Source organism: Cupressus sempervirens, chromosome 10, assembly GCF_028749045.1.
Source record: "Cupressus sempervirens isolate cs-2001-9-10 chromosome 10, ASM2874904v1, whole genome shotgun sequence".
Classification (NCBI taxonomy): domain Eukaryota; kingdom Viridiplantae; phylum Streptophyta; class Pinopsida; order Cupressales; family Cupressaceae; genus Cupressus; species Cupressus sempervirens.
In genome coordinates, this window is record NC_143127.1 from 129,784,230 (window position 1) to 130,072,587 (window position 288,358).

Here is a 288,358-nt window from a genome sequence, read left to right on the forward strand (position 1 = left end):
TTGAGGATTTTGAGACCACCCAATTTCAAAGAGATTTTTCCATGGAAATAATTGTTGGAAAGATAACAACTCCGTATTCATGAAATTTCCAAGCTCTATAGGTTTTTTTCCATCCAAATAAAGTTGTTTCAAATTGTGTGGTCCATAGATTGTAGGTAACAAAGTTTTTAAAATTTGGTGGTCTATGAGATTGAGCACACACATAGTATGATATGCATGAATGAGAACTCCTTCCCAATTGTGAAATTGTCACACCTGCATTCCTTATATTAGGTAATACCGATACATTCAAATAAATTCCATTCATATTGCATGTAACATATCAACTTGATGTATTTCATATTAAAATGTATGTTAGTATTATTGTACTTGATCATGAAGGAAACAAGTTATGTGACTCAAATGTAGAATAGGGAGACAATGGAGCATTTGAGGATGGAGAAAATGTTTCAATTTGTTAGTGATCACTACCACTGCATAAAAAGTATTGCTGGGATGGGATTCAACTAAAAAAGGATGTAAAGTAAGGAACTGAAATATTAAGATTTCAAGATATCTAAATATAACCTACGCAATTGTTATTGCTTTCCATTTCCTAAATGTAACTCTATAAGAAACATCTCCTAATTAACTTTGCTACATCATCAAATACAAAAATTGTCGAAGAGAACTAATCAAAACATAGCGGAATAGTCAAACTAATTAACTATTAACAATTAGTTTACTCACATAGCAAAAATAAAAAGATGTTGATTAGCAATTCCACTTTTATGCATGTTCAAAAATTTCTAATGTTACATCAATAATGGTGATGACTACTCACTCATCAAATCTCATTATTTATCAATTACCATTAAATAGATTGTTGATCCAACATACAACAATTATAGTGATTGAACATAATTTACATTTCTTTACATCTATATCCAAGTTTACATAACTCTCAAGTTAAAATACATATATCAGTACATCTCAATGATGATCAATACAAATAATATTGAGATAACCTTCTTGTTGTGTTCTTCAGCATATCCTATCTCCAATCCATAAGACGTTGTCCACCTGTTATCTGAGATGGGAGTGTGGCCCAGGTGCTTTAACCTCACCAACCACAGAGTGAAATACTCCCCTAGGATTCTTCCTAACATGAAGAATTCCTTGACCATAGCACGAGAATCCTAGCTTCTCAAAAATAGATGGATTGAATGGATCCAGTGTGTCTGTGAAACATACTACATTGCAACCATGTGCCTAGTAGCCTAATCATGAAATGTAGCAAGGAATAAAAATAAACTACACATCTACGCATATGTAGTGAAACCAAATAAGTATAACCATCATTATCAGTTTAGCACATGGTTTATGAATATCAGATCTTGATGATTGGAGTTAAAGGTAAATACTAATAATGTAATTGTTTAATACATGTATTTTAAGAAAATTTAAGTGATTCAACCATCTGTATCTCAAAAAAAATTAAAATTAATTCAATCCATAGATGATGCATTGGATTCTACACTTTCTTACACTAATGAACTACCAATCTAATTATAATAGTAAAAGGACACATTAGTGAAATAATAGTCTTATTCTAATAGAGATTACAATCTCATCATAATGGATTTAGAGACATTAGTGAATTAATAGTTTGAAAAACAATATGGGAAGCACTGGTGAAGTGATAGAAAGCGACATCATCACTGGATAAGAAGAAAGGTCTTCATTTTAAAAATATTTACTCATTGTGTCTTCGTAGTGAATGGTTATATTTCCACTACTTGTTTGATCTTTATCAACAATGTGGCAAGTTTCTACTAGATGATCAACACATCGCCAAGGAAAGAGGGGAGAAATACCCTATAAAGGGTTACATTAACAAGCCAAAGATGAGACACTACATTCACTATTATGCCTTGCATTGCCTGGATGTTGAGCAATCAAATCACTCTGAGAAGAAGAACTACAAAGAACAAGAGAAGAATATAGAATCATGGAGGAAACCATGCTATTATCCCCTTGTGGACATGGCCAAAGAAAATTGGTGTGACATTGAAGAGGGTCTTAACAAGCATAAAAAAAAACTCAGAATTTGGTATGTTCCCATCAAGTTAAGACAACTATACCACTTGGAGAAAAGCCAACAACAACAATCAGGCACCCAATCCCTCCAAGGTCATGAAACCATCTTACCATCTTTAATGTTAATTTAATCTATGACCTAAGTGTACGAAGGTTTATGAAAATTATAAGTTTAAATACTACAACTTCCTATAGAGCTTTAGTGTTCTTATTTCTTATAAATTCAGGAAGCTATATTTTAATAGAAAAACACTTTCCAAACAAAAAAAACTCATATAAGGAGGTTTTATACAACACGATTACCTTGCTATTGATTTTTCCCTTCCTATTCTCCTGTCCACTGTTGTTGCCCTTTACTCTCAAGTTTGCCACCACTATTCTCATCCAAAAACCTTAGCCCCCTTTTAAAAACAATAATCTCCCCATCAATACAATAACTAACCTAAAATGCTCTTTACTTTTCCTTCTGCCTAATGAACTTCACTATTGATTTATTAACAAAAAAATTTTTTGTTTTGTTGTGGAAGTTTGAAAAGCCATCATGTTTAGTAAATACACATGTCTATAAATAGGTAAATGAAAATTCTATTTCTAAATTCCCTTTAATCAATGTAGAACTATTTTTAAATGTTAAAAACAAACATTAAACTTTTCCATTAGCATATTAAAATACATATACATTCTATCTAGCACCTTTTTAAATATATCTTTTATAAATTAAATGAAACATTTAATTCATTTTGATCTTTCAAGGTTATTTCTAAAAAATTAACAAATAATAACATCAAACTTTATGTGATGTGTGTGTGGCAGCACGATCATCCAACACATCCCCTTCTGAGAAGCTAGCCTTCTCTACCTCAGCCACACTCTCATCATGTCGATCCTACATCCACTCAGATAGTCACAACCACAAATGAGTCAATATCAATCATAATCAATGTATCACAACTTAATTACATCATCATTAAGAAGTAAAACATTAACTGAATCAAGAATACATCAGATGACATCATCATCATAACGTAATATCTCATGTATTTCCATAAAATAACTCATTCATTCATCTTAAATTAAGATTAATCTATTTTGACCAAGTCAACATTTTTCACATAATCAAGAAAAGAAAAATATCATAGGGCAAGATATGACATCCTTCCCCACTAGGAAAAGGCATCGTCTTGATGTCATGCACAAAAAAAATTTGTATACACATATCAAAACTATTATCCAATCTTAAATAAAAAAAGATATACAAACAGATGGGAAAAATATTTCTATAAATCCTCCACATCTTCCCAAGTGGCACTATCAACACCAAATTGGTCCCATTGGACCATATCCTAGAGAACATCACTATCTCATACCCTAAGGGTACATTGCTCAATGATTCGGGTGGGTTGAACTACCATCACCCCTAAATCTTGTACCTACAATGTACACCAATCAAGACCATGAGATATCTTAGGATGATAGGGTTAAAGAAAAGACACATGGAAAATGTTATGAATTTGGGTTAAAGTAGGCAGTAGAGCAAGGCGATAAGCAACTAGGTTGATAACTTCTAAGACCTCAAATGGGCTAACAAATCTTAAAGCATCCTTTGAACTCTTTCCAAATGAGATTGAACTCTTCTGTGGCTTAATCATTTGAAATACTTTATCCCTAATTTAGAATTGGTAGAAGGTGTGTTTCTTATCTGCATAACTCTTCTATCGATATGTTGCCTCCTTCAGCTATCTACATATTAAGATCACCTAGTCTTCCATCTCTCTTAGCATTTGAAGACCCACAATAACTCTATCCCAAACCCTATCCCAACTGATAGGAGTCTAACATTTCCATCTATAGAGAGCCTCAAATGGAGCCATACCCAAGGAAGAATGATAGGAATTATTATAGGAAAACTCCACCAATGGAAGATACTCCTCCCATTTGTACTGTTGATCCATGCAACACATGCGTAACAAATCTTCCAACACTTGATTCACCTACTCTATCGATCCATCATTCTCAAGGTGGTATGATATACTAAAATTTAGATGTGTACCTAAAAGGTTGTTCAATTTTGTCCAAAACCTTGAAGTCATTCAGGTGTCCCTATTAGAGATAATAGTCTCTAGAATACCATGTAGTCAGAGAATTTTTTCGACAAACTTTCTTGCTAACACTGCAGATCCATCCTTCAGACTATGAGGAATGAAATGGGAAAATTTGGTTAACTTTTCGACTATGACATCATTCTTATTTCAAGTCATTGGTAAACCTTGTACAAAATCCATGTTGATAACCTACCATTTATACTATAGATTCTCATGGGTTATAGAAGACCTGCCAGATGGGCATGCTTAGCCTTGACACACTAGGCATGTTCAACCTTGACACACTAGGCTACATATTCTATCATGTCTTGCTTCAGTCAACAATCATTTTGTTTGCCCCTAGATGCCCTAAAAATGGAGTGCGATACATCTCCTCAAGTATAACTTTCTACAACCCTTCATGGTTGGGAACATAAATCTTGTTCTAGTATTTAAGTATACCATCCTCATCAAAATAATAATCATAAAATAGTGATTCAAAAGAATTAGTATCTAATGCTAAATTCACCCATTCATAATGGGTATCTCCAGGAAGGTACTAAAGGATATACTCTCTCTTATGAGTTCAAGATGTAGAGATAGCAACAATGTGTCTCCTATAGCTAAGTGCATCTACTACTCTATTCTCTTTTTCTTTAATATACTTGATCTTGAAATCATATTCACTAATGAACTCGAGCCACTATCTCTGTCAAGCATTCAAATTAGGTTGAGTGAAAATGTACCTCAACCCCATATCATCAGTCTTGAGCTCAAATGGCTTCCCCAATAAGTAATGCCACCACATCTACCAGACATGTACTATCATATGTTAGGAATAAACCACTAATAGAAATAATAATTACATGCAAATATAACCAATATTAGAAAATAATAGATCACACAAAAAAGAACACAAGACACCAAGATTTAACACGGATCACCCAATCCTTGGGCTATGTTCACTAAACAACAATTCCAATATTATTACAATCCAGTAATTACTACTTGATTACAATCTGTAATCCCTTACAGCTCAATACAGTCGCAAGAACCAATTTTTGCATCACAACTATGAAACAATCCCTAACCCTAAGCCCTTTTATACAAGTATTTTTACCACTTTAGGGTTACAATTAATAATTACATGTTGGCACAAAATCTCGATAAAATAGGGCCCAAATTTTTTTTGGGGCAATGCCTCAAGCCCCAAAGAATTTATGAAGTATGTACGGAACTTTTCTAATTAGTTGCCACAATCTAACATTGTAGCCAACTCTAACTCATGAGGAGCATAATTTACTTCATGTGATTTGAGTTTCCTAGACTCGTAGGCAACAACCTTACCATCTTGCATCAAAACACCCCCAAGCCCATCTCCAAAAGCATCTATGGTGACAAAATAATGTCCATTAGGGTCTAGTATAATCAATATAGGAGTTGAGAGCTTTTCCTTAAGTAACTAGAAGGCTTTCTCACATGTTTCCATTCACACAAACTATTTACCCTTATGTTGAAGGGATGCAATTAGAGCTACTATATGGGAAAATCCCTCAACAAATTTTCAGTAATACCCAACAAGACCCATGAAGCTCCTAACTTCACTTACATTCTGTGGAGTTGGCCATTCAAGGATAGCTTTAATCTTTGATGGGTCCACTGCTATACCTTTTACTGACAAAATGTGTCCCAAGTAGTGGATCTCTATCTGATAAAAGGAGCATTTAGACAATTTTCCATATAGTTTTCTATCTCTCAAATGCTACAACACTATGTGCAAATGTTCTTCATGCTCTTCCAAATTCTTAGAGTATATTAGTATATCATCTATGAATATCTCCACAAATTTATCAAGACAATCTCTAGAAACATTGTTCATTAGGTTCATGAAAGCGTTAGGTGCATTTATTAGTCCAAAAGATAAGACTACAAACTCATAATGGCCATATCTTGTTCTGAATGTTGTTTTAAATATGTCTTCTTCCCAAATTTGAAGTTGGTAGTATTTGGATTGCAAATCAATCCTAGAAAATATGGTTGCTCCCTTCATTTGATCAAAAAGTTCATCAATCCTTGGGTGAGGGTATTGATTCTTTATGGTCACCTTACTCAACATGTGGTAATTAATGTACAATCTTAAGGTACCATCCTTCTTTTTGAAAAAGATTATAGGAGCTCCCCACAGTGACATGATAGGCCAAATGAAACCTTTATCTAAGAGTTCTTGTAGCTAAGTATTCAACTCATACATTTATGTAGAAGTTATATGGTAGGGAATCTTTGATTGAGGTTCTGCTCATGGCACATGATCTATGGAGAAATCAAACTCCCTCTTAAGGTGTAGTTTAGGAAAATCATCTAGAAACACATCTTTGAACTCCTACATAATAGAGTGATCCTCTAATCAAGGTGGAGTCTCTTCTAGATTCTTAACATGGCCAACATATAACTAACATAGTTTCTTCTTGGCTTTCTTCAACTACATTTTTGAAATTTGCCTCAACTCCAAAGGTTGTTTGACACCATTTAGTGTCACTAAATACCTTGTGCCATTAAGAAATTTGATCACCTTATCTTGATAGTCTACCAAAGCCTTATTCTCACTTAACCAATTAATGCCTAGGATGACATCATATGAGTCCAAACATACAAGTTGACCTCTATTCAGAAGCTATGAAGTTCCAACTCACTACAAAACAAGAATTTATCTACCCTGTTACCATAATCTACAGTCCATGATTCACCATAAAACAAGCCCTAATAGGTATCTTAGCTACTATCTTAGGATCTACAAAACATTCAGAAGCACTAGTATCTATAAGGATAGAAATAAAGTGACCAAAAAGTGTACCAGTCATCTATATAGGAGTGGTCTGATAATGTGCATATCAATGATTGATTGTAGCATGAATGTGGTGTTGTAGAGGAAAGTCCCTCTTATCGGTTCATTATGGGCATTTAGCATCAAAATGGTTACCACAACATACAAAATAGCCTATCCTAGGTGTTTTTCTATCCTCATTTCTATTCTAATCCCTTCGATTGTTTCCTTTCCTTCCACCTCCATTTCTAGGATTTTGGGTGTTGTTCTAGTTTTCCTTGTTCCTGTAAAAATTCTCTTGTTATTTATCTTTCACGTTTCTAATTTGTTGCTTATTTCTATTCCCCTTTTGCCTACCATCTTGATAACCCTTGTTATCCTAATATGACCAGCTATCCTAAAACTTCCTTTTATAGTTTTGGTTGGAGGATTTATATGATGAAGCATCCTTCAACCTCTATTCCTACTTAAGGACCTTATGTAGTGCAAAGTCCATGGTCTTAGGCTCCTACATCTCGACCTCACTATAGATCTTTGGTTGCAAGCCCATTACAAACTTTTGAGTTCTAAATAGCTCATCATGTTGATACTGAGGAACATACTTTACCAAATGACAAATCATTCATGATATTGTGTAACATTCATGTTCTCTTGCACTTGTTTGTAGAAATTTTTTATTTTCTTGTCATAGTATAGCTGAGGTAACCATTGTGTGTAGACAAGTTGCTGCTTCACCCATTAGCTAATAGGTGGCCCTAACTTCCCTAGATATCCCCATATAGTTTCTACCTAGAAAACACTTCTCCATGTTGGTAATCCATGCCTTTGCATCCTCCATAGAAGATCTACCATGAAATGTGGGTGGAGTCACCTTCTCGTGATCTTTTCTCAAGTTAGTAGCTATCTAAATCCTATCAGAATTAAGGAGAGCACTTCAATTGTTAGCTTCCACCTTCTACTCCATCTCACACCTCCTAAGAGCCTCAATTAACTATTCATCCTCATGTTTCTTCCTCAATTCTTCTTCCTACTTACATAGATCCTCAGAGCACTAATCTTCATCATGCTTCCTTTCCTCTTCTTTAGCATGTCTACCTCAAGCCCCTTACTCTAGGTTATCAATCCTCTGACCTTGTTGCTATAAAAAGCCTCCTATTGGGTCAAAATTTCCATTATCTGATGTAACCTTTAATTAGGTTCCTTAGCCCGTGCACTACTATTGGACCCACTCTTCCATTTAGATCTTGTGGCCATGATGATAACGCAAACACTTGTCAAACATAGTTGCAATTACATAGTAGCCCAAGGGCCTAGGTTTAAACCATACTCTGATACCATATGTAAGAACCATGTCCTAATTAAATTTTCCACATCATCAAATACAAAAAATGCGAAAGATAACCAATTTAAACATAGCAAAATAGTCAAATTGATTAACTATTAACAATTAGTTTACTTGCATAACAAAAACAAAAAGATGTTGATTAGCAATTCCAATTATATGCATGTTCATAAATTTCCAATGTTGCATCAATAATGGTGATGACTAATCACTTGTCAAATCTCATTATTTATCAAGTACCATTAAACAGATTGCTGATCCAAGATACTACAATTACAGTTATTACACATAATTTACATTTCTTTACATTAGTTTCTAGGTTTACATAACTCTCAAGTTCAAATACATATATTAGTACATCTCAATGATGAGCAATACAAATCATATTGAGATAACCTTCCTATTGTGTTCTTTAGCATATCTTGTCTCCAAGTCGTAGGACATCATCCACCTACTATCTAAGATGGGAGTGTGGACCAGGTGCTTTAACCTCACCAACCATGGAGTGAAATACTCCCTCGAGATTATTCTTGACATGAAGAATTCCTTGACCCTGGCACAAGAAGTCTAGCTTCTCAGAACAAGATGAATTGGATGGATCTAATGCGGCCATGAAACACACTACATTGCAACCATGTGCCTAGTAGCCTAATTGAGGAATGTAGTAGGGAATAAAAATAAACTACACATCTTAACATATGTAGTAAAGCAAAATAAGCATAAAAAAATACATATATGCAATATTTAGAAAAAAAATGGCTTGGCCAAGCACTTTAAAAACTAGATTTACCTGTAAAAGAAACAAGAACAACATGTATCCATTCTACAAAACTAGCAGATAGAGAAACTAAATGTGAAGTATCCATCTATCTATCCCATAATTGCTACATTACACTCATCCATGAATGAAAATGCACCTTATATGCTAACAAAAACAAGATGTTCAACTAATTTGATTTACATCTGAATAATGCATATGGTCATTCTCTAGGTGTAAAAACCAATCACAGAACTATTGGAATGAAAACTATTGAAAAACACATAAGATTTCTATACATGTATGGTTCAATGAAACTTATCAATACTGAATTGTAATAGGAGGTTTGAAATAAATTTGTTTCATGTTATGGTATAATCATTTAGAGTGACACTAAAAGAATATTGTTTAATCTCATTCACACACAATGTTTTTCATTCATTTCCTATGTTTCAGTCAACCACAATATAGCTAAAATGCCTACTCTTGCAACTATAACACTTAAAATGTTCTCCATTCTACTATTATGGTTCATCCAATATTTAAATATGATAAAATTTAAACTAAAACAAAACATATGAATTTATCCATCTATTTTTAAGATTTAGCCAATGATTAAATGCTAAATATATACTCTTAATCCTAAACATACATATTTTATCCATCCTACTATTCAGTTCAACCAATGCTTAAATATTGAACATATACTCTTACATCCTAAACATACATATTTTATCCATCCTACTATTAGGTTCAACCAATGCTTAAATGCTGAAAGCATGCTCATATAAGCACTCAAAAAAGTATTTATCTTGAGCATTCATGTTATGGTTGTTATTGGCTATATATTTGACTATTTTATCATTTTGTGAAGAACTTTATCTTTAAATGGCTAGACATGTTTGTAATAGAAAAGAGGACAACCAGGATCCTAGTTTCACAGATTTTTTCTATTTTCAAGTTAAAACCATCATTATTAGTTTAACACTTATTTTCTAAAACTCCATGGTTTAGGAACTTCATATCTTGATGATTGGAGTTGTTGGTGTTTTTAAAACATTACAAGTTTCAAATTACCTTAATGAGAACAAGACACATCTAGGGGTAGCTAACTCCTATCCTTAACATAGCCTTTCAGACACTAGGCCAACTATAAAGCTAGACCCTTCTTCTACTTCAAGCTCTGCAAAACCTTAGCAGGTGGACCTTAGATTCAATTATATGGTACCAGTGCAAAACATATTCCTGAATCTATTAAGTAGATTTAACCCTTATTTCTCCTAATGACTTATGCAATAACAAAGAAGTACAATAGCAAATTGCAACTCTATGAAATGCACAAGTTAAGAGAGGGCATCCTTTTTAGCTCTTCAACATGAAAGGGAAATACAATTGACTAATAATGTTGATTTCAGAAAAACCTCAAATATGAAATAGTATGAACAAATGATCCCATAATTGATTAGTGCGTAATTCATCAAGAAATTCTTTGAACCAAATACATACATATGGATAACTGAGACATATTCATATATTTAGATATCTGATCTATCCATTCACCTTGTAAATAGACATCTATTTTCATAAAGATCTCACTACTTACTGAATATCCTCCTGATGAAACCTACAACTCTGTTAAGGTAAATAAGCAATTACTTAGTTCTTTGTTCCAATAGAAAACTTATAAAGACATACAACCTTTAGAGATTGCAAATGAGTTTAAGCTCTTTGTTCTTAAACAAAAAACATTGTAGATAACAGAGGAAGGAGATGAGAATCAAAATGAAACTAAAGAGATTTTTGCTCAACTGCATTCATTTCATTGAAATTAAACATTCATATGCATGAAATCAAAACATAGAAAAACCTAATAGATCTGAACTTTATGTATTTATCTTCACTACTGGTGTTCATACAAGAGAAGTTGCTGATGAAAATGTGGAGTCACAAAAATGGGAACACATCAAAATTCGAACCATTGGTCTCACAGATCTAAGAAAACTCCAGATTGGAACCCCTATGCTATTACAACAGTGAGTCTTTTTCTCTCCAAAAACTGGAACAATTACAATGAGAAAGAAAGAGAATGTTATAGAGGAAAGAATTCCCAGATTTGTTCTACATCTAACATGTGTCCACTTGAAAAACCTCCTCAAGAAGTGAAAATTTTGTCTCTAATCTCTCTCTATAACTGGATATCAAATCCTTGATGATTTTTCCTCCCAAAAGCATAAAATGATTCAAAAACTTGATGGAAAAATAAACACTTTTGATGCTAGATCTCAAATCAAGGCAAAGGCAAAAATCAATTAAATGGCCTCTAGAATGCAATATAATCTTTTCAAAATTATTTTTTCCCACATTCGGGCTTCAACAAGCTTTTATATCTACCTCCTAGCCAATTTTGATGCTCCATGATGAAATTTTCCCATTCTGCTAAGAATGCCTTAAAAAATACAAATTCACTTATAGATTGAACTGGTGAATACTTGTGGGAAAGATGATTTCATATTCGAAAAGTTCATTTCCTCTTGGTTCCAATGATATATTGGAGAGCCTCTTTTGGTGAAAAACTTCCCCAGTTATAGCCATTTGAAGTTCAAGCTCCCAACCATGGTTAAAGCAATTAAAAAGAATAAAATTGGAAAATTTAAAAAGTTCTATAGTCAGAACTATAGAAGATTATAATTTTAAATCAAATTTTCAAAATTTTTGAGGTCTGCACGTATTTTTCTAGAAAAAATAAATAAAAAATTAGTTTTATAACTTTTGATTTTTCCTCTACTTTTTCATCCAAGTCAAACTTGGTTTGACCATGTTGACATGTGCCAGACCCTAATTAGTTTGTTTCTTGCATAGTCATCTGACCCCTCCAATTGGGTGCCACATGTCAACATCTCATTAGTAATCTACTTCACCATGTCATTGTGTCATGCCAACGTGCCATGTCATCAAATGTTATGTTGATATCCCAATCAACATTCCATCATGTCATTAGTGACATAGTGACCTTGCAACATGTGTTGTCCTCTACCATGTCAGCATCTGGTCATTGGTCCACCTCATCATGCCACATCAATGTAACCTCACAACCAGCTCACTATCACATGTTAGCCTTTTGTTGGGTCACCATGTCGCCATGTTATTCATCATGCATCTTTATCTTGGCAACATAATGACAACTGTTAGATGCACCACGTGTCATAATTTGATGCATCATTGTAATCTAGACCACCATGTCACTGCCTGGTTCATTAATTTATCATCACATGATGCCACTTGTTAGTTTTCAATTTGCCAACTATATTTCATAGCCCCCACAACTCCTCCCATTGTATTTTACATTTTTTTGGTAGGTTTCCATGTTGCTACTGAAAAACCTCACCATTTTCTGGTAGCGACATGACACCTTCCCAAATTGTCAACTTTTCTAGCAAGTTTCAACTTTCATGGAAACTTAGTCAAAATTTATCACCTCTTTCCTCTGGCTGACTGGGACCCACACACATGAGCCTTTCCTTTTAAAAGGTGTTGTCTTTTAAAATAGGTTAATGTGTGAGTGAGTACATATTTAAAAATAACTAAATCCCATGATGGCACGAGTGTGGGATTAAATGACTTGATTCAATCTCCTATGTTGTGCTTCTCCTCTAGAGATTTATTTTTGATTTCATTGAACCCAGAGCGCATGCCACCCTCATCTTCTAGATGCATTTATCTCACTTTAATCTGGGGCTCACAAATCATTGTTCCCTTTACACGCAAAACTAAAGAATCAATTTTAGTTTGGTTGTAGCATTCCGCTACTGATATACAGTCAACAACACCAAGCCGCATGCATACAATCTGAGACTAGAATGGTGAGTTTTTATTGGATAGAATTTTTATTTTTTTTTAAAAGGTCATTGGTTGTAAAATTTCCCTGACAAAGCTATGTATTTTGGCAATTCTTCCTCAACGTGGAGGAATCCTCTTGATTGATGTGACTTCTAGTCTTTGGCACCTAATTATATGCAACCATAGTCAAATTGGATTCATAATCATCAAATTTAATACAACACAAGAAACAATAAAGTTCCTCAAGCCAATTGACCCTAGAATTATCTCCATACATCTATAAATTACCAGATTCTATATTATTAGAACTGGTCATCATCACTGCCAATTCATTTGCCATTGAATAAGTTGTCTTGTTGATATCCATGATAAGATTTCTCTGTTAGACTAGTTTTCATGGTAAGTTGTTATATTTCCCTTCAATCAAAAATTTCCTCTTTCAATTGTGTGGGTGATCTTCCATGCCATGCATGGGTCTGTTCTTGATGTTTTAACATTAACTACCTTCTTGTACATGTTATTGTTCCATAGCCTCTCTCTACACTTTCCTATTATTCTTCTTTAAAATTCTCAAGGTCCCCTACTCTAAACTATGCACTTTGACATGGAGTACTCACTTTGTTGCCCACGTGGTCTCTACTCTTTTCATTCAACAACTTCCTCCCTATTGTTTGGCTTCTCTTGCCTTTGCTATGATGTGCTTGGCAAGTGGATTTTCTATTTCCTTGGACTACATATGAGATCCCTATCTTCATGGGCTTCCTTGCCCCTTCCATAGCATGGTTTTCATGTTAGTGTGGGGCTTTTCTTGGCAGTGGTATTGCCCTGTGGCTTCAAAACTTGTTGTCGCCTTCCTCTTTCACTGGTGGTTCCTATTCCCTTATTGGTGTGAACATTTCCCTAGGATAATTTTCTCAATATCATGCAACATAATAAATATTCATGCTGCAACCAATCTTCCAAGCTCCAAGTTTCAATGGACTCTATAGGTGGCAATGAATACTCCCTATGCACTTGCATCAAGTTCTATTGGTTTCTCCTTCATCAAATCATTCCCCTCATTGAAGTGACCTACATGACTAAGCAGGTTAGCTATGCTTGCATAATGATCAGCATTAGGCTTAATTTCATATTTTTGATCCATGGAGTTGAACAAATATTAGGCCTCATCGACCATGTTTGTGTGATTGCTAGCAAAGAGAATATAAAAATTCATGCCAATTAGCCTTTTCTTGGCTGAAATGTGTTTTTTCTAGTAATTCTCACCTAAAAAAGAAATTTGAAAACAAATCTCAACACCCTGATATGCCTTAGAAAATATATTTAATTGCTAAATTGATGGGAAAAAATAGCTGCTTCTAATTGGCATTATAGATGGAGACATTATGATCCACTAAAAATTTTGATTATAGAATCAAATACAAAGTCCTCATTTAATTAAGGCTGCCAATGAATCAAAAATGATAGAAGCGATGCCTCAATTCCCAAACCTAAAGCTCTTAGATGATTTAGAAACATTGTAATGTCACTTGGATAATCTCAATCCATAACCTCTTAGTAATTTGATGCAGATTAGTCGGACCCCCCGAAGTGGGTTTGACTAAAAAAAAAATCATTTTTGAACAAATAAACCTTCAAATTAGCCCATTGATTATCTATCATTGATTTGAATTAAAATCCATCACTGAAACATCATTAAAACTCATTTTATCACTTATCTGCAAACTATGACTTTCTGCTAATAGGGCATGTCGGCTAGATTTAGAAATTGACCCAAACATTTGACCAAGCTCTAAAATTAGACACACTAACTCTTTGTTCCACATACTCCTACCTTGTCTAATCTTGTCTCACAATGAATTCTCAGTCAAAAGATATTGACTGTCAATTTTACCCTTTAAGAATTGCTTGGAAGAAAACATGTCATAAAACAATAAATTATGCTTGGAATTGGCTTTGAAAACTGGGGCGTTGGTTCACTATCATGAGGAGAATATAAATCTAGGATTTGGGCTCATGATGAATAACAAGATGCATTTGGCGAGTGGTCAAAGTGGGCTACTCAAATTTGTAGACTGAAAAAATTGATAGGAAAGCATTTTTTTGCAATGGAATTGACCTGGGAAAGTGTGCAAACAGATTCATCAAAGCTTGAAAATTGACATAATTAAAGTGTTTTCAGAGTACAACACAATGATATAATCCATTTATATCATATATAATTAATTTTGATATATGACATCCCAAATAGGGGTATTGACAAATCTGCACTTCTTGACACCAGTAAAACTTTATAAATTGCATTTGGAATTGCATTTGAAAAATGATCAAATAGATTCGTCATAAGCTCAAACTTGAAACATAGCAAGTATTTGACCACTAAAATCTAATGAAAAAGGAATTTTCTCATTTTTATCAACTAGATCAAAGTTATAGCAAGTCAAACAACGCCTTCTAGAATTCTGAACAATTTGCATCATCATGACATCAATTAATGACCAACTTTGAGAGATTCAAAACCTAGTCAAATGTATTCAAAATGACTCAAAATATGAAACATAGGTTCTTTAGTATGGACACTAAATAATCCAAAAGTGTAAATTCATGAAACTTTACTGTGTATGAGATATTCAATTGCAAACAAGGCCTCCTATAGCTGTTTGACACTTGAGCAAAAATCCAAAATTGACAATTGCTCAAAATGGGACTTCACAAAATTGTTGAGAATGACAATTTAACTTCATGGGATGATTGGACACACTGAATGGAAGGTGTTAGAAATATTAAACACCTCTTATGCCTCTAATTAATAGTCGTGTACATGTGCATCAAAAAGCGTTTAAGGGCTTGATTTTTTCAATGGTACTCAAAATCAGGCCTTTGATTTTGAGTCCCAATAGGAGTTAAAGGTAAATACTGATAATGCAATTTTTTAATACATTTATTTAAATAAAATTTGAAATTTCTTTGGAACAAGTGTTTCAAGCATCTATCTCTCAAAAAAATAGTAATTAATTCAATCCATAGATGATGCATTGGATTCTACACTTTCTTACACTAATGAACTACCAATGTAATTATAATAGTAAAAGGACACATTGGTCAAATAATAGTCTTATTCTAATGGAGATTAAAATCCCATCATGATGGATTTGAGACATTGGTGAATTAATAGTTTGAAACACAATATGGGAAGCACTGGTTAAGTGACAAAAAGTGACATCATCACACGGATAAGAAGAAAGGTCTTCATTTTACAAATATTTACACATTGTGTCTTCTTAATGAATGGCTATATTTATACTACTTGTTTGATCTCTATGAATAGTGTGGAAAGTTTATACTATATGATCAAAAAATTGCCAAGGAAAGAGGGGAGAAATGCCCTACAAAGGGTTACATTAACAAGAAAAAGATGAGACACTACATTCACTGTTATGCCCTGCATTGCCTGGATGTTTAGAAGTCAAATCACTTGAGAGGAAGAACTTCAAATAACAAGAGAATAATGTAGAAGCATGGAGGAAAGCATGATATTATCCCCTTGTGGACATGGCCAAAGAAATTGGGTGTGACATTGAAGAGGTTTTTAACAAGCATAAAAAAAAAACTTAGAATCTAGTATGTTCCCATCAAGTTAAGACTACTTTGTCACTTGGAGAAAAGCTAGCAACAACAATCAATCTCCTAATCCCTCCAAGGTCATGAAACCATCTTACCATCTTTAATAGTCATTTCATCTATGACCTAGGTTTACAATGGTTTATGAAAATTATAAGTTTAAATACTACAACTTCCTACAAAGCTTCAGTGTTCTTATTTCTTATAAATTTTGGAAGCTATATTTCAACAACAAAACACTTTCCAAATAGCAAAAGCATGTAAAAGGAGGCTTTATACAACATTAGTACCTTGCTATTGATTCTACCCTTCCTGTTCTCCTATTTATAGTTGTTTCCCTTTGCTCTCTAGTCCTTCTCTTCCAAAACCCTCAGCCCCCTTTTAAAAACAATAATCTCCCCAACAAAACAATAACTTACCTAAAATTCTCTTTGCTTCCCCCCTACCCAATGACCTTCACTATTGATTTATTAACAAAAAATATATATTTTTTGTTGTGGAAATTTGAAAAGCCATCACGTTTAGTAAACACACATGTCTATATATAGGTAAAAGAAAATTGTATTTCTAAATTCCATTTAATTAATCTAGAACTATTTCTAAATGTTAAAAACAAACATTAAACTCTTCTGTTAGCATATTAAAATATATACACATTCTATCTAACATATTTTTATATATATCTTTATAAATCAAATGAAATGGTTAATTCATTTTGATCTTTCAAGGTTAGTTCTAGAAAAGTAACAAACAATAATATCAAATTCTACATGATGTGTGTGTGTGGCAGCACAGTCATTTGACACATCCCCTTTTGAGAGGCTAGCCTTCTCTACCTCAAGCATCCTCCTATCATGTCAATCCTACATCCACTCAAACACTTTCAACCAAAAATGAGTTAGTATCAATCATAATCAATGTATCACAACTTAAATACATCATCATTAAGAAGTAAAACATTAACTAAATCACATATTTAAGCATGACATTTAAGAATACATCACATGATATCTTCATCATAACATAATATCTCATGTATTTTCATAAAATAACTTGTTCATTTATGTTAAATTAAGATTAATCCATTTTGACCAAGTCAACATTTGTCACATAAGCAAGAGAAGAAAAAGATCCTAGGGCAAGACGTGACAAACTCTTATGATGTCACTGCAACACGGGTATTTATTATGTTTTCTTTCATTCCTTATGTACATGGTGCAATAATGACCCAAAGGATTATTCCATAGTGTAGGGGCAAATGATTATTGAAAAGGGGTTGTAATATAATGCCATACATTACCAAAGACTTAGTAGCATATGTTGTACAGGATAGAAGATCAAAACTCTTGTGATGTGAAGCATCTCTCCCAAAAAAAATGATCAGTTGAAATGCTATATCTCTTTCTACATAATTATGCCTCAAAAACATCTAAAAAAATCCCCTTCCTTAGGTGAAAAAAATTCTAGTATCGATCAGACTTCATTCTTGAAAAATTTAAACATTGTTTTTACCTTCTAACCACCAATATATTAATCAATATGAGACACAATATAAGAGTCATTATCACTATGAGTATTGCAAGTAGTTTGAATAATCTATTATGTATTAATCCAAGAATAGGGTTCTTAAGTAGAATTCGACATGGCCACAGTTAGTGAATTGTTAAAATAAATACTTTGTTACATTGCACAATTTTTCATTTAGATATTAGTTTATCACTTAAATAGGTTTTAAAAATGGGTGAAACATGTACCTCACATCTCCATTCCTTGTTGCAAAGCATCCATTTTGGTGCACAATGGGAGGATGATGGGAAAGGTTGCATCTTCTAATTGACTTTTCTTAAAGCATCCAAAGCCTTGTCAATAGACATGTGCATATCATGTGATCATGACATTTATTTAAGCCATTTTGTGAAATAGTTCATGCACCTTGTCCATGCTTCCACATTTTTAATAAATTTCTACACGAGTAGTAGCAAATAAAACATCTAATAAATTTTCTATATTCCTCATGTTGTAATGATGGATTTTCCAAAGATCTCATTTGGTTTGGGCTAGGAGGTTTCTTGCCTATAGGATTTCATGAAATCAAACTCCATAGCTCACCAAGATCACCTGCATGAAAATAACCTATCAAAAGGAAACCAAGAAGGAAGAGGTGGAGCTTGGAAAAACCCTAAATAAACATGAGAGACAACATATTTCAAAACAATGAAAATCTATTTACAATGAAAATGAGATGTGAGTTGAGAAAATACAATGAGAGAGCCAAAATATAAAGGCCTCATGGAAGCTTGTAGAACAAGTTGGAAAGAGGTAGAAGATGAGGTTGACAACCAAGCATCCACAAAAAGGTGGAACATGCTAGAAGGGAACAAACTCTCATGTTGTCAACAACTCATCATACATGCATTAAATACTAAATGTTGAATAAATGCATTAACCTAAGTAAGATTATGTAAATAGAATAAATAATAAATAAATAATTATTATTTACTCTAACACCCCCCTTAAGTGCAACTTAGGGGAATGACTTAAACTCATAAAACTAAGATGAAAATGTGGGATGGGTCTTGACAAAAAGGCCATGTTAGGTACCCATGTACAATGCAAAGAGATGCAACCTCTAGAAATGGGGAAAGAGATAAAACCACATGGGAAAAACCCTCTCCCAAAAAGAGGTAAGAACCTAGTGAAGAACTAAAGAAGCCTCCAACTAGGGGAAATGTCTCCTAAAACAAGAACAAAGAGTGATCATGAAGAGCATCACTGAAGCATGACGAAGTTGCAAAATCTACCATAAAAAAGAAACTGCTGATCTAAAGAACCTCCATGGAAGAACAAGGCATGAGCTGAGCATGTCTATATGGTAGATGATCCATCTCACTGAAATGCATAGGTAGCCAACCATTGCAATTGCCTTGTCTATAGGATCGACCACTAAATACATAGTTCACACTATCAAACCATTGAACCAAGGATGCATTAGAACAAAAACATAACCCCCCCTTAGTGTAGATAGGGTGAGATGACAGGCAACTGAGAAGGTGGGCCAAAATCCCTTGTAGACAGAACCAAGAATGATGAGAGAGGAAGAGGTACAAATACCTATAAAGACACGGTCACAATGATGCTGCATGGGGCTAATGTTATGGAAGGGACAATCACTTAACAAAGGAAGAAGGCCTAAAATAGAAAACAACTATCCCCCCATGGTGCTTTATAAAAATAGTGCATGTACATCTATCTCAAAAAATAATATTCATGAACCCTGAATGTAAAAGTTGCACTTTATCTCAGTGCATATACAAAAGAGCTTATAAATGACGTCTACAATGATCAAAATAGGAAAAAAAGTTGACACAAAAGATAGGACAGCCCAAAACAAAAGAAACCATGCTAGCAAAATGATCCTCAAACTTGAAACACCCAAGATATCAACCATAGAGAAAAAATGCCAAAAACATGATAGAAAGAGTATGGGCTAGAATTTAAGGAAAAAGAACACATTTCTGAAAAGGTGACAAAACCAGCTTTCCAAAAAAAAAAAACCTTTTCAAAAAATTGACATGGGACACAAAAGATATGCATGCTAGAGTAAAAAATAGAACTTTGGACTTCAAATAAAAAAATGGGCAACAAAAATGAATCAAAATCTAAAAATACCTACACCAATCTCTCTATTTCAAACCCAGTTTTTTGATGCTTCTTTTGGGTTGGAAAAATACCTCTGTATGCTCAAGTTATAGCCAAAATACTGCAAGTAGGTCCAAAAAAGACCCTGGAGAGGTGCAAGAGACCTGTTGATGTAGTGCTGACATCATGCTGATGTCAAAATTTTACAAGCTTAAAATTGACATCTTGAATGCCATCACTGCAAAAAAGAAAGCCACATGGCAATTCTACCATGTGTCACATGCTGGAATTGTTGAGTGGCCAAAAGTTGCCACATGGGCAGTGACTATGCTAGAGCTAAGCTATAGATGAACCACCACGTGTCAACATACGAGCGGTTGCTATGCTACTAACTATTCAAAAACACCACAAATCACTACTGACTATGCAGACAACTGTACACATGTGCAGGAGGTGGCACTGTCTGGTGGAGGCTATACTAGATGACAGAGGGAGCTGGTGGAGGCTACATCCTAGTGGAGAGTGAGTGATAGTCAAGCTATGGTAGACTAGAGGTAGGGCTACTAGCTACAGTCACTGTAGGCTATGTGCAGGTGGCACAGTAGTGGCCCTGTGATGGCATGGTGGTGGCCGATCAGCAGCATGTACAATTTTTTTAAAAATAAAATTTTTGTTGTGCGTCCATACGATTAGTACGAAAAAGCCCTTCAACTAAAAAAAAATTGCCTCCCATAGCCCTACCTCCAAAATTAACAAATTTTGTATGGATCTTGATTGAAAAGCACCTTTAAATCTAATGGCAGCGTCCGTTTGGGCCCAAAGTGCTCTGAAAAAATGCTCTCCCCCCAATTTGAAGAAAAAAACATAAACAAACTAGGGTTTGTGACTTCAAATTGTGGCTTAAAAAATCCTTCAATGAAGTAGCAACAAGGAGGCTCTAATACCATGTAGGAGTTGATGAAATCCAACTCCACAGCTCACCAAGATCACCTACATGCAAATAACTTGTCGAAGGGAAACCAAGAAGGAAGAGGTGGAGCTTGGAAAAACCCTAAACAGACATGAGAGAGAATGCATTGCAAAACAATGAAAATGTATTTACAATAAAAATGTAATGTGAGTTGAGAAAATAAAATGATAGAGCCTGAATATAAAGGCCTCATGGAAGCTTGTAGAACAAGTTAGAAAGAGGTAGAAGATAAGGTTGACAACCAAGCATTCACAAAAGGAGGAACATGCTAGAAGGGAACAAAATCCCGTGTTGTCAACAACTCATCACTACACACATTAAATACTAAATATTAAATAAATGCATTAACCTAAGTAAGCTTAAGTAAATAGAATAAATAATTAATAATTAATTAATTATTTACTCTAACATCGCTGAAGTATGTAGAGTTTTTCTTCACACCAGCCAATACATTAGCTTGAATGTTTCAAAAACCTTTTTCAACAAGTGTGTATTGTGTGTATATCCCATAATCATGGAATTTAGTCAAAGAACTCATCAGTGTTGTCTATACTGACACATTTTTGAAGATTTGTGAGAAAACCCCCTATATTTTTTTTCAAAGCTCCCATGGTGGAATATACTAGCAAATATAAACTCTGTGGCTATGTCGTTTCATCTAACATCTACCATACTTTTGCTACAATGCATTGTGGTATTTTGTCAAACAATTCAAGTGTCTTATCTATGCTTACACATTTCAAATACATGTTTACCAAGGAACTTGCAACAATAACATCTGCAAATAATTCTTTATGTAAATATCTTGTTGGAGATCTCCCATTTTGGCATAGGTTAAGATAATGCTTGCAAGGGTTGTGAAGTTTGGCTCTATGCCTACCAATTGCATTTTCTTTAAAGTTCTTAGGCTTTTTCAAAAACTATCATGGAGTTTACCTTCAAAAGATCGTATAATTTATTTAATTATGTAGTCTCTCATATGGAATTTCTATTATTTTTTGAGGCATTACTCTTTTAATAATCTTTGCACCCTATAATTTCTTTAGTCAAATTTTCTAGTTTTATTCCACAAACCAAAAGGAGGAAATAATTTTTTATTTTTTATTTTGAAGAAACAAACAAAGAATATGTAAAATTCTAGTGTATAATATCAATAGATACATTAAGAAACTAACACTTACACTTATAAGAGGTTCAAGCGATATGTTAATATGATATTAAAAGTAAAATTCAAATATATTAGTCTTTTTTATTATCAGTTATATAAATATAGTTATTAAAGTTATTATATTCATATTTTATACTAAATACAACAAAATTATGTTAATGTTATATAACTTTGGAGTATAAAAAATATTCTAATTGTTTTAGTACAAAAGCCTATATATTTTGTTTAATTTTTTGTAGTCATATTATTGTTATAGTTCTACATATCAATTAAAGAAATCGTAAAACAAAAATTATAATAAAATAATCAAAAGAAGTCACTTGATCACACTATACCTATTAGAATATTTTAGAATTATTTTTATATTTTGTAGAGTGAGATTAGAAGTAAAGATCACAAGAAGATATATGCTACCAATACAAACAAATATTTTATTTTTTAATATTCCTTTCAATTTCTTTCTAACAATCATTTGCAAGTATACATCAATTGAAAATCATATACCATTATATTTCATAGAAGTTATACAAATTCTATTGGCTTTCAAAAGAATTGTAAGCAATTTAATGCTTTATGACCTATGCTGTAGATGGTATGGAAATTCTTGTAGATTTTATATCCATACATTTTATCCTCTTTTAGTTTACTAGATAACACAACCACAGGAAAAAAATCATAGTTCAAAGTAGATAACATATGGTGCCTTAAAGAGATTAAATTAAAATATATTGATCCAAATCAATCTCCTTTCACATGGCATTTTTTTAATAGTTGTTGGGACCTTTTGTGCACCTTTATGGGAGTAAATTGTTGGCTTAGAAATGATATGGGACTACCATAACACTTCTTGTAAGAGACACCTAAATACACTTGAAACAAGCTATACAAAACTTACACCCCTTGGGATTTGAGATTGTTACCTTTCTTTCTAACACAAAATTTTTCCACTATAAATTATAAGATATATAGAATGCTTAGTTTTAATAATAATTTATTTTAAATTTGAAGGCTATAGAATTGATAAGTAGGAGAATTTCCACATCAAGTCAAATTGTGATATTGCTATCATGATTTTACTATGTAATTTTTGAGTCAAACTCATTGACCCATATTTCATGAGTAATGATTCAACATGAATACATCTCTCATGTTGAATCACTACTTATGAAATATGGGTCAATGAGTTTGACTCAAAAACTATAGAGTTAAATCTTGACAACAATATCAAAATTTGACTACTTGTGGAAATTATCTCCTACTTATTAATTGATGAGCTTAAGGGGATTTCTAATGAATGGTTCATAAGGTACAATATTTTGTGAAGTTTTTTCAAATGAGGTTACAAGAAGAGTGGGTTTAACCATGGAGGGAACTCTGTAGTTAAGCACACTCAAATTGAAGTAGTATTGGGATGGGTGACCTTCCAGGAAGTCCTAGTGCTTCACCTCTATGAGCATCACCTAGATCCAATGAGTGTTAGGTGTTCCATTTATTATCATGAGAGATGGAGTCATTTGAATAACTACTCATGAAATATGGGTCAATGAATTTGACTCAAAAAATACATAATTAAATCCTGATAGCTAAATCATGGCTAAAAAGTTTTTGATAAAATTTTATAATTTTATTTTGCATATGTTTGTTTAACTTTTGAATTTAGAGTAATTATAATTTTGATAGAATTGTATGATGTTATGCATAATATTTTTTATATGAATATGTTCACCAACTTCATTTTATGCTAAAAATGAGGATATCAATACCTAGGAAAAAATATCATTTCATAATTTTTTTGTCCATTTTTCTATTTTTCAATGTGTTTGAAAGAAAGACCCCATAAACATGTCATTGGAGAGAGAAAAAATAAAAAATCCATAGTATTTTCATGGTATATTTAAAAACTCCACAATCATCCTTACTAGTGAAGATTGTGCTCATCTTGATTAGTTATTTGTTTTTTCTCTATATATGCTTATAGTGATATGGAACTACCATGTACTCCTTATAAGAGGCACCAAATTACACTACAATTAAGCTATACATACCCTATGCCCCCTAAGATTAAAAATCTTTACCTTTCTTTCAAGTGTAGAAATTGTCCACTATAAATTAACAAAATATATAGAATACTTAGATTTTGCAATAATCCATTTTAAATTTGAAGCCTACAAAGTATATAATAATTTTTCAAAAAAAAATTCATTACATATATTCTTTTAATATTTTGGTAAATTTTTAATTTTAATAACACAAAAATAGAATAGGTATTTTTGCACTTTGAAGTGGAATTGACATGCAATTTTTTTTTTTAGACATGTTAGAAGAGATTTATAAAAAGGGGAAGATAATTTTAATTTTTGAATGTACATAATTGAGGGAGAGGATTTTATAATTTTTTAATAGGTGAGGTGAGTCACTAGTCATTTTTGAGACAATTTGTCATCATTTGGTGTATTTTTGAGTTCATCATCAATTGGTATCTTTTTAATTTTATTATTGAGTGCAATAGGTACCTTTTGTTCACCAAGCAACCTAAGTAGCCAAATGGCCTATTGTAGAGTTCTCATGAGGGGGTTAAACCTCTATGCATTATTATCAAATTCAAAAGAAAAAAGAATATATGAGTAATAATCATTTATATTTTTACATTAAAAAAAAGTAGCATTCATTATAATGTACTAATATGATAAAAAATGCATTGATCATTCAATTAGCAATTTTTTTGGGTGACTAATCAATAATGATCAATTGTTTAATCATTTATATTTTTCCAACCATGTGATTTTATCTGATGAGAAAATTAGTCATTTATTTGGTAACTTATCTGTACAAATTGTAAATCAATACTAGGATTTAATCACTTTTAGTCACGTCACTAAAAGTTTTAGTCACATAGTCAATTATTTGCCAAAATTCTACTAGCGCTATCAAATATTATTACTTTTTAGAGCTAGTTCAAGACAAAGAAGTGAAATTGGAGTATGTGAACACTAAAGAGAAAATAGTTGATATATTCACTATAGTTTTACCTAAAGATGCTCATGAATACCCATGGACAAAATGTTGAATCAGTTATACAAAGATGGAAAATAAATAATTTAGAACTGACATGAAAATATCTACAAGGAAAAGATGCATGAGTTGAAATGTCTTTAGAATTATTATTAAAGAGGGAGAGATTATCCAAAGGGAGATCATGAAAGTAAGTAAAACATGCAAGAGAGGTATATTGTTTTCAAAAGGAGGACAATGCCTTACTTCTTGGATCAAACTTACCAATGTCATCATCTCTCTTAATGTAACACTTGCTTCTAAATATTCTGAGATACTTGACTAATGGTGAGTGACCAAACCATAATGCATAAGGTGTCTTGCTCATACCTTTTCTAATCTATACTTTGTTCATAGTGTACATTGATTTATTGATTGTTTCTCTCCAAAATGTCTTGGATACATCATTCTCAAACAACATCTCTCTTGTTGCCTCTGAAACTAATCTATTCCTTCTTTATACAATCTCATTTTTCTTAGAAGTCTTGAGTGAAGATATTTTTCTTTTAATTCTATTCTCTTCACAAAACATTTTAAAATCTCTAGTGGTGAATTCTCCTCCTCTGTAAGATCTGAAACACTTTATCTTAATGCCAAATTCATTCTCAAATCTATTCTTAAATATCTTAAACTTCTTAAAAGCTTCAAATTTCTCTTTAAAAATATCTACCCACATCATCCTAGTGAAATCATCAACAAAAATCATGAAATACCTTTCACCATAGAATCCTCTTGTTCTAGTAGGACAACTCAAATCTATGTGAATGATTTCTAGCTGCTTGGTCATAGTGAACTTCTTACCAGGAAAAGATAATTTCTTCTCCTTATCCAAAATACATTATTTATAAATAACATTAGTACACTTTATTATCTTAGGCAAGTCTCTTATTGCAAACATGCTACTAACTTTCACGATAATATCAAAGTTTTTATGAAAAAATATCCTATGTCATAACCAATTCTTATCCACTTTAGCAACCAAAAATTTCATTTTAGTGGGATTCAAATAAAATACACTACCTTTAGACTTAGTTCAAGTTCTAATCATCTTACCATCTTTATCCTTGATAGTGCAAGTCTTCTTTATGAATTACAATTGATACCCTTTTTCTACTAACTGTCCAACACTCAAAAAAATTATCCTTCAAACCATCAAAAAAATAAACATCATCAGTGTTAGTTCTCTCATCTAAAGTAATGGATCCAATCCCTATAATTTGATAGGCTCCATTGTTATCAACTCTAATAGTAGGTCCATCATAGTTCTTAAATTTAACAAACTTATTCATATCACCTGTCATGTGATGTGAACACCCACTATCTATTATCCAAGATTTATTTTCAACTTGGGAAACTAGAGCCTTTTCTTCTCTAATTTCTCTATCAAGATGATCTTCCTTAATAGCTACAAATCCCAACTCATCATTACTCTCACTGTGAACTTTTTCATTAGATTCTTCATCTTTATTAGCATACAAATAATTCCTAGTTCCCCTCAAATTAATTTTTTTAAATACTTTTCTCTCTTTTATGACAAGGTATGTGTAGGATCATGGTCAACCGAAATATGCCCTTAAGTGGTAATAAAAAATCAACAAATCAAGGTTATGTCAACTTGATATGCAATTTTCAACTTGTTATGAACACTCTATCAAAAGGTTGATAGAAAAGAATATTTAGTTATTTGAATTTAGTTTCTAAACTAATAAGCCTTATTTTAAAAAAATAAAAATTTATTCATCAAAATTTTGAATTTTAATGTCATGGTACAAAAATTTTAGGACAAAAATAAGAAGTAGATGTATGTCTGACCACCTTAATCAAGATCAAATAATAAGATTTTTTAATAAGATTATGAATATAAGAATTAGACTCATTCATAGATGTCATACATATTTTTGGATATTTTTATTCTCAATAAATAATTAATTATTAGTTTTCTACTATAGTATTTTTGGAATTAAAAACTCTTGTGTTTGACCACCTTAACTAATTCAAAACTCGTGTGGAGTCTGGTAGTTCTAGTTACTCCTCTGACTCAGATGAAATTCAGAGCCTCGGCTTTGAGGAAGGAAGGATCTCTTCTTCGGGGAAATTAGTGACTCACCAAGCTAAAAAATCACCCTCCCCCATAATCCCTAGTAGAAAAAGTCCTAGGGATCTTGGGTAGAAGCCACCTAAGAAGGATGAGGAGGGAGTTAGCAATGATGAGGAGGAGTTGGAGTTTGATGAGGTGGTTAAGGAGATGCAGGAGGAAATTAAGGATGAAAGTAGAAGGAAGAAACGCAAGAGGGAGAGTTTGGAGGAAGTGTGCTCTTAGTTCAAGGAGGTGTCTATGCTGCCCCTATCTCCTATCCACCTCCAAACCCAACCTGAAGAGCAAAAAGAGGAGAATTCAGGGTATGAGGAAGGGGAAGTGTAGGTCAATGATAGGAGGAAAGCTTTGATAAACTTTAATGTCAAGACTTTGAAGATGGGCATCTTTAGGGAGGCCATGAATCCCCAAATCCTCATGGAAAATCAAGAGGAACAACAATTGGAAGAACTCATTGACCTAGCAATAGTGGCTATTTTGGATAGAGCCAGGGAGACAGGGATGAACCTCTTGAATAATGCTCGTAACAATATGATTGAAAATTTTAGATCAATCAAATGGCTTTTCCATGAGCTAGAGGAGGTCAAAGAATGGGTGAGACATATTGAGGAAACAAGGAATGGGATGGATGCTAATAGGAGGATGGATTCGGATGACAAGCTCAATCTGGCAAAAAGAAGGATATGCAACCTGGAGAACTAAAATCACAACCTTTTGAATCAAATGTTCTCTTTGTTAAGCTCCATTAACAACAACATCATCTCTCTTACAGGCTGGATTAAAGACAGAGAAATGCAGGATGATTAGGAAGGAAGAGACAAGGATGAAGCCAAAATAGGAGGACAACTCTATAAAGGACAAAACCATTCCTGATTAGGACCAGGGGGTCCAAAGGGTGCAACAGTTGGAAGTAGAGGAGAATCAACTGGCCTTCGAGGCTGCTTAGGTTATGCAAGAGCTGGAGCGAAAGAGCGAGGAATAAATCTCGCCTATTCTTTTATTTTTCTTTGTCTTTTTGCTTTTGTTCTAGCTTTAGGCCATCATTTTACTTGTCTTTTTTCCTGGTCTTTTCTGAGAACTCTACTTTTTGGCTGGGCTTTATGTTTATAATTAGCCTCTAAACTTATACTTTTTTGGCTGAGCTTCCATGCTTATCATCAGCCTTATATGTTTTAACTATTGGGTTTCAAGATCCCTATAAAACCTATTTATCTAATCAAAAACTAATTCAAAACTCTACAAAATTTATTTTTTCTTTTTTTCCTTATAGCACAAGTAGCATAGAATGTGGTATGTTTTTTGGATTTTAAAAATGTTGTACCATTTGATAATTATAGTTGTTTTTTAATCAATGTGTTAATCAACACTTTATATGTAAATCCATTAGAAAATAAGTAATAATTACTTATTGAACTTGTAATTTGATAGATATTATATTTATGGAAAGCTAAGAAAATTCTTAGGAAACCCTTTTTGTTTCATCAAATTTGGGTGAAAAAAAGTTGTTAGCTACATGTTAAAAGTAAAAAACACACAAGAATGGGCCAAAACACATTTTTGAGACATTTTTTAAGTTGACCATGTAGGGTTTCTATCCAAAGAAATAACAGGCCTTATAAAGGTATTCATTTTTTAGTTTGGTATCATTACTAGTGGGAAAAAAGTTGGAATAGACTTTTTAATGCTTTGAGGCATTTCAAAACTACACAATTTTCAAGTTGTCACTTTTTGGCACACCATGATTGAAAAACAACTATAACTTTCAAATGGTACAACATTTTTAAAATGCAAAAGATGCATCACATTCTATCCTTCTTGGCTATAAGGGAAAATAAAATTGCAGAGTTTTGAATTGGTTAAGGTGGTCAAACGCGAGATTTTTTTATTCCAAAAATATTATAGTAGAAAATTAATAATTAATTGTTTATTGAGAATAGAAATATTGAAAAATATGCATTACATTTGTGAATGAGTCTAATTCTTATATCTTAAAACTTATTAAAAATTATTACTATGCCATAACCAATTATTATCCACTTTAGCAACCAAACATGTCACTTAAGTGGAAATCAATTGAAATACATTACCTCTAGACCTTGTTCCAGTTCCAATCATCTTACCATCTTTATCCTTGATTGTTCAATTCTTCTCTATGAATTAAAATAGATACACTTTGTCCACCAACTATCCAACACAGAACAAATTAAATGCTTCATTCCATCAACAAAATAAACATCGTCAGTGTTAGTTCTTCCACCTAAAGTAATGGATCCAATCCATGTAATATGACAGGTTGCATTGTTACCAACTCTAACAATATGTCATGCCCAAAGTTACATGGGTAGAACACACAATTTTTCTTTTTAAAAGTTTATAATTAAGTTCACTAAGTTTGATAGGTTTGTTTCATAGTTGAAGTATAGGTACACTACATTTCATCTTAAGTTTTTAATGAATGAGTATGAATAGAACATTAGAACCAAGCATTTGTTATTAAATTGATTTCGACAATTGCTTTTGTATTAATTTAATTTTTAAAGTACTATATTATTAATAGAATAAATAAATCAACTTATCCAAAACACATAACACTAAACAACTATCTAGTTATATATTCATCACTCAAAGTTGAATCTAATAGTCTAACTCAATTTTTACAACTTGTACTAAATGAAACCATTTTAAAATACAATAACACTAACTTTCAATTTAAAGACAATATAACCATTAACATTAAAATGACTAATTAATTAATCTACTAATTAAATTTAATTAATACTAAAATTAAAGAAAACTAAATGATGATTCTTTAGCCAAACTAATTAACTTAACTTTGAAACATACCAACTTTAACGATTACATTACAAATTCTAATTTAAATTTTTTTACTAACAAATTAAATCAAAACAACATACTAATCTAAAAACTAATATCTATACAAATATATATACTTTAACAAAAAGAATAACACTAACTACCAAATTAAAAAAAAAAACAATTATAAATGCTATTATTGAAGAAATATATTAATTAACTAAAATTTAATACATATCCATTTAATTACCCTACCACATAACTAACTAAAACTTTAAAACTTTAGTTAAAAGTATAAACTAAACTAAACTAACACCTAAACAACACTACCCTATCTAATCTCCCTTAAACTCTAACCTATACCAATCACCTCTAACCTATCCTAGCCACTTGGCCCTATAGCCTACCTTCTCCCTAGGCCATGTGCATTCCCATGCCATGACTACTCAACACAAATTAGACAAGTACACTGGTAGAAAGGAGAGGTAATCAAGGAGAAGTTTTAAAGTCTATGTCAACAACAAAGGATCTCAATCCCACATAAAACTTTTACTGCATGTCAAGTCACACAGGTTCCCAACTCTCTCCGTGCAAACCAAGATGGGAGAAAATGCAGCCCAAGCATTGACTAAGCCTGCCATATGCAGGTATAGTTTCCTCCACATGAAAGACAAGACTCATAAGCTAGGTGATGTGAAAAGTTAAGGATGAAGGGTTTTACAAAAAGAAACACTTGTTTTACAAAAAGAAACCTAGGTAGTAAGGTTGGTGGGGGGGTGTGGGTGCAGTAAGTTTTAAAAGTTTATTAGGTGAGGGCTTAGGATATTAAGGATATATTTCTTGCATTTTCTATTTTCTATTTTTATTTTTATTTTTATTATTTTTGAATTTAATATATAAAGCAAGGTATCTATAAGGAATATTCTCTGTTGCTATAAGAGAATAAGACACTTTTCCATACAAAATCTAGAGGCTTTTGCTCTAGGATGCATTTTTTTTTTCTAAGTCTATTTTTGTGTCTAAGTGTTATATTTTTTTTTTTTGAAAATTATTTTCTAAGTATGGATTTTTCTTCCAAGCAATGTATTTTCTTCTTATAACAAGGGTTTTTTTTTTTTTTTTGAATGGGTTTAAAACATAGAGTTTGATAGTTTTTTTTTTACAATAATGCAAGACCAATTTTATCTCCTACAAATCACAAAAATGAATCAAGTTCCAAACATAACATAATTTTTGCCTTAACATATTTGAACTTGAAATTTGCATAATTGAACATCATCATTTTATCTCATTTTTGATGCACATACATATAACTGAAAATACAAAAAATTTATAAGCAATGATATTACTCAATCATTATTTTATTGACCACTTGATTCAAAGGCTTTGTCGAGAAAGAACTAGGAAGAAAACCCAATATCATTGCCACTTCAACAATAAGTTTGAATACATTTTAAATAGGATTTCAATCTCAAGGAGAAATCTCCTCAACATAATTGAACTTCAATAAAAAGTTGAATTTCGTTCTTGGACCTTAACAAGGGATCCATTTCAAATTTTGCAATACATCACGATCATCATGGAGAGAACAAAAATTGACCAAGAGACAACCAATCATAACATGAAGACAAAAATTAGACATTCACTCCCATACCAAGTTTTCACAATAGGTTCAACATTGAACAAAACTAGGGAGAAGGTGGATTTTTCCAATAGGAGATGTCAGACACAACACCAAAATAGGTGCCCAATCAGGGCTATAAACTCAAGAACTTCCATTCTTCCATTTTTGCATGCCAAAAATCATACGTAGTTTATGCTGATAAGTAGGGGCCCATAACACCCTACCCTCTCTCCCTCTTCTCATCCTGAGAAGAGACTCTACACTATTGGAGTCCAACTAAAGACCTTCCCCCATACATGGCAACTTCTGCCCTATCTGAGGGTGAGTAATGCCAATACACCCATAATATCCCTTTGAAAATTCAAAACAAAACTCAAAGGAAGACATCTAAGAAAGCTAGTTTCCCATCCCTCCCAAACATTCTCAACACACACACACACATACATATGAAATAAAACTAAAACATGAAACACAACATGACTAGAAAGTGGTGAAGTATTCCTACCCTCAAAAATCATGTTATGGAAAATGAACAAGTTTGAGATGAGCTTGATTTCCTCTCCTTCTCCTTCAATTCTAAAAATTGCTCTAAAACTAGAGGTTGGGTGAACACACCAAACTCTCTCAAAATTGCCTCTAAATAAGATCCTAAACTCAACCACCTCTAAAAGCAATAACTCCCCCACTTGCCCAAAAGTTCTAGAGGCTTCTAACACAAATAGACCTAAGGCTAACCTTAAGGTAGAGTTAAGGTCATCCAACTCATGATGGGATCAATCAACTTTTGCAACAAAGCAAAAATTGGATTTTTGAGTAACCATAACAGTCAACAAAAGGGGCTAAGGGGGTGGGACATTCCCATACCCCTTGGGTACTTAGATTTCATGTTTTTAGGCCTTAGGGATTAATTTGGGACCTAACAAATACTAGGAATATTTTAGGATTTACTAAAAACCTTCAAAATGTAGATTAAACACTAATCTAGATTAGGGGTAATTAATCTTGATTATAAACTAATTAGCATAGAGGATAACTAACCTAGTCCAACTTAGATCTTTAGGTTACTCAATTAACCCTAACTATCATGCTGAAATGCATATACAATTCATGAGTGTCAAGCGACACTATAAAAACACTGTTACGAAACATTAACATTTACTAATTATAGAATGATACATTCATACATCTCATGATACAAATAAAATATGAACAATAGGGTTTCCACAAATGGTACATAGGGTTCAGTTACATTTCTCTATTAGGTTTCTCGATTAAATATCCTACACACTCATTGCACACATCAGTAGCTCAAAAAAATCACATGCACATATGTATATAACATATCACAGAAATAACACAATTTAAAACATCTATCCTTCAAATAATTAGTTGTTTACCTTGATCTACTCATATTCTCAAACATTAAAATTGCATAATTAAAGTGTTAATTTTGCATTCACGTACTTCATTAGTATGCATGTTCATAAGGCATTAAATAATGAAATCAAACATCTGAAAGTAAAATGTCACACAACATGAAATAATATAATATGTTTAGTGTATCCGATAGAGTCTTGACATATTGAGTCATGAGTATCAAAATAATAATGTATCAGCTATGCTACGATGGGTCAAGGTGAGGCCTCACATCCTCCCCCACTAGGCATGAACTTCCTCCTAGAGTTCATCAAAAAGATAAGGGTACTAAGATCATATCTATGTTGCATCCTCCCATGAAGCCATGACCTCATTATAATAATCCCACTGGACTTTAACCTGGTCCAGCTCTAGGGTCTGCCAAGCAATAATACAAATAGGCTCTAGCGCTAGCTGCCCATTTGACTCCACATGCAAAGCATCCCAATCTATAATGTGAGACTCATCATAAATTTATCCTCTAAGTACTAAAATGTAAAACACATCATGGATGCATGATAGGCTAGGTGGTAAAGCTAAATGGTATGCAACTTGTCCTATCCTCTCTAGGATCTCAAATAGTCCAACAAACTGGGGTGCCAACTTAGAGCCCTTTTCAAATTGAATTAGACACTAGGGTCTGCCAAGCAATAATACAAATAGGCTCTAGCACTAGCTGCCCATTTGACTCCACATGCAAAGCATCCCAATCTATAATGTGAGACTCATCATAAATTTATCCTCTAAGTACTAAAATGTGAAACACATCATGGATGCATGATAGGCTAGGTGGTAAAGCTAAATGGTATGCAACTTGTCCTATCCTTTCTAGGATCTCAAATAGTCCAAAAAATTGGGGTGCCAACTTAGAGCCCTTTTCAAATTGAATTAGACACTTGTGTAGTCGCACCCTCAAGAAAACTCTATCTCCAACCTGATACTCTTAATCTATCCTCTTTGTATCAACATACTTCTTCTACCTATCATGTGCCTCTATGAGGCACTATCTAATTAGGATCACCTACTGCTCCATCTCCTTTACTAACTGAGGACCAATAAATACTTGATCCTCAATCCTATCCCAAATCAAGGGCATTCTATAGGGTCTTCCATACAAGGCCTCATAAGGCAGCATACCTATGGAGGAATGGTGCCCATTGTTATATGCAAACTCAACAAGATGTAGGTATTCCTCCCATTTGACCTAATGGTCCATCACGTACATATGCAACATGTCTTTCAAAACTTGATTCACTCGCTCAGTGTGACCGTCGGTCTAAGGATGGTATGTTGTACTAAAATTGAGCCAAGTGCCCAAAGCTGCCTGCAACTCTCTCCAGAAGGATGAAGTGAACAATGAGTCTCTATTGGAGATGATCTTATGGGGAATGCCATGAAGCTTGAAAATGTCCTATAAGAACACTTAAGCTATGTCTCATGTTTTGTATGTAGTATGAATGGGTGAGAAATGGGCAACCTTGGTCAACATGTTGACTATCACCAAAATGGCATCATGGTGGTAAGATGACATGGGGAGAACAACAATAAAATCCATATATATAACATCCCACTTCCGCTCTACAATCTCATGAGGCTAAAGAAGCCGACCAAGATGACAGTGCTTTGCCTTCACCCTTTGACACTCGAGGCAACTTGCAACTATACTAGCAATCTACACTCTCATGCATGACCAGTGATACAACTATCTTAGATCTGCATGTAACTTATTAATATTAGGGTGTGCTTCATAAGGTGCTCTATGAGCCTCAAGAACAATGAGTTCACACAAAATGGTACATACATACATCCTCTATGACTCAAAAGTCAATCAAACTCTAAGGAATACTCTAAATAATTCCCTTCTAAGGGTCTCTAAGAATGCACTATCTGACTAATTTCTACATAAAGCTCATCTGCTAGCAAGTGTTGTAGGATCCGCTCTCTCAAGTCAATGCAAATAGTCACAAATGAAAGCTCATGGCACCTTCTAATTAAGGCATCTGCAACCATATTCTCCTTTCCCTTGATGTAATGAACATCAAAATCATACTCACAAAGGAACTCCATCCACCTTCTTTACCTAGCATTAAGGTTCAGCTAAGAGAATATGTACTACAAGCTTTGGTGGTTAGAATGAAGTTCAAATCTATGACCTAGAAGGAAGTGTCACCACCTCACTAAAGCATGTACCAATGCTACAAGCTCTAGGTCATGAGTAGGGTAATTGAGTTCATGAGTCCTCAACTTCTTAGACTCAAAGGAAATAGGTCATCCTTCCTACATAAGGACTACCCCTAAACCATCTAAAGATGCATCTATGCACACCACAAAATCTACAGAAGGGTTTGGCACTGCAAGAATTAGTGCACTGCTGAGGGATCTCTTGAGCTCTTGAAAAGCTCTATCACACTTCTCTATCCACTCATATTTATTCCTCTTCTTCTAAAGAGATGTGATTAGGTGTACCAATCTAGAGAATCCTATAATGAAGCATTGGTAATATCCTACTAGTCGCATAAAGCTCCTCACTTCGATGACACTTGTGGGTGTTGGCCAATCCATGATGGCCCTAATCTTCAATGGATCTACTAAGACACCATCGCCTAATATGACATGACCCAAATAATGTATCTCAGGTCTATAGAATGCACACTTTGGCAAGTTGCCAAACAACTAATACTCTCAACTTCTGCAATACTTGTCTTAGGTGCTCTGCATGCTCCTTCTCATCCTGAGAATATATGAGGATGTCATCAAGGAAAATGACCACAAACTTATCCAAAAAGGTATAGAATACTCCATTCATGAGGCTCATGAAAATAGCTGGAGCATTTTTGAGGCCAAATGGTATCATGGTGAACTCGTAGTGACCATATCTCATACGAAATACTGTCTTGGGGATATCGCTATCCACAATCCTCAATTGATGGTAACCTGACTTCAAATCAATCTTTGAGAATACTCGAGCACCCTATAACTAATCGAAGAGATCATCAATTTTGGGAAGAGGATATTTGTTCTTGATGGTCACTTTTTTCAACTACCGATAATCAATACACAACCTAAGTGATCTGTCCTTCTTCTTTACAAATATCACTGGTGCACCCCAAGGTGACACACTAGATCAAATATGTCCCTTCTCTAAGAGTTCCTCCAACTAAGCCTTTAGTTCACTGAGCTCATGAGCAGTCATCCTATATGGTGCTCTTGATACTAGCTTGGCTCCTAGCACAATATCAATATGAAAATCCACTACTCTAGGTGGAGGCATACTAGGGAGTTCTAAAGGAAAGACATCTACATCTCCTATAGGATTGAAAAATCATCAAGGGATGGCTCTTCCTCTGAATCTTCCTCCCTACCACTAATGGTGATAGCGAAAAACTGACATCCCTTTCACATGCACCATCTAAACTATATAGTGGAAATCATACAAAGGGATACTGGTCTCTTTACCTTAAAAATCTCCCTAGAGATACCATCTTCATCCACACATTCCACCCTCTTCTATCAAAAATCCATCTTGGCACTGTGGGCATAAAGCCAATCCATGCCAAGGACTACATCATAAGAACCTAGAGGGGTAATGCATAGATTAGACATCATGGACATGTCTCCAATCTACATTTGGCAATCATGCACCATGGAACTAATTGACACTCTAGCTCCCGAGGCTAACTCTACTTCCCAATTGGCATCCTATCCAACTTCCACTAGCCTGCAACGCTCCACTAGATATGTAGATATAAAAGAGTCAGTAGCTCCAGAATCAAATAGAACTACCACCATATGGCCATGTCTAATACTTGTAGCCTTGATAACTGTGGCCTAATGCTCAACCTGGTAGTTATCAACCACTACAAAGACTTTGTGGGATTTTCCCATGTCTCCAACTCTCGGCTTTAAAAAAGCTCCTCTCTAGCCATCGAATGACTGTCCCTACAAAAACTCTCTAGCTATATGGCCCATACCACCACAATTGTAGCATGATCCTTAGGTATAAGATCGTGCACCCCGTGATCCAGACTGTTATGGGCCTCTTGACCTACTAGATCCACTATAACCACCCCTAACAGATTGTTGAGTCTTCACTAACTATGACTGTGGGGCCTAAACCTTTTGATGTTGTCTGGGACCCTAAGACTACCACTGCTTGGGCTTAGAGCCTTGATAACCTTGTGAAGGTTTCTACTACTACTACTAAGACTATTGACCCTTAGAGGACCCTACTATATAGTTCTAATTCCATTTTCAAGAGGGTTTTTGCTGGGTAGAGTTTCAGTTCTGAGACTGATTCCATGACTCCTGTCTACCCCAAGTATCCTCAATAACTAGTGCTATCTCAACTACCTATCTAAAGGTGGTAGGGAAGGCCAAAAAAATTGGACCCTGAGGTGAGAAATTTAGGCCCATGATGAAGTGATGAACTCTTAATTTCTCATCCTTCATGTATTCAACATATGGAAAGAGCTCAAGAAACTTGCTCTCATATTGAGCTACTGTAAGACCCCTTTGATATAGAGAATGAAATTCCTCAATCTGCTTCTGTCTAAAGTGCTCGGACAAGTACCTCTCCTGGAATCTCTCCAAGAATGAATCCCATGTGAGGGTATCCATATTCACTCCTCCTATAGTCTCCTCTTGGAGACATATCCTCTTAGCTGATGGACTACTAGATGTGCCTTCAAATTAATCACATAAGGACATAATCCAAAGCACCGCTAAAGACTCTGTAACCAGGCCTGTGCTACTATTCCCTTTGTGGAACTAGTGAAGAATGGTGGCTCGAGTCGTATCAACTCCTTGATGTCATCTCCTAATGCCTAGGACTCCTACTCCTCTCTCTATCTTTGGCCCCACCTCCTCTAGGTCCCTCTACTTCCCTTTTGAGAATCTTCTGCCTTGGGTATACTACAGGTAGTACCCTCTGCTAATCTACACCAATCAATGTTTAAAGGGCATCCAAAATATCTTGATTTAGGTTTGGTGGTGGTGGTGGTGGTCCATCCTCCTATCTCTCTCTACCACCTCTCACCCTACAACCTCTACCTCATTGTTTGCTTCGAGTAATAGGAGGCATCCTCCACAATTTAAAGTTTAGTTTAAGTTTAGAAGCATAATGGTTTTAGGTTCCTAGTGTTGAAACACAAGCTCTTATACCAAAATGTCATGCCTAAAGTTACAAGAGAAAAACACGCAATTTTTTTTTTTAAAGTTTATAATTAAGTTTACTAAGTTTTAATACATTTGTTTCACAGTTAAAGTATAGGTACACTACATTTCATCTTAAGCTTATAATCAATGAGTATGAATAGAATGTTAAAACTGAGCATTTTCTATTGAATTGATTTTGACAATTGCTTCATTATTACTTTAATTTTTAAAGTAGTATATTATTAATAGAATAAATAAATCAACTTATCCAAAACACATAACGCTAAACAACTATCTAGTTATATATTCAACACTTAAAGTTGAATCTAATAGTCTAACTCAATTTTTAAAACCTATACTAAATGAAACTGTTTTAAAATACAATAACACTAACTTTCAATTTGAAGACAATATAACCATTAACATTAAAATGACTAATTAAATAATCTACTAATTAACTATAATTAATACTAAAATTAAATAAAACTAAATGATTATTCTATAGACCAACTAATTAACTTAACTTTGAAACATACCAACTTTAATGATTACATTACAAATTCTAACTTCAAATTTTTTACTAACACACTAAATCAAAATAACATACTAACCTAAAAACTAATATCTTTGCAAATATATAATATAACAAAAAGAATAACACTAACTACCAAATTAAAAAAAACAAAACAAAACAATTATAAATGCTATTATTAAAGAAATATATTAATTAAATAAAATTTAATACATATCCATTTAATTGCCCTACCACATAACTAACTAAAACTTTAAAACTTTAATTAAAAGTATAAACTAAACTAAACTAACACCTAAACAACACTACCTTATCTAATCTCCCTTAAACTCTAACCTCTACCAATCACCTCTAACCTACCCTAGCCAGTTGGCCCCATAGCCTACCTTCTCCCTAGGCCATGTACATTCACATGCAACCCCTACCCAACACAAATCAGACAAGTATGCTGGAAGAAAGGATAAGTAATCAAGGAGAAGTTTTAAAGTCTATGTCAACAACAAAGGATCTCAATCCCACATAAAACCTTTACTCCATGTCAAGTCACATAGGTTCCCAACTCTCTCCACACAAACCAAGATGGGAGAAAATGTAGCCTAGACATTGACTAAGCCTACCATACACAGGTTTAGTTTCCTCCACATGCAAGACAAGACTAATAAGCTAGGCAATGTGAAAAGGTAAGGGTGAAGGGTTTTACAAAAAGAAAAACTTTTTTAAGGCTTGTCTGGGTGTCAACATCAATGCCCAATAAAAACCTTTCCCTTTTTTGCTATAACATTCCTACTAACATGCTAGATCTAAGAGGCACATGGGTTACTCTTTGTTTGCAGATTTAAAAGAAGCCTAGACCACGCCTAGGTGGGGGGGGGGGGGGGGGGGGGGGGGGGTAGGAAGTTTTAAAAGTTTATTAGGTGAGGGCTTAGGATATTAAGGATATACTTCACGCATTTTCTATTTTCTATTTTTATTTTTATTATTATTATTATTATTCAATTTAATATATAAAGCAAGGTATCTATAAGGAATTTTCTCTGTTGCTATAAGAGAATAGGACACTTTGCCATAAAAAATCTAGAGGCTTTTGCTGTAGGATGCTTCTTCTTTTTCTAAGTCTATGTTTGTGTCTAAGTGTTACATTTTTTTTTTTTGCAAATTATTTTCTAAGTATGGATCTTACTTCCAAGCAATGTATTTTCTTCTTATAACAAGTGGGGTTCTTTTTTTTGAATGGGTTTAAAACATAGAGTTTGATAGTTTATTTTTTTTAACAATAATGTAAGTGCAATTTTATTTCCTATAAAGCACGAAAATGAATCAAGTTCCAAACATAGCATAATATTTGCCTTAACATATTTGAACTTGAAATTTGCATAATTGAACATCATAATTTTATGTCATTTTTTATGCACATACATATAACTAAAAATATGAAAATCTTATAAGAAATGATATTACTCCATCATTATTTTATTGACCACCTGATTTAAAGGCTCCATCAAGAAAGAACCAGGAAGAAAACCTGACATCATTATCACTTCAACAATAAGTTTGAATACATTTTACATAGGATTTAAATCCCAAGGATAAATCTTCTCAACATAACTAAACTTCAATAACAAGTTGAATTTTCTTCTTGGCCCTTAACAAGGGATCCATTTTGAATTTTTCAATACATGATGGTGATCATGGAGAGAATGAAAATTGACCAAGAGACAACCAATCATAATATGAAGACACAAATTAGACATTCACTCCCATACCAGGTTTCACAGCAGGTTTGACATTGAACCAAACTTGGGAGAATGTGAATTTTTCCAATAGGAGATGTCAGACACAACACCAAAATAGGTGCCGTATCAGGGAAATAAACTCAAGAACTTTCATTCTTCCATTCTTACATGCCAAAAATTATACATGGTTTTTACTAAAGAGTAGGGGCCCATAGCATCCTACCCTCTCTCCCTCTTCTCGTCCTAAGAAGAGACTCTACACTGTTGGAGTCCAACTGAAGACCTTCCCCCATACATGGCCACTTCTACCCTATCTGAGGGTGAGTAATGCCAATACACCCATACAATCCCTTTGAAAATTCAAAACAAAACTCAAAGGAAGATATCTAAGAAATCTAGTTTCCCATCCCTCCCAAACATTCTCAACACACACACATACATACATATGAAATAAAACTGAAACATGAAACACAACATGAACATAAAGAGGTGAAGTATTCCTACCTTAAAAAATTAGGTTATGTCAAATGAACAAGTTTGAGATGAGCTTTCTTTCCTCTCCTTCTTTTTTAATTCAGAAAATCCCTCTAAAACTAGAGGTTGGGTGAACACTCCAAACTCTCTCAAAATTGCCTCTAAATAAGATCCTAAACTCAACCATCTCTAAAAGCAATAACTCCCCCATTTTCCCAAAATTTCTAGAGGCTTCTAACACAAATAGACCTAAGGCTGACCTCAAAGTGGAGTTAAGGTCATCCAACTCATGATGGGATCAATCAATTTTCGTGACAAAGAAAAAATACAATTTTTGAGTGACCATAAAAGTCAATAAAAGGTGCTAGGGGGTTGCAAAATGTACCCAACCCATACTCATACCCCTTGGGTACTTAGATTCCATGTTTCTAGGCCTTAGGGATTAATTTTGGACATAACAAATACTAGTAATATTTTAGGACTTACTAAAAACCTTCAAAATGTAGATTAAACACTAATCTAGATTAGGGGTAATTAATCTCAATTATAAATTTATTAGCACAAAGGATCACTAACCTAGTTTGACTTAGATCTTTAGGTTACTCGATTAACCCTAACTATCATGCTGAAATGCATATACAATTCACGAGTGTCAAGCAAAACTATAAAACCACTGTTATGAAACATTAAAATTTATTGATTATAGAATGATATATTCATACATCTCATGATACAAATAAAATACAAACAACAGGGTTTCCATAAGTGGTACATAGGGTTCAGTTTTGTTTCTCCATTAGGTTTCTCAACTAAATATCCTGCACACTCATTGCACACATCAATAGCTCAAGAAAATCACATGTACATATGTATATAATGTATCCAAGAAATCACATAATTTAAAACATTTGTCCTTCAAATAATCAGTTGTTTACCTCGATCTAGTCATATTCTAAAACATTAAAATTGCATAATTGAAGTGTTAATTCTACATTCACGTACTTCATCAATATACATGTGCATAAGGCATTAAATGATGAAATCAAACATCTGAAAGTAAAACATCACACTACATGAAATAATATAATATGTTCACTATATCTGCTAGAGTCTCGACATATCAAGTCATGAGTATCAAAATAATAATGTATCAACTATGCTATGATGGGTTGAGGCAAGGCCTCATAAAATACCTCCATCATAGTTCCTAAATTAAAAAAACTTATTCATATCACAAATCATGTGATTTGAACATCCATTAGCTATTATCCAATTACATATCTTTTGAACTTGGGAAACTAGAGTCTTTTCTTCTCTATTTTTTCTATCAAGATCATCTTCCTTAATAGCTACAAATCTTATCTCACCATCACTCTCACTCCCAAATTTATCATCAGATTCCTCATTTCATTAGCATAAAAATAATTCCCAGATCTCTTAGCATTAAAATTTCCCTTATAATGTTTGTTAGAATATATAGTCCATTGATATTTTGTTGGAATGTTCAAATGGGAAGATTACTTCTGAGAGGGGGGGTGAATTAGAAGTAACCAATTTTTATCCTTTTAAACTCTTATTAATGCATAACTGAAAGCAATGTACATGCATGTAAACATATAAGTAAACATGAAATGAAAGCATGCATCAACACACAACACAAAGATTTGGTAACCCAGAAACTCTCTAGGAATAAGAAGGTAAAATTGGGGTGGGGATGACATCCACAAAAATCACTACAACAATCAATATTCAACCACTTTTGATGGTTTTCCCTATGAAAGGTCTTCCCTATTAAAGGCTTTACACTGTGTCAATATTGACTTGGTTAGAGGATTTACAAACACTTACATTAAGTGTCACCCTATTAAAGGGTTTACAATAGATTGTTAAACCCACCTAATACATAGGATTTTCAATCACATTCTCCAAAGGTTGTCCTACCTACTTGTTAAGGTAACCTATCAATATATGATTTTAGCATCTAATACAATTGTGAGAAAGTATTACAACATTTGACCTAATTAAATGCAATCTCAAATTGCTAGGTTCAGGTACACAATCTACTCTTCTCATTTTGATCCTTTCTTGATTTGATATTTGTATGTGTTCCTTGTCCCTCGTGCTACTCTAATCAACTAGATATAAAATTGTTGCTTAGTTCCTCTAAGTCCTTTTCCTCTTCACACTAAATTTTCACTATAATCCCCCCATTCACTAATCTCTTCTAAACATGCAATGGGTTTTTGATCTCCTTTTAAAGAATGCAAAGACTTAGGGTTAGGTATGGATCTACAATCCATATTGAATCTCAAATTCCCACTTGAATCCTTGGATTTTCTTCATTGGTTGCATGCCTTCTCCATTTTTTTGATTGGTTGCATGTAGATTGCATAGGGAATGTAAATGATTCATCTTTATTTTTTTTTTCTCCTTTGAAATCCTTCTAAGTTAGCTCCAAAAATGGTTTACAACTCTTATGCTGATCCTGAGTTACTCAACACTCATTACATTACTGATGCTCAACATAAACTAATTCCTAGATTGCTCAGCATCCATTACTTTCCTAGTTTGCTCGGCACCTATTAAACATTGTATTTCTCGGCACATGTATGTTCTATATTGCTTGGTATCTAAACATTTTTCGATTACTTGCCACATGAACATTTCCTAGATCACTTGGCACATGAAAATTTCCTGGATCACTTAGCAGATACTACATTCTAACTAGCTCAACACCAACTGTGGCTCGGTATCTATTTAAATTCTAGCTCAACATTCATTATGTACTCAGCATATATAGTGAAAATGGTTAAGTGTGTGACACTCAATTGTCAAGACTATTCTTTTGACCAACAATCTCCCCCTCTAACATGAGTGTCAAAAACACTTAACTAAACATTTAAGAACTTAACCATATTGAGTACATTCTTTATTTGCTTGGTATTCATGCAAAATTTCAAAAAATATTGTGAGAAACAATATACCTTATGACCCCCCTTGAGTTGATTATGCCTTGTCCATTCTTGAAACTAAAATTATGTGGTAATGTGCCTAATTCGCTCTTATCCTTTATCTTGTTTCAGCATTTTGAGCTTGTGTACAGTATTTGATCTATGTGAAGTTCAAAATTTTGTATCTCCCCCCTTCTCCTTTATTACTAGTCTCCCCCTTTTTGGCTATTTACAAAATTTCCACTCAATTTTCAAAATGAAAGAATGTAATTTAAAATGATTCAAAATTTGGTATTTGTTAGAACTGCTTTAGAATAAGAGAGAGGGAGGGGGGGTGAATCAATTATTCAGGTTCTAGATGTCCCTTGTAAACTTTTCACTGAGTGTGATAAACCCATTCAATCATTCATTCATACAAACTTAAACTTTTCTAACTAGCAAGTTACTGTAAATCAACATGCAAGTACAACACACAGGAAATCAACACATGACACAGTGATTTATGTGAAAACCCAATTTGGGAAAAACCACCAATAACATGCTACTCAATTCTCACCCTTTTGAAGTGATGCCCTATGAAAGGCCTACCCTATTAAAGGCTTACAATACACACTGTTAAATGTGACCTTATTGGAGGATTTAACCACCTTGTTGGAAGTGGGCTTGGTAAAAGGACTTTAGAACATTCACTTGGAATGCCACCCTGTTAAAGGATTTACAAATGGCTATTAGGCCAACCTAAGTCCATAGGATTTTCAGATCTAATACAATTGGTAGAGAGTATTAGAAAATCTTGACTTGACTACAACATACAACTTATCTTGTAGATTTTAGATCACTTCATAGCTCATATCCTTGCCTGGACTTCTATCTCTGCAACTCTTAACTGCTTGCCTTTTCTTTCAAGATCTATCTTTTTGAGTCTCCATACTCAATGTACCAGTGCAATCATCACTTCATGACCACTTGTATAAGAAGAGCCTCTATGCTCTTCCTTCTCCTAGATGTCTCCTCCTTGACACCCTTTCAAACACTTCACAGATTTTGGCACTTTTGTAGTAATAGGATTAGTAGCTTGTTGCTTCTTGGTCTATAACTTCTTAAATAGAAGCATTGAAATTCCTTTTTTGCTCAATTTTTCCATTGTTCATTTCAATTCACATGGATTAGGTAGGATACATTGTATCTATTCCATATTCTATTTCCTCTAGAAACTTCTTGAAGAATCCTTTAGAATTCGCCCAAAAAAAAATTGTTTACATAAGATTCTGTTCCAACAACTCATCATCCTTATCTTCCAACTTGTTCAAAAAATTCAATGCAACCACTATGTCAGCTTAGATTTGGTGAATCTTCATCATTTGAAATAATGCAGCAGCTTGGCACTATTGAAATATTAGCACCTACTATGTTACTCGGCATCAACTATGTTTTTCCTGATGCTTGGCACCTGAAGATCACTTGGCACTTGAAGATCACTCTACACTAACTATAAATTTTTTGATGCTTGGCACCTAATCTTTTACTTGGCACTAACTAAATTTTTTTTGATGCTTAACACCTTCTGATGATCAAAGTTAAAGCTTTTTAGTCAACTTTGTTACAACTTCTTCTTCCAATGTATCTAAGTGTGACCAACCTCTATATCTTTGAGTTTGTCATCAATACATTACTTGACCATTGTCTTAACTTATTCTTGTACTTCATTAAAATATCATAACTCAACCCTTCCTTTAGGTGCTCTCATTACATCTTGTTGATCAAATCCTCTTCATCAATCAACTAAGTGATCGTGTATGAATCTTGTAAGCGAATATCATCCCTACAAATAGCAGGTTTGACATCAATGGCAAAAAAATGATTGAAAACAATCTTTTACAACAATCTCCCTCTTTGATCTTCAACAACAATGAGCTTTTCAATTAGATTTCCAAAAATCTCCCTCTTTGGCATTGATGGCAAACCAAATTGATCAGCCATCAGACTAAACTATTCCACCAAAAGCTTACTAGGTTAGAGCATCAAATCAAATGCCAAAAAGTAAGTTGTAACATCACATCTTCATTTCACTTCTTCCTCTTTGATGTTGTATCCTTTATCTTTATCTTTCTTCCTCTATATTATTCTACTTTTTCTGTTTTAATTAACCTCTAAAATCTCCCTCTACTTCTTTAATCCTTTATCTTTAACAATCTTGTTGATCAGTTGTTCACTTCTCCCTCTTTGACAACAATGCCAAAGATGTATTAGCATATTTAATATGTATATGTAGCTTTTACAGATTTAGTCTATCTCCCTATGCCTCCTTGCTTATGACTAATTTGAATTTTTTAGTACCTCTATTACTTTAGGCATGAATCCCAATGTAAACATCCTCTACATCAATGTGTAAAATCTTCAACATTAGACTTATTTGATGCAGGGCATTCTTGCTTTTTCTTTAAGTAGCTTTAGCTAGGGGTATCACCCCTAACTTACTTCTAAGATACTCGAAAGCATCTTTAGGCAGTGCTTTTGTGAAGATATCAACAATCTATTCCTTTGAGCTAACATATTCCATTTTCACTTGTTTATCTTCCACTAGCTCTCTTACATAGTGATACTTAATTGCAATGTGTTTAGTTTTAGCATGCATGACTAGGTTCTTTGATATATTTATAGCACTTGTATTATAACAATAAAGTGTCACTGGCTCAATTACCTCTTCCTTCATACCTTGCAATAAGTGTTTGATCCACATAATATTAGTGCAGTTTATAGTAGTTGCCAGATATTCAGCTTTAGCAGTAGATTATGAGGTGCAACTTTGCTTTTTGCTTGTCTATGCAATCAACCTCTTTCCTAAGAAAAGTGCTCCTCCACTGGTTCTTTTTCTATTATCAATGTTACCTCCCCAGTCTACATCAGTATAAGCTCTCAATTCAAATTTATCATTCATTTTGTAGTACAAACCAAAGTCATCAATTCCTTTCAAGTATCTCAATATTCTCTTTACTGCGATTAAGTAATTTTCTCTTGGATTGGTAGAAGATCTAGCCACTATTCCAACAACTAATGCAATTTCTAGTCTACTATGTACAATATATTGGAGCTTTCCAATCATTGACCTATACAATGTCTGATTTACTTCAGTGGACTCATCATTTTTTGATAGCTTATGTCCAGTTGCCATTGGTGTGTTGACTAGTTTTGAGTCTTCTAGCCCAAATGTTTTGAGTACTTCCTTGATGTATTTAGATTGGGTCACAAATATTCCATGCTTCAACTAATGTACTTGTAATCCAACAAAGAATTTGATTTCTCCAAACATTGACATCTCAAACTCATGCTTCATTTGATCAGAAAAACCTTTGCATAAAACATCTTTTCCTCTAAATATTATGTCATCAAAAAATATTTTTGAAATCAAAATGTCTTTACCTTCCATAGCTTTAATGTACAAATTGTTGTTGTCATCTATTCTTTCAAATCCTATTTTCACAAGGTATTTGTGCAACCTTTCATACCATGCTCTGGGTGTTTGCTTCAATCCATAAAGTGCTTTATGTAGGTTGCAGACCATGTGCTTGTTCTTTTCATCAACAAATCCCTCTGGTTGTTCTATATAGACTTCCTCCTCTAATATACCATTTAGAAAAGCTGACTTTATGTCCATCTGGTAGACTTTGAAACTTTTATATACAACATATGCAAGTAATGTTCTTACTCCTTCCATTCTCACAATAGGAGCAAATGTCTCTCCATAATCCAGTCCTTCTTCTTGTTAATAGCCTTTGCAAACTAGTCTAGCTTTGTTTTATGTTATTTCACCATTCTCATCAAGTTTGTTTCTAAACACCCATTTGGTACCAATTAAATTCTTATCAGTTGGTCTGGGAACTAGAGACCAAGTTTTGTTTTTCTCAATCTGATCTATCTCCTAGGTAGCTTTGTACTTCTACTGGACCACATAAATCTATATGAAATAACTCTAGAACTTCATTGGAAGTGTATTCTTTTCTTTTGAAACTAGATTTAGTCATCTTCCCTAGTTGACATTGTTTACACACTTTGTTTTTAGGTTTCTTTAACTTGGGCAATCCTTTGACTTTATTCTTTCTACTAATGTTGATGAGATTATCAAAATTAACATGACACGGCCTTTTATGCCACAACCACACATCATCAAGTCTAACAATAAGACCTATTGCTTCTTCCATATCTATGTAAAAAAAATTACTCTTGGTTTTTTCACCTTTTCCTATCAGATTTCCATCAATATCATAGATCTTGGTTGTTTTGTTTCCAAATTCCATTTTGCAACCTACATTGCCTAACTGAGATGCACTCAACAAGTTGTAGTTTAATCTTTCAACATAGTATGCATTGTCGCATGAAATTTTCTCTGTAAGTTTGATAGAGCCTTTTCCTTTGATTTGACATGGCATCATTATCGAATCTAACGCTATTTCCATCATATTGAGTAGAGGTAATGAACTTACTTTTATCTCTTGTCATGTGATGTGAGCACCCACTATCTATGATCCACTTGTCATTCTTATTCACATAGGTAACCAATGTTGTTACTTCATCTTCATCTTTGTTTGATTCATCCTTCATGGCTACATAGACTACTCCATCATCATTTTCATTAGAATCTTCTTCAACAATGTAGCATCTCTTGCCTTTCTCCTTATAATCTTTGCTATCATCTTCTCTTTTGTTCCTAAACTTTCTTCCTTCTTTAAAAAATTTCTTCTATGGGCATCTTGTAGCTATATGACCTACTTCATTGCAATTGAAACCTATGATAGGAAGCTTACCTTTGAATTTACCTTTACCTCTATGAAATCCACATCTTCCTCATATGTTCTGCTATCACTAGATGCATGTTTTCCTTTTCTTATTTTGCTTGATGTGTCCTCCTTTGTATCTTTTATTGTCATTTTTTCCTTGAAAGTAGATTCAAGGTTCTCAGGTCTATAATTGTCAAAATTGGATAGCTCAAATGTAGTTTGTCTTCCAACTATTCCTTCAAATGTTAGTGTGTTCTCTTGTACACACCTAAGCTCTTGAATGGCTGAAACTCTTATGGCATAGATAGGAATCCGAGTTCTCAAGTATTTTTTGATGGATGTTTCTTCTTGCAATTGACCACCTAGACTCCTTATTGCACTCACCACTTCTTTTATTCTTGTAGCATACTGAGCAACATTCTCACCTTCCTCTATCTTCATCTCATCAAACTTCCTTCTTAGACTTTCTCCTTTTGCTCTCTAGACATTTTGATCTCCTCCATAGATTTCTAACATGGTTTTCCAAATCTTGAATGCAATGTCACAATCTTTGACATCATCATATTCAACATAGCTAAGTGCAGAGGCAATCTCCAACATTGCTTGATTGTGCTCCTTCTTTTTGTTCAAATCATCTATAGTAAGAGGTCCTATTGGAGTTACATGTTTTGCTCCAATTGAAGTTTATGCATAGTCACCTATTGATCTAAGGTGAAATTTCATCAAACTCTACCATGTAGCAAAGTTGTCTTTGTTAAGCTTGGGAACTTCTCTCTTGGACATCTTGATCTTCCTGCTTCTAGTACCTTAAAACTAAATCAGTAGACGACTCTGATACCAATTGTTAGAATTGCTTTAGAATAACTGAGAGGGGTGGGGGAGGGGGTGAATTAGTTATTCAAAGTCCAGATGTCCCTTGTAATCTATTCACTGAGTGTGATAAACCCTTTCAATCATTCATTCATAAAAACTTTAACTTTTCTAACTAGCAAGTTACTATAAATCAACATGCAAGTACAACACATAGGAAATCAACACATGACACAGTGATTTATGTGGAAACCAACTTAGGAAAAACCACCAGTAACATGCTACTCAACTCTTACCCTTCTAAGGTGATGCCCTGTGAAAGGTCTGCCTTGTTAAAGGCTTACAATACACACTGTTAAATGTGACCTCATTGAAGGATTTAACCACCCTGTTAGAAGTGGACCTAGTAAAAGGACTTTAGAACATTCACTTGGAATGCCATTCTATTAAAGGATTTACAGATGGTTGTTAGGCCAACCTAAGTCCATAGGATTTTCAAATCTAATATAACTACTAGAGAGTATTATAAAATCTTGACCTGACTACAACATACGACTTATCTTGCAGATTTTAGATCACTTCACAGCTCATATCCTTGCCTGGCCTTCTATCTCTACAACTCTTAACTACTTTCCTTTTCTTTCAAGCTTTGTCTTTTTGAGTCTCCATACTCAATGTACTAGTGCAATCATCTCTTCATGACCACTTGTAGAAGCAGAGTCTCTATGCTCTTCCTTCTCCAAGATGTCTCCTCATTGACACCCTTTCAATCACTCCATAGATTTTGGCACTTCTGTAGCAATAGGATCAGCAGCTTTTTGCTTCTTCGTCTATGAATTCTTAAATAGAAGTCTTGGAGTTCCTTTTCCACTCAATTCTTCCATTTTTCATTTCAATTCACATGGATTAGGTAGGATACATTGTATCTATTCCATATTCTATTTCCTCTAGAAACTTCTTGAAGAATCCTTTAGAATTTGCCCAAAAAAAAATTGTTTACATAAGATTTTATTCCAAAAACTCATCATCCTTATCTTCCAACTTGTTCACAAAATTCAATGTAAACACTATGTTAGCTCAGATTTAGAAAATCTTCATCATTTGAAATAATGCAACATCTTGAAACTATTGAAATATTGAAATATCAACACATACTCTTTTACTCGGCATCAACTATATTTTTCCTAATGCTTGGCACTTGAAGATCACTTAGCACTTGAAGATCACTCAGCACTAACTATAAATTTTCTAATGCTTAGCACCTAATCTTTTATCAGCACTTGAAGATCACTCTGCACTAACTAAATTTTTTCTAATGCTTGACACCTTATGATGATCAAAGTTAAAGATTTGCAATCAACCTTATTACAACTTCTTCTTCCAATGTATCTAAGTGTGACCAACCTCTATATCTTTGAGTTTTTCATAAATACATTACTTGACCATTGTCTTAATAAATTCTTGCACTTCATTACAATATCATAACTCAACCCTTCCTTTAGGTGCTATTGTTACATCTTGTTGATCAAATCCTCTTTATCAATCAACTAAGTGATAGTGCATGAATCTTGTAAGCGAATATCATCCCTACATATAGCAGGTTTGACATCAATGGTAAAACAATTATTGAAAATAATCTTTTAGAAAAATCTCCCTCTTTGATCTTCAACAACAATGAGCTTTTCAATCAGATTTCCAATACTATTCTCCCATAGTATCTGCATATATATATATATATATATATATATATATATATATATATATATATATATATATATATATATATATATATATATATATATATATATATATATATATATATATATATATATATATATATATATATATATATATACATACATATATACACACACACATACATATATATATATATACATACATATATATACACATACATATATATATATCTATACATATAGATATATATGTATACATATATATCTATATATGTATACATATATATATGTATGTGTATATATATGTATATATATATATATATATATGCAGATACTATGGGAGAATATATATATATATATATATGTATGTATACATATATATCTATATGTATACATATATATATGTATGTATGTATACATACATACATACATACATACATACATATATATATATATATATATATATATATATACCCCCTTACTTTATCTCCCCATTTTTGACACTGATGTCAAAGGATTCTATGGAGTAATACCAAGCTTGGCCAAAAATGTTCTATTTACCTCCAGGAGTATCTTTAGAGCTACATCCCAATTTTCTAGTACAATGTCCAATGACTTATGTTTTATGGAAATCTTTTTTTCTAGATGTAAAAGTCCATTTTAGGTAGAAATATTTGTATCTTTCTTGAGGACTATTTCTGCATACATTTTCTCCTTATGGAGTACCTCCAAGTGAGGGGTTATAGAGGACTAAATTTTGCATCAACTTAGCTTTCGTGTTTTGCCTCCTCTGCTATTAAGATAGCTAATTCTCTTTGTGTGTGAAGCAATTGAGAAAATTCTTCTCACTCTGAGATGGATTAGATGGGTGTTGCATACTTGAAATCTTTAGACTTCTCTCCAAACTCAATATCTGCTAGCTAGTCTCCTGTGTGAAGTTGGAAAAATCACACAACTTGTTGTACAGGGAGAATATATTCCCAACTACAATCTTTACTCTATCCAATTTCTTAGCAAGCTCAACTTGAGATATTGTTATATCACCTGATATTTTCTCATTTACCTTTCCTTGGAATTTCCTTTTTGACCATTCCATTAATTTTGCATTTGTATCTTGGTCTTTATTTGTCACCTGGTCAACTATGTCAAATAGTTTCTCTACTATTGGCCTTGACTCATCAGGTGTCTGCAAGCTGAAGGCATCCATGAAGATGTCTTTTATCTCATTTAGTGCTTTCCTATATTTATATTCTTTTCTCAATACCTCTTGCCTTCTTCTTCTATCTAGTGCACTCTATATTTCATTAATCTTCTCTTCAGTGAGAGTGTTGGATTCATAGTAGGGTATTGTGATTTCTTCATCTAGCTCAAGAATTCCATACTAAATTTTCCTGGCTACTTTTGTTGAGCTTGAACCTGGTGTTCTAACTTGCAATGCTAGCATTTTAGTGCTCAACTTCTGAAGAGTTTGAGTGGGAGTACCTATTTTTGGTAATTCAACCAAAGTTTGTATTTTAGATTCCTCCTTATCTCTTGTCTCTTCCTTCTCTTAATCTTTTTTCTCCTTTTCACTATCAATGGTTGGGGATGTGCTTACTAGCTATTCTATTTTTCCTATGTCTACCCCTATTGTTGCACTCGACACTTGAAGTGCATTAGTTATTATTTTTGGTGGAGATGGTGGTGGAAGCAACAAGAGTGTCATAGTCTAAGTGATCAATGGTGGTTCTTGTGTTTGCACCTTGACTTCCTTTGATTTTACTACTACCTTTTGCAACTCATCAATACTTACCAGTATTAGGCTTGAACATAATCTACCTACTTGAGTTGATTGGTCAAGGATCTTTGCTAGATCCTCTCCAGTTAATGGATTGATGTTTTGACCAGAAGTGTCAATAACATCCTTAAGCTTGATAATCTCTGGAGGTGTGATGGTGGCATGAGGAGGGATAGGAGGTGATAGTTGTGTGTCTTGCACACTTTGTTCTTGTTGCTCATCTATATCCTTTTCTTACTCTTTCTCCTCTTTATTCTCCTCTTCATTTTTTTTTTCTTCTTCCACTTTCTTCTCTTCCTCAACCTTCTTCTCCTCTTCCTTCTTATCTTCCACCTTCTTCCCAGTTTCTTTCATTTCCTTTTTCTTGGAACTTTCTTCTACCTTGTATTCTTCATCAAACACATCATCAATTTTCTTGTATATTATTTTCCACAATCTTGTGGATTTGCCTTCAACATCTTCAATTTTATTTTGCAAAATACAAAATTCTCTATATTTAGGAGTAAATCTACTATTGTGCCTCATGACTGCATTAGTTATTTGACCCTTAGTCAAATCAGGTAAAAATCTAGCTAAAGTAGATTCCCTTATTTCCTCTTCCATTTGTAGACAAAAATGTTATTTATCTTTAACAATTTTGTACAATTCCTTGGGCATTGAGCCATCTAGCTCTAGAGGTGTGTGCTTGTACTCGACCATCATAGCATACATAGATTCCTTTATTTTATTTTTCTCTTCCTTAGTGATCTTATTAAAATCTAAATTCTTAAATCTTTCAAGTCATCATTTCTAATCTTTGTACACAATTTATCTATGGCAAACCTGGGTGGACAACTTACCACTTTGAACTAATTGTTATCATTTGTTTCTATTTTTTCTTCATCTAAGTCAGGTTGAGCTACATATTCTCTTCTCTTTCTTGGCTCCTCATTAATCTTCTTAGTAGTTTTCTTCTTCTTTTCTACCTCTTCTTTGGCTTTTTTTGTTGTAGCCCTGGTGGTGGCTCTGGCGGTAGGCTTCTTTGGTGCAAGTTTTGCTACTTTCTTTGCTTTGGGTTGAGGAGCAGGTGGATTTTTTGCCTTTCTTTTTGTGACCTTGGTTTTTATAGGTGCTTCCTTAGCTTCTTTTTCCTTAACACCTTCCTCTTTATCCTTGCCTAGACATTGTGTCAATTGTAGAGGCTCATCTTCTTCATTTTCATTGTCATCCTCTTCTTTATCTACTTCCTCTTCTTCAACAGTACCTTCTGCTTCAACTCCAAATATTTTCTTGATCTTCTTAATAAGTTTGTCCTTCTTTTTCACTGTTGTGGCTTTCTTAAGATCTATCACCACCCTTGATTTGACAATGTTTTGCATCCTTGTCAATGTCTTATGCAAGTAGTGTTTTTATTACTATTGAGGCTTGATCAACATCAAGTTCATAACCTAGTGTCCTAAGCCATCTCACTCTAGGTATGACTACTTGTATATAAGTGTAATCAATATCCACAAGAAAGAAAATGTCCTTTTCATACTGCTCAATTAGTGAGACTAGTATCCTCATCCTCTATTTCATGGACTTCTTGAAGTCTTCAAAATAGCTAGTCATTTGGGCATCAAAATTCTCACCCATCTGCTCAATGAATCCATTGATTTTCTCAACAATGGTCTTATTTTGATCCCATTTCACCTTGCCTACTAAAGGGAATTCTTTCATAATATAGAAAAATATACAAGCCAAAATTGAGCCAAATTTGCATTGAGCTCCCTTAGACTTCCTTATAGCTCCCAAATTCTCATTGATCCATTGTAACATGAGCTCCGCAAGATCATATGTATGATATTTCTTTACTAATTTATAGGAAACATCCATTGCTATACATGGTACATTGTTTAGTCTACTTGACTAGTAGAATTAGTGGGATATGACTCTCGCAGAAAAATCTAGTAGGGGTTCTATAATGGTGTATGTTGTCATTCCCCTATTATTCCATTTTGCACCTATATTCTTCTCTATGGCTTCCTTTTTGTCACTTCTTAGGGTCTTTGGCTGATCTAGGGTTGGAATACCAATAACCCTATGGAAAGTTTTCTTTGTAAACTTCATTGTCCCTATCTCTAACCAAAAATCTCCATCGTGGATTCTTGTCAACACTATGCATATCCATTCCATTTTGAAAATAATAGGGAAAACTAGGGCTTTGATCAGACCCTTCTTCTCAACTATGGAGAATTCATCTTTAAGTTTTCCATTATCACACAGTTTATCAAATGCACTAAACATCTCCAAATCTCCTATGGCTCCACCTTTACAAGAACTTTATTAGGTATTATGGATAGGGCACCAGTAGGATCATTCTTATAGGTGACTTCAAGAATGGGCCTAAAGTCTAGCTAATTGACCTCATTACTCACAAGTTGAATTTCATGAATTTCCTTCTCCTTAGTGGTTTTTGACCTAGATGCCATCATTTACCAAAGTAGGGTTTAAAATTAAATAAGGTTTCAAACTCTGTGTAGCTTGACACTTGAATGAAAATATTTATGAATTGATGAAATCAAGTTGAATTGTTGTTGGAATCACTAAAAATCACTATTTGATCACTATATAATCACCTTTTTTCTTTGCTCAACTTTGCTTTGTGTTTGAATGATTGAAAAATGAATGATTTTCAACTTTATTAGGTTCAAAAACCTAGCATTTCTTGCATTTGTGATTACAGCTATACACTCAACTTCCACTGAAGTTCATCTACTTGGTAGCCACTAACATCTCTTACTCAGCATATACTGGAGTTTCACTCAGCAACCAAAGTAGCTTGGCATCTTTTCTCATGCATATTTCTTCTGTGCAGTACTTCTATGTTTTCTTGGGTTGATGTATGATACATCTTTATATGTATCAGCCCCATGTATCTATCTTGTGCTTAATTGGATGAGATGTGATCACTTCACCTCTTGGGTGAAGTGATCTTTCCATTTAATGTGTTTCATTCATCTTTCTTCTTCCATGTCTTGTTCATTTGTCCTCTTATTTGTTCAACATCAATCTTTTGTTTTTCTTTGTTGACTTTAGTCTTTGGTGCTTTTGACTTTGTAGGATAGTTTATGCTGATATGACTAGTCTTCAAGAAACTAAAGCATGTATTTATTTTTAGCCACCTATTGTAACTTCCTTTGAAATGTGTCCTTATGCAATTTTTAGGAATGTGTCCATATTCTTGACAATAGTGACAGCTATACCTGGTATTGTAATCCCAATTGTAGTGATGCGCATGATTGATTCCTCTTGTAGGCTAATTAGTTGTCCACATAGGCTTTGATTTGCATTCAAATGCTATATGTCCATACTTTTGTAGTTGTAGTAGTGACCCTCAAATCTTGGTGTCCTCATGGTCTTGGTTCTGTAATCTTGTATTGAATGTCCTTGCTTTTTACACTTGTGACAAAAGTTTGCATTTTAGGCTTATCATGCTGATGACTATTCTTGCTTCTACACACATTAGAGGTATGTCCCTTTTTACCATAAAAATGACAAGTAGGTTTAGTGTTCTTACCTTTGTTTATTCTTTCTTCTACAACCTTGGATGATTCTGCTTGTTTAGTGCTGATGTAGCCAAGTCCTGAAGGAACATTACTAGCCCTTGTTGATTTTAGCAATTGTTCAAAGTATTTGATAGCCTCATTGGTTTTTTTGTAACTTTTTGCTATTTCCTTTTCTCTCTTCAATCCATTCTACAATTTTTCATTATTCATCTTCAATGTGGAGATCTCAATGTCCTTCATGTTTAGCTCATGATGAGCATTCATCATCTGGCTTAAGGAGTCCAACTGCATTTTTGAAATCTTTTCAAATTCAATTGTCTTCTCTTCCAACCTATTAGTGAGATTTCTCTTGTCATCTTCTATCATGGCCTTGTCTTCAATAGCTCTTTTCTTTTGTTCAGTCACTTCACAAAGCATTATGGCTTGTAATTCTTGTTCAAGCTTAAGTGATTTGATTTCTTCAGCCTGTGCTCTATTTTTCTCCATTAATTATTCTATTTCTGCATCAAATTCCTTGGAATTTCCATTGGATAACACTTGTGTGGTGTCAATCTACTCGTAGTGTATGTCATTTTAAGCTATGGCTATCTCCTTCCTTCTTTTCAAGGATTTTCTCAGTTCCTCCTTAGCTTCCTCTACTTTGTGTAGAGCTTGGCTATCTCCTTCCTTCTTTTCAAGGATTTTCTCAATTCCTCCTTAGCTTCCTCTACTTTGTGTAGAGCTAGTTGCACATCAATCACCTAATTCTTAATGATCTTCCCAAGTTTGAAGACTTCCATATTCTAACATTTTTCTCCAAGCTATTAGGCTTCTCCTTGTGAGAACCTCGCTCTGATACCAATTATTGGAATGTTCAAATGGGAAGTGTACTTCTGAGAGGGGGGCGGTCAAATCAGATGTAACCAATTTTTATCCTTTTAAACCCTTATTAACACATAACTAAAAGTAATGTACATGCATGTAAACATATAAGCAAACATGAAATGAAAGCATGCATCAACACATAACACAAAGATTTGGTAACCTAGAAACCCTCCAGGAATAAGAAGGTAAAACTGGGGTGGGGATGACACCTACAAAAATCACTGCGTTAATCAATATTCAATCACTTCTGATGGTCTACCCTGTGAAAGGCCTGCCCTATTAAAGGCTTTACACTATGTTCATAATGACCTAGTTAGAGGATTTTCAAACACTTACATGAAGTGTCACCCTATTAAAGGATTTACAATAGGTTGTTAGACCCACCTAATACATAGGATTTTCAATCACCTTCTCCAAATGTTCTCCTACCTAGCTGTTAAGCTAACCTATCAATATAGGATTTCAGCATCTAATACAATTGTGAGAAAGTATTAGAAAATTTTACCTAATTGAATGCAATCTCAAATTGTTGGGTTTAGGTACTAGATCCACTCTTCTCATTTTGATCCTTGCTTGATCTGATCTCTATATGTGTTCCTTGTCCCTTGTGCTATTCAGATCAACTAGATATGAAATTGCTACTCTGTTCCTCTAACTCTTTTTCCTCTTCATACTAAAATTTTGCTATAATCTCCCCATTCACTATTCTCTTCCACACATGCAATGGGTTTTCAACCTCCTTTTAAAAAATGAAAAGACTTAGGGTTAGGTATGGATCTACGATCCATATTGAATGTCAAATTCCCACTTGAATCCTTGGATTTTCTTCATTCGTTGCATGCCTTCTCCATTTTTCTAATTGGTCGCATTCAGATTGCATAGGGAAGGTAAATGATTCATCCTTATCATTTTTTCTCCTTCAAAATCCTTCTAAGTTGGCTCCAAAAATTGTTTACATCTTAGTTTGTGAAAGCACAAACTCTTATGTTGATCCTAAGTTATTCGGCACTCATTACATTACTAATCCTTGGCATGAACTGATTACTAGATTGATTGGCATCCACTACTTTTCTAGTTTTCTTGGCACTTGTTAAACATTGTATTGCTTGACACATATATGTTCTATATTGCTTGGCATCTAAACATTTTTGGATTACTCAACACATGAACATTTCCTAGACCACTTACCACATACTACATTCTAAATAGCACAACACCAACTGTGGCTTGACACCTATTCTAGTTTGACATTCATTATGTACTCAACATATATAATGAAAATGGTTAAGTGTGTTGACACTCAATTGTCAAGACTATTCTTTTGACCAACATATTTAACTTGGGGGGGAGTTCGAATGAATCAATTATCCAACTATTATCACAAATATCAACCTTAAAAATACTTAACCATATGAGTACTAAAAACTGAAACCACAAGAAGATACTCATAAACAATAACACACACTATGTTAACTACAGAAACCCTTGATCAAAAGGAAAACCCTAGTGCAGATCATACCCACAAGCTGATGTAATAATATAAATATTTCATGTTAGAGGGTAGACCATGTTAGATGTCTATGAATACATTCAGTACATATGAGTCCCTATTAGGAGAATTTGAATTCCTATTATGAGATTCTGACCCTGTTAGGAGTTATGCCAACCTTGTTAGGAGTTATAGAAGATAGCTGGACCCACTTCCCAAACAACCTAAAGGGCAAGACCAATGAACCAACTATCTAAATGATCTTTGTATTATTCCTTGTAGAATAATAGAATTGTAATGTACTATTCCTTCCTCTTTCTCTTTCCTATCAACTAGACTTCTTCTCCTTCTAATTTTGTAACCAAATCACAACACTCACATCCAATAATCCCTTGAATCACTTACATGCATTCATGAAGTACTCTACTTCTTTTCATACTTTGCACTTTATACAACAATAGATACTTTTTACAATCAAGGAAGACATCTTTCCTTTATACCATATCTACAAAATAATTCCTTGAGTTAACCTTGAGGTTTTTCCAATTAATTATAATAAGATAATAAATTAATTACAATTACAATAGCATTGTCAGATCATGGTCTATACAAAACTTCACATGTGCAATACTAGGGATTTCCCACTTGCTGACATCATCAAATGACTATCCACTATCACTAGCTAACTTCACATCTTCTCATTGCATCTCAAATGTAAGATAATAAGAAAACATCACAAACTTCTTTCCCAATACTCTATCTCTAAACTACTCTCTATAAACTAGGTACAACTTACGTACATTTGCAACTTAGATTCTATTCACTTGACCATGTCATCAAGACACAATGTAGAACATGTCCATGACTACACATCACCAGAAAATCAAACCATTGTCTATACCATCAAGATCTCTATTTGTTACTCAGCTAGTCTTTATAGAAACCATGCCATGTTGACATCAATGGCAAACACAATCATGAATGCAACATGTCAATACTCTCCAATTCTTGGGATACTCCCCCAATGTAGTATCATCAACCTTCATGCTAAAAATCTCCCCCTTTGGCATTAATAGCAACATAGATGAAAAATATTTAAGTTCCAAGAATACCAAGTAATACTTCGTTGTTTTTGATGCTCTCATCTTCTCAAATCCTCTAGATTTTAGGATTAGCATTAGTTGTTCACATGCTAAATAAATATCAACACAATAGAGGCATAACAGGTGCATACTCCTTCTTCTTAGACATCGATTATTTACTTCACCCTAAACAATTCAGAATACATAAGGTGCATATTCTTGCTTCCTTTCATGGATCTTTCTAAATCTCCCTAAAGAGATATCTCTCCCCCATTTCTTTAGAGTTCTTCCCCCCCATAACTTAGGAGATTTTTTTCACACATAATCTCCCACATAAAGTTCTCAATATCAATGTTACAACATACCAATTGTTAATTACCTATTGAAAATATGTTTTACCAAGTCATTAACTAGCTCAAGTGTCCAAATACACTATTAAATACCAAATACCAAGATTCCTTAGTGACTTAGATCATCACAGATACTCCCCCATATGAGAACAATCAACATTTAGTCTAGTCAAATAATAGTACTATGTACCACTAGACTGATGCACTTATTGCATCACCTACTTAGAAGTAGGTGGGGGCATAACCCCAAGCATACCTCTCAAGTACTTGAATCTATCTTTAGGCAAAGGCTTTGTAAAGATATCTACAATCTGGTCTTTAGTACACACATACTCCAATTTGATCTTCTTTTCTATTGTTTTCTTTTTGAACACATGATACTTAATAGATATATGTTTAGTCTAGAATACAATAAAATATTCTTAGACATACTCACTATACTTATGTTATTACTATAAATGATAATAGGTTCTTCAAACTCAATTCTAACATCCTTCAGCATCTGCTTCATTTGCATAACTTGATTACAGTTCTTTTCTACTACAAGATACAATATTTCTTCTTACTTAACCAATAAACTTATCTTCCTCCAAGAAAGAATGCTCCACCACTAGTAGTCTTTTATTCATTCATATTGTCTTCCCAATACACATTAATATATGCACATAGAGTGAAATCACTTGATCTATCATACCAAATTCCATAGTCATATGTCCCTTTCAAATATCTAAATATTCTCTTTATTGCTGCATAATGATACTCATTAGGATCATCTTGAAATCTAGCCACAATCCCAACTACATTTTCTATATTTGGTCTGGTGTGATTCAAATACTACTAACCTCCAATCATGGATATGTACTTCTTCTGCTCTATTGTAAGTGTCTCATCTTTACTCGATAACTTTTGACCAATTATCATAGGTGTACCAACAAGTTTACAACTTTCTAATCCAAACCTTTTCAACAAATCTTTTAGGTATTCAGCTTGTAAAATGAAAATACCATCACTATTCTACACAGCTACAATCCTAGGAAAAAGTTCCTTTTTCCTATCATGCTCATTTCAAACTCATTCTTCATTTCTTGAGTGAACTTATGACTTACCTCCAAAAATAATGTCATCAAAAAATATTACGGTAATCAACAAACCATTCTCAACTTCTTTTGAATACAAGTTACTATCTGTGATACGTTTAGCAAATCTAAGCTTTGCCAAATAACTGTCCAACCTTCTATACCAGGTTCTAGGTGCTTTCTTCAAATCATATTGAGATTTCTTTAGTCTGCATACCATGTCTTTGTCTTTAGATAAAGGAAAACCTTTAGGTTGCTTAATATATACCTCTTCTTCAAGTTCTCCATTTAGGAAGGTTGATTTAACATCCATCTAATAAACCTTGAACTTCTTATTCACTATATAAGCCAAGAAAATTCTTACTAATTCCATTCTAGCTGTAGGTGCATATGTCTCCTCATATTATATTCCTTCTTGCTATGAATATCCCTTCCATATATGTCTAGCCTAGTTTCTCACAACTTCTCCTTGCTCATTCACCTTGTTTCTAAAGATCCATTTGGTTCCTATCACATTCTTGTATTTAGGTCTAGGAACTAACTCCCATGTATCATTCTTCACAATCTAGTCTAGTTCTTCCTTCATTTCTTCAATCCAATGATCATCTTTACATTCTTCATCTATGCTCATAGGTTCAACTTGAGATATCAAACATATCTCCTCATTTACTCTATTTCTTTGCTTCCAATTATCTTCTTAGGAGGGTGGTTCTTTGTTAATTTATTGTTGGATGTAAGAGTTGACATATCAACTCTTCTCTCCTCTTTGCTCGATAGTTACCATATCATTCTACAACTCATTGTTAGTCTCAAAGAAAACTTCAACATTCTGTCTAACAATTCCATAATTATCTTCTTCTTCATTAACCAATTTAGGCTCATAAAATTTTTAAGATCACATTCATTTAAGAATCTTTCCATACTTGCTTTAAATTATTCATCTTCATCAAAAAGTGAACTCTTTCTAGATTTTCTTACTCTCTTAGGACATCTAGAAGAAAAATGACCAAACTCTTTACATGATCAACAAAAAAAAATTTGCATACCTTCTAGCTCTCTTTTCATAAGTAGATCAATACCTTCTATGATTTTCATCTCTTCTTCAAATATGGACCTATCTTTACTTGTGTTTCTATTCTACTATATGCAACAAAATGATTTTAGATCCAAAAACTCAATGCTCTCCTCTTTACACAAGTATGATAACTCACCAAGAATCTCCAACTTCTATGTGTCAAAACTTACTCTAAAAGACTTAGGACTATCCTTTCTGAAATAACTCACCACTAATCTCCCAAAGTTTTTAAGCATTCTCTTTACAGACCTAATGATCTGATACCAATTGTTAGAATGTATAGTCTACTAATATAACTAAAAGGTGGGGTGGGGGGTGGAGGGGGTAGGGTGTGAATCAATTATCCAACTATTATCACAAATATCAACCTTAAACAAACTTAACCATGTCAGTAATGTAACCTGAAACCACAACAAGATATTCATACACAATAACACTACATATGTTAACTAGGGAAACTCTTCATCATAGGGAAAACCTATGCAGGGATGGTACTCACAAGATGATGTACTAATATAAATATTCCTTGTTAGAGGATGGACCCTATTAGGAGTCTATGAATACATTCAATACATATGAGTCCCTGTTAGGAAACTTTGAATCCTTGTTAGAAGATTCTAACCCTATCAAGAGTTATGGAAGATAGATGGACTTACAACCCAAACAACTTCAAGTTGGGCAAGAGCAATGAGCTCATTGTCCAAATGATCTCTATATTATTCCTTTTAGAATAATAGAATTGTACTATATTGTTCCTTCCTCTTTCTCTTTCCTATCAACCAAACTTCTACTCTTCTAATCTTGCAACTAGATCACAATACTCACATCCAGTAATACCTTGGATCAGTTACATGCATTCCTCAAGCACTCTACTCTTTTTTTCACTTTGAACTTCATACAACAATTTATAGTTTTTACAATCAAGGAAAGCATCTTTCCTTTATACCATACCTTCAAACTTATTCCTTCAGTCAACCTTGATGCTTTTCTAATTAATTATAATAAGATAATTAAATAATTACAATTACAATAGCACTCTCAGCTCACAACCTATACAAAACTTCATACATGCAATACTAGGGCTTGTAGACTCACTGACTGTCCACTATCACTATCTGACTATGCATCTTCTCATTGCATCTTAGATGTAAGTTAAGAAAAAACATCAGAAACTACTTTCCCAAAACTCTATCTCTAAACTTCTCCCTATAAATTAGGTACAACTTCCATACATCTTTAACTTAGACTATGCACACTCGACCATGCCATTAGGACATAGTGTAGAATATGTCCATGACTATGCATTACCAAACAATGAAACCATTTTGTATACTATCAAGATCTCTATCTTCTACTTACCCATTCTTTATAGAAACCATGCTATGTTGATATCAATGACAAACACAGTCATGAATGCAACATGTCAATACTCTCCAATGCATAGGATACTCCCCCAATGTAGTATTATCAACAGTGATACTAAAAAAATTTCTCTCTTTTAGGACATTTAGATGAATAATGACCAAACTCATTACATGTCCAACATTTAAATATATTATTAGCATTTTTTTCTCTTCTCACAATTTAAGTGTTATACCTTCTTCAATATTATTGTCTTCATTAGATTTGGTTCTGCTTCTACTAACAAAATCTCTATGTGTACTTGTGCTTCTAGACATGCTTGACTAAACATTTAAGGCACTGAAGGCTATCTCAAGTCTAGTTAGATCTCTAAATTGTCTCAAATCTACTTTTGTTTCTTCCAATCTTCTAAGGAATGTCTCCTTAGAAAAATCTTTAGTGCAAGGGACCAGTAGTTCAATCATCTAAGCTACTTGCTTGAATGGTCGTGTTAAAGTTTTCAGAATCTTCCACATCACTTTTTCTTATTCATTGGTTCCACCATATGACTTGATTCCTACAAAAATTTCTCATACACTACCAATATAGCTTCTTATAGATTCATCTTCCATCAATTTAGAATCTTGAAATTGACATATCTAATTATACAATTTTATTCTATTTGTATGTGTATCACCTTCAAAAATAGATTCTAATGGTGTCCAAATATTATGAAATGTTTGAAGTTACTTTACCTAATCATATTCATTCTTAGGAAGAGATGATAGTAAAGCTTCTCTAACTCTCATGTTTTATATATAAAATCTCTCTTTGTTTCACTACATTCTACAAGCTTTTCTTCTATCATAATTTCCTTCTCACTCTTTATTGAGAGCCAATATCCCAAACCCATACATAATAGATTAGTCTTCATCTACTACTTCCAACTATCATAGTTGGCCCCATCAAATCTAGGACTATCCTTTCTTAAAAGATTCATCATCAATCTCCCAAAGATGTCATGATTATTCTTCAAGGACCTGATGCTCTGATACCAATTATTAGAATATATAGTTCACCAATATAACTAAAAGGTGGGGGTGGGGGGGGGGTGGGGGGGGATGAATCAATTATAAAATTAATATCTCAATCTTCATGATAATAAAATTTAACCATGTGAGAAATATAATTAGAAACCATAATAAGATACTCATGCATAATTAACACCAAAAATGTTATGTAGGGAAACCCTTGATCAAAAGGAAAACCCTAGTGGGGATGGTACCCACAAGATGATATACTAATATAAATATTCCTTGTTAGCAAATGGACCCCATTAGGAGTCTATAAAAGTATTCAGTACATATCATTCCCTATTAGGAGACTTTGAATCCCTATTAGGAGATTCCAACCCCATTAGGAGTTGTGGATGATAGTTGGACCCACTATCAAAATAACTTCAGGTGCAAAACCAATGAACCAAATGTCCAAATGATCTTTGTATTATCCCTTTCAAAATAATAGAAATGAATAGTACTTCTCCTTCCTTTTTCTTTGTCTTATCAATCACACTTTTTCTCCTTCTAATCATGTAACTAGATCACACAATTCACATCCAATAATCGCTTGGATCTCTTAAACACATTCAACAAACACTATACTCCTTTTCACACTTGATACTTGTTCAACACATTCAATATTTTTTATAAACAAGGAAAACATCTTTCCTTTATATTGTATCTTCAAAATAATTCCTTGACTGTGTTGGAATGTTCAAAATGGGAAGAGTACTTCTAGGGGGGTTGGTGGGGAGGGGGGTTGAATCAGAAATATCACACTTTTAACCTTTTCTAATCCTTAAATCAAATAATTGAAAAGTAAATAGCATGCATGTAAACATATAAATGAACATAAAGTAAACACATGCAATAATACATAACACCAAATTTGGTAACCCAGAAACCCTCTAGGAATAAAAAGGTAAAACTGGGGTGGAGCTGATACCCACAAAATTTATTATAGCAATAAATGTTTGACCACTACTGATGGTCTGCCCTATGAAAGGCCCACCCTATTAAAAGCATTACACTGTGTCAATAGTGACCTAACTAGAGAATTTACAAACACTTTACTTGAAGTGTCACCTTGTTAAATGATTTACAATAGGTTGTTAAACCCACCTAATACAATAGGATTTTCAATCACCTTCTCCAAAGGTTTTTCTATCTAGCTATTAAGCTAACCTATCAATATAGGATTTCCAACTTCTAATACAATGGCAATAAATTATTAGAACAATGAACTTGACAGCATGCAATCTCTAATCACTAGATTAAGGCACTTGATCTTCTCTTCTTTGATGTGACCCTTGCTTGATTTGATCTCTATTCTTATCCATTGTGTTGTTCTAATCAACTGGATGTATAATTGCTACTTTGTTGCTCTAGGTCTTACTCACATCATTACTGAATTTCTCTATAGTCTCCCCATACACTATTCTCTTCCATACTTATAATGGGGTTTTTGATCTCCTTTTAAATATTATGAAGACTTAGGGTTAGGTATGGATCTATGATCCATATTGAATCTTTAAGTTCCCACTCATTCCTTGCATTTACCTCATTGGTTGCATGCCTTCTCCATTTTTCTAATTGGTTGCATGCTGATCGCATAGGAAATGTAAAAGATTTGATCTTATCCTTTTTCTCTTTTGAAATCCTTCAATGTTAGCTCCAAAAATAGTTTACATCTGAGTTTGTGAGGGCACAAAATCATATGTTTATTATGTGTTACTTGGCACATACTGGACTATTGATGCTTGACACATATACTATCCTGGCTTGCTCAGCACCAACTATCACTCAGAATCTATATGTCACTTGGCACTTATATACTGCTCGGCACATGAAGTCACTTGGCACCTGCTGAAAACATGACTCAGCACACACTGTGGCACAGCATACATAGTGTACTCGACATCAATGTAGAAAGTGATTGTGTTGACACTCAAATGTCAAAACTATCTAAGACTAGCAATCTCCCCCTTTGAAATGAGTGTCAAAAACACTTAACTAGAAATCACTAATTTTTCCTTATGAATACCTTATCCACAAAATTTCAAAATTGTTCAAAATACCTTAACTCCCCCTGAGCTGATTTTGCCTTGACATTTTTGCAACCAAAATTTTGTGCTAAATGTGCCTGATACTCTTTTTCTTTTGCCCTATTCATGTGTGTTGATTTATTCATGTCTCTCCCAAAACATTATTTCTCCTCATGAAATAATGTATTCAAAATTTATAGTATTCTCCCCCTTAGTTATATCTTCATCAAAATATTGTATCTTCCTTAAAACATATGTCTCCCCCTTTTTGACACTTATGTCAAAGGGTTCTAAGGAGTAATACCATACTTAGCCAAAAAGTTACTATTTACCTCCATTATTGTTTTTAGAGCTACATCCCAATTCTCCAAAGCAATGTCAAGTGACTTGTGCTAGATGGCAGTCTTTGCAACAAGGTGTACAAGTCCATCAAATGTGGAAAGATTTGGATCTTTTTTTAAAACTGTTTCAATGTACACTTGCTCCTTGTGGAGGACTTCTAAATGTGGGGTTATGGAGGATCAGATTTGCATCAATTTAGCCTTAATATTGGCTTCCTCTACTATTAGTATAGCTAACTCCCTTTTTGTGTGAAGTGATTGTGCAAAATGCTTCTCACTTTGAGCTAGATTCTTAGGTAATTCTATGCTAGAAATTTCAAATTTCTTTCCAAGATCATTATTCTCTGATTTGTTTCTCATGTGAAATTGGAAATATCACACAGCTTCTTGTACAATGAAAAAATGTTTTCAGGGATAATTTTGACCTTATCTATTTTCTTGGCCAACTCAATTTGTTCAAGTGCTAGTCCACTTGATATCTTCTCATTTAATTTTCCTTGAAATTTTCTCTTTGACCATTCCATGAGTTTAAAATTGGTATCCTGGTCTTCATTGGTCACTAGTAAACTATATTTGATAGTTTCTCTATTATTGGCTTTGTTTCATTTGGTGACTACAAGCTAAAGGCATCCATAAAGATGTCCTTAATGTCATGAAGTGTCTACTTATGTTTGAACTCCTTTCTCGGTATTTCATGCCTCATCCTTCTATCTAATGCATTTTTCATTTCAGTCATTTGTGCCATTGTGATGGTCTTGGAATCATAGGAAGGAATCACAATATCTTCATCTAATTTAGGGTCTCCATAGTGAAGTACCCTTGCCACTCTAGTTGAACTCAAGCCTGGAGTTGAGAATTGCAAAGGAATAGCTTCAATGCTCAGCTTCTAAATGGTCTTTGTAGGAGTGTCATCCTTTGGTAGTTCTACCAGTGTTTGAATGGCGGCCTACTCCTTTTATTTTGAGGTATCCTCCTTTTCATATGACTTCTGTTCCTCTACACTTGACATCTAAATAGTATCTTTTTTGCACTTGGTGGAGATGGTAGTGGAAGCATCAAAATCTTAGTGCATGTAGCTATGTATGTGAAAAGTGGTTCCTTAGGTTTCACCTTTATCTTTGTGGTGTTGCCATTGCCTTTTGTAACTCATCAACACTCACCAATACAGGGCTTGTACATAATTGTGCTTATAGAGTGGATTGGTCAAAGATCTTGGAGAGATCCTCTACACTAAGGGGATTGATGTTGTAAGATGAATTTTCAGGAACATCCTTGATAATTATTGTCTCTGCAAGTGTAATGGCTACATGAGGTGGACTAGGAGGTGGCATTTGTGTGTCTTGCACACTATGTTCATCTTCTTGCTATTGATCAATAGTTTCCATATATTCTCCTTTCACTGATTCCTCCTCTTCTTTCTCCCTATTCTCTTCCTCTCCTTTTTCTTCCTCGCCTTTCTTTTCCTCCTCTTTCTTTTCTTCTTCCTTCTTCTCTATTTCCTTTGCTTCTACCTCTCCTTTCTTCTCTTCTTATTTCTTTTCCTCTACCTTCTCTTTGGCACTAGTTTATGCCTTATTTGTTTTCTCTATGTTATCATCTATTATTTTATAAATTGTTTTCCACAATTGTGTGGATTTATTCACAACATTCTCTATCTTGTTTTGAAGAATGCAAAAGGCTCTATACTTTGGTGGAAACTTACCTCTTATTTCTTGTTTGCCTTTGTTATTTGAGCCTTTTTCATGTCAAGATTTATGTGAGCTAGGGTAGATTCATTGATCTCCATTTCCATCTTTAGACAATAATGCCATTTATTCTCAACTATCTCATACAGCTCCTTGGGCATAGTATTGTTAAGTTCTAGAGGTGTGTTTTTAAATTCTCCCATCATGGCATACACAGATTCCTCTAATTTATTCTACTCTTCCCTACTGACCTTATTAAAATTAAGAGACTTTAAATCATTTAAATCTACATTTTTAATCTTTTTAAAAAGTTTGTCAGTTGCAGATTTTGGAGGATGACTTACCACTTTAAACTGGCTAATGTCCTCTGATTCTATTGTTTCTTCATCATTAGTATCTAGCTATTCCACATGCTTCCTTCTTTTCTTGGGCTCTTTAGCAGGCTATTCAGTGGCTTTCTTCTTCTCTTTTGATGCCTTTTTTTCCTTTTGAGTGGATGCCCTTGTAGTGGCCCTTGTTGCTGGAGTTGGCTCGGTAACTTTCTTCGGCTTGGGTTGAGCTACAAGTTGAGTTTTTTCCTTTCTCTTCTTTTTCTTGGTATATGTATGTGCTTCCTTGACTTCTTCTCCCTTGGAACCTTCCTTCTTGTATTCCTCTAAGCCTTGTGTCAGCTCTATTGGACCTTGCTCTTGCTCTTCTTCTTCGTCACTATCTCCTTCTACTTCTTCTTCCTCTTCTTCTCCTACTTCTCCTTCAATCCTTGCTCCAAATTGCTTCTTTTTCTTCTTTACCATCTTGTCTTTCCTCTTGATAATAGTGGTTGTCTTTAATTTAGTCTCAAATTTGGACTTGACAACATCATATGTTCCAATGTGAGGAGCTACTTTATCTATTTCTTTTGCTAGCGATGTTGTGATTGCTGATGAGGCTTCATCTACATCAAGCTCATATCCTAATGGCCTTAGCCATCTTACTCTTGGTATTGCTGCCTAGATGTAGGTGTTGTCAATGTGAACCAAGAAACATATGTCATTGACATGTTTCTCTACCAATGAAACTGGAATTCTAACCCTTTGCTTCATAGACTTCTTAAAGTCTTCAAAATAACTAGTCATCTAAGCCTCAAAGTTATCTCCCATCTGATCAATGAATTCATTAATTTATGTAATTTTATTTTTGTTGGGGTTCCAATTCACCTTTACTATAGAAGGAAATTCTTCCATAAAATAAAAAAATACACACATGAGAACTAAACCAAATTTGCATTGGGCACCCTTTGATCTCCTTATCGCTCCTAGGTTTTCATTAATCTGCTACAACATAAGTTCTGACATATCATGTGTGGTCTTTCTTCACCAATTTGTATGCAACATCAACTGCTATATAAGGTATGTTTTTTAATCTATTTGATTGGTAGAATTTGTGTGAAATCACTCTAACAACAAAATCTAGAAGAGGATTAGTGACATCATCAATAGTCATTCCCCTCTTATTCCATTTGGCACCCATATTCCTCTCAATGATTTCCTTGGAATCATTGTGTAGGGTATTAGGCCAATCTAGGGTTTGGAAACCCATAACCCTATGCACTATCCTTTTAGTGATCTTTATAGGTCCTATTTCTAGCAATAAACATCCATTGTGAATTCTGCTAAGGACAATCCATCTCCACTCAGTTTTGAATCCTGTAGGGTAAACTAGGGCATTGGTCAAACCCTTCTTCTCAACTATCTCAAATTCCTTTTTCAAAATGGTTTTTTCACATAGTTTATCATAAGTTTGGAATATTTCTAGGTCACCTACTACACCTATCTTGCAGTTATAACACTTCCTCAAATCTTGAACCATGACAACTTTATGTAGAATGATGGATAATGCGCCAACAAGGTCATTTTTGTGGGAAACTTCTAGGATTGGCTTAAATTATGGTTGTTTTACCTCATTACTGATTAACTGAACCTCATGACTCTCTTTTCCTTTGGGCTTCCTTGAACTAGAGGCCATTTTACCGAACTAGGGTTTAAATGTATTAAATTTTGATCTTCTGCATAGCTTGGTACTTGATAAATACTTTTAAATTGATGAACATGTGCAAAATTGTTGTTGAAATCCATGCAAATGACTATTAGGTTGCTACTTAATCACTTCTTCACTCTTATCATCTTTGCTCTTTGTTTGAATGGTGTGAAAATGAAAAAAAAATTGACCTTATACCTGTCAAAGACCTAGCATTAAATGCTTCATGCATATAGCTATAAACTTGGCACTTGAAGGTTTCAATATGACTCAGCTCCTATTGTATTTCATTTACTCAGCCTCCACTAGGCTTCTACTTCACGTGGCTTCAACTATTAGCTTGATCACTATTAGAAACTTGGCATCCATTGGAGCTTTTACTCGACATCTGAGGATAGTTTGGTAGTATTGGCAAAAACCTTAAGATTTTGACCTAGCATCTTTGCTCATGCAGATTTCTTCGTTGTAGTATTTCTTTGTCTTAGAATTGATGTATGATATAACTTTGTATATCAATCCCATACACCTTTATTTTTCTTAGTTGGATGAAGTGTGATCACTTGACCTCTTGGGTGAAGTGATCTCTCCATTTAATGTGTGGCACTTACCTTTCTTTTTCCAAGTTTTATTCATTTGCCCTCTTATTTGTTCAATATCAACCTTCTCTTTTCCTTTGTTGACTTTTGCCTAGGGTGCTTTTGAATTTTTTGGGCAATTCCTGCTAATATGACCAGTCTTCAAGCAACTAAAACATATAGTTTTCCTCAACCATCTACTATAATTCCCTCTAAAATGTGTCTTTATGCAATTTTCAAGAATGTGTCCATACTCTTTACAATAGTGATAGCTATACCTAGTGTTGTAATCCCAATTATAGTGATGTGCATGGTTGTTTCCTCTTGTAGGATAATTAGGTGTCCACATAGGCTTTTATCTGTACTCAAATGCTCTATGTCCATCTTTTTTGTGGTTGTAATAGTGTCCTTCAAATCTTGGTATCCTCATGGTCTTGGTCAGATGTTCATGTGCTTGATTTCCTTGTTTTTTGCACTTGTGACAAAAGCTTTCTTTCTTAGGCTTATCATGTTGATGACTATTCTTGCTCCTACATAGATTAGAGGTATGTCCCATTTTACCATAGAAATGACAAGTAGGTTTAGTATTCTTGCCTTTGTTACTCTTTTCTTCTACAGTCTTGGATGATTCTCCTTATTCAGTGCTGGTGTAACCAAGTCCTGAATTATCATTACTAGCCCTTGGTGATTTTAGTAGCTACTCAAAGTACTTGATGGCTTCACTTGATTTATTGAAACTCCCTACTATCTCCTTTTCTCTCTTCAATTCATTTTGCAATTGTTCATTCTACATTCTCAAGGTGGAAATCTCAATGTCCTTCATGTTTAGCTCATGATGAGCATTCATAATCTGGCTTAAGGTGTCTAGCTACATGGTTGAGATCCTTTCAAACTCAATTATTTTCTCCTCCAATCTATTGGTAAGATTTCTCTTGTCATCTTCTATCATGGCCTTGTCTTCAATGGCTCTCTTCTTTTGTTTAGTCACTTCACAAAGCAGTATGGCTTGTGATTCTTGTCCAAGCTTGAGTAATCTGATTTCTTCAGCTTGTGCTCTATTTTTCTCTATTAGTTCTACTATAGCTGCATCAAATTCCTTAGAATCTTCATTGGAAAACACTTGTGTGTTATCAATCTCCTTGTAGTGTATGTCATTTTCAGCTAGGGCTATATCCTTTCTTCTTTTTAAGGACTTTCTCAATTCTTCCATAGCTTCTTCCACTTTGTATAGAGCTAGGTGCACATCAATCACCTGATTGTTTATGAACTTCCAAAGTTTGAAGATTTCCATTTTTAGATCTATTCTCTAAGTTGTTAGGCTTCTCCTTGTGAGAACGTATCACTAATATCGATTGTTGGAATGTTCAAAATGGGAAAAGTACTTATTGCAAGGGAGTGAATCAGAAGTATCACACTTTTAACATTTTCTAATCCTTAAACCAAATAACTGAAAAGTAAATTGCATGCATGTAAACATATAAATGAACATAAATTAAACACATGCAATAACACATAACACTAGATTTGGTAACCTAGAAACCCTCTAGGAATAAGACGGTAAAAATGGGGTGGGGATGATACCCACAAAAATTACTACAGCAATAAATGTTTGACCACTTCTGATGGTCTGCACTATGAAAGGCCTGGCCTATTAAAGGCTTTACACTGTGTCAATAGTGACCTGATTAAAGGATTTACAGACACTTTACTTGAAGTGTAACCCTATTAAAGGATTTATAATAGGTTGTTAAACCCACCTAATACAATAGGATTTTCAATCACCTTCTCCAAAGGTTTCTCTATCTATCTTTAAGCTAACCTATCAATATAGGATTTCTAACTTCTAATATGATGGCAAGAAAGTATTAAAACAATGAACCTGACAGTATGCAATCTCTAATTGCTAGATTCAAGCACTTGATCTTCTCTTCTCTAATGTGACCCTTGCTTGATCTAATCTCTAGTCGTATCCCTTGTGCTATTTTGATCAACTGGATGTATAATTATTTCTCTATTCCATTAAGTCTTACTCACTTCTTTATTGAATTTCTCTATAGTCTCCCCATACACTATTCTCTTCCACACTTACAATGGGGTTTTCGATCTCCTTTTAAAGATTGTGAAGACTTAGGTTTAGTTATGGATCTATGATCCATATTGAATCATTAGGTTCCTACTCATTCCTTGCATTTACGTCATTGGTTGCATGCCTTCTCCATTTTTCTGATTGGTTGCATGCTGATTGCATAGGAAATGTAAAAGATTCAATCTTATCCTTTTTCTCCTTTGAAATCCTTCGATGTCGACTCCAAAAATGGTTTACATCTGATTTTGTGAGGGCACAAACTCATATGTTGATTTTGTGTTACTCAACACATACTAGACTACTAGTGCTTGACACATATACTATCCTAGCTTGCTCGAAACCAACAGTGACTTGGCATTTATTTGTCACTCGGTACTTATATACTGTTCGGGACCTAAAGACACTTGGTACCTATTGAAAACCTAACTCAGCATACACTATGGCTTGGCATACATAGTGTACTCAGCATCAATTTTGAAAGTGATTAAGTGTGTTGACACTCAAATGTCAAAACCATATAAGACCAATAGAGTGGGCCTTGATGCTTTCCCAATTAATTATAATAAGATAAATAATTAATTTACAATTGTAATAGCACTGTCGGCTCATAGTCTATACAACTTCTCACACATACAACACTAGGGCATGCACATTTTTTGATGTCATCATTAGACTATCATAAGTCACTGGTTGACTGTGCATCAACAGATTATATCTTTACTAGAAGATATTGTGCAAACATCAACAACTACTTCTTAGGTACTTTGTCTTTGTACTACTCTCTATAAATTAGGTAGAACTTCTGTACATCTTGACTTTCATTCTATGCATTTAACCACATCATTAGGATATAGTAAAGAATATGTCTATAAATGTGCATCACTAGACAATCAAACTATTGTTTGTACAACTAAGATCTATGTTTGCTACTTTGTCAATCTTCACAAACTTACTACTATGTTAACATTAATGACAAACACACTCATGAATCAAACATGTCAATACTCTCCAATTCTTAGGATACTCCCTTGAAGGAATATCATCACCATTCATGCTAACAAAAATATTGTAGCATCCTAGACTATATGCATAGTATCCAAAAAGTGTTGAGAAATAATTGATGTCAATGGGGGAACATGTTGAGAAAGACTGGCTTTTAGATAAATTTCTAAAGGAGTGCTAATTCATGAGAAGACCCGATATAAGCTAAGCAATGATGCCCCCTAGACTAGGACAAAGAGATGATTTTGAGCTAGGAAATATAGTTGTGGAATGAGTGAGACTAATAGACATAGGTTCAAGGGTCTCAAGTAGAGACTTTTTCTAGGTTTTCACCACTTGGCAGATTTTTTTCAAGACTTTTTTCATTTATTTGTAGTTTTTTTATTTTTTTGGTTATACATCAAAGCACCTATTACTAGGTTTTCACTAAGATGATCATTTTTTTAGGACCATATGATATATACAAAAACCTAAGACCAAAGAGCGTTAGGCATAGAACTATTTTAGATGTAGAATGTTGATAGGCTCAACAAGTTATTCTCCTTTAGTTGTAGAGAGCTAATATGCACTACATCCATACATGGTTGTGATGATATAAGGAGGCAACCAATCAGGCTCAAATTTTCTTTTTTGTTCCCTATTTTGTTGATTTTTGAAGTTCTCTCAAAGATCAATTTCACCTACTTAGAACTTATGAGGATGGACCTTTTTATTGTAGCTAGTAGAAATTATTTTTTGATAAGCCCTCATGTAATCAATATTGATCTCAAAATTTTTTGGACATATGAGTTTCCATACACTTGAGTCACTTACAAGTTAGAACTTAGTTAATGCCAAACAAGTAATGCATGTCAAGTGAGATACTTAGTAAGTGTCAGTTAAATAGTTAGCTTGATTCACTCAAGTTTCAAGAAGTCAATTTTTGTTGAGTGATTTAGATCTAGAGTGATGGTACTATTGAGTTGCAATTGATGTTGAGCATTAGGGACTTCAGATGTCAAATAAAATAGTTTTGACATAGTTCTTTGTAATGACACAAACTACTATATAGACCATTTTGGAGCTAACTTAAGGATTATTTTACAATCCTAGATGAGAAGAATGAATCTTAATTGAGAATCCTTATGTAGTACATGCAACCAATTAGTTAAAGGGATGAATTGAGTGTCTAGATGGATAAATTAAAATCATTGATTCATACCTAACCCTAGTCACCCAGATCTTCTTAAAGGAAGGTAAGCCCTAAAACATGGTGTGAGCTAAGACAGAAGTTTGCATGCATAAATAGAGCATTCAAGTGTGACTAAGGAAGGGTGATCATAGTGTATGAATTGCAAAATTAGTTAGAGGAGAATAGAGGAAAGGAATTAGAGGACATAAGAGATACATTTGATCAGAGGAGCATCAAGGATACATGCAAAGGTGATCTGTTGTCTAGCAATAGAGTGCTAACTGTGGGATCATTATTGAGACATTCTAATAGGTGAATCAGTTAAATCTTTTAATAGAGTGGTCTTAATAAGCTATTATAAATCCTTTAATAGGGTGCTTACTTTATTGTAAGTTGAAGTCCTTTAATTGGGCACACTTCTAACAAGGTGTTGAAATCCTTTAACAGGGTAAGATCTAGGAATCTTGTAAGCCTCTAATAGGGCATACCTTTCACAAGGTAGATAATGTTTCATGATCAAATATTGTAACCTTCATTAGATACACTTTACAATTGTAGTAGTGAATATTTGTGGATGTCATCCCCACCCCATTTTTACCTTCTAATTGGAGGGTTTCTGTGTAATCATATCTTGTGTCATATGTGTGAATGATTATTTTTTTTCATGCTATGGATGTATATTCTTAATTTGGTATTTCAATTTACATACACAATAGTGAGATGGTTGTGTGGTGAATGATTTTATGGTTAAATTTTTGAAGTAATTCTAATTCACTTCCTCCCCTCTTAGAGTTGACATTACCTATTGTATTTCTAACAATTGATATTAGAGTGTTGGTTCTTTGGAAAGGAAAGCTTTGTAGCTTTGAGGAAATATCTGAAAGATGGAAGTCTACTAGTTGGGAAAGACTATAGAGAACTAGAAGATTGAAATCTAGCTTTCCCTACATTAGTTGAATGAAGCAAGAGATGAGTTGAAGAAATCATTAAGGAGAAGGAAAGAGATATCTATTGAAGAGATTGACACTATTGAGTTATTTGTAGATGGAAACACAAGTGAATTTGATGCAACATTTGTAGATCTGATAAAAAAGAATAGAATCTTAGCTAAAGAGGTCAGAAATCTTAGGATAGAACAAGAAGTCGAATCAATATTGTTATGTGAGGTGACTAAGAAGAAAAAGAAAGATGAAGAGGAAAAGGTCATGATTGAAGATGAAAAAAGGATATTGACCAACATATTGGAAGAAGAGACATTAGAAGTGCAAAGGATTGCTAGCATGCAATTGAAGACAATGAATTAGGTCATGACTGCCAAACATGAATTGAATGGTAAAGACATTGTGATCACAACCCTGAAATTATAGAATGAACAATTGAGTAGCGATCTAACAAGGGAAAATGAATTTTTTGAAAGTTTCAACAAACCAAGTGAAATCATCAAGTACTTTGAAAAATTGATGAGATCCCCCAGATTCAATGATGATACTCCTAGATAAGGATACACTAGCACTAAAGAAGGATAATCATGTAAAAGTGATGAAGAAAGAAGTAACAAAGGTAATGACTCCAAACCTACTTGTCATGATTGTAGAAAATTTGGACATATTGCTAATGTTTACAAGAACAAGACTATAAATTAGAATCCTAAGAAAAAGTCCATGGGTCACTACAATAAGTGCAACAAGCAAGGGCATCAGGTACATGATTTCTAAACCAAGACCATGAGAACAAAAATATTTGAAGGACACTTCTACAACTATTAGAAAGATGGACGTAAAGTATATGATTGTAGATCCAAGCCCAAGTGGTCATCGAATAAGCAGACAAAGGTAAATCACAATGGTAACTCTTATAATTGGGATTATAATACTAGGTATAGTTGTCACTATTGTTAAGAGTATGGACATGTTCCTAAGAATTTCATAAGAAGACATTTTATAAGTGATTAGAATAGATGGTTAAGTCAAACTACATGTTTTAGTTTCTTAAGTACTAGTCACATAACGAGATATTGTCCAACAAAGTCAAAGGCACCAAGCAATGATTTCAAAAAAGACAAAGGAAAGGAAAATGTTGAAGAATTCAAAGTGAAAATGAACAAAATATGGAAGAAAAAGGAAGATTACAATACATTAAGTTCATATGGGATCACTTCACCTAATGGGTCAAGTGATCATATCACCCCCAATTAAACAATCAAGATGCATGTGTGGGACTAATATTTAAATGATATACCATACATCAATTCCAAGGATTTAGTACTAAAATATATTATATAATCATGAAGAAAGATGAAAAGTTTTGTTTAGAACCTAGAAGAAATCTTTAAGTTTTGTCAATTTTCATGTTCTTGTTGAGCATGAAAATTTTCATGTAAGCTGGTGAGTGAAATCTAGTTGATGCCAAGCTATCATAGGTGATAGTGTTGGTCAAGCTCATAGTGGTTGCTGAGCATGGAGAAAATTACATGGAAGTCAAGTGAGTTGGAACTACTATTGAAGATGACCTTACATCTATGTAAGCATTGAGCATTAATTATGAAGTTTTAAGGGCTATATGATCAATTTTTGGTTCATTTGACATCATTCAAATTTGAAGAGAGCATGAAGAGCTTTAGAAAAATTGAAGAGATCATTCCAAGAATTTATAGACTAGATTCAACCAATGTTTGACACCATTCAGAAGATTTATAAAGGTATTTATCATGTGTTGATCTATGATGTTTGAATTTTTGCAAACCCTAGGTAATCAATATGGCATCAAGTTCTTCTACTACTAAGGTTAAAGAGGGAAAGGAAGTTTTAAATCTTTAATTAATTAGTAATGAGATTATACAACCAAACTTTAGAGCAATTTCTGACATTGCATACAAACAAGACCCATCTAGTGCACTATCAATGATACCACCACAAGTTTTAATGATTCAAGATGTAAGATGTTGTTACACATGTAAGGTGGGTAGCATAGGTGACATGGAGATTAGTGACCTATATGTAAAATTATGTGAAAAAAAAATATTCAAGGAGGAATATAAGATTGTATAAATAAAAGGGTTAACGCATGCCCTAGATTTACCTGACATTTTCAAGTCACAGTGGATAAAGATTGTTTGGAGTAGGATTCATGAAAACTTTGTGTGGTTAGAGGATTGATCTATCAAGATTACCAAGATGATTGTGCAAAGGGTAACAATATATCCAACCCTAGACAAGCCTAAGACCATGAGAAGTGATGCAAAAGAGGTTATTGAGAAAAAGATAGGGTCAGTGTGGAATAAGAGAGGGGTGACAATTGCCACCATCATAGATCCCCTAATCAATTTTGCAATAAGGATAATTGCACACAAATTATTTCAATCCAATAAATTGAACAATGTACCTTTTATTGTTATTGATGTAGGATACAAGATAGTCAAGAAGGATCATTTGTATGACCTTGCTGAGTTATAGTTACAATAGTCATTAGAAAACTTGGGAGCCATAATGAAAACCAAGAGTGAATAGTGCAAGTTTGGTTCAGTACTTGTTTGTATATTTTTCTATGTCTAGAACACATTTCCTTCTTTTGGTAAAGTTGCATAGAAGAAAAATAGATCTATTGCAATGAAGATAGGTGAATACATTAATTAACTTGGAGAAATTTTTTACTCTATAATGACTAGCTACTTTGAAGACTTTAAGAAGTCAATGAAATAAAGAATGAGGATACCACTGTCACTAGTTGAGAAGCATTTCAATAATGTTTTCTTTCTAGTTGATACTAACTTCACATATGTTTATTCTAGTGTTCCAAGGATGAGATAGTTAAAGCCTCTAGGTTATGAGATAAATGTGGATAAGACATCTACAACAATTACTACTTTGCTGGTAGAAGATGTAGAGAAGAAGGCTATAGCCTTTGGTAACTATGATGTAGCAAAGTCTAAGATAAATATGGACTTGAAGATAGCCTTTTTAATAAGGAAGAAGAACAAAATTGTTAAGAAGCTCAAAGAAACATTTGGTGAAAGGGTAGAAGAAGACAATGAAGATGATGATGAAGAAGGTGAAGATGTACCTTCCCAAGCACCACTAGACATAACTCAAGGTCAAGGAGAATACCAAGGTGGAGAGGAAGTAGAAATTAAAGAAGGTGTTGAGGGAGAAGACACCAATGTAGAACCTATAGCCACAGAGAAGAAGAGGAAAGCTAAATCTCTAGCAATAAGAAAACCAAAGAAGGTAGTAAAACCTACAGAACCTAAGCCTGCCGTTCCTACTACTAGGACCAACACAAGAGCTACTACTAAGAAGGCTTAAGAAGTAGAAAAACCAAAGTGAAAGAGAGCTAGGACATCTAGCAATTAAGGTGATTCTGAGAAGAAACAAAGGAGAAAATACATTTCTCTAGCCAAATCCAATGAGGAAAGGATAGAATCTGATGACAATAGCCAATTCAAAGTGGTAAGTCATAGTATTTCTTTTGATTTGGACAACTTGTGTGAGAACATAAATAATAATTTTGACTTATCTAGATTCACACATTTTCAATTTGATAAACTTGGAAAGGTTGACATGAACCAAGTAGAAGAGTCTATATATGTCATGATGCCAACATTCAAGAAGATTGCAATTGAGCTTGCCAACTTTATACCCAAGAGTCTATATGGCAGAGTAGAGAAAAAGTGGAAATTTAGTCTCGATACAAAAAGGAAAAGTAGAGAGGCTACACTAGCAAGTGTGATGCCAGAATTGGATAAGGCCACAATAACAAAGGCCATTAAGAAGTAAATGGTGAGATTTTCTCCTAAATAAAAGGCATTCAATATTTTGCAAAATGGCATTGAGGATCTTGTTCAAAAATCCAACCAAATATTGAAAATAGCATATGGACTGACAACGCCTAAGGAAATTAAGAAGACACCTATTGAGGTAGGTGTAGACAAACGTGAGCAAGAAATAACTAAGGTTACTAAATATGACACTGAGAAAGATGCACATGTGGAAGGTGCTAAAAAGAATATAGATATATAGGCAACAACTAAAATTGAGCAATAAACATAATTTAGAGTATACTAGATATACTAATGTCAAGTGCTAGTCCACAACATGGGTTAGATGTAGATACATCTATAACTTAAAGATCAAAGATGTTTCTAATACTATCATTCAGAACATAAATCCTCTAATAGAGGAAGATATGAAGAAGATTGGTAGATTTCACCACCAAGGCACAACTATGCAGACATCCCATATTGGCGAGTGTGGATGAGATTGAGAAGGTGGACATGGCATCTGTAGGGGAGAAAACATAAAGACAAGAAATATATATAGCCCCTCCTCAATTTGTAGTGGTATAACCTACAATGCCTATTGTAGTGTATCAAAGAAAGGAGACAACAATATCTAATGTCAGCTCAATGGTGCAAAATGATACAATACCAATAGTCTCAATAGATGAAAAAGATGAAAATGAAGGAAAAAATGAGAAAGATGGGACACAAATTCGAAAAGGTTAGGAAGATAGTCATGTACCCACAACACAAACTCAAGGTGCAATTAAGATTGAAAAGAAAGAACAAGATAGGACTCAAGAGTCAATATTGATTACCAAGCCTGAGGAGAAATTAGCAATACAAGCACTAGCTACTTTGCTAGAAACTTATATTCCTTCAAGTCAAGGTCTTCATGGGCCTAGTGTAGAAGCTACACCATTATAGTCATCAAGGCCTAGTCCAAGCACATCCAAGGCAGAAAAAATTACATCATTTGGTGATGTTAACTTGGATAAAGTGATTATGTTGCTAAAGTTTGAGCTTACAACAATCACTATTGAACAGATGAGCATACTTCAAGATGCTCTTGTATGGAAAAAGAACCAAGAACTACTCAGAAGGGAGCATAGATAGAAACAAGCATTGAAAGATATCAAGGATATTTGTATTGATGCATTTAGCCTGCCTGCACCTAAAGCAAACAAGCCTATAATGGAGTAGTTAGAAAGCATAGTGGAAAAGATTAATGACACTGACCTGGATTCAAATGTAAAATTACTTGAATGGTTTGAAAGGAAATTTCAAAGCAAAGTCAATGAAAAGATATCAAGTGCCATTGTACTTAGTCAAATTGAATTAGCAACCAAGATTGATAGTGTAAATAAAGTATTAGAGAATATTTTCTCTCTTTACACCAATTTTTCTGATACAAATATGTTCACACAAGAAGTGCAATGAAATATTGACAATCTAGAGGGAGATATGAAGAAAAGTACTACTCTACCCAATTCTCCAGCTCAGAGTCAAAAGAACTTCAATAATTTGATGAACTCCCAAGGTTAGTTGGAAGCTCTACATGCTCAAGATGAAAAGATTCGGGCTACACTAATCAGCATCCTGTCCATATTGACCCCACACAAGGAACTATCCTTTATCAAAATAATGATGAAGAAAGATCCCCATCTTTCTACACATGAATGCTTAGTTTACCTTGTTGCCAAGTTAACTATCCAAATCAAATAATTGGAGATAGTATGTGATAACTGGGATGCAACTCTAAAGATAATACTTGAGGTCATAAAACTTTCTTGGAAAAACACACTATACGTGTATAATCCTTTGATAGAAGTGTTAAAAAGGGGGGAGAAATAAGTTTTGGGGAGAAATGAAAAGAAGAAACAAGGAAAGGGACAATGACTCCAAGGAAAGAATGAATATAGTTTTGGGGTAGACCAAACAAAGGGGGAGTCAAAGACAAACAAAGTACAACACAATTCACCATATGCATACTTACTTAGTATGAGTATTGGTTTAGATTTAGAACAACACAATCAACTCATGGGGACTTATAAGATTTTCAGGTATGACTGTTAAGTCAAGTTTTGCAAAATTTCAAGATTTTAAAATTTTGTACATATGCCCAATAGAGATAGTGAGTATCTAAGTTATGCTCATAAGTTAAGATAATTCATGCATGACCAAGTGTTTTTGCCACTCATGTCAATGAGGGAGATTATTGATCTTAGATTGGTTTTGAAATATGAGTGTCTATACACTTAAGTCATTCATAAGTTAGAACTTAGTTCATCTTGAACAAGGGCATGTCGAGCATAACATGTCAAATAGTGCATGTAAAGTGAGATAATCAATAAGTGTTGAGTCACTCAAGTTCCAAGTAGTTAGTATGCATCAAGTCATTCAGATTCTGAGTGACAACATTGAAGCTACAGTTGATTTCGAGCATCAGGGACTTCAAATGTTGAGTAAAATAGATTTGACATAGTTGTTTGTAATGGCACAAACTACTATGTAAAACCTTTTGAAGCTGACTTAAGGATTGTTTTGTGATCTTAGATGATAAGAACAAATCTTAATTAAGAATCTCTATGTAGTACATGTAGCCAATCAATTAATGGGATGAATTGAGTGGCTAGATGGATGAATTACAATCATTGATTCATACCCAACCCTAGTCACCTAGATCTTCTTAAAGGAAGGTAAAACCTATTATATGGTGTCAGTGAAGATATAAGTTTGCATGCACAAACACAACATTCAGGTGTGACTAAGGAAGAGTGATCATAGTGTATGAATTGCAAAATTAGTTAGAGGAGAATAGAAGAAAGGAAATAGAGGACAAAAGAGATACATTAGATCAAAGGAGGATCAAGGATACATGCAAAGAGGTGATATGTTATCTACTAGCAGAGTGTTAACCGTAGGATCATTGCTGAGACATTCTAACAAGTGAATCAATTAAATCTCTTAACATAGTAGTCTTAACAATCTATTGTAAATCCTTTAATAGGGTGCTCACTTCATTATAAGTTGAAGTCCTTTAAGCAGGTAAAATTGTAATAGGGTGTTGAAATCCTTTAATAGGGTAAGATCTAACAATCTTGTAAGCCTTTAACAAGGTAGAACATTCATAAGTGAGATAATGTTTCATGATCAAAATTTGTAACCTTCATTGGATACACTTTATAACTGCAATAGTGAAGATTTGTGAGTGTCATCCCCACCCTAGTTTTACCTTCTCATCGGAGGGTTTCTAGGTAATCATATCTTGTGTCATATGTGTGAATGGTTTTTTTTTTCATGTTATGGATGTATATTCTTAATTTGGTATTTTAGTTTACATGTACAATAGTGAGATGGGTGTGTGGTGAATGATTTTATGGTTGAATTTTTGAAGTGTTGATTCACCACCTTGCCTCTCAGAGTTTACTTTCCCTATTATATTTCCAACAATAAAAAGTATCCTTATAGTGCTCATTGAGGTTTTTTATCTTATTTATTATCATAGACCTATGGTCTTCATCAATCATCAACCCATGTAGAGGACCTCATAGTAAGGTAATCTCAACTTCTAAAGGTAGGTTAGCCTCAGAACTGTAGACTAGTGGAAAGGTTGTAGCCCCTATAAGAGTACGTATAGTGGTCCTATAACCCCATAGTGTCAGACTAATTTGTAGGTACCAATCTCTACCTAATCTATGGATATTTCAATGCAATATTTTGAGAAATGTCTTATTAGAGGTCCCATCTTGGTCATTCCCTTGAGGATAATATATTCAGGACTAGTATTGTTTTATATTGAATTTCTTACAGAGTTGCTTGAGGTCCTTATTTTTGAATTGTCCTCCTTTATTAGTAACAATATAGGATTGGATACCATAGAAATAAATAATATGGTTGAGAATAAGAAAGAAAACATATTTTCCTATAGAAGAAAATAAAGGTAGAACTTCAAACCATTTTGTGAAGTATTTAGTCACTGTAATGATGAATTTGTACCCACTAGATGAGCTTGGATTTTTTTTTATACTCAAAATCAAAGGCCCACTATTGCAAAGGCCAATATGTGATGCAAGCGATGAGCTCATGACTAGAAGCATGAGTTAGGTTACCATGTAGCTAACACTTCTTGTAAGATTTAGCATATCTGACAATGTCACCCTACATAGTCGGTCAATACTAGCCTGCTCTAAGAAGTTTTTGAGCAAGTGCAAGGTCATTAGAGTGTGCCCCAAAAGTGCCATTGTGGACTTCAACTAATGCCATTTCAGACTATTCTAGTTCTAGACTTCAACTAGTTCCATAGTGGACTTCAACTAATGCCATTTCAGACTGGTATAGTTTGAGGCATTGTGAAGAAGTTGGCATTTTTGGTTGCACTTAAGATTTTTCAAGAATGATTTGATCATTTAGGTAGGAGAAAATGGTGGAGTAATGAGTGGAGTCATGACTAACAATAGTGTAGATCACATGATTGTCAAGGGAGTCATATGTGAGATGACATAATTCTTCCACCATGAACTCAAAGCATGATTCATGTTTTTGTAATTGTAGATTAGAAGCTAGAGTGACCATAACATCTGTAGCCTTATTTTCTTCCTTGGGAATTTTTTCAAATGTTACAAATGTGAAGTAGTTCCATAAGGAATCAATCAGTTTCTTGTAGGGTACAAGCTTGTCATCTTTAGTTTCATAGTCATTGTTAACTTGATTAATGAGAACCTAAGAGTCACCATAGATGTGCAACTTTTTAATCATCCATTCCAGAGCCATTTTAAACCCATTAATTAAGGCCTCATACTCTCCTATATTGTTGGTAAATGGAAACAAGAGTTTATAGGACTTTGGGATAGTGTATCCATGAGGTGTGATAAACAAAATGCATGGACCAGCCCCATTCTGCGTATGAGAGTCATTGAAGAACATCTTCCATGTTCTTTTAGTGATATACATGATGGAAGCATTAGGAAATTTAATCTTTATAGGAGTGGTATCATTCAATGGAAAATTGGCAAGTTGATTAGCTATGGGTTGTCCCTTGATGGCTTTGCATTTGATGTACTGAATGTCAAATTCTGAGAGAATAATCATCCATTTAGAAAGATGTCCAATAAGCTTAGCTTTACTTAGTAAATATTTGAGAGGATCAATCTTTGCAATCAAGTGCACTGTATGAGCCAATGTGTAGTGCCTAAGTTTTTGGGAGGCAAATACCACTGCAAGGAAAGCCTTTTTAATGTTGTAATTCACTTCATAAGCCACCAAAGTGTGACTAATGTAGTAAATATCATGTTCTTTTCTATTCTCATCACTTTGTTCTAGCAATGCTATTAGAGAAAATTCTATAGCTAAGATGTATAAGATTAAAGGTTTTCCTGGTATAGTGGCATCATATTGGAGGTTTATCCTAATATCCTTTTATTAGATCTAAGTTTTTTTGATATTCCTCATTTTAGATACAAGTACTAGAGCCTTTGTGCAAGTTCTTATTTCAAAGGATTGTGCTTGATAAGCTAGTTGAGATATAAACCTCGTAATGGATTGAAGACATCCTTGAAGACTTCTTAATTGACTAACGTTCCTAGGAGGAGGCATTTCCATAATGGCTTACACCTTTTCTAGATCAACTTCGATACCTTTAATAGATATGATGTATCCTAGTAATTTTCTCTATGTGATGCTAAAGGCACACTTTTTGGGGTTTAACATGAGATGCAATTGCTCCATGTGGCCCAATATCAAACTCAAGTCATCAAGATGTGTATCTCTCTTTTTATATTTGTCCAATGTGTCATCAACATAGTGTTCCATACTTTTTATGTATCCTGTCATGAAAGATAGTGGTCATGCTCATTTGGTAAGTGACTATTGTGTTTTTTAACCCAAAGGTCATGACATTCCAATAGAAAGTACCCCATGCACATGTAAAGACCATTTCTCTTGATCCTCAAGGGTAATTTTCATTTGATTATATCTAGAGAATTCATACATTAAAGAATACATTTCATAACCCACCATCATATCAACTATCATATCTATGTTGGGAAGTGGAAAATCATCCTTAGGGCATGCTTTGCTCAAGTCTTCAAAATTTGTGCACAAATGATAAAATTGTAATGATTGGATAGAGGTACAATATTGGAGATCCAATCTACATAATGAGTGTCTTGAATGAAATTTTCACTTAATAGCTTTTCAAACTCAGCCATTACTAGTAATGTCATATGAGGGTGTATTTTTCTCAATTTTTTCTTAACAAGCTTGACATCGAAAAAAATAGATAGGTGATGAATGATAAGATGTGTGTCTAAACTATGTATATCTAAATATGTCCATGCAAAGTTGATCCTTTTTCTTGGAAGAACCTAATGAATTTCTCCTTTTCTTATGTTGATAGTGATTGAGCAACATGAATGATTTTAGGAGATGCTTCTATACCAAAATTGATAGGCTACCTAGGTTCAATAAGAAGTAAAGATCTATCTTGGAAATAACTAGTTATACTATGAAGAACCTCATCCTCAAGAACCTCAAAGAGGTTTTCACCCTTGGATACATATTTATTTTTACTTTTTTGGGGTGAAGAAACCAACACAAAGTAGTTTTTTCCATCTAAATGTTTTTTGTTTTTTTTTTCTCTTAGTTTTTTGACTAAGGTACTTGATATCTATTTTATTCATGTTAACTACAAGTTCATTGGTGGAAGATATCACATGTTCAATGGAATTGAGGTAGGAGGTGATCTCATAGTCATTCTAGAAAGATGGTAGTTCTAGTCTTTAGTTTTGAGCATACCAATCTATGAGATTAGGGTGGATCAATGAGAGAGAACTAGAGGCTTCAAGATTGTTGATGTGTAAGGAGCCATCTTTGCTTACATGAGAGGTCAAGCTAATGGGGAAAACCCCAAAGGAATCCAAATCAAGAATATACTTAGAGGGACCAGCATGATCCACTAAAGTAGTTTGTAAATCAAATCCACCAGACCCTAGAGTAGACTTATTAACTACATTTGGTTGGGTAGCATAGGCATGGATGACATCCATTCCTAATTCACAAGATGCATCTGAGAAAGATTCCCATTCATATTCACTAGAATCTATACTTTGGTTCTAGGCTATCAAGTGAGAAATTTTTTCTCTTATCCTTCCTTTGTTAGGATCTTCATTATTAGATTCATAAAATTTTTGTTGTCTAGAGGTGGAAGCCTCAACATCATTATGAGTGACCATTGGTTCTTCTCCCCAAAAGAGATAAGTAAGAGGCATGAAATCCTCTTCTTGTAGATTAGTAGTAGAAAAGGGTGCATCATCATCCACTAATTCACTAGGTATGGGAGCCTTTCTATTGAATCTTGGTAAGTATGGATCTAACCCAAAGCCTAATCCAACAGTATCTCTATTTTTGTGTCCCATAGTATGACTTAAGGGTTCTACGAGGGATTTCTTATCACTAGTTAAGGACCCTTGGCAATGATAGGCCATATTTTTCAATAATTTGTAGCATTTTCCATAGGATTTCAGAGAAATAGGAGTGATGACCATAACCTCCTTAACTTCTTCCTCTTCCCTATAAATAAAATCTCTTATAGCTAGATCTTCATTTTTTTCTTCTTAGGGAATAAAGGACTAGACAAAGGTTTCTAAAAAATTCATAGCAAAAGTTGAGGGATTCAATTTCTCAGAAGGTATCTCATAAGATCTAGGAGAAATTGACAAAGAAATAATAGAGTCCAGAGTGTATTCACCCATACCAAGGCTCATCATTTTCAATTTATGTTCATGCTCCTTGAGGGATAGTTTGATTTCATGGGAAGAGTGATTATGGGGAACTAATGTTTCAGCAATAGACAACATGTTGATAGACATTGAATTGTCCCCTAGAATAACTGTCTTGGTACCATTGAAAGGTAATTTAATATACTAATGATACATTGCCGACACTACTTGTATGTCATGAATCCATGGTTTTTCTAGAAATAAATTATATGCTATTAGGATATCTAAGACTTGAAGGACCACATATTTTTCAATAGGACCCACACACATCGACACCATAATAAGGCATTTAGAAGTCCATTCAACATCATCATAGCCTTTGATGGTGATTTTCTTCCAAGGGTCAATAGAAAATTTAGACATGCCTAGTTGTTGAATAACATTGAAGGAGATGATGTTTAACCCAAAACCATTGTCTCTCAAAATGCAAAAAATGTGAGTACAAAATTTGGACTTTATGTAAAGCTAGGTTGTGGGGATGACTAAGTGACTTGTCATCTTCTTCAAAGAATGTAAGATAGTGTGGTGAATAGATATGAATAACCATTTCTTAGAATCACTTAACATCAATATACATAAGAAAATTGGTTGTGTGTAAATATTTCTCAATAATCTCCTTGTGCAAAGGAGATAGTTCTAGCAATTCAAAGATTGAAATTTACATAGGGGTTCGTTGCAACTAACTAACAAGTTCATAGATGGATATAGTGGGAGTAGTCTCTTGTTTTGAAGATGAATCATACTTAGGATTGTTTGAAACTTTGAGGAAAACCTCAAATTTCCCCCTAGTGACAACACTAAGTGTCTCACCATGCAAGGAGGAAGGTTCTGCCACCCTAATAAATAACTTAGGCCTAGTGTCCCTAAGATTATGTTTAGCATCATGTGTTCTTAGGACTACCTTAGGTCTTTCATAATCTATGTCATAGTTGGGTTCCTTGTCAAATTTAGGACCCATCATGCAAATATGTTCAACAGGTTCTAGCATCTTTATGCCATTGTCAGCGTCAGTGCAGGTGTAGTTGATCTTTGCATCATGATTTTTCTTATAAGCATGGGATGATTCCCCTTTTTCATATTCAAGTAATGATTCTTTGAAGGATTTGTAGTCAAAAAAATTAACTAAGCCATCCATTACAACTTTTCCTCCATCAATGAGGTCTTGGATAACATCTTTGATCTTGAAGTAGCTTTTGGTGTTATGTCCCTTTCTCCTATGCTAGTTATAGAAATTATCATCTCACCACCAATAAGGTATGATGGGTGGGTTATAGGGCCAAGAGTTTCTAGAAGCATAACAATCCTATTTATAATAAAGTTCTTTAAGACCACTTCATAAGATTCTACTATTGGTATATGTTGGTGTAAATAAGCATTTACTATTTACACTTTACTTAAGTTTACTTAGGTTAATACATTATTTTATTATATTGCATTATTTTATTATTTATTTAGGTGCGACACTTAGGAGTTTATGTACTCTCATGAGTTCTCATGTTGAAAAATTTGGAGTAAGCAACTCTAATTTAGCACATGTTGTTTACAACGTTATTTTTCCCGCTACACCTTTGTAGGCTTTTCCTCACATCATCGCACTTACTCTTGTGCTTAATGAAGGATAACTCATATATGGTGTACATGTGACAAGTTGTATGACTTATCATGTTGCTGAGATCTATGCATTCTAGAAAATTTCTAGAGGCCTTTATCTATAGGCACTCCTAGTGTACTTTCAATCCATATTGAATGAATATATCATCATTCTGATCATACTCTCTTTGGTCTATTGTTCTGCTTGTGTTTGAGTTCCTTTGTCTTGGGAAAATTTTTCCCTAAGGAAAATTCTTACATGGTATTATAGATCGGGGAGATTCTCTTCACATAGCCATTTGAGACCATTGTTGCTTTAACATCTTGACTTGAATCTAGAGAATTTGCAAAAATTGGGAGCATCTAAAGCCAAATAGGACCTCACCATTGCATCCAGAATGTTGATTTGGTGAAAATTGGCTATAAATGCACCTATGCTAGGCTAAAGTCGATCATAAAACAATTTTTTTTTTCAAACTAACACTTGAAGGCACCGATTTATAACTTGGGTATGCTCATTTAATTCAATCTATTAAATTTATTGTTCAAATCTGAATTTTATTCTCTATAATTATTTTTTTTGAATTTGTACTTTTCAAAATATTTTTTTCCCAGTTGGGTTAGTAGAGAAATTTTTTTTTGTAGAACTAGGTAGTCACACCTGGCCCTACAATGCGAGAGGAATATTCTAGTCCTTCATTATTGGCTAGCATCAATCCTCCAATATTTTGACATCAGCACCATAATCCAAAAAACAAATCTAGCATGCCCAAATGTACCATCACACATAAACACCTTTCTGGTGAACTCTTCACAATCTGGTGGCTAGCCAAATCCCTCTAACTTCCACTTTGTTATTAGCATTGCATGGGGTTATTTTTTAATAAGCGTGGAGTTTACTTCCCCATGAATGTGGGACAATTACCTAACTTTTTGGCATGGTTTTTAAGCCTCTCTGATGGCATTGATAGTTTCCAACCCCGGAAAGGAAATTCTAGCACTATATTTTGAGCCCACTTTTTTTTTGATACCTAGTGATAGTTCAAACCCTTGCACCACATGGATCCACGTGGTATGCCACATCATTTTTGCAGCACCATAATCCATACAATACAGTCAATAGTTTGCATCCACCTCACATGTCAACTCAGTCAAAGCCATATGCTGAGTTTGCAAGCCTAATCAACTTTTGTACTTCTACCATGCAAGAGGAAACATCATTGTTCATACAATCCATATGAGCTAATGTCATCATGATGTCATTTTGGCATCATCACAAGGCTAAAATTTGCTAACATCATTAGTTCTTGAGGCTAAATTTGATGGTCGTCTGACTGTCATCTAGGGAAAAATTAAACTACTATGATAGTCATACGACCATCAAATTTAACCCCATCTTTTGCTGATCCAACCCCTCTCTAGATTGATTTTTGATTTTGTAGTCTAACTTTGGGAGGCCATATCTCAGTTATAAAGACTCTAAATTAGGTGTGATATTTTTTGAAATTGAGCAAAATTTCCTAAACTTTTTAGTGGTGCAATTATTTTGTAGTTTTGGTGCACGGATTTGTTAGAAACTGCATCTTTTGGTGACTATACCTATACAATCCTACATTTTACAACTTCAAATGCTCTGTACAAGCTCATTTGGACACGAAAATAGGTTGCATTTTTTTTTGAAAGTGCTTTATTTTTCATCTACTTTCTAGATATACAATTAGATTATCAGGTTGAGTGGACAAAAGTGGCACTTTTAGAATTAGGTCCTTTTTTGCATTGTAATACTTTGATATATCTTCAGCATTGTTGTCTATCTATAATACATTATAATGTTTCAGTTTTGAACTCCATAAAGAGGTTGTAAAAAGACAAAATTAGAAGTCCACTAAGTCCAAAATGGAAAGTGGCCATTGTAAATACACTACATATAACATGCCAAAAGCATCTTTTTTGGGGGGGTGTTCTTGGTGTTGTGTTCCTTTTTTCTATGATTTTCTTTCATTTTTGCATAATAGGAAATTTTAAATTTCCAAAATAACTCCACATAACTATGCTACATGGTCCATTAAAATGTGGTGCCATTTAATGCATAAAGAAGTTTCTCGATATATAGATGGTACCCTTCCTAAACCAATAGGTGATCAAGTATATACTAGTGAAATTATTGATTGGCAAACAATGGATAGGAAAGCCCTAGGTAATATTTGTTTGGGGGTTGAAGACAAGATCATATATTAGATTCAAAAGTCTCGTACATCCAAGGAAGCTTGGGATACCCTCCAAAACCTATATGGTAAAGTGTCTAAAGAAGATGTTTTTAAAATTGAAGATGAGCTTGTCTCCTTAGATCCTAAGGCATTTGATTCCATTCAAGATTTTATCATAAAGGTGAATTAATTGAGAATGAAACTAGATGGTTGTGGGAATCCTATCAAAAATGACATATTAATCTATCTCATTCATGATAAGCTTCCATCTAAGTACTCCACATTTGTTTCTACTTATAAGACCTCAAAGACTACATTAGGGTCTACCTATCAAAAAGTTTCTTTTGATCACTATGCTAAACTGTTGGGTAAAGTAGAAAAGAAGTTGAAATCAATGGGGATTCTCAATTCACCTAAGTCTAAGGCATTAGTGGAAAATAATGAGGATTTTCACAATTCAGTTGGTCAATCCTCAGACAAAGGAAAGGGTAAGAATAAGAAATGGAAGACTACCAAATTAGAGGATGTAGAAAAGATAACACCACAATCAAATCAACAAGGCAAGTCTCCGAATTCAAATAAGAAGGGAGACAATAATAAGGACAAGAAAAAATGTGCTTATTGAAAGAAATTGGGTCATGAAGAACATGAGTGTTATCATAAAAAGATTGATGAGTTGACGACTATTATGAAGAAATATAATGTTCCACTATCTAATGCTTACAAGGAGAAAGGATCTTCTTTAGATTCAAAGGGCAAAGGGCAAGAACTCATGGCATAGTCAAGTTCTTCAATGGAATGGATTCTTGACTTAGGTGCCTCATATCATATGGGTTCTTCAAAAGGGGATTTTTCTTCATTGAACCAGTGAAAGGTAACACACATCCTTGTGGGAGATGATACAAAAATGGAAGTTGATGGGAAAGGAAATGTAGACAATGAAAATTGAGAGTTCAAATATGTCCTCTACATTACCAACCTAAGTTCTAATCTTCTTTCAATTTACCAAATCACTCACCTTGGAGATGGTCATAAAGTTGAGTTCCTTCCTAACTTAGTAAAGGTGCATTGTCTAAAAGATGATTAATTGGTTGCAGTGGGGAAAGTTAATCATGAAAAAAGGTTGTATTATTTCTCCCACTTTGTGCCCAAGTCTCCTTCTCAAGCCTTTTGGCTCAATCCAATTCACACATCCAATTATGGCATGAGTGGTTTGGTCATCTTGCCTTCCACTATCTTTAGCAACTTTTCTCAAAACACATGGTCAAAGGTCTACCCACAATCAACTTTTCCCAAGGTAAATGTTCAACAGGTTTAGTAGATATGCATCTAGAGGAGAATTCACATAAAGGGAAGTCTTCAAGAGCACCAATTGTTCTTCAATTGGCTCACATGGTACTAGCAGGTCCTTTTGCAGTGACATCAATCAGCTAGGGTTACTACATACTTTCAGTGATGACTTTTCACGTTATACTTGGGTCTACTTTCTTCATCATAATAATGAAGTGTTTAATAAGTTTATAGCCTTCAAGACTCATGTTGGACAAAAATTAAGGAAATCCATCAAAATTTTAAGGATGGACAATGAAAGTAGATATGTGAACAAAAGACATAAAGAATTTTACAAACTTGAGGGAATTCATCTTCAAAATCCACCAGCATTTAGTTTGCATAAGACAGATGTTGCAGCACTAAGGATATGAACTCTTAAATCAATGGCAAGTTGCATGATACAAGCCAAGACTCTAGATCCATCACTTGAAGTCAAAGAAATCAGCAGTGCCAGTCACATACTTAATAGGTCTCCTCATCTTGCCTTAGATAGCAAGATTCCTTTAGAAAACTAGTTGTGAGACACTTCAGAGTCTTTGGTTGTCTAGTATGGGAAAACATATCTTCCAAGGGATGCAAGGCACCACCACCTAGGCCTTCTACTTTCATCAAATATGAAGAAAATTTTAAGGCATATAGACTTATGGATCCTAAGACACATGAGATATTTGTGGAGAAGGATGTACACCTTGATAAAAGTTCACCAAGCTTGTCCTCTACTCCTCTCTACACATCATACATTGTGGAAACTGATAGTGACACCAGTGATAGTGCTTCAATAGATTTTGATACATGGGGTTCTATCGAGAGTTGTAGTGAGAGATCATGACATCAACACATTCCACGTGCATAAATCACCACAGTGATAGATCCAGCAAAGCAAGGTACATTTTGTCTTCCAACTCCAACATTAGAGGATGACTATAGAGTAGATATTTCAAGTTTGTTTGTGAAGTCATACATAGTAGAATTGGAAGACATCATTGATGATGTACATCTTCTCTTTGATGGAGAAGATCCTTCTTCAGTTGTTGCGAGGACTCACTCTAACCATCATGTCCATTCTCTACATGATCGATCTTTGTAGGTTGATGTGATTATGGAGACTTATGTACAATAGTTGTAAGAGGTCTCTTTATCAGTTGAGGAGATAGTATGTTCTTTGGGATAAGATCTAAATTCATCCTTCACAGGGATAGTTAAATAGGTTTTAGAGGTATCAATGATCACTGGGATTCTCTCCACACATAATAGAAGCATCTAAGTTGTACCTATGGCATTGTTTCTTTCAAAGGGGAGGAACACTATTCAACATTCCTAAATCAGCTTCTACATCAGAGTAGCTTTCACTTATAGGCACTCTTCATTTGGGGGGGAGACTACCTTGTCTCTCTTCTTCTTCTCTCTTGCATGGGGGACCTTTTCCTCTTTTGGGATTGTGTTCTTCTCACATTTCTCTTTTGTATATACTTGATGTATGTCATAATGGGGGGGTCTTGATTACTCCATCCATGCATGCATCTAGTTTTTTCATCTCTCTTTTTGGGGGAGGGTTTTTCCCATGAGGTTTTCCCTCTTTCTCTACTTTATGAGAGATTGCATTTCATTATGTACATGTGTACCTAACATGGCCTAGTAGCTAGGACCCATCTTGCAATTCATCATAGTTCTTGTGAACTTAAGTTTATTACCCTAAGTTGCACTTAAGGGGGGTGTTGGTGTAAATAAGTATTTACTATTTACACTTTACTTAATTTTACTTAGGTTAATGCATTATTTTATTAGATTGAATTATTTTATTATTTATTTAGGTGGGACACTTAGGAGTTTGTGTACTCTCATGAGTTGTCATGTTGACAACACTGGAGTAAGCAACTCTAATTTAGCACATGTTGTCTACAACATTATTTTGCATGCTACACCTTTGTAGGCTTATCCTCACATCATCGCACTTACTCTCATGGAGGATAACCAATATTTGGTGGGCATGTGTTAGGTTGTATGACTTATCACATTACTGACTTCTATGCATTCTAGAAGCTTTGTAAAGGCCTTTATATAGAGGCACTCCTAGTGTACTTTCAATCCATATTGAATGAATACATTGTCATTTTGATCATACTCTCTTTGATCTACTATTGTGCTCATGTTTGAGTTCCTTGGTCTTGGGTGAATTTTTCCCTAAGACAAATCATTATAGTGTATAAACACACTTTGGCTTAAATTTTTTTTTTTTTTTGTCAAATGTTGAGACTTTGTATTTTCTTATTGTTTCGAAACATAAATGGAATTAGAAAGGTTGAAGGTTGATTCCTTGGTCTTAGGAGCATCCACTACACTATCATTAACAACATACCTATTTTTATTCCATGGTTTATTCTTGTCTTTTCCATTCCCATTTGCTTTTTTGTCTTTTTTCAACACAATGTCACCTTTCCTAATAGCAACTTCCTCAATGTGGTATGAACTTTTGACCATGTTATTGAAGGACGTGAAAAACTATTTCCTAAGGTCATAATAGAGTTTAGGTACAAGTGTATTGACGAAAATGTCAATTATGGACCAGTTAGAGGAATCTCCCAAGGATACCTGAAGTGTAAAAATCTTCATCATTATAGGTATGTGGCAAAAGGTTCATCTTTTTTTGGCTTAATGTTGTAGAAGTCCAACATAGTGATGGGATGTTGAATGCTATAATAATATTGTTGGATGAATTGTTGTGCAAGTTTGTCAAACTACTTGAGGTGACAACTTTGTGAGCCATTCCATAGCTTAGCATCTCAAGCTCCTAGGGAACAACCTCATAAGATAAGTGTCTTCATGCATAAAGTCCATGCTAAGATCATAGAAGTGTCTTACATGATCGTGAGGATCACCATTTCCCTCATATTTTTCATAGTTGGGAACCTCTATATACCTAGGAAATGGGATCATGTAAAGACTCCTATAAAAAGGAAGAGAATATATTGATTCTGCAAAAGAGCTCTTGTATTGTTCCTTTAAAAATTTTAATTGAGCAAGTTGATTCTTGATTTCTCGCATTTCCTCTCTCAAGATCTCAAGTTTAGTAGGTTCTAGTTTTTGGATGATTTTATATACATTAAAATCACGAGGGAGTTTACATCCCTTAGTCATCATGTACTGAAAATATTGGTCCCCATTTTGTTCTATGGCCTTTAGCATCATCCATTGGGAAACCTTATCTTGTTGAAATCTCATGAGATCTTCACTAGTAATTTTGTCGTTGACCTTACTTTTGTGATGTGACTTTGAGTGTCTAGGTGGTGAAGGATACACTCCTGTGTTTACTCTAGGAGTTCTAGGAGGTGTGTTGTTTCCATCATTGTCACCAAGAAGAATCTTCTTGAAAGGATTGCTCTAGTAGCCATGTCTATTTTTTAGCATTATGTGCATGATCATCAACCTCATCTTGATGATATGATCTTTATCTATTAGCCATGTATATGGCCTCTAGGTGTGTTTTTTCTTTTAAGTGGTGTTTCCTCTCTTCTAGATGCATGGTGAGTGACATGTCATCTTCAGCCCTAGTAGATTCAAAGGGCACATTGAAAGGGTTCTCAAAGCAATAGAGAAAGTTATGTCAAGTGTTAGCCTCTTGCAGCTTATTAGAGATAAGTTCCTCTGCATGAGGTTATCTACGAGGATGACTAATTGGAGTTACTAATTGTTCAAAGGTGAAAGAAGGATGACTTACATGACCAACTTGGAACCTAGATGCAACTAGAATTTAAAGATATGTCTTTGTCTAATTAGATGAGGTAAAGTGTTTCAAATTTGAAGTTTTTAAGGTCAACAATGATCACTTGTCAAAGATAAAATAAGTGAGTGGCATGCCAAGAGTGCTCAAGAACTTATGAAACTAATGACTTTAGCCAAGAAGATGAGAAAGAAGCTTGATAGCAAGTAGCTAGCTTAGAGAGGTAATTTAATTTTGATAAGTGACCATTAGCAACATTTTCAGCCTACATCTAACAAACTAGACCCATCTTTTCAATTTAGAACAATACCTAACATGGAGATTTTAGACCACACCTAGGTAGGATGAAGTGATGATACCCTAAATAAAATTTGATGAAATTTTGACTCTATTTTGGAAGCAATAGAGATTGGGCCATATTTCTCAGAGCAGCGGGTGATATTTGGTTAGGACATTGTATCATATGATAGACTTCACAATAGTTGGGCAATAGTTTTCTCTTATATGATAGTTTCTCTCAAACAATGCAATAGACTTTACAACTAGTAGGTGATAGAGTTTACATGAGGCAAACAATACTTTGATAGGTGTAAAATATTGCATGATATTTTAAGAAGGCCATGTGATAAAGGGCCAATGAATGATAAAAAATTTAGTTTGAGACTTGAAAATCCTATGTTTCGAGTTGATTTTGTGAATGTTTCAAACTAAAATGTATTGTAGATAGTATAGGACCTCAATTAGCAATAGAAAAGAGCATGGTTTGAAAACAATAAGGGTATGTTCACATGTCCCAAATAGTTGGATGAGGAACAAAGCAACCTTGAAAACACACAATTCTGATATCAAAGAAAATTCTATGAATGCTAACAATATTGTTTGATGTTGAAGAATGTTTACATAGGTCTATTCACATTTGAGGATACATGCCATGCTATACTACCTAAGGTCATGGTTCATTACTCAACAATTTGGCCTATGCTTGATGCCCCTTTGCCTCAAACCAAGTGGTCACCCACGAGAGATATTGGCTTTGTCATGGAAGTGTCATTGGAACAACCAAGAGGACACAAATGGTGAGTGTAAAATCTTGGGGTGATCTAGATAATCCACTAGGATCAGTCCTTTCACCAAGATGTTAAGTAGAATAATAAGGTAGCTTCTAATCTATAATGTTTAGAAATGGCTTCCATTCATAGTGCTCCCCTTGCTCCCAATTATGGGACACCTTACCTTATGGAAAATAATATACCATGACCACAAGAGTACCTTAAGCATTCTTTCCTAGTATTTTCCTCATGATTCCAATCCCACAAGTACTCACACTAAGTGAAGACAAGCACTATGTCTACCAAGGTTTTGTGTCCTTAATAGCCTTGAGTTTATAGTGGGTCAGAATAGATGGTTTTTCTTGTCCCCACTTGGGTTATTCCTCTTAATTTCTCAAGAGTAGGCCCTCTAAAGGATTCTAAACTACACAAAATGGATTCACTTATGGAGGTCAAGATTTCTGATTCACTACAAGGGTGAAGAGCATACTCTCTTATTCCAATTGTTTCCCCCAAAAATACAAAGAAGCTCAACTATTCCACTTACTTTTGAAATCAAAAGGTGGGTCATAATTTTTGATTCAACACAAGGGTGAAGAGCATACTTTCCTACCACCAAGAAATCCCAATTTCAAGTTTTATGTGCCTATGAAAGATGAACAACTAGTAATATTGCTACACACAAAAAAAAAAAAAAGGAAAATAAAGAACACTTGTTTTTTTTTTTTTATGCTTTTAGATAACCTTGGAAACAATCATTAGTATCCTTTTTTCATTTAAAGCTTTAACATACATTTCTTTTAGAGTGATTTTGTAAGAACTCAAACAACAACAAGTTCTAGGATGGGCAATAGTTTTCTACTAACACAATATCATATGATACTTTTCAGTATAGGATGATGATATTTCTTCTCTGTGTAATACTTTGCACGATACTTAAGTGATAGAATTTTGTATACTGATTTGATAGACTTCTGTATGGGCATAAAATACTTTAACTGGTAAAGTATTGCATGATAATACTAAGAACTATCATATGATATTGATAAAGTATCACATGATAATCACGATTGCAAAGAAAGAAAAAGATAGAACAAGGGGTGATCCCATAATACTAGGTGTTGCTTTTGTGGCATGAACAAAATAAAAAATGGATAGAAATTTCTACTTTCCAATTTTTAATTGTTCATGTGAACATTAAGGAAATGTTTGCACGAACATAAATAAATATAAAAGGAACATTTATGTGAACATAAGTTCTATAAATGTTCATGTGAACATACAAAACTCACCATTTTCATTGTAAAATTGTGATTTTTTCAAAACATATGTTCTCACGAACATATTTTTTTTTAAAACTTTGTTATTTTCTTTAAGAAAAAGAAAAAAAATGGTATTTTGACCCTACAAATTGGGATCAAATGATTCCTAATATAAATCAACAAATGTCAAATTTTACCTCTTAGAGCAATCTTTCCAACAAATATAGTTTTAATAGATATTATATTGATTAAGAATTTCAAAATTGAGTTTAACTCATCATAGGTTTGTTAATGATTGAACATCAACTGACTTCGACACTTTGGGAAAATTTGTGAATTAGGTCAATTTTTTTAAAAATATATATAGGAAATAGGTTACTAAGATAGATTTCTATTAAAAAAAAAAATTGATTTATGATAAATTGAGTTCAAGTTATCCATGTCAAAATGAACATATGTCTGAATTATAACTGATGTCACTTCAAAACTTCATAAACTATACAATATTCAACCAAATTGAATCAAACCAAATGCATCCTCTAGATATTGATATTACCAATCCAATACCAAAAGAATTACCTCATTATCATTTATAGGGAAAAAAATTATGATAGTCAAAATGACTATAATTCTTTAAAATAATTGATTTTTCATATGTACCACCTTTTGGGGGAGACGAAAATTTTGATTTAGAATTTTTTTTTTACAAATTAAAAAATATGGTTACAAAGCATAAACAAAGTACTGGAAATCACTAGTTTATGTCATCTTTAAATGATTCATAGTTTTAGAGATATAGTCACTTGAATGTGAGGTTTGTTTCAAAAATATTGATTTTAGTGTCAAAATTGGTCAAAAAATGGAACCCAATATTGTGGGATCACTTGAGAGAAAAATGAAAGATAAAAGTGCAGATTAAGAGGCAAAACTAAGATGTCCTTCCCCATACTGGAAACCAAAAATTTATACTAAGAAAGTTCACTTTGCTAAACCCTTCTATCCAAAGTATCCCATAGATTGGAACACCTGAATGTTGGCTTAGAGCTCCCTATCCATGTAATGCTAAGGTGTGTGCTTATGTATATGAGGATCTCTCAGACAAGCCCTGAGACACAACCCTTGCTAGGAAACCATGAAATGGGAGATTAGTTTGATAGGAGCAAGAGTGAAAATGTTCAAAAGAGCTCTCAAACATGCAATGAAAGAATGATGTATGCCTAGAATGAAATGCAAGGGTGCAACTAGACTAAGCCAAATGAGAGTGTTACAACCATTGTTAAGTAAGCTATGTGATCTAAGCTAATACAAATGAAATTGAATTATTCTAAATGAATCTAAGATAAGATAAAGGATGCAAGAATACAAGAATGAGATAAGTGGAATATAAGTTCCTCACAAAAGCTCCAAGGAATTTGTTAATAAACCTGTTACATAATATTAGCTCAAAATGGGAATGAGTTACATAATAAACCTATTACATGTGCAAAATCAAGTCAACCAATGAGAATGAGTTGACTTTCCATGTGAGACAAAAGCCTTATCTTTTAATTTTTAAATAGGAAAATGACTTTATGTGTCAATGTTGACTAGGTCAGAAGGATAGGGTATTTTATTTAATTAAAAGGGTACATGTTCTTTTAATCAAATATGGACTTAGGATATTATAGTCAAACTATAGGTTAAGATCAAATAAAGTCCTTTTTAGCAATTTGGCCTAGGCAAATGGTTAAAAAAATTAGCCAAAATCTTGAGAGTGGGGCTAACAGACTAGATGACCATTTTTAAGTGATTACAATGCCTAGGGGAATCCAACCATTTAAAATAAGAAGATTATTATTGGAAGCCATTCTATGAAGGGACTTAAAGCAGGTATCATTTATGGATTTCGAAGCTAAAGAAGTAAGGAATTTATCAAGCCTGACCTCAATCAAGCAAGCCCTTTCCTATTTTTGAACCAGGTAAAAAGGTTGCCTAAAATATCAATATCCACTAGATTGGAATCATTTATAAAGTTTTCCATATCATTGATACTATCATTATAATCAAATAACCCACCTAACTTCTCTAAGAGGTAAAGTGGCAAGCTGAAGTCGCCAACCAGCATAAAGTTATCTCGAGGGTTTGTCAACATGCAGTTCCTAATTTTCTCCTGAAGGGTGTTTCTCACTTCCCTTGCGTTAGGAGCTTAGATATTAGAGAAGTGTCAAGAATTTTGGTCCTTAAGGAAAGAAACCAAAAGGTAGTTGTGAGAGAAGGACAAAGGAGAACCCTTTACACATCTATGGATCCCAAGGGTGGCGATACCTCTAGAGGCCCCAATAGATTCAAAGTAGGCAAACAAAGCCCTTGATCAAAGGGTGTTCACCAAAGTAAAAAAATTGTTGTAGGAAATTTTGACTTCTTTAAATACTAGGATATCCACTTTATGTTTAAATATATAACATTTAATAGAATATTTTTTCCTCCATCTATTGATTTTCCCATGTATTCTATGAAAGAAAAATAATTTCTTACATTTACGGTTAGTATCTAGGGTGAGACGTCTTTTTGCATCAATCTCCCTTGCAATATCTTTCTGTTTTCAAACTCTCTTTGTTAGTTAGCCAACTATTGGACAAAGTCCCATGTTTTCTTTCTCATGTTTATTTGTTTAGTTATTTTTCTTTTGATTTTTTCATTCCCCCCATTAGCCATAACCATAACATCAAATTGTGGTTTGGTCACACTAAATTTATTAAACTACTACATCATGGGGTAACCTCTCTCCCTTGAGGTTGAGAGTAGTAGACCCTAAGATGTCTTCAACATAGACTATGTCCTTTGAGTTATTTACCATAGCTTCTTGGCTTCTCATATTTCACTCAATAGAAGGGGGTTGTTGGGCTATATCTATTTTAGTACTTGGGCTAGAAACCTCAAAAATTGTAGCCAAGGGAAGTTGTTGTATCTCTCCATTCTCCAAGGATGTGTCCTCAACCACATTAGGATCAACCTCACTCAAGGTGAGAGTTTTATCAACCTCGGGTTGAGATCTATTATTTTAGCATTCATTGCTAGTGACGAGAACAACCCTGGGAGAGGTTGTTTTCTCCTTATCTATTTGTTCCTTAGCCATGTTCAGCTTGTAAGTATTACTAGCATGGCCTCTGATCGTACACTATTGATAGTTAATAGTAGAATCTCATACGCTAGGACCTTAGTGTATTTACCAAATCTAGGTTTGAGAATAAATAAATTGGGAAGGGTTTTGTTAATGGCCACATTAACACAAAACCTTGAAAAAACTAGTCTAGTCTTGGAGAGGGTAACAAGGTCTATAGCTATGTAGTTAGAAAACGTATCTGCAATCCATCAACAGATCTACTCATCCTAAATTTAAGGGGGAGCTTATATAAGCTAACCAAAATCAACACCATGCATGTTAGGTATTACTAGGATCAAATACAAGTTTCTATTTTGCCAATGTGAGGGGGTGTTTTTCATACAATCAGGAGCCTAAAAAAGCCATAAAGAGGTCTTTAGGTGCTGTCAAGAAGAGCACGAAGAGTCACCTAACATTGCCTACACAAAAATGCTACCCTTAAACTTCTATTAGCTAGAGATCCATTTTCTCACCATATCCACAAAGAGTTTGAAGTTAAAAAATCTTCTAACAAGGGCAAGATTGTGGTCTGCCATAGTTTTATTAACTATGGATTTTAGAAGGTCAATCTATGTTCCTTCTTTCATATATGGTAATGCTTACCAAGAAGGATTCAAGAATATTATTAGAGGCCCACACAAGCCTTGAATTCTAGCCATTTTTTGTGAGAGATTGTTCGGATGTATCAAAACACCACATTGGATATAAGCACATCAATCTCACTCACATTGACAAGCTCATCAAGTGGAACCTAGACCACATCAATGACAACCATAGTGTTTATAGAAGGGAAAAAGGGCATAGGGTCCATGGGGATAGTGGGGGAGGATGAGTCCTCCCTAGAAGTAGTCATCAAATTAGAAAAAAAAAAAAATAGATACAAAAACTCAACGGGGTTGTAGAGTGCCAATTTTTTATTCAAGTTATCTACATTGCTATCTTGTTGTTCAATATTAAGTAGGGTATTAATTGAACAAAGCTTGATGATAAGTTGGCAAAAGCTTACATTTATATAAAATATAGATATTATACTAAGTTGACATTGTCCTTTTCAAACACTTATGAAATCCATTATTGAGATTACCATATATATTTAGCTATTAAAATCATATTATCTCTACATTTATATAAAATATAGGTATTATACTAATTTGATATTGTCCTTTTCAAAGAGATCCATTATTGAGATTATCATATATATTTAGCTATTAAAATCATATTCTCTCTACACAAATCCTAAATCCAAATGAAAAAGTCATTTAATTATTAATTTTATAGAATCAATCTAAAATATTGGCGAGGTGTTTCTTATCATACACATGAATTTAAAAGGAATGTAATTTCATAGTAGGTAAGGTGTGATGAGTTGGCAAAAGCTTTTGATCATATAAAATATTGGGTAAAAAAGGGTTATGGCTGAAAGGGTTACAACTAGAAGGGTTACGACCAAAACTATTTTTGTCATATAGACATGCCACTTTCGCACACCTACATGGCCACTGGGGTTATGGCCGAAACCCTTTTGGATGAAATGGTTTTAACCATAACCCTAGTGGCATAATAAAAAATGAAAAAGCACTTGTGGATGGTCATTTTTACTATAGTGGTTTCTAGCAGAGGTCAAAGTGTTTTGATCATAACTAGTAAGTGGTTTTTTTTCTAGTTATTACATGTTAGCATTAGTTAAATTAATTGTTTTTAAGTGTTTTCGTAATTAAATTAATTATATTTGAAGTGTTTTAGTAGTTGATTATTTAGACTAGTTAATTTTTATATATAATTAGATCAATATGTTAGATAGAGAACTATATAGTATTTTTAAATTAAATATCTATTTAATAATAAATGTAGATTTTACATCAAACATAGAAAGTTCAAGTTGAGATCTAGATAACTAAAGTAATTAAATTTGATAAAACATTAGCATAGTACAAATCTAAATAGATAACTAACATGTAACTTGAAACATTAGGTAGAACTAAACTATAATAAGTTCTAGTTGTTCAAACTTGAAAACTTAAAATTTAACCAACATCAAACTTAGAAAACTTGGAAACTATAATAACATGTACATGAATCTTTGAAAACTTGTTAAGACCTCAAGATAGCTAAAAATTAGTTACATTTTAGAAAACATTAACATAGTAAAACTATGTACTAAGTAACATGTGTATATATTTCATTCACATACATAAGCTAGATGTGCATATTTGAGCTAGATGTTCACATACATGAGCTAGATGTACTAGATAAAATTTAACGTTAAATTTTATATGTACTTACATGTATATCTAAACTCTACATTTATAGACAAAGATCTTCTTTGCATATATCATTATGGCATCTAGTACTGATAGAGAACCTACATCCTTAGGGGAAGCTAATGTTCAAGGAGGGGGTCATAGTGCTAAGTTAGGCACAAAACATAGACCAATATCATCCTCTGAGGAGAGACAACATTTTTTTATAGTTACTGTTGCTAGGTTATCTTATGCTATAGAGTATCTTGATTCTACATTGTTGGCTTCTACCACTCTCCCTAATAGGGAGAAGTTTATTTCTACGAGAGATGAGTTATGCCATATGATTGAGATGATAGAGATGTACAACCCATTTGATCAAATCAATATTGAGACTTTTTACTCTTCCCTTTCTTACAATGTCACTGGCACTATGAAGTATACACAGATTGATGGTCAAGTCTCCACCACTATGGTGAAGACTATGTTTCTCTTTTATACAGATAGGCCTAGGGTTAGATGTTATTCAGCTACGAAGTGTATAGATCAACTTCTTGCTTCATTTATATATCCTCGGTGGTCAACTATGTTGGAAATATAAGGGGAGTACTTGAGAGGGGAGGGTTGAATTAGTTACTACTAAAATATATTGTATATCCCTTGGATGTCAAATAAAATTTAGATAGATAAAACTGATAACTATTGATACTCGGCAAGCATACAAAAATTGTTGTAACTTGGTAAATGCAGAGTGTGTATTACTTTAGTAGATCTTAATATTTTATGATTAATTTACTTGCAAGCATCAAAGAAATAACATGAACACATAAGACACCAAGATTTAACGTGGAAACCCAATTTGGGAAAAATTACCAATTGTAACTAGTTATTGCTTTTCACTCTTCTGATGTGAGCTCTACTAGGAGCCAATCCTGTTAAAGGTTACAAAACACACTATTAGGTGTGACCCTATTAAAGGATTTAATCACCCTGTTAGGAGTAACCTTGCAAGAGGTCTTGAAATAATTAAATGGAATTGCCACCTTGTTAGAGGATTTACAAATGGTTGTTAAAGCAATACTGTTAAGAGATTTTAGATCACTACTACAATGGTTAGAGAGTAACAATGAAATGACCTAATTGTGATGTAACTAAATTGTTGATTATAGATCTCTATTCTAGTTTATTCTTGATCCTTCCTAATCAAATAACACTTTTCTACTCCACAATGATACCTACTTATCCTTCAAGTTCACTTCCTCTCTTCTTATCACTTTCAACTCATTCAACTTTCATGTCACACTATCTGAAATCACAACTTGACCTTTAACTTATACCTTCCAAATTGTCATGTCAACTCAAATACAAATTAGAATAACCAATATTCATTACCATAGTCGGCTACAATCAATAGGTAAAATAGTTAAGCTTTACATGCCAAAATAAAAAAATCCTTTGGTAGCCGACCCAACTCGGTAGAAATTAATTCTAAAATAATTTCTTGTGTTAACCAACAGGAGCTTGGTTAACACTACAAACTTACAAAATTCCTTTGGTAACTAAGTGAACTTGGTTTTGTTTAACTTTTCCTTTGTTAATCAAGTGAGCTCAGTTAACACTCTTTTCTACATAACTTCCTTCAATGCCCGAGTGAGCTCAGTAGATAGTGCCTTTTATTCATAGTAGACTCAGGAATGCTCGATAGACTAGGAAAATTATCTTCACTAACCAAGTGAATGTGACATGTATAGATTGTCAACTGATATGACATTTTTGTAACATCAAAGACAACACACAATTAATCAATTGTATCCAACAATCTCCCTCTTAGGCATTGATGGCAACACAACATGTCATAGCACAATGAAATTTTGAGAACAAGACTCCCTCTGTCAGAATGTTTCTCCCTCTTTGATTTTTCATGAAAAACTTCTCCTATAGTATTCTCCCTCTATGAAGAAACTGTTTAACTTTTCCCTCTACAAAATTTCAAAAAAATATGACAGTAAACTTCTCCCTATTTAACAACACATGCTAAAGGAAATTTTTATTAGTACCAATGTACCTTGAGTATAGATTCATCTACAATATGTCCTTGTCAATACTACATCAACTGATTGATCTTCAACTCAGTTCTTGTTGATGCATCACTAAACTTTATTTAGTGAGCTTTAGATAGAGGAATGACCCCTAGCATACCTCTTAGATACAAAAATGCATCCTTAGGTAATGGCTTGGTGAACATATCTGCAATTTGTTCTTTTGTATGCACATATTCCAATCTAATTTATTTGCCTTATATTAATTCTCCTACAAAGTGATATTTTATGGAAATGTGCTTTGTTTTTTAATGCATCACTGGATTCTTTGATATGTTGATTGCACTAGTATTATCACAATAAATGACTATTGGCGCTTTGATTTTAACCTTCATTCCTTCCAATAATTGTTTGAACCAAACAATGTTAGAGCAATTTACTGCTCCTACTACATATTCTACTTCTTCTATGGATTTGAGATGTGTAGTTTTGCTTCTTGCTTGTCCAAGATATCAACCTTTTACCAAGAAAGACTGCTCCACCACTAGTGTTTTTTCTGTCATCAAGATTTTTTGCCCAATCAGCATTAGTAAATACTTTTAGGTCAAGGTTTCCTCCAAGTTTTTACCATAAGCCATAGTCTTTAGTACCTTTTGTATGTGTGAATTTGTGGGCCTTTGAACCTCACACACACTTCAACATGGTCCTTACTTGTGTATTCATCCTAGAATGAACATGGAATAGTTCATCCAAGAGGTCTGACAGTGTGACCCATTACCTTCTATCAAAAAGGATTTTTCCTAATTATGCTCTCAGAGTTGAGATGCAGGCAACTAGAACATTCTAGAATGAAGGGTTTTGAATGTAATTAAGTCTATGTGATATGCAATTTCTCTATATGAAGCATGCAATTAATCTAATAGCCTATAAAAAAAATTAGACTATATTTCTGCATATTAAAACTATATGATATTTAATCTAAGAAATGAAAGCTTATGAGAATGATGAACTTAAATGAGTGCACAATTCAGTAGAGATTTGATAGCAATTCAATTCAAGCTCTAAAATGAGGAATTATAGGTCCCTTAAATAGAATCCATCAATGGTTGAGATCAACTCAGATCGACGGTCAAGATGAGACAAAAGATTCAGTCAAGATGGAAACTTCCTTGTGCAGGTGAAGTGAACTATTTCAAATCTGAGTGTGATGAGTAGTTAACTGAACTTGTCATAAGTGTGAGAGCGAGTTAACTAGATTGATTCCATTTCAAGAAGTAGTTCACTCCAAGTTTCCATTTAAGACCAAAGAGAGAATTTTGAAGATATTATTTAATTTAACATCTTTTTCATTTAATTGAATAATCTAATTCAATTAATTAAAATGGGCATAATATTAAATTAAATATTTTGATTCCCTAGTACATTAGCCTTAGGATATAATTTAAGGTAATTAAAGTATAAATACTTCAAATTAAATTAAATCTTAATTAATAAGTTTTAATGTGACTAATATGAGTCAATACTTAAGGAATTAAATAAATAGCATGATTAATGTGGATTTAGGGTTTTTTGCATTTGGCAATCAAGCCAAGTAGTGAGTATCAGAGTAAGATTTTCCTAGAGGAATAGGACTTTAGAATTGATTAGAATTGACCAAAATTGGTGATCATGGGAATGAGCCAATTTTGGGGTATTACACCTTTTAGATATGTCAAGATTCCTTTTATTGTCATCATGTAGTTTTCTCTGCGTTTAGTTAAGAATCTTACCACTATCCCAACTGCTAAAGCAATATCAAGCCTTGTATGTACTACATACTATAATTTCCCAATCATTGATTTGTATAAGGTCTAATATACTTTTCTGGAGTCATCATCTTTTGTAATCTTAAGTCTAGTACATGTTGGTCTAACTTTTCTGTAGTAAAAACTCTCAGTTAAATCATAGAAAAGACAAATATTCTATGCCTAAGTGAAACATAGGGTTTTCGATAAACCATCTATAAGAAATAATTGCCATATAAACCCTATATTCATCCCTATTCATAAATTATCAGGCGCGAAATTTTGAAATTTCAAAAGAGGCGAATATGCTGTCATATTCCTTTTCCTTTCTCCCGGGTTACCTTTCTTCCTATTTGTCCCAACCGTCGGATCCGATTAGATCTACCATTGGCGTTACCTCGCTATTGAGAGTTGTACGCTCATTAAGTATAGCGAGATAGCGAGTATTTGGTTTTTTAAGCGGTGGGACCATAAGGTTAAGATGCGACGATCAGAGATTTTCTTATTAAATGTTTTATTGTGCAGGTACACTTTGCAATTTGCCATCCAAAAAAAGGAGAGGGACCCACTAGAATATCTAACATTAGAGCTGGAATGTTGATTTTTCCAGAAGTTCTGCCACCTCGCTATCGGAAAATTCAGGCACTTCACTGTTAGCGAAGTAGCGAGGCCACGTGAAAATCTAAAAGTGATGACATTGCATCTTGCTTGTATCATAATTACACCAGGTGGCATGACCAGTCATAAATACCGTTGTCAGAATCAGTTTTAATTAACAGAAGTAATTACTGGGTAACCCTTGCATTTTCTGGCACGGAATCCTTTTAAGTGCCGGAGCTTGCTACCTCGCTATCGGAAAATTCAGGTGCTTCACCGTTAATGAGTTAGCGAGGCCTCGTAAAATGGCAAAAGATCGGCAAGATCTTTGATGACGTGTAATGACAGATGACTGTGATAAATTTTGACACGTGCCAGCTATGCAGAGATCCGATTCTCATTAATACCTATCTGACTGAATGTACAAGAAATCTTGAACGTCAGCTTGAAGTGGATCAACGGAGCTCGCTACCTCGCTATGAAGAGTTGCAAGGAAGATAATTACAGCGACATAGCGAGTAGGGCCCGCCGCCTTCTTTCTTAAGAAGTCCTGTAGCGTATCTTTCGATCATTTCTGGATCCGATCAACGGTTGTCGCCGCCTCGCCATGGCAAGGTGCTTGTTCTTTATGCATAAGGAAGTAGCGACATGCTGACACGTGTTCTCCGTCGTCAGTGGGTCTAAATATAAGTGCCATCAAAAGAAAGAATTCTGTACGTGGCAAGTTCTCATTGGGTAAAATAACTGACATGGCAAATATAACTCCTAGTTGTTCTCTTTGTACCGCATGATCGTAGGATCTTTGAAGATCAACGGCACAGTTTTAAATGAAAAATGTAGTGCCACTCTCTATATTAATTAGACAAGAAAGCTTCGTCCGTGAGGAAAAACAGAGTATAATACAGAGAGATTTCAGCAGTTTCATTTCACGCGAGAAAAGATTTGAAGCCATTCTTGTGCAGAAGCCATTACTGAAAGAAAAGCGTGCCAAGGTTTGATAAAAAAAAAAATTGTCAAGTTGTCTGTTCGCGAAAAATTTACAGGAATACAGAGGAGAATTGAGACAGAATTCAAGTGCAATAAACTACCTGGATAGAAATGTGCATGATGATTTGCTTGAGTTACTTCCTGAATCTACTGTAGAAACGGTGCAAGTTAAGAGGTTAACCTCACTCAACCCTAGGCTAAGGGTAGCTGATGGATTGTATGATAAGGGTAATTGGGTCCGGGATGCTCAAACTTCTCAAACTAGTTTGAGTTTATTCAAAAAATGGTTTGCGGAAACGAAGTTATATGCCCCTCATGCCAATATATGGAATTTTGATCTTGGGAAGCTTGTTGTCCCCAGCGTGTTTATGGATTTTGACCTGCTTGAAGCTATAGCAAAAAACTATGACCAAGCCACTAAGGTAGTGAGAAGAATAGATGGTGAGGCTTTAGTTATCATCAGTCCCGAGAAGATTAGGAAGGTTTTCAGTCTGGGACCCCTCACCATGTATCATGTGCCCATTAATCTGATAGATTTAGAAAAAGAATATATATCCAAGAGTGATGTAGTTAGACAGGGTGCACTGAAAGCCCACATAGGCCGGATTGGAGGCCTCCCAACCATAACATCATCTTCTAAAGAACCATTCAAGAAATCATGCTTTAATAACAGGGCAGAGGAGATATATAGGACCCTGTGCAGAGTCTTCGGAGAGGGCGAAGAAGATTTTATTTCGGTGAGCTTCATGTATATGATCACCCAAATCTCTTCTTTTGGTGTGGAAATAATTTTTGATTTTGCATCTTACTTGGCAAATGAGATTCATCAGAGATTGGTGGGGATTGCACAGGGCAAGGTGGAAAAGGTTTGGGGTCAATATTCCTTATTGATGGATATGTTTCTTTTTAAAGGGGCCACTTATTTTGGTAAAGAAATGGTTTTAAATAGAGAACAAGAAGGGGAAGCACTGCCAGTCCAATTATGGAGTGCAGACATGACCTGGGAAGCAGAAAACGCTAGCTTCATTAGATTTGATAGGCACTTTGCCTCCAAACTAAGGTGCCTCATATTGAGTGACAATCCCAGAATCCCTAAGGCATTAATGCACCTTGTCAGGCCTATGGACAAAACCCATAATCTAAAAGTTTCACATAATTGGGGAGATATTATCCCATATTCAGTCTCAACTGTCATCAGGGTCTATGGATTCAAAGGAACACCCCATGTGTTACCCTATCAGGTACCTTTAAAGGTAGGGATAGCTGAATTTTTGTGGCAGTTGGGAGGAGTGGAGGAGGCCTTTTTGCACAAAAGGGGGACAGGATCAATTTTTCCTACTTGTACTATAGCCCACCAGTTTGTGATAACTAAAGAAGGGTGGGTCTTTCTCCATAAAATTTTGGATCAATATAAGATGGCAGTGTCTCACTCTCATTTTTGTGATACAGAATGTTTCTTTAACTCTGCCCTTAGATTGAGAATCAAGCTTCGTCCAGTTCAGCATGAATTCTATTTTCCTGAAGATATAATAAGAAATGAATACTCTCTCCATGAGCAAGAAATAAAGAAAGAAAAATGGAGAGTCTATTCAAAAGTTTTGAAATTCATTAATTGTTTTGACAAAGATTTCAGTCCTCTTAGTAATGCTGCAAACAATGCAGATAAAATACATAAGCTCATGAGTACTTTCTCCGAGATAATGGAAGTAATGAATGAGAAGAAACAACATTTTATTAATTCTTTTCCAGATAAAGCCAGAGAAATTATGAGAAAATTGGGTTTCACCCCCAACATTGGAATAGGTCCACTGGTGGTACAGAAGAAAACAGGATATACTATTGTCCGACAGCAGGTGCCCGTTGTACATAAAGAAAAATAGATAGTTGAATCCACCAGCACTGTCCTAGAAGAAAGACCCCCGGAACCTTCTCCCAAAAGAAGAAGAATAATAAGGGAGGAAGAATCCTCTGATGAAAGTTACTCACCTTCTCAAACCCCAATAATAATTGAGGAAGAATAGCTCACCAATGAGCAATTCGAACAAATGGGATCACAAGGAGAAATTTTTGTTACACAAGCAGAGATTGATGAAGGGAACCCTCAGGAACCCCCTGTGCCAAGTTTTGAATTAACTACAGCAGATTTCAGAGGAAGGGAATTGGACCCTGTTTTGGAACAAGCCAGTCAGCATTTTTTATCTGATAACAATTTTGTAAGATCTAGGGCTTTCCATCAGTTTGCGTGGAGAGTAAACATGCACATTTTTTAGCAAAGGTGTAATAATATGAAAGCAGAACATCCAGAAATGGATGAGACCTCCATTCAAAATCTAATAAAGGAACAAATGGTGCAAGAGTTCCAAAGTATAACCCCTAATGAGGGAAGATAGGTGGTAAAAAATGCTAATGTTTTATTATTGCCCAATTGGGACATTGCTGACGCATTAATTTTTAATTCTATTTCAAATAATTTAGGACTCCAGGATCCAAGTAAAGAGGAATTCTTGGGTACAGCATTCAGAAATGATCAAGCTACCCTTGTTATGTGGTCCCTGAGAAGAGGATCCAGAATTAATTCATCACAGCCTGATGATTCAGGATTAACAGGGAGTATCATTGTAAGAAGAGTTGCTGACACTTCAAATGTACAGGCAGCCCACATGAATGTGGATTATTCTAAATTTTCCTTGGCTACTGCGGAAAGAGGAGAGAGGGAAATGATTGATATGCATAATAAATATGAAATAGTGGTGGAAGCCTATAACCAAGAGGTAAAAAGGAGAATTGAGTTAGAAAACAGGGTATCTCAATTAGAAAAGGTACTTGGAAAGAGAAAAGTGGGAGAATCCAGTACACTGAGAATTGCATATCCCCCAAAATCATCTGTGGGATTAACCCCTATTATTGAGATACCTGACACCCCTAAAAGACCCCAATTCTATACTGCAGAGGAATTTGAAGCAGAAAAAACAAAATTACATGAGTGGCAGATAGAATTTAGAAATCAGCAGGAAGAGAAATGGAGGCAGGGTGTGACGTATTTGAGGGATAAAATACAATGGTCAACTTTTTATGATCAGTTGACAAGGATTGTAACCGTCATGGATGAGTTAAATAAAGAAAAGGATGGACTAGATTCTCTTGCACAGAAATGGAGACAGAGAAACAATGATGTTACAATTATTTGTATATCTACAGTCCAAATGCCTTATCATCAGGTTGAAAGAATTTTTGATTTATTGAATCAATTAGATAATTTTGAGAATAAAAGAGATTCTTTACAGAGAAAATTGATACTCTATTTTTCAAAATATCTTGCTAAAAAATTCACCCTATTTCCTTGTGCCTTAGAATCTGTTGATACAGTAAAGGAAAAGGACAAATGGAAAAAGGAAATGGATGAATTATTCGATAACAGAATAACAAACATCATCAGTGAGACTGGCCATTGGTTTTGGGCAAAGACAAATGAAGAGCTGGTAAAAATACAATTATATTATGCTGATATGAGAAAAGAATTCGATGATTTAGAGGAAAGTGCCAATTCTTTAATAAAGATACAAAGAGAAACCCTAAGTTTTTATTGGCCAGATGATGATACTTTTAACAGATGGAAAAATCAGTTTAGTGAGCAGATGTCAGGAGATGATGACGAAGAAGATGTAAGAGTAATAGTTACTTTTGTAGTCAGCAATGATGATATAGAAAATCCCCAGGTTAAAGTGAGTTTGCATGTAACAGAAGATGATACATCACTTACAGACCTTATGGGTATGTACTCTGAAGATGAGGAATGATTGTGAGATCAGATCATAACAACCAAGAAGCATAACAGAAAGGGACCCACCAAGAATTGTTGTTGTAATCAACCTTTCTGTTATTCTTGTTTTTGTTTTTCAAAAGAAGGACACCTGTCACCTTTTGTAGCCTGAAGCTTGTTGCATCTCACATTATTTAAGTGAGATCCCAAGGCTAAAGATGGGTCCGAATTTGGTTTTCACTAAGTATTGTGCTTAGTTCTGTTTTTGGTCCAAACATTTTGGGAAAGAAATTTATAGTATACTTTTTCTGTCAAAATTTCTAAGATATAGATGAATGTAGAAAGAACTGTGCTTCTTCTCTGAAGGTTTTTCTGGGTCTTTTGTAAAGGATATACCATTTTCAAAGGAAATGAATACAAATTATGAACTGTCCCCATATCTGTTCTTCTCTAAATTTTGTCTCCTTTTAAATACTTAGCTACCTTGATGTTGTGTGAGTAAAAGCTTATGCAATTGATTGCAATATAGTAAGACTGTACATCCATTTGTTATTGCTGTTAATTCAATGGATTAAATAAAGGCTCTGATGAATGTGATGAGGTTGCTTGGGTGTTAATAAGGATTTTTGAATGATAAATTCTGGTAAGAATTTCTGATGAAAATTTGTTGCAAAGCAACAAATTAGATCTAAGAATTTACTAGACTCTGAATTCCCAATGGATTAGGCACTGATCGAAAGTATTTCAGCCAAAAGAGAAGTATATTATGACTAGCTTTTTCAAAGTACATCATAAAATCAATCTTTACTTATATTTCCTGTAAGATTTTCAAATTTGGCCAGCACTTGCCTGCATGGATTGTTTTAGCTTCATTTAGCCATTGCTGTTGGAAACATCTGCAGAGCTATAGAAGATTTCTTGGCCATATCTTTTCAAGGGATGTGTTTATCAATTCGGTAAGATTTACGTATATGTTTGAGGATTTAGAGATGAGAATCAAAATGAAACTAAGAATAATTCTCATACAATTGTTCCATCTTTGAACCATCCTCGGGTACACCCGCCCTGGTTTTTACAGAGCCAAAAGAGTAGAAAACTGTCTAAGGTTTTGTTGGAGGTGGGCCCTAGTACTTTGCATATGCAAGTGATAATGAGAATTGGCTATTCTTTAGGTTGTGTATGTACTGATATCTAGGTACTAAGCCTTTTGTCGCCTAGTAGTTTTAGCACTGTTAACATCAAAATAAAACACCAACAAAATGGCGACTCTGCTGGGGAATGTCTAACACATCTGTAAAAAGTACTGCATTTGTCTTTAGTCTTACTAAGTAAGTATGTGTCGTGTGATCTTTATTCTGCCTGTAGCTATAGGGGAATCTTTAGCGTCAAAACTTGAGGATTTAAAGAAGATATAACCCAAGTACCATTGCTACACACTGACGCATCCAGCTTATCCGAGTGTCTTATCTAACAAGCAAGAGTTGCAGTCTTACAACATCAGTGATTGGTCTCTTTGTGCCATATTTTTGTTCCCACTTGTGTATTGTTTTCTTTCTGTCAGTAAGAAGTGTTATTATATTTTCTCGAAAAAGGGTGGCAACTCAGTCAAGGTTTTGAAGCTAGTACTTATTGTAACAAAAGAAGAATATGGCTGACAAGAGAAAAAACACAAGGGCTTACATGAGAGCCAATCCCGATGTATCAATGTATACTGATTTACCCCAAGGTGGTAGGAAGAACCAAAATAAGAAAAGAATAGATCCAAATCCTACTTGGAAGCCTAGAGGTAATGCCTCCGTAAATTCCCATTATCAACCGATAATAGCAAGAGAGTCATCTTCGCTTAGTTCTGAATCCGAAAATACAAGACTTTTAGGAGGTATTTTCAGTACCCCATTACCAGATTAGAGAGTTTTTCAAGATAAAGACGTATCTACTGTGGGAATTGCTTCACCAAGACCAGGGCCTGTAGCAGATATAAATTGTAGGCTAGGATTTAGGAGTTCATCTGATACCCCTTTTAATCCCAGAGTAGCCCCATATATGGAACCAAACCTTATAGATCTAGATGACCCTATTGATTCCGAGGCAACCTCTGCTGATTCTAAAGAAGTGCAATCTGAAATAGGATTTTTGAAGAAATGGATTGCTGAGGAAGAAGCTAAACGCATCCGTATTGAAAAGGAAAGGGAGCGAGCCACTTTGGATGCAATAATAGAAAGAGATACTCTGCTAAGAAGGATGGCTACTTTGAAAGAGCAAAATAAAAAATTAGAAGAGAACGCCCCCACTCTCCATCAGGACGTCTTTGGAGATGTTGATAATCTAAGAGCTAAAGTTCAACAACAAGAAAAACTCCTAAATCAAAGGCAAGAACCAATTATTGCTCAAGTTCAAGCTTATAAACCCATTCAAGTTAATCCAATAGAGCCCAATGGAACAGTTCCAGATAAAGGGAAAGGCAAGGCTATAGGAATCCAAATAAATGAGCCTCAAACCATACCGAGCAAACCTATACAACCCTCCATATCAAAATTAGATCTAGAACTAGAGAAGGCTCGAAAAGAGAGGGAAGACCTTGCAAAAGAACTTGAGAAGGTTGAAAATGAAGCTCAGGCCGCAGAAACCAGAAGGAAAATCCAATTCATAAAGTCTAATTCTACATTGAATTCATGGCCTAGTTTGTCTATCCCACCTACAAATCCTGCACCAGTTAATGCTCCCATAATACCGACTCAGAAAGCACCCCAATCTGCTCCTACCTCATCTTCCAATATTGGCACTCAAGTCCCATTTGTCCCATCACAGCTGTCCCAAGCTGCTCTCCTAAGTCAAGCTAATGCAGCTAGTACCTCTAACGCTCCTGGTTTCCAGAAGAAACCTATATACCTCAAAAAATATAGACAAATATCATTTGCTGGTATCCCTGGTGCCCCCCATCCCATATCTTTTGATTTAAGGGATAAAGTGGTTAAGTTTTCTGGAAATAATGTTGTTACTAGTGAAGAACATTTGAGAATTTTCATTGACATGCTCAATGATTATGAAGTTGAACATGAGGACATGGTGATAAAATTATTTGTGCATTCACTCACAGAGGATGCAAGGGATTGGTTTAGGAGGTTGCCTGATGATAGTATTACTTCATGGAGTGATTTGGAGAAATTATTCAAAGAACAATATGGGGACAATACTAATGCAGGATTCATGTTGAATGAGTTCAACAATATCAAGAAGAATCCAAATGAATCCACATTTGATTTCAATGTGAGATTTCAGAAAGGGATGTACAAACTATTTCAATTTATGCAGTTAAATGAAGACGTCTGTCTTACAACCTACTTCAATGCCTTTGATAGAAAAATGGCCTACCAACTGAGAGATAAGGATCCTAAAAAATTAAGAGATGCCTATAGAGTTGCAGTGAATATAGAAAATAATAGAAAGGCCTCTGGCAAATTAGGGAGGAGGGATGATCCTAAGCTTTTCAACCCTAAGAATAATAATAAAAGGGAAGGTGACAAAACTCCCATAGGAAAAAGGCCTGAAGAACCTACTATAGGCCATGTTTTAGAAATGCTCAAGAAGATGAATCCCACTATTTTCAATAATACAAATGTTACTGAGAGAACCCCTGTGAATAACAACAATTTCAATAGACAGCCTAGGATGCAGAATTACCCTTACACCACCCAGTGGAAAGATGGTAAACCAGTTCCCAACCAGACCCAAAATATGAAAGATAAGGGTACCCCAGACCCCCTGCAAAGGAACACTATAAATATGAATGATGATGTACCTTGGTGCATTATATGCCAATCACCTCATTCTGCTGATTATTGTGCTGTTGCTCAATCGTTCGCCCAAGCTCAAGGAGTGCAAGCAGAAGAAGAAACAGAAGAAAAAAACCATGATGATATAAGCTGCAATATGGCGAACACATCTGATGATTTGATAGATTCTGATTCAGAAGAACCTGAGAATGATGTTACCAGCCAGAGAATTGCTTACTAGTTACATCATTAGCAAATATTTTCAGATGATAAAAAGAATGATACAGATAAGGTATGCAATACATTTTTTGAAGTAGGTTTCACAAACCTAAGAATCCCCTCCAAGGAGGAAATTGATAGAATTACAGCCGAGATGATTTCACAAGTCCATAGTAATTATAATTTGAGAAATAGAGCAATAAATAATGAGGCAGGAAGGCCATCTAGTATGTTCATCAAAGACACCAGTCATAAGACAGATGATCAACAAAAGAAAGTCAGTATAGATGTGCCTAAGATCAAGGAGAACAAGGGTCAGAAATGGGAACCAAAAAGGAAGGTTCAATTTCAGAAAGGTGAAGCAACAAAGACCGTAGTGCAACCAGAGAAATCAGAACCGGATGTTGTCAAGCAAAAAGTGGTACACACTACTCAAAAGACTCTGATTCCAGGTACTATTGTAAAACCTACTGTGGTTGAACCTGTTGATATGATTGCCATGTTATCTCAAATTACTGTGAAAGTACCCTTGTCTGAGCTTTTTAGAATTGAAGAGCATAAGAATAAGGCTTTGTCATGGTTGGGTGGAATAGCAAACAACAATAGTATTGATGATCAAGCTGTAGCCCAACAGACCCCATTAATAATAGAAGACAATGGTATTATATCCCAGATTCCTCAGATGTTCTTAGATGATTCATTAATTGCGTTCATACAAGATATTGATCCTTTTTTCCTTAGTCTAATCATAAAAGGGAAAACCTTGAAAAATTGTATGATAGATTCTGGAGCTTCCAACACTATAATGCCTTTTAAAGTAATGGAAGCCCTAGGATTGAAGGTGGATACTAAGCAAGGTAGATGCCGAGGCATGGATGCTAGAGAGGTTCCAGTAATAGGTACTATAAATGCCTTACCATTCAAACTGGCTACATTTCTTGAGGTAGAATTAACCATGTCTGTCCTTGTGGTGGATATACCCCCACACTACGGGATGCTACTTTCCAGAAAATGGAGTGCCGCCATGGGGGGAAGCCTACAATGTGACCTTACTTATGCCACCTTCCATATAGGGGACAAAGTTGTCAGGGTAAATAGGGAACCAAGGGTTAACCACATCTTAGGTGAAGAAATTGACAAAGATACCACCTGTTTCCTAGACACTGGGATTAATGCTTTCAGGGCTGAATTAATTATTCAGGAAGTGGAAAACTTGCCTGATATCATTGAAAATGAGGTTGAATGTTGCATGAATTCACCAAAATTGTGGACAATGTTCTTTGATGGGGCTAGTTCTAAAGAGGGTGCAGGGGCAGGTGTAGTCTTTGTGTCCCCTGAAAATAACACCTTCAGGTATTCATTCACCTTGAAGTTTGCTTGCACTAATAACATCGCTGAATATGAAGCATTGCTGCTAGGACTCAAAGTGGCCACACACCACAAAGTTAAGAAATTGTGTGTCATAGGGGATTCTGAATTGATCATCTCTCAGATTAAAGGAACCTACTCCTCTAAAAATAGGAGATTAAAACAATATAGAAACGTAGTATGGGATCAAATAGAATTCTTTGATGCATTTGGGATCTCATGGAGAGATAGGACCCAGAATAAAATGGCTGATCTTCTGCCCAATGTAGCTATCAAACCAAAAGAAATATCATTTGCAGGAATCTCCCAAATTGAGGCCCAAAACAGACCTTCTATACCTGACAACATTGAAAATTGGCAGGTGTTTGAAGATGACAAAGATATCACAATTTTTTTTCTAAATGAAGACAAATACTATGGTCAGGAGATGGACTGCAATGGACTGATTGAAACCATAAATGGGAAAGAAACCATTTTTGGTCAAGAAATTATGCAATTAAAAACAAATAAGATGCCTAAGGGGTTGGTAGTCTTGGAGAATATTTTTGATAACCAAGACAGAGTAAAATCGGGAATAAAGGACCCCAAACCGTAGGAGCTAGAAGAAATGAATTTGGGAACGGATGAATTCCCTAAAAGGGTTTACATCGGCCAAGATCTGTCGGTTCAAATCAGAAAAGCATTGATTGACCTACTTAGAAAGTACAGGCATGTTTTTGCTTGGTCATATGATGACCTTAAAGCTTATAGGGAGGACCTTTTCCAGCATGTCATACCGTTGAAAGAAAATGTAAAACCTTTTAGGCAAAAACAGAGGCCAATCAATCCTACCCTTGCCCCAAAAATGCAGGAAGAACTGACAAAATTGAGAGATGGTGGAATAATCAAACCAATTAGGCATTCCACTTGGGTTTCAAACCTTGTTCTTGTAAGAAAAAAGAATGGAGATATTAGGCTTTGTGTGGATTTTAGAAATCTAAACATTGCATCTCTAAAAGATAATTATGGCTTACCTAATATGGAAGCCATGTTGCAACAAGTGACCGGCTCTGAATTGATGTCAATGATGGATGGCTTTTCTGGATATAATCAAGTTCTGGTAAAAGAAAGTGAACAGTTCAAAATAGCTTTCACAACCCCTTTGGGAACGTATGTGTATGTGAGGATGCCTTTTGGCTTGATTAATGTAGGAGCTACTTTCCAAAGAGCTATGGATGTAGCATTTCATGAATATATTGACAAATTTATGGTTGTGTACCAGGATGATCTTATAGCGTATTCTAACAAGGCTGAAGATCACTGCAAACACTTGGAAAAAAAATTTATAAAAGCCCTAGAATATGGGGTATCTCTAAACCCAAAGAAATGCTCGTTTGGGGTCACAGAAGGAAAGTTATTAGGACACATAGTGTCCAAGGATGGGGTAAAAATAGACCCAAAAAGGGTAATAGCTATTGATAAAGTCCCTAAACCTAAAAACGTGAAAGGTATATAGTCCTTTTTTGGCCAGGTTAATTTTCTGAGGAGGTTTGTTACCAATTTCGCTGAAATTAGTAGACCCATTTCAAAAATGCTTAAGAAAGGAGTTGTTATAGATTGGAATGGTGAACCTTCATAGGCATTCCAGGATATAAAAACTGTGATAAAAAATGCTCCAGTGTTGAGGACCCCAGATTATACAAAACCCATGCATATTTTTTCTTTTGCATCATTCCATACTGTAGCTGCAGTTTTATTACAGAAAAACCAAGAAGGGTATGAAATAAATGAAAAACAAGCATATGCTTTGGTAAAGGCTGTAAAAGCATTCAGAAGTTATTTGGTAGGTGCTACTATTATTTCCTTTGTACCTAGTGCTGCAGTTAAAGATATTTTCTCTCAACAGGAAGTGTCAGGAAGGAGATGTAGATGGATCAATAGAATCCAAGAATTTAACATTGATATGCAGATAACTAAGTTAGTAAGAGGTCAAGGTTTGGCCAAACTTATGGCCGAAACTAACCTTGAAGCTAATCAGATAAACCTAGTAAATGATGATTTCAGAACTGATTTATGCGACATGGACCAGTGTGACTGGTACATTAATGTTATACATTACTTGCAACATATGGAAGTTCCTCCCCATCTGCCTGATAATGAAAAAAGGAATATTAAATTGCAAGCCATCAGGTATGTAATTGTTCAAAATAACTTATGGTGGAGAAACTTTGAAGGAGTTCTGTTGAAATGTGTTGACAAAGAAAGGGCAAAAGAGATTTTGAAAGAAATGCATGCTGGAGTACGGGGAGGACATTACATGGCCAAAACTACTGCGCATAAGATAATGAGGGCTGGTTTCTGGTGGCCTACTTTGTTCAAAGATGCTCAAGTTATGGTTAAGAAATGTGATCCTTGTCAAAGATTTGCTGGAAAGCTGAAATTCTCAGGAAATACTCCACTGAAGCCAGTTGAAACTAAAGCACCTTTTCAACAATGGGGTTTGGACTTCATAGGAGAAATTTTTCCCAAGTCCAATACTGGCTATTCTTGGATTCTGGTTGCAACTGACTACTTTACAAAATGGGTAGAGGCTATCCCTACCAGAAATGCAATGAGTAAAGTGGTAAATAATTTCTTATTGAATAATATCATTTCCAGATTTGGATGTCCACAGAAAGTTGTCACAGATAATGCTATGTGTTTTAGGTCTGAGGAATTCATCAAGTTTTGTGATAAATATGGAATGACAAGAACAACATCTGCTCCATATCATCCACAAGGGAATGGGCAAGCTGAGTCCACAAATAAAAGCCTGTTGAAAATCATTAAGAGAACCTTGGATCATAATAAAAGGGCATGGGATTCCAAGTTACAGTTGGCAATATGGGCTGATAGAGTAACTGTAAAGAAGGCAATTGGGGTGGCTCCATTTGATTTAGTGTATGGAATTCAAGCTAGAATGCCCCAGAACAACTTGATGGGATTATACAATTACATCCAGTTATATGATGAAGATACTACTGATGAAATGAAAGAAAGAATGAATGAATTGGTAGGATTGACCGAAGCTAGAAGAGAAGCATCTCTGAGGAATCAAAAATTGCAGTTACAAGTCAAAACACTCTATGATAAAAGAACTGTAAACAAGAAATTTGAAAGTGGAGACCTAGTCTTAATATGGAACGCCAAAATTGAAGATAAAGGAAAACATGGCAAATTTGATCCCATTTGGTTAGGCCCATATCTCATTGAGAATTCTTGGGGTAAAGATTCTTACATAATCAAAGATATGTTTGATAATATTCTTGAATTGCCAGTTCATGGACAGTTCTTGAAGAGGTATTTTTCTTGAAAAAATACTTATTTTCTTCCATGAACATTAGTTTTAGGGTTTCTTGTCGTCCTGTTTTCTGTAAATCCTTGTACAGTCTGAGTTTTTGTTTTTGTGTGTTGCTCTGTGCTCTCTGAAGAAGTTGTCACTTTACCGACTGTGTGGTCTGCTCTCCCATAGATTTTGAATCCTTACATAGACTCAAGTAGTCTATCATCCCCAAACAGAGCCACTGTTGGTCTGACTTTTCTGTAGTAAAAACTCTCAGTTAAATCATAGAAAAGTCAAATGTTCTATGCCTAAGTGAAACAAAGGGTTTTGGATAAACCATCTATAAGAAATAATGGCCATATAAACCCTATATTCATCCCTATTCATAAATTGTCGGGCGCGAAATTTTGAAATTTCAAAAGAGGCAAATATGCTGTCATATTCCTTTTCCTTTCTCTCGGGTTACCTTTCTTCCTATTTGTCCCAACCGTCGGATTTGATTAGATCTACCGTTGGCGTTACCTCGCTATTGAGAGTTGCACGCTCATTAAGTATAGCGAGATAGCGAGTATTGAGTTTTTTAAGCGGTGGGACCATAAGGTTAAGATGCGACGATCAGAGATTTGCTTATTAAATGTTTTATTGTGCAGGTACACTTTGCAATTTGCCATCCAAAAAAAGGAGAGGGACCCACTAGAATATCTGACATTAGAGCCACAATGTTGATTTTTCCAGAAGTTCCGCCACCTCTCTATCGGAAAATTCAGGCACTTCACCGTTAGCGAAGTAGCGAGGCCACGTGAAAATCTAAAAGTGATGACATTGCATCTTGCTTGTATCATATTTACACCAAGTGGCATGACCAGTCATAAATACCATTGTCAGAATCAGTTTTAATTAACAGAAGTAATTACTGGGTAACCCTTGCATTTTTCGGCACGGAATCCTTTTAAGTGCCGGAGCTCGCTACCTCGCTATCGGAAAATTCAGGTGCTTCACCGTTAACGAGTTAGCGAGGCCCCGTAAAATGGCAAAAGATTGGCAAGATCTTTGATGACATGTAATGACAGATAACTGTGATAAATTTTGACATGTGCCAGCTATGCAGAGATCCGATTCTCATTAATACCTATCTGACTGAATGTACAAGAAATCTTGAACGTCAGCTTGAAGTGGATCAACGGAGCTCGCTACCTTGCTATGAAGAGTTGCAAGGAAGATAATTATAGTGACATAGCGAGTTGGGCCCACCGCCTTCTTTCTTAAGAAGTCCTGTAGCGTATCTTTCGATCATTTCTGGATCCGATCAATGGTTGTCGCCGCCTCGCCATGGAAAGGTGCTTGTTCTTTATGCATAACGAAGTAGCGACACGCTGACACGTGTTCTCTGTCATCAGTGGGTCTAAATATAAGTGCCATCAAAAGAAATAATTCTGTACGTGGCAAGTTCTCATTGGGTAAAATAACTGACATGGCAAATATAACTCCTAGTTGTTCTCTTTGTACCGCATGATCGTAGGATCTTTGAAGATCAACGGCGCAGTTTTAAATGAAAAATGTAGTGCTACTCTCTGTATTAATTAAACAAGAAAGCTTCGTCCGTGAGGAAAAACAGAGTATAATACAAAGAGATTTCATCAGTTTCGTTTCACGCGAGAAAAGATTTGAAGCCATTCTTGTGCAGAAGCCATTACTGAAAGAAAAGCGTGCCAAGGTTTGATAAAAAAAAAATTTGTCAAGTTGTCTATTCGCGAAAAATTTACAGGAATACAGAGGAGAATTGAGACAGAATTCAAGTGCAATAAACTACCTGGATAGAAATGTGCATGATGATTTGCTTGAGTTACTTCCTGAATCTACTGTAGAAACGGTGCAAGTTAAGAGGTTAACCTCACTCAACCCTAGGCTAAGGGTAGCTGATGGATTGTATGATAAGGGTAATTGGGTTCGGGATGCTCAAACTTCTCAAATTGGTTTGAGTTTATTCAAAAAATGGTTTGCGAAAAGGAAGTTATATGCCCCTCATGCCAATATATGGAATTTTGATCTTGGGAAGCTTGTTGTCCCCAGCGTGTTTATGGATTTTGACCTGCTTGAAGCTATAGCAAAAAACTATGACCAAGCCACTAAGGTAGTGAGAAGAATAGATGGTGAGGCTTTAGTTATCATCAGTCCCAAGGAGATTAGGAAGGTTTTCAGTCTGGGACCCCTCACCATGTATCATGTTCCCATTAATCTGATAGATTTAGAAAAAGAATATATATCCAAGAGGGATGTAGTTAGACAGGGTGCACTGAAAGCCCACATAGGCCGGATTGGAGGCCTCCCAACCATAACATCATCTTCTAAAGAACCATTCATGAAATCATGCTTTAATGCCAGGGCAATGGAGATATATAGGACCCTGTGCAGAGTCTTCGGAGAGGGCGAAGAAGATTTTATTCTGGTGAGCTTCATGTATATGATCACCCAAATCTCTTCTTTTGGTGTGGAAATAATTTTTGATTTTGCATCTTACTTGGCAAATGAGATTCATCAGGGATTGGTGGGGATTGCATAGGGCAAGGTGGAAAAGGTTTGGGGTCAGTATTCCTTATTGATGCATATGTTTCTTTTTAAAGGGGCTTCTTATTTTGGTAAAGAAATGGTTTTAAATAGAGAACAAGAAGGGGAAGCACTGCCAGTCCAATTATGGAGTGCAGACATGACCTGGGAAGCAGAAAATGCTAGCTTCGTTAGATTTGATAGGCACTTTGCCTCCAAACTAAGGTGCCTCATATTGAGTGACAATCCCAGAATCCCTAAGGCATTAATGCACCTTGTCAGGCCTATGGACAAAACCCATAATCTAAAAGTTTCACATAATTGGGGAGATATTATCCCATATTCAGTCTCAACTGTCATCAGGGTCTATGGATTCAAAGGAACACCCCATGTATTAACCTATCAGGTACCTTTAAAGGTAGGGATAGCTGAATTTTTGTGGCAGTTGGGAGGAGTGGAGGAGGCCTTTTTGCACAAAAGGGGGACAGGATCAATTTTTCCTACTTGTACTATAGCCCACCAGTTTGTGATAACTAAAGAAGGGTGGGTCTTTCTCCATAAAATTTTGGATCAATATAAGATGGCAGTGTCTCACTCTCATTTTTGTGATACAGAATGTTTCTTTAACTCTGCCCTTAGATTGAGAATCAAGCTTCGTCCAGTTCAGCATGAATTCTATTTTCCTGAAGATATAATAAGAAATGAATACTCTCTCCATGAGCAAGAAATAAAGAAAGAAAAATGGAGAGTCTATTCAAAAGTTTTGAAATTCATTAATTGTTTTGACAAAGATTTCAGTCCTCTTAGTAATGCTGCAAACAATGCAGATAAAATACATAAGCTCATGAGTACTTTCTCCGAGATAATGGAAGTAATGAATGAGAAGAAACAACATTTTATTAATTCTTTTCCAGATAAAGCCAGAGAAATTATGAGAAAATTGGGTTTCACCCCCAACATTGGAATAGGTCCACTGGTGGTACGGAAGAAAATAGGATATACTATTGTCCGACAGCAGGTGCCCGTTGTACATAAAGAAAAACAGATAGTTGAATCCACCAGCACTGTCCTAGAAGAAAGACCCCCAGAACCTTCTCCCAAAAGAAGAAGAATAATAAGGGAGGAAGAATCCCCTAATGAAAGTTACTCACCTTCTCAAACTCCAATAAGAATTGAGGAAGAACAGCTCACCAATGAGCAATTCGAACAAATGGGGTCACAAGGAGAAATTTTTGTTACACAAGCAGAGATTGATGAAGGGAACCCTCAGGAACCCCCTGTGCCAAGTTTTGAATTAACTACAGCAGATTTCAGAGGAAGGGAATTGGACCCTGTTTTGGAACAAGCCAGTCAGCATTTTTTATCTGATAACAATTTTGTAAGATCTAGGGCTTTCCATCAGTTTGCGTGGAGAGTAAACATGCACATTTTTGAGCAAAGGTGTAATAATATGAAAGCAGAACATCCAGAAATGGATGAGACCTCCATTCAAAAATCTAATAAAGGAACAAATGGTGCAAGAGTTCCAAAGTATAACCCCTGATGAGGGAAGGCAGATGGTAAAAAATGCTAATGTTTTATTATTGCCCAATTGGGACATTGCTGACGCATTAATTTTTAATTCTATTTCAAATAATTTAGGACTCCAAGATCCAAGTAAAGAGGAATTCTTGGGTACAGCATTCAGCAATGATCAAGCTGCCCTTGTTATGTGGTCCCTGAGAAGAGGATCCAGAATTACTTCATCACAGCCTGATGATTCAGGATTAACAGGGAGTATCATTGTAAGAAGAGTTGCTGACACTTCAAATGTACAGGCAGCCCACATGAATGTGGATTATTCTAAATTTTCCTTGGCTACTGCGGAAAGAGGAGAGAGGGAAATGATTGATATGCATAATAAATATGAATTAGTGGTGGAAGCCTATAACCAAGAGGTAAAAAGGAGAATTGAGTTAGAAAACAGGGTATCTCAATTAGAAAAGGTACTTGGAAAGAGAAAAGTGGGAGAATCCAGTACACTGAGAATTGCATATCCCCCATAGTCATCTGTGAGATTAACCCCTATTATTGAGATACCTGACACCCCTGAAAGACCCCAATTCTATACTGCAGAGAAATTTGAAGCAGAAAAAACCAAATTACATGAGTGGCAGATAGAATTTAGAAATCAGCAGGAAGAGAAATGGAGGCAGGGTGTGACATATTTGAGGGATAAAATACAATGGTCAACTTTTTATGATCAGTTGACAAGGATTGTAACCGTCATGGATGAGTTAAATAAAGAAAAGGATGGACTAGATTCTCTTGCACAGAAATGGAGACAGAGAAACAATGATGTTACAATTATTTGTATATCTACAGTCCAAATGCCTTATCATCAGGTTGAAAGAATTTTTGATTTATTGAATCAATTAGATAATTTTGAGAATAAAAGAGATTCTTTACAGAGAAAATTGATACTCTGTTTTTCAAAATATCTTGCTAAAAAATTCACCCTATTTCCTTGTGCCTTAGAATCTGTTGATACAGTAAAGGAAAAGGACAAATGGAAAAAGGAAATGGATGAATTATTCGATAACAAAATAACAAACATCATCAGTGAGACTAGCCATTGGTTTTGGGCAAAGACAAATGAAGAGCTGGTAAAAATACAATTATATTATGCTGATATGAGAAAAGAATTTGATGATTTAGAGGAAAGTGTCAATTCTTTAATAAAGATACAAAGAGAAATCCTAAGTTTTTATTGGCCAGATAATGATACTTTTAACAGATGGAAAATTCAGTTTAGTGAGCAGATGTGAGGAGATGATGACGAAGAAGATGTAAGAGTAATAGTTACTTTTGTAGTCAGCAATGATGATATAGAAAATCCCCAGGTTAAAGTGAGTTTGCATGTAACAGAAGATGATACATCACTTACAGACCTTATGGTTATGTACTCTGAAGATGAGGAATGATTGTGAGATCAGATCATAACAACCAAGAAGCATAATAGAAAGGGACCCGCCAAGAATTGTTGTTGTAATCAACCTTTCTGTTATTCTTGTTTTTTTTTTTCAAAAGAAGGACACCTGTCACCTTCTGTAGCCTAAAGCTTGTTGCATCTCATATTATTTAAGTGAGATCCCAAGGCTAAAGATGGGTCCGAATTTGGTTTTCACTAAGTATTGTGCTTAGTTCTATTTTTGGTCCAAACATTTTGGGAAAGAAATTTATAGTATACTTTTTCTGTCAAAATTTTTGAGATATAGATGAATGTAGAAAGAACTGTGCTTCTTCTTTGAAGGTTTTTCTGGGTCTTTTGTAAAGGATATACCATTTTCAAAGGAAATGAATACAAATTATGAACTGTCCCCATATCTTTTCTTCTCTAAATTTTGTCTCTTTTTAAATACTTAGCTACCTTGATGTTGTGTGAGTAAAAGCTTATGCAATTGATTGCAATATAGTAAGACTGTACATCCATTTGTTATTGCTGTTAATTCAATGGATTAAATAAAGGCTCTGATGAATGTGATGAGGTTGCTTGGGTGTTAATAAGGATTTTTGAATGATAAATTCTGGTAAGAATTGCTGATGAAAATTTGTTGCAAAGCAACAAATTAGATCTAAGAATTTACTAGACTCTGAATTCCCAATGGATTAGGCACTGATCGAAAGTATTTCAGCCAAAAGAGAAGTATATTATGACTAGCTTTTTCAAAGTACATCATAAAATCAATCTTTACTTATATTTCCTGTAAGATTTTCAAAGTTGGCCAGCACTTGCCTGCATGGATTGTTTTAGCTTCATTTAGCCATTGCTATTGGAAACATCTGCAGAGCTATAGAAGATTTCTTGGCCATATCTTTTCAAGGGATGTGTTTATCAATTCGGTAAGATTTACGTATATGTTTGAGGATTTAGAGATGAGAATCAAAATGAAACTAAGAATAATTCTCATACAATTGTTCCATCTTTGAACCATCCCCAGGTACACCCGCCCTGGTTTTTACAGAGCCAAAAGAGTAGAAAACCGTCTAAGGTTTTGTTGGATTTGGGCCCTAGTACTTTGAATATGCAAGTGATAATGAGAATTGGCTATTCTTTAGGTTGTGTATGTACTGATATCTAAGTACTAAGCCTTTTGTCGCCTAGTAGTTTTAGCACTGTTAACATCAAAATAAAACACCAACAGTACACATGGGGGTTCCAACTAGTTTTGAATCTTCAATTCCAAATTTCTTGAGTATCTCTTTTATATACTTAGATTGAGTGATATAGATACCATTTCTATTTTGTTGTATCTACAATCCAACAAAGAATTTTATTTCACCAAACATGGACATCTCATAATTATTTATTTGCTTTTTCTAAGAATGCTTTGCATAAGTCATCATTTCCTATAAATAGAGTATCATCCACAAATATTTGTGCCATAATAAACTTCTTATCTAGTCCTTCCTTGATACATAGGCTACTACTATCATTTGTTCTTTGAAAACTAATTTGTATCAAATAGTTATGTAATCTTTCATACTAGGCTCTAAGAGCTTGTTTTAGACCATATAGGGCTTTGTGTAATTTGTAGACCATGTCCCTTTTGTCTAGATCAATAAAACCTTATGTCTATTCAATGTAGACTTCCTCATCAAGAATTCCATTCAAGAATGCAAATTTAATATCCATCTAATATACTTTGAATCCTCTATGAGCTGCATATGCTAGTAAAGTCCTAACAACTTCTAATCTTGCAATAGGGGAAAAATTTTTACCATAATCAATACCTTCTTCTTGAGAATAGCCTTTACATACCAACCTTGCTTTGTTTCTTGACACTTTTCCATTTTCATTCAACTTATTTTTGAATACATATTTTGTACCAATCACATTTTTATCTTTGGGCCTAGGAACAAGAGTCCAAGTTTTATTCTTTTCTATCTTTTTTATTTCTTCATTCATAGCCTCAATCCAACTTTCATCTTCCAGTACATCTTTAACACTTCTAGGTTCAAATTCAGCAAGTAAACATGTACCTTTTAGTTTGCTTCTTGTCATTGTTCCATCTGATTTGTCTCCAATGATTTCATTAGGTGCATGATGCCTTCTAACATATTCAGCCAATATAGGTTCTTTAACTTTTGAATGATTTTTCTTGTCTTCATTTTGAATCTCGACTTTAGACTTAGGTCCTTCTATCTATGGCTTGGGTTCTTCAAACTTAGTATGCACTAACTCGGTAGCCTTTGAATGTGACTTGGGTCCCTGTGACTCGATTTGCACTTCCTATAACTTAGTAACTAATGGAGAATTGTAGAGCTTGGGAGATGAAGTCTCCTTTTTTTCAAATGTGTTTGGCAATGTATCAGGTTCATTGTAGACAAATCTTCTATAATCTTCTAGCTTGTTTTTGATTTCTTCTTCAGTCTCTTCTACAAACTCATCAATTCTTACATGTGCGATTTTTATGATTTTTTGAGCGGACAAATTTAGACATTTGTATGCTTTACTTCTGCAAGAATATCCTAGAAACATAACTTCATCACCTTTTACATCAAATTTTCCTTTTCTAGATTCTTTCAAGATATAACATTTCCTGCCAAATACTTTCAAGTAACTTACATTGGGTTTGTCACAAAACCATGGTTCATAGGGAGTTTTATTTGAGTCCTTAAATTGAACTATAGTGTTGATAGTTTGCTTCCAATATTTGATAGCAATATTTTTCTCAATAATTAGTGTTCTTACACAATCCATGATGGATCTATTTCTTCTTTTAGCTATTCCATTCTACTCAGGAGTACTAGGGGCTGATACTTGTCTTTTGATTCTTCTTTCAATGTAGAAATTGTTGAATTCATTTTAAATGAATTCACCACCTATATCTGATCTTTAGAATTTTAATCTTTTTCCAATTTCTTTTTCTACTCTAGCCAGATACCATTTGAATTTCTCAAAAGTTTTTTTTTTTTTTCTTAATACATAACAATCATCATTCTAGAATAATCATCAACAAAAAGAATGAAATTTTTTTCTCCACTATAAGTCTTTATTCCAATGGGTCCACACAAATCAGTATGCACAATTTTGAAGACATCTTCTGATTGATAGTTTTTGCTCTTAAAACTAGTCTTTCCCATTTTACCAATTTGGAAATTTTTGCATAATCCAACATCAGGTTTCAGATATGTATAGGATCATGGTGTACCAAACTATGGCCTTAAGTGGCAGTGAAAAATCAACAAATCAAGGTTATGTCAACTTGACACATAATTTTAAAGTGGTTATGGACTTTATATCAAAAAGTTGTAAGAAAATAATGTGTAGAAAATTGAATTTAGTCTCTAAACTACTAGGCCTTATTAGGAGAAAAAATAATTGATTGGTCAAAAGTTTAGATTTTAATGCAGTACTACAAAAATTTTAGTGCAAAAATAAAATTTAGGTGTATGTCTAACCATCTTAATAAAAATCAAATGATAATATTTTTTTTAATATAATTATATATATATAAAGTAGACTCATGCCTAGATGTAATGCATATTTTTTGGTATTTTTATTCCAAATAAATAATTAAATATGAATTTTCTACAAAAAAATTTTTGAAAAAAAAGACTCCCGTGTCTAACCACCTTAACTAATAGAGAATTTTACCAAATTTAAATTTTATTTTATTTTCTTATACTAGGCGAAGCATAGAATGTGATGCAAATTTTAGATTTAAAAAATGTTATACCATTTGAAAGTTATAGGTATTTTTCAATTAGTATGTCAATCAACACTTTACAATAATCTTCATTGAAAATTAACTAATAAATACTTATGGATCTCAAAATTTGACAAAAATTATATCACTAGAATCTCGAGGGTGATATTAAAAAACCCTTTTCGTTTCATTCAATTTTGATCAAAATAACATTGTCAGATGGCTACTCGAAGTCTGAATGTCACTGAAACCCTCCTCAAACACGTTTTTTGGGTTGACTAGGTAGGTTTGCCTAATCGGATATCCGATATGGCTTGGTAAGTTCCAACCTATTTTTGGAGGGAAATTTCAAAAGGGAAGTTTTTTTTAATTTTAAATTTGGAGGGAGACAAATTTAAAGGGAAATAAACTTAAGATAATAACTTTAGACAATTTTAGAAGAAAATATATTTCATGAATGTGTGACAATTACTATTATAATTATTATTATATTATAGTAATATATATGATTATTATTATTAAATATAATATAGTTCTAAATATAATATAGTGATATACATTATATATATTATTATTATTAAATATATATAGTAGTATTATATAACAAAATTATTCTATATAATAATATATATTGTTATTATTATTATTAAATTTATAATCTAGTAACATATATGAGTATTATTCTTATATAATCTAATAATATATTATTATTATTATATTAAAATATAAAATGCAATATAATTATTAAATATAATATTGTCCCTTCGACCCATACGAAGGATTCCAATATGTCCCTAGGGGTCCTAGGACCCCTAGGAACATATGTCATCATGTAATGGGTCAAAGATCCATACGAAGGATTTTAATATGTCCCTAGGGGCCCCAGGACCCCTAAGGACATATGTCGTCATGTAATGAGTCAAAGGGGGTCATAGGTCACCCTATGACCCCCTTCGACCCATAGGAAGCATTCTAATATGTCCCTAGGGGTCCTAGGACCCATAGGGACATATGTCATCATGTAATGGGTCGAAGGGGCTCATAGATCACCCAATGACCCACTTTGGCCCATATGACGGATTCCAACATGTCCCTAGGGGTCCTAGAAACCCTAGGGACATATGTCTTCATTTAATGCCTCAAAGTGGGTCATAGGTCAACCGATGACCCCATTTGACCCATACGAAGGATTCTAATATGTCCCTAGGGGTCTTAGGACCCCTAGGGACATATGTCATCATGTAATGGGTTGAAGGGGGTCATCCGTCACCCCATGAACCCCTCGACCCATATGAAGGATTCTAACATGTCCCTACGAACATATGTCGTCATGTAATGGGTCAAAAGGGGTCATCAGCCACTCCATGATCCCCTTTGACCCATAGAAAGGATTCCAACATGTCCCTAGGGACATATGTCATCATTTAATGGGTTGAAGTGGGTTATAGGTCAACCTATGACCCCCTTTGACCCATACGAAGGATTCTAACATATGTCATCATGTAATGAGTCGAAGGGGGTCATAGGTCAACCTATGACTCCCTTCGAGCCATAAGAAGGATTCTAATATGTCCCTAGGGGTCCTAGGACCCCTAGGGACCTATGTCATCATGTAATGGGTCGAAGGGGGTAATAGGTCAACCTATGACCCCCTTCGACCCATATGAAGCATTCTAATATGTCCCTAGGGGTCTTAGGACCCCTAGGGACATATTTCATCATGTAATAGGTTGAAGGGGGTCATAGGTCACCCTATGACCCCCTTCAACCCATAAGAAGCATTATAATATGTCCCTAGGGGTCTTAGGACCCCTAGCGATATATGTCATCATGTAATGGGTCAAAGGGGGTCATAGGTCAACCTATGACCCCCTTCAACCCATAGGAAGTATTCTAATATATCCCTAGGGGTCCTAGGATCCCTAGGAACATATGTCATCATGTAATGGGTTGAAGGGGGTCATGGGTCAACCTATGACCTCCTTCGGCTCATAGGAAGGATTTTAATATGTCCCTAGTAGTCCTAGGACCCCTAGGGACATATGTCATCATGTAATGGGTTGAAGGGAGTCATAGGTCACCCCATGACCCCCTTCGACTCATATGAAAGATTCTAACATGTCCCCCCTAGGAACATATGTCATCATTTAATGGGTCGAAGTGGGTCATAGGTCAACCTATGAACCGTTTGACCCATACGAAGGATTATAATATGTCATCATGTAATGGGTAGAAGTGGATCATAGGTCAACCTATGACCCCCTTCAACCCATATGAAGCATTCTAATATGTCCCTATGGGTCCTAGGATCCCTAGTGACATATGTCATCATGTAATGGGTCGAAAGTGGTCATAGGTCAACCTATGACCCCCTTTGACCAATACGAAGCATTCTAATATGTCCCTAGGGGTTCTAGGACCCCTAGAAAAATATGTCATCATTTAATGGGTCGAACCATAAGAAGTATTCTAATATGTCCCTAGGACCCCTAGGGACATATGTCATCATGTAGTGGGTCAAAGGGGGTCATAGGTCAACTTATGACCCCCTTCAACCCATATGAAGGATTGTAACATATCCCTAGGGGTCATATGTCATCATGTAATGGGTCAAAGGGGGTCATTAGTCACCCCATGACCCCCTTCGACCCATATGAAGGATTCTAACATGTCCCTAGGGGTCCTAGGACCCCTAGGGACAAATGTCATCATGTAATGGGTTGAAGGGGGTCATCGGTGACCCCATGACCCCCTTCAACCCATATGAAGGATTCTAACAGGTCCGTAGGGGTCTTAGGACCCCTAGGGACATATGTCATCATGTAATGGGTCGAAGGGGCTCGTAGGTCATCCCATGACCCCCTTCGACCCATACGAAGGATTCTAACATTTTCCTAGGGGTCCTAGGACCCCTAGCGACATATGTCATTATGTAATGGGTCAAAGGGGATCATAGGTCAACCTATGAAACCCTTCGACCCCTAGGAAGGATTCTAATATGTCCTTAGGGGTCCTAGGACCCCTAGGGACATATCTCATCATGTAATGGGTTGAAGGGGGTCATAGGGCACCCCATGACCCTCTTCGACCCATATGAAGGATTCTAACATGTCCCTAGGGGTCCTAGGACCCCTAGGGACATATTTCATCATGTAATGTATCAAAGGGGGTCATATGTCAACCTATGACCCCCTTCAACCCATAAGAAGGATTCTAATATGTCCTTAGGGGTTCTAGGACCCTTAAGGACATATGTTGTCATTTAATGGGTCGAAAGGGGTCATACGTCAACCTATGACCCCCTTTGACCCCTAGGAAGGATTCTAATATGTCCCTAGGGGTCCTAGACCTATGACCCCTTTCGACCCCTAGGAAGGATTCTAATATGTCCCTAGGGGTCCTAGGACCCCTAGGGACATATGTCCTCATGTAATGGGTCGAAAGGGGTCATAGATCACCCTATGACCCCCTTCGACCTATAAGAAGCATTCTAATATTTCCCTAGGGGTCTTAGGACCCCTAGGGACATATGTCATCATGTAATGGGTCGAAGGAGGTCATTGGTCACCCCATTACCCCCTTCGACATATATATATTATATTTATAGATTATAATACTAATAACATAATATATTATGATATATTAGTAACATAGGTCATAATAATAATAATATATATTAATAATAATATATATTAATAACATATATATATATAATATATTATGTTATTATATTTAATAAAAATATAAGAAAACTAATAATATAATATAATATAATAATATATATTATATTTATAGATTATAATAAGAATAACTTAATATATTATTATATATTAATAGATTATATGTTATATCTTTATGTTACATTATTATATATATAATATATTATAATATATCTTTACATAGTAATATAACTCAAATAATTGAAAAGTCACAAACTATAACTCACATATTCAGGTTTCCCTCCAAAATATTTTTGTGAACATATCGGATATCCGATTTCAAATTGGATATCTGATTTGATATTAGATATCCGATTTCAAATCGGATATTTGATATTATTGGCATCATTTTCCAACATATTGCCTATCCTTGCAGACCCAGCAACATCACCTGTTGAATTTTTTTTCACAGGTTTTACAAAAAGTCACATTTTGGGGCCCAACGAATTGAAAAAAGTTTGAAAATATAACCCTAGGTGTCTGATATTTTCATCTGAATGGGGAGCAGCAGTCGTCAAAAGGCTAAACGCAAAACAAAGGTATCCAATGAAGACATTGCCGCATATAGGGAAAGGGACAAAATGGAACACCAAAGAAAAAGACAAGGTATGTTAAATATCAATCAAGTTGACGATGAATTAGTCAAAGGTGAAATCATAGAGTCAGATAATGAATATGTATAGTTGGGGAATGAAAATGTACCTATTGAAAATGATAATGTTGGAATTGAAAATTTTAAAAATAAAAATTTTGAGGATGAAATGCTACCAGGTCATAATGCAAATTGCATAATTGACCATGTCGAACATGACAATGCATAGGAACCTAATGCACAAGAACCTTACATATCTCCTAATTATAATCGACATGAAGGTTCTAAAACACCAAAATGGATAATTGAAATTGATGAAATGATTATTACCAGTTTGGAATGGAAAAAATTAGAAAGAACCATTCGGTTATGGGCCTCAAGACTATATAAGATGTTTTTCAGCAACAAGATAGTGGTAGAGCAATGTCAACTTTTCATACACTTATTAAAGATGCAAAAGATGAGACCTATGCTTTCCAAATTGAAGATTCGTGTCAATAAAAAGTTGGAAAGAAATGCCATTATTGTGAAGAATCTTTTTAGTGCTTGCAATAGCATTGGGAAAAATAGTAGGGAGAAGGATAACAAAGCTGCTCGAAGGGTTATTACAACCTCTTTGGTAAGTCATCATTTGAGAAATGGTAGATATATGACACAAAATTGTATTGATTTGAATCTAAATCATACTACTTTGAGAAGAGCACTTAGTCGACGAGAGAAAATTGATGATCCTCTTCAAAATGAAATATAAGCATTTGGTGGGAGACTTCCACATTTTGATAAGAAGCTATTTGATGATGTGAAGGAAGAAATTACACAATTTTGGCACTCTAGCTCATGAGTATCACCCAATGCTAAAGACATGTTAAAGTTGAAAATTGGCATTAGAGATTGCATGCCACATCCTAAACAGTATTTGGAGGTAAGTCAAACTATGTTATTCAAATAATTTAGAGAGAGTCATCCAAGTATTCATATATCACAAAGGGCTTTTGAATCTTTGAAGCCATTTTATTGTGTGCCACTCAAAATTTGAAATACATGTTGCTGCAAATATCATGTTGATTTTTCTATGCACCATGAACTATTACTCTCCATCCATTCTACTTTGCATAGTAAATAAATGTTGGAGGATTGTGGTGCTAGTGGGCTTCCAAAATCATCAAGAGACTTGCTAGATCAACTTTTATGTCATAGAGTTGATGGTTGTTTCTTTTATAGAAATGCTTGCTTAAATGAGAAGTGTTCAGAATGTGGTGGTTTATCCAAGTTTGACATATGTTTCCATGAGGCATGTGAACAAGATCTTGGAAAGAGAATAGTGAAAAAAAAGGTATATAAAATGATGAAATACACATTGAAGAGTGGGGATGAGAGCTCTAGATGTGAATTGGTTAGAAAAGATATCAGTGTAGCTAGTTTTATTTTAGATTTCAAAGAAAATCTTTTTTACAAGTATGCAAGACATAGGCACAGGTCTCAGTGGTTGGATCAACAATTTAGAATGTGTAAGGAGACTTTTCCCATTGGCACTATTATATCAATTTTTGATGTTTCTGAGAACTACACATTGCATCCTCAAAATGAGACACAATCTCAGTATTACAACTCCATTCAGATTTCTATTTTTGTTCACATAACATATAGACATGCCCCTGATAATGCCAAAGATAATTGAAAGGTTATTAGAGAGTATCATTTTTATATGAGTGATGATATATCTCACTCTCATGAGTTTGTGCAACATTGTTTCAAGAATTATTTTGATTTCTTACATGAGCATGCAATTACTATGGATAGACATATCATTTGGTTAGATAATTGTACAGGTCAATTCAAGAATGCTCACATATTTTATTAGTTGTGTAGGGTGCACATAGAGAGAGGGGTGGCTCATATTTGGAGTTTTTTTGAGTCTAGCCATGGAAAAGGGGAACATGATGGAGCAGGGGTATGTGTGAAGAGAGCTCTAGTTAAGGAGCAACAATAGATTTCAGTAGTAGAGCTTCTTGATGCTAGTAGCATTGTTGATTGGTGTAGTTTATCATTATCATAGGGGGGGACTCTTAATTCAGTGGTACGCAAGTTCTTTTAGTTGGTTGAGGAAGGGTCCATAGTTGATAGATCAGATTGTGCTAAAGTGAGAGACTCATCAAAAATGCATTCATTTTGGAGCTTTGATTCTAGTACATGGACCATTTGGACACAACCGCTAGCTTACTTTTGTCCTATTTGTTTTCAATGTGATTGGGTGGACACATGGGCTCCACATTATCTTACTCCATTTTCTATCATAACCTCTATCAAAAATGATGACATGGAAAGTTCACTTGAGCATAACCATCTATCAGATCTACTGCAGCTAGGACATGTCCTTGCATTGGTTGCACCACAAGGGAATGATGATAAATTTTATTATTGGTTAGCATGTTATGTAAGAGGTAAACAAAAACTTGCACAACCGATCACAGATGATGATGGATTCACATATCCTACTGGTTCAATGGTTGTCAATGGAACATGGTTGTGGACATACATGCTTAGAAAGAATGAAATTTCTACATTTAAAAACTATTAGAAGCACAAAATAATTCTCATATATTCGCATCTTATTATAGCAACAAATGTAAAGTTGTTGAAGCATCAAGGAAGACCAAAAGTAAAAGAACTTTTTACTATTGCTAATGCTGATCATGAAGCCTTGTTGGAGACCCTAAAACAGAGAGAGGACCCTACTGGAACACTTGACTAGGTATATTTTCTTCTTATGTTATTTTCTTCAGAATGATTCAATGAACTAATGATTATCTTGTTTAATACAATAAGTTACTAATTTTTTTATGATATTGGAATGTAGGTGCATCATGAAGAGTTGGGGGGGGGGGGGGGGGGGGGGTGCTGTTGGGGAGAGTTCCTAAGATTTATGATGTATTATGATTTAAAATGTGAACTTTTTTTTGTATATGGTTTTTGTAATAATGAAAAAGACAGGTTAAATTAGTTGCACATTCTAATTTGTATTTTGGTAGGTTCTTTGTAAGGAATTATAAGAGGAAGATATTGAACAAGTTCTTGCAAATCATATTTGCATGTGATACAAGGCTATAAAGACAATTTTAAGAGCATTTATAACTATATGAAAGATAATTGCTTGTGGATATCTTATTACAAGTTTGGCTTTTTTCTTATTTGACATAAAGCTAACATTATGATTATTAAAAATATTTTTATCAAACTAATCAAATAAGAAAAATCTAGAAAGTATGGATGAACAATTAGAATACTTGATTTCTTAAAAAACAATTTGGGGAACGTGTCAATAAGTTTGAATACTCATTTGCAATGAGGGATTGAAACAAAAAGTGATTTTATGATGCTAATATTGTGTAAGCCTTTTACTACAAGTCTTATCAATGCATTTCATTATTTTTTATGGTGTGAGCTTTCCATTTTATATTTTACTTATTATTTTATTCTAATAATGTGATCTTGTATATTGTCAAAGTCAAACCCTTGTATATTGTCAACATTTGGGACTGAAGTAACATGTTGCATTTGATCCTCTCCATAATCATCTTCATGTTCAAGTCCATCATGGTTCATAGTGTTTCTCCTTTTTGTTGGTTTGTCATGGTTACTATGCATTATTACAACCATGCCAACTCTTCCTCCATTAGTTACCATGCTTAGAATCATTAGGAAAATTGCATATACTCTGAACTTTTAGTAGCAAGGTTCTCACAAAAAACTTTTACAATACTATAAAAATAATCTTCTAAGATTTGGTTAGCTACCATCTCCAAATGAGCTATTCATTAATATGGTGATTTAACATCACCAAAACATGTTGAGCTTTTAGGCCCACCCCTTGAAAGAAGAGTAAGATTGACAAGAATCCCTTTGCATGTAGTCTCAAGCCTCCCCAAATGAACTAGTCATTACCAAGGCTGTTCAACATCACCCATTAGTGTTGAACCCTTAGGCCCACCCTTCCAACTGAGAGGAAAACTGGTTCTTAGTCAAATAACATTAATGAAATACAGGGTTGTTGATCATCCACATCCCTACTACATCTAATAAAAAGAATTTTTAAGAATGAGTGACATGTTTCCAAATGCATATTCATAAAAGTGCACAAAAATGAAATTCTATGATATTAAAGGATGCTAGTCCCTTTACATACACCCGTTAGCATCTTTAGAAGAGCAAGTGATTTCTGTGTGGATTCAATATCACCCAAGCATGTTGAGCCCTTAGGCACACCCATTTGAATTAGTAGGAAAATGGATTGGTTATCTAACAATTCTCATGCTAAGAGATCTTGGTAATAGATCACATACCAACCACATCTCATCAAAAATAAATAAACCAAGTAACGTATACATGAGGTATGCACAATCACTAACTATTCTATGCACTTTTTTATCACATCAATACATGGAACACTAGTAAAAAATAGCTAATTGTTTTTCTTTTCTTGATGTAATAAGGTCTAGGGATAGATCTAATGATCTCCCTATGACCATCTACATTTGTAATAGACACAAAACCCCATGGTGCAACTATAAGCCTTGGCCATCATTTGGTCCAATAAAGTGGATTTTTGGTAAATTCCATGTTTTTAAGGTAAGTCTAGATTTTTAGAACATTATTAGGGCCCCTAGAATTTTTTAGAGTCCATTTGCAAAAAAATTTGCAATAAAACTTGTCTTAGTGTAAAAATTGCAAAAATTCCAAAAAGTTGCTTAGCAACTTTTGCAATTTTCTTGACAACTTTTCAAAATCTAACTCCTAATGGCTAGAACTATTCGAATTATTAGTGCCATCACCTTTGGGTGGGTGGGTGAACCCTAGTGAAATCCTTGTTTCAACCACGAAGACCATTCATCATCTACAGCCACCTCGTACCGAGGAGTCTCCAAAGTGCTCTAAGTGCAATTCGAGGTCGATCTTTTGAGGGTCATAACTCAGAGCTCATGAGGGATATAGATGAACTATCAAATGCTACATGATAGTGATGCTAAGACCTAAAATAACCTATCTCATTTTTGAGAGATCACATTCTATTTGGATTCAGCACAGTGATCTTGCTCGATGCCAAAACTCGCAGTGTGCCTGAGTTCATAGGTGCACCACAACATAACTTTGAAACCACTGATCTTGGCATCGAATCACTATCACCATTAGCTCTGGGTGGGCAGGTGAACCCTAGTCACACCCTTTTTCAGGCCATGGAGACTATCCATCATCTGCAGCCACCCTGTACCAAGGAGTCTCCAAGGTGCTCTAAGTGCATTTCAAGGTAGATCTTTTGAGGGTCATAACTCAGAGCTCATGAGGGATATCGATGAACTATCAAATATTATAGGATGGTGATGCTGAGACCTAAAATAACCTATCTCATTTTTGAAAGATTACATTTTGTTTGGATTCAACACAACAATCTCGCTTGATGCCAAAACTCGCAATGTACCTCAGTTCATAGGTGCACCACAACGTAACTTTGAAACCACTGATCTTGGCATCGAATCTTTAGTTCATTAGCTCTAGGTGGGCAGGTGAACCCTAGTGACACCCTTGTTCTGACCACAAAGACCATCCATTGTCCACGACCACCCTATACTGAGGAGTCTCCAAGGTGCTCTAAGTGCGTTTCAAGGTCAATCTTCTGAGGGTCATAACTCGGACCTCATGAGGGCTATTGATGAACTATTGAATGTTATAGAACAGTGATGTTGATGTCTAAAATAAACTATCTCATTTTTGAGAGATCACATTCCGTTTGGATTTTCCACAGTGATCTCGCTTGATGCCAAAACTTGTAGTGTGCCTTAGTTCATAGGTGCACCACAATGTAACTTTAAAATCGCTAATCTTGGCATCGAATCATCAGTGCCATTAGCTTCAGGTGGGTGGGTGAAACCTAGTGACATCTTTTTTCTGGCAATGGAGACCATCCATCATCTGCAGCCACCCTATACTGAGGAGTCTCCAAGGTGCTCTAAGTGCATTTCGAGGTCGATCTTCCGAGGGTCATAACTCAGAGCTCATGAGGGCTATCGATGAATTGTCAAATGAAACAGAACAGTGATGTTGATGCCTAAAATAAAATATCTCATTTTTGAGAGATCACATTTTGTTTGGATTCGGCACAACAATCTCACTCGATGCCAAAACTCACAGTGTGCCTCAGTTCATAGGTGCACCACAGTGTAACTTTGAAACCATTGATCTTGGCATTGAATCATCAGTGCCATTAGCTCTGGGTGGGTGGGTGAACCCTAGTCACACCCTTTGTTCTGGCCACGGAGACCATCCATCATTTGTGACCACCCAAATGAGTCTCCAAGGTGTGCTAAGTGCATTTCGAGATCAATCTTCTGAGGGTCATAACTCAGAGCTCGTGAGGGATATCAATGAACTATTGAATGCTATAGGACGGTGATGCTGAGGCCTAAAATAATCTATTTCATTTTTGAGAGATCATATTTTGTTTGGATTCGGCACAGTGATCTCTCTCGATGCCAAAACTCGTAGTGTGCCTTAGTTCATAAGTGCACCACAACGTAACTTTGAAACTATTGATTTTGACATCAAATCATCATCGCCATTAGCTCTGAGTGGGCAGGTGAACCCTAGTCACACCCTTGTTCAGGCCACAGAGACCATCCATCATTCGCGGCCACTCTATACCAAGGAGTCTCCAAGGTGCTCTAAGTGCATTTTGAGGTCGATCTTTTGAGGGTCATAACTCGGAGCTCGTGAGGGCTATCGATGAACTGTAAAATACTACAGGATGGTGATGATAAGGCCTAAAAAAAATTATCTCATTTTCGAGAGATCACATTCCATTTGGATTTGGCACAGTGATCTCACTCGATGCAAAAACTTGCAGCGTGCCTCAGTTCACAGGTGCACCATAGCGTAACTTTGAAACCGTTGATCTTGGCATCAAATCATTAGTGCCATTAGCTCCGGGTGGGTGGGTGAACCCTAGTGACACCCTTGTTCATGCCACAGAGACCATCCATCGTCTGTGGCCACCCCGTACCAAGGAGTCTCCAAGGTGCTCTAAGTGCATTTTGAGGTCGATCTTCTGAGGGTCATAACTTGGAGCTCGTGAGGGCTATCAATGAAATATTGAATGCTATAGGATGGTGATGCTAAGGCCTAAAATAACTTAAAGCTTGTGAGGGAAATCGATCAACTATCCAATCAAGTCTCTTATGTTGAGATATTTTGAGGTTATGTTGAAATTGAAAAGTTACAGTATGAGGATAGTAATAAAGTGAAGTGATAGTTATCAAAGATTATAAATCTATGAATGACTTGGTGGTTGGGAATAGAATCCATGGTTGAGGAGTGGAGTCCTTAACTATTTTGAGATTATATTTGAAGCCAAGATTTAGTTTCAAGGTTGAAGGTGTAGCTTAAAATTAGATTTGGGGTTATCTAAACCTTGTGTAGGAGGTTAACAAGTGTGTTTATGTCATGATAGCACTTCAAATTATTCATTGCATCCAAATTTAATAATAAAGGTTGTTAAAATGTTATTTTAAAATTATTTCATTTGTATCAAATATAACAAACATAATCAAAATTAATGATATTCCATAAACATGAACAATACACATGATCCATGATAAATTGAACAATACTAGATACTAAATTAATATGTATATCATTGTGCACATAAATGACAAAAATATATATCAAAATACATGTATCCATAGACAAAATTTTACACAAATATATATCAGAGATCATGTATCCATAGACAAAGTACTCAAATATATATATCAAAATACATAGATCCATATACAAAATGTGGCTGATCATGCCATCAGAATGTGTATAATATCAATGTTTCTATATACAATGTGGCTTATGCCATCTCAAAATGTTTCATGATGCATCCTATGAAAACTATACTATCCTAGGGTGCTGGTGGATGATCAAAATGTAGCCTCTTTGCTGCACTAGGTGGATCAGATGCCTCCTACATAAACAAAAAAGGAAAACCCAAAGTTAGACTACTAAATTTATATGATTCTTTGTATCTAACATTGAATTACTTAAATAAATAATGATATTTTTTGTAATGAAGATTTATACCATAAAATTTTCATAATAAATACCTCTCTTGTCGACCACTTGCGCTGATTAGGAGTCCTCTTATATGCCCTCGGCAATGTTTGTGCCTCTTTGGTTGTGGGTTGTATATGTTCAAATACGTTTGTCAGATGAATCTACAATTTAAACTATAACATTATAATTCATAGCATGATAAATTTATAACATATTTAATCATGAATTCAAACTATAACTTATTATTGTAGGCTCCTCCTCGAGAGAGAGAGTGGCTGCATCATCAAATCTACATAACTCTCCTGTCAGACCTCATGTGCACTAGGAGTCTCCTATGAGATACAAAATAGTAGTTGTTAATATCACAGAAATCAGTTTTGAATTTATTTATGAAGATAAGGATAATAAAAAATAAATGATACTTATACATACAATGGGTCTCTCAGTGCAAATGGAAATCCTTGATGGTCTACGACGCAGAATCTATATAGGCTCATGACCAGTAGCCATGCCCTATATACAATAAAGAATGTAATTAAAAGAGATTACCACAAAAATTTTACAAGAATGCATTGATATTTAATCAAATAGAAAGCACCTAATTACCTTTCCTTTGTCAATGCGTGCTAGCTCACCCTTTCCACTTTGTCCCCCTGGGATAGGTGGTACCTACAAGATAAAAGAAAGATTAACAACCATATATGCTACAATATCAAATAGAAAAATAAATGTGAACACAACATAATGTACCGTAGATGTCTCAAGGCCAAATGAAATGCCAAGAGCATGGCATCATCATTCTGTCTGAGCTCCTCCTAGATCATCAACTAAACATGAATGAAGATCACATACATATAAAAGTCAATATGGCTTAAAAATTAAAATTACTCTATTATAAAAATTAATTTTAAATTGCATATTTCATAACAAAAAAATATATACACGTATTGACAATGAAGGAGTCCATGACTTTTCATTCCCCTCCTTTCTCGCATCAGGGTCTATAGCCTCTACACGTGTGTCTGGTGTATCCTCGTCTAATACAAAATGATAACTAGGTTGATCACCTATGGGACCCAGAAAAATATTCTGGCATGTAATGCAAGTGTGAGGCACACAAACGTGTGATGAGCTAGCCAATGATGAACTAGCACCAGCATCATCAACATGAGGAGGCAAGACTGACCTAGCCTAATATATCATTAGGCTACTCAGCCTATGAATGGCTCTGATGGTCTAAGAGCTAGCCTCTATCATAATATTTGAATGTTGCACTTGAGGAGGGGGGGAGATATTAGTTGGGGGGACAAAAGTGCCAGCTTTCTTCTACTAGGAAGAGGGTCTATCCTGAGAAGCTCCTAGTCCTAAGCCCATATTGGGCTTCATGCTCCAATAGTTCACAGGTAAAAGCACAAACACATGTCACCTTTTATAAAGAAACACCATATCAAAATGTGACAGATCAACATTAATGACAAAAAAAATGGTATTTGTGTTTAAAATATGATGTGAGGCCTCACTCGATCCATCATAGTACCAATGAGATAATTGCATTACGGTCTTTTTAATCCTATGTATTTATACACTTTTGAGACTGTAGGTTTATGTTATTTAGATATCTGCATTTTGATGATCCGCAATTACCTCTACATATTATGACCTAATTGATGCATTTAATGATTCTATTCATGTTTTAAGCTATTGACATTGCTTTAATAGAAATTGAATGGTAGAAATGCTTGTAATGTAAGAATGTAATGTTTAAAGTTGAAATTAGAGTTAAAAGATAAATTTTGTTATGCATTGAGAACTAACCCCCATACCTAGGGATTCAATAGTTGTGAAATTTAGCATCTTGTTGCAATGATAAAAAAAAAAAAAGTACACTATGAAGTTATTCAGAATATTAAATTGACCATGTTATGTTGATAAGTAAAGTTTGATGTTATAGTATTTTGAGCATTTTACATGGAAATTATTAGAAAAAGTAACTTAATTAAAAAGAATGAGGTATGGAACTCAAATGTCGAAATGTGATATGTAAGTTTTGATATTTTAATATTTTGAAGGTTATATTTGAAATGATCTAGAAGCTAGGATACCTCTTGATTGTCTTGTCTTATTTCAAACTTTTCAATTTGATGCTTTGAAAGAAGTTATGCAGACTTGACCACATTTAGGGATAAGAGATAAAAGTAATTTTAGAATTGTTTGAAAGCTTAGGAAAAAGGAACGTGACTCTCTATAAATTTTGATTGGGAATTAAGAGTAAAGTTTTGGACATAGTGGGTTAGCAGGTTAAAGGTTGGGAATATTAATAGGTTGATAAGATTTTATAATCTTTATAGTAAGTGGAAAATTGAAATAGTAGTTGTATATAAATTGGATAGAAATAAAAATCATATTCATGACTAGATTTTCTAGTGTAATTCTTCCTCATTAGGAAGCTTAATGGAATAGAGTTAAACTTGCGATGCTTGAAATAGCTAATGTTTGATTTCTTGATTTAAAGATTAATTTTTGGGTAGTAAGGTTAAATGGATGGATAGGCATTAGTTTTATCTCTTTTTATTCTATTATTGATTCATGAATTTATTGATTTATAAATTTCCAAGTTATGAATATAGTGGAAAATGGTTATTGATTAAACTAATATATCAAATTGTAATGTTGAACTAAGGATTAGCCTTGACTTAGATTTCCTTGAGAAGGTTAACTAGGTGTTATAGCATGTTTTATTTTAAATAAAGGAATAGTATTAGGATTAGTAAGTAGAGTGTTAGAAGTTATGTGCTAGTTTTTGATATGTAATTAGAGATGTGTACTAAGGGGAAAGAAACTTAGAATAAAATTGTTAATTAATCTTCTTTTTAATTTGTAGGATGAAGTTTTTATTAGGAAATTTTATATTTGAATTTAAATTGAAGTAATTTATTGGAAGAATCTAAATGGTAAATAATTAATGCTTTTCTTAGAGTTTTATTAGTTTTGTGGAAACCAAAATATTAGGTTAACCTTAGAGTGTAGCTCCTCCTAAGGAATAGATCGAGTGTATTAAAATACATGTTTGGCATCGAATTAGAATATTGGTTAGAAATCATTGAATGATTTGGAAAAGGTTTAGGTAGGCATAGAAAATGATTAAGCTCTAATAAGTTAGTTTAGATAATGATTGTGGTTAGCATTAATATGCTCATATACTTAAATTATAAGAATATTCAATGATGTGTATCAATCTTATATCATTATTGTTATGTGTAAGGATTAAAATAAAAAATTAAAAATTAAAAATTAAAAAATTAAAAAAATTTGGTTATGTTTTATCTCAGTAAATTTTGGGCATGACATTCTAGTATCAGAGCTCTGGGTTATGAGACACTGGACATTAATGGGTTCATGAACGAATGTACAATTCAAATGTTACCTTCAAAAGAGTTTGTAATGATGACACAAGATATAATAACATAGTAAAAATATATATACTTTATTGCAAAGAGGCGATGCTCTCCTACGATAATCAAGCTATTGTCATAAAATTTATGTAAATCAGAACTTACATATTAATCTAAATATTTGTATAGATAGCATCAATGAGCTAGCATTTTTATCACAAAAGGTGAACAATGATCTTTCGTTAGTAGTATTCTCAACTTCAAGATAAGACATAGATATTATTTTTACCTCTTAATTGTATCAACACTTATAAAATATATATATCTTAATTACAGAATAAAGGTCATTCAATTCTTTTATAATTATTGATAAATATATCATATTTAGAAAGATATTAATAGTATTTTTATTTTTATTTTTTCCTCTAGCATTTCTAGATGAAGGATCTTTTCTAATGCACTACTAATTTAATAAAAATAAATAAATCAATAAATCAATAAAAAAATATTGAATTTCCATTTAAAAGATCAAATTATAGATTTTACTCCATTTTAAAAATAAATATAATCTTTTTTTATTGATTTATTAACTAATTTTCATGATTAATTAAAGAAAATAAGAATAACCTATAAATTTTTGCTTCTAATTAACATTAGCTAAACTTGTATTTCTTTATTCATTTGATTGATAAAGAAATACTAATTTAATAGTATGTGTCAAAATACACATTTCACATTGCCACTTCATGTAAGAGACTTTAGTGACCATAGATTGAACTAGAATGAAGGATTTGTAAAGAAAATAAATGCAAGATTTATCTAAGATATTCTATGCAAGAAAATGAATCTAAATGAGATGAAATACAAATTCAATCTAAGAGTTTAATAAGAAAACATTGAAGGTAGAACATGAATGAAATTTAACAACTAAAATGAAAGTATTGAATGAGAATGCATCAAAGATTTTGAATGCACAAATGTGGAGTGCTCAAACTGACAAAGTTTCTTTACTCACAAATTTCATCCTCTCAAATGAGAGACATAAGTTCCCAATTTATAGAGAAATCAAAAATAAATAAATGATGTATATCAATTAGATGAATGGTGGAGATTGAATGAGTGTTCATTTAGAAATAGAAGTTTCTGTTTGAGAGAGAGTTAAATGATTTGTTTCCTTGTTCTTTTCAAATTCACTCAATGTTTCCATTTTTTTTCTTAACTTAAAAAGAGATTTTGGAGATTTTGTTAAAATTGTATATTTAAAATTCAAATAATAAATATGTGTAGACATTTAATTTAAACAACTAATAAATTCATTTGTCATGTAATTAATTTAATCAAAATCTTAGAAAATTTTAATTAAATCAATTGATTTAGTGGGTTTAATAGCCAAGATGTTGATATTCATAAATTTGTCATTTATTTATTTATTTTAAATTATTTTAGTGATTATTGTAGATTAATTTTTTATTTTTATTTTTACAATTAATATTTAAAATCAAGTAGGGTCAATTAGGAATTTGTTGATCAATTGAAAAATGAGAAGCAAATTAGTTTCAGAGACCAATTTTAGGGTATTACAAATATATGAGTACAAGGTATAATATCCATTTATATATATATATATATATATATATATATATATATCATGATCCAATTAGCATTATTCATATAAGTAAACAACATTAACTATTTATGGATTAATTATCTGTGACAATTATAATTGTTTATCATTAATAATAATAATGTTGTAAGGTCAAGGTGTCATAAACTTATAGCATCTAAAATTAGTGTGGAAAATGATAATAGTTGAAGGGCATATGACAATATCAAAACATGTTGAATTGAAGTATAGAACGATATATTGGATGTAAATACAAGTGCAATATTAAGATTTGTTACAATGTAGATAGAAGTGAAAATTGACCCGAAAATGATTGATATTAAGATGGTCATGGAGTACATAATAGAGTAGAGGAATTATTATCTTCTTTTAGGGGTCTATGATACTAAAGAATAATCCATTCAAGACACCATTGTGTGGTATAGTCAAATTTGTAAATGTCAAGGTGTGATTTTCCTATATTAGTTACAGGATGTAATCAATAGTTGGATTCCTTAGTATGATTGCTACTTATCACATCATCATATAGAACTCTTAACTTTAAGTAAATATTATTCGTCTAGGAGTTGTGATTTCAATGTACATGTTGAATAATATGGATATTACTTATTCAGGCACATCCATTTGGACACAATTCAAATTGGGAATCTAGGTTTCAAAAAAATAAAATTACATGATACTTTATAGATACCATGCTTACCCTCAAGGATATGATGTTAAATTGAATCATTGATAAAGGATAGTTCTATGGCTAGGTCACATAAGAATATGTTCCCTTTAGAGATCAACTATTAGCAGAGTCTAGTTTCAACACTAGGAGCCTAACCCATTACATTTCAACATATGCAATAAATGACAACCTAGTGTAAGATGTACCAGTGCACCCAATTAAACCATGATCTATGGATAAAGCACTCAGAGACATATGGGCTATGAGACTTCTTACTAAGCCATTAGTTCCATAAAGCACACATTTATCCTCTTCAACATCAAGTAACCTTGGTACGGCCACGTCATGCTTGTGAAATTGTCATTCAATGTAAAATTTTGTTAGTCCTTTGTTCAAATTTTGCAATTCTTGTTTTGCTTACCAACAATTTGACACTTATTATTTTTCTAGTTTTCTCTTGATGTTGGTCCCATTGTGCCTTAGGGACATGTCTTGTGTTATTTAGGATTTACCAATGTGGTTGCATCTATGTTGTTTTCTGTAAAATTGTTCCTTTTGTATTTAAGATACTTGTGAGGCAATTTCTTGTGAATTGTGTTGGTAAGAATATTGTATTGAAAGGGACATACCAAGGAGGATCCTTGACAAACCATTTAGAGAATTAAAGTACTTGTAAACTTTCTGGTTATCCATTGTAAAGATGCTACACAAGATTTCTAAGACATCACCCTTTGTATGTCATAATTATGGAATATGGACCAACCTCTTTTACCATAGGTATATAATGTATGTTAAATTGGTTAAGACCATAGATGCATGTTATGCCGAGGACCCGAAGAAAGGACATAAGAAATCTAATAGTTAGACCTTAGTAAGGTAAAGATTGGATTACTTGGTACCAACAATAGAATACTCAAGTGGGTCAGCTCTAGTAAATACAACCTAGGCAATAACACAACATTGACACCTAGTTGATGAACTCTAGGAGGAGGTTCATGCCTAGGGGAGGAGGATGTGAGGCCTCACCCAATTCGTCATAGTACCAATGAGATAATTGCACTACAGTGATTTTAATCCTATGTATTTATACACTTTTGAGACTATAGGGTTATGTTATTTAGATATCTACATTTTGATGATCCGCAATTACCTCTACATATTATGACCTAATTGATGCATTTAATGATTCTATTCATGTTTTAAGCTATTGACATTGCTTTAATAGAAATTGAATGGTAGAAATGCTTGTAATGTAAGAATTTAATGTTTAAAGTTGAAATTAGAGTTAAAAGATAAATTTTGTTATGCATTGAGACCTAACCTGCATACCTAGGGATTACATAGTTGTGAAATTTAGCATCTTGTTGCAATGATAAAAAATAAATAAAGTAGACTATGAAGTTATTCAGAATATTAAATTGACCATGTTATGTTGATAAGTAAAGTTTGATGTTATAGTATTTTGAGCATTTTACATGGAAATTATTAGAAAAAGTAACTTAATTAAAAAGAATGAGGTATGAAACTCAAATGTCAAAATGTGATATGTAAGTTTTGATATTTTAATATTTTGAAGGTTATATTTGAAATTATTGAGAAAGGGAAAGTTAAATTGAGATGATGAAATATATGCAAGTCTAATGTTGAATGAGATAATGATTATTTCACTTATGTACTTATTATTTACATGATTTTCTTGGACTATTGATGCTTGAGTTTAGTGTGCAGGAATTTGACCATGGATTTAAAGGGGAATTAAGGCTCAAACTACTACAAACATGACATAGCCAAGGTTGAATCAATGGAAAAGATTCAAACCTCATTGTAATGTGTTTTATTTCGTATATGTGAATTGTATATGTGTGTAATAGCTTAGCTCATGTATTATTGGAGTTAAGTCACTTTTAATGTAATGTGTTGTTTTGTGTGTGTCATTTGACACTTGTGTTGTCCATGTGGAGATGCCATGTCATTCAAGGTTTGACAAGAATAACCTAACCTAAACCTAACCCCAATGTTGTACCCAAGTTAACCTCACATAGAAAAAATTCCATCAGGAGTCTCAATCAAAGGAAAATCGAATTTGGACTTGGCTAGGGTTTTTAGGAGTCATTAGGTGGTCCCTAAGTGTCTTTTAGGTGAAAATAAGTTACCCATATGATAGTACATCATGTCAGGGACCTAATTTTGATCATGTGAGTGCCTAGATAGCCTAGGGAGCCCCTTTACCCATGCATTCTTCCATCAATTCGAATTTGGAGTTGTCATATCCATGTTCCCACTTAGTCAAAAATAGAAAAGTTAGAGGAGACAAGTTTGTAAGAAGTAGTGGCTTAGTGTTTTTGCTAAAATAAGTTAGTGAGAAGGCTTTATTAGAGGGTCTTGGCAAAACTAGTGTGGTGTCTACCCACTCTCTAATTTTAGAGACTGTTAGGTTTTGGAGGGAGATTAAGGGAGCTCTACTAAAACTATCCTTACCATAGCTTGGACCAAGGTTGGTGTCTCAAAACTTGTTTCTTTCTCATTTCTTGCTTTTAGCATGGTTAAACAAATCTGCAAGTGTGAGAGTTCATTAATAGAGTATGCATTTGCATTGTAAATCTTGTGATATGGATTTTTGGGTATTGTGTGAAAGTGTGGTGTTCTTGTTGCATTATGAGCATTGATTATGTATTGTGACAATGTGAGAATGTGTGATGTTCTTGTAAATTTCTTGGATCACCTTCTTGGTTTTGTTTCTGTTGGAATGGAAAGTGAATGTGTTTTGTGCTTTTGGAGATCCTTTCTTGGTTTTGTTTTGTGGTTCTTCATTTTTTTTCCTATTGTTATTGTTTGAATGTGAGTGTTGATTGTGATTATGGGTGTGAAGGCTTCACTCACCCTTGGGAGGGCAGAGAAGCCTTGGGTGAAGGGAATAAGTTGGGCTTGACATTGTAGCTAAGAAAGAAATTTTCTTTTTAACCTCATGATGAGGTTGTTATTATGGAGCATGGGCTCGTTCATGGCCACGAATCTTGTTGTTTGGGTGGTACAAGGAGGTTTGGTGTATGAGGAGAAGATGGTTGTTTTGAAGGCCTTGAGAGGCAATGCAGTGGCAATATGTTGTTATGTTGTGGTGGCCTTGAGAGGCAAAATGCATTGGCAATATGATACTTATGATGTTAGAATTTCTCCTCCTTGAAGAGCCCACCTTCACCCAATGTATCATGATTCCAATGGTGAATCATTGTGCAAGCCATGGAAGGGTGTTGATTGTATTTTGTGTTGTGTCTTCATGCAAAATTTTGTGATGTATGTGTGAAACCTAGTTTGAGCCTTGTTCCCCTAGTGCAGGGGTGGTCTCTTTGAGACCTATGGTTGAGTGGAAAGCACCCATGATCCTTGTTGTCTATTTGTGATGTATTTTCAGATTTTGTGCTCAAGGGAATAATGGAAACAAGCTTGGAATAACCATCTTATGGATGTTACTTGAAGACAAAACTTGTCATTTTGCTGTAATGGTGAACTCTCCATTTTATTCATGTGGTTTCAATGAATGATTGCATAAGGGACATGTTATTTGTTTGGAAGGAGATATTTTTTTTTTTGGCATCAAATATTGTATTTGTAAAAGTATAGTTCTTGTTCCTTTTGTTTTGAGCTATAATAGAAAATCCCCATTTCTACCACTGTGATGTATGGTTTCATGGGCAAAGAAAATAATTTGGATGTTCTCTTAACTAAATGCATTGCAAGACTATCTTTATGTGTTTATTTGAATAAAAGGAGTTGACTATCTTCTCTATCATATATGAGATAATTTGATAATTATATTTAGAAGAGATAGTTTCATGATAAGGATTAGTCATAATTATATCTTAGAGTAACAAATTTAAGATGCATTTGATTGTGATCGTTCATGTAAGAAGCTAGCATTCTCATTAAGGATACATTGGTAAAAAATTTGTAAGGGATCTTGTTCAAATACAAGCTATAAAGTTGATATAGTAGATTAAGTCAACAATATGGAAAAATCCATGAATTCTAGCTTTATTTACTTATTATTTCAAGAGGAGTCAATAGAACCAATAATTATATATAATAGGATAGTTGGGTTGAGCCAAATTTAAACCCACACTCATATCCCATCAAATGGAGAATAAGAGGAAATGAAATAAAAGTCCTGGTGAAACTTGTTGTAGATGCATATTACCTCTCTAGAATTTGTATTGGAATGAGAAATATAATGGATGCCTATTACAGTCTAATATTTTATTCAACAAGAATATACTTAGAATCTTGTTAGTAGGACACTGTTAAAATAATAAAATGTCAGTTAAAGGACAAGACTCAAAAAAATTAATACAAATACCTAAGAGACTAAAACATGGCTAGTACTCAAGAAAAAAAAAAACCTAATAATAATAATGGTACATTATAATAATAAGCATCATAGAATAAAGTAAATGAAGAAATCGATTTGGTTATTAACAAACAAGGACATTAAATTAAAATAAAATTAAGGAAGAAAAAAGAAACATAGAACCCATGTCATAGCCTGTGGTACGTGGACAAGGGCTTGAGCAACCTTTTGGAGGTCCCATCCACCTGACCATGTCAGGGCTTTCATAACTTAGGCACCATGATTGCTAGTAAATAGCCAAGCAAATAATTTTTTTAGGCAACGTCATGTATTGAACACAAAACCTGGAGCCCACTTCTCTAAAGTTTTCGTCCAAGCAAATGGGGAAAGATGGGATAACGTGAGCTTAAGACTATCCTCTCCCCTTAGGCACCATCTTTTTTGGGGAAAGGTAAATCTAGTATTGTGTGTTTAAATGTGTATGTAAATACTCTTCCCCATCACAAATCGCCATCATGCCTTGGGAGGACCCCCATGTCATAGCCATTTGTATTAATGCCTCCCTAGAAGCTAGGATACCTCTTGATTGTCTTGTCTTATTTCAAAATTTTCAATTTGATTCTTTGAAAGAAGTTATGCAGACTTGACCACATTTAGGGATAAGAGATAAAAGTAATTTCATAATCTTTTGAAAGCTTAGCAAAAAGGCACGTGACTCTCTATAAATTTTGATTGGGAATTAAGAATAAAGTTTTGGACATAGTGGGTTAGCAGGTTAAAGGTTGGGAATATTAATAGGTTGATAAGATTTTATAATCTTTATAGTAAGTGGAAAATTGAAATAGTAGGTTTATATAAATTGGATAGAAATAAAAATCATATTCATGACTAGATTTTCTAGTGTAATTCTTCCTCATTAGGAAGCTTAATGGAATAGAGTTAAACTTGAGATGCTTGAAATAACTAATGTTTGATTTCTTGATTTAAAGATCAATTTTTGGGTAGTAAGGTTAAATGGATGGATAGGCATTGGTTTTATCTCCTTTTGATTCTATTATTGATTCATGAATTTATTGATTTATAAATTTGCAAGTTATGAATATAGTGGAAAATGATTATTGATTAAACTAATATATCAAATTGTAATGTTGAACTAAGAATTAGCCTTGACTTAGATTTCCTTGAGAAGGTTAACTAGGTGTTATAGCATGTTTTATTTTAAATAAAGGAATAGTATTAGGATTAGTAAGTAGAGTATTAGAAGTTATGTGCTAGTTTTTGATATGTAATTAGAGATGTGTAGAAAGGGGAAAGAAACTTAGAATAAAATTGTTAATTAATTTTCTTTTTAATTTGTAGGATGAAGTTGTTATTAGGAAATTTTATATTTGAATTTAAATTGAAGTAATTTATTGGAAGAATCTAAATGGTAAGTAATTAATGCTTTTCTTAGAGTTTTATTAGTTTTGTGGAAACCAAAATATTAGGTTAACCTTAGAGTGTAGCTCCTCCTAAGGAATAGATCGAGTCTATTACAATACATGTTTGGCATCGAATTAGAATATTGGTTAGAAATCATTGAATGATTTGGAAAAGGTTTAGGTAGGCATGGAAAATGATTAAGCTCTAATAAGTTAGTTTAAATAATGATTGTGGTTAGCATTAATATGCTCATAGACTTAAATTATAAGAATATTCAATGATGTGTATCAATCTTATATCATTATTGTTATGTGTAAGGATTAAAATTAAAACTTAAAAAATAAAATAAAATAAATTGCTTATGTTTTATCTCTATAAATTTTGGGCATGCCATATGAAGATGATGTAAACTGATGAAATGTGTAGAATTGGATGAATTTTATGCCTATAATTTTTATAATTTTTTTGAGTAAGAGTTTATTCATTTTATTTTATTTAAAAGTTCCTTTTTTAACTATAAAAAATATAGGGTGTCATTCACATTAAACAGGTATATGCAAATCATTTTTTTTTGTTTTGATTTGAAAATATCTTATAGATGACATGTAAAGCTAGCAAACAAAAAGAGAAATAATTATTTTTGATGTATATTTCCTTTGTTATAAGTACTCAAGTCCAACCTTATTATAATCCAACAATTTTTTCCTCCCGTCAAAACTTCCCTATCAAATTTATACCTTCTTGAAAAAAAATTACATATTCATGAAGAAGATTATCTCCTCTAGAGATAAATATAATTTTTTAATTTTTTTGATATGATTTACTATTTTTTTTTCCTTTTTTGAGGGAGCATCTTCTGAAATGTTGAAATATCAACTTATAATATTTTGAGATTATAACATATTATAACTAATCAAAACACTCAAAATTTTATATTATGATGATATTGAATTTGAGATCTATAAAAGGGTATTTTTAGTTTTTGAAAAAGATTGAGTTTTGATAGAGAAATGAGATTTGACCAAAATAGGTATTGGTATCAAAAATGGTGACACAGATCTGTGCTTTTACCCTAACTTTAAGTTTCAACACAAATTCTACATATAATTTTCTAAGGAAATAAAATGGTATGTCTAAATTGCCATGTGGAGGGATATCAAAGATCATCCACCAACAATCCCAAAAGTTTGCATGTATGGCATCATTTGTGCACCATTTAATATATAGTTTAGATTTTTTTGGGTCAATTGGTAAACCTATTTTTGGGTTTGCAAAAATGCTAGCCAAATCATCTTTGGTTATGTTGAGGGCCGTAACTTCATCATAATCCAAACCATCATAAAAAATCTCATGCATTTCATCACGCCAATGAAGAGCGGCATTTTGTTGGTTTGTAAGGGTTTCAATGTTATCCACTATGGTGTTTAATGTGGATAACATAAGAGCCAATGTGGGTACATTATTATATGTTCTATGCAAACCTCTCAACTCGGTGAGATTTTCATTTATCAAATCCTCAATTCGAGGAGGGTTTTGAGGGGGTAGAGGATCATTTGGTGGATGATTTTGTGAGGGTACTAGATCGTTTGGTGGGGGGTTACGAGGAATATTACTCCCTGCCTCAGTGTCATCATTCTAATCAGTCATTCCTATTGAATTGCAAAATATAATATATATATTTTAAAAATCTTAATTTTAACCTTTTTTTCAAAAAACCCTAGATTCAACTAAAACAAACAAAATCATCCTAAAATTTATTGAATTTAGGTTTAAAATGAGTTGGAAAAAAAAAATGCCTTAATATCTAATATCCGATCTTGAATCGTATATTCGATCACTCTTGTAATACTGGCCCCAAATTAACGTAATAAGAGTGGCCGCAAGTCTATGTTTTTATTTTATGTTATGCGTAGGTATCAGATATCCGATATGCCTGCAATATTATATATTAATTATATCATATAATATCTTACATTTTTATTATTATATTATATTTTATATATAATATATTACATTATATTTTATTTTATATTATATTATATTGTATTATATTTTTTTAATTTTTTTAATATATTATATTACATTACTATATATTATAATAATATTTATAATATAATATTATTATTATATTATATAATAATAATATTATTATATTATATTATTATAATTTATAATATATTTTACTTTTTTATTATATATTATATTATAATATATTACTTTTTTATTATTATATTATATTTTATATATATTATATTATTATAATATAATACATTATAATATTATATTATATAATATTAAATAATATATTATACTATTATAATATAATATTTTTTATATTATAGTATGATAATTATAATAATTATATTGTTATAATATGATTATGCTAATTATCAGATATCTGATATGTGATTAGATATCCGATAAGGCTCGGCCTTACCTTCTAGGTTTGGTAGCTAGATAGGTGAAAAAGGGTCAGAGCAAATTTTGAAGCGCTTTTAGACGTCTTCAAACTCTATTTTTTTCACATCACCACTTTTTGGCACACCATGATCTTGCACATACCCTTTCTTCAAACTAGGAATACCTCTTACTCTTTTGACTTTTCTTATCTTGACCATATTATCAAAGTTTATATGACATAGTCTTCTGTGCTATAGCCAACTTTCTTCTACTTGAGCAATAAAGCATGAACAATCACCAAGATCAAGATAAAATAGGTTACCTTTTGTTTGTATGCCTAATCCAATCAGATTTCCTTGGTTATCTAGTAGTCTTGCCTTGCCATTCATGAATTCTACCTTGAATCCAATGTTGTTTAGTTGTGCCACACTCAGTAAATTATGTTTTAGTCTTTCAACCCAATAGAAATTGTCACAAACAAGTTCATCGGTTAATGAGATTCAACCTTTTTCTTTTATGCAATAAGGTTCATTATTTCCAAACCTTACATTACCTCCATCATAGTGTTCGAAATGTTCAAACTTAGTTTTATCTCTAGTCATGTGGTGAGAACATCCACTATCTATGGTCCATGTGTCATTTTTACTAACATGAGAGACAAGTGCCATCTTCTCTCCTTCATCATCAAATTCATCTTTTACACCAATATACACTATTTCATCTTCACTGTTATCAAAATCTATAGCCATAAAACAAGTTTTCTTACCTTTGTCTTTGTAGGATTTGTGACCTTTGAATTCCTTCTTTCCATTCTACTTGTGGTTTTTCTTCTCTTCCTTGACTTCTTTTTTTGTACACCTAGCATCAATATGACCAATTTCTTCACAAGAAAAATAGTTTAAAGGAATTTTACCTTTGTACTTTCCTCTACTCCTGGAATATTTATTTGCAAGTAGAGCTTCAACAATTTCAAGATTACTATTAGAACTTTCTTCTATTTATTCCTCACTTTCTAACTGATTATCTTTTATTTTGTTGCCATTTTCTTTGAGTGAGAGTTTAGCTTCAAATGTACACTCAATATTCTTGGAAGCAGGAACATAGTTGTCAAAGTTGTCTAGTTCAAAAGTTGTCAATCTTCATACTAGGGCATCCAAGCCTATCTTGTTATTTGGATCACATCTCTTTTCTTGAATAGTAGACACTCTGATTGCATATATGGAAAGCAAAGTTTTGAGCATTTTACTTACAATAGTTTCTTCTTTGATTTCTCCTCTAGATGCTTTGATTTCACTGACATTGGCTTTGATTCTTTCCACATATCTTGCAATGTTTCATCTTCTCTCATTCTCATTTGATCAAATTTTCCTCTAAGGCTTTCTACTTTGGCTCTTCTTACATTTTCATCTCCTCCATAGATTTCTTTTAGTTTGTTCCACATATCAAAAGTAGTTTTACATTCTTTGACCTCAGCAAATTCAACATACTGAAAGCAGATGCAATGTTAATCATCATGATGTTATGGTTCTTCTTCTTAGCAATATCTTCAACTGACAATGTTCCAGTGGGAGTTTTATATTCTTCATCAGGATATTTGCAACTTGAATCACTAATGGTAGCTAGATGAAGCCCTATAAGTCCTTGCCTGTTAGAGTAATTATTTGTTCTAACATATTAATTAAATCACTTTGATTTAATTAATTAAGTTTCCTATTACTCTAGTTTGCTTAAACTATCTTGTAGGTGCATATAATTAATATTCTATTAATTATATTATGCAACCTTAGCTTTTTTAGGCTTTAGTTTCCCTTTTTGGGTTTCGTGATTCCTTTATAAGGATTCACCTCTTTGTATTTTATTGATCTACTTATTGGATTATATGAGATATTACTCTTTGCATGTCCATAAGATGGATCTGGCTTTTTGGCCTCCTTGATTTTTCCTTGCCTCTGTTCTTTGCTTCATCCATGTGACAAATTTATGCATGTAGGTGTTCTTGGGAGATTAGTTTTCCACCTAATCTAACATGGTATCAGAGCAAGCTTGTTGCTCGTCGTTCATGGTTTGTTGAAGCGTTTTAGAAGCTGTGATTTTCGGAGTAGTGGGAGGCTGTACGGACAAAAATTTTTTTTGGAGCACTTTGGGCTCAAACGGATGCTTCCATTAGATTCGGAAGGCCGTTTACAGTTAGAATCCATATAAAATTTGTCCATTTTGGACACCGTTGGTCTGGGAGGCAAAAAAAATTTGTCCGACAGGGCCGTACGGCCCCCTGCACGCAATACGAGGCAAAAAAAAAAAAATTTGCAAAAAAAAATAATTTTGCGGCTGTTTTAAGCCGCCGCGGTTAAGAAACCGCAGCGGAGCTGCTAGCAGTCACCGCTGGCAATCCGCCAGCAGCCCACGGCGGTTCCCGCCGTAGCCCTGCCCGTGACGACCTCCACTCTGCCCTCCCACCACCTGGCCTCCTCTCCGCCGGCGGTGCGGTGGTGGTGGAGGTTTTTTTTTTTTTTTTTTGTTATTTTTTTGCATTTTTCAAAGGCCCTGGAGGTTTTTTCTCCGTAACTTGAGCATACGGACATATTTTTTCAATCCAAAAAATGCGTCGGAAAGCTAATTCCAAGACGGAGATGCTTGTATAGGTTTTTTTGGGTTTTGATGTAGTTTGGTTGCCCGTTTTGGTAGTCAATGCCGGATGTTCTATTTTGCACTCCGGGAGGCATATCTTGAGCATCCGATCTCCGATTTTGGACTTCTTTATATTACTGGAAAGCTCTTTCTGTGCTCTTTCCAGTGATGCTGGTTGTTGTTCCAGATTTTTTTCCAGGCACATCCTATTCAGTCTTTTGCATTTTAGCATTCTGGTGGATATCCTATTTGTTTCAGGTCCGGAGATCGATTTTGTTGCTTCAGTTGCTTCATTTTGGGCTCTACCTTCTGTTGTTTCAGCCTTTGTCTTTTCTGATCATTGTTGATATTCATTGTAAGCATTTTTATGCAACGCACTGAGATAAAGTGCCACTCTTGCGTTTCGGGATCCTTTTCATCATTGTGATTCGTTGTACTCGCGTTATTATATAAAGTGCCATGGGGGGGATAGTTGTTTGCCACTTATAGGCCCTCTTTCTCTAATTCCTCATGTAGTGTCGATGACACGTGCCTTTATTTGTGTTTGTACCTCACTCTTGATGTGTTTGGCTCCTGTGTTGTAGGAGATTTTTGGCCCATCTTTTCAGTTGCCTGTCACCTCACCTGCCTTAACGGGAGGTTATATTGCTGTTGTATGCTTCTTTGGTTGATGGTTTGTGCCTTCTATTTCCATGGAGGTTCCTTTGGTTGATGGTTCGTGCCTTCTATTTCCATGGAGGTTCTACAGATCAGCATTTTGACAGAGTTTTGCGGTTCTTCATGCTTCAATGATTCTCTTCTGATCTCTTTGTTCCTTCTTCTGGAACATTCTTTGCTATCTCTTTTTGGAGTAGGGTTTTTCCCATGTGGTTTTCTCTATTTCTCCTCTTTATAGAGATTTTGTTGTGATTGGGTACCTGATCTGGCCTTGTTGTCGGGACCCAATTCTCTTTCATAGTTGTGCTAGGTTAGCTTCCTCCCAAGCTTCGCTTAAGGGGGGGTGTTAGAGTAATTATTTGTTCTAACATATTAATTAAATCACTTTGATTTAATTAATTAAGTTGCCTATTACTCTAGTTTGCTTAAGCTATCTTGTAGGTGCATATAATTAATATTCTATTAATTATATTATGCAACCCTAGCTTTTTTAGGCTTTAGTTTCCCTTTTTGGGTTTCGTGATTCCTTTATAAGGATTCACCTCTTTGTATTTTATTGATTCACTTATTGGATTATATGAGATATTGCTCTTTGCATGTCCATAAGATGGATCTGGCTTTTTGGCCTCCTTGATTTTTCCTTGCCTCTGTTCTTTGCTTCATCCATGTGACAGATTTATGCATGCAGGTGTTCTTGGGAGATTAGTTTTCCACCTAATATAACATTGTCATGCTGCAAAGTTGTCTCTATTCAGCTTTGGAATCTCTCTCTTATAAGAGATCCTAATCTTTAGCTTAGGTCCTTGAAACCTTATCTGCAAGCACCAAAAACTCTGATGCCAATTTTTGGAAATATAAGAGGAGTAAGTGAGAGGGGAGGGCTGAATTAGTTACTAAAAAAATAAATCCTAGACCCCTTGGATGTCAAATAAAATTCAGACTGATAAAACTAATAATTGTTAATACTCGATAAGCATACATAAATTGTTGTAACTCGATAAATGCAGAGTGTGTGTTACTTTAGCAGACCTTAAGATGTTATCATTAATTTACTTGCAAGCATTAAAGAAATAACATGAACAAATAAGACACTAGGATTTAACATGGAAACCCAATTTGGGAAAAACCACCAATTGTAACTAGTTATTATTTTTCACTCTTCTGAATTGACGCCTATTAGGAGCCAACCCTGTTAAAGGTTACAAAACACATTGTTAGGTGTGACCCTATTAAAGGATTTAATCACCCTGTTAGGAGTGGCCTTGCAAGAGGTCTTGAAATAATTCGATAGAATTGGCACCTTGTTAAAGGATTTACAAATGGCTATTAAACCAACTATGTTAAGAGATTTTAGATCACGGCTACAATGGTTAGAGAGTAACAATGAAATGACCTGATTGTGATGCAACTGAATTGTTGATTATAGATCTCTATTCTAGTTCATACTTGATCTTTTTTTATTGAATAACACTCATTTTCTCCACAAGGATACATGTTTATCCTTCCTCTCTTCTTATCTCTTTCAACTCATTCAACTTTCATGCCACACTATTTGAAATCAGAACTTGACCTTTTACTTATACCTTCTAGATTGTCAAGTTGGCTCAAATACAAATTAGAATAACCAATATTCATTACCATAGTTGGCTAGAATCAATACGTAAAACAATTAAGCTTTACATACCAAAATAAAAATCCTTTGGTAGTTGACCCAACTCGGTAGAAACTAATTCTGAAGCAATTTCCTATGTTAACCAACAGGGGCTCGGTTAACACTATGAACTTACAAAATTCCTTTGGTAACCAAATGAACTCAATTCTATTCAACTTCCCTTTGTTAACCAAGTGAGCTTGGTTAATAGTCTTTTCTACATAACTTCCTTCGATGCCCAAGTGAGCTCAGTAGATACTGCCTTCTATTTATAGCAGACTCAAGAATGCTCGGTAAACTAGGAAAATTGTCTTCACTAACCAAGTGAACTTAGCATGCACAGACCATCAACTAATATGACATTTTTGTAACATCAAAGAAAACATACAATTAATCAGTTGTATCCAACAAGTTGCGCATTGTAGGTAGCCACAAAAGGATGAGTTTCCTCTTTATTTCTGAAAACAATTGTTTGCAGAATTTCATTTACATCATGGTGTCAATTATATAGATTTTCTAGCTCATGTTGGACAAGGCCTCGATAGATTGTCAAAGAGATTTAGACCTATGGAAACCCCTTCCCTCATTAATAAACATGCAATGATGGGTCCAAACCTTTTGGTCATGTCGAGAGCTCCACAAATGCCTATTGTGGGTATGACTATTCTTGATGATATAGCTAGGAGTCAGATATATTCTAGCATAGCCACAATTGCTACACACTTGCAAGAGATGTCTTCAGATTGATGTGGCAGATATATGTTACAATCTCGTGGTCCCATTTCGATAGGTGCATCCTCTAGCACAAGAGTTGATGATCTATATGAGATAGAAGATATACCATCTCCACTAGAGGTTACTGCTATATTAGATGTCCATGCATTTCATTGTATGGAATCTTATTTAGCATTCAATCTTGTTGGTTCATATCAGGCATTTCCAACACTCATAGGGATTCCTTTTCATGAAATTGGTGAACACATTAGCCATATTCTCTCACACATAGCTAGATCACAACCCTCATAGATATAGGAGGATATCCCTTCACATTCTATAGTAGCTACTCCTATAAAGGGCCTTACAACACCTATCCTCACACCTACTCAAGATCCTGTAGCACCTACTCCTACATAGCCTAGCCCTACAACACTACCCCCCGCGCCCCCCCCCCCCCTCCTAAAACACCCTCCCATACTTAGGCCCCCACAGTATGATGGGGTCTATTTACCACTATGATTTTAGATGAGATGGTCGACCTAGACTAGGCTACTCTATCACTACATGATTCAGATATCAGTCAGATTGGTAGAGCATTACATGATGCTAGGGTAAATATTATAAATTTATATGCTTAAATTTATTTGTACTATAATTTACACATGTATACTTGTTTAGTATACTCAAGATCTTTTATACATGTACTTAGGTCTATACATGTATTCTTGAGTGATTTAATTTAACTTGTGTACATGTATATGTGTGTTCTATAGGGTCTTAGTGATAGTATGTTGCATTTTGGAGATCTTTAGACCCCAAAAAATCTTGCATGAGATGAGTCGCAAGTATGTTATGTATTTTTTATTATATATTTGATAGATATATTGTGTACATATGATATAATACATGCATGCATACATGTATAATTTTATAATTTTACAAATTTCTTTCATTTGACACAAGGTTTAGATCCAGATCACAGAGCCTTTTGGGGTCATGGATTAGGAGGGGGATGTGGTTGATCTTATTTTACATGTCTATTTCATTGATGTTGGGACATTTTATATATATACATGTCATTTTAGATACTTTGATATGGAGATGTATGTTATTTCAGATACATGTGTTGTTTCAAATACATGTGTTATTTCAGATACTTTTATATGGATACATGTTATTTCAGATACATTTGATACATGGTATTTTAGAGACATTTGATGTGGTATTTTAGAGACATTTTATATGGTATTTTGGATACATTTTACATTTGTACATACATTATTTCATAGATGTGTTATTTTACATAGATGTACATATTATATTCATGTTGAATGTATGTATGTTTTCAATATTCATATTTTTATTTCATAGATCATGTGTTATTTTGTACTTTTGTTACAAAATTTAATCAATAAATTTAATACATATTTAAGAACATAAAGAGTACTGGTAAAGAATACATGATGTGAACTACAACATTTAATCACTAAATTTAATACATATAAGAACACAAGGAATATGTATATGAACATAAAGATTGTAATATGTGCTATTATAGAATCAATTTTAAGAGTGCATTTAATCAATGAAGGGGTTGTCCTAATAGGATGTCTTAAGGGGTTGTCTTAAGGGAAGGTCCTAAGGGGAAGTCTTAAGGGGAAGTCTTAAGGGGAGGTCATAAGGTGAACTCCTAGAATGGGATGCCTTAACAGGTTGTCTTAAGGGGAAGTCTTAAAGGGAGGTCCTAAGGGAAAGTCCTAATGGGATGTACATGTACATATATATATATATATATATATATATATATGAAACCATACAAAAAATATAAATAACATTACATGTTCATCACTAAATTTAATACATATAAGAACACAAAGAATACATATGAACATAAAGAATGTAATACATGCTATTATAGAATCAATTTTAATAGTGCATTTAATCAGTAAAGGGGTTGTCCTAATAGGATGTCTTAAGGGGTTGTCTTAAGGGGAGGTCCTAAGGGGAAGTCTTAAGGGGAGGTCATAAGGGGAACTCCTAGAATGGGATGTCTTAAGGGGAAGTCTTAAGGGGAGATCCTAAGGGGAAGTCCTAATGGGATGTATGTACATATATATACATGAAACCATACGCAAAATATAAATAACAATACATGTCCATCACTAAATTTAATACATATAAGAACACAAAGAATACATGTACAAATGCAAAGAATGTAATACGTGCTATAAAATCAATTTTAAGAGTGCATTTAATCAATAAAGGGGTTGTCTTAAGGGGAGGTCATAAGGGGAACTCCTAGAATGAGATTTCTTAAGGGGTTGTCTTAAGGGGAGATCGTAAGGGGAACTCCTAGAATGGGATGCCTTAAGGGGTTGTCTTAAGGGGAAGTCTTAAGGAGAGGTCCTAAGGGGAAGTTCTAATGGGATATATGTACATATATATACATGAAACCATACAAAAAATATAAACAACAATACATGGAACATCACTAAAATTAATACATATAAGAACAAAAAGAATACATGTATGAATATAAAGAATGTAATGCATGCTATAGAATCAATTTTAAATATGCATTTACAAAAAATATAAATAACAATGCATGAATGTTCATAATTTGTACCATATATCCAAGATCCATAATCAAATGTACATATAAATTTATAAAATATATATCCAAAATGATGTGTATGTAACTAGTAAATATGAAATTATGCTTGAGCTATATATAGGAAATAAGTACAAATAGCTCTGAACTAGAGGTCCACAAACATTGTATTATTAGGATCCTCTCTATTTTTAATTATCTCTAGAATATTTTCATGTTCTTTAATAGGCAGTTTCCACTTTTGATTTCTACAACGTCCTCTTCTTGGTATTGCGTCGAATTGCAACTTTGTTGCTTCAACATGGTTACTATATTGTAAAACTTTTTCTCCATGCATGTATTCAATAAATTCAATACGACTATTGGTTATCCTAATTTGTTGATAATATGTTCCTTCAACAACAATTGATGCAATTGGATATGAATGTCCATCAGCATCTATAGTTCCTTCTAGCAACTTGTGTTTTGCTTTTGTGCATCTTAGAAGATAATAGTCTACATTTTCTACATTATCTACTAAGTCTTGGACGCCAAAAATATCTCCTACAATGTACATAAAAATAGACATGTTTATAAAGTGAAAAATTTAACAAGCATACATGGGTGTCATATATATGTACATATGCCACAAACCTGGCATAACTAAATCAGAAACATGCTCATAATTAGCTGAATATATAGGATCATGAATGTCAATGTTAATGTCAGCATCTTCAAAATGAGGCTTTCTGACTATGTCCTTCAAATCCCAATGTGAAACATATCCACTTGCAATATTTTCACATACACTCATTGGATTGTCCTTCATGCAGTCATCACAAAAACGTGATTTCTCTCATGCTTTAATCACTGGGGGTTTGTGGTGCCCTGTAGTCACCACTTGATGTAAACTTCTAATACCAAAAATCGTTTGACAATTGTAAGGATTAGATCAATCTATATCTATTACAAATACAGATAATTTAATTAAAAACTTGAATTATAAGAATATGTACACACATACATGTATTATATCAAATAAATATATATATTTAATACTTATACCTTTCACTTCCCAAAAATAACACTTATTGTATTTAGTATCTCGAGTAGCAAAATGATCTTTGCACTATTCAACAATTTCTTGTGCACTATTTATCCTATTACCTTCAATAACATGCACATGTACATATATAATTTAAAATACATTAAATCTATGTGTGTGTGTGTGTGTACGTGTGTAGAGAGAGAGAGAAAGAGAATCTATACATGTATGTATATATGCTATAAGTAGATCGAGAACACACTAAATGTATGTACATGTATGTACCTGCAAGTTCATGTTGTCGAAGTGCGCACTTTATACATGCTTCTGGTCCATTGTGCTCCCTTTTTCCATGTCCACTTTCAAACAAGTTCCACAAAAACCTAATATTGCTTCTAGCATGTTGCATGGCTAACCAATTAAATGATTTTGCAGATTTAAATTGTCTTATGAGTTCATGAAATGAGATTAAAAAATAATTATATAAATCAAATTGAAATATGTGTACAAATCAATATAAGTTTTACATTTAAAATTATATTGATTTGTACACGTATTTCAATTTGATTTATACATGTATTTCAATTTGATTTATACAAATCAATATACGTGTACACACCACATTTGATATAAGTGCATCAATCTCAACGGCATTGACAAGGTCCTCAGGTGGAACCTAGACCACATAAACGACAATCAGAGTGTTTGTAGAAGGGACAAAGGGCATAGGTTTCATGGGGACAGTGGGGGAGGATGAGTCCTCCCTAAAAATAGTCATCAAATTTGAAAAAAAACAGATACAAAAACTCAAGGGGGTTGTAGAGCGCCAATTTCTTATTCACGTTATCTACCTTACTATCTTGTTATTCAATAGTAAGTAAGGTATTAATTGCACAAAGCTTGATGATAAGTTGACAAAAGCTTACATTTATATAAAATATAGGTATTATACTAATTTGATATTGTCCTTTTCAAAGAGATCCATTATTGAGATTATCATATATATTTAGCTATTAAAATCATATTCTCTCTACACAAATCCTAAATCCAAATGAAAAAGTCATTTAATTATTAATTTTATTGAATCGATCTAAAATATTGATGAGGTGTTTCCTATCATACGCATGAATTTAAAAGAAATGTCATTTCATAGTAGGTAAGGTATGTTTCGATCATATAAAATATTGATATTGTGCTAAACATGAGTGCGCTTTGGTTGTCACCCGTGCAAGTTGTGAATATTTAATCCAATATGGAAAGGATATTTTCTGCTATTTCATTCAAACGAAATAATAATAATAATGATTTTGAGGAGGCCTCGATATATGAATAATAATAACACTAATAATTAATAATAATCAAAATGCTATTGCCCAGCCAAGACAAGATTACAGTCAAATGATTTGTTGGTGAAGGACTACAAGCCTATTGATAAAACTAAACTATTATTATTTCGTACGAATTAGGTATTAATAAAATAAATATATACTTTAATTTATCTCGATAATGGAGCAGCGCATGTTATGCTGAACAGAGTGAGAACATGAGTTATTGAATTATTATTAAGTATGACTAAATTATTATTAAGTATGACTATTATACTGAATCTACATTGCTGTTCAATTATCCACTTGCATAAATATTAGTTGGGCATTTTATCATTTTACTGAAACCAACCAATGATTCTGATTTTGAAAGTGATGTCTATATATTTTAATAGAAATGATGATAAGTAACATGCCGTAGGCTTAATCAACGGCAATCGCCGAGCGTTGAGAAAATAAATTTATAATAATATTATTGGGAAGTAACGTGCAGTCAAGCTCATTTGGACAACCTGCTTTCTCATCATATTTTCGCCTCAGTTATTGCTTTAGTGTTTCAGAATTTTTGTTGGCAGTCACCGGGAGACATGGGTAACATTTGCAAGTGTTTGAGAAGGTCTTCCAGTCTACCGTCCTCACCCCTTCCAAAACCCTTGGAGTTGTCTACGCCTAGTGTTCCGGTGGGCTCTTCTCTGCATGATGATCCTCAGCCACCCATTAACAATATGCCTTCCTCACCTCCTACTGTTCCAACCGCATCGGTACCCCCTCTTTCCATTGATTCCCTCAACCTTCGCATTCAACAAGTTGATCCAGCTGATCAAATCGAGCCGCTCATCCGCTTCGTTGATTATCATCTACACAGGATCAAGGTACCTACGGCCCCAACCCTCGAAACAGTGCTTATGTAGGTTCGGTTCATGACTTATTAATGAATTTTCAACTGAGAAAAGTGCGTGGTTCTTGACTATTGTAGTGTTCTTCAGAAGAGGCGTCATCCTCAACTTCCTCTTCTGTGTTGACTTGTGTAGCCTCCAACACAACTCTGGCTGCTCAATTTATCGACACCATTTCAACCGAAGCTGAAGAATTAGCCAGCACGGTACTGGATGTTGCTTGGCCGTAAGCGTAAACTCAAGTGTAGGAATTAAGTATTTGTAACTGACAACAATAGTTTGTTTCATTTTCATTTGCAGGACATAGCTAAGGAAATGGGAGGCTTAGCTCTGAAAGCACTGAAGAAGGTTGGGGAAGCCCACTGGGTATTCCTGGGGCTGTCTGTGGTTGGATCTGCACTGGAGAGATGTGTGACAGTGACATCTAATGTCTCCGAGTGCGTAGAGCTATTGCAAGCAATTGTTTTCCTTGCAAAAGACCTGCAAGTTTTCAGGGAAAGGATGCCCCATCAGAGGGAAAGACTATGCGGAGCGGTTCAGATGATAGTGGAGGGGGCAATCATGTGCTCTAATTACATCAGCAAGGGACGACTCTCCAGGTTTGGCGCACACTACCATTTATTTTATGTTATTATAACACACCCGCTTGTGTCCAGAATTTATTAATTGAAATTGTGATATTGCTATTAAGATTTAATCGTCTAGTTCGATTCTGATTGTTTAGATGTTTAGTTTTACATAAAATCTTCCAACTCTTTTCTCTTTTGCTTTCATTTGTTTGTTATTTTTAGGTTGGTTGTTTATTATCTACAATATAAATAGTAATTTTTAATTTTTTTATGAGTAGTCCCTTTCTTATATTAAAAAAAATACAATAAAGTTACATATTCACAAAAAAAGGGGGTTGAAGGAAACAAGATCATTCCGCGAGTTCAAATGGCCTAAGGCTGGATATCAACTATTCATAAAAAAAAATTCAGAAATCATAAAAAGCCTCAGGCTGCCAGCATAGCCCCAACTGAGGGAGGAGGATCTTTATCATCAGATCCCCACCCGAGGGTGGGTTGAATAGACGGCTCAAGGGGAGCCCATACATCATTAGTAGCAGTAGCATTATCTTCATTTTTTTATCCCTTGGGTGTGGGAGGAGAAATGGGTAAGTCCAATCGAGGAAACACCCACTTGGGGTCTGAGTGCACAAAAGGCCAACCGATAGCAGGAGCAACAGGAGAAGCCATTAGGGACCACCTCGAGCCAGAGCTCCGAGGAGGCAAGGTGGAGTGGTGCCGACCACTAGAGCCTCCAAAAGAGTGGCACCGACCAAAAGCACCATTGTTGGGAGAGCAGTGTGGCTAAGAGCAAGGCATGTGGGAGCGACGAGTAGAAGTGTCACATCCTCGATGGTGACCGCGAGGAGGGGTGCAATCACCAGAGGCCAAATCTGGTCGGACACAAGCTATCATGCAAGGGCCATTTCCCCAATGTGCCAAAAGCTCCTGTAGGTGAGCCACCTCTAGAACCACTTTATCTATTTGTACTTGAATCTGCAACATGACATTGTTATAAATACATGTTTTAGCGTACATAGCAACATTAATGTCAAGTGTGTTGTTAGCATAAATAACTGCATTGAGATCTTTCCAAATGATAAATAAAATCTTCAATCTAAAAACATGCCATATCTAGGAGTACTTGAAGGGAACCTAAGTGTTGTCACCCAGAACAACCATATGCCAAGAGAAAGGTTCTGGGTGAAAGGGGCGAAATAGATCATGGATACATTACCAGTAACACTGAGCCCGTCTACAAAAACATAAAATGTTCGAAAAAGTCTCTAGTTGACCACAAAAAGGGCAATGGGGTTCAAGAACACCCAGGTGTTGCCACTGGGGACCCAAAGGCAAGCCCTAGAAAAGAATACACTAGGCGAAATGTGCAATTTTAGGCTTAGTAATGGTTTGCCACACATTGGAGAACCTATGACTTCAAGTATGTTGAGAATATTGCAAATGCCATCGTTGGTTGAGAACTTCAACCATGAGCAGTTGAGGAACCAACCATCAGTAGCCTAGCCTAGGCTTATAGCTAGTCACCAGAGTGTTTCGATACCACTTCCAATCTTTCCACCAAGGGCAAGAGGACTGAATGCTAACTTTATGTAACAAATGTGGAGGCACCATAGAAACTGCAAGATCAAAAGTCTGTCGATCTAGACGAGTGAGCCTGAATTACACTTTCATGTCCTCCTATGATCATAAACTCATAGTAACTCTGGAGAATAGATCTTTAGGGGTTCTTATGCTGTGTTTGAAAAAATGCAAAGCACTAGCCTCATGCACTTTAGCCAGGGGAACACCTTGGATAGAAAATAATGGTAACCATCAGAGATTGTGTTATTTCATGGAGAGCTCATTTCTGAACCCATTACCAACCCAACGAAGCCAAGGCTTAACTGCTTCTGAGGCTTTCTAAATACTCTTAACAACAAAAGTGCCCTGAATTTGGATAGGTTCTATCATCACAAGAATGGTCTGAAAACCAATCCCTTTCCAAGCTAGTTGGTGAACCAAAAAGCTTGAAGAAATGCAATATCTTAACAAAATCTTCTAAGCTTCATTGCTAGAAAGAGCTTAGATCACCCATTTGGCACAAAGAGCAATACCTTGCTTCTGGGTGGATAGCAAGCCTAACCCACCAAACTCTTTGGGAAGATAGTAGAAATTCTAGGAAACTCTATGAAAGCCCTAGTGAGAAGCATCTGATGCCTAAAGGAAGTCGTGTAACAAGTGCTCAAGTTTGAGATAAGAGGGCTTTGAAGGAGCCCAACAAGAGGAGTAGTACACATGGCTAGCGGCCAACACTTTAGAACATATCTAGAATTTTCCCGCAAGGGAGAGAGGTTTGGCAATCCAATACTTTAGCTTCTTCTCTATTCTTGTGAGAACCACATTCTAGAGCTCGATGGCAGAAGCTTGGAAGGAAAAATGGATGCCCAAAATATGAAAAAATTCACCATGTTGAACCCATTTCCATTGATATTTCCCAAGCCAAGTAGGAAGGGGAAGGGAAGACTTCCTATAGAAGAGGGTTTTGTGCCACTGAATAGCAGACCTTGAAGCAAGACAGAAGGTGTCAAGACATTGCAAAGTGGAGGCAAAATTCTCTTCATCCTCAATGAGAGTGTGGAAGGAGTCATCTACGAAAGGGCCATTCACAAGTTGATCAAGGGAGTCCAGAAGGGAAATACCATGGACCCTCCCTTGTGAGATGGCATTTGCGAGCAAGTACCCAAAACCTTCAATTGCCAACACATCTAGAGTGGGTGCCATTGAGTAGCCTTGTTGAATTGAATGATAAATCCAAAAGGCTTCAAACTGGTAGCCATTAATGGAAATGCAAGTAGAGACATCCCTAAAAAGCATCTGGACTGACTACAAAAAAGTTGGGCCAAACTCAAGCGCCTCAAGCATTGCAAGAATGAAAGACCACTCAATCCGGTTATAAGCTTTGGAAAAATCAATCTTAAGAAAGATGGCCTATTGCTTGGAATGCCAAGCCCATTCCATCCCTTCCCACACATCAATTATATTATCCAGGATATAATAGGATTTGACAAAAACCATTTGTTCAGGGTGAATAATCTAAGGAAGAAGATGACAGATTTTAAGAAGGAGAGCCTTGGCAATGATCTTGTAAGAGACATTCAACGAAGTGATGGGCTTCCAATTGCATATATCTTCAAGGTCACCCACCTTAGGTATGAATTTGATATTCCCCTTATTAATAATATTTCCTAAAGAGAAAAAATTGTAGGCTTCAAGGTAAACCTTATGCAAGTCTGGTCCAATCTCTTCCCAAAAGGCTTTCTAAAATTCACAAGGGAAACCAACATAACCTGGGGCCTTATCATACACCATGGAAAAGAAAACTTCCTTGAGGTTTGATAAAGTGAGCTTCTACTCATAGAATGGAGTCTTTTAGGAGTGACATCCAAACAAGCCTGCAAAGCTTGATTTTGGGCTTTCGAAGGGCTCTACACTGTGAAAAAAATTTCATAGTGGCGAATGAAAGCTTGGAGAATGTCAGGAAGCTCACAGAAGGAGTGTTGACTCTTCCAAATGTGTTTGATCCTCCCTGTAGAATGGTGATCCCTCAACACATTAAAAAATTCCTTGGAAGCTTGATCTCCAACCTCCAACCAGTGAAGGTGGGCCATGAGTTGAGCTCCCTAGGTAGTATAATTGTCTACAACCTGCTTCTAGTGATGAAGCTTGGCAAGCCAAACTTAGATATCTATATCAAAAAAATTCATGGCTAGAGCTTCAATGGCCATACCAAGATCTTTGGTAGTGGCCTCATAGGATCTCTTTAGATAAGTGGCCAACTATCTCCCATAAATGCGAAGAAACCTCATAGTATGGGTAATGGCAATATTCAACCACTGAATCCACCCAGAGGTGGAATGGGGCCTAGGTTCAAGATTCCAAGTTTGTAAAATATGAGAGGCCATGGGTAAATGTGATAGCACTGAAGTATTAAGGTAAAACTGAGTTTTGCAATTACGAGGAGGGGCAAAATGCTAGCTAATGGAGAAGCAAATGGGAAAATGGTCAGAAAGAAGCCTTCCTCTCCAACTAACAATTGAAAATCTAGAAGGCCCACTTTATCAATAGCTAGCTCAACCATATTGAAATCTCTACAGAATATCTAGGTGGCAGGAAATAAAGAATCAGCTGACCACCTCTACAAGTGTGAGTGCTCAACCACATCATTAGGGGCATATACATTGACAATACCAAAATAATGATTTTGAAAAGACAAAAAAAATCCAAACAACTCTCTGCATGGGGTCAGAACGATGGGAAATAACAAAAGAAAAAAATTGAGGTGAGAGGAGAGTGACTACACCACTTTGACCAACTTCATGTTGAGAAGAAAAACTAACACCATCTGGCCATATCACACGGAAAGCTGAGTTGAGAAGAAACCTAGAGACTTTGACTTCTTGTAGGCATAGAACATCAATATTGCCAAGCCTATGCTTGGTATCAAGAACATAATATTTTCTAGGGAGGTTTGTTAGCCCCTGTACTTTACATGAGAGAAAAATAATGATAAATCAACTTGCATATTCTCCTCGTCCCCAAGTGAGGAAAAGTTGTTATGCAAGAAAGTGGAGGATTCAAAAGGGGTCGCCCAAAGTGATGGCTTCTCATTTATCCCTAGTGATAGAAACTACATTCTAGCCTTCAAGGCTATGAGAGCGATGGAGAAACTAAGAGGAAATCATAGAAGTTTCTTGAGGTGCATGAACCCAAGTAACTTGGACCTCTGGCTATTATGTCCCCTATGAGATAGGGTTTGAAATAGGCGATGGCACAACCATGGGAACCTTAGGTGTCATGGATACAAGAGGAGCTGCACTAGAGCTGGGATGGTTGGGTTCTTGAGAAACGAGGCTTGGCTTAGCAACATCTTTGCCTTTCTTGACAACTGTTGTCCATTCATCTTTTTTAATGGCTAGAACTGGCTTGGTTTCTTGGACCGAAGAGCAATTGCACTCAAGAAGAGGAAATTTCTTTATCTTATGGCTAGTAGGTTGACATCAAAAGGAAGTATTCAAGAGATTTAGGTAAAGCACCTTTTGGGTAAAGGTGGTAGCACCAATCTGAATTTCCACAGATTCTTTAAGGTCCCTAGAGAGGTCAACCTCAACACAAGCCCTCTGTTGAGGGTAGGCATTGAAAATTTATCTAGTTCTACACAAATCACTTTGCCCATAGTTTGGACAATTTTTGAGAGAAAAGATCAACAAGGGATGGTAGCCTAGGGAACTCTACCTAAACTGGAACCTTAAGTTTGTGGTCATCCAAGATGCAAAAATCTTGAGGTCGTCTTTGAAAAATAAGCAAAGACGGGCGAATTGTCCACGGCCCATGGCTGAAAATGCTCTTGGCCTAGAAGGGGTTACCAAAATGAAACAAAAAAAAGCCCTTGGTGAGACTTTGAATCCCTTCAAGGAAAATCTCCTGGGGGGTCTAGGCTTTGGCGACCCATTCATGCATCATGCTTTCAGATGGAGTGCAAACCACAAAATACCCAATAAGGTTTGGGTTTCTAGCCATTGACAAAGAGATTCAAAAGCAGAAATATTCAAAACCAGGTTGGGAGAGGAATTACCTCATGAAATACCTTGGGCACAAATTTGTGCGGGCATTTTCTTAGTAGGTCCATTTTTGCATGCAGCAACAATTCCAACACCAGCAACAACTGTTGGGCCAGAGAGGGCCGAGGCCATTATATCCTAAAGGAAATTCCCACACTAAATGTAGAATGACAAGCAGTGTGGTAGAAGGGGTTCATACACAAATTGTATAAACCTTAGTAGAACACATTTCGTAGAGTAGCCATTTTCCCACAACTATTTTCTAAATAGTATTTTGAAAAAAATATTTTTATAATAAAAGTATAAATTAAAAGGGAGAAATCTATGATTAAATTTTATATCTAACTCTTTTTAAGAAAATAAAAGGAAAAAATAAAAATAATTGTAGACTTAAATTATCTAAAAGATGCTAGTAGTTGTAGGGAGGCAAGAAAGGTCAAGAAGAGTCAAAAGTGGCATCCAAAAAAGAAAATGTGAACAACTAGAATCCACAAATAAGGATAAAAAGCAAAAAAATAAAGAAGATTGTAATGAAGAAATAGAACCCTAACATAAAGTGAGACCAATAAAAAATAAGCTGCATAAAAAATATTTAACAACCTAAAATAAGAAAACAAAAATGAACAAAATATTAGATATCTACATATAAACATACAACTATGTTAACACTAGAGTTTCTATCACTTCCATTGAATAGCTCGATAGCCTCTACTATGCTCAGTTTTCACTAAACATTATCTCTGAAGCTTGATAGACATTGTGTAGCTTGACAAATACTACAAACTAAATGATAAACTTGGAAGTAACTATAGAGCTCGTAGCAATGTAACCAATTGACTAAGTGTTGAGTCACTAATAGAAAAATTGACCTTAATGTCAACAATCTAGCACTTTGGCATTAGTGAGAAAAAAACTTATCAACACAAAAGTCTAATGTTTCAAAACTATAAGCCAAAACTTCTTTTTATCATCATTCTGTGTCTTCAACTCGGTTTTGACTTCCAACTATTATGGCTTAGTAACATACTCAATTTTTCTAATTTTTCAAAATTGCTTTTGTAAAAATATGTTCCTCTTATTTGTATAATACTATACTACTCCCCAATACATATATCTCTCCTATGTACATACAACTTGAATATAGTATATTTCTCCTCCATTACATATTACTTTTCACCCCCTTTATCAAAAGTATTATCCCCCTTTTATAGATATACATATATACATTCATTTCATACTTTCTCTCCCCCTTTTTGACATGAATGCCAAAGGTGTATAATATCTATATGTTAATACCAAAATGTGACAAGGATTTAGAATGTACCTTCAAAATAAGTACCAATGTCTTGTCCCAATTATCTTGTAACACCTTATTTGTATGCAATGCAATTTGAACTTCTGTTGATAATTACATCATGTGATTAGCTATGGAGAAGTGAGAGTCTTTGCATGTGCAATGTGTTTCTGCAATGCATCCATGTTTGGAAGAATCATTCCCTAAATTTTTACAAGTGTGGCTAAAATTCTGGCTTCTTCCTTCAATAATTATGTCTGCCGATTTTTTAGATATTTGATCTTTGAGTAATGTGCATTACTAGGACTTGGGTCAAGTGGTAATTGGTGTGCATTTGCCTTCATATCTTCATCTATCTTGGATAATTTACCCTTGATCTCCTTTGTAAAGATAGATGTGTCACTCAGTTTCACAAATAATGAAATAACATTACTAATAGATATTTCTGGTGAACCAAGAATATTAGCTAACTTTACTTGATCTATTGAAATTCTCTATGCAACTTTTTCTAACACTCCATTTTAAAATATTCTTTTTGCTCTTTGTAGCAGTTTATCTTGTCCATTCAAGTCTTCATTATATTTCTGTACAATTTCTGCTAGCTAGTTTAGAATGGGTTTTTTTCCATCAACCTCAATACTTAGAGCATGAATAAATATGCTCTTTATGTCTTCAAGAACTTGATTATCTTTCTTCTTTTCTTCTCTAAGCTTTAGTTTCTTATCTCTCTTCTATAATAGTTCACCTAGGGTATTCATTTGATCAGCGTTGAGGGTAGAGATATCCCAATTTGGAATAACTATGTCCTCATCTATATCAATCTCCTCTTCTTTACCCTTTCTTTCAAAATGGTAGAAACAATTTATTTTCCTTTATTTAAGACTTTAGTGCTTAGTTGAGATTTTTTCTCAACTCTCATTGCACTAGCTATGGATACATTTCGAATAGAAAACAATTATAGAAATATATGGAGTAGCAAAAAATGTGGAAATGGTACTAACAATTTAGGAATACCTTGTTGTTGCTTGGTCAAGCCTGAAGATGGAGAAACTTGCCTCTCGATAGCTGAAATGTTGAGCATTTCAATCAATGTAACACTTAGCTAAACAGATCTAGATTTTGGTTGGGTTCTTGGTGTAGCATTGGTATCCACAACCAACTTGGTAGAAGCTTTCTTGGAGCTAGATTGCACTAAGGCTCTACTCGAAGAATGAGGAAATGAAGCCATGACTGCTGCTGAAATTTTCTCTAAATTAGTTTCCTCAATATTTTGCATCTCTAGAAGGCTTCCTTTAATAGCTTCCTATTCTTCTTCCTCATCATCCAAATTAACATCATCTATTTCTACATCTTCTTCCTCATCTTCACCTTCCTTTTCATCAACATGAATAAAAAAGTCACTGGGTTAATGCAACTGATAGTTGTTCTTCCAAGTGGCAGTGGATGACTTTACCACAGATTCAATATCTCTCATTAGCACAAGACATGTATTGAACTTGGGTGTAAGCTTCTTTTCATTTTGTTTCAATTCTTCTTTCACCTCTTTGTTGTTGAGACTTGGCATAAGCTATCTCAAAGTCTGTTCATTGATATCCCCAGAAGTTTTCATTGCACTATCCCATTGTGGCTTAATTTATTTTAAGAGTGGATCTAGAACTTGTTGTGTGAGATCATTTGGTGAATAGTTCCATTTACCCAACTTTGATAGAAGAATCTTCATTTTGCTTCTTCTCCTCAAGCTACCTGGTCTCATATTTCAGTGACTTGAAACTATTCATACCATAATCTTCTTCTAATCTTTTCAATTTTTCCTAAAGAGTTGGAGTAGTCTTCTAAAAGATCATTTTTTCATCATCTTCTTCTTCTTCTCCCATCTTCAAATTTTCTCTTGGTCTTGGCTGAACTTCTTGTGAATATAGTAGGGGAGGATTTGGTAGGTTTGGTTATGATGACCTTTCCTTTCTTCTTGGGAGGCTCTTCCTTATTATATTTAGAATCCTCTACTTCATCCTCTTCATCATCATCTTCTACATCATCTCCTTTTCCTTAAGTCGGTATGAGATTAGAACTTCCTTGCTTTGTGTTTTTCATTAGCTTTTCTATCCTCTTCCTTCCTTTTTTTACTGCTTGAGGTAGCTTGATCTCAAGCTCAATTCTTGTCTTTGCTTCATCATATGTTCTAAAATAGGTGGCTTTAGGATTTACAGGGTCATTCAACATAGATTCTATAGTATCCTTTGTGTCACTAATGTTAACCTCATATTCTAGAGGCTTAACCCATGCTACTCTAGGTTTGATTGCCTGAATGTACACTTTATCACAGTCAACCATGAAACATATATCTTCCTTTTAGTATTTTGAATCTATTTTGCATCTTTTCTTTGAATGTTTCAAAGTAGTTATCCATGATGCTATCAAATTTCTCACCCATTTCTACTATAAATTCATTGATCTGATATAAAAAAGGAACATCCTTCCTCCATACTCCTAAACCTTTAGAAGGGAAAAAATTCTGAAGAAAGAAAAATAAACATGTCAAAAGGGAACCAAACTTACATGATTTATTCTTTGATCCTTTGATGCTCTTCATATTCTTGTTGAATTGAATCAGTAGCAACTTGGCAAGGTTGAAGGACATGGTGTTCTTCACTACCTTGTAAGTTAGGTCAACTACTTCACATGACACACTATTTAATCGACTCGAATTATAAATCTTGTGAGAAATTCAATTGATTTTGAGCTTCATCTCTATGTCAGATATCCCACTTGGCAAGAGTACTTTTAGCCAATTGAACTAGACCTAGGGTTTTGGTAGCTATTGCCTTGTTTAACATTGGTAGTCCAATGATTCTGTGAATCATTTTCCTTATAATCTGAATTTGTTGGTTTAACCATAATTTCCAATTGTGAATGCAGATCAAGATAAGTCTGATCCATTTAGCTTGAAAGTCCCTTGGCATATGTGAAATATGAATTAAACTCTTGGTTTCCAAATGTTGGTGCTCAGGTTTCAATACACCATTCACACATAGTTCATTTAACACTTCATTCATTTCATGAGTATTGAGTTCCTAAATAGAACAATGCTAATATTAATGGATATCATGCATGAGTAATACCTTAGGTGGAATTTGTGACTATGCACCAGCTGCATTGAGCACCTCTGCGATTTTTGGACTCAACTTGAATGTAGGAAACTCACATTCCACTCCACGAACTAAATTTTTTTATCCTTTCTTAGCTTTGCTACTTGTAGATGCCATACTCAGTAGGGTTTCTAAAAACTTGAAAATTCTTCAACAAAAAACACTCAATTCACTCAAAGGCTTTGAATTCACTCTTCAAAAATAGGTCTAGAAATTCATAGTGAAAAGTGCATTCAATTTCTCCCTTTTAACTAATTTCCTCTTTTTAATCATCATTAATGCTTGGTATGTATACTCATTCAATGATAGACTATCCTACACTAATTTTGGCTTTTGATTGTCAGAAGACATTCATAGCTCAGTAGAGTCATCAATAACTTGGTGTCTTCATTTGATGCTCTAGTGTATTTTGACCTTGCTCTGTAGGGTCTTGCAACCCGATGTAGCTTGGTAAGTGTTGGAATAACCACCAATGTTCCCCTTTGAGATTCATGAAATGGCTTAACCTCCTCCTATGTTCTATAAGTCTAGTGGTTGTATCATGCATTAGCAGGTCAATCTTTTGGTGTAATGAAAACCCTATCTTGTAACAAGTGGTATCAGAGCTTGGTCACAGGTCCAGATCTCCTCAGGTAATGCTAAGGAGGGATTGTTAGACTAATTTCCAACATTCCCCTTTGAGATTCATGACATGGCTTAACTACCTCCTTTGTTCTATAAGTCTAGTGGTTGTATTGGGCATAAGCAGATCAATTTTTTGGTGCAATGACAACCCTAGCTTGTAAGAGTAAGGTCTTGAACTTCTGCAATCACTTGGCGATCCTTATGCATCTTGAATGCTGATATGGATCTTTCTTCTTGCTAGCTAGAACTAATGAGGGATGTCTACTTTTGAATCTCATTTCTAATTATTCCCATAGGGAACTAAGTCAAAATGCTTGAGTCACCCAACTCACTGACTTGGGTGTCATCCACTTCATGACCTAGGCTTGCATTCTCTAGATGTTTTGGTACCCATTATTGCCTCATTTGTTTTCTGATATTTCTAGCTTCAACTTTCTTATCATCTTCAATTCTTCTTATGTTCATATAGTTCTTGGTAAGATGTCCAAGGTCTATATAAGTAAAACATCTTTTTGTAGTATCTCATTTTCTCATGTGATGTTTTACATAATTTTCTCCAATGTGTCCAGACTCACCACAGTAGTGCCATCTACACCATGTGTTGTAGTCCCATCCAAATATTGCTTTCACAATCTATTCTGCTAGGTTCAATTTCTTGGTTTTGCATTCTGAAGATTTGTTTCCTTGTTTATTGCAATTATAGCATTTTCCTTCAAAATTAGGCTTCTCTTTGCATTCACTTGCACGATGTCCATGCTTATTGCAATTGTAGCACTTCCTATTGAATTTAAGTTTATCATTGCTCCAAAATCTCTTTGATGTATGACCTATCTTACCACAATGGTTGCAAGTAGGCCTTTTGTTGTTTTGAGCTCCCTATTTGGATGATTTGCCTTCTTCTATATAACCTAATCTTGCTTTGCCTTTGTTTCTATACTAGTTTTTCTCATTCAACGAATTCATGCTTTACTGAGATTTCATCATGCTATTACTAGGTTTTTTTTCAATATTAAGATTATTCTAAAGTCTTTCATTCTCTGATCTTAGATTCATGAGTTCTTCATTGGCACTAGTGAGTTGATCAATAAAATCTACTTGTTGAAGGGATAGTTGAGTAATTTCATTGTTCTTTCCTTCTATCTCTTCTTTGGCTTTGTCCTTTTGTTTCATGACTTCACATAATCTGATTGATTGGATTTCTTTCTCTCTTTTCAGGATCTGACTTCTTCTTGAAGTGTAAGATTCTTCTTAGGTAGATATTTGATTGCTGCATCAGCTTCATTTGAATTTCTTTCTAGACATTAGTCTTCAATTCTTTCTTCAATGTAGATATTTTCATTTAGTTGTGCTACTAGTTCCTTCCTTCTTGGAAAATATTGAGAGAGATGCTACTTTTCTTTTCTGAGATTTCCAATGGCCAATTCCAAATCTAACTTATCTTTCTTAATAGCCTTTTCTAGCTTGTATACCTCTATTACCTCTAATCTTTTCTCAAGTTGTTAAACTTCTTTTGTGAGAACCAAAAGAAGCTCTAATACCAATTATTGAAAATATAAGATAGGCTAGGTTACTAATAGGGGAGGAGTGAGTCAGGAACCAATAAAACTTTAACTTACTTCACCAATTAAGCTATTGCCACATAATCTTATCTAGTTGCATGTAAGAAAGAATGAAAGCAATAAAACATTCATAACACTTTGACACAAGATATAATGACCCAGAAACCTTCCAAATAGAAAGTAAAACCAGGGTAGGGATGATACCCACAAAATTCAGTACTACAATATAAAGTTGTCCTATTAAGGCTTACAATTGATCACTTCTGATAATCTTCCCTATTAGGAGCAATAAGGATTTCTAGGTCCACCTTGTGAAAAGTGTTGCTCCACTTTTCATCCTGTACCCACTATGCAAAGTAAAAAATGATCATGTGTCTCATTTTGGGCTGGATATTTCTGAGTCTATTTCTTTTCCCTCAAGTGAAACGTCTCTCCATTAGGTTTTCATCTTCCTTCCTCCCCCACATTACATAACCAGGTGGGTTTCCCTTGTTATTGTGAGTTTTGTGGGTAGTCTAGGACCTTTTTCGATGGAGATTCTTGGGTCATATCATGATTTTTACAAAATCATTTCTGAGGATGAATTCTCTCATGACTCATTATAGCTTTCACATAAAGAAAAGGAAGTTTGAAAAAAATCCAATATCAACTTCTCCTCAGCTGGTTTTTGATCGATGAAGGTGATTTTCTATAGAGGTCAATGAAGGAGGTTTACAAGAAAAATAAAGGAAGAAATAAGTTTTTTTATGGATGGATTGTCCCTACATTGTAGCATTCTACCTTGGGAGTCACTCAAAATTCACCACAATGATCAGAATAACATCTGGCGGAAAACTCTCAAGTAGCTTCTCCATGGCAGGTTTTTGACCTAGGAAGTCAGTTTTTTGACAAAGACATTTGTGAGAGAGCCAAGCAAGTAAGTGGGTTCCTTTTTCACTTTCATAGCCCTTTTAAAAATTTTTGAAGCCTAGAAGCACGTTTAATTAAAGGGTAAAGTGAAAATTAAAGCAAAGGAAAAAAAAATAGAAGTTGCCTTCTCTTTAGCGGGTTTTCAACCCTGGAAAGCAATTTTCCACCTCTATTGAAAAATCACTTCTGCAAGCATGTTGGGCTCATAGATCGATCACAGGATACTTAAAAAGGATAATGGAAGTAAGTTAATCACATTTGGGAAGGTATTTTAAGAAAAATCTAGCTAAGCGGATTTTTCCCTAAGAAGTACTCCATTCTTAATTTTTTTGGAACTTGATGAAAAATGGGAAAGTAAGTCTGCAATAAAGGAAAGTTATCATTGGGCCAATGGAAAAATCTGTTAGAAACCCCTACATTTACTAATCTAATGGATTTATCCATTAATTCAATCATGTGGCACAAATCTTGAAGATTAACAGGTGGAATGGGATTTCTATATAGAGATGAAGATAACAGATTTTCAAGCTACCACTTTCTTTATTGAATTGTTATGCTGTTGAATTGAATAGTGATTTCAAAATTCTCATAGCTACAAAGTTCTACTCTCTATCCTACTTTCAATTTTAAGATTTTTATTTATCTCTATCTCAAATAAGATGGCAACAAGATTCCCTAGATTCGATGGATTGAATGGAATTAAGTCAACTTTGCAAAATGTTACAGACACCTCACTCTGTTTCTTTAACATGTAATATTTTCAAAGGAGGTTGAGGGCAGAGCCAATTCACCCAATAACAGAGAAAATCCAAGGAAGTGGGCTAGTAGAACCAGTTGGGTTTCCAGTGGTAGTTCAAGCTCCCGAGCTAATTGTTGAATGTATTAACCACTACAATCCAAACACTAAACAAATTTTGCTACCTGATCACATAGTTTTGATCTCAATTGACCAAAAAACTGTAGTCAACTACCTTTGAATTCTAGAGCAAGAAGAATTTTCCAAATTGACAATAGGAGGAGCCATGTCCAAGTTCTCCTTGAAGAAGATGGTGTGGCAGAAGGAAATTATGAGGTCCTGGTTCCAAAATTCATGAGGAGCTAAGAGAAAGGTTCCTAAGATTCTTTTTGGCACTGATCTCATGCCCAAGATCATGGACATTCTGGTTCTTTTGCATTGATTGAAAGGTGAAGTGGAAGCACTCAATTTCATAGAACAGTATTTCTTTTTGGTACAAATCATCTACTCAGATACACATTATGTTGATTGGGCATATAAGGCAAGTGAGTATCTATCTAGAGCCCTTAGTGCCAAAATTTCTACAATACCTTCTACATGTCTTCTTTCATGATTTATATGATAGCTTCTCTACAATTATGGCCAGGCCTTCCCAGAATAGAGAATTTCCCTAATAATGTGAAAAGTTATGAATTTTATCCATGCTTACAGTTACAAAATAACTATGTAGAGTATGTCAGAGTTAATGATTCGTTTACAATGAGGATTTGTCGAAAACTACAATGATGCCTAGAGAGGAGGTTCAACACAGAAGCGATGGCGACCATCAGTTAGTTTGGTAGCTACTTTATTCAATTCTCATCCTTCTCGTATTTTGTCTTGCAGCTTTCAATAGATTTCCTTTGAAGTTGCCCAGATGCCCAAGGAACATGATTGTGTTGATAGAGATCGTGAGACAAGCTATCTAGGTGAACATGTTGAGTGCAAGTTTAAGGAAGAAGGGGTATGAATTCCCCATGAAATTTGGAGTATACAGTTGTGAATCTCAGTCTGATGCCAAAAACATGCTCAAGACATTCAAGAATAAGTACAAATTGGAATAATATGAGGTTGTGAGACCCATGTTCAATCCAAATGGATATGCAAGAGAGGTGCTACAAATTGGGAGTGTGATTAAGCATGTCACCACTATAGAAGATTATTGGGCAAATTGAAAGGATGAGTTGGAGAGCTGAGATCATGCTTTCGCCAAGCTCATGGTGGAATAAATAAAGACATATGGTGTTCATCTCAATGTCGAAGGATTGGAGGATGATGGTCAAAATATGTATAGCAATATATATTTGACCAAATTAAGAGGGATCCCTATCACTCTCGAGCCATATGTGGATGTGGAGGAGAATCTTGATATCATGGTGGCTAGGATCATCAAAAGAACTGAGAAATGGGTTGAGTGGAAAACCATGAAGAGTTGAAGCAAGGTTACAACCACTCAAGCTTCTCCAACAGCTACAATGCCTACTTCATCTCAGAGTGCTATAGTGGGTATGACCATAGCTTCCAACCAAGGGCCATCTCAACCTATAGGTGGAGGTGATCAACTTCTAGACAAGAATGTTCCTATAACCTAGATCTAACATGATGGTTCTCTCTTAGTTATAAGAACCCAAGCTGGTATTGAAGAGAAGATAATGGAGGAACCAAAGGATGGTGTCTCCACTCTGGTCCCATCCCCTCATGCTACTCTAGTTCCATCTCCTCACACTACCCCTGTTCCTTACCTATATACCACCCCAATTCCATCTCCTCATCATAGCCCTGTGCTATTGGCAAGTGCTTCACTTTTGAAGTCAGGTGGTTCCCCTATATAGATAGTAGACCTAGGGGATGGAAAGAGTAGCAACAGTGAGTCTATTGAGCTAGATGAAGAGACGAAGAAGACTTTAGAAATGGAGAAGGGCCAAACTTCTTCCAGAATCATCTCTAAGGATTTAAAGAATCCTTTCTCTTCAACTTCTATAACAATGACTCTAGTGAAGAAGAAAATGTTCAGTATTGAATCACTCAGAATAGCTTCCAAAGTAATAGGAATTGATTCCTGGTTAGAAGATACTTTGGAAAGGAAAAGAAAGAGAAAAGATGAAAGTGTCTTTGCAAAAGACACTATATCTCTCACAATTCATTCCAGGACTGCGTTGACAAAGGTCAAGAAGCAAAAGACTTTGTCAATACTTGGGCAAGATCCAAAAATAGAGCACTTGACAATGGAAATAGCCAAGCCAAAAAAGGGAGGGAGAATTTAGGATATGATGCTTGAGGATTTTACTCTACATTCAATCGATCTTGGAGAAGCTAGACATGATACAAAAGTTGGCTTGTGGAGAACAAGTAATAAAGTGATAGAAGGATGATTGGAAAGTCTCAAATTGTCAATGATCAAGATGAAAGTTGAGATAGAAGAATTGAACAAATTTATCAGGCAACTAGTCACTCCACTAGCAACTATTTCTAGTATCTCTATGACCCAGACTGCTAGTGCAGCTGAAGTGCAAGCCCTCATTTCCCAGCTCTAGGAAGATAGGCATTATGGCTAGATTGGTAGAGAATGGATTTAGAGCCTTAAATCAGAAGGAGTTTCTCTCATAGATCAAACTAGAAATGCTATCCTTAGACTAGAGACATAAAAGGATAATATATTGTCTAATAGTAATACTCTGGCCAGAGAAAGGGTTAGATGTGATGACTGCATCTCCCTTTTAAAGATGATCATCTAGATGAAAGAAAAGGAAGCAACTAAAGAAAAGATTTTGAAGAAAGGGAATGAAACTTTGTTTGAATGGCTCCAAAGTATGCAGTTCAAGCTAGAAATGATCTGGGTGGTTAAGAAGGGACTCAAGGAAACAAAGAGTAAAGTAAAGAAGACTCAAGATAGGGGATTTGAGCTTATGAGGGGACTACACACTGATTCTCAAACTAGTGACCAAGGAAAGGCTCTCATTGGAGTAGATGTAATCAAGAGTAACTTTTATACATTTCTAGATAATCTGTCTGGAGTGGCTTCTAGTAGTCAAAATAGAATTGTAGAACTCGAGACACTCAGTGGTTGGATACATGTGGCCATAGAGGAGTTGTTGATCAGTTGAATGCCTTAAAGGAGCTAGCAAGCGAACATTCAAAATGGCTCTTGAGATTCACTAATATACACATGCCTAACCACGAAGAGCTAATACCAATAATGGTTGCTGCTAGGGCATATAGAGTGAAAATAGAAAAGGGGAAGAATTCTAAATGATTCATATTATGCCCTCTTTTCATTTTCTTTTGTAAATTTGTAATATGACAAACTAGCATCTTGCCATTTGTCATTTTTAGAAAATGAACCAATTAAACTTCCATTGTAATGGTCATCTCAAAAACTCTATGTGTCTAAATCGAAAAGATTAATGAAAGGTTGGTAAATTTTTGGTGTGAAGTATTTTTTGTTGCAGAGACAATTGAATGGTATTTTATGTCAATCATTTTCTATTCTAGTTAATATTGTATTTAGTTGACATATTCTCTTTTGCTTGAATTGAGACGAGGGAGAAACAAAGTTTTACCTCCCTTGTTTTGAGGCAACGAATGAGCATAATAGGTGTTATTATTGTTCATTCAAAGAGAAATCCTTTCAATGTTTTCAATTTATTAATCAAAGTTCAGATTCAAATTCACTTAGTTCAGTATTCATTGTTGTTCGGATATCTTTTATGAATTCATAAGATGTGTGAGTGCATAAAACTGTTTTGGTGTTGAGAAACTTCTATTTTCCTGAGTTAGATTCTATTTAGGTCTAGCTTGGTTATACTTCTACTATTCTCAGGTTAAGAACACACCCCAACGTAATTTAGGAAGAAAACCTAATTTATTGCAAATCTATTTTAGGGAGTTGTACCTACCAATTCAGAGGAAAGCCAAATCATCCAAAAGTAGCTTTCCAACTATTTGTTATCAGATATTGTTCCAAATTGGGCATTTAAGAGTAATAATCTAAAAGAAAAAATCTATTTACCAACAAAAGGATTTACAAAACATACAATGAAGTATGTACTTGGTTAAGAGATTTAGCAAAAGACTATTGACTCTACCCTATTAAAGGATTTAACTGACACACTTGTTAGGATAAACCAGTGGTTGATCTCTAATCTATAACTTTGATTTACTGGTTGAGATTCCTTGCAATGTGATTCAATCACCTGACTATGATAGATAAATCTTTGTTGTACCATATATTGTTTGTAGCCTTCAATTTACACTCATATACTTCTTAAGCCTTCTCATCAAATTAAAAATTGATGCGATATAATACATCATATATATCAATCCAATTAACTTATTACTAGAGTCAACTACAATACTAAATTCATCATAATTCACAAACTCAACCTAATTACTGAAACTTGGGCTCCAAAAATAGACTTGGTGAAGTTCTGACACTTGAAAACCACTTTCAACACTTGACATCTTCTTGCACTTGATTGAAGTAGAGGCTTGGTCCATATTGATCAATTCCAAGTAGCAAGAACTCAGGCAGGTCTAGTGACACTAAGAAACTCAGTTGACACTCCATGGCTCAATCAACACTAGATTCCTGTTGTTAAAACTATAAGCTCGATAGATACAATAGAACTTGGTTAACTTGGTTAATACTATAGAGCTTGGTCAACATTGGAGAACCCAGTTAACACTTCAAAGCTCAGTTAACACTAGAGTTGCCATCACTTCCACTAAATATCTTGGTAGCCTCTGCTACGCTTGGTTTGCATTGAACCTTGTCTCTAAAGCTTGGTAGGCACTGTGTAGCTCGGCAAACATTGCAAATTGAATGTTAAGCTCAGTAGCAGTTGTAGATCTTGGTATCAATGTAACCAACTAACTAAGTGTTGAGTCACAAATAGACAAATTGACCTTAATGTCAACACTAAGGTCACATTAGAAAGATTGAAAATGAACTTGTGAACACACACTAAAAGAATTCTCATGGATTTTGGAAACCTAATCAATTTTATATCCATGTATTTAATTCTTGCAAATGTCAAATAGGATTAGAATTATTAATCTTTATATCTATAAGATTAAATAATTATTATTATATATAATTCATATAATAATAGTAAATACTATTAGGGTTAACCTCCAAAAGTGAGTTAAACATTTTTTCTTGCACAAACATTGAAATGTACTTTCCAAAAAATAATTCACTTTAGATGTGTATTTTTAGTAAACCATTAGAAATTGGAAGATGAACTAAATTAGAGTGTTCTAGGATTTTTTTGTCTAGATTCTAAATACACTTCAAAAATTATTTTTGAAAATGATTTGAATCAAATTTTCTTTCTCCCATGAAAAATAATATATTGTTAAAAAGAATAAGTTTAAGAGTGATACTAACTTCATAGAGCATAACTTTTTTTAGAATAAAGATAAAGTTGATTCATTCAAATTTAGTTTTGTAACATCCTTATCTAGTGATATTGTAATTATTTTCATGACTCTATCCTCAATATTCTAATGTTTGAAGTTGATTTAACCATAGTTTTGACATTTGTTCATTTCATAGCTTGTAAATTATTGTGTATCTATCTAATTTTGTTATTTTATATAGATAGATGACTTGAAAACTTAGGAGAAGACATCTAGTAGGATTTATAATTCACTTCACACGTCAAATTGAGGTACCAAATGATGTTTAAATTTGTATATTATTTTAGTTGTCCTTGTATGCAAGTTAACTACTTAAAGCTAAGGTTTCCACTTCTCACCAATAACAACACACTTTGTAGCAGATGTTATCATTGTATATGCAAAAAAATTGCCAAAAAAAGGTGTCAACCAATACTAGATATTAGGACATCAATAGTGATTCAATTTATTCCTAGTAGTACATAATGACTTTTACAAAGTGGATTACTATTGTTGAGAAATTCAAACCTTATCTTTAAGTAATTAAGTTGCATATTAGAACAATAAATAATCAAATAGTTTCAACATTATTTGGTACCTCAATTAAATGGGGAAAATTAGCTATAGCCACTACAATGTATCTCCTATATGTGATATTGAACATGTATAGATATAATTATTTTCTTGGGTTAACTTTATAATGTACATTGGTATACAAGGTTATTTATTATTGTGGGGTTGTTATAGAAAAAAATGAATGGTTATTGGACCCTAATTTACTATTGGACATCTTGTCCTAGTGAAATTATATTTTTAGAATTTGTTTTATCTCATTTAATATTTTTCCAAGAATGTCAAAGATAGAGGTTGATTTATGGTGAAATGTCCATGTTTAGTAAAACTATGGATATGAAGCAATAGTCAACATAATTTATATTAACATTATAATCATTGGAAATAATTTTTGATTAGTACCATAGTAAATATATAATTTTATGAAATTAATTCATTTGTCCCATGAAAGAAAAAGCCAAAGTGATTTTTTTGGTCAATGTCTTAATAGTTAGAAATTAGACACCATTATAGGTGTGGTTGAGGAGTAGATAGGCTATATCAAATATTTTTACTTATCTAAGAGGCTTTGATCTAACCATTTTTAATCAATTCCTTCAAATGGTACCTCTCAAGGCTTAAATCATAACATTTTATTTATAAAGTGTTATTTTAGGATGAACCAATGTGTTCAGAAAAGTATAAGCTACTATTGTGTGTCCACCCATTAATATAATTAAATAAATAAAAGTATTGAGACCTAAATATTGACATTCTAGTCATGTTTGTTATTAGTGACATGCACTTATTCAGATTGTGAGTTCATACTGAGTATATTGTACAATCAATAGTGTTAACCAAGCACTACAATTTCTATTGAATCCTACAATTGCTACCAAGTCTCATGGATATATTTTAGTTTGAACTGAGTAGTTACTACAAAGTTGAATATCAATAGTGTAAATCAAACATTTTAGTGTATGCCAAGTTTACCAGTGTAAACTGAGTTTTGTAGTGTTTACTGAGTTTGTAGTTGATGTGATGTGAGTTCAGTATTGACTGATATACTCAATATTATCGAGCTATGTAGTGTTAATTGAGTGATTTAGTTTATATTCCAAGTTACACAATATTTGTAGAGTCACCAGTGCAAATTGAGTTCAAGACTACTTGGGAGTGATCAGTATGGACCGAGCTCTACATCTACCAAACACATGATGATGCCAAGCATTGATAGTAGATGCTAAGTACCAGAACCTCACCGAGTTAGTCTCCAAGGCCTGAGTTCTACACTTTGGTTGACTTTGTAATATTTGTGTAAACTTGTATTGTAGCTAACTTTGTAATTGTGTAATTAGATTGATATATATGTAATGTATTGTATCGCATTCAATAGAAGTATGGAATTGAAGAGGAAGAAATGTAATCATCACAAAATAGAAGAAGAGTGAATTGCAAAGGTTACAAAAGTATAAGGAGCAACAAAGATTCATTTATCATAGCAAGGTGATTTATACACCCAGAGGAATTTCATTCAGCAAACCAAGTTGTAGATCAAAGACCAGCTACAGTTTCATCCTAATAGGTGGATCAATCAAATCCTTTGACAAGGTAGACCTAATAGTCTTATGTAAATCTCTTTACCAGGTGCATACTTTATTGTATGTTTGTAAATCCTTTCACAAGGTGGACTTTGCAGTACTTATTGCTCTTAATAGGGTAGATAATTATAAGTGATCAATGTAAGCTTTAATAGACCAACTTTACACTATAGTACTAAAGTTTGTGGGTATCATCCCCACCCTAGTTTTACTTTCTATTTGGAAGGTTTCTTGGTCATCAAATCTTGTGTCACACATGTATGATTTCATGTTTTCTCAGTTTCTCATGCATGAAGTCCGATCAAAATTCATATAAAGGATTAATTGCTAATTGGGATAAAAGTTTTACAAGCTACTAATTCACCCCTCCCCTCTCAATAATTTGGTTTGTCATAATATTTCCAACAATTGGTATCAGAGATTTACAGATCTCAGTGAAAAGTTGAACAACTTGAACAAATATGAAAGGCAATTGAGGTATTCAGACTTGATAAAGCTATTGACAATGAGAAACTAGATTTGGAATTGGCCACTAGACAACTCAAGAAAGCAAAAGAGAAACTCTCCCAATCCTTGAAAAGAAGAAAAGATCTTGCAATCCAAATGAATGATTCACTCTACATTGAAGAAATAATTGAAGACATCATTTTAAATAATTTAGATGAAGTTGATGAAGCAATCAAAGAACTATTTGAAAAGAAGAGTACTCTTTAAGAAGAAGTAAGAAAACTAAGAAGAGAGCAACAAATTTAGTCAATGAGATTGTGTGAAGTCATGGAAGAGAAAAATAAAATAAGAGAAGAAATAGAAGGAAAGAACAATGAAATTCCACACCTATCCCTTCAACAAGCAGATTGCATTGATCATCTCACCAATGTAAATGAAGAAATCATGAATTTGATATTAGAGAATGAAAGATTACATAATGATCTAAACATTGGAAGGAAAACCAATAAAAGAGTGTTGAAATCCCAAGTAGACATGAATCAGTTGAATGAACAAAATCACTTCAGACAAAAAGGAAAAGAAAGAATTGGATATACAGAAGAAGGAGAATCATCCAAGAAAGGAGCTTAAAGGAACCAAAAACCTACTTGCAATCACTGTGGTAAGATAGGTCATACTTTATAAATTTTTTTGGAGCAATTAGAAAGCAAAATTCAATGGAAAATGCTACAATTGTAATCAACATGGTCATAGTGAAAATGAATGCAAAGCGAAACTAAGATTTGAAGGAAAATGTCACAAATGTAAGAAGCATGGGCACAAATCATCAGAATTCAAAACCAAGATATTGAATCCAATAGAACAAATTGTGAAAGCTATACATGGTTGGGAGTATAAGACCTAGTGTAGATGCCATTATTGTGGAGAATTTGGACACATTGGTATGAATTGTGTAAAACATCACATGAGGAAAAGAGATACTACCAAAAGATGTTTCATCTATACAGAACTTGGTCACCTTGCCACAAACTATATGGATACTAGAAGAATAGAAGATGAAAAGAAAGAAAAAGTTGACAACATTAGAAAAAAATGAAATAATAATGGGTTCCAAAATCTACCAAAAATACAAGTCCGAGCAATGATGATCAAGTCACTCAAGATTTGGGTGACTCCACTACTTCGACTTGATTTCTCAGAAGAAAAACTAGAACTAGGGTACTAAAAGAAGACATCTAAATAAGTTCCAACTATCAAGACAAAAGATCCATATCAGCATTCAAGATGTGAAAGGGATCACCAAGTAAAAGGTACCAATTACTATCGAGTTATCTTCCTTATCGAGTGAGGTCAGGTCATAGACTCTACCAAGTGAGGTCAGGAGTAACTAAGTTTTACTTGTGGTTATTGAATGATGAAATACTTTACCAAGTAATCAATGCAAGCAAAGTGGATGATAGTCTATTAAATCCATCTAACTTTCGTACCAGGCATTCATGGGAAAAATTAATAAAAGGAATGAAATCAAAGTCATTTTCACCGTGAATTTTTAAGAGTAAATTGCGCAGAGTGATCTTCAAGAGCATTCAAGTGATTTGAGAGAATTGTTGTCAAAATTTTTGAATTCTCTGAAACCCTACCAAGTGAAGATGGAAGCTACCAGTAGCTAGGTAAAGTAAGGATCAGACATGTTAGTTCATGCTATAGAATGGAAGGTACCAAATTTTAAGCTCACTCCTATAGTCGCTAAAACCCTAGACCCAAGTGGAATCCAATCAAAAATCCCTTCCAAGGTATTATTAATCAATGACATTCATTCTCATTTTAAATGTGCGATTATAAGATATTGGCACCCTAGAAATGGATGAATGTTTAAAAGAGTTATGTGTTGATGGCTTTTTGAAACCTGAGCATCAACATCTTGAAGCCAAAGGATTAACCCATATTCCTCACATGTTCCATAATTTCCAAGTCAAATGGATTAGGTATATTCTTAGTTGTGTGCATAGTGGTCAATTGTGGTTGGAGCAGCCTATTTTGATTACAATGATCCACAAGATCAATGTTGGCTAAAGGTAAAACAACAAAAACCCTAGGTTGGGTCAAACTATAGAAGAAAACCCTAGTTGAGTGGGATGATAGGGGAATGAAAACTAGTAGTGTTACTGACATGGAATTGAAGTTTGGCATTAATGTCATTGTGCAATGGATCTACAGTTTGAGTAGTTTGAATAGTGTGTCATGTGAATTAGTTGACTTGGCATACAAAGCTATCAAGAATAACCTTTCTCTTGACCTTGCTAAGCTACTATTGAATCAATTCAACAAGAACATGGAGAGCATATATCATCAAAGAATAATCCATGTAATTTTTTCTCTCTATTGACATGTTTATTCCTTTATGTTCAAAAATTATTTCCATCAAAGGGTACTATTGTTTGGAGGAAAGATGTTCCAGTACTCTATCAGATTAATGAATACATTGCTTAGATGAGAGAAAATTACACTAGTATTATGGATAATTATTTTGATGCTTTCAAGGAGAAAATGAATAATAGATTCTAAATCCACAAGAAACTAGTTGAGGATTATAAGGATGATGTATGTTTTATGGTGGAAAGTGATAAGGTATATATTCAGGTAGTTAGACCTAGAATTGAATGGGTGAAACCTCTAGGATATGAGGTAAATATTAATGAAACCAAGGATATAATTGAGGCACTAATTAATGAACTATTTGACCCCAAGGTTGTATATTTGGACATGTGATGAGGCTATGGCCCAGATTGAACTAGAGATCAAGCTTCCTTAGGCAATTAGCAAAGGCAAGAAAAGGATTGCCAAGTTAAAAACAAGTTCTACTCTTTTGTTAACCAAGGGAAAATGTGAAGATGAAGAAGCAAGGGATAAAGAATCAGAGGAAGATGAAGCACTAAAGAAAAAGGGCAAGGTAATCATTACCAAGCTTGCCAAGACATCCGCTACAGTGTTCACCAGGAGATCCTCTAGGAAGAAGGTAGATGAAAAGGGGGAGATATAATTTTCAAGAGGTCTGCACCCACATTTGAAGAGAAGATGAAGGAATTGGAATTAAGTTCTAGGATAACAAATTTCAAAGCATTAAAATATGAGACCAAAATAGCTTATGAGCAAAAATAAATTGAAGATATTATGATATCTAAAATGGGCAAATGGAAATACTCTCTTGACCAGCTCACTAAGCAAATTCTAGAAGCTCTAATGAACAAAATCAAGCCAAGATGGGAACATGTAATACAAATTGCAAAGGACATCCATGAGAAAACCCTGAGGCAATTGATGCCAAATTTGACTAACAAGGAAATCAAGGAATCTTTAAAGAAAAATGAACAAAAATTGACTTTAAGATTTAATGCTTGTCTAATTTTGTTAAAAGAAATCCAACATGTTGTGAAGAACGGAACAAATATATGGAAAAATATATATCTTCTTCACAAAGTGAGTAATTTTCCTGTCAACATAAGTGATAAAGATGATGATGATGATGATCAAGAAAAGGATGAAGATAAAAATGATGAAGAAGTAGCAATTTTTTATAATGAAGATGATGAAGAGGAACAAGAGAAAGAGGATACTGAGGAAGGAACTCAAGATGTTGAGGAAACTAACCCAGTCAACATTGTTGCAGTAGTTATTGCCGCACTTCCTCACTCTCCAAGAAAAATAGTGTTAAAATCAAGCATGGGAACAACCTCTATAGGATTGATTGGGTTTAGCACTGCAAGCATAAGCATCCAATCAACCTTTGCACAAGTTTACCTCATCACATCATTGACTAAAGTGTCAACTTCTTCATCTACCAAGTTGCAAACTCTTCCCTCTTCAACAGTTTTGGATATGTCAATTTTCACTTCAATGTGTATTTCTACAAATATTTCTACAATAAGTGTAGTATCAATTTTTGTAGCAAGCCCCACTATTTCTACTATTGTTTAAATTCCAAGTATAGAAGCAATAAGTGCAAGGAAAGTTGAGACCAAACCTCAACCAAGCACAAAATTTTTGGGTAAAGGTAAAGAAAAGGAGGAGGATGTAGATCATGATGAGAAAATTGTGATTCCTAATTAGGACATTTCAAAATTCAATCATGATCAAATGTAGACCTTCAAAGACTTGCTTCAAAAGAAAGCCAAGCAGTAGAGACTAAGAGATGAAAGACATAAAGAATTCAAAATCATTGAGGATGTCAAGAATATTTTGGCAGAGGCTATAGGTATAGAGATTGATTCTTCTTGTCCAATTTTATATCATTTGGTAGAAGCAGTGTAGAAGTATAATGAAGATCTAGATGGACAAGACAAGTTATTATAGAAAGTAGAGAAGAAGTTTGAGGATAAGGTCTTAGAACTTATTGCTCAAAAGATTGTCATTTACCAAGTAGAGTTATCTACTATTTTGGGTTCTATTGAAACTTCTTGTACAAATGTAACTTTACTTTTTGGTAAATTATGTGATATTCCAAGTTTTACAAAGGAAATAAAAGACAAATTGTGTAAGATTGATGAAGCTCTTAAGGTGAGTGCTCAACAATTGTAGCTTGACCCAAGTTTAACCTCTGCCCATTTTGAAAGGATCAGTTTTTTGATAGACATGCAAGTATAATTTCTTAAAGAAGAGGCCAAAATCATATCTACATTGGTAGATATTCAAAATATGATACTCCCTAATATGGATACATTGCATAAGAATATTTTTTATTCAAAAATTCTCATCCATAATAATAATTTCTCTATTGCAAACCATATGATTGAACTGTCAGCAGAAGAGTAGGTGGCATTACACACATCTAGGGTCTTGCAAGAGAACTAGGACAAGACTTTGGCAATCATACTAAAGGTACATTCAAACTTCTTGTCTCATTTTGGCATTACTATGTAAATACATATAGTATAAATCTTTAGCATTAATGTCAAAAAAGGGGGAGAAGATATTGAAAAGATATAAGATGATACAAAGAGGAGAAAGATGTAAAAAGATAGGGGAAAAAAATTGTAAGAAAAATGTGAAGAAATATATATTGTATGTATAGTATATTGTATTTTATCTTTGGAGAAATCATTTCCATGTACATAAATGTAACCTTTACAAAAAAATATTTTGAAAAATTTCAAAAATAGCATACTCTATCGAGTTGGAGATATAAGGTGATGGATAATTCAGTTTTGACTTATAAGTGTTTTTGTCACTAATTCCAAAGGGGGAGATTGTTGACATTCTAGTCATGTTTGTTATTAGTGACATACACTTATTCAGATTGTGAGTTCATACTGAGCATATTGTATAGTTAACAATGTTAACCAAACACTGCAATTGCTACCAAGCCTTACAATTGCTACTGAGTCCCATGGATAGATTTTAGTTTGAATCAAGTAGTTACTATAGAGTTGAAGATCAGCAATGTAAATAGAGAATTTTAGTGTATGTCAAGTTTACTAGTGTAAAAAAGTTGTACAGTGTTTACTGAGTTTGTAGTTGATGTGATGCAAGTCTAGTATTGATTGAGCTACTCAGTGTTAACCAAGAGACTTAGTTTATATCGAGCTTGAGGTGATAGTGTTTACCAAGATATGCAATGTTAACCAAGTGATTCAGTTTATATGTCAAGTTTCACAATATTTGCTGAGTCACTGGTGTAGACCAAGTTCAAGACTACTTGGAAGTGATCATTATGGACTGAGCTCTACATCTACTAAATGCATGACGATGCTGAGTATTAGAACCTCACCGTGTTAGTCTTTAGAGCCTGAGTTTCTACATTTTGGATGACTTTGTAATATTTGTGTAAACTTGTATTGTGGCTAACTTTTTAATTGTTTAATTGGATTGATGTATATAAAATGTATTGTATCACATCTAATAGAAGTATGGAATCAAAGAAGAAGTAATGTTATCATCATAAAAGAGAAGAGTGAATTATAAAGGATACAATAGTATAATGAGTAGCAAAGATTCACCTATCCTAGCAAGGTGATTTGTACACTCAAAGGAATCTCATTCAACAAACCAAGTTGCAGATTAGAGATCAGCTACTATTTCATCCTAATAGGTGGATCGGTCAAATCCTTTAACAAGGTAGACCTAATAGTCTTTGGTAAACCTCTTTACTAAGTGCATACTTTATTGTATGTTTGTAAATCCTTTCACAAGGTGGACCTTGCAGTCCTTATTTCTCCTAACAAGGTAGATCATCATAAGTGATCAATGTAAGCCTTAATAGGCCAACTTAATACTACAGTACTAAAGCTTGTTGGTATCATCCTCACCCCAGTTTTATTTTCTATTTGGAAGGCTTCTAGGTCACCAAATCTTGTGTCAAAATGTTATGTATGCTTTCATGTTTTCTCAGTTTCTCATGCATGAAGCTAGATCAGAATTCATATAAAGGATTAATTGCTAATTGGGATAAAAGTTTTAGAAGTTATTGATTCACCCCTCCCCTCTCAGTAACTTAGCTTTTCATAATATTTCCAACACTAAAACATCTCTCAAGTAAAAATCTTGATGGGAAGCTTTAGTGAATGAATGAAATTGGTATTTTTCATTGTGCCATCTCCAAGATTTTGGAAGCCATCCCTTCATAATATTTTTAGTGGAGAAGGAGCCATTATGCAACAAAAGAAATGTGATACACTAGAACCTAGATATTGAATAATCTCACTTGAACACTCTATTAAAATATAAGAATTTAAAGAAAGAGTATGGAAGATCAAGGAAACCTAGATCATACATCATTCAAAACCCTACCTCACAACATATATTAAAATTATTAGTAACACAACCAAAATAAAGAAGCATCATATGAAATAATATACTTAAGTATGTGAGACCAATAAAGATAAAGATAAGCAACTCATAAAAAAGTAATTCCATAATGAACCATGAGATACATCGAAGGGTGAAATGAAAGTTTTATTTATAGACTCAAAGAAACATATACAATTTTAGGCAAGAGAAAGGAGTTCTCTATAAATGTGTGAGCTCAAAAATTTTACACCTCTCTCTTTTCTCCCTCTCTCTCATAAGTCCCTTTGTAACACAGGGTAAAAGAAACCCTAAGAGCCAAGGAGAAAATGAAAACAAGGAAAAAATGGTTCCTTACATTGAAATTCACACGGGCCAATTTTGCAATTTACATAGGTAGTGGGCATACTTCGATGACAAAGCCTTGGGATTTCTTTCAAACTATGAAAAAATATATAGCACTGACCTCAAACATCTTTCCTACCTTGCTGGGGGAAACTAAGAAGAACAGAATTGTTTGAATATATGCAAACCACTAATTCTCTATTGGAACCATGGATGCTAGCAAGTGTTGATCACCTTTGAATTGAAAATTGTGATCTCACGTAACAAGCATAATCAACATCAACATGTATACTACAATGTGAAAGTGCTTACCCTCAATAAATTTGATACATGGCATCATACTGCATTGATCATTTCTTTTGAAGTAGGAAATTTTTCTTTGGACCTCCACAAATTTAGCTGCAAAGATGGTTTTTCATCCTAAAGGACCTATAAGAGGAATTCAAAATAGAAAAGGGTAGCATCTTTCCACTATAAACAAGAGTTGTAGGGTAGCCAAGTTCTTGCCAAAGATAGAAGATGGTGGGGTTGAGCTTGTCTTATGGTTAAGTGTCTATATTTTTTTTGAAATTCTAATCTTGTTGAACAATGTGATTTAAGTATGAAGTGCCCGAGTTGGATAACATGTTTAAAGAATTTTGATTGATAGATATGGACAAGCGACTACAATCCTTATAAAACTTGTGATTCTGACTAGTTTAAAATCAGCTAACCTAAAACAAAGTTGAAAGCATTTGGTAGTTTAAAATATTAGAAAAGTTGCATTTTTGTAACATCCAAAACTAGAAGAGAAATTTTGCCAGCCTCGTCACTATATTTTGTGTTGAGGTAGCTAATGATTCATGCCTTATTTATTTAGTGAATAATTGACAAGAAGAGCATGCAATATAGAATAAATCAATTATTCAATGTTAACAATAATACTTGGTAGTCATTTACTTTTTTTCTTGAGTTGTGAAGGCAAACATCAACAAGGAGAAACACAAAAAGCTATATTTATATACAATTATAGATAAACTTCCTAAAAAAATTTGAGAGACATAATGTTAAATATTTAGGTAGGAAGATTCAATAAAAATATAGCCACACCACATCTACCACTCACTATGGTCCATTTCTAAAAATTGTCCTTCGAGGAGAAAAGCTGCTCTAAATTTTGGGTAAAGACAATTTTATTAGTTTTATGGGTTTCAAACTTCAATGCCATGTGAAGCATGGGGCTGCATAAAGCATATAAATTGTCTGCAGATATTTTTATGGTAGCACTCTGATGGCCATGAGTAAGCATTCATTAATATTGACCTGTTCTTTGCTTCATATTGGTAGTTTTCATTTACACCCACAAAAATGTTTAAGTCCCTCAAATGATGTTGTGACCAATGTGCATAGCTTGTTCCAAAGCTTCTATGGACATCATCATGGTGGAAAAATTAATAGTTTGTAAAGCATATTAAAGATCCTTATCAAATATGTTGTAAGAGGTTTACCAGCATCCCTTGAGTAGAGAATATGCTACCAATACAAGATGGTAGACATTAATGATCAAGAAGGTAAATGTATACTATTACTATCAAGAAGTATTATATTCTTTACAAATACTAAGTGCATTAACATGACGTGGTATTTATGGCTTAGCGAATTTCTTCAGTCACAAAAATAAACCAAAATGGTAAATAGTGGACAGTTGATTCATTGTGTTCCTAAAACTATTCCTATTTTAAGTGTAGTTAGATACTAGAATTAAGTAATTTTCTACATGAGCACACAACGATCTAGCTATGAAAGGCTCAAAAATAACCATTGAAAGAAAACATGATGTAGATGAAGGCATGAAAATTCTTCATAGTAGGGAATAGAAAATAAGTTATAGTTATTCAACGAAATAGTGACCTTTAGGGCCCAAATCAAAATCAGTGAGAGGATATCATTGCTCTTTACATATTTCTTTAGGGCGCAGTTGCTATCACTAAGGTTAATTTTATGTGAAATTCACCTAGTAACCTTGTGTGATGCTCGTATATTTTTTCATCTTGTTAACCATAAAAATATTTCTCTTGTGGATTTGAACACAAATCTTCTTTAAAAGCCCTGTACCATTTCAACACATCTTATTGGAAAAAATATTCTAACGTACTTTTTATAAAATTAGAATCAAAACTAAAGTGTCAAACCTTTGTCACAAAAGGTCCCAATGAGAAATCAAAACTAACCTACAAGCCCTAAATATGTTACCCAGTTGGTTGACAAGATTTTCCTATATATTTGCATAACTATATTTTCATTTGTATAGTTTATCTTTGACAATTCATAATTGTATGTATTTCTTGCTCTAAAAGGTGTAGTTGCATGCCACCACAATGCCATGCTTGTGTTTGGGCATTCCAACATGCAAAGGGGAATTATAGTTGCAGTGCAGTATGTTCAATTATTTTGAATTGCTAGGGAAAATACTCACTGGTTGCTGGGAAATGATGGCTAAAGATGAGATTATAATGGCTATAGCTTTTGTAAAAAGAGTCTTCTATGAGCATGATGTGATGTAAAAGAACTTTTTCTTAGTTATTTTTTGATTAAATATAAAGAAGCAATGTTAGATAATATCTGTTCTTTTGATATAGAAATATATTGATAGACATTCATTTTGCAGCTTCACAAAAATGTATAGCTCAACAAGTGGTGCCATTATCTACCCTACTTTATTATTTTTTTGCATTAATTATGCCTAAAAAGAAAAGCTGCATATAGTAATTTACATTAGTTTCTTCTATGTGACCATCCATACTGGTACACCTAAAAGTTCAAGTCAAAGGGAAAATAAGCTAAATAAGTCTAAGGCTATTGTAACTCAAATAGGGAGAAGAAATCATAGCATCACTGAGATTAGTAAAAAGGTGGACCAAAACAAATTCCCAACCCTAAAGAACAAAAGCAGAAAGGTAGAAAGATGAGTGCAAGGGTTAAATTACGTCTTAGCAACCTCAGTAAACACATCAGTCTATTCCTCTCACTAGTATATCCAATGTACTATGCATACAACAAGCTAGTATTTTTATTTGTTTTTGTAATCACCAAGCATTCTATTGTAGCTGAAAGATAGAGTCACTCATTACACCTGCATGAAGGAGCGGAGGCCCTAGGAGACAACTGGTACTTTCAATAATCTTGCAATAGTTGGTGGCCTTAAAACCCATTGTATGGAAAAGCCTAAAAAAAATTTTATTAGTTCCTGTCATCCACCTTGATTCTCCCATCTTCTATCACCTCATTTATTGTGAATGTGTGAATGTCCCCTGCCAGAGGTAAACATGGAGCACCTTTAGGGGTGGTGGAAGACTAAGAAAGGGAAAAAATAGCATATGCAGCCAATAGAGATTGAATGTAATAAAAATGTTTAATAACAAGTTAAGGAAACCTCTAGTCAATAGTTTCTTGCATGGCATGAACAAAAAAGACACCTTTGGGAAAATTAATGCACAAATAATTTGAGATAATGTGCTGATACTATAAAGGGTGGGCATCTCCTATGTGAATCACTTCAATTTTAATTTTAGAACTATGTGATTCTAGCTTAGGAGAACACATTAGTAATATGTCCATACTTCTATTAGAGTTACTAGTTCAACACACGAAGATCCTTTCTTAGGGTACATCGATGATAATAGGCTTTCCACATTGAATAGAACAACTAATGAGTTACTCCTTGCAAATTTAAAATGAATCTACTTCATGAAGAAGTTTTATGAAGTAAGTAAAAATATAGGCTCCCTACTAACATTTCATATCACTTCATCAACTCTTTTATGGCATAAAGTATTATAAGGGTCTTTGTGTTTGGCAAATCCAAGAGACATTTTCATTAGCAACAAATCTTTGTGTTCATCTAGAGATGTGTGTGGAAGTGCATTTCTATGCCTTTTGTGATGAATTTTTATTTTTAAAGCCTTAGACATTTTTTCAAATTTCTATGAATAGTCCATTTCTATTAATGGATTAATATACTTGTTGCAAATTCACAAAAAAATGGGTCAAGGATACAAGATCATCCCACAAAAGTTCACACACAAGAAGTCAGAAACAACAACTATTCACCAATAAAACATATAAGAAGCTTCCTCAGGCTGCAATGTAGTAGTGTCACCTGGAGGGCAGGGATCATGACAATAATTATAATCCTAGGAATCCCTAGGATTGGCAGGTAGACTAGGAATAGTCTAGCCATCAATAGCATTTTCTTAAGCAACTTTCTCTTTTTCTTCCTCCTCCACCCATGGCCAAGAAATCGTTAGTTCAAGGCGGGGGAAAGGCCACTTGGAGCCACCAAAGATAGGAGGAACAATAGGAGGGGGAGGCACAAGAACTAGGGACTAGCCAAAACTATAGAGAGGTAGAAAAGATGAGCAGTGTTACCAACTAGTATCACCACCACTAGAAGAACAATAACAGGGAGCCTGTGAGCATGGCATACATGAGTAGTGAGAAGAAGAAATGTGATGTTGTTGATGGTCCCTGGATAGAGTGTGGTCAATAAAAGAGTCAGGAGGAACTATGGTGATCGTTCAAGGTGCATTACCCCAATGATTGAACAATTCTTGGAGGTGGGCTACCTCTAACACCACCTAGTTGGCTTGGACTTGGATCTAGAAAATGACACTATCACAAATGAATGCTTTAGTGTACATAGCAACATCAATATCAAGAAAGTTCTGAGTGAAAAGAATAACATTCCTATCTTTCCACAAAGTAGACAAAATCTCCATCCTAAAAGTATGCCAAATCTAAGTAAATTGATGAGGAATCCTTGAGGAATCACCCAACACAATCATACGCCAATAAAAGGGCTCTGTTTTGGCATAAAAGGATTAAATAAATCATGTAACCATTGTTAATAATTTTGAGCATGCCTACAGAACTAGAAAATATGCAAAAAAGACTCAGTATGTCCACATAAAGGACACTGAGGATCAAGAACACCAAGATGTTTGAGCTGTAGCTCAAGGGGAAACCCTTGAAATAATAGGCACCAAAAAAAGTGGGAAATCTTAGGCTCAGTGATAGTATCCCAAATACTATCAAATCAAACCCTCTAATGATGAGGAGAAGACTAAAGATGTCATCATTGGTTGAAAGTATCAACCATAGGGAGATGGGGAGAATGCCATTGATATCCTAAGATGGGCTTATAACTAGTGAAGGGCATGGTAAGATACCACTTCTAGTCTTTCCACCAAGGTTGCACAGACTAGATCCCCAACTTATGAAGAAAAAGATCAAGAATGGCAGAGAGAAACAAATCAAAAGTCTGACAATCTAGACAAGCAAGACAGAACTCAACCTACATATCCTCCAAGATCTGAGACTTGTAGAGATCCTAGAGAAAAGGTCCTTAGGAGTCTTGATTTTGTGTTTGAAAAAATGCAGAGCATTGGCACCTTGAGTCTTTCCCAAAGGAACACCCTAAATTTTAGATAGCAAGGACCACCAAAGGTTTTGCTGATATAAAGAAAGCCCATCTTGAAACCCATCACCATCCTAATAAAGCCAAGGCTTCACAGTTCCTCAAGATTTCTAAATGCTCTTTATAACAAAAGATTCTTAGATATGAATAGGTTCCTACATAATGAGAAGGCTCTATAGAAAAATCCCCTTCCATGAAGGCCTGTTAATAGGCAATCCATAAGAGATAGAGTGCCAAACAAACACTTTCCAAGATTCATCACTTGTGAGAGCATGAATAATCCACTTATCACAAAATGAAAGCCCTTAATTCTATGTGCAAAGAAGGTCAAGACCTCTAGACTCTTTAGGAAGACAATAGAAATCCTAGGAAACCCTATAAAAGCCATGATGATTAGAACTAGAAGCCCAAAGAATGTCACGAACAAAGCATTCCAGCTTGAGGTAGGAGGCTTTGGAGGGAGCCCAACAAGAGGAGTAGTACACATGAGTAGCAGCCAACACCTTTGAGAAAATTTGGAATTTCCTACAAGAGAGATAGGTGATCTAAATTTAAACACTTAGACAATGAGGGGCTGTTTATTTAAACATCTAAATTTTACCTTGTGGCATGCATGTGGGACATTTTAAATAAGTGATCTTCAAAGAAATTTGCTCCATGCAGATGCTCTGCTTCTAATTTCAAAAGTGTTTCTCCATTCTTTGGAGAGGACCAATTAATACCTTCGATTACTTCCTCCAACCTTGTGGAATAGAGCTTCAATAATTGCGCCCACCTCACTTCTTTGCAAATCCTTTCACTGCAGTCCAAAAGCGTAGAGACACCACTTTTTTCCAAAAGTAATAAATGTGGAGAGAGATCATGCTATCCAAGGTATTCATCCTACAGCAGAAAATATAATGTCTCTACATTGTGGTTGACCCTTCACACATTCCTCTGATCTAAAACATTTTCAGAAACACGGCGGGCTCATGTGTAGAATTAGGAAGGAAAGATTTGGAATGTAAAGTAGAAACAACCACTGATAGCCTTATAAAAATCTCTACACCATAGGTCAAAGAACAAGTTATAAAGGAAAGACATATGAAACAAAATCATCTCTCCTCCTTTTAAAGCTATGATTTCACATTCTTTGATTTGCATTTTTCTCTGCTGACAGTGTGGGGTCTCAATAGAACAAGTTAACAAGTTTTTTGTGGTAGCCAGTCTCTGCTTCTTTTTAAATTCTTAGGCGTCCTTACTTTGCATTGGGTGTTACTATACTAAGTACAACCAAATGGGATGCTTTATCAATGGGTACGAAAGAAAAAACAAAACTATGCCTTTATGCATGTGGACCCTCCTTGTGTAACCATTACTTCTTGATGGTGATTTGCAAATGTTGATCTAGAGCATAAATCAACAGGCCTTCTCCACCACGATGGCATCAATGGATCTCAAAAGCTCCCACAATGATGAATGGTAGTTTCTAAGTTCTGTTTGGTTTTCTTGTTTTTTGCAGCCTAGAACTGCTAATGTTAGAAAATGCCTCCAACCAAATTGTCTCTTTAGCATCATCCAAGGTTCTTGTACATGGCTTTGAATGCTTTCATCGGCATCAATATGAAATATTTAAACCATCCATATACTCTACATTAGGAGCTAGAATTCCTCACACAATCTATATGTCGTGTAATGGGGAGGAGTGGAGATCTATGCAATTGCCTCCTCTCAAATGACCAATAGAAACTTCCTAAAAGTGTTCATCCAATGTAACCTCTTCTTTATCAAAGCTTACCAATGTGGCCCTGATCCATTTCTTTATTATTCACTCTGTGTATTATTTAAGATAACCTTGATATCCATGGTATTTTATTGATCTAATAGAATCAGTTGGGCCCCAAAGTGGGTCCAGCTAAATTTTTTTCTATTCAGACAACGGATATTCTAAACTAATCCATTAATCACTTAAGACTAATTGAAATCAAAATTGATCACTGAAGAATCAATTGAAACTCATTTTTCCACTTCTTTGTAAACTACTATTTCCATACCAAGGGGTCCTTTGACTGGCTTTCAAAACTAAACAAAACACCCAATTGAGCTTTGAAATTGAACATACTGATTCTTTGTTCAACAATATCTTACCCTGCTAGATCTTGCTTTATGATGACTTCATGGTAAAAAGATATTGACCATTAAAGTGGTCTCTCCAAATTGTTTGCAAGGAAACCTACAACAAAACATGTCAGAAAACCATACAATGCATTCAGTTTTGTCTTTGAAAATAGGTCAAACTGACACTTGAGGGTGTGAGAATTAGGGAATTTGTTTACTATCATGATGAGAATATGAATCTTTCATCTGGGCTCATGATAAATAACAGGGCACATTTGGTGAGTAGTCAAAGTGGGCTAGTTGCATTTGCAGGACTGGAAACAAAGGCAAAAAATTATTTTTTGGAAACATAATGAACTTGGGAAAGTGTGCAGATAGATTTGTCAAGAATTGCAAAGGAGAACACTTAAAGAATTTTCAAAGTAGAACACAATAGTACAATCCATTTGATTTAGGAAGTCACAGATTCAGAGTTACGACATCCCGAATTGGAGTATTGATCAATCTACACTTTATGACACCAATAAAACTTTACAAATTGCATATGGAATCACATTCAAAAATTGATCAAACGGATTTGTCATAAGCTCAAATCAAAAACATAACAAGTCTTTGACCTCTAGAATTCAATGCAAAAGGAATTATCTTATTTTGATGAACTGGGTCAAAGTCATAACTAGTCAAACAGGGCCTTTCAAAATTTTGAACAATTTACATCAGCATGACAACAATAGGAAACTAACTTTGAGGGATTAAACACTTAGTCAAAACATGTCAAAGCGACTTGAAATCTGAAAAATAGGTTCTTTGATATGCACACTAAATACTTCCAAAGTAGTGAGTCATGAAACATTACTAGGCACAAGATATTCAAATGCAAACTAGGCCTCTTGTTGCTATTTGATAATAAGGAAAAAATGCAGATTTGGACATTGCTCAAAACGGAACTTCATAGAATGACTCAGAATGACAATTTATCTTCATGGGACACATAGACATACTAAATGCAAGGTGTTAGAAAAATTAAACACCTCTTAGGCCTCAAAAAGACATTCGATACACTTTGCATTAGAAAGCACTTACAGGGCTTGATTTTTAGAATGGTACTCAAAATCAGGGCTTCAATTTTGAGTCCCAACAAAGTCCTTGTGCAATACCTCTTGTATTAGAACCTAATAATAGAGAATGGAGAATGTGCACTAATTCTAGAGCTACAAACAAAATAACATTGAAATATAGGTTTCCTTTTCCTAGGAAGGATGACATTATGGATAGATTTAGTGGAGAAAAATATTATATGGATAGACTAATAAAGGTTTGTATGAGTGGTTGGTTATGCCTCTTGGTTTAACTAATGTACTTAGTATATTTATGAGTCTGATGAGTGAAATTATAAATAAATTCTTGTGTAAGTTTTTGATTTCATGCCTTGATGATATCTTATCTATAGTAATACTAAGGAAGAACACCTTGAGCATATCAGACAAGTTTTAAGAGGTTAAAAGAGGAAACATTATTGATAAATTTAATGGAATTTTCTTTTATGAAAGAATAGCTTCTATATCTTGGTTTTATAATTTCTTTTGATGGTTTGAAAATGAATCTTGAATAGGTAAACACTATTTTGATTGGCCTACACTTGAGAATGTTGGAGAAATTGGATCATTTCATGGATTGACGGGTTTCTACATGAAGTTTATCAAAAATTTTAGATGAATTTGTAATGAAATGATAGAGACAATGACAGGTGATAAAAAGGATTTTAAATGGACACATGGAGAAAATATAAGCTTTGAAACATTGGCGGAGAAGGTTGAAAAATTCAATGTGCTTGAGTTACCTATTTTTAACAAAAAATTTCAAGTTGATTGTGATCATAGTGATAATGCCATTGGCATTGTTTTAAGTCAAGAAGGTAAGCCTATAGATTTCTATGGTGAGAAATTGAATGATGCTAAAAGGAAATATTTAGTCTGTGATCAAGAATTCTATGAAATTATTCAAGCTTCAAAGAAATGGAGACACTATTTGATGCCTAGAGAATTTATGTTATAACTATTCATAAAGATTTATAGTACTTGGGAAGTCAAAATAAGTTGAATTAGGGACATATGAAATGGGTTGAGTACATGCAGAACTTTTTTTATGTTGAAGCATAAGAGTGGATAGTCTAATAAAGTAGTAAATGCATTGAGAATAAGAAGTTTGTTGACAGAGATGAGAATTGAAGTACTCAGATTTAAGGATTTGGAGAACTTATATGAAACTAACCCTTATTTTGGCAAACCTTGGAAATCTTGTAATAACCTTGTGATAAATGAATGAGATAAGTGGGGTAATTGTTTCAGTCAGGAAGAAATGTTGTTTAAGGGAATTCAATTACGTATACCTATAAGATCTATAAGGGAGCATATCATTAAAAAGAAACATAGTAGTGGACTTGCAGAACATTTTGAGATTGATAAGACAATAAAGATCATTTTAGAAAGATTCTTTTGGCTACAAATATATAAGGATGTTCAAAAAATGGTAAAGAGTTGTATAATATCTCAAGTCCAAAAGGATGTTGTCAAAATGTTTAGCTATACACACCTTTGCCTATTCCTTCCAGACCTTGGAAAGATATCAGTATGGATTTTGTTTTGGGATTACCTAGAACTTGGAGAAGTAATGCTTCTATGTTGTAGTGGTTGACAAATTTTTTTAAAATGATACATTTCATACATTGTAAGAAGACATCAAATGCAATCCACGTAGCAATTTTTTTATAGAGACATTGTAAGACTGCTAGGATTGCGTAAGACTACTATTTTAGATAGAGATACTAAATTTACTGGCAATTTCTAGAGGACACATTAGAAGAGGATGAATAATGATCTTTGGGATGTTTGATTGGAGAGAAACCTTGTAATTGACATTTTTTTTTGACACAAGATGAGTTTGCATATAATAATTACATGAATTGAAGTACTAAGAAAACTCCTTTTAAGATTGTAAATCACGCGAGTCCTAAATAAAGTAGTGATTTAAAGAAATTGGATCCTGAAGTAAAGAGTAGTGCTAAAACCAAAAAAATTGTGAACTTCATGAAAAATTTGCATGAAGAAGTAAGAAGTATTATATGTGACAATAATCAAGGATATAAATATAGAAAAAAGAAGAAGCAAAGACACAAGATCTTTGAGGTTGGAGCTAAGGAAATGGTACACTTAGAGAAGAACATATTTCAAGTTGACATATGCAGTAAGATGAAGATGAAGAAGTTTGGACCTTGTAGAATCTTGAAGAAACATGACATTAGTAATTCTTTTGAGCTTTAGTTAGTCGAGGATATGGATATACCACCTCTATTTAATATTTCAGCCATCTTTGAGTATCATAAATCAAATGAATAAACAATTGATAAGCCTAATTATCTTGAAAAGAAGACAAAAGTACTTGAAATGATTTTGGATACCAAAATTAGTAAAAGCACTAGAGGAAGATATTATAAAGAGTATTTAGTTCAGTGACACAATAATCTTATGGAAGATAGTTTTTGGATAACAGAAGTTGTGTTGGATTGTTATGATACTTCTTAGAGCATCAGAGTTTCCTGATGTGAACATTATTTCTTAGTTTACCTCAAGTGCCTGATGAAGGAGCATCTTGGGTGCTTGGACAATTTTGCACCAACCAAAAAGATTTCCTTTCATTGTTCATGTCTATTGTTTGGAGAATGGTCATTGTTGTTTTTGTTTTCTCTTTCTATTCAATTAGCTACTTAGTGTAGACCTATTATGGTTCCTTTACCTAAGGTTGTAGAATCTAATTCTACAATTTATAGGAGTTATCATACTCTTTGTTTGAGTTGTGTTGATTTCCTAGAAGCTTGAGTAATGCGTAGGTTCGGCTTCAACGAGGTTTTTTTTGACATCATGGTGTTTCATGTACTTGGGAACCTCTTATTGGATCATGTTTGGACCTATCCTTGTCCCTATCAGATTCTATTTTCTTGTTTGAAAGGTCATTGAATTTTCCTTTGGGGCAAGACCTATATTTTGTAATAATTTTCCTAATAGGATGGCTTGTGGTCTTGCTAGCTATATAAGTAGAGATCTAGGATTAGGAAAGTAGAATGGAGTTAGATAGAAGGAAAAAACTAAGGTTTGGCTTTGTAAGACTAATCTCTTAAGCTTCCTTATTGTAACTTGAATGTATATGGATACAACCAAGTAAGTCTTATGCCTAGCATGTTGAATGAAGATTTTCTCATCATTTTTTTATTGTTCTCTATAGAATTTCTTATGGTTTCTCCAAAGGGTTGGCTTTCATGTGTTACTCTTAGCAAGGGTAGCTAGGAGATGAGCTCATAATCCCTCCTTCCTTGTGTCACCTCCTTCCCCTGTTGGCTAGGGTTTGAAATTGGTGAGGAAACCACCAAGGTAGAAGGAGCTTGCATTGAAACCTCAACGATGAGTTGACAAGTTGAATGGAAAAGCTTCTTTTGTGATGAAGTTACAAAGTCATTTCTTTCAAAAACTACAATGGTTCATTCATTCTTATTACCCATTTTGAAGGTTGAAAATAAACCTCCTTAAGAGGAGATATTGCTCTTAGCATAGCCAAAGGAAAATATTTGATCTTATGGTCTCCTGACTAACACCTATAGCAGATGTTGGGGAGATTTAAATAAAAAACCTTCTCAGTGAAGGTGTGACCAACCACCTAAATTTCTACAGTCTCTTTGAGGTTAAACTAAAGGGAAATCTTAACACAAACCCTCTTTGAGGATGAGCATAAAAAAAATGACCATTTGAAGACAAACCACCTTGCTAAGAGACTAAGTGACAATTTGTATGAAAGGCCAATGTGACAAGGGAATGCCAAGGAACTCAACCACATGGGAACCCTTAGTTTCTTTTTATTTGAGATATTAAAGCCTTTAGACCAGCACTAGAAAAACAATAAGGAGGACCAAATAGATTGTAGCACATGAGAGAGCATAACCTCAACACAAGAATGGTTAGAATTATGAAACAAAAAAATCCCTTGGTCAAGCTTTTGATATTGTCAAGTTGAACTTTATGAGGAGTCTTTTTTTTTCCTACCTATTTTCAAAACATGCTTTTAGGAGGGATCCTACTTGCAAAATAGCTTTTCAAAGTATTTTTGTTTAGCCATACACAAACATTATCAAAATCTCGAATAAGAAACACAACATTAGGTGAGGGCATACCTCATGAAGTTTCAGGACAAATTTGTGAGGGCATTTTTTTAGAGACAATGCCATGAGCTTCCATCGCAACAACTCCAACATGAGCATCAATTGTTGGACCGAAATTATCTAGAACTATTATAAGCCCAATGAATTCTGTAGTAAATACGATTTGGCACACTCATATGTAAAGATTATTAATAAACACTATGCCACCCAAAATCTTGTCAAAAGTCAAAGCATGTATTCCTTATACTATCCCTACTATAAAATCAAGTTTGAATACAAATTTCTTGCAACTTAGCATTATTAATATCTGATGCAAACAAAGTTTAGATTAATGATATTGATCACAATATTCTACCTTCTATCTATGTCTTCTCTTGACTTATAGTTGAGACATATTTTTGATTTAATTTATTTTATTAACTACTCCAACTTTTTAAATATTTCATTTGTATGATAACTTTGGCTTCCAATTAAAAAACTGTACCCTAGAGTCAAATTTTTCAAAATTTTAATTTTTTTCGTACCACACATTTTTTTCCAAATTTTATGTCTGTAAATTCACACTGAAAACAGTCAAAAAGTACATTTTGTGGGAAGAATAGTCGCATCGGTGTACAAATATTTTGGCCGTGGGAAGAATAGTCGCATCGGTGTACAAATATTTTGGCCGTTATTCTTTTTTTAAAAAGTTTTTATATCAATAACGTGTAGCTTTTGTTTTATGCCAACATGTATAGGTATTGGCTCGCCGCAACAACACAAGACCAACTTGGAAAGACTAATGAGGGTATAAGAGATTTAAGAACATCTCTGGGCTTGGTAGTCAACCTTGATATTCATAAAAACACAACAGAGCTTGTTCAAAACAGTAAAGAGCTTCTTCGAACGACTACAAAGCGTCTCGAGGAATCGCCTCTCCGGCTAATTGAGTTTGAGCCAGGTAACAAATGCATTTATTATAATGAGTCTTAAGGTTAGACATGGATGACTTCTTTGGAACTTATAAAAGCGCATTCATTTTTATGATTCTTATGGCTTGACATAGGTTATACTTGACTTGTTTGGAACTTCAAAAAATAAGAGGGGTTGCTAATACACTCTCGTATCATCGTCTTGATTTCTATGAAACAAAACAGTCGGGATTGAAGGAAAAGTGGAAGAGGTGAAGTCATTGTTGGATATTGAAGGTACGGAGCCAGCACGGGCCGTTGTATTATGCGGCTTTGGTGGTGTGGGAAAGAGCACACTCGCAGCTTCTGTCATTAAGAAATTGTATCAGAACCACATCTGTGCAGACTACAAATTTTGCAGGGTCATAATCGATGATAAAAGTGCAGATGTAACATCGCACATCATGAAGCTCCAACGGGATATTATTTATGATTTTGGAGGGGGGAAACAAGATTTGCGAAATCCACAGGAGGGCCATCACCGGCTACAAGATGTCATGGAAAACAAATCGTGCCTTCTTTTCATTGATAATGTTGTTGACAAAAAATATGTCCAACAACTCCTGCCAGAAGATCTACTGTGGTTCAACAAGTCTAAGAATATTTCAGTGGAGAATTTGGGCAAGTCAAAAACAAAGCTGAGAATATTGATCACGTCACGAGAGAAAAATCTTATATCAAAACTCAATATCACCTGCAAAGAATATGAGGTGAAAGTTTTTTCTGATGAAGCGGCAAGAAGCTTATTGAGAGGAACAGTCTTACAGGTTGATCCACATTTCAAAGGCGACTTTGATGAAAATACTGTCATCAATGATGTTGCAGATGCATGCAGAGGCGTCCCTATACTCTTGTCTGTTTTCGGAAAGCACTTGAGAGATGATAGAAATCTATCGAGTTACAGAGAAGCTTTCAAGGCGCTTCATGAGGGAAATCCCGATGGTTTTGCAAAGGAGGAGAATCTCAGTAACCAGCTTTTCTTTGTTTATAGTAAGTTGAAGAAAGAAGAGCAAGAGGCATTCCTTGATATTTGTATATTTTTCCATGGTTGGGATTGGGAGCTTGTTTGTAAGATTCTAGATGAGGATACAGTTAAGACTCTTCAGAGCAAAATGCTAATCAATAAAAGTGACTCGGGCGTCGTTCTTGTTCACGACGTCCTTCGCTTAATGGGGGAGAAAGAAGGCGAGCGAACAAGGATATCAAATTACAATAAATTATTAGAAGTGATAGAAGATGATGACGAAGCAGATCTCAGAAATATAAAGGGCATCTCCCTTGTTGGGAACGACTCCTTAATTTCTCTTGAGGCGAGTGTTCTAAATGCCACGTGCAAGTCGTTGAGAGTGCTGATGATCGGAGATTGGGTGAAGATCAATGGACCTCGCTGCAATAGAGCTTTTAAAAAATTGAGATATCTCAGTGTGGGAGATACAATTGATTTCCCGTTCGAAGATGCTTCAAAACTGGTGGGTCTGACGGCTTTCTTCAATGGATCGAAGGAAGGCATGAATTTGCATAAGGTAAGAATTCTTTCAAATTAAATACAAATTAGAAATAACCAGTATATTAATCTATATTCACCCCTTCTGCAATTTGAGCAACACGGTCTCAGCTTACTGTTTGCGGCTGTAAGTTGATTTCATTTTATTGCGATGAATATGAATTGCTGTAACCGTCTTCCTTTCCATTGTTACAATTAGTTTTCAGGCTTGATTTAATTAACACGTACTGTTCCAAAATCTTCATTTTTGAAAATGATGGTTATGCGACGTTTTGTTTTTTGCACACAGCTTCCACCGAGTCTGAAGATCATCTCTCATCATGTACCGCATCGCTATACCCATTCCTTTGAAACACTTCCATTGCAAAATCTACCTTCTTTACAAAAAATTACCGTGGAAGCGAAGAAACTCGTGAAACTGCCAGACGGATTTGGGCTCCCTGCATCTCTCGTAAATCTTCACCTTAATTGTTGTTGGCAGCTACCAAAAGAAATCAGCAATCTGGCTGCTCTCGAGCGTTTGACTCTGGATAAATGTGACTTGGAATGTTTACCTCATGGAATGGGAAAACTCAAGAAACTGAAGTATTTGAGCATGCAAAGCTGCACAAAGTTGGCTTCTCTGCCGGAGGAATTTGGGCTGTTATCTTCAATTAATTTTATGAGTTTATCCGGATGCACCCTTCTCCAATATTTACCTGAAGACCTGGGAAACCTGAGTGCACTTGAAGAACTGAGCCTGAGAGACTGTGAGAATTTGAGGGAACTACCTCAACGCATTGGCAGTCTATCTTCTCTACAGAAGTTGGACTTGACTCGATGCACCTCCTTGAAAGCACTGCCAGAAAGCTTTGCAGAGCTTCGGATAGAGTCGCTCACTCTCCGTTCAATGCTGAATTTAGAGTCGCTTCCGTCTTCTTTTGGAAACATGCCGTTTCTTTCTCACCTGGAATTGATATCATGCAACTCATTATCGACTCTCCCCAACAGCTTTGTGTTATTCAAATGTTTAAAAACATTAGAAATAGTGGAGTGCAGCAACATCGTGGCGCTTCCAGAAGACTTTGGGAAGCTAAGTTTATTGAGTGAAATGACTGTGAACACTTGTCCGAAACTGCAGGAGTTGCCTCCTGGATTTCAAGCACTGCCAGCCTTAGAAAAATTATACTTGTTGGACTGTAACAGCTTTGCGAGTCTTCCTTCAGGGTTCGGGGAGCTTACATGCTTGGAGACCTTGTGGTTAAAGGGCTTGTTTATCTCGAGCCTTCCAGATGGATTCGGGAAACTCAAAAGATTAGACAGTTTAGTAATAGAATGGTGTTTCAAACTAGAAACATTGTCAGATGATTTTGAAACTCTACCATCTTTGACTAGCCTGCAATTGTTGAAATGTTACAAGTTGGACGGAGCGACAATGGAGATAATAATAAAATTACAGTATTGCAAGTATGTAGACATTGCAAGAAGTGCTAAATTGATAGAGAGGTGGGGAGAAATTCGGGAGGAGGACGAATCTCCAATGGCCGTGTGCACTGAAGAGGGAGTTCTGGTAAGTGGAGGATCCGATCTTTACATGTTTATCTCAATGCAATTCTTCTCGTAAAAATAAAATGGAATATATGACGCATTGTTCGTATCTGTTCTGTGCAGGATTGGGAGGAGTGGAAGCGCGTTGCAAGACTGAGTTTGCTGCGCGGGAAGTGCGTGGAATGGGACAACACAACACAGGAATTGATAGAGCGGTCAACATCGATGTTGTTGGAGGAGAATACGACTGTGGCCGTGATCGGCCTCCCTCTGCGCATGGAATTTCACCATCATCATCTTCTACAACGACTCGTTGGGGCGGCCATGGAAAAAGCAAAGACGGACTCTACAAGTGGAAGGCTGAGGATGTTTTATGTGAAAAGAGTAAAAGCAAAGTGCGAAACCACAAAACAAGAGAAAGAACGAGAAGAAGAATGTTTCCGACAAATTTTGGAGTTGGCGCCAGTTGGATCGTGTGCTATCGCTTCAACTGACCTCAGGCGCCATCGTGTCATTACCTACATTTTCTTTGATTGTTGGGGTTACAGAGCTGACAACAAACTTGCCTGTTGCATGGCGAATGTAGTGGTGGATGATAAACAACACAAATTTGGGGATTTTGAATATAGCTTTGGAGAGGATGACATTTCAGGGCAGGGCATAATCCAGAGTTCAGACAGCTCGAATAAAGAAGAAATAATTTCCAATAGAATTGGACAGTTCATAGAATCAATATGTTCAAGAAAGTCCTCTGAAACAGCTGGGCCGCCCAATGAAAGCAGGCTTACTGATTTTATTCGAATATTGAAGGAAAACAATGCACATCACCTCCTCGACGGTAGACTGAACGAGGTACGTTCACTGTATAATAATACTACAGAATTATTGTTTTCATGTAAATATAGACATCATAAATTTGAAGCAAAATGATATATTCAATGTATCATATGACTGGATACAAAACTTTTAGTTGCCTTTAAACTGAATTTTACACATTTGCAAGATTCAGGTAATATGCTGTAAAACAAATGTTTCAGGTACCGTTGGATCAGCTAAAGGGCAACGTGGTAGGCATCTTCATGAGTGATCTAAACACGCCTGAATATATAAAGTTAGAGCAGATTTATAAAGAAGTCAAATCTGAAGGCCACAATTTTGAAATGATATGGATTCCTCTACTTAAAAATGAATTATATGGGCTTGGTACTTACACAAGGGCTATTCAGAAAATGAGCTGGACAGTTCTTCCTAATCCTAATATTGTTAAAGTGGAAAGTCAAAATCCAGTTTGCATTATTTTTGATGAAGAAGGAAATATTGCAAATCAAAATGCATTGTCTGCAATGATGTCATGGGGTATGGAGGCCTTTCCATTCACCAAAAACAAGGTTAATGAAATTGTATCTATCATGCATACTAAGTCAAGCTTGAGTTTTCTCTTCAATAAATCTAATCTGGTAAGATGTTATATTGACGTAATTAGTTTTTATTTTATTTTATTGGATTGTTATATGACTTTTTAAATAAATTATAACTTATTGTTCTATTATATATATCATCAAACGTTATTGATAAGAGTTATATTTTTTTATTACTACAGGGGAACAAGGGAATAATAGAAGATAAATTGATTTTTCTTTATGCTGAGCCTCCAAGTTCAAAGCTCAAAATGAAATTCAGCTTAGAACAATCAAAACAAGTCCGTAGAAATGTTCAAATTATATATGTCGGCTATCTTTTTGAAGAAGATTGTGATATTGCAATGCTCAAAGATGTGTATGACGATGCGGTACAGGAAATGCATTGGCCTAAACTATCTTTTGAGGACATGGTAACTTTTTGGTATCGTTGCAAGTATTATTGTGAAGAAATTGATGATAACTTAAATTTGATAAATGAAGAGCTCAAATTAATTGGCAATCTTCTATACATCGAACAAAGATGGCTAGTTGCATTAGATAGTGATGGAGTGGTGACAAGGAGCGGATATGAAATGGTGAAGATGTTGTGCGAAATAAATGATGAGAAAATGGATGAGGTAGATGTGATAATGAGGAAGGAATTATTGGAAAGTTTATCATTGGGAAAAAGCAATCAAATGGTAAGGAACTATTTCAGGGATTCAATCATAAACCATCCAAAACATTCACAACATGATTTGACAATTTATGAAGAACAATTTAGATCATATTATTGTGACTCATGTTGTTTTGATAGAACAACTAAATGGGACCAAATGCAAAGGTATAGATGTGGCCAATGTGATTGGGATTTGTGTAGCCAATGTTGGGAGTTATTTGTAAAAGGAGAAGTACAAAATTGTCATCAAGAATAAGGATACTATAAAGGTTCTCCATGCAAACATTTTTCTTTATTGTAAAAGGAATTAGAACTTAGTTTTGTTATAGTATTATTTGACACCCATTTCTTGTATTACCCTTTTATATATGAGTAATATTTATGCATTTTCTTTATACTCGCTATGAATATTTATTTTTATTAGCAAAAATCCCAAGCCAGTAATGTTACATGCATTATAAATATAATTATTATTCATGTATTTCTATATGTTTTTATAACTTTGATCATAAATTCTAAAGTTTCATTATTACATGCTTTAAAATTAATTAACATTTTTGTGAATAATATTTTCAAAATTTCAAAATTTTAGTAAAATATAAAGTTAAATAAAATATTTGGGAAAATCAATATTTATTTATATTTTAGTACTTATTAAAAAATTTATATTTAAAATGATGTATTTTTTAGAAAAATAAGTTAATCTTATATGAATCTTTTGTTTGGTTTTAGAAGATTGTAGTTGGATTATTCTTGATAATAATCTTTTTTATATCCCTTTTTTAAAATATAGTTTGAATTATAATTATGAATTATTAACATTTAAAAAATTAGTGTTAATACACATTCTAGATTCTAAAGTTCTTAGCAATAATATTTGATGTAAAAAATAATAAGTATTCTAGATTTTCAAATTTTCAAAATAGATTGTCATAAATGCAAAACTATGAAATTAATTTTTCATTTTTATTCAAAAATTGAAGGAAAATAGTGTAGATCACCTCATCGGTCATAAACTACACCAAGCATGTTTATCATATAATAAAACTATAGAAATATTGTTTTCATCAAAATATAAAAATTATAAATTTGAAGCCAATTGACATGGCTGGGAAAAAAATGAGCTACCTTCAAAATGAATGTCAAATGTTTGCAATTCAAGAATTCAAATTTAAAGAGCATACTCTCATATTGAAGGAAATGTGGTAGGCACCTTCCTAAGTGATATAAGTATACTTGGGTATATAAAATTGTAATAGACATATAAATAATTTAAATCTAAGACCATAATTTGAATTGATCTAGATGACTCTCTTTAAAAGTGAGTCCCATGAGCTTGGTATTTATACAAGATCTATTACAAAAGGGAGCTATACAAATCTCCTTAATGCTTATGTGGTTAAAATGGAAAGTAAAAAACCACTTTGCATTTTTTTTTTTTATCACAAAAGGAATATTAGAAAGAAAAATACATTGTCTACAATAATTATGTCATGGGGTTTGGTTGTCTTTCCACTAACCCAAAACAAGGTTAATCAAATTGTCTCTAGCATGTACAGGAAACCGATCTAAATTGATCCCTTTAATGAACTAAATATAGTAATATCATATGCTGAATTAATGTTTTCTTAACTATGTCTATAAGTGTTAAAATTTATTATATATATTTTTAGGATATTATATTTGTTATGAATATTACTTTATATTTATTTCCTTTTTATATTTATAGGTGAGTAAAGGAATAAGAGAAAATAATTAGTTTTTATATATGTTGAACCTTGAAGTCTAAAGTGTAAGATGAAATAAAACTTACAACAATTAGAAAGAGTTCATAAAAATGTTCAAATTATATATGTAGAATATCTTTTTGAACAATAATGTGATACTAGAACACTCAAATATGTCTATAGAGATGTGATACAAGAAATGCATTGGTTTAAACTTTTTTCTGAAGACATTCTAATGTCGTGTTTTATGTTTGGGTCGTCACAATGCTACTTCCACCAAACCATTGAATCGTCTATGCTGATACTATTGGTGTAAACTACTCCAACTACCAATTTTTACTCAAGTACATTTTTCATTTGTATGGTAATTATATTTTACCATATGGTAAGAGTATGACACTCACACAACAAGTTGATCATATGGTATTTGAAACTCCATATAGAAATCTGTCTTTATTCACACATTAAATAAGCCCACCACTTCCAAGCGAATTGCATCCTTGCACCTTCTCAACACTCCATCATAAGACAAGAAAATCCATACAGTATAACATTAATAATCTCTTATACATTCATACAAATACAAAATTAAGAAAATTTCCTTTGGATTATATCACTCAATGACATTGAAGATAGATAAAACAGTATTACATGTACTATATATTAATATAAAGATAAAACTTCATAAAGGTCAATGGTGAACATAGTGCAATGATGGACTAAATTGCCAAGATTAGAATATTGGTATTATTTGATTTATGAAAATATTGTCTATATTATATCAAAGGTGTCTTTAACTAAAGGCTTCAAAAATTCAGAGGAACAAGTAGAATAAGGTGACAAGTGACTCCCTCTAAAACTACAAAGTTCAAGATTAGGGAGGATCTTGCACCTTTGAAAACTCCAATTCAAATTTGAAAATACATAATAAATATTAAACTACACTAGAATTTTTTCAATACCAACTATGACCTTATAAAGGGCTCCAAGAAGTTTTACAAAGGATCACAAATAGGTAGACATCTTCATTTATTATTTTGGCCTACTTTAGTTTTACAACCAAGTTAATTAATTAAAGAATTTATATAGAATATTATTTAAATTTTAGTACCACTTAATTAATTAATTTAATTAAGTCACTTTATTAAAATTGTTGGACATGTTATTCTCTTCTTGGTCCAATGAATACTTTCCCTTGAACATTTTACAAATTGTGTATCATCTATCAAGCCATGAGATAAAAAACCATGTGTGCACACTAATAGCTATATCCACAAAAATCTGCATCCTGCAACATAACTAAGTACACACACTTAGATTTAGGCAACAAGGGTAAATATCCATCAAGATTCTATTGCTCCACTTTTCAATATAAATACCGCCACATTGTGTCTACAGTCATTAGAATCCCAGTAGAGCCAATCGTCAAATACATTGATTCTTTGATCCAAAGCCTTCATGTTATCATGCCAATAAATCTCTTTCAAAAATTGATGGTCTAGAATCTCATAGCTCAAGTACACATTATTTTTTTCATGAGGAAGCCACTCACATGAAGAGATGGAAATCATGCATGCCCCATACCTATCCAAAGGGAATACAATAGATAATGCTCGTGCAAGGGATCAACAATAGAGTCTACATCTTCATGAAGTTGATCATGTTGCCAATTTGGTGAGGTTATAAATTTTTCTTTTGTCATTTATGGCAACATATGAGCTATATGTAATGAGAAAAATATGAAGATAAAGTTATGGCATGTATACTTAGAAAATTGTCTAAGTGTTACATAATTTATTTGTCAAAATAGATGAAGTCTTGGTCAGTGTGGTTTATAGAAGCTATACTAGCACATGCACACTTGAGGACAAATAGTACATAGTATGAGAAATCCATAGTAAAGATTGTAGGACTATATGATCAATAAGGAAAGAGTTGTGATGGATTGACTAGTTACAATAGTGTATGGCACAAAAGAGTATAGTATAGAAATAGATAATTTTGAGTCAAGAAATTAATTGTTTTATGAAATTAACCCTAATTCAACAAGAGTTAATATTGTACTTTGATAAATGTATTAAGGCATGGAGGCTAACTATGTAGATATTTGATAATTAGCAAGGTATAAACGAAGATTTCTAAATGTGAAGTTATGTGAAATGAAATGTGATATAATGTAATATTGATGATATGAATTCTAAAGTGTGATCAAAGGAATGCAAATTGTGATTTTTTTTTTTGATGAGCAACAAATATAGTATCAGATATTGAAGATATCAGCTACACTGCAAAGAGATTTTTGTATCTATCTCTTTGTATTGAAGAACTTCATTGTATATTGCATGGTTTGGAATTGGGCTCATCTTGCATACATTTTGTTATTGCACATAATAAAACCTAATAGGGTTGAGGCTTCTAACAAGGATTGAGACACTATATTGATGTAATAGACTCCTAATAAGGTCAATATTTTTGACAAGATACTTTTGATTAGTGGATAATTTTGTGACTACCATCCCTACTATGGTTTTCCCTTGGCCAAGGTTTCCCTAGTTAACAAAATATGGTCTTATGAGTTCTCTTATTGCATGGTTATGTTTATTGTTCTTGACATAGTTAGTTTACTTTCTTATGCATGTTATAAAGTTGTTAAAGATATCCAGTTTTGGACTAAAGTTTGTGAAATACTTAGTCACCCCCTTTCTCACTATTTCTTATTTATAACAATTGGTATATGAGGACACTTACTCAGAGAAGGTTTAACAGCTTGAGTAAGATCCCTATGGCTATGGAACAATTACAAAAGAACCTAGAAGAAGCTCTTGAGAAGATTGATATTCTTACTGAAGAAAGAGATGCTTTGAAAGAAATATGTGAAGATGCTAAAGACTACAATATAAAGTTTAAAGATAAGATAGATCATCTCAATTCCAAGAAAAAGTGTAAAGATCATATCAAGGAAAGTGATAAAGTTTCAGGACTAAAGAAAGAAAATGAGATCTTGAAGCATGAACTTAAGACCATAGATCTAAAGTAGATCTTGAAGGAGGATACTGCAAAAGTTGAATCAAAGTTTAAGTCTGAGAATGCAAATCTGGTATCCAACCTTACTAAAGTGACATCTGAGATTGAGTTTACCAAGTTGTAGTATGTAGAACATGAGAATTATAACATTATTATGAAAGGAGGGTTAAACTAATATAAGGAACATCTCAAGAAACTATATTCTAGAAGTGATAAGATTGATGAACACATGTCTTTTTAGAGACCTTATTATGATAGGACTTATCTTCGATATTTCATTGGAAAAAATTCAGCTAATAAATCTAAGTCTAGAAAGGAACCTAATCTTGAAAATCATTAGCCTATGAAAGAAAAAGAAGATCTGAATAAGATTGAGTCAAATCAATCTAATTATGCACCTAAGGAGATTGAGCAACCTAAGCAACCTAAGTAAGTTGATGAGTGTAAACAGCCTAAGAAAACTGAATCACCTAAAGAAGTGAGATATGAATTCAAAAGTAGATTTTAATGAAGTTGGTCATATGAAAAGGGATTGCATAGGTAACTTATTTTAACTTGTTACTGATTTTTATTGTTATATTTATCATGGTACTGATCATAGAGAAGTTAATTGTAAGAAACCTAAATTTGATAATAGTCATAGAAATTGTATAATGTCTAGATGTACTAAGCTTGTAGAAAGAAGATATGATGAAGGAAAAAATGGAATGAGAAGTGACATTATCTATTACAAGTGCAACACCTTTGAACATATTGCTAGGGAATGAAAAGCACCTGTTAACCAACCTAGACCCAAATTTGGAAATAATGCACTAGTATACCAATTAAATGACAACTTTGGTCATATAGAAAAAATTTCTAGAATGGACATGATGAACAATTCAAAAAATCCAAATTTTAGAAAGAATGTGAACATGAATGTTAGGACAAATAAGAGCACTAGTGATACCCAAAAAGATAGTATAAGAGAACTCTTGGTAATGTGGCTAAGTAGGATAAGTTGGAATACTATAAGAGTTTTCATTTGTGGAAACATATACTTTGTATAAAGATGATACCATGCATAGATGAAGATTACATAGTTAAACATGTAAAATTGTCTAAGTATTAGATAGTTATCTAGTAGAATAGAGACAACTTTGATGTGTATGGATGACATAAATATTATTGGCACATGTACAGTTTGGTACAAATAGTACACAATGCCAAGATGATATATGTAAGTGCACAAGTTAGTACACACACTACAAAATGAGTTATGGACTAAACATCGGTAGAGGCAATGTATAGAACACAACAAAGCATAACAGTAGAAGGGAAATTATGAGTTAAGGAAATAATTTGTTTAAAAAATAATTAGTTGACTAATAAGGGACAATATCCTATCTGTTAACCCTAATAGAGAAAGAATTAATTTTGTATTTTGTCAAGCATGTCAAAGCTTGAAGGTCGACTAGATAGTTTTGTAAAATGTAAAGGTATAAAGAAAATATAGCAATATGCGGAGTTCTATGAATGTGGAAAATGGTATGCAAACTCATATGAAAACTATATATGATATAAATTATGATGTATGATCAGAGGTATGCGAACAACAACAAATGAAATATTAGATATTGAAGATATCAATATTGTAAAGAGGTTTTTGTATCTATCTCTTTTTTGTATAAAGGAACTACATTGTATATTGCATGTTTGGGTAGTGGGCTCATCTTGAATATGTTTTTTAATTATATATATCAAATCCTAACAATATTGGAACAACTCATAATTTTTTTGAGGCTATTAATAGGGTCTAGTCCTCTAACAAGGACCAAAACACTATATATATATGCAATAGACTCCTAACTAGGTTAACATCCTTAATCATATACTTTTGTTTAGTGGATCATTTTGTGGGTACCATCCCCACTAGGGTTTTTCCTTGGCCAGAGTTTCCCTAGTTTAAAAAATATGGTGTTATGAGTTCTCTTTGTTCATGGTTAGGTTTACTATTCATCATTATTATTTTACTTTCATATACATGTTAAAAGGGAATTAATAATATCCAACTTTGGGTAAAATTTTGTAGAATAGAGATTTATCCCCACCAACATGAGTTGAAGATCATTGAACTAAAGCTAAGTGTGAATAAAGATGATAGCAATATTGAATCAGGTCTAAAATTTAAAAATGCGAATCTAAGATCCCATCTTACAAAGGTGACATCTAAACTTGAATCTATCAAGATTGAGCATGAAAAACTTGAGAAGTACAATGCTATTATGAAAGGAGAGTTAATCTACACCAAGTAGCAATTAGGGAAGTTATATTCTAGTAGTGAGAAAATTAATGAGCAACTATATTTTCAGAGACCTTTCAATGGTGAGACTAATCTTGGATATTTCATTGGAGAAAAGTTAGCAAATAAATCTGAAGCAAGAAAGGAGTCAAATCTAGTTGTTGAAATTCCTAAACATAAGAAGAATGGCCAAGATAAGATTGAATCAAGCCAATCTAAAGATGCACCAAAAGAAGTTGAGCATGAAAGTTAACCTGAGAAAAGTGATGAACCTAAGAAAATAGAGCAAGTAGAATCATCTTAACTTGTAACTTATTAATTCAAAGGTAGATACTTTATATGTAATGAAGTTGGTCATATAAAGGGAAATTGTATAGGTAAGTCATTCAAACCTATTACTAATTTCTATTTTTATAATTGTCATGGTTTTGGTCATAAAGTAGTTGATTGTAAAAAACCTAAATTTGATAGTAATAATATAAATAGTAGAATGTTTAGAGATACTAACCCTATAGGTAGTGAAAGAACAAGATCCTCTAGGAGCTCTAATGAAGGAGTAAGATATAATGGAACAAGGAGTAATATTGTGTGTTAAAAGTGTAAAAACTTTTGAAAAATTGATAGAAACTTCAGAGCACTAGTTAATCAGAATGGGCCTAATCAAAGAAGAAGTACACTAGTATGTCAACTATGTAACAAATTTGGTCATATAGCAAGATTTTGCATAATAGACATGAGGAACATAAAAAGGAATCCAAATTTTAGAAGGAACAATAATATAAACACCAGAAGGAATGATAGCAACAATAATAGTCAAAGAGATAAGTTGAGAGAACATGTGGACGAATTCAAAGAGGTATTTGTCAATGAAAAACATTCATCAAGTTCATAGACAGTATTGAAAGAATAGTATTTTGATGTTCTTGATGAAAGATTGAAGTCATCTATTGTGTGTGATTCATCCTATTTGAATTAAGCACCTTTAATTGGAGATCGAGTATTAAAAAGATAAAACTAAGGTTAGAGATCGAGTTAAGAGTTATGAAGTTAATATGAGGTAAAACATGTCAAGAGGAAGCTATTTTTAAGAGTGCATGTTAGTTAAAGATAGCATGTGTGAGCACAAGTGAAAACAAGTTGATTGGTAAATAGAAACAATTTTTTTGTGAGTCGTATACTTGAGTTGTTAATGTAAAATTAGTTTTGGTGAGATATAATCCATGCAAGCAAGATTGTATGTGCCACTTGTTCTCGTGAATAGTTAAGAAGAAATTAAGAGTGAAGTGACAACATATTGAAAGATAACTAAAGTGTTTTCAAGTGTGAACTGAAAAGAAGCCCTTGTTACAAGATTGAATCAAGATATTTCTCTTTATGAAAGAATTTGAGAAATTAATTGGGTTACAAATTTTAGTGTGAAAAAGGACAAGTATTTGATACATAATGTAGAAGATAAAGCAAGACCTAAACTCAAGATAAATCCTATCAAAACTACATTAGATGACCCTAGTTTTATGTTTTCAAATATTCTGGAAAGCATCATTTACCTAGAAGACATAAGTAATCCTAGGAAAAAATTTGAATTAGTTGGTGACAAACATGTTTCCAAGGAATTTAGTTTTATATATAATTAAGATATGAGTTTTAAGCAAGGATTTGAAGATGTGAAGGATAATGATTTGGTAAAGTTTATATTTTATTATGAGTTTGATAATGAAGAATAAAAAAAATTCATACTAAGCCAAATTCATAATGGAAAGTTCTATCTATGAGATAATGTTATATAAATTTTAAAAAACTTGATCATGAGATCTCACTAGTCTATGCAATAAAGGCATCATACTAGTCAATCAAAAAAATGTTGAGAAAATAATCCTAGAAAAAACCAAGTCTATATACATTGGTGGAGGAATAGTGATCAAAAAGATCAAGCAAGATGATGTGAGGTTCATGAGTAGAATTATTACCAGCAAGATATGTCCTATCTCTACAGAGGATGATATGGCATCTAGTTTCATTCAAGCAGCCTATAAGATCCATGTAGAGAGAGAGAGAGAGAGAATCTAAGTGAGATCCTCAGAGTGCAGTTAATGGAGAATTTGGATTGGATAAAGAATGTCAAGAATGATCAATTCAAATTTTAGTCACTAATCATACATGTTTTTTCACCTAACGTAAAGATTTCCTTTCATGTCAGTGGTAGAGTTACTAAGAAGTGACAAGTGTACCATGGAGAAGATAACTGAGATGCACTTAAGGCATCAAATTGACAAAATTGGAAATATCATAGATCTTATAATAAAAACCTTTTAGAATTAGATGAGGGAGGGGTCAAGAATCCCACCCTCCATGGTAGAGAAGTTCAAAGAAGACATTTTCTTTATGACAGTGTTGGTTAATAGTTTATCCCTCTTTCTAACTTGGCTTTACCTTGATTCTACATGCCCAAATGTGAGGAAAAAAAGGATGTTACCAACAAATGAGTCAGTGTATGTGTTATATCACTGCCCTCTGAATTATAAGGTACAACTCCCTTATATGCAATATATGCAATAAATTGTGTTTTTAATAGATCATTGGGATAGAGGGTATTCTCTTAACTTGAGAACAGAAGAGGATAAACCATGACACTCATAACCACAAACATCTCAGGTAGAAAAAGATTCGGGAAACCTATAACACATAGTGGAATGGATATCATAAGCTACCTTGAAGTTCTTCTAACATTTACTCCTACTTCTAAGTGTAGATTAGTCCTACTGAAGTGCAATTTAGTGGAAGAGTAGAGATGCACATGAAAGATTAATGAAATCCACCTTGATTGATAACTCTCCACTAAAATGGAATCTTGTAAGATATCACCAGTTTGAAAGATATATGTTCTACAATCCCATAGAAACTATTCTAAGATGCAAGGTTATCTCAGCTGAAGGAGACAATAAATAGAAACATTAGAAATGTTGATCTCAAATCGAATTAAGATCACACAAGACCTAGTTGCAGATATCAATCAAATCCTCCATTTTATACAACCTCTCGATTCTCACTTAGTATCTAGAAACATAGAGGGAGAAGTTGCATAAAATTGTTGATCCTTTCTATTAAATTAGAAAATTACATATATAGGCCCACTCTTAGGGTTCTTGGTGAGTTAAAAATGCATCAATTACATTAGTGAGAGCACTTCAATCACTCAAAAATCCAATAGTCATTGATTGGAATTCAATACATCAGGGAAAGTAAGTAAAACTGATTAGAAACTCTCACAATGATTCATATTCCACTACAATAGTTACCTTGACACTGTAACAATCACCTTGGTGCTAAAACCATATAATTCATATCTCAACGGTCATAGTAGGCTTGAATTCTAGCCATAAATCTTGAATCAACAATCACAATCAATATATAATAATCCTCTTTATGACTTCTTTCGTGGGTCCCTCTGCCTACAAGTGTTCAATTGTCATTTTATTGCTTTGGTTATTTCTTGTGCAAATTCATAAAGTGAGAAAGTGATAGTCATAAATCCTTCCAAATTTGACGACTAAGATTGAAAGCCCTAAACTCTCTTTCATGTCATGTCTTTGCAACTATCATTCATTTCATATTTTCACTCAATGCAATGGTGCAATTCACTAGCTCTTGCGACTTCTCTACATTGACTCAAGGTTGCCTTTAGCCTTTTGTGATCATGTGAATGCCCATATCTTTAACTGCTTTGGTTAACTCTTTATCGAAAGAACAAATGCTACTTCCTTTGACACCTTTACTCGATACAATGATACAATTAATTTTAATCATTTTTCTCAGGCTGCAACTTAATAGGTCTTGAATGCCTTCTTGCTTGTGATCATGCAATCAATAAATTTTTTGTTGCTTCACAACTTTAAATGTAACTGGGATTTTAGACTTGTGATAATCTGATTAATCATGCTTTTGCATCCAATGGTGCAATTCACTAGCTCTTGCGACTTCTCTACATTGACTCAAGGTTGCCTTTAGCCTTTTGTGATCATGTGAATGCCCATATCTTTAACTACTTTGGTTAACTCTTTATCGAAAGAACAAATGCTACTTCCTTTGACACCTTTACTCGATACAATGATACAATTAATTTTAATCATTTTTCTCAGGCTGCAACTTAATAGGTCTTGAATGCCTTCTTGCTTGTGATCATGCAATCAATAAATTTTTTGTTGCTTCACAACTTTAAATGTAACTGGCATTTTAGACTTGTGATAATCTGATTAATCATGCTTTTGCATCTCCATGACCTTGACCTTGAGTTGATTTGGACATACTTCAACCTTGTGACCGATAGCTTTTTGGTTGTTAGCAACCTTAACTAGAAGTAAGTCTTAACTCCATGCGACCTTGTGATCTTTTTATTTTCACTCTGTCATGGCCTTAACCATAGGTTAGCTCTAACCACTAGTGACCATGCGATTATTGAGTTTCATTCCATCGTGATACTAACCCCAGGTTACCTTCAACTGTAAGCAATTATGCAACAACTATTGATCTTAAGGATTGGACGACTAAGATTTAGGAAACTTTCACTATCACATTTGCTCTAAAGCATGGGCCCACTGAGACATATGGCATCACATCATATTCTCTATTTGGTTAAAAACCTTTCAACTTAAATATGCATGAATACAACAATTGTCGATCTTCCCAGATCTGATGATTAAGAAATTGCATACCTTTTCTGTTGTATTTAATGTTTAAGTCATATCACATCATGCCACCTAGAAATTCATTCTTACAACATCATCTTAGTAAGTTGTGTTTATGAACAATACCATTTCCATGTGTTAGCATGTCATATTCTTCCTTTGGTTAAAAACCTTGAAACTTAATCTTGTGAGAATACAACAATCGTCGATCTTCTAAGATCTGATGATTAGGAATAAATCACACTATACTCATGTCTTCACATCAATAACCAATGAAAACATGCTAGCTAGAAACTTACATAGTTAGAACTCCTTTTCAATACTTTATGTTATGAATAGGGCCCACTGCAATACATTTCCAATCGTCGCTTTCATGCTTTGGTGATTTCATGCACATCTTTAAAAAGAGAGAAAGCGAGAGAAGTTGATCTTTATGATCTAAAAGTCAGGAAGATACATCTCTTAAGAACCATTATAATTCCATCTTAAAATGACATCCAATGATTTTGTCTTCATCTAACAATCAAGATTTAATCTCTAAGCCATTTGACTTATCAGCTTTGCAATGTAGATGCACATATTAAATATTAGCAATCAATTGGATTTCAAAGAAAGTCACACCACATTTGACTAGATTCTTTCATCATTTATGAGGATTTATCTGCTTCTCCTATAGTCAATTTAACTCCTCTAGTTTTCACGATTCTCATGTGATCTGCACCTTGGTCTTGAGCTTCGATCCAAAGGCTTTTAGTTGTCATCTATTCTAAATGCAATGCAATCTCCTCCTTTAGATGTATCATGCCTTCAATAAAATACTTTATCATAGTGTTAAGGTTTCTAAACAACTTTCCTCTCATCTGGGAAATGCATAAACTTACCCTCCCTTTCCTAATCACCTCATATGTGTTGGAAATATGATTGAAAAGATCATTATTGAAGATCAAAGAGGGAGATTGCTACAAAGAGGAAGTTGGTTAATAAAGAATGTTTTCAATCATTGTTTTGTCATTGATGTCAAACCTGCTACTTGTTGGAATGAAAATTGTTTATAAGATCTAAATACTATCACTTAGTTGATTGATGAAGGGGATTTAATCAACAAGATGTAACAAGAGCACCTAAGGGAAAGGTTGAGTTATGGTTTTAAAATGAAGTACACGGATTAGTTAAGACAATGGTAAGATGATGTAATAATATTATACTAGAAGATACAAATTTTGGCCAAACTTAGAAACCTAACAAGAATAAATTGTAATAAGGTTGACTATAAAGCTTATCTAAGTTCATTAGTGAGTGCCAAGAAAGCTAATTTAAGCCAAGAAAATTTTTAGTTGGAGCTGAGAAAATGCAAAATCTAGTGTGTCTTGAGTGAACTTCAGGTGTTGAGTGAAGTTCAAGTGCCAAGTGTTATAGAATGAGTCAGGAAAATAGAAAACTTAGTGGATGCCAAGTGAAATCATAGTAGGTGCCAAGCATCAATAAAATGTAGTTGATGTTGAGTAACATAGTATGTGTCAAGCACAAGAATTTCAATAGTGCCGAGCTACTACATTATTTGAAAGGTCAAAGATTTGCCAAATCTAAGCCAATAGAGTTGTTACCTTGAATTTTGTAAACCAATTGGAGGATAAGGATGATGAGCTGGTGGCACAAAATTCTATGTAAACCATTTTTGAGAAAATTCAAGAGGATTCTTCAAGATGTTTCTAGAAGAAATAAGATGTTGGTTAGATTCAATGAATCCTACCGAATCCATTCAAACTAAAATTAAAGGAGGGAAGAATCAAGTAAGAAAAGAAATTCTAGAATTCTACTTAAGTAGTCATAGACCAAGAAGCAAGAGTTGTTGGTGTGCCAAATTGTGTAGTGGTTGAAGGGTGTCAAGGAGAAGACATCAAGGAGAAGGAAGAATAGAGCACAGAGACTTTGCTTCAATAACATAGTACAGAGACATTGAGTATGGAGACTCAAGAAGACAAAGCCTGAATGGAGGACAAGTTGTCAAAAATGAAGATATTGAAAGCTAGGAAAAGTGTTATGAGCTAAAGAGTGATATGAAATCTGCAAGATAAGTTGAAAATTGTAATTAGGTCAAAAGCCCTTATTGTTATTCTCTAGAAATTGTATCGGTTAGGGAAAAAATCCTATGGACTTAGGTTGGTTTAATAGCCATTTGCAAATCCTTTAATAGGGTTGCATTCCAAGTGAATGTTCACAAGTCCTCTAACTAGGCCCACTTCTAATAAGATAGATAAATCCTTTAACCAAGTCATATTTAACAGTATGTTGTAGCCTTTAACAGGGCAGGCCTTTTACAGGGCATCACTTTTGATGAGTGAGAATTGAGTAGCATGTTATTGGTGGTTTTTTCCAAATGGGGTTTCCACATAAATCACTATGTTATATGTTGATTCTTCATGTGTTATGCTTGCATGATTTATGGTAACTTGCTAAATAGGAAAGCTTAAAGCTTGGATAAATGAACAGCTTAATAGGCATACTTTACTTGATGAAAAGTTTGAATTGGACATATGGACCTTGAATAACTTATTCACCCCCCCTCTTAGTTATTCTAAAGAATTTCTAACAATTGGTATTAGAGCCATCTGCTAATTTAGTTTAAAGGTACTAGAAGTAGGAAGATCAAGATGTCCAAGAGAGAAGTTTCCAAGCTCAATAGAGATAAGTTGACTACATGGAAAATCCTAATGAAGTTGCCCCTTGAATTAATAGGTGACTATGAAAAACCTTCAGTTGGAGTGGAACATGTAGACCCAGCTGGACCCCTCTCTATAGATGATTTGGAAAAAAGGAAGGAGCACAATTAGGCAATGTTGGAGATTGCCTCTACACTTAGCTATGCTAAATTTGATGAAATCAAAGGATGTGACACTGCATTCAAGATGTGGAAAGCCTTAATAGATATCTATGGAAGATATCAAAATGTTCATAGGGAAAAAAGAGAAAGTCTCAGAGGAAAGTTTGATGACATGAAAATGGAGGAAAGAGAAAATGCTGCTCTATATGGCTCTAGAATAAAAGAAGTGGTAAGTACAATAAGAAGTTTGGGTGGTTAGTTTGAAGAGGACTTTACTCCCTAAATATGCTATTAGAGTTTCAACCACCCAAGAGCTAAGGTGTGTACAAAGAAACACACTATCCTTTGAAGGAATAGTGGGAAGATTTACTGCATTTGAATTGTCCAACTTTGACAACTATAGACTTGAGAACCTTGAATCTTCTTTGAAGGCGAAGCTGACATTGAAAGATACTAAGGAGGTGAAATCAAAAAGGAAGAATAGAAAAGGAAAACATGTATCTAGTGAAAGCAGCACATATGAAGAAGATGTGGAACAATTGGAAGCATTACTAGCTAGAAAATTTCATAGAGGTAAAGGCAAATTCAAAGGTAAGATGCCTATTATTTTTTTTTAATTGTAATAAAGTAGGTCGTATTGTTGCAAGGTGTACATAGAAGAAGAATTACAAAGAAGGAAACAAGTACAAGAACAAGAGAGAAGATGATAGCAAAGATTACAAGGACAAAGACAAAAGATGCTACATTGTTGAAGAAGATCCTGATGAGAATGATGGTGAAGTAGTTTATGTGGCCATGAAGGATGAATCACATGAAGATGAACCAACAACACTAGTAACCTATGTGAAAAAAAATGACAAGTGGATCATAGACAGTGGATGCTCACATCACATGACAAGAGATAAAAGTTTATTACCTTTACTCAATATGATGGGAATATGTTAGATTTGGAAATGATGCTCCATGTCAAATCAAAGGAAAAGGTTTTATTAAAATTACAGAGAAGATTTCATGTGATAATGCATACTATGTTGAAGGATTGAACTAAAATTTTTTGAGTGTATCATAGTTAGGAAATGTAGGTTGCAAAGTAGAATTTGGAAACAAATCTACCAAAATCTATGACACTGATGGAAATATGATAGGAAAAGGTGAACAAACTAGGAGTAACTTGTTTTGCCCAGATATGGAAGATGTAACTTGTCTTGTTGTTAGACTTGATGATGTGTGGCTATGGCATAAATGACTGTTTCATATTAACTTTAACAATCTAATTAGCATCAGCAAAAACAGGAAAGTAAGAGGTTCCTTAAACTAAAGAAACCTGCAAATGGAATGTGCAAACAATGTCATCTAGGAAATATGAACAAGTCAAGTTTCAAAAGCAAAACCTACACTTCCAAAGAAGTATTAGAGCTAGTCCATATAGATTTATGTGGTCCAATAGAAGTACAAAGCTACCAGGGAGATAGATACATAATGTTGTTTGTGGATGATTACTCTAGGATGATGACTGCCATGTTCTTAAAGAAAATTTTTGATGCATTTCAAGTGTTTAAGTGGTATTTGGCCAGACTTGAGAAGGAAACAACAAAGAGTCTAAAGGGCCGAAGGTCAAATAAAGGAGGTGAGTTTCCATCAAAAGAATTTGAAACATTTTGCAATGACAAAGGTATTAAGAGATAAACATTAGCACCAAGAACTCCACCACAGAATGGAATTGTAGAAAGAAGGAACAGATCAATAATAGACTATGCCAAAACCTTGATGATGGAGAAAAATATTTCTCTAAAGTACTAGAAAGAAGTTGTAAGTACTACTGTTTACACTCTGAATCAAGTTCAAGTCAAGAAAGGAACAAATGCAACCCCTTTTGAATTATGGTATGGTCACTCACCTAATGTAAAACATTTCAAATTATTTGGTTGTAAATGCTAGAAATGGCAAGTTTGATGCAAAGAGTGATGAAGGCATATTCCTTGGGTACTCCACTAGAAGCAAAGCATATAAGTTTTTGAACACTAACACTAACAAGATTGTGGAAAGTGGAAATGTAAAATTTGATGAGCATGCAAAAGTCCAAGTTGATGAAGCTAGGAAATCAGAAGATTATAGATCTTTTGTTTACTTCTACAAAGGAATGATTGTTGAAGATAATGTTTCCAGTCATGTTGGAAATCAACAAAAAAATTTAGTATCAACCAAGTCACAACCAGTGAATGTTGAGTTGTATTTAGAAGCTGAGTTGTAGAATGAAGATAATGTACATTCTAACTCAAAAGCCAATACAATAGATCAAAGAGGGAGATTGTTGCAAAGAAGGAAGTTGGTTGAATAAGAATGTTTTCAATTATTGCTTTATCATTGATGCCAAACCTTCTACTTCCTGGAATGATAATTGCTTATAAGATCCAAGTACTATCACTTAGCTGATTGATGAAGAGAATTTAATCAACAAGATGTAACAAGAGCACCTAAGGGAAAGGTTGAGTAATGGTTTTGAAATGAAGTACAAGAATTTGTTAAGAAAGTGGTAAGATGATGTATTAATAGTATACTAGAAGATACAAATGTTGGCCACACTTAGAAACCTAAACAGAATAAGTTGTAATAATCTTGACTGCAAAGCTTAACTAAGTTCATTAGTGAGTGTCGAGCAAGCAAGTTCATGCTGAGAAAATTTTTAGTTGGAGCTTAGAAAATGCAAAATCTAGTGTGTGTCAAGTGAACTTCAGGTGTCGAGTGAAGTTGAAGTGCCGAGTGTTATAGAAGGATCCAAGAAAATAGAAAACTTAGTGGATGTTGAGTGAAATCACAGTAGGTGCTGAGGATCAGTAAAATGTCGTTGATGTCGAGAAATATAGTATGTGCCAAGCACCAAAATTTCAATAGTGCTGAGCTGCCGCATTATTTGAAAAGTAAAAGATTTTCCAAATTCAAGCTGATAGAGTTGTTACCTTGAATTTTGTGAACCAATTGGAGGATAAGGATGATGAGCCAGTGGCGCATAATTCTATGTAAACTATTTTTGAGAAAATTCAAGATGTTTCTAGAAGAAACAAGATGGTTAGATTTAATGAATCCTACCAAATCCATTCGAACTAAAATTAAAGGAGGGAATAATCACGTGTAAAAAGTAATTGTAGAATTCTATTTAAGGAGTCATAGACCAAGAAGCGAGAGTTGTTGGTGTGCCAAATTGTGAAGTGGTTGAAGGGTGTCAAGGAGAAGACATCAAGGAGAAGGAAGAACAGAGCACAGGGACTCTACTTCAATAACATAGCACAGAGACATTGAGTATGGAGACTCAAGAGGACAAAGCTTGAATGCAGGAAAAGCTATTAGAATTGAAGAGATTGAAAGGCAGGAAAAGTGTTATGAGCTGAAGAGTGATATGAAATTTGCAAGATAAGTTGTAAACTGCAATCAAGTCAAAACCACTTATTGTTACTCTCTAGCAATTGTATCTATTATGGAAAAAAATCCTATGGACTTAGGTTGGCTTAATAGCCATTTGTAAATCTTTTAACAAGGTGGCATTGCAAGTGAATGTTCTGAAGTCCTCTAAGTAGGCCCACTTCTAATAGGGTGGATAAATCCTTTAACCAAGTCTTATTTAATAGTGTGTTGTAGCCTTTAACAGGGCATCACTTTAGAAGAGTGAGAATTTAGTAGCATGTTATTGGTGCTTTTTCCCAGATTGGGTTTCCACATAAATAATTGTGTTATGTGTTGATTCTTCTTGTGTTATGTTTGCATGATTTATAGTAACTTGCTAAATAGGAAAGCTTAAAGCTTGGATAAATGAATAGTTTAATAGGCTTAGTTTACTTGATGAAAAGTTTGAATTGGACATATGGACCCTAAATAACTTATTCAACCCCCTCTCAGTTATTCTAAAGCATTTCTAACAATTGGTATTAGAGCCATCTGCTGATTTAGTTTAAAGGTACTAGAAGTAGGAAGATCAAGATGTCCAAGAGAGAAGTTCCCAAGCTCAATAGAGATAACTTGATTGCATAGAAAAGCCTAATGACACTGCACCTTTGATCACTAGGTGACTATGAAAAAACTTAAATTGGAGTGGAACATGTAGATCTAGTAGGACCCCTCCCTAAAGATGATTTGAAAAAAAATGAAGGAGCACAATTAGGCAATGCTGGAGATAGCCTCTACACTTAGCTATCCAAAATTTGATGACATCAAAGGATATGACACTACATTCAAGATGTGGAAAGCCTTAACAAATATCTATGAAGGAGATCAGAATGTTCAGAGAGCAAAAACAAAAAGTCTTAGAGGAAAGTTTGATGACATGAAAATGGAGGAAGGAGAAAATCTTTCTTTATATGGCTCTAGAATGAAAGAAGTGGTAAGTGCAATAAGAATTTTTGGTGGTTAGTTGGAAGAAGAGACTATTAATAGAAAATACTTGAGAAATATTCTCCCTATGTATGCTATTAGAGTTTCATCTATCCAAGAGCTAAGGTGTGTACAAGGAAACACACTAACCTTTGAAAGAATAGTGAGAAGACTTATTGCATTTGAATTGTCCAACTTTGACAACTAAAAACTTGAGAATCTTGAATCTACTTTCAAGGCCAAGCTGACATTGAAAGACACTAAGGAAGTGGAATAAAAAAGAAAGAATAGAAAAGGAAAACATGTATCTAGTGACAGCAAAATAGATGAAGAAGATGTAGAACAATTGGAAGCACTACTAGTCAAAAGATTTCATAGAGGCAAAGGTAAATTCAAAGGTAAGATAACTATTATTTGTTGTAATTGTAATGAAGTAGGTCATATTGTTGCAAGGTGTACATAGGAGAAGAACTACAAAGAAGGAAACAAGTACAAGAACAAGAGAGAATATGATAGCATAGATTACAAGGACAAAGGCAAAAGATGCTACATTGTTGAAGAAGATTCTAATGAGAATAATGATGAAATAGTTTATGTGGCCGTGAAGGATGAATTATATGGAGATGAAACAACAATACTAGTAACCTATGTGAAAAAAAATGACAAGTGGATCATAAACAATGGATACTCACATCACATGATAGGAGATAAAAGTAAGTTTATTACCTTTACTCAATATGATGGTAATATGTTAGCTTTGGAAATGATGTTCCATGTCAAATCAAAGGAAAAGGTTTCATTAAACTTATAGAGAAGATTTCATGTGATAATGCATTCTATATTGAAGGATTGAACTACAATTTTCTAACTGTATCATAGTTAGGCAACGTAGGTTGCAAAGTAGAATTTGGAAACAAATCTGCCAAAATCTATGACACTAATGGAAATCTAATAGGAAAATTTGAACAAACTAGCAATAACTTGTTTTACCCAGATATGGAAGATGCAACCTATCTTGTTGTTAGACTTGATGATGTGTGGCTATGGCATAAAAGACTATGTCATGTTAACTTTGACAATCTAATTAGCATTAGAAAAAAGAAGAAAGTATGAGGTTTGCCTAAACTAAAGAAACCTAAAAATGTAATGTGCAAATAATGTCAACTAGGAAATATGACCAAGTCAAGTTTCAAAAGAAAAACCTACACTTCCAAAGAAGTATTAGAGCTAGTCCATATAGACTTATGTGGTCCGATAGAAGTAGAAAGCTACCAGGGAGATAGATACATAATGTTGTTTGTGAATGACTACTTTAGGATGATGACTACAATGTTCTTAAAGAAAAATCTGATGTATTTCAAATGTTTAGGTGGTATATGGCCAGAGTTGAGAAGGAAACATGAAAGAGTCTGAAGTGTCTAAGGTCAAACAAAGGAGGTGAGTTTACATCAAAAGAATTTGAAACATTTTGCAATGACAAAGGTATTAAGAGACAAACATTAGCACCAAGAACTCCACCACAGAATGGAATTGTAGAAATAAGGAATAGATTAGTAACAGACTATGCCAAAACCTTGATGATGGAGAAAAATGTTTCTCTAAAGTACTGGAAAGAAGTTGCAAGTGCTACTATTTACACTCTAAATCGAGTTCAAGTCAAGAAAGGAAAAAATGCAACACCTTTTGAATTATGGTGTGGTCATTCACCTAATGTAAAAAATTTCAAAGTATTTGGTTTTGAATGCTATATTCTTAAAGATACTAGAAATGGAAAGTTTGATGCAAAGAGTGATGAAGGCATATTCCTTGGGTACTCCACTGGAAGCAAAGCATATAAGTGTTTAAACACTAACACCAACAAGATTATGGAAAGTGCAAATGTAAATTTTGATAAGTATGCAAAAGTCCAAGATGATGAAGCTAGGAAATTAGAAAATTGTAGATCATTTTTATACTTCTATGAAGGAATGACTACAGAAAATAATGTTGCCAATCAAGTTAGAAATCAGCAACAAATTTTAGTATCGGCCAAGTCACAACCAATGAATGTTGAGCTGCATTCAAAAGCCAAGTTGTAGAATGAAGATAATGTACATTCTGACTCAAAAGTTAGTACACCTGAAAGAGATGATGAAATACTAGATGGAGAAGAAAAAAAATGACTCTAAAATTGAAAGACCAAACATGGAAAGAAGGATAGAACCAAGATTAGGCAAGTATGTGAGAGGACATCACCCTGCAGAACAAATCATTGGTGATAAGGATGCTAGACCAATGATAAGGAAAAAACTAAGAAATGAATCATGTCTGATGGGTAAGATTGAACCTAAAATAGTGAAAGATGCACTACAAGATGATGACTAGTATAAAGTTATGAAAGAGGAGATGGACCAAATTGAGAAGAACAAAACTTGGACCCTAGTTTCTAGACCAGTTGATAAAAATGTGATTAGAACCAAATGGGTCTTTAGGAAAAAACTTGATGAGAATGGTGAGATAACAAGAAATAAGGCTAGACGAGTTTGCAAAGGTTATGCACAAGAAGAAGGATTGGATTATCGAGAAACATTTACCCATGTTGCAAGGATGGAATGAGTAAGAACACTATTTAAATATATTGCTTACAAAGGTTTCAAAGTCTACCAAATAGATGTAAATTCTACTTTTTTGAATGGTATAATAGAAGAGGAAGTATACATAGAACAACTAGAGGGATTTGTTGATGGCAACAATAAGGATATGGTTTGTAAATTGCACGAAGCACTCTATGGTCTGAAGGAAGCACCTAGAGGATGGTATGAAAGACTGCACAAATATCTTGTGAAGATTGGATTTGAGAGAAAAGATGACAATAGAAAATTGTATAACAAGGAAAAAAAGGTAAAGATATTTTAATATCTAAAATCTTTGTTGATGATATAATATCTGGAGGAAAATATGTTCTATGCAAAGATTTTGCTGATCAAATGAAACATGAGTTTGAAATGTCAATGTTTGGAGAAATCAAATTCTTTGTTGGATTGCAAGTATACCAACTAAAGTGTGGCATATTTTAAACCCAATCCAAATACATCAAGGAGATACTTAAAACATTTGGATTAGAAGATTCAAAACTAGTCAGCACACCAATGGTAATAGGACATAAGTTATCCAAGAATGATGAGTCAGCTGAAGTAAATCAGACATTGTATAGATCAGCAATTGGAAAGTCATAATATGTTGTACATAGTAGACCAGAAATTGCATTAGCTATTGGAATAATGGTAAGATTTTCTACAAAGACAAGAGAGAATCATTTGATGTTAGTAAAGAGAATACGGAGGTACCTAAAAGGAACTGATGAATTTGGTTTGTACTACAAGAGGAGTGAAAATTTTGAGCTAAGAGCCTACAATAATGTAGATTGGGGAGGTAACATTGATGATGGAAAGAGCACTAGTGGAGGAGTTCTTTTATTAGGTAGAAGGTTGATTACTTGGACCAATAAAAAGAAAAGCTGTACCTCATAGTCCACAACAAAAGTTGAATATGTTGTTGTTGCTAATAATTGCACTAATTTTGTGTGGATCAAACATCTATTGCAATGTATGAGGGAAGAAGTAAATGAGCCTATGATACTTTATTTTGATAATACAAGTGCCATCAACATATCAAAGAATTCGTAATGCATGCCAAAACTAAGCATATTGCAATTAAGTATCACTATGTAAGAGAATTGGTGGAAGATAAGCAAAGATGGAATATGTCAGCTCAAAGGAATAAATTAACATCTTTACAAAATCTTTACCCAAAGATGCTTTTGAATATCTCAGAGATAAGTTTGGGGTAATACCCCTATCCAAGGCTACTTAAGCAACAACAAAGATTGTGATTTGATGTAGAGGACACTTACTTTAGGATTTTTCCTAAAGTAGTCAAAGTATCAAAGTTCCAAATCAGTCACAAGCAAGGTGATAGAGGGAGAAATTGGAAGTTCCAAAAGATGCTATATTTGCATGATTAAGATGTTGAAATAGTATGTATTTGGCATTGTTGTCAAGAGGGAGAAGTAGCAAGAAAGTAATCAACAACATTCAATTGGTTAAAGGGAGAAGATGAGAAGATGAAGTAGAATGAAGAAACTAATTAGATTCATGGATAGGGAAAGAGGCAATTAGATACTAGAATAGCAGAAGATGAGCAATGCATCTAGAGGGAGAGAATGTAAAAAGGACAAAATGGAAAGAAAAAGGATACAAAAGCTAAGGGAGAAAAGTAGAAGTAAAGTTACACAATTTCTTTTTTGCATTTGAATTAATATTCTAACCTAATTAGCATTTTGATAACATGGTTGAATAGTTTGTTTTGATGGCTAATCAGTTTGATTTTTCATCAATCTCAAAGAGGGAGATTGTTGCAAAGAAGGAATTTGGTTGATAAAGAATGTTTTCAATCATTTTTTTGTCATTGATGTCAAACCTGCTACTAGTTGGAATGAAAATTGCTTATAAGATCCAAGTACTATCACTTAGTTCATTGATGAAGAGAATTTAATCAACAAGATGCAACAAGAGCACCTAAGGGAAGGGTTAAGTTATAGTTTTGTAATGAAGTACAAGGATTAGTTAAGACAATGGTAAGATGATGTATTAATAATATACTAGAAGATACAAATGTTGGCCACACTTGGAAACCTAAAAGAATGAGTTGTAACAAGGTTGACTACAAAGCTTAACTAAGTTCATTAGTGAGTGTCGAGCAAGCTAGTTTAAGTCGAGCAAATTTTTAGTTAGAGTCGAGAAAATGCAAAATCTAGTGTGTGTTGAGTGAACTTCAGGTGTCGAGTGAACTTCAAGTGCTGAGTATTATAGAAGGAGCCAAGCAAATATAAAACTTAGTGGATGTTGAGTGTATTCATAGTAGGTGCCAAGCATTAGTAAAATGAAGTTGATGCCGAGTAATACAATATGTGCTAAGCACCAAAATTTCAATAGTGTCGAGCTACTACATTGTTTGAAAGGTCAAAGATTCGCCAAATCTAAGCTGACAAAGTTGTTACCTTGAATTTTGTGAACCAGTTGAAGTATAAGGATGATGAGTTGGTGGAATAGAATTTTATGTAAACTATTTTTGAGCAAATTCAAGAGGATTCTTCAAGATGTTGGTTAGATTCAATGAATCCTTCCTAATTCATTTGAACTAAAATTAAAGGAGGGAAGAATATGAGTAGGAAAAGTAATTGTAGACTTCTATTTAAGGAGTTATGGACCAAGAAGTAAGAGTTGCTAGTGTGACAAATTGTGAAGTGGTTGAAGGGTGTCAAAGAGAAGGATGAAAAGAGCACATCAACTCTGCTTCGATAATAGAGCACAAAGACTTCAAGTATGGAGACTCAAGAAGACAAAGCTTGAAAGGAGGACAAGTTGTCACAGCTAAAGAGATTGAAAGCCAGGCAAAGTGTTATGAGCTATAGAGTGATCTGAAATCTACAAGATAAGTTGTAAATTGTAATTAGGTCAAAACCCCTTATTTTTGGTCTCTAGAAATTGTATTAGTTACGATGAAAATCCAATGAACTTATGTCGGTTTAATAGTCATTTGTAAATCCTTTAATAAGGTGGCATTCCAAATGAATTTTCTAAAGTCCTCTAACTAGGGCCACTTCTTATAGGGTGGATAAATCCTTTAACCAAGTCACATTTAACAGTGTGTTATAGCCTTTAACAGGGCAAGCATTTCATAGGGCATCACTTCAAAAGAGTGAGAATTGAGTAGCATGTTACTGGTGATTTTTCCCAAATTGGGTTTCCACGTAAACCACTATGTTATGTGTTGATTCTTCATGTGTTCTTCTTGCATGATTTATAGTAACTTGATGAATAGGAAATCTTAAAGCTTGGATAAATGAACAATTTAATAGGCATACTTTACTTAATGAAATGTTTGAGTTGGACATATATACCCTAAATAACTATTTCAACCTCCCTCTTAGTTATTTTAAAGCATTTCTAACAATATGAACAAATGCATTATATTTCCTTTGAATGCCCACCTTAGTGCACACAAAGGGATAGATGAGAGGAGAAGTTTGTTAAGGTAATCTAGACATAGACATGGCATCACATTGACCCAACCCTAATCTTAGAAGTTTGAAAAATATAGGGAGACTAAAACCATCGCAACAAGTAGACACTAATTTTACTTATATTAAGGTAGTAGAGCCTAGAATTCTATATGTTGAATGTTTGGATTATGAGGTCACATCAAATGAAATAAAAGGATATGTCAAGTTTATCCTTGAGTTAGAAAAGGATGAGAAGTTTGACAGAATTGGAACCTATGAAGAGTTGATGCAATCAACTAGCCTAGCAAAGATTGAAAAAATAGTTCAAAGGAAATTTGAAACAATAATGAATAAATCTATGTAGCAGGCAGGAATGTCTAGAGAAGAAATAAGTTTAATAAGGTAGATAATGACATGTATAAAAGAGATTGGTCAATAGGGATTAATGTATGTGACACCATTAGCAACTACAAGACCATCTAAAGGAGTAATAATAGTGAAACCATATACTACAACACCTATAGCACTATATGCAGTAGTATCATAGCAACAAGAACCCATTACACCTGCTATTCCACTAACTAAGTTATCAGGAAAGGAAGAAGTGGAAATAGTTTAAACAAAGAGGAAATTGGTCAAACTAGCTAAAGTGAAACAAGAATACCTTCATTCCCCTAGAAAGAAAAGAATGAAAACTATGGCTATAGGACCAAGAAAGAGACAAAAGGAATTAATGCCTAGTATGCCTAGTAAGAAGATATGAGATCAAGTAAAGCCTGAGAAAAAAGAAGAAAAGAACTAGAAGTTGTGCCCTTGGGAAGAAAGGCACAGAAGACCAAAATTGAAAAGTTGAACAACACAATAATCAATGAAAGTTATTTAAATACTATCATTTATACATTGGAATTAATAGATTAGAACTAGAGAATGCTATTATTACACACAAAAGGAAGAGGGTAGCTGATGAGGACAATAACATTAGACAAAATTAGATAATGAAGTTATATCAAGTAGATAGTGATGAGCATATGGCCAGCCTAATGAAGAATCTTGAAGCTTATCTCAGGAACAAGAAAATATCCATACTAATAATGGGAGGCAATTATGAGGCAGTCGATGAAGAGAAAAAAAAGGCCATTGTGCAAATGATGTTTTGAATAAGGAAGCAATAACAACACCTCATATTACCATTGGATTATACACAATGTAAATTTATGACACAAAGGACACAGTTGATACAACTGAAAATCCTTTTAAGCAATATAATACAAACATTTTTGCAATATTAATAAATACTCTAGCTCAAAAGAGGAAGCAGATGAAGAGGAGGAGAAAAAGAGAGAAGAAGGGGAGAATAGAAAGAGTGAGGAAGAAGAGAAAATAAAGAAAGATAAAGAGAAAAGGAAGAAAGAAGAGGAGAAAATATAGGAGGAAGAGAAGAAAAGGGAGGAAGGGGAGAAAAGGAAAGTAGAAGAAGAAAAGAAGAGAAAAGAAAATGAGGAAAATAAGAAGAAAGAAGATGAGGAGAACAAGAAGAAATATAATGAGAAGAAGAACAAGAAGGAAGAAGAAGAGAAAAAGAAGAAAAATGAAGAAGAACAAAAAAGAAAAGAAGAAGAAGAGAAGAAAAGAAAAGTGGAGGAAGAGAAGAAGAAAATGGAGGAAGAAGAAAAGAAGGTAAGTGTACATATCTCATCTAGGATACCCCTTATCCTTGAAACCATGACATGATCAAATGATGATGATCAAAAAGAGCCAATGTCATCCTTGAGAAAGATAATAAACAAGAACAGACAAGTGAAGAGCTTGCAAAAATATCTCATGGATGTAACAGAAAAGATCTAGAGCACACTTGCAGTAAAATTGATAGATCTTGATCCATAGGAAAGAGAAAAGGTTTTGACTCAAGCATTTGATGTTGAATCCACTAGCTTGTTAGATATAGCAACACTTCAAGCCCAAATCAAGCATGATGCTCAAATGTTTGACTCCATTTGTCAAAATATCAAGAATAATTTAGGAGCTCTTGATGCATGCATCAAAGAGATAAGGAGGTGTGAACAAGAAAGAAAGGCATTATATGCCAAATGTGCTATATCATCCAATTCCACAAAGGAAAGTGATGATGAGCTACAAAAGAAGCATGATGAAGTAAAGGCACTAACAGATAAACTTTTTAACCAAGCATGAAAATTGAAGATATTGAAGGAAAAATGAGGAAGACTCATGATTAGATAAGTGTTACAGAATTCAATAGAGAAAGGATATCAAAGAGGTTCTCACTTCTGAAAAAGTATTTATCATTAAATATCAGTATACTTAACCAACAAGTGGAGGATTGTCTTAAAGAAAAGACATCCTTTGAATTTTTTTATTCAGGCGTAAATTAATGTAGTAGAAATTGCATCCTATGGTTTATGCACTCTACTCAAAATATCAAAGAGAGTTAAGGACACATGGGAGAAGAATCTAAAGATTTTGAAGACAAGTTTTGATGATTGTATCACATGCCTATCAGCCTAATATAGAGGTAAAGACTATAAATTTTGACTTGTACAAAAACTTTGACACCTTTGTCATTGATGTCAAATGGGAGGTAGTATATGGAAAATTTTATAAAGTATAATGTAAGGGAGTAATGGTAATATGCTAATTGTATGATGTATATAGAAAGGGGAAGTAGTAAATATACAAAGTATTTTAATAGAAGACATAAGAAGAGATGGTTATTAAAGTAATGATCCACAAATTTTGAAGTTTCATAAAGTTTTGCAAAGGTCAATTTTGAAGAGAGTTTTTTATCAATATTTTGGGACTTAGCCAATTTTCCCATATAGTTCCATCAATGCCCAGGAGGGAGATTGTTGGCAATATGGATAAGTAGGATATGTTGGAATAGTATTAGAGTTTTCATTTATGGAAAAATGTACTTTATTTAAAGATGATACCATGTATAGATGAAGATTCTGTGGTTAGACATGGAACATTGTCTAAGTATCATAGAGTTATCCAATAGAATAGAGATATTTTTTATGTATACAGATGAAAGAGATATTATTGGCACATGTGTAGCTTGGTATAGATAGTACAAAATGTTAGGATGATGTATGTAAGTGTGCAAGTCAGTATGCATAGTACAGAATGAGTTATGGACTAAACACTAGTAAAGATAATGCACAAAATAGAACAAAGCATAACAGTAAAAGGGAAATTATGAGTTAAGGAATTATTTTGGTTATGAAATAATTACTTCACTAATTAGGGATGATATCCTATATGTTAACCCTATGATAACAATAATTAATTTTGTATTTTTCCAAGTATGTGAGAGCTTGAAAGTTGACTAGAAAGTTTTATTAAATGTAGAAGTATAAAGGAAAGATAACAATATGCGAAACTAGTGAATGTGGAAAGTGATATGAGAAATCATATTTGAACTATATATGATGCAAATTCTAATGTATGATCAAAGGTATGTGAAGAGAAGAAAAGAAAGATAAGATATTAAAGATAACAACATTGTAAAGAGGTTATTTTATCTCTCTTTTTGTATAAAGGAACTACATTGTATATTGCATGTTTGGGTAGTGGGATCATCTTGCATACATTTTTTAATTGTACATATCAAATCCTAATAGGGTTGAGGCTTTTATCGGGGCATATTCCTCTAACAAGGATTGAGACACTATATGCATGTAATAGACTCCTAATAGGGTCAACATCCTTAACTTGATACTTTCATTTGGTGGGTCATTTTGTGGGTACAATCCCAATCACAGTTTCCCCTTGGCTAGGGTTTCCCTAGTTGAAAAAAATATGATTTTATGAGTTCTCTTTGTGCATGGCTATGTTTGCTATTCAACATTATTATTTTTACTTTCAAATGCATGTTACAAGGCAATTAATAATATCAAATTTTGGGAAAAAATTTGTAGAATATTGATTCACCTCCCTCGACCCCTCATAGTATTATCTATTTTTAATGAGATAATGCAAGAGCATCCTAGGTGTAAGAGCAATCTTGCATCACCCAAAAATATTTAATTTTTAGTCTTTTTTATTTTAATAAGGAATAGTAGATAGGGTGGTTATTGTTGTGGTCCCACAACAAATGCCCCATTCCTAGGACCCCCTAGCTTTGCTTCTTCTTTTTTTTTTAGATCCCCGAACTCAAAATTTGGGATATGGAATAAATTCAAAGAATCAAAAAGTAAAAATTGAAAAAACCAAAAAATTGTAAAAATCTAGAAAATTGAAAAAACCAAAATAATAATATTAATATTAACAATGCATTTGCACACCACACATATGCATTGGGCATGCATTGGTGTACTTGTGTAGAGGTGCACTATGCACCCTATGGGTTGGAACAACTATAAAGCCCCCCAACACCCCCCCCCCCCCCCCCCCCCCCCGCCACATCTTCCAAAATCATTACCCTTTTCAACACTTTGCAGAACTTTGAAGTGCTCTACACAAAGGTGAGACCAAACGACATCTACGCAATGTGTGCATTTCATGTCGTGCACCCAAACCCTACTTCGTGTGCACTTTGTGCACCAAACCTGACTTTGCATCCACACATATGTACTTACCATAGTTCACGCTGTGCAAAACACAAAATGCTCCCTGCCTATGCTCGTACACTATGCCCACGCATAGTGCTCTACACCCATTGTGTGCACTCTATGCCTAAGTGCACTTAGTGCCTACTACGTGCACTCTGCGCCCATGCACACTGTGTGCCAAACACAAAACCCTTCACACTTGCGCACACTCTACACCTCCAAAACCTTACCTCCCCATCATCGTGAAAAACATAAACTCCCACATGCCTTCCATCACTTGCACTCAAAAATGGTGCTGCATGCCCTTCTTCCACCATGTCATGTGGGTTTTGTGCCATGCACATCAAGTGCTACACATACCACCATAAACTCCATGCATGTTCACTTTCTTGTCTGCCACCACTACATGCCACAAAAACCCTAATTACTTGTGCTACCTTGCACTATGTATACCACATAGCATCACATACTCATCCTCCTCCAAAACCTAAAACCTAAAAAAATTAAGTAATAAAAATTTAAAATTTAAAATTAAAAATAATAATAAAAGAACCCACCTTTTGTTTTTATTTTCTATCAATAGTCAATTAAAAAGTAATTGAATGCTTTTACATTTTTTTTAGGTTTTTGTTATTTTGAGCTAATAAATGCCTTTCTTGTATCATGCAAATCAAATGGAATCCACATCTAGAGAGAAAATGGCACCTAAGCCCATTGTGTTCAAGTTCTAGGGTGTGCCATCGAAAAATAGGTTCCATTATGATCATGCAGAAATCAAAGATATCAATCTGGGACATATAGATTTGGGAGAATTTCTTAGAATCTGAACAAACCCACATAAAGATTGGCTCTAGTATCCTCTTAATTTCATTTTGGGTTGGTAAGTGTGGCTTCAGATCTAGTATCAGTGCAATCAACAGAATTGATTATGACACTAGCTCAACATTTTTTTCCTAAAGAGAGAGTGGTTAAGAGCATGATAAGAAAAGTGGTCTTGGACCTCTGACTTGACAACATTGAGAGGGTATTCCACCTCTCAATGGTAGATCAGTTCATCAGACTCTCCTATGAAGCAATAGAGAGATGGTACAAGGAGCACACGAAAGAAGCATATGAAATCATCCAATCCTCATATCTCATTTAGAAGACTCCTTTGGGTAAGGTCACAGGAAAGGTGGACATGAATAGGGGATACATGAAGGAAGATATTACCTATTCCATTATACTTTTGAGCAAAGTCATGGGTTTACCAGCAGCTAGCCACCTCAGTGCTTTCATTATTAATTTCATTAAAACAATCAAGATGGCAAGGATGCCATAAACTGGGCCACCACACTAAGTGAAAACTTGTGTGAGCAATTAGGGATAGTTAAAGATAAGAAGAAGTTCTACATGACTTCTTACATGGTATATCTACTTGTATCAAGTGCAACAAACTACCCCGGTTTGTACAAAAGAGGTAGTATGCAAGATCCTAATGCCTAGCCTTACATTATCTACCCTCAACTAGTGAGGAAGAAGCTCTCAGTGTAGAGTAAGGAATATAGAATTGTGAATGATGCATTCATCTTCGTGGTCATTTGATTCATAGAGGGTGATTACACAAAGAGGTTATCTAATGAGGCAAAAGCACAGATAACACCTCTTAGAGCCTACTTGATCCAAGTAAAGACATTCACATATCTATAGGTAGCTGGTGCCACTATCAACCCCAGGAAGCTCCTTAGATATCCAAGTGAAAAACTGGTGTTATGAGAGATTGCATGACAGATTGAATCTATGTATGAGAGGGTGAAGAGACACAGGAGACCCTATTGGACATGGCCCCTGGTCATTGGACCATACCAGCTCAAACAGAAGCAAGATATTTTGTCCTTTGAGTGGGAATAGGAGAATTATCCCGATGAGAAATATAATTCCCCTTAGCTCTATTTTGATAATATCGAGAGAGTGGAGAGTCTGGTTGGTAAGGAGTTCCACCATGAAGATGATGTTGAAGATCATTGGATGAATGTAACAAATGACTATGATGTCCGCATAAGGGACTATTGTAGGATGACTTTGTATCTAGTAGAGAAGGCTCTTAAAGTGAACATCATAGAGGAAATAAGACAATAGGATTCACAAGAGTTATTGCGACCCCTATTCAACTTAGACAAAATCGGAGAGAGACCCATTATGAATGCCAAGGTTGACAGGGAGGAGGGCAATGATATCAATCATTAGGAAAGGCACATCATTAGAATGACAAAGGACTGGATCAAGAAGCCTTTTCAACTTGATCCAATACCTTACACTGTGATCTTTCACACACAAGCCTGCCTAGAGAAAGGTAGAGGGAAGAAAGTTACAATTCCTACCTTTGTGGCCTAGTTTCCTATCAGGCTAGAGATACTATACCAACTTGATCGCCTGGTTGGATACTACCATCCTCTAGAGAGGAAAGGAAATTGCTAGTGTAAATATGTATTTACTAGTTACACTTATTTAAGCTTACTTAGGTTAATGCATTATTTTATTATTCTATTTTGTGAGATAGGAGTTTGCGCACCTTTTTGAGTTTTCATGTTGACAACATAGAAGTATGCAAATTTATTTTAGTGCATGGTGTCTACAATACTAATTTGTGTGTCACAACCTTGTAGGCTTATCCTCTCATCACTGCACTTACTTCCGTGCTTAATGGAGGATAACCCATATCTAATGGACATGTGCCTGGTTGTATGACATATCATGTAGCTCATTATGAGGCATTCATGATGTATCTCAGAGGCATTTATATGCAGGCACTCCTAGTGTACATACAACATGCATATTGAATGAATATGTTGTCATTCTGATCATACTCTCTCTCTTTCTAGTCTACAGTTGTGCTTGTAATTTGAGTTTTTAGTTCCTAGGTGAATTTTTCCCTAAGAAAAAATCTTACATGGTATCAGAGCTTGGAGATTTTCTCATCACATAGCCATTCGAGACCATTGTTGCTTCAACACCTCAGCCTAAATATGAAGTACTATAGAAATTGGGAGCATCTAGAGCCAAATCTGACGTTGCCATTGCATCTGAAACACTGATTCAATGAAGATCGAATATGAACTTGGCTACCTTGGCCCAAAGTCGACTGTGAGGAAAAAAAAATTTGCAAATAGGCACCCAGAGGCCTCAATTTGTAGTTCGGGTCTTTTTTTTACAGATTTAATTAATATTTTTGGATCTGCATTTTTATTTCTCTGCAATTTTTTTCTATTTTCGTCAGAATTTTTCAAAATTTTTTTTGCCCTTCAGGCACCTAGTAGAGAAATTTTTTGTTGTAGAACTGGGCTGTTAGATCCTGACCCTATAGAGAATATTTTATTGGTGAACAATTTTAATCACCAAGCTACAACACAAATTCGACGAAACCAATGGTTGTACCATGAAATTAATCGCAGGTTTGGATATTTCGATGGGTAACTCTATATTTTTTGGAAATTAAAATTTTTCTTTGAAAATCTAGCAACAACTCTTCATGATTGGACTAGTCCACTACCCACTGATGACAACGTCCATTGAGCCTCTAGCAGCCCTTTGACATTAGCCCCATTGGTTTTTTCTTTTATTTTGCATGGGTTTCATACTACTAATGCATGTGGGATAATACCCACTTTCCCGATGGTTTTTTAAAAAAATTGGCCCTTGCTTTTTCATATTTTGGTGTGACTGAAAATCCTAGTACCTACATTCAAAAACTCTAACACGTAATTCCATTTCTCTGGCCACTATTATCACTTCTAGCCCGCACAGTATTCAATTTTTGGGCCACTTTTTTTTCAAACCTAGCATCTTCCCTTCATCACACTATTCGAAGATTTTGGTGAGATTTGGACAGTGTAGCATACCTTCCCCCACCACGTACTCATACATAGTGGACTATTTTTTCCAAGCTATTCAAAGTGTTATCACGTGGACTATCAATGCCATGTCATTTGCCCTACAAATTGACACGTCAGCTAGTGATGTCAAACTACCACCCATGCCCAGTCAACATCTAGTTGGATGTCCACATCAGCTCCATACCCTATGAAATGTTGGACTACTACACGATGACATGTCAGCTGACCATATCTTTTCCACATCATCATTTGTACCATACAGACACCCAATCAACCTAACACATTAGTAGGGGGGCCCAATTTTTTTGCTGACATTAGCATTTCACTATGTTAAATTTGTTAGACATTTAACCATCAAAACCAAGAAATTTACAACTACTATGATGGCTTTTTGACCATCAAATTTAAGATCGCAAGTTTCCTTCCAGACCCCTCTCTAGATTGCTTTTTGATTGGGCAGCTTGACTTTGCAAGCTCATAACTTAGACATTCAAATTCTGATTCAAGTGCAATTTTCTTTGAAATTGGGTAGAATTTCTTAAATTTTTCAATGGTGGTGTTTTTATTTTATTTTGGTGCACGAAGTGCATTATTTTTCATCTTCTTTCCAGATCTATAGTTGGATACTAGAGTTGTGTGGACAATATTCTCACTTTTGGAAATAAGCCTTTTTCTACATTGTAAAGCTTTGATTACTTTTCAGAATTGTTGTACATCTAAGCTATAGTGCTTTGTGATAGATTTGGGCCTCAAAAGGTAGTTGTAAGAGTAAAATTAGAAGTCCACTTTGTTCATTTTTGACAAGTGGTCCATTGTACATGCACTACTTATAAAGTTCCAAAAGCATCTTTTTTGGTGGGGGTCTTTTGATTGAGTGAAAAGGGGGGGTGTGTACTATGTTTTTGTGTCTCTTTTTTGTGCTCTTTTCATTTTCTACATCATGAGTTTTAAATGTCCACCTTTAACTTCATGCAACCAGTCTACATGGAAATATATTACATGGAGTATATTAATAGAAAAAGGATATAGTCTTTATGTTGATGGTACAATTACCAAACCTATTGATGCTAAAGAACTCATTAATTGGCAAGCTCGAGACTGACAAGCTTTAGGAGTTATCAGGAATTGTGTTCATAGAGATCTCTTGTTTCACATTGCCAGTTGTACAAAATCAAAACCAGCTTGGGATAAACTTGTAGCATTATATGGTAAGGTGGATGAAGAAAAGGGATTTCATATTGAGGATGATCTACTTCTCTTGGATCCAAAGAACTGTAACACAATTCAAGACTACATCATCAAAGCCAATGAGTATAGGGTACTTCTTAAAGATTGTGGAAATCCCATGAAGGATGAAAAGTTGATTCATCACATCTTGAAGAGGCTACCTTTCGAGTATGCTTCATTTGTTTCAAGTTTTAATACTCATAGGTTGACCATGGGATCTACTGACCAAAAGCCTTCATTTGATGCATTTGTAGAGATGTTGATTATTGAACAATCTCACTTGATGGATTTAGGGCTTTTCAAGTCATCAAAAACCAAAGCCTTGGTGGAGTGATGAGCATTAATCAAGTCAAGGAGGGAAAATCAACAACAACAAGAAGCAGTGGAAGCAGAAATAATAGTCTGAGACACAGCAATCCTCCTCACAACAAGGTGGTTCTTCTTCCAACAAGAAGGGAAGTAATGAAAAGAAGGACAAACTATTTTGTGCATATTGCAAAAAGCCAAATCATGATGAGCATCATTGCAAAACTAAAAGAGTCAATGAGTTAGAAAATCTACTCAGGAAGAACAAGATTCAAGTTCCAGGTACTTCCAAGGATTCAACTCCAACCTCTTCAAAGGGTAAAGGGAAAGCACTTATGGCAAGCACAAGTTCTTCTTTGGAATGGATACTTGACTCAGGTGCCTCCTATCATATGGGTTTTTCAAAGCAAGACTTTTCTTCATTGAAGCAGTCAAAGGTACCACACATCTTTGTGGGAGATGATACTAAAATGGAAGTTGAAGGAAAAGGACATGTGGAAATGGAAAATGGGGAATTCAAAGATGTTCTCTATGTTCTAGACCTTAGCTCCAATGTCCTCTCAATTTACCAAATCACTCACCTTCGAGATGGTCATAAAGTTGAGTTCCTTCCAGATTTAGTGATGGTGCAAAGTCTAAGAGATGATTCATTGGTTGCAATGGTGAAATTCAATGATGACAAAAGGCTTTATTCCTTCTCCCACTTTGTTCCTAATTCTCCTTCATAGTCTACATTATGGCATAAGCAATTTGGTCATCTTGACTTTTTTCTCTTCAGTAAGTTTTCTCAAATCATATGGTCAAAGGTCTACCTAACATCAAATTTTCTAAGGGAGAATGTTCATCATGTTTACTGAATATGAATCTCAAGGAAAATAATGATAAAAGAAAGTCTTCCAAAGCACTAATTGTTCTTCACTTAGTTTACATGGTTTTAGCAGGACCTTTTGTAGTGACTTCAGTCAGCCAAGGCCACTACATCCTCACATTTGTTGATGACTTTTCAAGATTCACATGGGTCTACTTCCTTCATCACAAAAATGAAGTAGTTCATAAGATTCAATCCTTTAAGACTCATGTTGAACACAAATCAAGGAAAGCCATCAAGGTGCTACGAGTGGACAATGACAACAAATCTATGGATAGAAGACTTATAGACTTTTGTAGACTTGAGGGGATTGATCTTCTGAATTCATCAGCATTCAGTCCAAACAAGATAGATGTTGTAGCTATGAGTATTAAGACTCTCAAAACCATGGCAAGTTGCATGATAAAGGCCAAGTCTCTTGATTGTACACTTGAAGTTGAAGCTATAAGCAGTGCTACTCACATACTTAATAGGTCTCCTCATAATGCCCTAGATAGGAAGACTCCTTTTGAGGCATGATGTGGTAGAAATCTAGTTGTGAGTCACTTTAGAGTCTTTGATTGTCTAGCATGGGCAAACCTATCTTCCAAGGGATGCAAGGCACCAACACCTAGGCCTTGTACTTTCATAGGATATGAAGATGGAATGAAGGCATATAGACTTATGGAACTAAAGACTTATGAGATCTTTATGGAGAAGGATGTTCACTTTGAGGAAAGTTCACCAAGCTTATCCTCTAATCCTCTTCACACTTCATACATAGTGGAAACTAATAGTGACACTAGTGATAGTACTTCAATAGATTCATATAGGTAGGGTTCTATCGACAATTGTAGTGAGAGGTCACATCATCAATATAGTTGACATGCTTATATTGCCACAGTGAAAGGTCTAGCACAACATGGTACATCTAGTCTTCCAGCTCTGGCTTCTATTGACTTGGGAGACAACCTTGAGGACTTACATCTTCTCTTTGATGAAGGCAATCCTTCTATAGTTGTTGTGAGGACTCACTCTGACCCTCATGTCCATTCTCTACATGATCAATCCTCATAGGTTGGTGTGATTGTGGATGCTTATGTACAATAATTGGAGGAGGTCTTTTTGTTAGTTGAGGAGATAGATGGTTCATTAGAACAGGTTCAATAGACATCCTCGTCAGGTCTACATTCATTCATTTTAGCATAGTTAGAAGGTGCAAACATCAACATTAGCATAGGGATACTTGAGTAGGTCTCATGACCACTATACATTTTAAAGATTTTACCTTTGCCATTGTTTCTTCCAAAGGGGACTACCTTGTCTCTCTTCCTCTTCTTTCTTATGGGGGGACTTTTTCCTCTTATGAGGGTTAGTTCTTCTCATTCTTCACTTATTTATATATACTAGATGTATGTCATAATGGGGGGGTCTTGATTACTCCATCCATCCATGCATCCTTATTCATCTTTGTTTTTGGGGGAGGGTTTTTCCCATGAGGTTTTCCCTCTTTCTTTGCTTTATTAGAGATTGTATTTCATTATGTACATGGGTACCTAACATGGCCTAGTAGCTAGGACCCATCTTGCACTTCATTTTAGTTTTCATAATCTTAAGGGCATTCCCCTAAGTTACACTTAAGGGGGGGTGTTGGTGTAAATATGTATTTACTATTTACACTTACTTAAGTTTACTTAGGTTAATGCATTATTTTATTTTGTGAGACACTTAAGATTTTGTGCATCTTTTTGAGTTGTCATGTTGACAACACAGAAGTATGCAACTCTATTTTAGCACATGGTGTCTACAACACTGATTAGCATGGCACATCCTTGTAGGCTTATCCTCTAATCACCACACTTACTTCCATTCTTAATGGAGGACAACCCATACCTAGTGGACATGTGCCTAGTTGTATGACATATCATGTAGTTGATTACAAGGCATTCGAGATGTATCTTAGAGGCCTTTATATATAGGCACTCCTAGTGTACTTACAACATGCATATTGAATGAATATATTGGCATTCTGATCATACTCTTTCTTTTTAGTCTACAACTGTGCTTGTGTTTGAGTTTTTAGTTCTTGAGTGAATTTTTCCCTTAGGAAAGTTCTTATAAAAATAATAAAAGGAAGAGGACCTCCCCTTAAAGGATTCAAATAGAATAGCATGAAGCACAAGCACCTTCCCAATAGTAGGAAGAGAGTGTGCAAGGTCTGAGGATATTGGAGCTGCTCAAGTCTAGGATGACTCTCAATTGCCTCCCTTTGTGCCTAGCCAATTAGAAGAGGAAGAAAATCATCAAGTTTCCATTCCTCCTTCACAAGAAGAGCCAACATCCCCTTCTACCTCCACAAAACAAAAGAGGATTAAAATTTGAATGAAGAAAAGACAAAGGGTGACTAGGAGAATGGTGCTTTTTCCATCTATTCCTAAGACAATTCTAGAATAAGAAGAGGAGGAAGAGGAGGAGATGGATGAAGAAGAATAACTACCCATGCAAAGGAGAACCCAGCTAACTAGAGCCACAAAGAAAGAAAGGAGAAAGAGTACCATAGGTACATCACCATCCACCCTAGTAGGACCCTTGGAAGTCTCTTCTTCAGAAGATGAAGTACATCAGTGGATGAATGAGCAAAGTGAAGTAGGTGATGACATTTTCAAAATGTTAGATTTTGATTTTATGCCCATCAAAATAGACCTATTTTGGGATAAGAACAGGGATACCCCTACAGGTGAACCCCCATAAGAAGATTGGATGTAGATGTTACCTGATTCACAGGGTCATGATCTTACTTCCCCCATCTCCACCACAAGTCACGGTGGTAGATAAGGGCTTGGTTACTCCTCCACCCTAGAGTTCAAAAGAGAAATAGGTTTAGAAGGAACCATCATAAGGGGAAGAACCAAAACAAATGGTTACCGATGAAGTGCCAAAGGAGGGACAAATGGTAGAATATTCTCAACCACCTTCGCAAGACACTAAGGTGCAAGCTGTAGGGTCCATTGAAATAGAGGCTACAAAAGAAGAGCCCTCACAAATGGAGAGTACTCCAAGAAGGAGCAATAAGGTTAAGGAAGTAGTAGAACATACTCCTTCATCCTTGAGAGGTAGGTCTTCAACTGAGCACATCCCAAGATGGCTCTAGAAAGAAATGACGAGTACCAAACCTCAATTTCGTGCCAATGAGGAAGACATTTTTGAGATTGCATAGATTTTGAATAAGATTGAGTCCCCATTGCATGAGGCAAGACCATTAGCATTTTTAACCTATCCCTTTTGATGACATAAATATAGAAAGCCTTGGTCCCCAAGATTATCAACTCAAAGAGGTTATGTTGGGAAGTCCCACATAGGATATAGCCCAATTGATGATGACCATGGGAATCAAAGAAATCCTCAAGAGCATGGAGCAAGAAGAGGTTTAACTTTGAACACTTTGAAGGTAGAACAAGATCCTAAAGGGATATTTGGCAGAAGTGGTTGGCCACTTGATCTTGAGCACCCCAAGGACACATTGAATATCATTCATAGAGAAGGGGGAGCTATGCATATGGATCCATTTTTGAAAGCCTATCAATAGTGGTGGGAAAGTTTTGAAGAGAAGGGAACTTTGATAATCCAACGGAACCTAAAGTTACTACATGCTACATTGGAGAACGTGAATAAAATGGTAGCGATTTTGAAGTAGAACTTTAGCATTATGGATGAAATAAGGGCCTGGAGTAAGGAAAATTTTGTAGGCAATAAAGGGGCATAGGTACATAGTTTTGATAGATGTATATACAAGGAAAGAGTTGGACATGATTGGATAAAGAAAATTATGGATGGTAACAAAGTAATGGAAACATTAGATGCAGAGATTCATTAGCTCAAGGACTAAGATTGAGAGCTAATTTTGGAAGTAGAGAAGCATTATAGCGATGCTTGTTTAGATATTTTTGAAGATGAGGAATGAGAGAAGTTGTTTCCTATAGAGACAGTGGTGGATAATTTTAAGAAGATTTTTTTGGAAGTTGTTGATGACAAAGATATCTGGCAAGCCTTCAGGACTGAAGAAGCTTTGTTAGAATTGGATACCAAACTCGGGGATTTTGCTAATACTTGAATTGAGGTAGACAATTATAGACAGAAGGTCAAGGACAAATATGAGGCTTTAGATTTATTATATGTGGCTAAAATTACTGAGATAATAGATAAATTCAAGGGTAAACATCCAAACATAGCTTTGGGATGAAGAAGAACAAAACCCAAATGCCATAATTTCAATTTTGACACTCAGTAAAATTTTTAGATTTTGGACCATTTTGAGGTGCACAAGTCCACAACTTTTAAGATGAGTAGGTCTACAACTCTGCAGCTCCATAGGTGCATATTTTTGAAAGTTCCATCGACAATTAATTGTCAGTTCCAAAAATAGAGCTTTCAATGCATTAGAAACACATTCTGACGATAGTTTAACCCTAAAAAATGCCCTGTGAAGGATTAGCTTCCTATTTTGGCACTTCCAGACACTTCCACTTTGACTCAAAGCTTTCTCCTTCTTTCTTCTCTCATAATTCTTTGTTTTTCAACATGTAAAGGCTCATGCATCCAATTAATGAATAAAATATGGATGGAGTCCTACTTAGCACCAATTAGATTGTAGTTTGTATATAATTAGTTTGTTTTATTGTTTACAAGCATTTTATTGCATGAAGATATCTCTCACTCTCAACACAAATTGAGGAGATAATTTCTTATAAATACTCCATTGTAATTTGTAATTGGGGCCACCATTATTATGCAATAAAATTATGCTTTTGGTTCTTGCATTTGGAGTGTAGTAATTCTTGCCTGACTGTGTCATATTTTTTGTCAATTTTTTTCATGGAATTGTGATTGAGCCAAAGGTTTGTTGATTTATTTCTGGTTGTGCAATCTTTTAGTTCTGTTGTTTGCTATGGTTTTATGAATTTTGCTAACATAACAAGCTTGTGAAAAAAACATCATATTGTGCCTACATAACTCTCTGTCTTGCAAGAGCACACTTTTTGTGGCCTTGTCATTTGATGAAGAGGGAAATATCATTCAATTACTAAGTTTCTCATTGATGATTGCATCAATGGAATTGAGGAAGCACTGCTCCTACTTTCATTGGTTACCTACTAATTTATTTGAAAGCTTAACTTGCAGACGTGTTTTTTTTTGTAGCTTATGTCTGTTAGGATTTCAATTTCACATTATTTACTATAAATTTCATGTTATTTCCTTTAAAGTTCTTGTTATTTTCTTTGTTAACCCCATTGTTAGAATATGATTTCATAATAGCTGCACTATTAGATTACATTCATAAAAAACATAAAAATACAAAAATATAGTTCTTTTTTAGTGTTATTTTTGAAACATTGTGCAGATTCTTCATCTCATCCAAGATCAAAATAAACCAGCAAAGGCCTCCTCAAAAACATTCACATTTATCTTCAACTAAGAAGATTCCAATAGGTTGCAATCTCACCCAAAACCTTGGAGTTGATTCACAAAATCGGCTTTTCAAGAGAGGAGTTCGCAAGAATTCTTGTTGTTTAGCATCGTGGAAAATGACAGCTCAATAGAAGTGGCACTAGAAGGAAGGCCACACTTTGATTATCAAAAAGGGAAGGAAAATTTGCCAAAGTTTTTAAATTCTGCACTTTTTGTAGAAATCTATGCTCCATACAAGTTCAAAAAATTCTTTGAATTTTTGAGAGATTTAGGTGCACAGGTGTATAGCTCTATAGGTCCGCAAATATGCAGGTACATAGATCCATAGCTATGCAAGTTTGCAGGTGCACAAAAACTCTATAGTGTGCAAAATTTAGTGGTATGAGAAAGTGTACTTCTACAGAGGTGTACTTTTTCTAGAATTTTTGCAAATTGGAGGGTTCTAATCCAAAATCTTCATTTTAGCAAGCGTTGAGGTCTTTTCCAAGTGCACACGAGTTTCTTGAGCTTACCCACTTCTGCAAACCATGTAGTGATAAAAGAATACTCCAAATTCAACCACTTCCATTCAAACTTTCATCATCATCTTCAACTCCACCTCTACTCCAACCCCCTGGTGGACAACCATATATTCCAATAGCTACACCTCAACAACCACCTTTCGGTCCACCAAACCCTCTGATGGCCTTTTTTGAAAATGTTGTAGATTCACCAATAAACATAAGAGGTGCACTCCATGACCTCCCCAAGAATCCTGAGAAGTTTTGCCCAAGGTTCATCTATGGTAAGACATGAACTATTGAAGATCACATCAAGGTATTCAAAGAAATTTTCAATTGCAAGCAAGTTGCTAATGAGGATGTGGTTCTTCATTTATTCCCCTATTCTTTGGGAGAAATTACCTTTAATTGGTATATTAATTTAACACCTAGATGTATTGGAGATTGGAATACTTTTGAAAAATTGTTCCTAGGACAATTCAAAACATTCATCAATCTAACTATGATACATCAACAATTCATATCAATCAAAAGGGACCCAACTGAGACAATTTCATGCTTCAACCATCGCTTCAATACGGCATATTGCAAGCTAGAGGTGCCATACACTATACCAGTTGAAGCTACTCTTTACATTTATCTGAATGCTATGGAACATCTTACTACTATCTTTCTAAGAAGACTTCTTGTAGTGAATATTGACACATTGGATAAAGTATTCACAGAGGCAACTGCCTTCACTAAGCAAGCTAATCCTAACAGAGGATGATTAATGCTTCCAACTCCAACTATCACAACGATGCCAACATACCCTACCAGAGTACCCATGATGCCTAGTTAGTTCATACATATGAATCCAGTTCCATTACAATAGGCACCCATTTCGCAAAGTCTCATTCTAACATACCTAGGGTTTGAACCTTTGAAGGCTTCATTCTTTGAGCAAAAGGTAGCAACACCCATTGAAGTAGACAATGGTTTTGTTTCTAAATTTGGTTAGATGAAAAAGACTATGTCCTAAATGAAAAAAAAACTAACTCATCTTAGGTTGTCTCAAGGATAGAACAACAGCTTCCAAAAGAACAATGCTAGTCCTTACAACAACAATTATGGCAAAAATTATGATAGGAACTTCAATGGAAACTACAACAATAATGTAGGCAACAACAATGGGGGGAACAATTTTTGTCACTTAGGTTTGCACCCTTTTCTAGAGCCTATGCATGAGGACAACCTAGTGAAACATGGAAACAACCTCCAAGCTATGGGACTTGAACTGTGAGGTTGAGTCTCTGGAGAAGGCCAGCTTCCTCTTACTATCATGGTGCACCTAACTACTCTTGGAGGGGAAAAGGGAGAAGGAGAGCATGAAACAAATCTACCTAGCATAATCTAAAGAGGCAATGCACCAAAATAGAGTGTTCAGACCAATCTCTGCCCATATATGAACTATTGAACCAGAATGAAACTAAGGATATACACATTCAAACTTCCTTTAATCAAATAACCACATGCAGATAAAGATGATCAAGATGAATGTCACAAGGAAAGAGAGATTCACTTATATACCATTCACAAGCCAACAGAGATATAGTCATGCAGATTACAGAATTTCACAAAATAATGGAAAAGGAAAAGAGTTCTTGCACTTTCATACCAATGGTTGAAGGAGATAAAATAGAGAATCATACAGTTCAGAGGCACAGGGGAATTTACACTAAAATTGCAGAGCAACAGTAGACAAAAGCTAGAGAAAGGTCCAACCACAACAAAATCTATAGCAGAGAAAATCTCTTCTAGCTAAAGTGACTTCACAACTACCTGCCATTAAGTTCTGCAGAGAACAATCAAGGGGAAATCTGATCTGGATGTGGATCCAGACACAATTATTTAAAATAGGGCTCTGAGAAGACATAAATGGCACCATAACTGCGCTCTAACATGGTAGATGGATCAAAAGATGGGTGGTGGGGTGTTCTTCTCATTCTACATTCATTTCATGGTAGTTGAAATCGATCATTAAATTCAGATCGTGCAACAAAATGAGTACCTTCATTTTTTGGGTTGTGAATCAGCAGAGTCAGCGAGTCAACCTATTCCTGTAAGCAAGATGGACCACATGGACAAATAGCCACTTTTTATTTTTCCACCTCACGAAAGTCCTACAAAGTTGACCATCTCTTCATCACTAACTGTGCCAGCTCCTCCAACTCCAGCTATGATAGTTACACTAACTGCCAGCCGTTAACAGTCAACGTTGGTTGGGCCCGCAAGACACATGTCACCAAGGTGATATGTCACTATGGTTAAAATTCTTGTAGTTCTCCATAGCAAGATAGTGCCCATCATTGATCTTTCTTAATCAGAAAACAATGCCCATCATTGATCTTTCTTAATCTGACGATTGTGGACACTCGTCATGTTCCATGCTTTACTTTTCAACTTCTGGTCCCATGAAATGCTATCAACATAGCTGGTATCTACTTGGCACAACCTGGCATCATCCTTGAGGTTCATGAGATAACACGGGCCCACCTGACATGTGTCACTAAGGTGCTATGTTGCTATGGTATATAGTGTGCAACTTTCAATAGCATGATAATGCCAACCATCGATCTTCCTAAAATCTGACGATCGTGAAGACTCATCGTAACACTATGCTTGTTCCTACCCAGGCCCATCATACCTGGCACCATCTTGGAAACTGCACCACACTCGAATGACACCTTGCAATCCTTGGCACACATACCTTGGTGAGACTTGGCCCCCTAATCCATGTGGCGAAGGGCGTTATGTCGCTATGGTTAAAATTCTTGTAGTTCTCCATAGCAGGATAGCGCCTACCGTAGATCTGCCTTAGATCTATAGTGGTCAACAAAATTGTACAACTGCATTTCGAGCTGGCCGAATGGACCAATGAAAAATGCCATCATATTCTGACCCATCTGACAACTGCCACTGAGGATGAGATTTACTATCACTTTGAAGAAGGGCAGGCCCATTACATCATCTATGCCACACGTCATCGAGGCATTATGTCGCTATGGGTATCTACCGTGCAACTCTCAATAGCGACATGATGCCAACTGTGGATCAAATTCACATCTACGATGCTCAAACTCTTTGCAGGACTACATACCTAGTTAATTGGATGGGCCAATATGATCGGCCTATGTACTCTGAATTGTCCGATAGCTGCCATGGAAGACAAGCCACCTGTTCATCCTACAGCCCACAAGACAAAAACGGACCCACATGCCATGCATCACCGAGGTGCTATGTCTCTATGGTGAAAATTCTCACAATTCTCCATTGCGAGATAACACCCATCATTGATTTGAACTGATCTAACAGTGAGCAAGATAGATCTGACTTCTTAGTGCATAGCCAATAGGAACTAGCCACCTGCCAATTGTCTGACGAACCCCTATCTATAGCCTGCCAAGGAAAGTAGGATTCATACTCCACATAGTTATACTTAGCCAATGAAAAGATGAATCCACCACCAACATTTCTAACAAATCCCCATTGATATCTGACAGGGCACACCTGGGACCCACCATACTTCAAAACCTTGCTGCAAGATCACTTTTCATTTGGGCGCAATGTCGCTAACAGTGAGAAGCTCAGATTTTTCGATAGCGCCATGGCGCCCACTGTGGAACTAGCAAAACCCAACACCGGAGAAACAATTGAGGAAAAGGGGACCCACCTGACACATGGTAGAAGGGCGCTATGTTGCTAACGTACCCACCATGCAACTTCCCATGGTGAGATAGCGCCAATCGTAGATATTCTTTAGATCTAACAATGGAAGACTTGTGGGCCGTAGAACATACTATAAGGTTTGATCGGTATTTAAAATAATATTAACTCTGCACACTAGCCATTGGTGGGTAAAACATTTAAAATTTGAATCTTTGCAAGGCATAAAAAATAATAACAACAAGTTCAATCCTCCTTATCATAATAATGGCTTCCAAATATAGAACTAATAGTGGAACACTTAGTCAAATAATGGAAGCATTCCTGCCGACAACAACAATAACAATGTTCAGTATGCAGATATTAATTAGTATGACTATAGTCAGAATGCATCCAACAATGATGGTTCATATTATAATGGGAATCAAGAGACGGTTCAAAGTTCACAAGTGAATGAAAATGCTCCTCCTATATAGTTCAATGTTATGCTACAAGAATCCTATGATTCTACATAGAATGTGCAAGTAGAACAACTAGCTAGCAAAGAGTTCTCTTTTCTATTCAATCAGGAACTTGACCTTCAGCATGAAGAGGTGTTTGCTTTTTGCAATGACAATTGAAATACATATAATCTGAGAAATAGAAAGGAACCTTTGATGGATGGAATTTCACTAGATTTACAACCAATTTCTCTTGATCTAAGAGTAAGTAACAATCTAGCACTGATTAGGCCACCATATGGAGGAAAATAGAATCAGAATCAAGTGAATGTGCCAACAATATTGAAAAATCTTGCTTGGTCTGCTAAAAAGTATAGCACCATCGAAGACTTGAAATGAACCAAAGCCAATATGTCCATGTTTCACATGTTGGAAAATTATCCACAATAGTGACAAGCACTCACAAATACTTTGGATCATACAAAGGTACCCCATAATACAAATATTGTTCCTCAAATGATAGTATCTCAACAAGTCAATGTTGCAAAAGCAATGCCCACTATGTTTAAAGACAAGTTTGAAATACCTACATTTTTTATTAGCATTAGGATATATGGAAAGAATTTCCACAATTTCTTGATTGATTTGGGAGCCTCATGTGATGTCATGCCACTATTGATAGCACAAAGGTTAGGGGTAAGTCCTCAACCTTCCAATCAGATAGTGATACAGTTGGAAAAAATGGAGGTGAAAGTCATTAGTGTATTGAAAGATGTTCGAATACAATTGACGGTCAATTCTCGAATTCAAGATGTTATTGATATACATGTGGTTGACATTCTAAAGTCGTATGGGTTGCTCCTAAGTAGAGAATGGACAAAATTTCTAAGAGGATGGTTTTCTATGGATTTCACTTAGCTATGGTTACCATGGAAGGGATTGAACAATCAAATCAAGATAGATGTAGGACCCAAATTGAAAATGATGGTCATAGAATACAATGCTCTAAATGAGGTGGCATTTCTCCAATCAGATTTGGGCTCATATAAAGTGATGGCATTTGACACAATTCCCACCAAAACATCAAGTGATCATGATAAAGAACATAGTGTATCAATCCCAAAGGATGAGATTGTGATACAATTCATAGATAACATGGTGACTAATTTGCAGTGCTTGGGAGAAGAAGCCGATCCTAGTATCTTACTTTTCCTTGGGTTTTTCTGATTACACAAAGTTAGCCACTCTAAATTTGAATGCTCATCATGCCTAGAAGTGGTCTCAAAGGTGCTAACACATATGATGCAAGGCAAGGATAACAACATTCTAGAAAAGGGACTTGTGGGAGATCAAAGTCATATAAACTCAAGTGAGTCAATAGAGAAGATCGAAGAAGAAATTGAAAATCTAAATTTATCATATAGTGATACCTCTTCAAATGGTGAAGGTTTGTCTTCCCCTCCCCCAGGAATGATCAAGATTTAGAGAAGAATATGGTATATGAAAGGCAAAGGGTGGACTTCGGTAGTCATTCATCCTAAACCCAAAATAGATGAAATTAAAGGATTGATAGAGGACATTCAAGACAAAAAGGAAAACCATACATTTTAGCTATCAACATGTTACAAAGAGGAAACATAAAGTCCACCCCACGAGAAGTTACAATGGGTTCCCAAGAAACAATCTTTTAACTCTGAAGTAAGAGAGAAGTTAAGAATGAACAAACACAAGGTTAAAAGGCCCAAGGAAGGTCCAATTTGGACACTTCACTTTGATGGCTCTAGATGCAAATTAGGGGCCAGTGAAAGTATAGAATTGGTTAACCCAAAAGGTAAGTCTTTTAATGTAGTATATTGATTACAGTTTAGATGTACTAACAATGCTACGGAATATGAAGTGTTGATCTAAGGACTTCTCTTTACACTCAAGAAAGGAGTCACAACTCTCATAATCAAAGTAGATTCTCAATTGGTTATTTGGCAAGTAAAATCATTATGCTCTCGCAATGACAAAAGGTTACTTTCTTACAAGAAAAGAGTATGGGATTCATTGGATGATTTTTAAGCTCTAAAAATAAGGTCCATTCCAAGGAGGAAGAATAGGGTGGCAAATACTCTCATCATTTCAGCAAGCACATTACAACTAGTTGAATGAATGAAGTTGAAAATATTTTCAGTAGAGTTAGTTGCTGCCCCATCTATTCCAGACAATATTACAAACTTTCAAATCTTTTGGGATGATCAACACATACTTGAATTTATCATGTGCAATGGTCACTTTAAAGGGCAAGAAATTTATGACAATCCTGAGGATGATGAACTTGAAGATGAAAATGGGATCTTTAACACTATTCCCAGGGGGATTCTTGAGTTAGAGTGCATTTTTGATCATGATGAATCAACACTTAATAAAAGAATGATCCAAGAAAAGGGGATCAAGGAGTGTGATGAATACAATTTAGGAACTGAAGAAGATCTGAGGATGGTCCAAATAAGGAAAGCATGCAATACACAAGAAAGGGAAGAAATGTTCAAATTACTTAATGAGTATAAAGATGTTATTGCTTGGAGCTATGAAGAATTAAAAACATATGATCTTGAGATTATAACCCATGACATTCTATTGAAACTAGATGCCAAGCCTTTTTGACAAAGACAAAGACCTATTAATCCTATCATCAAACCACTAATGATGAAAGAAGTTAAGAAGTTACTAGATGCCAAGATCACATTCCCCATCTGCCATTCTACATGGGTGGCTAATTTGGTTCTTGTGTCGAAGAAGTTGGGAGAGATTCACTTTTTTGTTGATTTTCGTAACTTGAACCTAGCATCTCAAAAGGATAATTATCCTCTACCCTCACTTGATGAGGTTCTACAAATTGTAAATGATTCAAAAATGATGTCTTTCCTAGATGGATATCCAGGATATAATCAAGTGATTGTTGATGAAGGAGATCGACTAAAGATATCTTTCACAACTAAATGGGTAACTTTTGCCTATAGTAGAATTCTTTTTAGACTAATTATTATAGGGGCTACATTTGAGCGAGCCATGGATGAAGCTTTTAAGAGATTGGTAAATAAGTGTATAGTCATCTACATGGATGATTTAACCATATTTTCAAAAGATCAAAAAACTCACATTGCTACTTTAAGGCAAGTATTCAATAGATGTCGAAGGTATGGCATATCCCTCAATCCATAGAAATGTTCATTTGGGGTTACTAAAGGAAAGCTCCTAGGTCATATCATTTTTGAAGCCAGGATCTCTATCAATCCTAATAGAATCGGAGCTATTCTAAAGTTATCACCTCCCCATAGTCAAAAAGAACTCAAGTCTTTCTTCGGGAAGATAAATTTTGTGCGAAAATTCATAAGTGAATTTGCAGAAATAGTTCTCCCCTTAATGATTTTCTCAAAATGAGGGCTAAGAAGGAATGGGTTCTAGAGATTAAGAAATCACTCAAAGATATCAAAGTGTCCATTTCTATTGCTCCGGTCTTAGTAAGTCCTAATTATGAGCTACCTTCTAAAATATATTCCTTTGCTTCAAAAGACTCTTGTGCTGGGATATTGATGTAGAAAAAGGAAAAGGAAGATGAAAGACCAATTGCTTTCATGATTTGCACTTTGAAGAATGCTGAGTTAAATTACTCAAACCTAGATAAGCAATATTTTACATTGATCAAAGCTATGAAGAAGTTTTGTCATTACATACTAAGAAGTAAGGTGTAAGCAATTGTACCTAATCTAGCAATAAAGACACTTTTGATGTAGAATGAACACAGTGAAAGGAGAGGGAAATGGATGGCCATACTTAGAGAATTTGATCTCAAAATTCAACCTAAGAGATCAATAAGAGGTCAAGGGTTGTCAAGAATGATAGTTGATAACCAGGATAGAAATGAAAAGGAATTCAAGTTTGACAATGAAACAAATGAGGATGATCAGAATAAAATTATTGTATCTCAAGTTGATATTGGTCAAGTTGTGGTGATAGATGTTTGGTGTAAAGACATTGTTTATTATCTTCTACAGGACCAATGTCCCAATTGGATGAATAGTTCACAACATCAAGGACTCAAAATGAAGTATGAGTCCTACATGCTATGTGACAACAAGTTATATAAAAGGAACTATGAAGGGATTTATCTGAAATGCTTAGGATGTGAAGAAGCAAAGGAAGTCTTAGAACATTTTCATGACAAGTAAGGTATAGGACATGGTTTAGTAGAAGTAATGATTCACATGATTTTAAGATCAAGTTATTTTTGGCCCTTGATATTCAAAGACACTTTTGAGCATGTGCGCTCTTGCCATATCTATCAAAGCAGTGCCAATAGAGAAAGGAACCCAATGGTGCCATTATAGCCAATGTACAAGGTGCACCCCTTCGCAAAGTGGGGGCTAGATTTCTTTGGTCTGATCAATCCACCATCATCAATTGGACATACATTTATCCTTATGACTACATATTACTATACATGGTGGATGGAAGTAGAAATATTCAGAAACTACACTGCTAAGGTGGTAACAAACTTCTTGGAAGAACACATTGTTACCAAATTTAGAATGCCATTTTCCCTTCTGTGTGATAACGGGTTTTCTTTTGCATCAGTATTCTTGACTCAATGGGAATTCAAGAATAAATTTATCATCAAATTCTCTTCAAATTACTACCCACAAGGAAATGGAGTAGCAAAATCTACGAACAAGAACCTGATCACAGCAATAAAGTGATTATTTAAGGAGAACCCTAGAGATTGGCATAGACAACTCAAATATGCCCTATGGACATATTGAGTAAGAGTCAAAAATACTTTAGGGACTTCTCCATATTTGCTCATTTATGGACAAGAACTAGTGTTCCCACTTAACCTTAGGATTCCTATTCTAAAATTCATGACTGGGTATGCTGAAGATGCCGACAAAGTACAAATTAGATTGATGAATCTTTTAGAGATGGATGAGAAATGGACAGCTACATTGGAGCACATGGCTAAACTTCAAGTTTTCATAAAGAGATGGTTCGACAAGAGAGCCACGATAAAATCATTTAGGATTTTTGACCTTGTTCTATTGTGGGATAAGGTGAAAGAAAAGTCGGACAACCATACCAAGTTTCAACACTTGTGGATGGTTCCTTCTTAGATTATGGAAATTATTGGAGAAAATACTTTTAGGCTCAATTCCTTATAGGGGGAATTTCTTCCCTTGCCTGTAAATGGGCAATTCTTGAAACATTATTTTGAAGCCTAGAAGAAACAAAAAATTAGCTAGGTTTTATTTCTAAAATTAGTTGGATTTTATTTCTACAATTACTTAGGTTTAATTTTTTGCAAGTGTGTCTATTTTCTACTGGAGTGTTTTCTTTCAGTTGTGTGTTTGCTTTCGATCGCGTATTTTCTTTCAAAGATGTGTCATTCCTTGGGAGGTAAGGTGCACTTGAGATTTTATCTTAAGATATTTCATTAACCACTCTTTGGTTCTAATTTTAGGGAGAGGTATATCTTTGTAAAAATATCTCAATGACTTTGTGTTTTATACAAACTGAACAATGGATGTTGGTTGTAGAAATAAGGAGACTTTCAATCCTAAGTTTAGGGTTTTGAACCAATGAGGTATCAACATTTTTGCAAACTTAAGAATCAACAATCTTAAGTTTTGTTAACTTAAGGTCAAAGGTAGCAAGGGAGGATTCAAACTCCAATTGGTTCAAATAGGAGGGGTCTTCTTGAAAGGTTGTTGAGATCACCGTTTGGCATGAGAGTTTCTAAATCTTTTAAAAGAGGAATACAAGGGATGTTCACAAAATATTGAATCCAAAAAATGACACCGATGTCTTGACTACATAGTCTAAGAATAGTTAGTGTTGGGACTAAAAATTGCATGGTCAATTTTGAGTCACATATTGAAAATTTTGAAGAATCATGCCCTAGAGTGCTTTTTTATGCATATGTATTTGGTTGTCGGTTTGAGGTCTAGATGGTGTTTGAGTGACTCAACACCTTTCTTTTGACATATGCATGTGATCCACAATGTTATTTTGCCATCCCAAATCATTCTGTGAAGTCCCATTTTGAGCTAGTGTCAAAATTTGCAATTCTGCCTATGTCAAATAGCGACCAGAGGCCCAGTTTGCATTTGAATATCTTTTACCCAAGAATGTTTCATGACTAGCCACTTTGAGATTGTCTATTATCCATACCTAAGAACTGATGTTTCAGATTTTGAGTCGTTTTGAATCCGTTTGACTAGGTTTTGAATCCCTCAATGTTGGTCATTTGTTATTTTCACACATTTGCAAATTGCACCTAATTCTTGGTAGCCCTGTTTGTGACATCATATTTCCTGATCAGTGACTGGTCAAGTCAAATGGATTATACCTCTGTGTTTTCCTCTAAAAATACTACAAGTGTGTCAGTTTGCAAGTCATGATGAATCCATTTGATCACTTTTCTAGGTCAATTTTGTTTGCAAAAATCATTATCTTGATAGTGTTTCCAATTCACAATTCTGGGAAGCCTTGTTCGACCAGTGATATCTTTGACCCAGTTGACCCACATGAAGAAATTATTTTTTCATTTTGTTCTAGGGGTTAGGTACTTTATATGTTCAAATTTTGAGGTCATGAAGAATCCATTTGATCAATTTGCTAACATGGTTAAAAACCCAGTCTGCATTGTTTAGCTACGGCTAAGGTATCCAGATTAATTCGTACCCCTGTTTGGCACGTTATAACTTGAGATCCATGTATAGTAAGCCTAAGTGAATTGTATCATTTTTTTGTGTCTTAAAAATCCTTGAAGTATGCCAATTCTTAAGTCATGAAAAATCCATCTAAATACTTTCACATGTCTGTACATTTGCCAAAAACAACTTTTTGACACATTTCCCTATTAAAATTTCCAAGTGCCTATTTTCAAAAATTCACCAAATGTGCCCTGTGATTTGTCATGAGCCCAAAATGTGGAATTATATTCTCTTCATGGAAAAGAACTTCTACCCTGGTTTTCAGAACCCCAAGTGATCAATAACTCAGTTTATAATGCCGAACCCGAGCCTAGTTTATGTTTTTTAACATTGTTTGCCTACAGGGTAATTAAAGTATGGATGTCCAGTAGTTAAAATATTTTGACTGGAAGTTTTTCATGGGCTAAGAATTTGCAATATGATAGAGTGTGTAGGATTGAACACTCATGCAAATTTTTTTGGTCTAGTTACTTGATTGAATTAGTTTTTGAGGCTAGCTAGCAGGCCTCTAGATACAAATTCATAGTTTGTAGGCAAGAAGTGATACTCAATTTAATAATCAAAATAGATACATGAGATGTTAAAGAACATGTGAAAGTTTTTTGAAGCCTCTAATATCCTTAGACATCATCTTCATTTCTTCATAGGTGAGCATCAATGAATGGCTTGAAAAAGATTACAAGCTAGTATGAAAAATTAAATCCCTATGCTCTATATTGAGGATTGCCGTATCATTTGCAAAAATTTGGAAATTCTATTGAAGGTTATAAGCTAACATAGGAGAAAATTATATTATATTCCAATATAATATAAGGACAATGGCTCATAATTATACTCTCATAGGAATTATGTCCCAGGTGAACATAAATCTCTAAGTTAAAATTGATTGGTGTTGTACGAAATTTTGTTTTATGATATCCTTTTAACTTAGAATTTGAAATAAATTAGTGTATGATAAAGAGGAGAGTAAGAGGTACCTTTTCAATCATGTGGCTAAAAGAAAATGTAGAGTTTTATACAGGAGAGCCCATGGTAGAGCAGGCAGCAAGTAGTAAAGGAATGGCATTGAAAGGAGCAGTCAGCACATGAGGTAACAGCCAATGGAAGAAGTCACAGGCATGATAAAGAAGATATGTGCAATCAACAGAATTGATTATGACACTAGCTTAGTATTTTTTTCCTAAAGAGAGAGTGGTTAAGAGCTTGACAGGAGAAGTGGTCTTGGACCTCTGATCCAACAACATTGAGAGGGTCTTCCACCTCCCAAGGGTGGATCAATTCATCAAACTCTCTTGTGAAACAAAAGAGAGATGGTATAGAGAGCACCTAAAAGAAGAATCTGAAATCATCCAATCCTTATATCTCATTGAGATGACTCCTTTGGGTAGGGTCACAGGAAAGGTGGACATGACTAGGGGATACATGAAGGAAGATATTGGCTATTCCATTATACTTTTGAGCAGAGTCATGGGTTTACCAGTAGTTGGCCACCTCAATGCTTTTATAGTTAGTTTCATTGAAACAATCAAGAAAAAAAGGATGCCATTAGACTTTGCGATCACACTAAGTGAAAACTTGTGTGAGAAATTGGGGATAGTTAAAGATAAGAAGAAGTTCTACATGACTTCTTACATGGTATATCTACTTGTAGCAAAGACAAAAAACTACCCCAATTTGTAAAAAAGAGGCAGTATGTAGGATCCTAATGCTTGGCCTTACATTGTCTACCCTCAACTGGTGAAGAAGAAGCTCTTAGTGCAAAGTAAGAAATATAGAATTGTGAATGATGTATTCATCTTTGTGGTCATTCGATTCATAGAGGGTGATTATGAAAAGAGGTTATCCAATGAGGAAAAAGCAAAGATAATAGCTCTTGGAGCCTACTTAATCCAATTCAAGAAATTCACATATCTTCGAGTAGTTGGTGCCACTATCAACCCCAAGAAGCTCCTCAAATATTCAAGTGATAAACTAGTGTTATTAGAAATTCCATGATAGATTGAATCTGTGTATGAGAGGGTGAAGAGATAGAGGAGACCTTGCTGGACATGGCCCCTAGTCATTGGACCATACCAAGTCAAATAGAAGCAAGATATTCTATCCTTTGAGTGGGAATGGGAGAATTATCCCCTCAAGGAATATAATTCCCGTAGGATCTATTTTGATAATATCAAGAGAGTGGAGAGTCTAGTTGGTAAGGAGTTCCACTATGAAGATGTTGTTGAAGATCATTGGATGAACACAACAAATGATTGTGATGTCTACATAAGGGACTACTATAGGATGACTTTGTATCTAGTAGAGAAGGCTCTTAAGCTGAACATCCCAGAGGAAATAAGGCAACGTGATTCATGGGAGTTGCTACACCCCCTATTCAACTCAAAAAAAACTAGAGAGAGACCCATTATGAATGTCGAGGTTGACAGGGAGGAGGGTGATAATATTAATCATTAGGAAAGGCACATCATCAGAATGACAAAGGATTGAATCAAGAATCCTTTTCAACTTGATCCAATACCTAACATTGTGGCCTTTCATGCACAAGCCTTCCCAGAGAAAGGTAGAGGGAAGAAAGTTACAATTCCTACCTTTGTAGCCCAGTCTCCCATTAGACCAGAGATAGTATACCAACCTGATCACCCAGTTGGATACTACAATCCTCTAGAGAGGAAAGGAAAGAATAAAAGGAAGAGGACTTCCCTTCAAAGGATTCAAATAGAACAAGGTGAAGCATAAGTACCTTCCTAGTAGGAGGAAGAGAGTGTGCAAGGGTCCAAGGATACTGGAGCTACTCAAGTCTAGGATGACCCTCAATTTCCTCTCTGTATGCCTAGCTAATTAGAAGAGGGACAGAGTCAACAAGTTTGCATTCCTCCTTCACAAGAAGAGCTAGCATCCCCTTCTACCTCCACAAAAAGAAAGATGATTAAAATCCAAATAAAGAAAAGGCAAAGGGTGACTAGGAGAATGTTGCCTTTTCCATCTATTCCTGAGACCATTCTAGAAGGAGAAGAGGAGGAAGAGGAGGAGACAAGTGAAGAAGAATAGCTACCCTGTAGAGAAGAACCTAGCTTGCTAGAGCCACAGAGCAAGAAAGGAGAAAGAGTACCACAAGTACATCACCATCCACCCCAACAAGACCCTTGGAAGTCTCTTTTTTGGGAGATGAAGTACAATAGTGGGTGGATGAGAAAAGTGAAGAAGGTGATGACATTTTCAAAATGTTAGACATTTATTTTATGCCCATCAGAATAGAGCTAGTTAGGGATAAGATAAGGGATACCCCTATAGGTGAATCCCAACAAGAAGACGGGATGCAGATGCCATGAAATTCACAAGGTCCTAATCTTACTCCCCTATCTCCACCACAAGTCACAGTGGTAGATAAGGGCTCTGTTACTCCTCCACCCGAAAGTTCAAAAGAGGAACAGGCTCAAAAGGAAGCATCACAAGGGGAAGAACTAGAACAAATGGCAACCAATGAAGTGTTGAAGGAGGGACAAATGGTGGAATATTCTCAACCACCTTCCCAAGATACTGAGGTGCAAGCTATAGGGTCCACTAAAATAGAGGCTACAAAAGAACAACCCTCACAAATGGAGAGCTTCAAGAAGGAGTGATAAGGGGAAGGAAGTAGTAAAACATACTCCTTCATCCTCGAGAGGTAGTTCTTTGGCTAAACACATCCCAAGATGGCTTTGGAAAAAAATGATGAGGAGTACCAAACCTCAATTTGGAGCCAATGAGGAAGACATTTTTGAGATTACAAATATTTTGAATGATCCTGATTCCTCATTGCATGAGGCAAGACCATTGGCATTTGTCACCAATACACAGGACAAGGAATTGTTTGCATAAGTGGTTGTCCCTCCTGAAGACATAGATGTAGAAAACCTTGGTCCCCAAGATTATCAACTCAAAGAGGTTATGTTGGGAAGACCCACACGGGATACAACCTAATTTAAGGTGACCATGGGAATCAAATAAATATTCAAAAGCATAAAGCAAGAAGAGTTTGAACTCCGAACACTTTAAAGGTAGAACAATATCTTAAGGGATATTTGGCCAAAGTGGTTGGTCCTCTTGATCCTGAGCACCTCGAGGATACATTGAATATCATTCTTAGAGAAGGGGGAGCTATGCATATGGATCCATTTTTGAAAGCCTATCAATAGTGGTGGGAAAAATTTTAAGAGAAGGGAACTTTGATAATCCAAGGGAACCTAAAGTTACTGCACAGTAAATAGGAGAATGTGAATAAAATGGTAGTGATTTTGAAGTAGCACTTTAGCATTATGGATGAAGTAAGGGCCTAGAGTAAGGACTTATGAATTTTGTAGGCAATAAAGGGGCATATGTATAGAGTTTTGATAGATGTATATACAAGGGAAGAGTTGAACATGATTGATGATTGGATAGATAAAATTGTGGATAGTAATAAGGTAATGGAAACATTACATGTAGAGATTCATTTGCTCAAGGACCAAGCCCAAGAGTGAATTTTGGAAGCAGAGAAGAATTATAGCGATGCTTGTTTAGATATTTTTGAAGATGAGGAATGAGAGAAGTTGTTTCCTATAGAGACAGTGGTGGAGAATTTTAAGAAGATTTTTGTGGAAGCTGCTGATGATGAACATATCCAGCAAGCCTTCAAGAAAGAAGAAGCTTTGTTAGAATTGAATACCAAACTTAGAGATTTTGTTAATACCCAAATTGAGGTAGACAAGTACGGACAAAAGGTCAAGGACAAGTATGAGGCTTTAGATTTAATAGATGCGACTAAAATTGCTAAGATTACAAAAAAATTCAAGGGAAAACATCCAAACATAGCTTTGGGATGAAGAAGAACAAAACCCAAATGCTAAAATTTTAGTTTTGACACCCAATAAAATTTTGAGATTTTGGACCATTTTGAGCTACGTAGGTCCAGAGCTTTGTAGGTGCATAGCTTTGCAGCTTCATAGGTGCACATTTTAAAAAGTTCCATCGATAGTTAACTTCCAGTTCCAAAAATAGAGCTTTCCATGCATCGAAAATGCATTCTGACAATAGTTTAACTCTGAAAAATGCCCTGTTTAAGATCAACTTCCAATTTTGGTAGTTCTAGACACTTCCACTTCGACTTGGAGCTTTCTCTTTCTTTCTTCTCTCATAATTCTTTTTTTTTAATATGTAAAGGCTCATGCATCCAATTAATGAATAAAATATGGATGGAGTCCTACTTAGCACCATTTAGATTGTAGTTTGTATATAATCTGTTTGTTTTATTGTTTAAAAGCATTTTGTTGCATGAAGATATCTCTCACTCTCAACACAAATTGAGGAGATGATTTCTTATAAATACTCCCTTGTAATATGTAATTTGGGCTATTGTTAGTATGTAATAAAATTATGCTTTTGGTGCTCGCATTTGGAGTGTAGTAATTCTTGCCCAAATGTGTCATATTTTTTATGAATTTTGTTCATGGAATTGTGATTGAGCCAAATGTTTCTTGCTTTGTTTCTGGTTGTGCAATCTTTTAGTTATAGTATTTGCTATTGTTTTACAAATTTCACTAAAGTAACAAGCTTGAGAAGAAATCATGGAATTGTGTCTGCATAACTCTCTGTCTCACATGAGCACACTTTCTATGGCATTTCAATTTGATGAAGAGTGAAATATCATATCATTACTAAGTTTTTCACTGATGATTGCATTAGTATAATTGAGGAAGCACTACTACTTTCATTGGTTACCTACCAATTTCTTTGAAAGCTTAACTCGTAGAGGTGTTGTTTTCTATAGCTTATGTTTAGGATTTCAATTTCACATTATTTACATTGAATTTCATGTTATTTGCTTTAAAGTTCTATTATTTTCTTTATTAACCCCATTTTTAGAATAGGATTTCATAGTAGCTGCACTGTTAGACTGCATTCATAAAAAAAACATAAAAATACAAAAATATAGTTCTTTTTTAGTGTTATTTTTGAAATAATGTACAAATTCTTCATATCATCTGAGATTAATATGCACTAGCAAAGGGGTCCTCATGAACATTCACATTTATCTTAAATCGAGCAAATTCTAGTAGGTCACAAGATCGCCTAGAACCTTGGAGTTGATTCACAAAATAAGCTTTTCAAGAGAGGAGTTCACAAGAATTCCTGCCATTTAGCATTGTGTAAAATGACAACTCAATAGTTACTATTTATGAGAACTTTCTATTTTTAATAATTTTGTCATATGAGCTCAAAATGTTCTCATTTTTTACATGAAGTTTCATTTTAGAGTTCTAAGCCTACCATAAAAATCTCATTGACCCATCTTAAGTATTAGGGAAGTTATTGTGGATTTTTGGTGGAAACATTTGTAGAAAAATCTTTAGACTCATTGTTGGAAGCCTTAGAGTTCTCAGATGAGGTTTGAAAACTTGATAGAAGGGTGCTAACGCAATTCCTAGCTTGTAGATTCGGAGCTAGCATTTCTGACAAGTGGTTATAATAACCAATTAGAAAAATGGTTTGAGAGTGATGGCCTTCTAAAGTTTGGCTACCCAAAATATCTAAAATAATTTTCAAAGATATATTTGGCCAACTCTATATGTTTTATTAGGGTCTGTCAGCCCTATGTATTAAGTTTCAATGTCTAGAACCTTCTAGGGTGGCATAAAATTGCTTATTTAAGAAAGGCCCAAACATTGTCTAGAACAACTCTGGGTAGTAGTTCACAACTTGGTCTTACAGATTACTGTAATGAAGGTTCCCATGTGGGTTAGCACATTGTACTTTTGAATTGTATAATTTCACATTTGTGGCACAAATAAGAAGTCTATATTTTTTTCTCACATTTGTTGTTATTTCTGTGTTTCTATTGCGTGTTTATGGTATTAATGGGAGCACCCTTGATCAAGTGGTATTAGAGCTCAAATTCTTGAGTGTGTGGACAAATCATCGACTATGAGGAAGTTCATACCAGGATCATGGTTTGGGATGAGTGTATAGAAAAATCACTGATTGTTAGGTAGTTTGCACTAGGGTTTCAACAAAAGCGTGAAAAATGTCTCTATGAAGAGAGCACAGTGAAAGAGTTTTAGGTGTTGCACCTAAGGATTTGAGAGCCCTCTAAAGAAAAATGCAAGCATTGGAAGAGAAAATGTGTAGAGGAATAAATATTCTCATAAGAGATGAAAGCGAGGATGAGGACGAAGTAGAAGAAAATGTCGAAGTAGAGGCAATTTTGAATCTAGAGGAAGAGAGGCTTTTTAAGGCCATCTCAAAGATTGGAAAAAGACATAAATTTGAGGTTCCCACATTTTTAGGAAATCTTAACCCAAAGGAGCTAATGGATTGGATCAATTAACTGGAGGAGTACTTTGAGTATGAAGATATTGGTGATCCGGATAGGGTCAAGTTTGTGAAGGAAAAACTAAAGGGACATGCAAAGATCTAGTGGCAGGAGGTTTAGTTGGAGAGAAAGGGAAAGGAAAAAATCACCAGATGGAATCAGATGATAGCTAAAATTAAGTGACAATTCATTCTTGTAGATTATGAGCTTGATTTGTTGAAGAAGATGCAAAGGATGAAGCAAGCAAGAAAATCTATTCAAGAGTATACCGAAGAGTTCTACTAAGTTCTCATTAGAACCGATCATGCAAAAGATAATAAGGAGAAAGTCAACCATTATCTTAATGAGTTAAGGCCAAGAATTTAGGACAAGCTGAGTCTAGTTTGAATGAACAATATTTAGAAGGCATACCAGTTTGCCCTAAGAGTTGAGGAGAAACTAAACAAGAATTTTGACAACAAGAATAGTGGTAAAGGTTGCAGTGGAAGATCTGTGTGATCTTATGGAGGTCATAATGATTATTAGAAGGACAAGGATGAGGTTGGAAGTAGTAGTCAGAAATAGAGGGGAAATAATTCCAATTGTTTCCATGATTAGAACAATAGAGATCAGAGAGGAAGAGGAGGCATTCGTGGGAAATGTTTTCACTATGGAGAAGAAGAGCATAGAGAATTAGAATGTTCCCAGTGTTAAGGAAGGACAAATTGACAAAAAAAAGGCTAGGCTAGAGTTACACATGTTAATAAAGATGTTAGATCATCACATTTTGAAGATGTTGAAAGAGGAGAAGTCCTAGTTAACAGAAGAGTCCTACTAAGTGGTGAGAATGAACCTGGTCAAAGAAGGAGCTTATTTCACACAAGGTGCAAATATGAATATTTTATGTTTTTAAGGGGAGCATAAACTCATAAGTACTAAGGAATAATAAGAAACAACAAAAAATGTAAGAACAAAATATGGACTTCTTATTTGCACTGTAAATGTGGAATTAGAGAATTCAAAAGTACAATATGCTAACCCACATCAGTGCCTTCATTATAGTAATCTGCAAGACTAAGCTATGAACTACTATCCAAAGCTATTCTAGACAATGTTCGGGCATTTTTTAAATAGGAAATTTTATGTCGCCCACAAAGATTCTAGACATTTAAACTTAATAACTAGGGCCGAAAAACCCTAATGGGGCATATTAATGTCTCAAATTTGATATAGTTTTTATATAGTTTGAACTCACTCTTTGAGCCTTGTGAAAAACATTTCCAACACATTTGTTTTAAATATCTTGTGAACTTATCCCAAGTATAGCTAGAACTTGTTGAACCAATGGATAGTGGCTATGACATACTATGCTTAATATTATAGATAGAATGCAGTATTTCATATAAATATTTTAAAGCTATGTTCCAATATTTGAGTAAGAGTAGTAATGTTGTTGTTTTGGATGTTTCTAAGTTTTAGGAAATGGAGAAGTGGTGTAAAGAGTGGTGATTACCATATTAAAGGAAGAAGTGATGAAAACTATTCATGAAAAAAGAAGTGCAGGTGAATTCTAAATGATAAGCCACATATGCAAGGAGAGTTATTGTTCTAGAAAAAACAAGAAGACTCAACTTACTATATTACTTGTGAATTAATATTCTATTGCTTAATCATTGTTCTATGTCATGGTTGAATTTCCACCTTTTTTTCTTGTGATGTTTGTTCTCAGATTTTATGTTATGTTTGTAATAAGTATCCAATCCTCTATATATAATGAAGAGGGATTGTCTTAAATAGAGAGGGAGAAAGTAATAAAAATAAACAATACTGGTTTAAGATTCAGAAGTTTTTTTTTCTGTATGAATTATTTAGTCATGTAATCAAAGAAGAATTTTTAATGAGAGAGTGATTTTGGAATATCTATTGTGTTCTTAATTAGTTGAAGCCAACCAAGGGGGACCACTTGGAACGTGGAATAGATTTAGGTAGAGTAGATTCATTCCTTTCAATTTCTTATTTTAAGGTAGATTTACTATATTAGTCTTGCAATATTGTTACTATTAAAGTTATTGCAACACTTGGGGAAAATGATCATGTTGGATGTCTAAATTGTTAACTAGTTTAGAATTCCTTTTTGAAGTTTTTTGTAGTTATTCATTGTTAGTCCAAGCATGTTTACTATTTTTTATCAGTATTATAGATTGATTTCATGCATTTTACTTTCTTGTAGCATAGGTGTTAATATTCTTAAAGGAACTTAGTGCACATACTGGGCTAATCCATTTCAAGTCCTATGCCCTTGTGTTGATGATTCAAGTGTATTTCATGATGGAATGGATACTTTTAAAAATAGACATAATATCCTCAAGAGGAATAACAACATGATTATCTTCATCTATTATGAAATTGTACATTTTTGGCACCATTGCTAGGGATGGTGTCAAACTAGGAACCTTCATGAGTCCTTTATTTTTAGATTAGTTTGTTAGCTAGTAATAACAAAATTGTGGGCTTGACTAGCAAGTTACCAATTTGATTGCATGCATCTAAGAAGAAGAAAATAAGATGGATATGGGATGTTTCTTCCATGGGAGTCTATAAATCTAAATGAAGAAATTGAAGCAGAAGTTGAGTTTCCTTTTGAAGACACAAGCCATATTTTCCCTACAGAATCATCCTCTAGAGCAGAACCTTTAGACACAAGTGGTCTTCAAACTTTTGCTGAAATTTTGGCCAGTTTCCTTGATAGTGCTACTTCAAATCCACCTGTTGTTAACAATCCAGTACATAATGTTCCTTTCTAGTAGCCACCTCATAATCCAATACTTCTAGTAATGGCACAACCTACTTTTCTATTTCCTCTTCCAAGCCTCATAACTAATGCTAATCTAAAAAATATACCTACAGCGGCTCTTACAAAGTTCTATGGTCTTTCAAATAAAGACCCTAATACTTTCTTATTTGAATTTGAAATACTCTATCATATCTTTGACTATAAAACTGATGCCCATAAGCTCAAGTTATTTCTAGCAACATTAAAAGAATCAGCTCTACAATGGTTCATGGGCTTAGGAGCCAATGTAATAGGTACTTGGGATGAAATGCAAACTCTGTTTTTGGATAGATACAAAAAGTATTGCAAGGAAAATGTTTCAAGAGGAGATTGTATCTTTAGAATATCACAAAAAGAGGATGAAACATTGGAAGAGTATGTTTTACATTTTCTCTAGACATTGTAGAAGAACCCTCAACATGTACTAGCATAGGATTCACAAAAGCTAGTCTTCTTGAGAGCGGTGAATGATAGTTGTCTAGAAGTACTAGACTTGATGGCTAGTGGTGATGTATATCAATCTTCTTGGGATGACCTCAAAAAAATCTATCCTAACTACTCAAGGTCAACTATGAAGAAAGGAAGAGGACACCAAATTACAGTTACTAAAGGAATTAGTGAGGGTATTTCAAAGCTTGAGATATTCAATTTTCTCTCAAGTTTCAAGTAGGACATCATAAATGATGTCACTACATATCTTGACACAATGACTGCAAAGAAGAAGCATAATGTAGCTAAGCTACAATTAGTTCAGTACTATCTACACTACCAAAAGTAAACGAAAGATTTCCAATGCAAATTGGTCACTAGCATGGAGAACCAACATCTTCCAACTAAGTACATAAATATAGATGGGGAGGATGAGGAAGTATTCTTCATTGTTCAACATTGAACATGAGCCCAATGTTAAGGTATGCCTTAGGACCCTTCACAAAATTCAAATCTATATGGTGACCAATGGTAAAATTGTAGTACCCAAGGTCTTCCACCACATAATCAACCTAATTGGAATAATGCTTGGAAAAATAATCTACAATAGCCTCAATGGTCTCAGAATTCCCAACTTTCTTGGCCAAACTAACAAAATAATCAATAGTTTAACCAGAAAAAAAATTAATGGTAAAATTAGTAGAACCAATAGCAACCACCTCCAGGGAATTGGCAGTCTATAAACCAATAGAGAGGACCTTAGCAATGACCTAACCAAAATATTGGTAATCCACAATTACCACCAAAAGTTCAACAACCTATACTAATGCCACCACCTGCAAGTTTTGGACCTAAAAATAAAACTCAGTTACCTACACAACCTCAACCAAATCCAAATAGCCAATAGCCACAAAAACTTATGTATTCTATCAATACTCAACAATATCTTACTTATCCCCTAAATGTTGTAGATATACATTTGAGATCTAGTACAACTCTACCAGTGCCTAAATTGCCTCTCATAACTGAAGTACCATATATTCTTGTAGCATCAAAACCCACAACTTCTTAGCCACAAGTGGTTGACCCAACTAATGTAACTAGTTTAGCTCAAACTCAAACATCAATTGAACCTCCTTTTCCAAAGAAACTCATACAAAGTAAACCTGCACAAAGAAAGGAACAATCTTTTGACATCATTGATCAGTTAAAGAACATCCATGTCCAAATACCCTTACTCCAAGCTATTAAAGATGTTCCTATTTATGCCAAAGCCATCATAGAAGCCTATTTAAAAAAGCCTAGGAGGAAGAAAAATGACTTAACTACAATCCATGTTGTAGGATAATTGGCTGACATTATGTTAGGAAAATTGATTATTCCTAAATACTTTGATCCAGGTAGTCTAGTTGTGAATGTGATTATAAATGGTCAGTCTATTGAAAATGCTTTAATTGATCTTGGTGTTGCTATAAATATTATGACTAAGGATACTATGAAAAATATGAATATAGAAGGGTTAAGAACTACCCCAACAATTCTGTAACTTGCAAATAGTTCTACTATCACTTCTGATGGGATGATAGAAGACATAGTAGTAACCCCAGACTCTCTATAGTACCTTGCAAATTTTACAATTTTGTCCCCAAAAGTCAATTTATCTGGTTACCCTATCATTTTAGGATGACCATGGTTAGGTACAACTCATACAAATATAAGTTGTAGGTAAGGGAGTATGACCATATCTAATGGAAAAGCAACAAAGAAATTTGATCTATATCCTCTAGCACAACCATAACCAGATTTAAGTACATCTATATGGCTAGATTTAGGGGATAGAGAAGAAGAGTTAAAATCTATAGCATAGCTTATGATGTTACATAGATAGTCTTTCCTAAAGTTGTAGGAAGAGGATTCAATAATTTAGAGTATTCTTAATAATACTTGTGTGGTAGAAAAAGATGTATCTGACAGTTCTGCATTAGAATTAACTACATATGAGGAAAGTAATGAGAATTGTTTTCTATCCAAGGAACAAGACATTATTCACTAGCTTTTACCATGTGAACTAGATACAAGTCCAATATTTGAAGTTTCTATAGTCGATCTCACAACTACTATTAAGTTGTCAAAAGGTCATAATCTCCAAGTAAATCCCAAATTGCCTTCCACACAGATGAAACAATTAACAAAGCTTCTTCAAAAATATGAAGAGGCTTTAGCATGGGACTATGGAGATATGAAAGGGTTAAGTCCTACATTATGCACTCATAAAATATACATCAATAAAGGTTGCCTACCACTTCATCAACCCTCGAGTGGGATTAATCAAGCCCTCAAAGAAATAGTTAAAACTAAACTAAAAAAGTTACTTGATGTTCATTTTATAACCCTATATCTAATAGTAGATGGGTCTCACCTCTGGTCATAGTTCCTAAAAAGGGAGGGAAATGGTGAATTTGTGTAGATTATAGAGAATTGAATAAGGCAACCAAAAAGGATCACTTTCCTTTACCCTTCATTGATCAAGTTCTAGACACTCTGGCTAGTAAGAAATATTTTTCTTTTCTAGATGGGTATAGTGGTTATAATCAGATAAATATAGCTCCTAAAGATCAAGATAAAACCAATTTTACATACCCATGGGGTACTTTTCATATTCTATCTTACCATTCAGCCTATGAGTGCCCCTACAACATTTTGATGAGCCCTGATCAACATCTTTGCAAATATATCACATGATTGCATGGAAATATATATGGATGATTTCACAATATTTGGAGTCACCTTTGAAGTAGCCTTGATGAATCTTGAAAATGTTCTTGTCCAATTGAAAGAACATAATCTATCCCTCAATAGTGAGAAATGTTTCATGCTCATGCAAGAAGGAGTGGTGCTTGGTCATTTCATATCAGCTACAAGAATATAAGTAGATCCAGCTAAGATAGAGGTAATTCTAACACTGCCCATACCTACAAAACCTAAATATTTAAGATCTTTTTTAAGGCCATGCTAGCTATTATAAACATTTTATAAAATATTTTAGGAAAATAGCTAGTCCTTTCTATACACTATTGACTAAGGTAGCTAAATTCATTTGGATACCCAAATGTAATGAAGCCTTCCTACAACTTAAGAAACTCCTAATTATGGCACTACTTTTAAAAGGACTTGATTGGTCAATTCCATTTGATAGCCATACTAATGTATCAGATTATGTTGTAGGAGCTATATTAGGACAAAATCCTGCTAATCTTGAGAATTCCATCTACTATATTAGTTAAAGTCTTCATGGACCTAAATTGAATTACACAATAACTTTAAAAAAACTTCTAGTTGTACTTTATGCATTGAAAAAATTCAAACATTATGTAATTGGATATCCTATTTTTGTTCATACTAATCACTTAGTTATAAGGTACTTAATGAACAAATTAGCTATAACTAGTAGATTTCTAGGATGGCTCTTGTTGTTACAAGAGTTTGATATTACCATTATTGATAAGCTAAGAAAATCCAACATAGTTGCTGATTATTTTTCTAGATTGAACATTACTTATGAAGATCCAACTCCAATTGAAGATGCCTTTCCAGATGAACACTTTTTCCATACAACAACTCATACACCATGGTATGTATACATAGATAATTATCTTGTTGCAAATAGAATGCCTCAACACTTCTCTCACAGAGAAAGGAGGAAGCTAGTAGAGAAAAGTTTTCATTATTCCTAGATAGATAACAATCTCTTCTATGTTGGATCAGATCAAGTTATGAGGAGATGTGTTAGGGAAGATGAGATATATGATATACTACATCTTTGTCATGATGAACCATGTGGAGGCCATTTTGAAAGAAAAAGAATAGCATTGAAAGTACTTACAACTAGATATTATTGGCCAAACTTACATAAGGATGTAGCAAATTATACAATTAACTATGAAAAATGCCAGAGGATGGGTCGACCAACCAAAATTAATGAGATTCCACTCAATCCATAGATTGTAGTAACACCTTTTAACAAATGGGGCATGGAATTTTTAGGTCCAACTGACCCACCATCAAGTGGAAAATCCTACATCTTAGTATGTACAGATTTTGTAATCAAATGGGTCAATGAGAAATGCAAGAGATGAGAAAGTAGCCAAATTCCTCTATGAAGAAATATTCAACCATTATGGAGTACCCAAAGAACTTGTTATAGATCAAGGAGCAAAATTCACATCAAATCACTAAGGTTATGAAAGACTACATCATAAGTGCAGAAGTGATGAAAACTATTCATGAAAAAAGAAGTGCAGGTCAATTCTAAATGATGAGCCACATCTACAAGGAGAGTTATTGTTCTAGAAAAAATAAGAAGACTCGACTTGCTATATTTCTTGTGAACTAATATTATGTTGCTTAATCAATTTTCTATGTCATGGTTGACTTTCAACCTTTTTTTTTGGTGATGTTTGTTCTCAGCTTTTATGTTATGTTTGTAATAAGTATCCAATCCTCTATATATAATGAAGAGGGATTGTCTTGGATAGAGAGGGAGAAAGTAATAAAAATAAACAATACTAGTTTAAGATTCAGAAGTTTTTTTTTTTCTTCATGAATTATTCAGTAATGTAATCAAAAAAGAATTTTTAATGAGAGAGTGATTTTGGAATATCTATTGTGTTCTTAATTAGTTGAAGCCAACCAAGGGGGCCCACTTGGGAGGTGGAATAGATTTAGGTAGAGTAGATTCATTCCTTTCAATTTCTTGTTTTAAGGTAGATTTACTATATTATTCTTGCAACATTGTTACTATTAAAGTTCCTACAACACTTGGGGAAAATGATCATGCTAGATGTCTAAATTGTTAACTAGTTTAGAATTCCTTTTTCAAAGTTTTTTTTAGTTATTCATTGTTAGTCCAAGCATGTTTACTATGTTGTATCAGTAGTATAGATTTATTTCATGTATTTTACTTTCCTATAGCATAGGTGTTAAGATTCTTAAAGGAACTTAGTGCACATACTGGACTAATCCATTTCAAGTCCTATGCCCTTGTGTTGATGATTCAAGTGTATTTCATGATGGAATGGATACTTTTCAAAATAGACATAATATCCTTGAGAGGAATAACAACGTGATTATCTTCATCTATTATGGAATTGTACATTTTTGGCACCATTGCTAGGGATGGTGTCAAACTAGGAACCTTCGTGAGTCCTTTATTTTCAGATTAGTTTGTTAGCTAGTAACAAAAAAATTATGGGCTTGACTAGCAAGTCACCAATTCAATTGCATGCATCTAAGAAGAAGACAATGAGATGGATATGGGATGTTTCTTCCATGGGATTCTATGAATCTAAATGAAGAAATTAAAGAAGAAGTTGAGTTGCCTTTTGAAGACACAAGCCGTATTTTCCCTACAAAATCATCCTCTAGAGCAGAACCTTTAGATACAAGTGGTCATAAACCTTTTGCTGAAATTTTGGCCAGTTTCCTTGATAATGCTACTTCAAATCCACCGGTTATTAACAATCCAGTACATAATGTTCCTTTCTAGCAGCCACCCCATAATCCAATACTTCTAGTAATGGCACAACCTACTTTTCCATTTCCTCTTCCAAGCCTAATAACTAATGCTAATCTAAAAAATATACCTACAAAGGCTCTTCCAAAGTTCTATGGCCTTGCAAATAAAGACCCTGATACTTTCTTATTTGAATTTGAAATATTCTATCATAGCTTTGACTATAAAACTGATTCCCACAAGCTCAAGTTATTTCCAGCAACATTAAAAGAATCAGCTCTACAATGGTTCATGGGCTTACGAGCCAATGCAATAGGTACTTGGGATGAAATACAAACTCTATTTTTGGATAAATACAAAAAGTAATGCAAGGAAAATGATTCGAGAGGAGATGGTATCTTTAGAATATCACAAAAGGACGATGAAACATTGGAAGAGTATGTTTCACATTTTTTGTATGCACTGTAGAAGAACCCTCAGCATGTTTTGGCAGAGGATTCACAAAAGCTAGTCTTCTTCATTTTGGGAGGATGAATTGAATTGCTATCAAAGTGCTATTGAAATTCATACTCACATTTGCTCACATTTGCTCACATTTTGCATACATTTGAATTCTTAGTTTATTTTCATTTAGTATAATATGCATATGATTAATCTAGTTTCCTTTACTTGTTCTTAGATTAAATTCATATCTCATCATCTACTACATTACATTCATCTAGCTTAGCTGCATTTATCAAATCCTTTGTTCTTAGAGGGTCTGGTTGCCTATGCCTCAAATCTGAGGACATTGAACAGGCAAAATTCTTCTAGATAGAAGGGAACAGGTCATCTTGTAGGATTTCTCTCAAATGAACAATCTCATGTTCATTCTAGGATGAATCCACACATAATAACCATGTTGAAGCGTGTGTGTTAGTATAGGCCACAATTCATGCACACATTTCTGGCATCCACTATGGAGCTGAGAAAATCAATTTCTTAGGCCTTCTCTACACTTTTTAAATTAGTTTTCATGCTCTCTATCCATACAGTTTTGTACAGTTCTGTGCAAGTTTAGGAGTCTTCACGCAAGATAATCCATTTTTGCACGAGAATTCTTAATCTTCGTGCAAAGATTCTTTTTTGTTCGCACGAGAAAGTGCCCAAGTGCATGAACTTTTGTGTAGCACCTTGTTTCTTTGTGTGGGCCATAAAAAGATTTCGCACAGCTCTATTAGAGATCTCGAAAACGATCTTGTAACAGTAGCCTCTATTTCAAGAACTTTTACTTTGCAATTTACTCAATTTTCTTAATGTACTTTTTTTGGAATTTGTGTTG

General features: G+C 34.4%; 1 protein-coding gene across 1 annotated transcript; it reads left to right on the top strand.

Moving 5' to 3' along the window:
* Nucleotides 1-79,936: 79,936 nt before the first annotated feature.
* Nucleotides 79,937-218,587, top strand: LOC149532959 (uncharacterized). Its single transcript, XM_089805785.1, has 11 exons — nucleotides 79,937-80,135; nucleotides 160,768-160,904; nucleotides 169,595-169,891; nucleotides 169,996-170,121; nucleotides 170,216-170,514; nucleotides 213,009-213,211; nucleotides 213,408-214,744; nucleotides 215,015-216,274; nucleotides 216,376-217,104; nucleotides 217,290-217,709; nucleotides 217,853-218,587. Exons 1-11 carry the CDS (start codon nucleotides 79,937-79,939, stop codon nucleotides 218,585-218,587), a joined length of 5,742 nt encoding a protein of 1,913 aa, XP_089661911.1.
* Nucleotides 218,588-288,358: the final 69,771 nt, after the last annotated feature.

Coding starts and splice junctions, on each gene's coding strand:
- LOC149532959 (XM_089805785.1), top strand. CDS start 79,937: ATGGACTTGAAGATAGCCTTTTTAATAAGGAAGAAGAACAAAATTGTT. Junction 160,905..169,594: donor GCGGTGCGGTGGTGGTGGAG/GTTTTTTTTTTT, acceptor TTTTGTTGGCAG/TCACCGGGAGACATGGGTAA. Junction 170,515..213,008: donor AGCAAGGGACGACTCTCCAG/GTTTGGCGCACA, acceptor CAACATGTATAG/GTATTGGCTCGCCGCAACAA.